The 256,540-nt window shown below is 31.4% G+C and overlaps 4 protein-coding genes across 5 annotated transcripts; 3 read left to right on the top strand and 1 right to left on the bottom strand.

The window, feature by feature from the left end:
- Positions 1–51,096: 51,096 nt before the first annotated feature.
- LOC143066249 (IgGFc-binding protein-like) lies at positions 51,097–86,566 on the top strand. The gene is made up of 23 exons (XM_076239240.1): positions 51,097–51,124; positions 51,521–51,604; positions 52,144–52,391; positions 54,896–55,215; positions 56,643–56,947; positions 57,384–57,586; positions 58,449–58,632; positions 59,352–59,717; positions 60,767–60,868; positions 62,127–62,368; positions 64,424–64,722; positions 65,344–65,624; positions 67,179–67,399; positions 69,932–70,133; positions 71,879–71,899; positions 75,119–75,532; positions 78,074–78,118; positions 80,496–80,720; positions 81,093–81,101; positions 82,497–82,547; positions 83,603–83,827; positions 84,750–84,758; positions 86,562–86,566. Exons 1-23 carry the CDS (start codon positions 51,097–51,099, stop codon positions 86,564–86,566), a joined length of 4,089 nt encoding a protein of 1,362 aa, XP_076095355.1.
- Positions 86,567–90,863: 4,297 nt separating this feature from the next.
- LOC143067842 (uncharacterized) lies at positions 90,864–188,792 on the top strand. Its single transcript, XM_076241423.1, has 57 exons — positions 90,864–91,134; positions 92,500–92,583; positions 93,149–93,396; positions 95,439–95,758; positions 97,508–97,809; positions 98,368–98,570; positions 99,812–99,995; positions 101,154–101,513; positions 101,926–102,027; positions 105,127–105,368; positions 106,726–107,024; positions 111,755–112,035; positions 113,317–113,534; positions 114,012–114,213; positions 115,265–115,315; positions 115,573–115,797; positions 119,152–119,193; positions 119,404–119,628; positions 123,193–123,222; positions 124,778–125,053; positions 125,601–125,684; positions 127,819–128,066; positions 129,237–129,556; positions 130,933–131,234; positions 131,659–131,861; positions 133,772–133,955; positions 135,888–136,238; positions 138,576–138,677; positions 139,408–139,649; positions 141,290–141,588; positions 143,105–143,385; positions 143,770–143,990; positions 147,354–147,552; positions 148,244–148,276; positions 149,779–149,949; positions 151,336–151,506; positions 152,141–152,335; positions 153,209–153,373; positions 158,635–158,715; positions 159,373–159,644; positions 162,006–162,232; positions 165,208–165,461; positions 165,723–165,908; positions 166,843–166,968; positions 168,019–168,189; positions 170,475–170,645; positions 173,739–173,843; positions 175,604–175,705; positions 176,236–176,340; positions 177,069–177,185; positions 178,294–178,404; positions 179,525–179,772; positions 182,980–183,284; positions 184,079–184,350; positions 185,432–185,658; positions 186,179–186,371; positions 188,371–188,792. The coding sequence occupies exons 1-57, from the start codon at positions 90,891–90,893 to the stop codon at positions 188,727–188,729; spliced, it is 11,541 nt and encodes a 3,846-aa protein (XP_076097538.1). The 5' UTR covers positions 90,864–90,890; the 3' UTR covers positions 188,730–188,792.
- A 9,170-nt stretch (positions 188,793–197,962) lies between these two features.
- Positions 197,963–230,907, bottom strand: LOC143067839 (methionine synthase-like). The gene is made up of 34 exons (XM_076241420.1): positions 230,747–230,907; positions 229,250–229,446; positions 228,435–228,524; positions 226,838–226,907; positions 226,508–226,600; positions 224,502–224,608; positions 222,225–222,284; positions 221,776–221,870; positions 220,776–220,876; positions 220,313–220,374; positions 219,750–219,817; positions 219,135–219,214; positions 218,452–218,564; positions 217,982–218,122; positions 216,622–216,807; positions 215,223–215,402; positions 213,041–213,157; positions 212,271–212,411; positions 211,267–211,356; positions 210,829–210,927; positions 209,814–209,972; positions 209,388–209,491; positions 208,301–208,368; positions 207,695–207,815; positions 207,328–207,409; positions 206,752–206,850; positions 206,019–206,094; positions 204,061–204,216; positions 203,511–203,692; positions 202,965–203,101; positions 202,377–202,443; positions 201,948–202,049; positions 201,546–201,746; positions 197,963–201,265 (listed from the first exon to the last, which is right to left on the bottom strand). Exons 1-34 carry the CDS (start codon positions 230,784–230,786, stop codon positions 201,182–201,184), a joined length of 3,768 nt encoding a protein of 1,255 aa, XP_076097535.1. The 5' UTR covers positions 230,787–230,907; the 3' UTR covers positions 197,963–201,181.
- A 19-nt stretch (positions 230,908–230,926) lies between these two features.
- Positions 230,927–250,012, top strand: LOC143067840 (syntaxin-5-like). Of its 2 annotated transcripts, none has more exons than XM_076241421.1 (10): positions 230,927–231,032; positions 233,966–234,205; positions 235,242–235,306; positions 237,795–237,850; positions 238,262–238,449; positions 239,611–239,667; positions 240,174–240,252; positions 241,699–241,823; positions 244,268–244,389; positions 245,261–250,012. In XM_076241421.1, exons 2-10 carry the CDS (start codon positions 234,008–234,010, stop codon positions 245,418–245,420), a joined length of 1,050 nt encoding a protein of 349 aa, XP_076097536.1. In that variant the 5' UTR covers positions 230,927–231,032; positions 233,966–234,007; the 3' UTR covers positions 245,421–250,012. The 2 variants fall into 2 exon arrangements, with proteins under 2 accessions (XP_076097536.1, XP_076097537.1); XM_076241422.1 differs by having other exon boundaries at positions 230,933–231,024.
- Positions 250,013–256,540: the final 6,528 nt, after the last annotated feature.

Genomic DNA, 256,540 nt, shown 5'->3' with positions numbered 1-256,540 from the left:
TTTTTGAAATCAACAAATTTCTGCAATCACGCTATTGGCTGATATCAATACAAAAACTCATAACTACGTTTACTGTTCCCAAAATACAAGCATCTGCGGAAACGGATTTAAAGCTGTTCTACGTTATAAAAATGTATATATATAGTAAATTTAAATATTGAAATTTGAATTTCAAATATTTCTCTTACACAAATTAGAAAATGTGTTTTCTTGGTTGCTACAAATTCATCGTACATCGAGGAAGGATGCAAACACTGTCATTTACTTGAAATGTTCATTTGTGTCTGTCCGAAGTAGGAAACCTATCAAGATTGACACGCTGCAGTAGCATTAAATAACAATCTTCATCTTAATATTGGTATGAAAACAATGAGCAAAGCCCATACTACATAGTCAGCTATAAAAGGCCCCGGAATGACAATGTATTTAAACGAGAAAACTAACGGCCTTATTTATGTACACAAAAATGAAAAACAAAACAAATATGTAACACATAAACAAACGACAACCACTGAATTACAGGCACCTGACTTGGGACAAACACATACATACAGAATATGGCAGGGTTAAACATGTAAGCGGAATCCCAACCCTCACCCTAGCCTTGGACAGTAGTATAACAGGACAACCTAAAGAACAAACTATAAAAATTAGTTGAAAAAGGCTTAACTCGTCAGATGGACAAAAATACAATTGGACGTGGCCGGGTAGTTGTACATCTCAACAACAAAATGACACTAGATACAGATCTGAGAGTACACATCCAGCATCCAATGAATTTAGTGTTAAGACGTCATAAACAGTCATAGAAAACATGACCTTGTTCAATGCCAAGATATAGAACGTTTTGAGAAGTCGGCAACCTCTGGCAAAATAGAGCAATTTTGATGTTGCTGTTTACTACAGCTACGGCTACAACTACACGTAACAAATAAATTTGCATTATCAAATTAAAAGATAAAAATGTATTTGAACAATTTTATTCAAAATTTAATTGGCCTTGATTTTGCATTAAAATTTGGTTGATGTGCCACATAATATTTTCCATCAAGAAAAAGAAATTTCACATATTTAATGAAAAATATGACATTAAAAGAAAACATATTTGCACAATAGATTCCAATCATGAGAAAGGAATTTTTGAATACATTTCCATTATTTAAAGGTCTGATTCCTTGCCTTCAGTTTTAAATGCGTTTTATTTGTAAGTATTTTGACCTCGAACACCACAAAAGAGACATTCAAAATGTCAAAATACGCATCTTGTGCAATAAGTTGGTGCCCGTTATGAGATTAATACCACTGGATTGATACGTCTGCTTCTATCTGCTAGCAGAGGGTATCATTAGCCAAAGCTTAGTACCGGCATGACAAAACGGATATTGTGTATGCTATATTCTTAATTTGAAATTTATCTGAAATGAGAGGCAAAATATACCTTAAACATATAAGTCGAAAACAAACTGACAACGCCATGGAGGAGTAAGCAGATACTGCTCTACGTGTGGTACCCTCGTGTTGCTCATCCTTGTGCAAACCCGGGATAACTCCAATCGGCAGGTCACATTCGGCGAAACGGGAAAGAATTGTACTAATTGGAGTATATTCGTTGTCATATGTGAAACAGATATTCCACAACGGTTAACCAACTCATAGTGGCGTCCGTAATATTTATAATGATTTCAATTCCACCATTTTGAACTCTTGATTTGATATACCTTCTTTGTGAGCATCAACCCTCTTTCAAGGAAATCATAATAGGAAATACAAACCCTGGAATATTGTATCAACGAGGAGATATATTCTCCGCTGCTGGAATGTTGCTATAAAGAAATGGAAACTCTTTTATCACAAAGTTTTGTTTTCATTCGCTCCATATTGCCAATTTCTAGATGAAAGTCAAAATATAAGGCAGAATTAACTATATCTGGTGTATCCTTTATCCGATGTGTCATGGGATAGATGCGTTAAACGCAGTCACACAAATTTGAATTATGTAATAAAAGAACATCATCTATAAATAAGTGGAAAGTGAAGTTCAAGGCTGCTGGTAACTTATTTTCTTTCTGCCTAATAAGTTATATTGTATGAAGTCAGTCCCATATGAATAAAGAAACACGTCGCCAAGACGAGGACTACAGTTGGTCCAAAAGGATGTGGCAATTGTTTGTTGAAAAACACATTCCCTAAACGTAACACATAGGATTTCAATCACGAAATCAAGCAACTTTAAAACATTATTTTCAGAGAATTGTTTGTTTGAATCACGTTTTTTTTTTTACATTTACACGTACGATTTATCCGTTCCTTAGACATGATACTTTGTTTTATTCTCGCATCGTTGTCAATATAACGGAATTTGATGCGACTGTCATACAAGTGAAAGGTTTAGTTAGCTATACAACCAGGTTCACTCCACCATTTTCTACATAAGAAAACGTCTGTACCAAGTCAGGAATATGACAGTTGTTATCCATTCGTTTGATGTGTTTGTGCTTTTGATTTTGTCATTTGATTATGGACTTTCCGTTTTGAATTGTCGTCGGAGTTCAGTATTTTTGTGATGTTTTTTTGTATCTTGACAGGATATTCTTTTAACGAATAAAAGCAGGACCAACTCATTTGGAGTGGGGAATGATTGTACTTGTGTAAAGTGTAGAAGAGAGTAAAATAATAAAAATATCGAAATCCGAGGAAAACTCTAAACGGAAAGTTAGTTGTTATATCCGAATTGTCGGAATTATACCTGTATCAAGTCAAGAATAATGTAGTTGTTTTTCGCCTGTTCCATTGATTGATAGCATTTGATATGATCAGTTTTTAAAGACTCCATGTTTTTTTTTTTTAAATTTGCCTTGGAATTTTATATTTTGTATACTTCTTTTAGACGCAAATTTATTAAAGAGGTTGATCATCGATAAAAAAAATTAAATACTGTAAAAAAAAAAAAAAAAAAGAAATGATATAACATTAACATTTAAGTTATACGTAGCAGATTACGTATTTTCAACGATTTTACAAAAAACGAAATATATTTAATTGCAATGTATTTGAAGAAGGCGTCTTTTAAAAATTGGGTGCTGTGTTCACATAAAATGATGCAATCCGGTCACAGCTGAAATTTAGATTAAACTTGGCTTGATTTTTATGTAACAATAAATGCATTTAAATGTCCGAATGCACCGATGATTAATATGCAACCAGCTAATTCGTTGGTACGCAGCAACCCCGTTTCGTAAGCATTCTACATACGTGTCCTAATCAAATATTATATGCAATATGTATATAGAATGAAATTCATAACAGTGTGGTCGACGGTAAAACGTTTATTAGTAATTGTACTGAAAAGTTTACCTATAACTTGTTTGTCGTGGGCGATGATTTTATGCTCACTCAGTCTATCGGAGGCCTTCAAGTGGGGATTTAAATAATCATTTGTTACACATTTTGATACATAAAATGAAACTTTCTTTTCACAAATCATTTAAGGAATTTATTTTAAGTAATTGTTATACCATCACTTACAACAGTTTCACTTTTAAGAATATTAATGTCCAGAGCTGATATCAATAAATAATAATAATTAAAAAAAAAAGTTTATTCATGGTAAAAAAAACAAAAAAAACTTTTAAGTTAATGGGTACCCGCGTTATTTCAGAAAATATCTTATTGATTAAGAGAACAAAAACTTCTACGTTGTGATCATTTAAGAGTGGCCTTCTATTTATTCAATGCTAACCATGTGGGCTTTGTTTTTTTTTTATATATACCATAAATCGATTCGTTCATTCAGATATTTGTCAGTTTGCCTTGGCTCTTCAAGTCCAACACACAAATTCTCACGAAATTGGTATTTTTCTTACAAAAATTACATCCATGTGATGTATTCTTTTCATGGAGAATGAATGTTGCACCTTATTTTATTTGTTATCGTTTTTTTTTTTTTTGTGTGTATCATTGACGTATAAGACAACCTGAATCTTCTTTATTCAAATTTAAAACATACGAGATGGCGATTATGACACAAAATAACTAAATTAAACTTACAGCAGAAGAAATAATGAACATCGCTTTTATAGTCTTCTAAATATCGAAGACACAAAGTCAGTGGTCTTTTTAAAAATGATGTAAATTTATAAAGGAAACAACAAACAAAATAGTTCGAATATTTATATTGGAAAAAGTAACGGTGTGTAAATCATAACAATTATTTTATTTCAATGAAAATCAAACTGTTGAATTTTTCCGCTGCGAGCAAATTTTTAATTTTGGTCGCATATTTAAAATCAATAAATCTTGTATTCTTGTTGGAAGCTGCACTGTGTAGTTTATACTCGTTTTTTTTAATGCCACACAAATCCAACACAGACAAAAAAAAAATGGTAGGTTCAAGAAATAATTGATGTAAACTATACTTTATTGTAGTTTTAACATGGGTAGGCATTATATTCGTGATTATTTTCTGCCCGAGCGATATCGAAAAACTATTATAAAAAGTGTCCTAGTTCAGTGAAAATGTACGTCATACTTATTTCCTAAACAAATAAATAAACAAACATTTTAAATTAACATACAACACTACCAAAGGCCAGAGACTCCTTACTTGTATGATTTTGTAAAAAAATGCATCTTTTTAAAATAGTCGAAAACAAAATTGTCTGTCCAATGGAAAAGTCGAAGCCCAAAAAAGATGAACAGTGCATTATAGAAACTTTACATAGAAGCTGGTTGCAAAAGTTGACGACAAGATCTATTTTATAACTTGAGTATGGCCTAATACTATTAACCTGAAATAAATATATTTATAGCAATTCCCTTGATACGAAAGATCTACATGTTGCCTTGGGCTTTTTTTTTTCTTTTTTTTTTTTGCTCTTTGGTTGGGTTTTTGTCTCAATGACAATTCAATTTTCATTCTTATCATAGATATAACTGCATGTTAAAATAAGAATATGTAGTGTGATAGACAATCAGACACATTCTTTCCAGGGACCAACAGGCGTTATCAAGCTATAGGTCCCCGTATGGCCTTCGACCATTAGCAAAATACACACTTTATAGAATGAAAGCTCCAAGAGGTCTTGGCATGAAAAAAACATATATAAAAGATGAGCGAGAAAAAAAATAGGGATACCGCATGGAAATTGGAAAATGGTCCGCAACATTAATTTAGTCAACTCACTTAGTTGAAATTATTTAGACCTGGCGAATTTTAGCCTTTTGCAATGGATGTGATGTATGTTTAAAAAAAATCATGGTTTGTTTGGACATTTTTATAAATCAAGTCTTGGTTTTAAATTATTTGCAAGTAAGTTTTAAGTCATGAACAAATAATCACTCACAGAAAGACGTCAAATCCATCAACAAAAGAAAAAAATTAATAGACGACCGACAACGCACAGAATATCATGTATGTGTTCCGGACCATATGAGTATTTGGACCATACGCATATATCATGACCATAAGGGTATACTAATATGGTCCAAATATACACGTATGGTCCGACCGTACGCGAATGACGGGTATGGTCATGCGCGTATGGTCCAAATACTCATAAGGTCCGGAAATATTTTATTTGCGATCACAAATACACGAAGACGTCCATTTCTATGTAAATTGGGTCGATTTTTTGATATAGATAAGATGAATGCGATTCTGTTGCCAAGTGTTTTTCACAAGTATAGTAGCAGTATAGCAGAACGGTTTAAGTTTCCTATATACACCAAATGATACATTTTGCCAATACAATAACGCAAATGCATACAAATTTCACAAGGTTTAATCCAAATAGCTTTCTTACTATCCAATAACTTTCAAGTACGAAAAAGACAGGGCAGAAGTATATTTTGTCTTTATGTTTCGTATTTGCACAACTTTTGAAAGTGGATTATGTATTCGTTCTAAAATAAAATTAGACCAGATAAAAGTTAAAAGATTACATATAACTCGACAATCGCAATTGTTAAATCGCTTTGACATCCGAAAAAGATAATCAATCAATACATGCATTGCAACTTTTAAAGCCAGTAAGTCATTCTTTTTTCTGAAAGAACATGGCTTTGCGATATCTTATTATGAAAATTGATTGTCGAAACATAACAAAAACACAAGTAAAGGACGTTTAATTAATCAATATAAATCAAAACACAAATTCCTGATTAGTATTTCGAATTATTTTATATAGGCGTTGAGAACCTTTGGTGACCCCACGGTTTAAATGTTTATATTAAGGACGTCGTGAGCAATGGGCGTTATAGACGAACGTTCACCTAATCTGTCCCAGTCAATGGGATATTAAAGTGCGCCAATCAATGTCCACAGCCACACTGTTATGAATTCGATTCTATACGTCTATATATAAGTATACAACGAAATTTGTTTTACATGCACACGTATAAAAATATTGGGACTGTATTCCCACGCAGTTGTTTAACATCTCAACTATCACCACCTTTGGGAATTCAGAGTTGTGCCAGTTCACATCGTAAATAACTAATTTTATTTTGGCATATCTCTATAGTCTTTGCGCCGTGTTTGGAAATTTTAACATTGTTCCAGCGTTCGCTTAAATTGTATTAATTTCAAGATTTTGATAGAGTCTTAATTTGAATTGACATGATTCATTTGTCATCGTGCTATTACCGAGGAAGGATATCTGTTATCCGAAATATCTAACATATTGTTCGTTTTATTGTGTTTTTGGTGATGTTGTACCCTTTTAGACTTGTTATATATTATATTTTGTAGTGTACTGAATCATAACTATATGATCCATCGCCCCGTAAGATTTATCTTTGACTATTTATTCAGTCATTTAATATATTTACCTTTTTTGTAGTTTGCATTGAGTGTGCTCACTCGATCCGATATTCTTACTGCTTATTCCATCATGCATTTGCAATTTTATTTTAAGAAATTAAGATCTTTTACTATCAAAATTATCAAAACAGAACATCATATTTCAATTTTAGAAACGTACATTGACCAAGGAATTATTCCAAAAGGGTTAGTTTTAAAGTCTTCGCCACTTACAACAGGCATAAAGTCAAACAGATTTTTACATAGATGGAACAATATTCTATACAACAGTTCCTTTAGCCTGATGAATCTTTTACGTCAAGAAGCAATTCATCAAGTTAATAATCTATACAAACTTAGTGATAACTTGCACTGCCGATCTCGTGACCAATTATCTGGTCTTGAACTTGACGAAATTCAAGTACGGCTTAGTGATACCAAACGTATTGAATCACATAAGCTTCACGTCAAGCAGATAAACAAATTTAAACGTGATGGTGTGAAAGTTACCACTCCTTTAAACAGACCTTCAAAAAATTATAGTAAAAAGCCTCGCAACCGTAGATTTCGAAGAAAAATTCATATTACGGCCAATCCCAACAACACAGTTGTCAATTTGTCAACAGTCTCTTTAACTGAGGATGAAACCAAAGTCTTATCTAAGGGTTTGAATTTTTGCCCTACTCCTAGTAACATAGATAATATGAAACTGGAAGATGACCTCAATAACTTTGCCAGAACCCTCAGAATTAAAGAATACTTTGGGAACAAGAATAAAGAGGAGGATAATGAGGAAGACACAGACACGTCCAACTCGGAGGACGAAATTATAATTCGGCATTTTAAAAAGAAGAGTTCATGGATTCCAAAGCCCAGCAAATCTGCTACACTGGAAGATGTTATTGACAAAATCAAATCGGATGTTGTTCATCTAGCCAGCAACAAGTCCTCGTCGTTTTATAACATCTCTTCTGACGAGAAAAAGCCATACAATCGCTGAGAAACCGAGATGATATTGTTATAAAACCAGCAGACAAGGGAAGTGCCGTTGTGATAATGGACAAAACCGACTACATCGCGGAAGCAGAGCAGAGCATCAGCTCTCTGATGAGAGATTTTATAAGAAACTTGACTATGACCCTACTTCCGAGTTTAGTTCCAAAATTATTACAGCGTTACAAACCATGCACGATGACGGTCACATAGATGAGGATGCAATTGGATATTTAAAACCAGAGAACGCCAATCCTTGTCGATTGTATCTTCTTCCTAAAATACACAAGGTTAACAACCCTGGTAGACCCATTGTATCCGCTAACGGCCACCCGACTGAGAAAATCTCGGAATTTGTAGACTTTCATTTAAGATCTCATGTAGAAAATCTTCCTTCTCACATTCAAGACACTACAGATTATCATCGCAAAATGGAATCCATGAACCCTCTTCCTCCGGAAACCCTCCTTGTCACTTTAGATGTCACCTCATTGTATACCAACATACCTCATGATGACGGAATACAATCGTGTAGGGAAATATGAGACTCGCGCAACACTTTAGAACCACCTACCGAATGTTTAGTCCAGCTGCTTACTCTGGTCCTGAAATGCAACAATTTTACCTTAATGGTGAGAATTACCTTCAAATAAACGGGACAGCGATGGGGACGAAAATGGCACCGTCTTACGCCAATATTTTCATGGGCAAATTAGAGAAACAAATTATTTCAACATCTTTAACCAAACCTCTGTCTTGGTTCCGTTTCATCGATGATGTTGACATGAAATGGATTGAATCCCAACAAAAATTGGATGCTTTTATCAGACATGCAAACAACGCCCACCAGTCAATTAAATTTACATATGAAATATCCGACTCTAAGATATCTTTCTTAGACACAACTACATCTATAAAGGACGGTGTCATATCAACAGACCTCTACTGTAAACCTACAGATAAACATCTGTACCTTTCTCCCCAAAGCTGTCACCCCAAACACTGTACAAAAAGTATCCCGTACAGTCAAGCTCTCCGAGTAAAGCGAATTTGCTCCTCTGAGGAGGCTGTCACTCAGCGGTTACAGGAACTTCGCGGGTTTTTAATCAAACGAGGTTATAAGAAATGGGACATAGATAAGGGGTTTGCGCGTGCTAACAATAACAGCCGCAATGACCTGTTTCAGTACAAAAAGAAGAGGCGCAGCAAAATAGTTCCATTTGTTTTAACATACAATCCCGCCTTTACTAACCTTTCACGTTTGATCCGTGCCAATTGGCAAAGTATTGCCAATCACTCAAAATTATCCAAAATCTTTCCCGATCCTCCTGTCTTAGCCTTTCGGAGACCAGCAAGTCTAAAAGACTTATTTGTGAAAGCTGTCGTCTCCTCTAATAAAAGCTGTTCAACTACAGGATGGTGCAAGTCATGTGGTAAGAAACGATGTCTGACTTGCCAACAAATACTGAATACTCAAACATTTACTTGTCACTCCACTGGGTCTGTGTTCACAATATTTTGTAATGTAACTTGCAAAACCCAGAATGTTGTATACATTCTTCAGTGTCGATGTGGCATGCAGTATGTTGGCGAGACAGAACAGCCATTCAACAAACGCATGAATGGTCATCGTAGTGACTACACCTGCAAGCCCGACCTCCCCGTAAATCGTCATTTAAGATCACATGGGCACGACCAAGCTGATCTAAAAAAAACTTACCATCACCATCATAGATCACAACGAGGATTGGTCAAAGGCCGACAGACTTGCTCGGGAAAGTTTTTGGATAAGAAAGCTCGGGACAGTTTCCCAAGAGGGCATTAATGAAAAAACATAGAAGAATCACTCATTTTCCCTACCATCACTAACTTCCTGCCATCACCCGTGTCCAGTAACCCCGGCTTCCGTACTGGACACTTACACTTTTCAGGAATTTTTGAATTATACTAGTTTTAATTACAGTTGGCAGGGACGTACTATTACTTAACCTTAGTAAAAATTTATTACTCATTTTTCTTTTTATCTAATTACTATATATTTAAAATGTTTAAATACGCAGTCTCTGTTGCAATTTTTCTACCGCTGTCATATTTTAAATAGTATACCAGACTGTATTCCCACGCAGTTGTTCAACATCTCAACTATCACCACCTTTGGGAATTCAGAGTTGTGCCAGTTCACATCGTAAATCACTAATTTTATTTTGGCATATCTCTGTAGTCGTTGAGCCGTGTTTGGAAATTTTAACATTGTTCCAGCGTTCGCTTAAATTGTATTAATTTCAAGATTTTGATAGAGTCTTAATTTGAATTGACACGATTCATTTATCATCGTGCTATTACCGAGGAAGGATATCTGTTATCCGAAATATCTAACATATTGTTCGTTTTATTGTGTTTTTGGTGATGTTGTACCCTTTTAGACTTGTTATATATATACTATAGATAATAAAAATACGAGATTTCATCAACAAAGAGCTTGGCCTATACAACACTATATCCTTTGGAAACGTCCATCGATTCGGCAAAAAAGATCGAAACGGTATTAGACCTATAGTAGCTCGCTTCACATCCAGACGAGATCTTGAGTATGTCTTGAAATGCGCGTACAGATTGAAAGGTACCGATTACGGGATAAAGGAACAATTTCCCAAAAAAAAAAATAGAATTAAAACGCAAAGAACTTTATCCTATATTAAAACAGGCCAAAAAGGACAATGACAAAGCGGTTCTAGTACGAGATCGATTATATATTAACGGAGAACTTTACAAACCGCAACCAAATATTTCAAACACTCAAGGAAGGGAATTTAGAGATAGCCTTATTGATAGACCAACAAACTCTCAGATTCCAGTGAATAGTGGCCCTCCAGTTCCACCAAGGCCCTATAAACGTTCACGCATAAATTCTGACGAGATAGAAAATACTCATTTATAGGACAGGTCAACAAGAGGTGAATTGAAATTTCCATTTTTAAACATATGTGGACTTAAATCAAAATCTTTAGCACCAGAATTTTCAGATCTCGTTATCAACAACGATATCTCTATATTTGTAGAAACAAAAACAGATAAATTAGACATTATATCACTCACTAACGGATATAGTTGTTTTAGTAAACATCGATCAAAGTTTAAAAGAAAGTCAGGTGCATAGTTATTATTTACAAATCTGAACTTGAAAAATTTCTTACATTTCCAAAAACAAAATCAGAATTTGTACAGTGGATACAATTTTCGAAAGATCTTTTAAATGACAATGTACTAATGGGCTGTGTCTATATACCACCAGAAGGATCTAAATACTCATCGGTAGATGCTTTTACTGAAATTGAAAACGAATTTCTCCATTTGTCTGAACCTAATCTAAAAAACGTCTTAATAGGGGATTTTAACGCCAAGACATCTACATTACCGGATTATGTTATCCCAGATCAACATTTACTTGATCTTCTAAATACTGATGATACACAGACGATGCATTACTTTTCCGATTACAATGGACTCTTAACAAACAATATTCCCATGCAAAGATATAGCAAATGTGCATGTCGACCAAATACGTATGGTCACCGACTTCTAGAATTGTGTAAAAAAATGAATATGTATATTGCAAATTCAAGAATAGGTAATGACAAAACAGTAGGAAAAATTACTTGTAATGACGTTAGTGTCGTTGATTATCTAATACTTAGTTCTGATCTTTTTCAAATGACAAAGAATTTCGAAGTAGAAGAATTTAATCCTATCCTATCAGATGTCCACTGTAACCTTAAGTTTACTCTGGAATCACAACCATATACTAATATCAACAATGTAAAAACCGTCGAGAAGCAAGTTATAAAATGGAATAATAATAAACAAGATAAATTTGTCAAATTTGTTAAAGAAAAAAAGTCTGAAGGAATACGGGACATAGAAACTATACTTGATAAATTAATCGATCGAAATGATACTGTACAACAAAACGATATTGATACGGCAATGAATAAAATTTGTGAAATATTTAACAGCTCTTCCATCTCAGTGTTTGGAACAAAATGTAAAAACCAGAAATATGCAAAGCACAATGAAAAACCATGGTATAAAAGAGGATGCAAGAGCAAAAGAAATTTATTTCATCAGGCTAGACAAAGATACGGGAACCTAAAGAGTAAAGAAAATAAAAAAGCTTTAAAAGAAGCAAGTAAATCTTATAAAAAAGAACTAAATCGGAGTTATAATGATTTCCAAATGAATACCGCAAAAGATCTTAGAAAACTGGCTAAATCTGACCCAAAACGGCTATGGCAAAAATTAAATAGTATAAATACCAACAAATCAAATAAAACTGATGCTGTTAAAATTGAAGACTTATATGAACATTTTAAACGTCTAAGCCAAAATGAAGTCATTGAAGACAACTCAGACATAGATTTAACAAAGGTACCACCAGAGAACATCAACAGAATTTTAAATTCTCCAATCACAGAAGAAGAAATTTTGAAGGTCGTAAAAAAACTTAAAAACAATAAGGCTTCCGGATATGATGGTATTGTGAATGAACATATTAAACATACGGTTAAGGAAATGTTGACCATCTATCACAAGTTATTCAATATTGTTTTAAATACTGGGAAGGTACCAGATTCATGGACAATGGGAATTATTCAACCTATCTTCAAGAATAAAGGCAATATATATGATCCAAGCTCGTACAGACCAATAACATTAGTGTCATGTCTTGGGAAAACTTTCACATCTATCTTGAATGAAAGACTTGGAGAACTGTCAACTGAGGTCAATATGATTTCCGAGGCTCAAACAGGTTTCAGAAAAGGTTATAGTACATTGGATAACATATTTGTATTACATTCATTAATATCAATTTATCAAGCACTTGGAAAAAAACTCTTTCGCACTTTTGTTGATTTTTCGAGAGCCTTTGATACAATCTCCCATACATCTTTGTGGATTAAATTACAAAAGGCGAATATTTTTGGGAAAATTTTTAAGGTAATATATAGTATGTATAGTGATGTTAAATCTTGCGTAAGAAATGGGAACGAAGTGTCAGCCGTTTTTAACTGTAACATTGGAGTGAGACAGGGAGAAAACTTATCCCCCTTTTTATTTGCTGTTTATCTAAACGATCTGGAGTCTTTCTTTGCTGAGAATGATGTTCAGATCTTGCAAGTTATCGAAAATATTTGCCACAATCATTTGCATATATATATTAAACTTTTCGTTCTTTTGTACGCCGACGACACTATAATTATATCTGAAACGGCCGAATCAATGCAACACGCCTTAAATGTTTTTGAAAGATACTGTGTCCGATGGAAGTTGAACGTTAATTTATCGAAGACAAAGGTTGTTGTGTTCTGCAAACGGAAATCAAGAACATTACCAAAATTTCAAATATTTAACCAGCCTATTGAAATTCAGGATTCATATCCATATCTAGGACTAAACTTTAATTATTATGGTTCATTTGCAACAGCAAAGAAACGTCTTAGCGAACAAGCGCAGAAAGCTCTTTTTAGTCTCTATATAAAGATACGTAACCTCTCAATACCTGTCGACTTACAATTACAACTGTTTGATGCACTTGTACTTCCAATTCTGACATATGGATGTGAAATATGGGGATTCGGAAACAATTACATGTTGGAAAAAATCCATCTACAGTTTTGCCGGAATGTGTTGAAAATTAGAACGTCGACACCAAATTTTATGACATATGGAGAACTTGGTCGTACACCAATAGATATCGTAGTAAAATGTAGAATGGTGTGGTTTTGGAACAAACTTCTCACCAATGAAAATAAACTTAGCAGTATACTTTATCAAATTATGTTCAACTTAAAAGATGATCACACTTTCAAATGGATGGATTATATTAAATCGATCCTAGACAATGCCGGACTAAGCTTTGTTTGGACTCAGCAATCACCATTAGATATAAATCAACTAAAAATCGTACTGCCAGAAAAACTAACAGATTCATTCATTCAACAATGGCATAGTCAAATTGACAACTTATCCAGAGGAGAATTTTATGGACTTTTTAAAACAATCTTTGGCTTAGAAAACTGTCTTTTAAAATTAACACCATTCGAACGTAAATATATTTCAAAATTAAGATGCTGCAATGTAAAAATTCCAGTAGAGCTGGGAAGATGGTATAACATTCCAAAAGAAGAGAGGACATGTAATTTGTGTTTAACTGCAATTGGCAATGAATACCATTATTTATTTGAATGCAACTCTATATTATGCCTCGTTCACACGTACATTTAATTCGAATTGAATTCGAATCGAATGCGAATCGAATTCGCTAATCGCGCTCACACACTCTTCTTTTTTAATTCGAATTATCCAATTCGCATTAGAAATACGCTTTTGTTAATTCGTATTGAAAGTCAACGTCGTTTGGACAGTTTAGCGAATTTGACACGCATTGCAATTCGAATTAGAATTGACGTTAGGACGTAAAACGTCAAACTCCCCGGCAGTTCCAGTTCCGATCCGCATACGGGCCCGAATACTACTCTACACTAATGATGGAGTAAGGGAAAACAGTTCCGGAACGGAAACGATCAATGTCCGGAGTTTGGTAAAACGTTTCGAATGCGAATTAAACTAATTCGAATTAGTTAATGCGAATCGAATTCGAATTACGTGTGAACTCAGCATTAGTAAAAAATATCAGACTTCAGCATATTCCAGAGTACTATGTGAAATATCCGTGTGAAGCAAAAATGAAAGGACTACTGTCATTGACTAATATTAACGTACTTAAAAATGTGTCTTTATTCATTTCAAAGTTAACTAAAATATTATAATATTAAAATACTATAATGTAAAGTAAAGTAATATTCTATATATTACATTTCTTCTAAGTTGTTTTATTTATTTCTTTAATTGTATGTGATTGTATTTTGTATTTTTTGTAATTTACCTCTTGTTTCACATGTCAATGTGACGGAGAGTTTTTGAAATAAAAGCATATTATTATATTATATTGATAATTGAGCTGATCTGTAACAATAACATCTCCATATATATATTAAATGACTGAATAAATAGTCAACGATAAATCTTACGGGGCGATGGATCATATAATTATGATTCAGTACACTACAAAATATAATATATTGTAACGCTCCGGTGATTTGAAAGCTGATAGTTTTACTGTTGTCTCCGTTCCACACTTGATCGATACACGCAGATGTCCGTTCTTGTGTTCGGATTCGTATTTTACAGAAGAAATAGCTGACTATGACCTTATATTATATACTGACTTCTTTAAATCTATATATCTACTTTATTTATATGTGTAATTGTTCTTTTTGTATTTGTTTAATATACTTATTTTTAGTATTACGCGCCAAATGTAACGTTACATGTTCTTGTTTATGAAGAACTTGTGTATTACGTCACACGTTGTATAAAATACGGAACGCATGTTCCTACGTTGAGATTCTCTCCAAAAACCTCCATGCAGTTAGCAGTTTCTCTTAAACTAGAATTTGCTGCACCAAGTAAGAGCACTTGGTGATAATGCAGTGCACCAAGTAGATTTGCTGCACCAAATAAAGCTGCCTGGTGAAAGTATTTAAATGCAGTGCACCAAGTAATGCAGTACACCAAGTATATTTCCCTGCACCAAGTATGCAGATTATCTAAATGTAGTGCACCAAGTAGATTTGCTGCACCGAGTATGCTGAGTATTTGAATGTCGTGCACCAAGTAGATTTTCTTGCACCGATCAATTGTTTTATTGAACTTGGTGTAATGAATGCACCTTGCTGTATTACTGATTGTATATAATAATTAACGTATTTTGTTTCATGAACCACGGTATTTGATGTTTTGTTTAAATAGAAATATTACAATTTATGAACATCCATTATGAGTTTTATTATTACTTCCTTCACCAGAGGCCCACAAAAGTAACTACGGGTGTATATCCTGACAAGAAAACCTCGGAACGTTACAATATAACAAGTCTAAAAGGGTACAACATCACCAAAAACACAATAAAACGAACAATATGTTAGATATATAGAAATAGCATAGAAAATCAACCTAACGATGTTAGAGTAGATTTGATTCGTAACTTCCTCCCCGGCGCCGTTTAAATAAGCTTTCGTTTCGGGAGGTGTTACCTTCTTGTAGGAATTCAAAAAGGATCTCTGATACAATACACGAAGTATTTATTTTTAGTGTACAGAAAAGATCATCTACTCATCTCTTCAGTATAATTGCAGGATGCTAATCTATTTTTAGAAGCATACAATCACTGTAAATAAATATATGTATACATGTATGTCTGCCTGTGTGTAGTGACAACTGCAAATTAAACCTTGTCCATCGAATTTCTTATGATTAAGAAATACCAGGCCTTAGAATATGTATAAAAAGTAAAATCACAAAAATACTGAACTCAGAGGAAAATCAATTCGGAAAGTCCATAATCACATGGCAAAATCAAATAACAAAACGCATCAAAAATGAATGGACAAGAACTGTCATATTCCTGACTTGGTACAGGCATTTTCAAATGTAGAAAATGGTGGATTGAACCTGGTTTTATAGCTAGCTAAACCTCTCACTTGTATGACAGTCGCATCAAATTCCATTATATTGTCACCGATGCGTGAACAAAACAAACAGACACAATAGGTAAAAATGTCAAAAATAGGGGTACAGCAGTCAACATTGTGTTATCATCTTAATCACTATAAAAACAACAAATGTAACGAAGAAGCACAAAAAGGCATACATCAAATTAACATCCTCATTTTGATTATATTATACGATTTTATTTGTCTATGTAAAATGCACCCATCAAGGAAGGAGGGTTTTGAGTACTAGTGAAAATTGCGCGTTTGAAATTCGCACAGGTAGACATGAAATAATTTTGTCGTTCAAAGTATGACGGGATGCATAAATACAGTCACGCAAAATAGATATAACAAAAACTGGCTTAACAGTAAAAGTAATAATAATAAATACAATAATAGTGTGGTTCAAAGTATGGCGTGATACATAAGTACAGAGGCACGTCAAATGTATATAACAAAAACAGTGGGTTAATTAACAGTAAAAGTAATATTAATAAATAAAATAATTTTGTCATTCAAGGTATGACAAGATACATAGGTACAGAGTCACATCATGAAATAATTTTGTCGTTCAAAGTATGATGGGATACATAAGCACAGAGTTACGTCAAAAGGATATCTCAAAAAACAGACTTAACAGTAAAAGTAATATTAATAAAGACAAATAAAAGAATAATATAACACGTTATTAAGATGATAAACAACGTCAGTACGCAAAATCTATACTTCAAGACCATCGTGTATTATTTGTGAAGTTGATACGGAATATTTATCAACAAGTTCTGGGTACCTTCCGATGAACTTTTTTAGAAAAGGGACGAGACGTTCTTTGACATACCCCTGGTTCATCAACTTTCTGCTCAGACACTGGTGACGTTTTACAAAGTCTGAGTAGGAGCTGCAAGCTCTTGAATACCGAATAAGTTGGGAAATGTATATTCCATATGCAGGTGAAGTTGGTATATTGCTACTAAGGTGGGGGAAATTGATAATTTCAAAATCAAAATCGTCTCGTTTGTCATAGATTCTGGTACTAAGATGACTGTGTATGTCAAATTCGAGGTATAAGTCTAAAAATGAGGCGGAGGAAGCCGTGTCTGTTGTCTCTTTAATTTCTAGTTCTGGTGGATATATTAATGGAACCCAATCAGAAAAGTTCGGATTGTTAATGGAAAGAACATCATCAATATATCTGAAAGTGAAATTAAATAACCTGGCTTCTTTGATCTTCTTGTTTTTGACAAGTGTCTGAAGGAACTCCGATTCATATGAAAACAAGAAGAGATCAGCAAGGAGAGGCGCGCAGTTCGTTCCCATAGGAATGCCGACAATTTGTTGAAAAAGTCTACCTCCAAACTAAACAAATATGTTGTCGATAAGAAACTCCAGCATACTGACCACTTGTTCTTTTGTGTAGCATGTTTTACCTTTTTGTTCGTCACTATTAACGAAATATGCCTTATGAAATCCCAAAGTAATAAATTTATAGCGTATGCTACCATTTTTATGTTGAAAGGCATTGTGGATTATTTCTTTTAGGCGATTTTTCAATTTCACATGGGGAATGGTGGTATACAGGGTTGAAAAATCAAAAGTTTTGATAGAACTAAGTGCCTAGAAAATCAACCTAACGATGTTTGAGTAGATTTGATTCGTAACTTCCTCGATATATATATATATATATATATATATATATATATATATATATATATATATATGTTGTAGAGTTGTCATTGACTCAGACGTACTTATAAATATTAATTATTTTCTGTGACTGTATCTTGTATTAATGTGTAGGATCCTTTACTATAGATAATTGAGCTGATCTGTAACAATTACATCTCCATGCCTTATATATCATATACTGTAGTACGACGCTAGATTAAAACTGACGAGGAAAGGTAACACACGGCCACTGAAAGCTTTATTATTGTGAAGCCCAGGTGGTCGTGTGGTCTAGTGGGACGGCTACAGTGCAGGCGATTAGGTGTCACGATATCTCAGTAGCATGGGTTCGAATCCCGGCGAGGGAAGAACAAAAAATTTGCGAAAGCAAATTTACAGATCTAACATTGTTGGGTTGATGTTTAGACGAGTTGTATATACATAATGTACACATCCATATATCACCATCATTGCTGGTGATCCGATGGATAAATCTGTTGTAGAGTTGTCACTGACTCAGACGTACTTATAAATATAATTATTTTCTGTGACTGTATCTTGCATTAATTTGTAGGTTCCTTTACTATAGATAATTGAGCTGATCTGTAACAATTACATCTCCATGCCTTATATATCATGTACTGTAGTACGACGCTAGATTAAAACTGACGAGGAAAGGTAACACACGGCCACTGAAAGCTTTATTATTGTGAAGCCCAGGTGGTCGTGTGGTCTAGCGGGACGGCTACAGTGCAGGCGATTAGGTGTCACGATGTCTCAGTAGCATGGGTTCGAATCACGGCGAGGGAAGAACAAAAAATTTGCGAAAGCAAATTTACAGATCTAACATTGTTGGGTTGATGTTTAGACGAGTTGTATATATATAATATATATATATATATATATATATATATATATATATATATATATATATATATATATATATATATATATATGAATGTCTAAGAATATAACTTAAACCACGCTAATTAATACATTTAAAAGTAAACAAATTAGCTTCATCAGGCATGTGCATCTCTCAAGCTGAAATCGGATGCATGACAGAAAATATTTTTGTAGCTTTATCTATACAAGATTTGAGGAAAAGTGTAACATATTTATTGATGTTGCATAAAATATGTTTGTAGCTACAACTACATAAAGTTGGAATAAAGTTTAACACATTTATAGATGTTCGATTAATTGTATGAATTTCTATAAATTAATTTGTATGATTTCAAGATAATTATGGTATTGATTTTGCTTTTAAATCTTTTTTCGTCTCTCTCATTGAGTCCATCAGGTTCAAGAGTTCGTAACTGGTGCATCCAAAATCTCTCTCTCTTTTGTCTTCCTTGTGTATCCCAATTTTGATTTTTCTCAATGATTTGAAATGTGACGTTTATTCAAATTCATGTCCTGCTCTGAAAAGGTGTCTTGTAATAGGGCAGTTTCTTTCTTTTATATAAAATGACCGATGGTTATTGAGTCGGATGTTAAATGATGTTTCTGTTTCACCAACATATTGTAATTTGCAAGTTCCACACGTTAGAACATAAATGCAATTTTGTGTTTTGCAATTTGATGATATAAATATGTTGTATTTTTTTTTTTTTTTTTGTGACTGTGCAGACGGATTGGGTTTATACAACATCACGAGGTTTCAACATATATAAAGGCAAAAGTAGTATACCAATAATCGAAATTCATAAATCGATTGAAAAAAAACCCAATAAATCCGGGTTACAAATTAAAACTAAGGGAAGCACATCATATATAAGATGAGAATATATATTCCAGTTAAATGTACCTCAGATACGAGCGGAGCCTCTGCTGGCAAATTCTAGATGATTCTGATATTCATGCAAATTATGAAAACAAAACAGATGCATGAAATTTAATCAGGATTTTCTGAAGGGGTTAGATTAAATTATACCGCCCCATGTAATTTGCACAGAATATCATTTTGGTACAAAATAAAGCTACGGAATAGAAAAACAACTTGGGAGAATGGTCGGTCTTTTTTTCTTAAGTTTCAATTTCAACTTTACGAATATCAATAATCGTGGAAATTTCTAAAAATGACGGTGTTTGGCGTCTCATAACTCAATTGTAATACCTTTCAAATTTGAGAATCAAAGATTTTATTGACTAAAAAATTGTAAATAGAAATGTTCCTCATTATATAAGGTATCAGGATGATCTCTGGATTATTAGGATATCACATATTTTGCTTTAAAATGGACATTAGTGAAGCTTTTAGATTTATTTTTTTTACCAAGTGGATATCTATCTTCTTGATACTTTCTATGTTGAGAAATATTACATAAACTTATGCTTCCTAACGGCTGCCCAATAGCATGAACCCTCTCTGAAAGATAAAAATAACAGACAAAGTTTATTTTCATGGTCCATGGGTTCAGTATGAGTAGACTAGTAGCTGGTCAAACACGTACATGTTATTGGATATACATTTTGTTAACATGTTTGAAGCTTATTCATTGCATACTAGCTTACAATATATGACGTGAAAACTTAAATATTTTGTTGAAAATATATATCCAGGCATCAATTACCATTATGAACATAAAAAAAACATTCAAATTTAAATGGGTAATGATATCGGCGAAAGAGCTAGTTTTTCTCACTATGTATTAAATTGGGGGCGAGCTCGAATACTTGCAGATGCTTTTTCTCTATTTTCGGAGAAGCATTTTTTACTCGATCATAAAAGTCAAATTTCTCAATTACAGCAATCCCACAGGAATTCATTAGGATGATTGAAGTGCTGACATTATTATTTAAGTGTTAATTTAGTGGCCTCTAGTACAAAGAAAATATGTTTGCATATTTAGACAATTCTAATAAATTCAGGAAATCTCAGGGTGCTTGTGAATATATGGCAGACTCCACATTATGATTTGATATCATTCAGGATTTACCTGTACACATATATTGTCCCAATCGTCAGGGGTCTGACTCACGACTTGTCGCTCCCGAAAAGAGCATGATATTACGTGTTCTCGTATATATATACACATACATCAATATTTTTATATTTGAACACACTGCAAAATGTGTAATACAAAGGCCCTTAATACCGTTAGCCTTAATTTTAATAAACAATTGGCACCCCTAACAAACTGTGCCTTACTGACTTTTTCCTTTATTCGTACATACATATTATACATACTTTTTACGAGGAAAAAAGTTGCTAGCAATATCCTTTAACTATACAACTTTTAGCTATAAAGATAGTGTTCTTTCACTACATAAATCTCAATTTGGTGACTGTGTTGGATACATCTATTAAATCAAACACCTTCCTAACTGTGATATTTTCAATTCTATCTAGCAACATTCTAGCAGTGCCTGTATATATCTTCAAGTTGATAAGATATTCCAGGGCTTGTAATTACTATTATGATTTCCTTGATAGATGAGTATTGCTCACAAGGAAGCTATTAAACTAAGAATTCCAAAGATTGAAGTTGAAATCAACCCTTCACGAGTTTTACGGTCGCCATCACGAGTTGGTTGACCGTTATGGAATATTCGTTTCACAGATTAAAGCGGACATGTTCCTTATGTCGGTTCTACAATCCCGTCCCATTTCCCGAATATGACCTACCGATCGGACTTTTTATCGTTTTTGTTAAACATGAGCAACATGACGGGTGCCACATAGGGACCAGGATTTGCTTACCCTTCTTGGGACACCTTAGATCACACAAAGTTATTGGTTGGGTTAGTGTTGGTCATTCATATGTTTCTATGTTGTGTTTTGTGTACTATTTCTTTTATAGCCATGGCGTTGTCATTTTATTTTTGACTTTTGAATTTAGAAAATTAGGAATATGTATATACACCAGTCAACCCTTATGATTTGTTTTGTAATGGTTTACTATTTTGATGCCTGACATTTACCTTTTGCTTCTTTTAATATAACACACACACGTGTATGGTATTACAAGCCACAAATAATTGTATTGGATAATTATCTATATTAATATACTCGTTCAAACAGATGTCAAAATCAATATTATACTTTTCCTCAATCATCTATAATTTCTATACAACGGAATTGTAAGGTCTAAAATCAAATTATTACTATATTATTTTTCTTTCAGAGTTTTTGAAAATGACTTCGGTAATATTAGCAAAATTAGAAGATACAACAAGCAAAGGGGTACATACGGGAAGAATATCAATCTCTTTATGCTCTCTTAATAAGAATCGTATTTGTATTTGATAAAAAACAATTTTTCTAATTTGTTTGCATTATATTGCTAATGACTGTTCATTTTGAAAAAACAGAAACACATTTCATTTTTCCTAATTGTGATATTTCCTCAGTGAAATTCTGGAAGTTTGAATCTTTTAAAATTAACAACCTGCGTTTTTCTTTTCTTTTTTCAAGATGGTATACCACATATGTTAACTTAAAAAAGTAAACGAATTTCAAAGTAATTTCAAGATATACGGAAGAAAAAATCCATCTGTTACAAACTTGACAATATCATAAATAACAAATTGACATCAACTTAAATTGTGCAACGACGGTAAAATTGATAATGAATGTTAAAAATGGATCCCTTGAATTGAAATGTTTTATTATATATATCATATTTTACAATACTCGGTGAAGCATGCATCAGAACAATGTCAACGAGCACACCAGACTTGAAAGGCTTTCCATGAAATCCACGACTATCTATTAACTGTGTCAATTGTAAAGATCATATCGAGATCTTAAAGATGGAAAACATTGTCATTTTGTAAAAAATTCCTTTTATTGAAATTGAGGATGACAAATAACATAGCGTTTGCACTTAATGAACCTATATTTACTGGTAAGTTTTGGACCAAAGAATGAATTGTTATTCCACAATTTTGTCCCATTATATCTTAACAGTATAAATTTGGATCAATTTGCAAACTGATTTCAAAATATAGCGAAGATTGAGACCTTGAGTGAATTTGTGAATAAAGCAAAACGGCTTTATTGTGCTACAGTAAATTTAACAAACTCTTAGGAAGGAACAAATACAAACTCAGTATATGTTAAAAATAGAGTAACGAAAATATCAAACTCCAGTTAGAATAATGGTTGATGAAATAACACAAATGTAAAATTTGGAAGTAATAAAGTAATAATGATAAAAATAAATTAAAGTTAAACTGGTTTGTTTTTTAACAAAACATAATATATACCGAAATATGTTCCCTCAAAATGCTATCATTTTTTAAACATTAAATAATTAATGAATAGGATTAACACGAATTAAATCACACTTTCCTTCAAACAATAGTCCATTATTTTGTGATAATTAGCAGATTGAAACAGTATAGAAAAAAACCCCACTAATATCGAAGATGTCGCCTTTATGGAATACAAAGAATCAAATACAATTTAACTTACACTCAATAATACTTTTCGAAGAAGAATGAATGGTTTATATTGAAAGCAAGCTTTAAGTAGACTTCTTTCAATAACGACATGACCAGGTTCATGCAAGACAACTATTATGAATTAAAAAGTAAATTAACAAAAATACTGAACTCCGAGGAAAATTCAAATCGAAAACTCCCTAACCAAATGGCAAAATCAAAATATCAAACACATCAAACGAATAGATAACAACTGTTATATTTTTGACGTAGTGCAGGCATTTTCTTATGTAGAAAATGGTGGATTGAACCTGGTTTCATAGCTAGCTAAACCTTTCACTTGTATGTGAAACGCGAGGCACCGTAAGCAAACGTTACCCTTGTCTCGCTTGCGTTCGCTGTTATCAATGTTTTATTGGAATCTAAAACATTTTTTTATTATTTACAACACAATCATAAATGGAAAATCGTTGCATACATTTCCAGATAATGGAATTTACTGTATGACACGAAAAAGTAATCCATAGAATAAAACATAATCCAGACTGAATCAAACTTTAGAATCATAAATAGTTTTCCTTTGATAATTTCGCCTCTTCTTTTCAGTCTCAAACTGTTTAGGACGTAAATAGTTTTAAACTATCGGTAGGCACTTTTTTTTTCTTTTCTTTGCTTTTATGACAAATTAGTCTACCTGCAGGCAGCTGTTGCCCGAGTATCCCTTGAAATTAGTCACTAGATAACCACAATGAAATCATATTTATAAGTCGTTTTTGAAATAAGTATAAATGTTTTGAATACAAGATATTTTTCATGATACACGCTATTGTTGATGTTAAATCTGATTAATGAGTCGAAAAGACTTCCGCTGCTATAAATATTAAAATTAATAAAACAAATCATGTCATTGTTTGTTTTTATCAGACATGTTGTGTCCCTAACATAAGTAGTACAAAAGTACTCCAATGAACATTGTGGCCGTGAAATTTAAAATCAAACTGAAAGAATACAAAATAAATGAGAACTGGTATTTCTTAGTGATGAGCGTCATACTGAGGTAAGGCATTGTCATAATTCATATAAAGAATGAACATAAAGGATTAAGCATTCTAAAAGGTAGGCGAAATATAGCAAAGGGACATTCAAACTCATAAGCCGAAAACAAACTGACAACACCATGGCAAGTAAAGAAAAAGGCCAAAAGACGAGAAACAGTACACATGTTATAACGACTATTAAATTATTTATTTGAGCGTTTCTCTGTGTTTACGTTTGTTTGTGCTGTATTTCTGACGTAGAGTTGTCAATTTAGCGATAGGTTTTAACATTGCAATATAAGCGGGAGGTTTACTAGCCATTAAGCCGGTTCTACCCATAATTTTTTTTTCTCAAAAAATCATGTATATGGAAGTTGTTATCAAATAGTTTGTTATGATGGCATTTGTTTTTGTTGCACTACAGTGTTTCTGTTTCCCTTTGTTTTCCTCTTCCTGTCTATGTGTTTCCCTTGGTTTTAGTTAGTTACCATAATTTGTTTTCTGTCTATCGATTTATGACTTTGAACAGCAGTACTTAACTATTGCCTTTATTTATACTAAACACAACATAGAAAACTAAACACTGGGCAACAAAATGTTGGTCTTACTATCATCTTAGTTGGTTTACCTGAAAAATATAATATCTAAATTAGATTCATACACGTTCAATATAGATAATGCATGATGATATTAAAAGAGGACGGAAGATATAACATCTTTTGTCGACAGCACGACTAAAATAACAACAATCGACCATAAAGACAATAGAAAACTTTAGATTGAACAACATGAATCCTTATTAAATGTTAAACGCATTTTTATCTAGAGGTTATTGATGTGTAAACCGGGCGATTAACTCACAAACTGAATTAAAGTCCGCAGGACTTTTTGTCAAGTTTATGAGTAAGAGCCTCGCTTTACACTTTAATAACCTCTAGAAAAAGGTGTTGAATTTTTATGAGTCTCAAGCCTAATATTCACGATGTTTTATTTACTTTTGTGTGTGTATTTTTTTGTGTAATGGCTACTATAATAACCATATCAAATGCACAATTGACACATTGAAACTGAGGAGTTGGCCGGAATATTGACTTTTTAAAAATCAATACATGTTCGATAAATGCAACAGACTCGTCAATTAAATATCACCTACCTCAAAAACATCATTTTAATAAGATATTATCCAAATTTGAGGCGTGCAAGTAACGAAATAATCGTTCACTTGTAAGTTTGATTTATATGATGTCGTGTTTTGTCATAATGTAAATTCGTTAAACATTCGGGGAATTTTATCTAGATTCTAATTTTATACTTTTTTGAAGCTTCAATATATTATTTCTTTTTGTTATATACGCATTAGAATAGAAAGAACTGTTATGTATTTGTTTTTTTCAATCTCAATTTTCTGAAAAATCCGGGGATCCCTGAATGAAAATTATTTTGAGAAAATAGTCAATGTAATTATTTTCTTTTTCTCCAAAAAACAATTAAAACATGATCATTCTTTTTCTGTCTTCAAAATTAAAAACAACTATACGTAAGAAATGGGAAATAAATAAAAAGGATCTGAAATAAAACATATCACATTGTTAAGAATAAAAAGTTTTTTTGTTAAAGCTGACTCCGTTTTAAAGATACTTTGACCTACAATTGTTAACTTTTTATACGAAGAGTTGTAAAATTGGCACTTATACCAAGTTAAACTTTTAAGTTAACATTTACAAGCCTGTAATTAAGTTGTTGTCTTTTGTTGCTGTTCATCATATGTGTTGGTTTTTTCTTGATTGTATGTATGTGAGGCTGTTGAATTTGAGCTTGAACATTATTTTTCTTGTTGTTGCCTCCTCGCTGAGGACTTACGGTGACTGACCTATAGCAACGAACAACTACGTAATACTTGTGATCTCTTAGTGAATATTTGTCTCATTTTCAATCATACTACGCCTTTTTTAATATACAGAAAGTTATAAATGAAATATGATTACTATAGCATTCCCCACATTTTTTTCCCATTTCACTATCTGAGCGAAAAATTAAGATGTCTTGACTTATATTCGTAAAGGTGTATGGATACATAGTACTTGTAAAATAAATTCCACAACTATATTTGCATTGAAAATCTTTAGCATTCTAGTATTTTTGCTATTTATTCATATTCGTTTTGACTGACTCCTAACATATTCTAGTACAGATCTCTTTTCTTATAAATTTATTATCTTCATGAACTTGCAGAAATTCTTGTAGTATTTTCTTTAATGAATATTTTAATCTTTGTATCATTTTCCGTTTTGTATATTTAATTTTTGTTTAGAGACTGTAATATTTCTGCAATTGGTAGTATAGATAAAATAAAACGGAAACGTAACAGTGCTCCTGTGTAAGAAGTATTATCAGGTCTTCTGGATCAAGGCTGTTGCACATGTTAATGTAAGATATTTGCTAATGTACATCGCTTTAATTAGAATCCACTCTATACTTTAGTGCGTTTTCAATCCAAAGGGGATACAGGTGATGAACCACGTGGGCGGAACTCTAAAGCGATGGACGAATTCTGTAAGTTTGTAATTTGGTTTAGGAGAACTCTTCAGGAGTATGTTAAAGAGTAATTGGACACAATATTCAAAAAATTTTAAGACTTTCAGATGATCTGATCGTACATGTAGACACTTTTCCTGATAAATCAAGTTTTCAAAAAAAACTTCAATTATAACATCTTTCAGTTAGCTTAACAAAATTCAATCCAGTTCGATTCACAAACAGATAGATTTATAAAAATGATTTTTGTTTTGTCATAGTTTGGTCTGTTTTTGTTTGTTGTATTATTTAAAGTTAAATTGATATCTTTTTCCTTTTTTTTCCTTATATCAAATATTAACTGTTTCATGGTAACGCATTGATTGCAGTTATTATTTGGAGAAATAATTGTTTCCTCTGAGTGATCCAATACAGGTGGTTTGTTGGCAAAACGTAAAAAAAACAAAAAAAAAACAAAAAACAAACATATTATCTACTGGCACTTCACTTTTTCAATATATTGGCACAGGTTTGACACACGCATTCTTCGTTTTCACCTTTCCACAAGACACAAACATGCCAATTCTTCTAACCTTATTATAAGCTTGCTTCAGAAACAACTTATAAGACACATCAATGCTGAAGGGATAAGTGAAATGCGTGTTCATATTCATCTATTGTTTTAGCGACGAAGTCTTCTTCTTGAATTCTGATCACTATGTATCATGTAATATGTGTCGGCATCTCAACTCACTGCCAACATGTGTTATGGCGTCTACGATTTATAGATAACAGGATAGTTGCCTGGTCTATAATTTTACTGATTATTCCCGATTGCAACATTTTGAATGAGTTCGTATGGCGAATGATAAATGTATTGCAAGCAAGAGACGCATACCCTGTGAATAAAACCGGTCTAGCTTCTTTGGGAATAAATGCGATTACTGCAGATTTTTTTTTACCCTAATGGTCCTCTCTTCTAATGGATCTCCATATTTTAACCTCGGTAAGCTATTGTCGAAATAATCTAAATTAACACCACAATCACAATTTTTTTCTGATTTCAAGCTTCCTCTACAAATTATGTTTCATACGGCAGTTGGTAAATTAGGAATAGTTATGTGCTTCAGGTACAGTCAAGAAGGGAAAGAGATTATCGCTCCTTGATGTAATATGAATTTGACTTTTCGCAAGCTATAACGTTCGTATGTTGTATAATCCAAGCTGATACACGCAGCATCATTTCACAGAAATCTGAGAAATTGGACTAGTACTTCCACGCAGACACACGATTGTTATTATGATAATTGATTAATGTTAGTTGTATGTTGCTATTGATATGTTTAGGTCTTATTATTTTGAAAACTTGAAAAAAGTAAAATCACAAAAATACTGAACTCCAAGGAAAATTCTAAATGGAAAGTCACTTATCAAATAGAAAAATCTAATGACAAAATAAATCAAACGAATGGACAACTGTCATATTCCTGACTTGGTACAGGCATTTTCAAATGTAGAAAATGTTGGATTGAACCTGGATTTATGGCGCTTAACCTCTCACTTGTATGTTCCTTACGCCGTAACTACAATCCCCTTCCCTTTCATGAATGTGACCTACCGAATTAGACTATTTACCGGATTTGTTATCTCATAAGCAACACGACGGGTGCCACATGTGGAGCAGGATCTGCTTACTCTTCCGGAGCACCTGAGATCACCCCTAATTTTTGGTGGGGTTCGTGTTGTTTATTCTTTAGTTTTCTATGTTGTGTCATGTGTACTATTGTTTGACTGTTTGTCTTTTTCATTTATAGCCATGGCATTGTCAGTTTATTTTCGATTTATGAGTTTGACTGTCCCTTTGGTATCTTGTGTCCCTCTTTTGTATGACAGTCGCATCAAATTCTGTTATTTTTACAACGATGCGTGAACAAAAAAAGACATAATCGGTAAAATAGTCAAAATATGGTTACAGCAGTCATCACTGTGTTGCAATCTCAAAACAAACAAACAGTTACAAAAAAAGCACAAAAAGCTTCTATCCCATTAAAAAACACATTCATTGTTTCGCGTGTTTGGCGTACGAAAATGTAAACGTCACATTGGAAGAAATTTTGCTTTTTAATGTATATTCAAAACAACTACTAAATTACATGGGGAACGGTGGCACATAGGGTCAAAAAATCGTAATTGTGTTAGAATTCACCATAGAAACACCGAATTTCAAAATCATCCAGAAGTTATTTAGAAGTCACAGAAACGTTTAATAGTTTATTCGTCTCGACTACGATGTACAACAGGGTGGCAGAGATATAGCGTTTGTATGTCGTCCAAATTTAAGATCTGGCTATGACGCAAGTTTTATCTAGAAATTAATGTTTTTGGCAAACCTTTTTGAAACTTGTACAGGTGATTTTTCGTGATTTAGAAGCAAAGCATCTGTATTAAAATTATTTACTTAAAGTCACTGATAAATAGACTTAAAGATGCATTACTGCATTAGTAATTAGAAAGCCCAAAAAGTGTTAAGACAAATATTAGAAAACCAATACCAAGAAAGTTAATAGTTTCATTTTTCTGTTTCTGCAAAAATTAAGATGTTGACCTTTGCAAGTAGCGGTATGCCAAACTTTTCCCGAACACGGTGTTCTTAGTTCATATATTTTGATTTTAAACTGTCATTCAGCTTGGGTTGAAGGTAAAGATATAAATGACTTTGTTGAAGTATTTTTCAAATTTTACAAAGATTCTTATAAGCTAGATATAGCACCTGAAAAACGTTTAAATTCCTTAATATTCTAAATTTAATGCAAAATATACTTTTTCCAAGTCAGGAATATGGCAGTTGTTTTACATTTGTTCAGTTCATTAATAGCTGGTGATTTTGTCAGTGTTGATGGATTTCACCTTTTTCCAATTTGTCTCGTAGTTTTTATTTATCTTTGTATACTTTACCAGTGACAGCAGTTGCAGGCTGGACACAGGTTTACACGGTGGGTATGGTTGTCCTGCGAGAGAACGTTCTGTGCTGGTGATTCGGTCCTGACGGGTGCTGGTGATCAATGAAAAAATGTAAACAAAGACGAAAATGATGATTTTTGACGTTTTCACTCATAAAAAATGGAAGAAAACAGTTGAGATTTTTCAATTTTGTTTCTTATGGGTTCATATGTAAACCATTAAAAAGTTGACTCTCTAAACTGTTTCAGTAAGCGTAACACAAAAATGCTCATTTTCAGAAAATCTAGCACTGAAAAAATAAAACAAAAATTCTCATAGAGTCCGCTTTCTACACCGCAATCCACACAACAAAACTATTTTGTGAAAAAAACATTGCAATTTATTAAAATTTAGCATTTTCTCAATTTATTCATGTCCTGATACTGTGCTGGTGGGTCCTGTCATTGTGCTGGTGGGTCCTGATACGGTGCTGGTGATTTCGGGTAAGAAGTTGGTCATATTTGAAACAAATGTTACAAAATCAATAAAATTGGGCAGATAATTGTTGTCAATAGGATCTATGACTCCTATTTTAGCTCTTGTATATCCATTTGGCTGTTTAATGTGTGTTTTCAAATGATCGTAACTTGTATTACATAATTACATAAAAGGGCAACATATGTCGTCCAATATCAGATAACAAGATATAGTATCTAAAATAAGATATTAAATGCCCCTTACATTGATGCTTCAACAATGATCAAAGCCCATGCCGCATAGACATGTTGGTTAGCGCTCCGCATACCCCACCCCACTTCCACCCAACCAACCCTCCTCATGTCCTCCTTCATTGTTACAGTGGTGTACCAACACAACAATTTATCACATAAAATAATAACACAAAGACACACATTATTGAACAACGAATGCTCGCAGATACTGAAAGCTAGATCAAAGCCGCATTTTCAACTAATAGATAAACCATGTTCTCATATACAAAAATCCTAATCGTGTCGATTAAAAAAGTCTTAAAACTTAAGTTCACATTTTAATGTTTGATGAAGCAGAACTTTAAAAGTGTGCAATGAATCTTGTGCTCACAACAGTTATTGTCATTATTATGTTTACATTAGACTTATAAAAGAATTAAGAAGGTACCAAGAAATATTTTACAGTTCAATTTAATGATCATGAATGGAAGGAAATGGTACGGAAGTTTACATAGGACAAAAAGAAATTGATATTATTTTTTGGCGAAAGACTTAAACGCTTCTTTGCATTATATAGTACAGCTCTTCTATAAAAGCATGCAAAAACAAAACTTTGATTGACTTGCTTGCTATGTTTGCTTGGATGTTTTCAAACAATAGGTAGACGGAGTTTCAATACATACTGGGATTTGATTGGACAAATACAAACTGACAGGAATTGGAGTTAATGTTTATTGTCCAAACAAATTCTAGTATATAGTAAACAGACTACTTACCTGTCGTTTACAAACATCCAAAAAATCATAGCAAGCAATTTTATCAATGGTTTGCTTTGCATATATTAATAGAAGAGCTGTAAATTCTAAAAAAAAAAATTCTTGTTGTCGTAGATGGTTAAATCCTCAACAAAATCTCAATAACTTTGTTGGAACGAATAAAGGTTTTAAATCAAATTTTCGTGGACTTTTTAGCTTCCACCCTGACGAGGCATGTTAGCTGTTCGTATGCTGTTGCACCTGACGCACGGAAACTTTCACATTTCCATCTTCTTTTCTGAAATATTTTACCCAGCTTATACTTGACAGGATTGTTATCCTAGTAAAAGGTGTAACCAATGAATTGAACACAAGTTAAAAATTCCACAATACTATATAATCCATTTTATGTGTCAATTTGTTCGAAAAAAGTCGAAAAGAAGAGAGTTTTTTTTAATGTCTTGATTATCTGTCGCTTTCTAGATCTATGCTTAGCATTTGTTTCAGATGACATGGACATATTAATAGATAAACAAAAGGCTGCAACTGGTATTTTTGTATTTAAAATGATTCGTTGTAACGAGAATATTTGTGGTGAATGGAAACTGTGAGGGTAAAAATCTTAAATTGCTTATAAAAGTTGCTGGACCCAGTTTCGTTATCTGATCTGAATTTTCTGAAATGTGCAAGGTAGATAGACATTGGCCTTTTGATTTTTTAACACATACTTCCTTTGGTTTCTTATGGAAATTTGTCCATTGACAACAAACATACCACATCATCTACTTTATATAAGTATTGTATAAATTACAACGTATTTTGGTGATCTTGCAAAATGATCGTAATCCCGAAAATCGTAAACATATTTTCTTATCTTAAAAGGGGGCAAGAAGGGTTCCATTAACAGGCCAATAAATAAGATTACAGTTAATTTAAAAAAAAACAATGTCAATTTCAAGAAAGCTGCCAACAGTTAATTAGTCAATAACAGTACAGTATCAATGATCTTGAATATATGCCACTTTTAACTAAAATATAAAGGCACAGAACCAGGACATAGGAGCACAGAACCAGGACCGTTTTTCTTATCACCAGCACAGCGTCAGGACAATTCCGTTTAACGAACTTGCACGACTTTTGCAATATAATATTGTTGTAATATACTTTGCATGGTACTTATGACGCATCAGAGAAAAATTAAGCAACAAAACAGTCGTTTTATTGCCGTTCTGATACAATGTAAACAAACCCACCAGCACAGAATCAGGACCCACCAGCACCTGACAGGACCAAATCACCAGGACAGAACGTTCTCTCGCAGGACAACCATACCCACCGTGGTTTACGTATGAAGTAAACAATATGTTTACTATTACCGTGCAATCAAAAAGAAGCCCAATGTACGAGACTCATTTGCATGTATATTAAGAAAATATAATAAAAAACCTAATAATGCAATTGAGAAAACTAAACTTATTCATGATATGATTAACATAACTTATTATTTTTCGGAATCATATTTGAAGATACGTGGAAGATCGCACATAAGCGTGATCAATATTTAATTATGACGACTGATCTATATAATGAAAGGGATGTATTTCTTAACAATAAAACGTATTACTGTGTAGGATGTTTATATCATATGTTGTTATGACAAGCAAGCTGTGAAAGATAAAGTTAATCGTATTTTATATCATAATCAGTTATTTTATTCCAACCATCCTGTTCCTAATAGACAACTGTGTCTTGATGTCCTCAGTTCATTCCAAGTAATTATCTTGCACTGATTGAACATTTGTTCTATCCTCCGTTGGTTTAAATCTTAAACGTGTTATAAGTTACTGTATGTGCTTCGGTATTATCGGAATAGTTAGACATATTTTATTGACTTTTTGCAACCTTGAATCACTTATCCTTGTGGCACAACGTATAACAAATATTAATAATGAAAATTTGGCAGTATTTGGCCACAGCTTTTACTATCTATATAGATATGATTAATAATTATGTCTTACGCTTGTAACATGATGTTGACAAGACTGACTATCATAGATGTTCACTGAATACAATAATGATGAATAGAGTGCATCGAAATCTGCAAAATGCAGCAACTCCACATGCACTCACAAGTTGTCTTCTGACTTATTAGCTTAGCTTGTACTTATGGTTTCCTCTGAGTATCATTCACTATATACTACTATCAGAATTTTAGCTTAGATATATAACTTAAACCAGAATCCTTTCTTAAACATTTGCTTTACACTGGATTGGTGGTGAAATTTTTTTATGCTTATTTGCACCTGTCGACCTAACTGTCTAATTTGGAGAAGAACCAAGTGAGGCTGCAATTTAGCTGGTTGCTACACATTTTATTTGTCCGACAATAGACTACCAGCTACCAAAATTTAATTCAATCCAAACTAAAAAATGGCAATTAAATGCTTAGATTAATCCTAAAAAAACATGTTATCATAGTAATTGCCCGATCGATATAATTGCCCTTAAACAAAATGATATCAACCCTGTTATTTTGATTCATGTACATTCAAGGCCAGAACATTTTTTGGCATGGCATCAAAAAGCAATTTTCGTTTGTCAGGAGTGATCTAAACCAACATAACCACTGTATCAATTTAAACAAAACACATATTTTACTTTTGGTTGACCGTTATGGAATAACCGTTTCACGGATGATATCGGATATGTTCCGTATGTCGTAACTACAATACCTTTCCCTTTTCACAAATGTTACCTACCGAATTAGACTATTTACCGGATTTGTAATAACATAGGCAACACGACTGGTTTCACATGTGGAGCAGGATCTTCTTACCCATCCGGAGCACTTGAGATCACCCCCAGTTTTTTGTGGAGTTCGTGTTGCTTAGTCTTTAGTTTTCTATGTTGTGTCTTCTGTACTATTATTTGTCTGTTTGTCTTTTTAATTTTAGCCATGGCGTTGTCAGTTTATTTTCTATCCATGAGTTTGACTCTCCCTTTGGTATCTTTCGTTCCTCTTTTATTAATTCAGAGTTCATTCTAATCATTTGTCAAACAAAGAATATTTCACTTTTCTAATTTCTAATTTCAAAAACTTCAACTTATGATTCAACTTCAAATGTTGTTTCATTCGTGTTAACCTCAGCCGAAATGAGTGTGTTTGCAAAACTTGATACACGTTGGCCGTTATACCTGTAAATCTGTAAATTATTTTAAAATACTGTAATGGAAATCCTAATCATAACATTGATGCATATGTTCTGAAATCGGAATATGGTGGTTTTTTTTGCATTTTTCTTGGTGCCAAAGGTAAAATTTCAACTTTGATCTTTTTGTTGTGCTAATATCAACCTCTGAACTATCCTATATGACTAAGGGCTATTAATTAGTAAGCCCACTTTTTGCATAGGATAAACCAGCGTGTACAACACTGTATTTTAAACAAATATTCTTTTACATACAATATTTTAGTGGGAAAATCCCATTATAATTAAATGCATAACATTTGAGATAATTGTTTGGTATTTGTCGTTGTGCAATTTAGGACCAGAAACTAAACACAGGTCGTGCTGGTTGCATATATGAACACCACAATTTAGTGTCTTTGTAGGTCCAAGAAACAACGGGCTTCTGTGCTTTTCTAAATCTGCATTAAACATTGTACAACTTCCAACCTTATGCTGTATACCATTTAGCACCTAATCTTACAGTTTACTAGATTTCAGAAAATCTTAAAAATGTTGATGCATAAAATTGAGAATGGAAATGGGGAATGTGTCAAAGCGACAACAACGCGACACTTAATATCTAAATTTGATAAGCTATTGTACACATTCCTATTATGATAATTTTAGTAACATGTTGCTTCAAGGCACTGTTCACAAAGTATGCACCAATTACGTAGACCGGGCTTCCAGACTGTGTTAAAATAAAATAGGTTTTGATTCAGAAATGATGTTGCGTTATTGAATCACACCTGTTTTCTTTGGTATGCTTGGTCAAAATATCAAGGGTGAAAAACAGTAGACTATGCAAAGTAATAAGTAGGAAAAAAGTTGCATTTCTGAATTGTAATTAAATATATGTACTCTTTATGTCAAACGGAGGTGATTAATTATTATTGCGAACGAGCTATTTCAAAGCCAATAACAACTAAAACCTTAACCAATGTCAAGATACAGTTATGTAAATATTGTAGATCAATGAACATGCATATTTATTCAAAAATAAATAAAGTAATATTTATGGTTAACAGACACTTGTTTAACCAATTGTTTTCTTCGAATTCGAACTGTTTAGAGATTTTTGTAAAAAAAAAAGTTGCTGAACGTTACATATTTCATTAAAATTGCACACAACTCATTCGAAATGTGTGAAGCTTTACTTAAAGGTATATACAACTTCCATTTGTCCAAAGCGCTAGCGTAAAAATTTGATTTCAAGATATTTCATTCACGCATAAACAGTCTTTGATGTTGCAATTGTTCTCAAGGTTGTCATTTTAGATAACTAGAAAAAACTGCACAGAAATCATATGAAACATGTAACTTTGTAATAATTCATTGACTGTTCGATCGTGATCGCTCGGGTGAAAGAGGCATATGAAAAATACAACAAAGAAAGATATTTTTTTAATTTACTTATAATGATGTATTTCAGATTTGTAATCACAACATGTTGTCGCTGTTTTTGTTATGAAAGTTCACTATAGGAATTCAATCTAACAAATTATTCGTTTCATCCTTTTGAAAGAACTGAAAACTTTTTCTTAGGCCAAAATGTCAAACTATTTCTAACACGCCCATTTCTTTTCGTAAAATCTTGCTTGGAAAATAATACCCAATCGGTTGTTTTATAACATGGCTTTAATCCTTTTCCTTTTGAAGCTGACTATAAAAAGTAACCACTACATCAGTAGATTCTTTGTGTCAGCGTGCATCAGTAAAGGCAACATGCTTTTACGATGGAATCTGCTTATTTGGCTAGTTGTTCTATATACAGGTAAAATATTTGTACTTATGGTATTTCTTTTTACATACATTTTATGAAATTCAGTTTCATTGTTACTTGAGAAATATATAGGGTATTTCGGAAATCCCTGCATATTGGTTATCAAACAAAACAATCATAAGAATCAGTAGAAATTGTTGAAAAAGCTGAAATACATTAAGTTGAAAACCTTTCATCTGTTCTTTTTTTTTTTTAAATTAGAATTGAGTAGAACGGAACACATGTATCAATATAGGTTAATATTTGTTTGACTTGTGAATAGAAGCGAATCGTTCAAAAACCTATCTTTTTCTTTGAAAAGTAAACTTTACACGTGGTCAAATTATTTAAAACTTTACTAATGAAATAGTATGTAAAATAAACTCATCATAAATACCAGAATTAACATTTATCTCCGCAATTTAGCTATCTATGGAACAGTTAATAGAGTTTTACTTAATTAATATTATCGTATGCCCTTTTCTATAAAGGAATATCATAATAATTTGTAAGAATGGTTTTGCGTAACAATGATAGTCCGTCGGAAGGGGACAGTAAATGGCTGCGTGTTAAGAAACACCAATATTACTTGCAATTCGATTTCGAGAAAGATCAGGCAAATACAAATACAAGGCAGCACTTGCACCAGCAAAGTGAAAAGGGATTAATATAAGTTGTAATAGCTTGTTTCCCAATCCACTAAAAATAAATATGTTTAAACTAAACTAATACGTGTCGAAAAAAGTCTGATAAGAAATGAACATATACTGTTATAGCGTTATGTTGACATAATAACATATACAATAACTTGTGTTTCTGTTTTATAAACGTAATGTTTAATTAATGGAGTTATATTGAAACACAGATACACCAACCCTTTTATCATTGTGTTATGCTGTCGTCTTAAATTTTCAGTAACATCACCATTTTTCACCGATGCCAGAGGGCGTTATAGGGGCGGCGGCCGGGGCGGTGGCCGGGGTGGCGTCCGGAGCGGCGGCCGGGGTGGCGGCCGGGGTGAGTATATATATGTATATATGTATTATTCTTCATTTTGAAAATTCGTCTACTGTAAATAGATAAATGTATTAAAATAAATTGCCTTTATTAAAGAACATATTCAGTATTGAGACGGAATAAATCTAAATAAACTCGATGTTTAAACAAGCAAATCATAACTTCAACCATTATAAGTTGTAAAGTATATAATATCTTTGTCCCAGATAGCCAACGTAACCTTTATGTATATATGCCGTCTTGAACTTGAAGTAAGTGAGAGGAGTGTGTGTCATGTTGAAGTCCTCACTGTGAATTTGAAATAAAGAATAGTAACAAATGCTCTGTTCGTTTGCCTTTTCTTGTGCGCGTAGTAACGTTATGTCATGAATTCATACATGTACACCATATCCTTTCTTTTCAATAACGGATATCTTTGGCCAGTACTTATTATTTTTCCTGTCCACGTATTGCAAAGACTGTTGTTTGTTCTTCTATTTAGTTTTGATTGAGAAGTTAAGTATCCTGTCGACTTTAATATGGTAACAGGTTTGTGGTTGCCTTATAACTAATACTAATACAAAACTGACAAATCACTCGTATGCTACTTCTTCCAAGCACTTATAAGCTGGTTCTCGACTAACTACTACACTTTGTTGCACAAATACAAGCGGTTTCTTGTTTAAAGCCCGTATATATCTAGGACTATACCCCCTCTTTGATACTATAGCGCTACGTTAATATACTGGATGTATCTCTGAAGCTTCACTTCGGTGGTCTGTTCTTGTGTCACGTGATCGCAATGCAGAGGTAAGTATGATGATAAAAGATGCATTCCGTATCAACTTGTATATCTGATTCATTAGTGTATTTCGCAATACAAGTTTATTTTTTAGATAAAGCCCGACTTTTACCTACTAACGTATCATATGCGTAAGTTTGAGTGCATTGAGTATGTTAATAAATGAGTATAATATACGTGTTTAAATTGAATGCGCGATGACACACGTAAAATGTAAAATGTTGAACAAGGAAACTTAAGTGTGTGTATGTCAATCAAATAGTGGCGCGCTGACTGTACCATTCAGAAGGATTTTAATTTAAGATACATGTAGATACATGTAAATTTAAAGGAATTGTGGCTGTGTAATTGACATTGAGGTTCACAGGCCAAGATTGATATATATGTGTTATTATTCCCTACCCAAAAAATGCACGAGGGAGAGAGATTTAAAAACTTCATCGAACTACTATTATTCCAGATTTCAAAACCCGAATAGAAGGTATAGTGTCAGAGAAATTAAAGGTTGTATTAAGAAAGAAGAAAGACAGTTTTTAAAACCATTTGTGATGGTACTCTTCCTTTCCTATTAACAGGGAAAAGACCGATTAATTCATTGGTTGTTTACTGCATTAGATCGAGAATACTCAATTTACGGGAAAATACCTTTGTGAAATTGAGAGGAAATGACTGACATTCAGTGCAATATTTATATTGGAATATTCATAATGACTCGATGAAGACATGTATCCAAACAAAATACCAGTTTCGCAATTGAATGCACTCTGTGGGGATGCTAAAAAAGGGTGAAAACTGAGGATATGGTCTCTCAAATCCCTCGTCAAACTTCGTAAATATCTTCCCTAGGTCTTCCATTTTATTAAATACTTTAGGACGGTCGAGGGTACAAAACAATCAGCTAAAATTGAAATATTTGTTATTCATTACTAATTTTATGTTATACACTATTAGTTGATACTTTATCACATGTTTATTCTATTGAAGCTCTAGATTATCTCCCTTTGGTGAACAAATGACATTTGTTTGCATTAAAATTGAAATAATTTGTTTAACTCATCGGTGACCTTATTTTTTGAATTTTTTTTTCAAATAAACTGTACTTAAACTAAACTATTGTAAAATTGGAGCGATTTCTCTAATTAAGTTCGTTTTTTTTATTCTCCTATAAGTTCAACAGAAAAAAGTACCTTAACAAAAATGATTGCTTCAGCTTAAATGAACGGTTATCGTATATTTTTATTTATATTTTCTAAGTATAGGATAAACTTTATCTATATACAAAAATAGCGAAATCCTATATTAAAAAAAAAAAAGATTTATACCCGCGAGACCCCTTTAACTAAGAATAACCCAGATTTAGGAGTTTGATTAGTGTTATAGTGAGACATGATTGTGTTGGAGTCAGTTTGAGAAAACAATACACTCTTTTGACTCCTCTTGAAATTGCAGGAGTTAATTTACTCGAAGATCAAAGAAAAATTACAATTCATATTTCAGTATGTTTACACTAACCAGTGTATAAATAGCAATACCATACGTGAAATTCAGAATGTCCAGCTCTGCCTTAACTTAAAATGTTGCTAAGTGAGATTTACTATTTGGTTTGTTTTTATGCTCCCAAAGTTTTGTGAATTTAGATTTCAAAAAGTTTTAACTCAACCGTATTTATTTAGCTTTTTTCATGAAACACATGTTGTTCAACAAATAAAGCATCAGGACTGAATGCTAGGACTAAATGCTTTTAAGTCATACATATAAAATACCCAGAATACATATATTTCACAATAAGCTCAATGAATTTTATTTCAGGTTATGGAGGCGTAAGGCAGACACAGGTAAGATGGAGGGTAAATAGAATTCATAAATTTATAAATTTTAATATATTGTGAATTTCAAACAAAATTTCAAAACAGATATTTGTACATACAAATGTTCCTAATTATATGTAAAAGTCAAATAGTATATATTGTAATAGTGATGATTTCTTCAATTCTATACAACACACTCACATATTTCACGTTTATTTTGTCAACACTGATTTTATTTTGAAGCATACAGCTTGAAAGAGTTTGCTAACAGTAATCTATGTTTCTAAAACAATATTCTCAATACCGTTTGCAGACTTACATTTGTCAATATTGTCTATTTTCAAATAGAGAATATGTCATCAGAACAAAGATATTTTTACCAGATGAGAAAGAGGTAAAAAATTGTATATCGCTCGCTTTTCTATGTCATTGATATCAAAACAGCATTGTACTGGCTTATTATGTTAATGAAACTCAGTAACTGGAGTTAATTCCAAGCGTTATCTCATTCGTCATGGAATCTTTGATAGGACATATATTATGATCAACAATGTAATGTCATCAGTTGTTGTACAGCTGAAACAGGCAGTAAGTTATACAATTGTTAGTCTATACTTGCTACAAGCTAAGTTTCGTTTTTCAAATGCAGGGTGGATCAAGAAACTACGGTCGAGTACAAGAAAATAATCAACAGACAAACAACGCACAAAATGTAAGTTAAAATCCACAATCACAGATAATGTATATGTGATTTCGTGTGTGATTTCATTCTTTAACCTTAATATTTAAATAAGGTTGGTAGGAAAGTAATGCTTTATTTCACACTATTTTCTTTTTTCCCCAGTGTATCACTTCTTTCTGTGCAATTTAGCATGAGGTGGTTCCAATAAGTAATTTAAGGATTGTGTCTGTTTTTAGATTTTTCAATATGCTACAATGTATATTGTTTGGTTCATTTTTAGCATTTCTATGTTTCGACCTTCCGACACAGAGATTTGCTTCTTGGATAGTAGTATATGGCCAGTTGTTTGTCTGATCCAGCAAACACTTAGTTTAAGTTCCTTCTTTCCGCATAGAAGTAAGAGAAACTATTGGTCGGAGTCAGAGAAAAATATATAAGTAGGACGACATTTTGTTTTGCGTACTTTGAATTTGTGGACTATCATTTTTTTAACAATCCGGCTCAGAAGGTCTTCTATTCAGTAGCATGCATTCTTCTTTCACTTTAATATATTATCGTCCATTTATTTCGTACTGATTTATCTTTGTACATATTCATTGTAATCTAAAACAAATATAAAAAAAATTTAAAAAAAATATATATACAACTAGTCTAAACATCAGCCCAACAATGTTAGATCTATGAATTTGCTTTCGCAAATTTTTGTTCTTCCCTCGCCGGGATTCGAACCCATGCTACTGTGATATCGTGACACCAAATCGCTTGCACTGCAGCCGTCCTGCTAGACCACACGACCACCTGGGCTCTACAAAAAATAAAGCTTTCAGTGGCCGTGTGTTACCTTTCCTCGTCAGTTTTAATCTAGCGGCGTACTACAGTACATGATATATAAGGCATGGAGATGTTATTGTTACAGATCAGCTCAATTATCTATAGTAAAGGATCCTACAAATTAAAGTAAGATACAGTCACAGAAAATAATTATATTCATAAGTACGTCTGAGTCAGTGACAACTCTACAACAGATTTATCCATCGGATCACCATCAATGATGGTGATACATGGCTGTGTACATTATGTATATACAACTCGTCTAAACATCAACCCAACAATGTTAGATCTGTGAATTTGCTTTCGCAAATTTTTGTTCTTCCCTCGCCGGGATGCGAACCCATGCTACTGTGATATCGTGACACCAAATCGCCTGCATATATATATATATATATATATATATATATATATATATATATATATATATATATATATATATATATAACTTAATTTGGAAAATCAATAAATCAATAAATAATAACATATAGAAAAGTTAATCAACTACAAGGCAAGTAAAGAAAACTTAATAAATCATAAAAGATTAAGTCGTTGAATAACTAATATTGAGATATGAGGTTTACGTCAATGAGACGGCACTCGAAAGTCAAAAATGACCAAAAGACATTAAGTAGTCAACATGAACAATACACATATGTATGTACAATATATCAAGCTCTAAACTATCACAACTCTCAAGATGTTAAACATATAATGAAAGGAGGCTTTCAAAGATCTGCCATCAACACAAAAGTCCAAAAATAATAACAACAACTATCAAATATCGATAGATTATAAAAGATAACACTGATGTTGTACCAAGATGTTGTTATATTTTAATTGCGTGTTATATTTTTTTTATGAATATCAGTTCATCAACTTAAGTTTGATGCAAAAGTAAAGAAAGGAGTGTTCTATTTATTTTTCTGTATCTAAATGCTGTGCATGTTTGTTTTGGGCATTTGACAATATCGTGCCTGCCTGTATTGATTATTATTTTGCTGCTTGAATCTTTTGTTACATGAAGTCACTAGTATAAGAGTGATATACGGCTAAGTAAGGTTGTGTATTTTGGAGCGATATTGTTTACAGTAACTGCAATCATTATATGAAGCGTTATTGGTCTGTTTGTGCTCGCTTTATTAACCGTTATTATAGCATTGACTATTGTTCCTGTATTGATATTCAAATAAAAGTCCAATGGTTATAACTAAAATAAAGACACAGGGTGATAAAAATTAAATCCTTGTTTCACTCTGCTATGGGTTCAAATAAATGTCTATAGTAAGAAACCTCTTCATTTTTCAGTGGATGTAGCATGATATATTGTATTGGAAACATTTGTTTATTATTATGAATTTTGGTTTTTTTTTAATTCTTGTAGAAAATGCCTGCAAAATACGGGAGTTAATCAATTAGTATGATATTGATATTGATAATGATATTGTTTGCACTTTATCACAATTGACATTGAGGAAAAAATTAAGCAACACCACACTTTGATAACTATAATTGCCAGTGATACCAAATTTTAAACAGCCAGTAAGTTATACAATTGTTTTACAAGACTTGCTACAAGCTTCCTTTCTTTTTTCAATTGCAGGGGAGATCAGGAAACTACGGTCGAGTACAAGAAAATAAACAACAGAGATATAACCCACAAGGTGTAAGTTAAAGTCCACAATCACAGATAATGTAAGCAATTAGTGTCTGTCCCTTCTATCCGCGTACAGTAAGAGAAACTATATAAAAATATATAAGTAGGACAACATTTTGTTTTGCGTACTTTGAATTTGTGGCCTATCATTTTTTAACAATCCGGCTCAAAAGTTCTTCTAGAGCATGCATTCTCGAGATATGAGGTATACGTCAATGAGACGGCACTCAATAGACAAAAATTGACCAAAAGACTTTAAGAAGTCAACATAAAGTCTTCAACAATTCTTCCACGTTTGATAATTATAATTGACAGTGATACCAAATTTGAAACAGGCAGTAAGTTATACAATTGTTTTACAAGACTTACTACAATCATCGTTTCTTTTTTCAAATGCAGGGGAAAGCAGAAAATAAACAACAGAGAAACTACGCACAAAATGTAAGTTAAAATCCACAATCACAGATAATGTATATGTGATTTCGTGTGTGATTATGTGATTTCATTCTTTCAGTCTACATTTTTTAGTGGGCTTGAATTATTAACCGTATATTTCTCTTTTTCATGTAAATCTTGTATTACTTGGAACCAATTGGATATCCAAGCTATCCATAGAAAATCAAATACAGAATCAATGATCTACTGATAACGTCTTCAACAGTTATATAATTATACCTTAAACACGGCGTAATTATGTAAAACATAAACTGTTTAAAAATGTTACGACAATGATAGATGAACAAGTAAAACTTGTACTTCTGCGAACAAGGATATGAACTTGACTATGATAAAGTAAAAACTTTCCAGAAGTTCATCCGTTTTACCAAAACTGTTTTTTATTACTCATATAACATTTATTCAGCCAACTATGTTCTACCGGGGACTCCGAAAGGGTAAATTTAACATTTGATAAAAACTACTAGTATTTGGAACTAATCTACATGCGATCGGTAAAAGTTTCTGTAGTGTATTATTCATATGATTAACATACCTTTACACCGAATGACGACAAGGGTTTACCACATTACAACATACATAATTCATTCTTTTCATGATTAAAAAACGGTCAAATTTATATACGCTGCCTTTTCAAAAGGTTTTATTTTATTTCATATCCAGTATCGTCTTTCATACTACAACTTATTTTGAAATTTTGACAAGCCGACAATAGAGCAACGAATTTAAGTTTCCAAATCGGAAAAGACAATGACTCGTTGAAGTATGTTAATACAGTTTGATTCGCACTTCTACAATTGAAAAAAAATAAGATGTCGGAGAGATGTTTTTTTTTCCTTTTGCTTTAAAATTGTTGTTTCATAGACTTTTCTGTTATACTGTAGAGACAAAATCAAAGGAATAGAGACAAAAAAAACCAATATATAAGAGTGAGTAATCATGTGTTATTAAACATGATATAAGTAAAGCTATTATCCCTAGCGACTATTGTCGACAACCGTAGTATACGATTAAAACTGTTCGAAACTAGTAAAATAGCAAGTACCATTCATTCAACTATAATGAATTGAGTATTACTGACAATAATAATTGGAAACAACGTCACGCAGTTTTTAAGGCCGAATGCACGTAAAACGGAAGTTGCAGAATCTCTAATATACCCTATTCATTAAATTAACTGTAAACTATGAATCCTAACTAAAATTCCTAAAAAAACATCTATTTTACCTGGTCGTATAAATAAGGAAGGGGTGACTCTAAATAGCCAGATTTGTGAGTTAATGAGTTTGCGCTAAATGAATATATACTGAGATTATACAGTTTTATATATAGGTCGTCATATTAGAATTTTATTTATTATAGATGTCTGCAAAATATAGAAGTTGATTAATTCATCTAACATGGATGGCAATTAACCACACTTTTTAAACAGTAGCCTTATAGATATATTTTTTATGATTTTTCAAAACATCACTGAAACGGTTATAGATATAATTCTATTAACTCATATACTGAATAATTATCAGAAGGATCCGGGAGAAATAGACGAAAACAAGATATTAAAAAAGCAATTTCAATTGTAAAAGCTTCTTTTGATAGTTTTTTTTCGTAGCACATTTAAAATTTACCAAGCAGTCTCGATTCTTTCGGTGACGCAGAAAGGGTTAATTTTTATTTCTTTACAAATTGATATAGTTTGTGAAAGATATGGAGCAGAGGCTTTGTTGTTAATGAAGTACATTTTACCTGGTAATGATTTGTAAAATCTGTATACTATTATGCCTTATCATAATTTGCTCATTTGACCCAAACTACTACTATTTCAAACTAATTTACATGGCGATCGTAACATACTTACGTAGTGATGTCATTAGCAGGATTAACATACATTTTCACCAAATGACGTAAAGGGATTACCACAATACAACATGCAAGCCAATAACATTTATGTGTCTTACTCAAATAATCAAGATTTCAAATTGTATGATGTTTACGTTAGAATTACTTAAGTTGTCTATTTATTCAATATAACTGTCCGATTTAAGTTTGCCCAATAAAATAAAAAACACAATTATCGCTTTGACTTTTTTTTGCGATAGTGTAAATCGAAATTATTACAATGTTAAATAAATACCTAATCGTGGTAATTCTTTTTGGGGTAAAGTTGTTGCTTCATAGACTTATGTGTTGTTTTCTAGAAAAAAAATCAAAAGAATAAAGATAGAACAGTGAGTAATAAGTTATTATTAAGATGAAATAAGTATTTTTCCCATGCTATTGTTCGTTAGTTATTTTGTGTAGATCATTTAAAATCTATGTTTATATATGACTTTTTACGAATACTGTACTATATTTTTAAATGTTTAGAGTTTGTGTATACTACAACATTATAGCGAACAATAGTAAATGTATTTATATTAAAGATGAACTAAGGTGAAATTAGATAAATCAAGAGATTAAAATTGATACTATTAGTCCGAAGAGCATAAGTATAAGTTAAGAATCAAAATAAGCTAAACATATTGATAGGTTATGGAGCTCCTTTTCTAGGTATTTCAGGTTTAAAAATAACGAGAAAAGGATCACTTGGACTTTTACTTTATATTTGCATTGGTATCATTTGGGTCTCAAATCCAAAAAAATAATCTTCTTAAACTTTTGTAAATGACCTTTTATGAGTTATTGAAGTCTTTTATGAAAAATAAGTGTGATGGGGGAAAATAATTTACCCTGTATTGAAGGAAAAAACCAAGGAGAAAATTTGACACACAAATACCTCAACCTCACCTACGTACATCTTGAAGTCGTAACACCCTCTGAAAAGTTTGAACCTAATCACATTGGTTGATTAAGAGTTTATGTTATTTTCATTTATTTACTTGTTGAAGATTCGGACCTGATCAAACGTTTTCCTTCTATAAATCCTGTTCAGTAGCCTCACTATTAACTATTCAGCATGTTAATATTTTATACAGGTAAGTTACACATACATAATAGGTCTCAATTTTCTGCAGGCGAAATGTATGATCAGTTCTGAATTTACTGTAGTGAATACATTGTTTTTTTTTATTAATAAATTTAAGGAGTATTCATAGATCTGTCCTTTGTGTAATTTTTTTGTGGGGATATACATGTAAACAACCAAGTCATCTCTGTGTAGTATTTGAAGTTGTATTCATCTGACGAGTTTAGCCGATTTCAACTGATTTTTATAGTTTGGTCTTATGTTGTACTGTTACCACCGTCCCATTTAAGAGGGAGTGTTGGAATCCCGCCAACATGATTAATTTCCCCACATTCTGTATGTATGTGCCTGTCCCAAGTGAGAAGTCTGTAATTCAATGGTTGTCGTTTCTTTATGTGTTGCATATTTGTTTTTTCGTTATTCTATTGTTCATGAATTAGGTCGTTAGTTTTCTAGTTTGAATTGTTTTACATTGTAATTTCGGGCCTTTTATAGCTGACTATGCGTTATAGGCTTTTGGTCTCTTGGGGGGACTTGTCTCTTTGGCAATCATACCACATTTTTTTTTTTGTTTTATATATATGAAACACCGAACATGAAATTTTAATTTGTTCATGCTTTTCAGGGGTGTTCAGATCAAAATGACAGATCCAATTTGAAAAAATTTGTTTTCATATGCCATAAGCGTATTAGACAAAAATGTTTTTCCCCCTTAAAATGGCGTTACCCCGGTTGTTAAGTTTTGCAAAACATAAAAAAATAGGTGATAATTTTGTTTTTATTCTTATTTTTAGAGCATCTATATCTTGCAGAAAAGTAGATTGTATATGTGTTTATTAATAGAACGTTTTGCCCTATGCATTGAAACTTAATTTTATTAACTGCCTATTTAATTTAAATATTGGCATTATTGATTCTCAGGAAAAGAAGGGAAAAAAGAACCAAAGAAAGAAAAAAAGGTAAAGCAATTATATCAAATTAGTGAGAATAGGATCTAATAAACTAGTTAAACCCGCTATATGTCCATTTGCCTGCACAAAACTAGAAACAATGATTGACTGGCCCGGAATCATTTTTTGCAGATCTTTGAAAATCTATGTTTTCTCAGGAATAGATCACTTAAGCTGTATTTGGCAAAATTGTTAGGAATGTTTGGTCCTCAATGCTCTTCAACTTCATACTGTATTTGGTCTTTTTAACTTTTTTTTATTCAAACGTCACTGGTGAGTCTTTCTTCGTAGACGTAACGCGCGTCTCGGGCAAATGCAAAATTCTAATCCTGGTATCTATGATAAGTTTATTAATGATTTTATAAATAATAATTGACTTCTTGACATCTATCTGCTATTTGAAGGGTTATCGTGTTGAATTTCACCCGCATTCCATTTATTCATATGTATATTAGAGGTATGAAAGACGATATTAATGCAAAGTGAATAGAAAATCAAATACAGTTAAATGCTGTTTTGTTAAGCTAAGGTGAATTGAAAATCACACTTTTTGACGTTTAAAATCTCATAATAAATGTACAAACAAAACAGTAAATATGCAATAATAGTTATCAAAGGTACCAGGATTATAATTTAATACGCCAGACGTTTCGTCTACATAAGACTCATCAGTGACGCTCAGATCAAAATAGTTATAAAGCCAAACAAATACAAAATTGAAGAGCATTGAGCACCCCAAACTTCCAATAGTTATCAAAAGTACCAGGATTATGATTTAGTACGCCAGACGCGCGTTTCGTCTACATAAGACTCATCAGTGACACTCAAATCGAAATATTTGTAAAGCCAAACAAGTACAAAGTTAAAGAGCATTGAGGATTCAAAATTCCAAAAAGTTGTGCCAAATAATGCTAAGGTAATCTATGCCTGGAATAAGAAAATCCTTAGTTTTTCGAAAAATTCAAAGTTTTGTAAACAGGAAATTTATAAAAATGACCACATGATTGATATTCATGTCAACACCGAAATGTTGACTACTGGGCTGGTGATACCCTCGGGGACGAAAGGTCCACCACCAGTGGCATCGATCCAGTGGTTTAAAAAGTTATCAGAAGTACCAGGATTATAATTTAGTACGCCAAAAATATGCCAAAAAAGGCTAAGGTAATCTATTCCTGGGATAAGAAAATCCTTAGTTTTTCGAAAAATTCAAAGATTTGTAACAGGAAATATTTAAAAATGACCAGACATATAATTGATATTCATGTCAACACCGAAGTGCTGATAAACAATACGCAATAAAATAGTGCAATTAACTATAGAATTTCATTGGCACTAACTCAATTACGTAACTCCTCGAAGTCCTAACATTACGAAATGATTGGCAAATTTTGAATATGTACATTGTATGAATAATATCACACTATAAAGAAAGTGCAAACATGACAGAATATACATGAAAATTTATACTGTATCTGTTTAATTTGATAAAACTGTTCTTTGTTTTTCTTTACAATATTTTAAGTTCACGGTATACATAGTTCTTCATCATGAACAATATAATCATTAGATGTAATATAATATAATTAAGATCACCAGGATTGTTTTTCTAAAATGTAGTCTCGTTTGAGATCTTAGATGTATACTTAAATACCTTTATTTATAAAAGTAAAGGAAGTATCTCAAATAGGTCAGAATCTCAACTTAAGTAATACAGTACTGTAGTTGAAGAAGTATTGTCGTCAATTGGCGATTTGACGGTCGCAAATGTAATTATTAATAGGATTCCATTTTCAACTTTTTTGTGGATGAAAATATTAAACAGCATAGGGATCAGAACAGCAACCGGTTTAGCAACTCAAATTAAACAGATACAGTATCCATCTTATGTAAGAAAATTGAATTTTATTTTGAATCAGCAAACAAAGAATGCATATCGCTAAGAAAGTATGTGTTATGTATTTCCTGTAATAGTCGATAGAAACGATATCATGTAAAATCAGTTAATATTTCAATTCAATTATGTCTGGCTATTCATTTCAACAAATGCTTTTAAAAGGTTTTCTTAAATGAATTTTTATGATTCAACAGACTGGTTTACAGACAACAAAATAGGAAAAGAAACAAAGGAGGCAGAAGGAATAAAGGTAAACAAAGCAATACATTTCATATATCCATGACTATCATGTTTGAATCTATGTATGTAAATAGTTATCAAAGGTAAAGATTCGAAAATTAATGTTTTAATACAGAAGAAAATAAAGTGCTTGGGGAGTCAGCATTTAACGCAAGGGGGGATTATTTTTGTCGTTCTTAGTCAGATTGAAATTTATTTAGTTTTTGATGCGTCAATCAGATTTTTTTATATAGATTTTACACTAAAAGGTATGGGTGAATTATCTTTCAGAATACTTTTTTGTCGTCTGCTTGACCAGAATATTTTTTTCATCAAATTGGGGTTCAGAATATTTTTTTTTGAAAAAAAACATCACCCCCACCCCTTGAAGTTAAATGGTCGTTCCCTTATCAAAACAGAAGTACAATTCATTATGCAGGAATGTGTTTATTTAAATTTAGACGATGATGTGAACATTTTTATATCGACTGTTTTTGCAAATACAGAACATTTGTTATTTTTTTTAACTTGTTCAAAAAAGGAGATACTAGTATAGATTTGATACTTTATTTCTTTAAAGGAAATAAACGACAGAAGACAATTTCCATGTCTTAGCTTTTTCTTTCCTAGTTGCAGATGTTTCATCATAATCGTTTTATTGCAAATATGAAAAAAACCCTAACAATAAACTGTACAGCTTCCTTTCATCGATTGCATTGACTATAAATTGTGTAATCTGAATTTTGATCTATTCCTCTTTATTCACACCAAAAATACTTCATGAATATAAACGAGTTTCCTAAAGAATTTAAAAAAAAAATCTAGCATTATTTTTAATGTTCATGTTGCACTGTATTAAAGATGTCCTCCAACCATATAAATCAAAGTTTGGTGATTATCTCGAATCCATCTATCCCAACGTAATATCATTTGTCTTTCAGGCGGACATAAACTGATTTGTAGTGGCGATAAAGCTTTTGTAAGATGTAGAGGCAGAAGAAGAATTAAAATCTTAAATGCATTTTATGGTCGAGCTGATGAAAAAACCTGTGCAGATAAGATCAGCCAAAGAACAGGTTGTTCAGCAGAAAATGCCTTGTCTATTGTCCAGAAAAAATGCGATGGAGTAAAAAGATGTAAACTTCAAGCAAAAGAAAACATTTTTGGTGATCCCTGTCCAAAGACCTCCAAATACCTAGCTGTTGAATATCAATGTGGTAATTATTTATATTATTCTCAAATGATCAGTCTACTTTTATTGTCATTTGATTAGGGACTTTCCGTTTTTCATTTTCCTCGGAGTTCGATATTTTTTGTTTTGACATTTTTTAAAGCTATTTGAAATATGACATATTATCTACAAGAAAACAGTTACTGTACATAAAATCTGTTGACTTTGATAAAAGTGATAATCAAGGAAAGATCATGATGACAAACACCATCAAAAATAATAAAAGTAAGCTAACAAAACAGTAAGTAAGCTATCAAAATAGTTTTTGTCATATTTGGATAGAATAAAAGAGAGATATGTTAACCATTAAAAGTATACTTATAAAGAAAAATGTAGATCAAATATAAGTAGGACCATGCCAGAACAAGTGGCTGCTTTAAAGAATTTGAAAAAACTCATTCACTTGATAAAACATCCAAAAATAATTGACTGTAAAACATCTTGTTAAAATAAACAATTATGACAATGTAGTTCCATTGACCCTTAGCAAACATATGTATTACAATAACCGTTAGCCACAGTAGAATTTAGCAACATCTGTAACTTCTGCATTTATTTTGTGGTTAAGTTTTCCGTAGAGTATTGTATTTTTCATTAACTTTGTTTACGTATTACTTTCAGTTGGACGGAATAGAAAAAACAAGAAAAGAAATCTAAGAAAACTAAGGAGACAAAGGAAAGCAAAGAGACAACAAAGTGGGTCAGGTAAGAGGTATTTAATTTAAGGAAACATGTAACAAATCTATTGATTGATTGATTGTTGGTTGCTTAACGTCCAGTGGCAAATATTTCATGCATATTCAGGACGAGTGTAACAAATCTAATACTGCCTTTTATAGTAGTTGTGATGAAAAATTTGTATAAATTATTTTGAATAAGATTCTATTTGAAAGAACGAAAAAAAAATGTATCCAAGGTATATAGTTATAGTTATCAAAGGTACCAGGATTATAATTTAATACGCCAGACGCGCGTTTCGTCTTCATAAGACTCATCAGTGACGCTCAGATCAAAATAGTTAAACAAGTATCAAGTTGAAGAGCATTGAGGAACCGAAATTCCAAAATGATGTGCCAAATACGGCTATGGTAATTTGTAAAACTTTTATAAAAGCAGTCTGCTCACGTAAGCTTTTTAACATGAATGGTTCATATTGAAAATATGATATTTGTCGAGAGTCAATAAAATCATTTGATTTATCATATCTTTGAAATAAACTATTGTTTTTTATAACTCTATTTTAGGTTGTCGTTGTACTGCATCTGGAGATGTTCATTATTACATATTTAGCGGAACCAAGGTTGATGTCCAAGGAATATGTAAATACACTTTGTCGAGGTCTTCGGCAGCTTTTCCATATCCTACATGTAATTGGAATATTGAAGTAAAGAATGAACGTAGAGGATCAAAAACGACTGTTTCCTACACAAAATTGGCAGATATTTATATATGTGGTACAAAGATTGCAGCAATGCAAGGTGGTGCAGTCAGGGTTAGTTTTTTAAACTTGTAAACTAAAGGAAACAAACACTATTTAGTCCATGATCCCAAAAATATGAGACACAAAAACAAAAAAGAAAATTATATATATATAGCAGGACAAACTCTTACGGATTAACATAAATTTCCTACTCTGTCGCCTTTCAAAGCAAAAACAAAAAAGAAACGCTTACCCATTGAATGGTTTCCAATGATCATTTTGGAACGGAATCGAGCCTTTTCTCAAATTATGAAAGCGCAATTCGTATGCAAAAAACAAAACGTGCATACACGTATACCGTTGGTTTAATTGACACTTCGCCAAAAAGATTCGTAATCAAAAGTAAACAAAATCATCATCTTATCAGTGAAAGAAAGGAATACAAATTATATTTTCTAATTGAATAAATTTGAGTAAAGTTTTTTTCAGAAGACAAACAAAATGTCATTTGCTATCTTAGAAATTGTCAAATGAAATATCATTATAAACTACCATTCATGTCGGATGTAACATAGTGGACCTAGTGAATGTTTGACTATAGTGTTTGATAACATATGTGAGGGAATTTGATGTTTGCTTTATCAGGCTTTACTTAAACGCACTTTATGACCATACCACAAAACAAATCAGAATGACCTTTTTTTGGCGTATTGTATTTTAAACATGATGCCTTTTGTTATCTATTATTCATGTGTTTCTTTGCCTAATACGTTTTCCTATTTATTTGTATTGTAGTCCTGTAATATTATGTTGTCATTTTCTAAGTTCAGTATTTTTGTGATTTTACTCTTTAATGTTATATTTAACATTGCCATTAAAGTGCGAGGTTTGGCATGCCACAAAACCAGGTTAAACCCACCATTGTTTTCGTTAAAAATGTCATGTACCAAGTCAGGAAAATGGCCATTGCTATATCTTAGTTCGTTTCTATGTGTGTAACAGTTTTACGTTGTGTTTCCGTTGTGTCGTTTGTTTTCTTTTATTTGTTAGTGTGAATTCACATTACTATAAGACGTGTCACGGTACTTTTCTATCCCAAATTCATGTATTTGGTTTTGATGTTATATTTGTTATTTACGAGTTTTGAACAGCGGTATACTACTGTTGCTTTTACTTTCTAACAGTGTTTTAAAAAATGATTTAACTTTGTGCCAATGTATTATTTGGGAAACCAATGTATAATTTGGGAAACCATACATGTTTTAAAGGGCGACTTTTTTGTATAAAATAAAATATTATGTAGACTTGTGAAGCCCCCAGACTTTCTATTGTCTTAAATATGCAAATAAAAGATCGGGAAACTATACCAATACAGAACGGTGTATGTTTTTTTTTTTTTTTTTTTGAAATTATAGCAAAACTTTTGGTCGTTGTTATTGAATTTTACGCAATTTGATTGGAATACGCTGTAATTAGTTTACCTGCAAATTGTTTATTTTTTTTTTTATTTAAATCAATACGTGCATGAATGTGTACAGTACCTTATAACATTCGAACCGGACACTGACCAAGTCCATATTTCCTTATCAATGAAACTAAGATTTGAAAAGTAAGAATTGTCACTTCTTATTTATAACAATATTTTCCATATATTGAGAAGATAGAAAAATATTTTCATGGCATATGAGAAAAATAAAAAAGAGATATTTTATAAATCAGACCTGTTTATTTCATAATACAAGTCATTTTAAGGAAATGCTGAAAAAAAAATAACGCACGGCTACGCTAGGTTGAATAATTATTTCTCTATTTATTGTGCTATTTTCACATTTCTTTAAAATCGTTATGAGAAAAAAATATGACTCCTCATTAGTGAAAAATCTGTTCTCTGCAAATGATTGGTTGAAGTTTAATTGTGACAAAAATGCTTTTTGTGTCATTTGGATTTTCCCATTGTGTCGTCTTGAAAAAAGACGACCATGTCTGATGACGTCACATAAAAAGTACATAACTTTCTTCAAATCTTTGAAAAGGAAGAATAAAAATCATTTGGGAAACTGATTCCACCACTTTAACTCGTGTATTACGATATTTCTATACTTTCAGCAGTTAAATTTTAATTGTTTAAAAGCTCGGCAAGCCTCCCGCTTTAAATATTAAAATTTAACTGTCTCGGTCTATTTTTGGACCTCAAAATCCAATACGATTGTGTTAATGTCAATTTCGAATACCTTACTAAATCGTATTAATCATAAAAGGTAAAAGTATGATAAGTAGCTAAACCTTTTTTACGAATCACATTTGAAAAAAAAAAACAGATTCACTTTATCATGCAATTAGCAGTGGCGGATCCAGGAAGGTGAGAGGTTTCCAGGAGTTGTAACACCTCCTCCCCAATTTTACGATCAATGCATTTTAATTGGGGATATATATTTAAAATCCTTTCTCGTTTATTTAAATATGAGATTTTATTCAAATTATTTATAATTTTCAGTTGTATAAAGCACTAACATCTCTGTTACATGCTTGTACGTTGTTGTTGTGATTTTACAATTGATGCGCTTATATTATTAAAGGTTGATGACTTCGAAGTATCAGCTTTATCACATGATGTCGAAAACTGTGGAATAACAGTTAAGAAAGAAACTGGTGAGCTAGAGATATACTCGAGTGAATGTGACATAACAGTTTTATGGGACGGAAGGTCAAAATTGGTAGTCGATGTTCCTAAGAACTATTCACAATATGCAGAGGGCATATGTGGTGATTGTACTGATAGAAACCAGTTTATTCTCAGTGACGAAACTGATATCTCTTCCTTACCTAAAGGAGAGAGGAATGTAAAATGGGGGAAGGAATGGGAAGTTATTGATGATACCGAAGAAGAACTTATAGGGTAGGTATATCTTTTATGAGCTATCAAGTCATTTTAACAGATTTTTCAACTTTATTCCTCTACTGACAAGTATCTAATTATGATGATTTTTTTTTTTGACATCTGAAAATATGTTCAAAGCAATATGTTATTAAAACATAGTTACTTCCAATAATCAAAGGAGTATTCCCAGTTATCTGAAAAGACATAAGTTCAGATTTTCCTTATTCTTCTTCAAACAAGATTATGTCAAGAACAAATTTGACAACAGTAATGTTTGTCCACCCAAACTACTGCAAGAAAATGTAATTATTTTATAAAATCTGTACTAACCCTTTTTATCTTAACCTCAAACAAAAACATAAATCGATGGCGGACACTTCGGACAGTTGCTCTGAAAATGTATTTGTCACTCGTGAATAGTAAGACATAATTAATATGGAGCCATGTTCGAAAGACGCTTTACCCCTCTTGTTGATCGGCTAATCTTTTATAGTGTCATGCTGACACTTTCATTACAATATATTCCGAAATCATAGGTTCATACAATTAGGTCGTCGTTATAATGATTGGAATTGTTTCGCAGTTACCTTGAAGAAATATCTGATAGTCTGATTAGTAACACTGTGCTTTGCATATATGTTATTGGACCCAAACACTTACTTAACATGAGTCTTTTTGGGATGTCTTCAGACCTTTTAATACCGACTAAAAAACCTATCAGAGCAAAGTGAAAGGTTTGCTTTTAAGCAGATTGACAAAGTCATAAGTTATCATGGCATGCCAGTTTTCGTGTATGAAAAACCATGATATTAGAGAAAATGTTTCAAACTTGATGAAATTAATGAGTTTTCTGCCAAATTACACGATCGACGGGGTTGACAGCAGTTTTCGCGATATCAACCAAACTTAAGACATTTGACCTTATGAAATTGAGCCATTGAATGAGGGAAATAACCTCAAATAAAGGCAACAGTAGTATTCCGCTATTCAATAGTCATAGATTGATTAATTTAAAAAATATCAAACCTAGGGAAACAAATCAAATATCAGAGGAAAGTTACGGAACAACAGAAACACTGAACTGCTACAAAACAAACGCAAACATACATAAAAACGAACATTTGTTAACACACGCGTTAATCGTGACTTGGTACGGGACAATTTAAGAAGGTTGGGTTGAATAGCTAGCCAAGCCTCCCACTTACATAATATTAAAATTACATACATGTAAAATAGTCATAATTTTTTTCATTCGTAGAGTCCGACATCGCATATCGGCTTAAAAAAAACAGATAGTGTGTATATCAAATTCATTGTATGAAAACACTTTTTGTGTTCAAATTTTGTCATTACGGTAATATAAAGTACATTTACACTCCAATATCTTAAATTGTTCTTCAAAGTAGTAATGTCTAGCTTTATGAAAAACAATTGTATTTTTATAGTTGCCCTGCGTCTGCACCAACACCAGAATGTACTGCAGATCAGATGAAATTGTTAGCAACAGATGAATACTGTGGAATATTGAATCCAGAAAGAACTGGTGCAGGAGAGTCGCCATTTGCTGTATGTATTCAAAAGGATGTTGAACTGGCAAAGAAACTGTATATGTCCTGTGTTTTAGATGTTTGTATGTTCTTAAATGTCCCATATAAACAAGAAGCATTATGTTTGGCAGTAGATGCAATGGCTCAGAATTGTAGGAAGAACAACTATGATTATAAAGAGTGGAGAAAATCACACTCGTGTGGTATGTATTATGTTAGACATGCATGCTTGTTTTTTCGTGAGTGGACTGTTCTGCCTCTGGATATATTCCATAAGTACCATTACTGTTAAATCAGGCAATTTACTTATATGCAATTATCAACAACTTTCATACCAATCAAATATTATATCACTTTACAAACGAAATATAATTACGCCGGGAAGCTAACGGTTTTTTATGAGAACAGTTCAGTAATGTTCTTGTCTTGATTTACCGTCTTTGTTTTGTCGTAAGTACAATTGGTGTAAACCTCTAAAATGATATGATTTTTTTTAACGTTTTATCTTTTAAAGTAGGTACAAATATATAATGCATTGTATCAGTAGCATCTTGTTGCACATAACTAAAGATTGTTATATTAGTATTCATTTACCTGTCGCATTCACGTAAGTGATTGATTCAAATTTCAATGTTGTAGAAATGAAATGTAAAGAAAACTCACGTTATGAGTTCAGCTCAAAGTGTCCAGCAACATGTGAAAACAAAAGCCCTACTGAAGACGATTGTGATTTGCCAGCTCTTGAAGGCTGTGTGTGTAACGAAGGTTATTTTCTAGATGACAAAGAATGTGTCGAAGAAAGTAAATGTGGATGTATTGCTGATGATGAGGAGTACTATAAGGTAGTTATTAATATTTTCTTGACAACATTGAATGAAAACTCCTATTTTTATTCGGACGATTGTCCATTATACCATCGGTTTATTTGCTTAATATTTTGCAAAATTTCAGAAATAAGATTAAAATTGTGTTATGAAATGACGAAAATTTACTGTTTGCATCTCGAATGAAATCAATAAAAATTTCCCTCACAATATTTGTTTTCTCTTTCTTACTCCCTCAAGTATTGTGATAATTTTATTGGCCATTCATCGAAGACAGCCTGATTTTTGAACATGCTGACTTCATTAAATATTCAATGATTTTTTTTCATATCTAAATGTTAACATTATTCAATTACAGAAAATAAAACTCATTTTTATAAAGTGAGTAGTTTGTGATTTTCATTTTGGTTTCGCAGGAAACTACATAACACTGATGTTGAAACAAACACGTTATGATCATATAAAAGTATTACTTTATTCTACTTCAACTCCTATCCAAGCATAGTTACAAAAGAAGAGTTGATCAATAATGGTCTATTGTTTCCTACTTCATCATAATAGTTGACCAGTTGTGTTTGTTATGCAGTTTCATATTACACTGTTCGGAATATACAATGTCTTCCATCTGATACAGTAAATAAAAGGAAAGCGCACATAACCATTCAACAAGTCTACCAGATTTTTTTTAATATTGCGGTGTACTAAGTACAATAGATTTGATCCAGTTTTCCTCCCGCTTTTTGTTAACTAATTTTGTGATTTATGTATTTTAATAAAACTATTATTATTTATAAGTTATAAATCAACCATTTTGGATAAAAGTCAGTTGATTCTACTCTAAAATAACTTTTCGCTTATTATTTTCTATTTTTTACTGTAGATTGGTGCTATAAGACGTGAAAAAGACTGTACACTTGAAGAGCAGTGTATGCCAGGTGGTGAGATGAAAGAAATTTGGAAAAATGAAGGGTGTCATAAAAATGGATGGTGTGTTGTCAAAAATGGAAATTATGAATGTGAATGCAAAGCTAATTATCGTGGAGATGGACGGGAAAAGTGTGATGGTAAATATAATTAGGATAATGCTTATATGTGTTTTAGCAATTCATATTTTTTCATTCGTATAGAATAGTAAACATGCTTAAAACATACATACCTAGTCTTCCAATCTTGGTATTAGTTAAGAAACTTAAGGTTAAAAACCAACTTGTTCTAAATAAAACGAAAAATTTTTCTCAAAAAAATGGTTTCCGTTGTCTTTCTTTAGTTTGCCTAGATAAACTGTTAAAAAGCATATATACAATGCTTATAAGCATAACACGGTCTAAATCCTGTATCTTTACATTGAAATTAACTCATGAATTATTTACAAGCGGTGGCATATAGGACCAAAAGGCACACTCGCATTTATCTTTTATGAATCCCATCTAGAATTTATTATCCTGAATACACTAGTAAATCAATTTTCTTGATTTAATATTCATTATTTTACCCTTACGGATTCGAGATCGACAACTTTCTAAAAAGTTACAGAACAACTAGAAAAGTGTCTTATTTGTTTTCTAATGACATCATGTGGTTATGTTAAAATGAACTAAAGATTGAATTTACCTTATTGAGTTTTGAGATTGGTTCATTTCTTTTTTAGATCAAAATTTAGTTAATAGTTGTTATTTGGAAATACAAAAATATCCTTTGGAAATAGAATATGCACTTAACAAATGTTTAACTTGCTTGTAATGTTTGATCTATATTGATACCTTTTTTTTACTATTTTTTTTAGAAATTCCTGCTGGCTGTGTGAAAACTGAGAAAGTTAGTGGGAATTCAGGTCGATGCAAACGTCATAGAAAAAACAGGAAGCTTGTAATATGTACAATTAGAAGCGCTGATAAACTTATGAATGTTGAAATAGTTTCATCAAAACAAAACAAAAAACAAAATAAAACAAATAAAAGAAACAGGAAACGGAAGGGAAAGGGAAAGAAAAACAAAAAAGAAAGTAAAAAAGGCAAAAGAGCAAAGCAGAGAAGAAGAAGAAGAAATCGTCGTAACAAATGTAGAGTTGTCGGCAAACTAAGGAGAAACAGGTTTTTCACCAGAGGAAACTGTAGACGGGCAATATTTCGAGTCACATTTTTATCAAAAGGTAATAACTTATAAATGTCTGCAGTTTGACGAAAGTTCTTACTTGCAATAAATACTTGCTTGGTATTGGTCCAATATCTAAAAATTTAAATGCGTGTAGTCAACAAATAATCATCAATATAATGAGACAAAAATACTTGAAGAGGTTGAATTACTATGAGAATGATATAAAACGTACATCAAGCTATATTATCACACAATGCATGAAACTCCTTATGCTCAATGTCAGTAAATTGTTGACGGAATGTCAGAGTGACAGAAAAACAAACCAAACAAAATATTATTTCCTTAATATTTTCTGTATTTCCTGCAATATTGCGGAGATATTCTTAAGATTTTATGTTTTGTTTTGTATTTTTCACTGATGTGGATTGATAGCCAATGAAAAAGCCATCCATCTGAGTCCAAATTACATGTATTTACGAATATGCTTATCTTGTTTTTAAATCAACTGCAACCTAGTTTATTTTAAGAATGTTTAACTTATTTTAAAGATACAATGGAAACTGAAGTACCGATTAGAATAAAGATATTGCTATTTGAGGGGAGGGGGTCTCGAGAAAATAAGGTTCAGGCAGTTTAAAACAAAAAAAAAATCAGATTCAATAACAACACATGAGGTGTAACGGGCTTAATTTAACACATAAGCCTTAAGACCCAACAACCGTACTGATTAAATTCACCTGTAAGTTAGAGACGACAAACACATATTTTGATTTTTACACTAAGATACATCTCGATATGCGGATTTGATACCTGCATTTGTATCGGCATATTGACGTTTTGCCATGCAAGGATCTTCTAAAAACGGGTCAATTCATTAATACGCTGAAAGTTTAACACTCTTTTTTATAAGCACAGGACAGTAATATACGTGTTTTTCTATTTCTATGCAAAACATTATTCTTTTGTTTGTAAAAATCATGACCTGTCTTTCTTGTATCGTAATTATCTTTCGCTTAAAGAACATTGGAATAATGTTTTCAATTTATCTTTTAGTATTATAAACCTCACTCTCCTGGCTAACATAAGAAATATATTTTATTGTAGCTGGGAGCTGTGAAAATAACTGCGGAGAAAACGCCATTTTCAAAAATGGTAAATGTAGATGTCCAAGAGGATATACTGGTGATCCAAAGAAGAAATGCGCACGTACGTAAATTTATTATATTTCATTTTTTTTTTATCTTAACGGTAAAATGTTCCAATGTGTGTTTCCTGTTAATTGAAAAAGGCATAATTTACATTTTCCGTGTACATGCTACATGCAGGATAACAGATATATAAATTATTTTCAAGTGATAGACTATGGCATGAAGAAAAAAAATTAGTTTTCATACTTTTGTTTATAATTTTGCATTATATAAAAGAAACGTTTTCCATGTCAAATAGGTGATGATCTTCAATGGACTATTTGTATAATCCATTACAATTTTTAAAAGATACAAACTAGAGATTTCATATGTTGTATAAATATGCTTCATGATTGAATATTTTATTTTGTTTAAATAGGCATGTTACAAAACAACTGATTTAAAAAAGGTTTGATGATTACACGTTTGAAGTTGACGAAATACACAATAGCATGGCAATTAGAAAAAAACTAACATCTAACCAGAAAATAAATGATTAAGCAATAGGTCATCATTCAAAAGCAGAGAGAAAATTAATAGGACCAGTAGCATATGCCGTTTAGGAGTCTGCTACGTGCGGTATTTTAACTCACTACCTCAGTAACGATAGGCTAGTGAAACAGTAGTTGGGTAACTTAGACTACTCGAGTACCGAGGCCTCCTTTTTAACAAAGAACGAATATCGTATAAATTAAACACTTTATCAACTCATTCGTCCTACGCAGTAACTGATATGAAGTGTCAAAACATAGATGTCGGTGTCATTCTGCAAATATGTAGTTTTCTATTCATAATTTTATAAAAAAAAATTATTTATAAATGCCTTAGCTCCAATGAAATGTTTCAATATAGATATTTAAAAAAAAACTAAATAAGAAATCACCCCAGCTACAAAATTACCTAATGCAATTAAAGTGAAACATGCTAGTACTATCTTCGACAACATACAGTATATTCAATAATCATTTTATAAATTATCCCGAGAACATAACAGTTTAACATTACTATTACAAAATAAGAGAACTGCAAATAGCAGAAAATTCTCGCAAAAAAGTAGTAAACGCCAATCATATTTACTAACATGGGCAGAATCACTTTACAGGGTTTATACGTTTTACTTCAGTAAAAGCCAGAAAAAGGAGTCCTTGAAGTTTTTCATACAGCAGTTGGAACGAAGAGTTAGGAAAATACTTTTATCTTGTGGGGAAAAACATTTGAAATTGTGTCAAGCTATAGATTATCGAATTAAGCTATGTTTTTTTTTATCATTGTTTCAGAATTTTGTACGTGCATATCCGCTGGAGATCCTCATATACGAACATTTGATCGAGCCATGCTTCATGTGATGGGTATTTGTAAATACATTTTATCAGCACTGGTAGACACCAAAGATCCGTGTGCATACACTGTCGAAACAACAACAGAAAAACGCAATTCAAGACCTGTATCTTATAACAAGAGGGTAGATTTTACAATAGGCAATGTTGTATACAGTATTTTGAAAGGAAACGAAGTTTTGGTAAGTTATCTAACAACTCAATTCACAATGCATGTGCCTATAAACACGAAAGAAAGGCGAAGACAACCTGCCATTGTGTATTTTGGGTGAAATAGATCAAACGAATGTATAATCGACGTCAATGTAAATGCATCTAAAATTCAAAAAAAAAAAACACACAAACCTAATTTCAGTTCAATCGTTACAGAGATCGTTGTTTTTCAATAATTTGTACTGAAAGAGGTGCCAAAGATACCAGAAGGGGAATATCCAAACTCACAAGTGGAAAATAAACAGACAGCGCCATGACTTAAAAAGAAAAGACAAATAAACAAACACTAGTACACATAACACAACATAGAAAACTAAAGACCGAGCAACACGAATCCCGATAAAAACTGGATGTAATCTCAGGTGCTGCAGAAAGGTAAACATATCTTGCTCCAAATGTGGCCTCGTCGTGTTTCTCATATTATTTAGTCACCCCGCTATCATGTATGTGTTGTTTTTTACTTTGCGTTTTTTGTTGGTGGTATGTTATGATGAGCGACTGTGACGCAAAATATTTTTTTATAATTTACTTAAATTGTACCTTATCGAGAAAGTGTATACTATTTACGGTATGAACTACCATTTTCAAACACTTTTTTATCAGCGGTTTTGTTAAAAGTAAAATAACAATTTACCGAAAACCAAGGAAAATTCAAAAAGAAAGTTCTTAAGCTAATGGCAAAATCAAAAGTTCAAACACATCAAACGAATGAAAAATAAGTGTCATATTCATGACTTGGTACAGGCATTTCTTTTTGTATAAATAGACTATCACCTGCAAAAACGTTTTTGTTGGCGTCTTTGTCGAATTTGCTATCAACTTGTACATCGTTTTTACTGTCGTACTGCATATAGTTTTGTTTGAATTCAAACTTGTAGTCAGTTTGGATGTATGTATACAATCTCAATGTCACATCAAAATAGTATGTCTGTTTTGGTTGCTCGTCGAATGTTGTTACAACGGAACTGTATACAGCTGACATACAAATTGAAGGTTAAGCTACAGTTGTGTTCATTCGTGTGGTAGATTTGTCAGTTTTTATGTATTTATTCCTTATTGAAGTCCATAGAGTTCGATATTTTTGTTATGTCTCTCCATTAACATTGAACGATTTTTTTTAAATAAGTATGAAGGGAAATCTACAAAATTTGGTGTGATGATTAAGTGATAGACAGATTTGTCATATCTTCTATGTTGTGTGTGTCGTATGTTTTTTTTGTTTTTTTTGTTTGTAATACTTACAACTGCCTTGTTGGTTTGCCATCGACATATGCGTTTGAATATCAACTTAATATCTTCTGCTTTTCTTTTCAATTCGGCACAACACAAATTGAATAAAATTTACAGAGACCTGTCTTAAAAACGAAATTAAAGTGTATAATTAATTTTCATATTTTATTATATTGATTTAATCAAATACAATTATATTTCGTATAAATAATGAATATGCAAAATTGTCTACGGTAAATAAAAGGATTAGTTCTACGAAGGCACAGTTTGAAATAAAATAACATTTTGAAACGTACGTCATAGGATTGTTTGTCTCTTCAAAGCCTCTTTTGAAAGCAGAGTCAATTTCTGTAAAATATTGATTGCCAGGAACACTGCCGTTTGTGAAAGCTTTTCAGACGCCCGATAAATTTCCGATAATTCACAGACTTCTAAATAAAGGCCACAGTACTATACCGCTGTTCAAAAGTCATAAATCAATTGACAGAAAACAAATCTGGGTCACAAACTAAAACCTAGCCGTTAACATTTGTTCCATACATTAGTGACTTTGCATTGATAGGAGATTTTCTATATTGAAATCAAAAGGCTCAAAGAGTATTTTACCGGTTAATAAAAATGGTTATTAATCCTCACATTATTAATTCTAATTATTAATTCTAATGTTAATCGTCATTCCTTGCCTGTATGTATATACATAAATTAACCCAATTTAAATTGTCTGAGAGGAAATTCAATAATATAGTTAGGTAAAGTGGTAAATCAATAAAAACAAATTAATTTCAATTAAACAGATTAATGGACAGCAAGTTTCTGTGCCACAAAATCTTGATGCAGAGAACATAGTTATTACAAGGGAAGAAAGATCTATTGTGATACGTCATACAAAATGTGAAATTGATGTTAGTTATGATGGGAGACATAAAGTAATGGTTCAAGCTCCATTTAGTGCATACAGTGGTCGAGTTACTGGAATGTGTGGAAATTGCAACAGAGATAAAGAAGATGACTATCTTGACGGTGATGGAAACCTTGCTAAAGAGCGTGCACTTCACTATCGATTAGGGCAAAAATGGAAATCCCCAGGTGAAAGGTGAGAATAACATATATTTCAATAAGTATAGCACAAAAAAGGATTTCAAATTATCAGCAATCGTTGGTTTTACGAAATGAGCCCGACAATATTTTGATGTACATATTCAACTTAATGAATGTATGGCAACAGTAATTTACAAATATTTAAATTTCATACATTCTATTTGATTAACAAAAAGGTCATCCCACGTCTTCTTTTATCTATGAAATACAAGCCATAAAAGAACGTAATTAATTTAAAACAATTGATTTAAATGAATTTTCGTTTTTATGGCTTATATTATCATGATTATGTTGCAAATTCACAAAATGATCTAAAATTACCACAATTACCGAATGCATGATGATCTGATTTGTGGTGTAGAAATTAACCCCTCCTAGTAAAAAAAAATAATCCTTTGCGAAGGAAATGTTACTTTTTTGTTCATACATGTATCTAATCAATTATGTCATTAGATTCACCACTTTATATTGAATGCATCATAATCTGCTCTTGCTGCTGTATCAAGGACCCTTAAATAAATTAGCACCGCCTTCAATTAATAAATTTTCCAATGAATTAGATATAGATTAAAAAAACATGTTTAAGTAGTTAAGGTGTTCGTATTGTATATTTCAGTTGTGAAGCTGAAGCTCCTCTTGCTACATGTTCAGCTGAAGCAACAAAACAAGCTGAAAGAGATAACAAGTGTGGACTGCTCAATTCGAAAACTGGCCTATTTAAAGAAGCTTTTGAAGGAGATCTTAATCTATTGGACATGTATGGAAGCTGTGTATTTGATGCTTGCGAAAATCTCGAATCGGACGCACACTGTCCAATATTAGAGGAGGCTGTGAATCTTGCTAGCCAGTCTGGCATTAGAATTGATCTAACGACATGGAGAGATGTAACAAGTTGTCGTAAGTTCAATATCAGTTAATAATGGCAATTGAAAAATTGTTGTTTTAAGATTCTTTTCTTTCTTTATATAACGTCGTTATTGATATGATTTAAAATAAAATATCTCAAATTGCCTGTTATACATTATTAGAATATATAGAAACTAAGTTTTCACCCACCTCAGACAAAGTTTGTCTTAGATTGATTTTGCTATTTTTATATCCTTTTGGTTTATAGCTCGTCAACTTTTCCGGTCTTTATACATCATTCACTCTCAAAGATATGGCTTTGAGTGTTCCGGATATAGGAAAATCCTGAAAGGTGCTTCGGACGCATGCACATATGTATGTGTTGTTTTCAACTTTTAACAACTTCGAGTCGACAACTGCTGGTGGACCATTAGTCCCCGAGGGTATCATCGACTCAGTAGTCAGTACTTCGGTACTGACATGATGTATAACAAACTTTCTAAAATTGTCCGTTTATTAATTTTGGAATTATACAGAAACTAACTAAGCTTTCAACTCCCTCAGCCAAAGTTAGTCTTAGATGGATTTGACTATATTTGAAGTCCTTTTTGGTTTATAGTTCTCCCGCGTTTTTGATCGTTATACCCCCTTGACTTTCAGTAGCTTGACCAAATTATATCTTGATTAACCATAATTAGAAAAGGAGTCCAATGTTATATTCATGCACCATTATACATATTGAACATAAATTAATGTCAACTTCAGTTGGTTTATGATTGTCGTTGTTATCACAAATGTCTAATTTTTAGGCAGATTAACACTTAAACAAAACACATTCCTAAAAATACTGAAAACATTTGGCAAAATCAATGCTGACAATTTTTTTTAAAACTTTTCATCATTACTTATGATAAACATAGGCGACAGTTGATAACCGATATTTTAAATTATCTTGATTTAGAGTATTTTCTCGTAATTTGATTGGCTGATATTGTCCTAATAAATTTCAGTTCATTTTTCATTACGTCAATTGGAATTATCTCTCTAATACCATTGACATAAAAAAAATTAAGATGCTTGATAGTCCTAGTAATTTTCATTTTTCGCAGTTCTAGATTAATTAGCTAAATATATTTGGTTGATATGATCCTAAAAATTGAATTTGAACAAATAAATTTGTAATATAACAAAATCAGGATAAAGTTGATACACAGTGTACAATTGTCCTAATACGGAATTTATTGGGTCAATAAAGTTATCTTATTAAGACAATTGTACACTGTGTAACTAATAATCTCGTACATTGATGATAACGAGACAGTTCAGTTAACGAATAATAAACTTAAATTATTGAGCCACCTTGTAAGTCACGCATCTTAATTAATCCGTGCATGGCAAATAATGTTACCTAAATATTGTGTAAAATGAAAAAAAAACATGAAGTGCAATAGTATAGAATGTGAACTTCAATAGTACGTTCGACCAGTTATATTTTTATTAAGATAAATTATAAGAAACTGTTTTATCTTATTAAAAAACACAAACAAAAGAATTAATTTTTATATAAATTTTCAAATAATATTCGGTTGTAATGTTTTATTTCAGCTCTGAAGTGCGATAAAACATTTGTGGAATCGAAAGAAGTTACATGTATACCAAGTTGTATGATTTCCGAGCCAGATACAAGTTCAGAATGTACGATAGCTCCGTACAGAGGATGCACATGTGAATCTGGGAAGGTTGAAAAAGATGATCTCTGTGTAGATATAGCTGAATGTGACAAAACTTGTGCTGTGGAGTCAAATGGAAACACTATAAATGTTGATGTAAGTGCTGAACATTATAACATTAAAAAAGAGAGAAAGAAAAACAAATGATAAAAACTGTCATGATTCCTACATCTTATGTATTTGAGACGTGTCACCGTACTTTTCTATCCCAAATTCATGTATTTGGTTTTGATGTTATATTTGTTATTCTCATCGGATTTTGTCTAATGCTTAGTTCGTTTCTGTGTGTGTTACATTTTAATATGGTCGTTGTTTTCCTCTTATATTTTTATGCGTTTCCCTCAGTTTTAGTTTGTTACCCAATTTTGTTTTTATCCATAGATTTACGAGTTTTGAACCTTTATTTACCTATTTGAGTTCCATCATTCATTTAAGTGATTTGTTTTGGATGTCTTCTCTTCCAGTTAATTTGTAGTTTTTATTGTACAAGTTAGACGAACAACAAAAAATTAATGATCAGTATTAAATCAACTGCAGGCAAATTGTCAGAAGTGTTCTGAAATAACTACAGTGAATATTTCTGAAAAATTAACTGAAAGACTGAACGTGACTAATAATTTATTGTCAGACTTTTTAGATAATGTAAATGTCAGAGTCACCGTTCAAGATTAAGATTCATTTTACAGGGAAAGCCTATTATTTTTATACTATTTGTATCATTCATCTTAATAAGTTAATTTTGGAGACTTGATTGTTATCTGATAAACTGAAGAAAAAGGTAACATAACGGTACCAATTTTACTACACCACATCATGCGCCTTTCGACAATAAATGTTTCTTCAGTGACCAAACAATTGGAAAATGCAAAACGTATTTCTAAAAAGACAGAAAGTATAATCAATGCTGTAAATTGCCCGAAAAATGAAAAAAATATCAGTAACACATACTGTATGTGTATATAAATGTCCGTATAATGAGACTGTCGCTCTTTTCAACAGGTAAGCCTTAATAGACATAGGTGGGCATCATGTTTATACTACCATTTCAATTCAATTTGAGATTCAATTCGTCTGAGCCATATATGTGTTGTTAATTGTCAAATTGTTTGGACAGTTATACAAATATTTTAATCCCCTGTGTTAGTGTGGAAAAAATCAATAAAGATAATGGCCCAGGCCATAAAAATATATAGATTGTTTAAATTATCTTGATTTTCTGATACAATTATCATAAACCATGATTAAAGATACATGTACCATGTGTTTTGCTGCTCTATTTTAACCCTTGTGAGATAAAGCAAAAGGAATTTCCAATACATCTTTGGTATACATAAATGATTACCTACTAGAATAAAACTTGTTTTGTCCTGATAAATGTTTATTTATATTATTTTCGTTAGCTACTATCTACCGTCAAATTCACAGTTGACATAATTAAGAGATTAAATGAATGAACTGAGTTCCATGAAAATTGTATGTGTGTGGCTCAGCTAAACGTATATGATTCAAACAGAAATAACAATTTAAAAATAAACGACCTCTAATAGGAAAATTCAAAACGAAAAGTGCCATTTCAAATGACAAAATCAAAAACTCAAACACATCTTAAAATGGATAACAACTTTATGTTCCTGACTTGTTACAGACCAATACATTTGTGACTTGCATGAATGATTATCTACTAGAAAAAAAACCAATATTTATAAATGTTCGCTATTTATAATTCCCTTTTCAATGATAAAAAATGATATAAGCAGTTTCCATACAATAGTACAGCTTAATTAAAATTTCAATATCAAAATACTGTTATTTTCAATTTCAATCAAACTTGAAAGCTGACATGTCTTGTGTTAAGGAAGAACGACCGATGCGTTTAACGCAATGCATGGTCATGGGTTTTAAGTATCATAACTTTTGACACCAGAAAAAGTATTTAAGGTGTAATATCGACACATATTAGTTTTGTTTAAATCTTAAGAACTGTGTATTATGGTAGGAGTTTTCGTTAATGATGGGTAACCAATATCATTTTGGCACACAGAGAGAATCATTTTTATATAGCAAATCATACTAGCATATCTGTTTGCAAAAGCTAAGTTTTAACTACAATTTTGACATCATGAAACAATTTTGAATGCATATTATACCTATGTGTATTCTGTAGTTGAAACCATAACACAAACTATACTATTGTATGGAAACATATATTTAGGTATTTTATATTATTGGAATATTATAAAATACCTAGATATATGTTTTCCCTTAAAATCAAGCCATTAAAAGAAATTTATTAATATTTATGAAAAAATAACATTACTGTTTTTTTTTTAATTTTTTATTTTATTGTAAGTCTGAGACACTATTCACAAAATAAAAATCTTACATGGAGATCTGATGAGATTTTTTTTCATTTATAGACAATGCATTTCGAATTTAATATTCACAGTTCTAGTATGTCAAATGTTAAAATACATCAAGGAAAAGATATTGATTTAAAAAAAATGATCTTTTAAGAGTTGTATCATTTGAAACTTGTTTTTTAACTCCTGGTATCATTTTGGAATAGATGTTAGTACAACTGTTTACCGATTTTGATCAACGTCCTTGTACAAAACAAATGTTTTACAGGTAGGGGACACATTCCCTGCTCGATCTGAATGTGGTAATTTCAAGAAATGTGTTGAAAGTGACGGTGAACTAAATCTTCAGGACAATACTGATGTAAAATGTCCTGGAGAGAATACAAAGTGTGAAATACAAGATGGAACTGGAAAATGTGGATGTGCTGATGGATTTGAACCAGATACTGATGATTCCTCAAATTGTAAAGGTACGTTATCAAAGAAATATTTTGCCTTTAACTGTATGAGCATCTCTTAAAAATATTTAAAACTAGGTCCCTCATTCTACTCTTAAACAAAACGGCAAATTGGAATCTAATTGTATTTTAATTCTGTATGTAATGATTTATGTTTAGATTGCGAGTTACCATCCAATGGAATGACGTAGAATTTAGCCTTAGTATTGTCAGTTTATTTTCTATCTATGAGTTTGACTGTCCCTCTGGTATCTATTGCTCCTATTTTAGAGGCGGATATATATTTTAAAGCATGTTATTCGGTCTGTTATTTTATCTCATTGATAACCAACAAATTATCCATGAATTTCGACCTTTTGACTGTGTAGGTAAATTAAAAACAGTGTCTAACTTTACCCGATTGTCCTTGTTTTTGCTGTGAATTCAAAAGCAAGATTTTCAACGATTCATTATTAATTTAACATATTGATTGTTTTGAGTTGTAACTGTGTTTTTGAGTTGTAACGTGAGGTTGGGTTGAGGTGATAAAGTTAAAAAAAAAATGTGTTTTTCATCGACGTGTGTTGTAAGAAGTGACGTTCATCCACTAAGAGCATACTTTAAACCAAGATGTGAATGTTAATCTATTATTTTCTTTAATTCTGAAATTTCTTATATTTTATTTATAGAGTTGGTTTACATTGGTCGTCATGTGTTGCTGTATATTGCATTTGTTTACTGTTCATTGTTTTGTACATAATTAAGACCGCTATCTATCTCGTTTGAAAGTTTTTACAGCGTCATTTCTTAATTCTAATTGGTTATAAAAAAAAATCAAATATCGGAACAATATTCATTTTAATAAATGTAGCATGAAATTCTATGGTTGTCGTTTGTTGACGTTGTAAATATTTGTTTTCGTTCGTTGTTTGTACATAAATTACGCCGTCAGTTTTCGCGTTTGAATTGTTTTACATTTGTCTTTTCGGTGCATTTTATAGCTGACTATGCGGTATGGGCTTTGCTCATTGTTGAAGGCCGTTTGGTGACCTATAGTAGTTAATTTCTGTGTCATTTGAAATCTTGTGGAGATTTTTCTTTTTTGCAATCATAATTCATCTTCTTTTTTATAATTAGTGAAAAGAATGAATGTTTTTGAAAATATGAATAAATCAATAGAAAAAAACAGGAATGTCTATAAAAACTATGTGTTTATTTGAACTTTGTTTTACTTGACCAGGAAATTGCTCGAAATTAATGAAGTGATATTTTCATTTAGACAGAAATGGTATTTGTTCTACGAAGATGTTAGGCTTTTTTTTTTTTTTCATGTCTAAAATTAGGAGATAACTGTATATATATTAATTAAATTTGACATTCGTAAAACGTAGATTTTGCTGTTACATATTTGGTTTACCTAGAGACGATAAGTGGAGCTAGGTAAACGAATATTTTCGACAGTAAAATCAAGCTTTTGAAGTCCAAGCTTAAAATATATAGTTATCTCCATTTTAATGCGACATAATTGAAAATGTTCTTGAAACTGTTGCATCGTCTAAACAATATGACGTCATATGTATACTCACGGTGTCAAACTGTGTGTAACCCATTCGTAAGCTTCAGAATGTTTTCAAATGAGACAGAAAGGAGATTTTGGGGCTCAAAACTTGACTTTCTTGTTTATTTTGTTAATCTTACATAGTAATATAGAGGTTACAGTCAATTTCGTCTCTTTGTATTGAGCATCGACCCTAATACAATTATTTTTACTTTTACAGAAAAAAATGATGAGCCAAAAGGTATGTATATATTTTGAAAGCATGGTTTACCATTGTAGTAACCATTAAAGTTGTATATCAAAGCAACAAAGCGAAAGCAGATCACAGAATTGAAACGTACTAAATGTGAAATTATCTCACTTGAATGTAGTTTATCATTGATTATTTTTGAAATATTTGGTAATTGATTCAAAATTGGAAGAAATTTATCACACAAACCAGGATACCTTTCTATTTGTAAACTGTCTTATTTTACTAAAAGTAGAAATTAAAGTGGAACAAATAACATACGTTATAAATGAGACAGTTTGTAATTAAAATCATTACTGCATAACTATAACTTTGATACAAAAGCAAAAAAATGGGTTCTTATAAAATATTTGATAACTGCCCATTTAAAATTGTAGTAAAAACAAAAGAAAAAATACTACCATATTACATATCATAATTTGAGAATTACAGTATATACAAACTACCATTTAATTTCTGATAAATGTTTTTATAAATGTGCGGAAAGACAGAGTTGTTATATACGTTTATTGACAATATTATCTGAGAAAATAGATAAAAAGTAAGATCACAAAAATACTGAACTTAGAGGAAAATCAATTCGGAAAGTCCATAATCACATGGCAAAATCAAATAACAAAACGCATAAAAAACGAATGGACAAGAACTGTCATATTCCTGACTTGGTACAGGCATTTTCAAATGTATAAAATGGTGGATTAAACCTGGTTTTATAGCGCTAACCCTCTCACTTTGATGTCAGTCTCGTCAAATTCCATTATATTTAAATTGATGCGTAAACTAAACAGACACAATAAATAAAATAGTCAAAATATGGGTACATCAGTCATCATCGTATAACAATTTTAAAAGGGACAATTTAACAGAAAACAAAAACATCTATCTACAAACACATTCATTGATTTGTGTGTCTGACGTCAGAAATTTGTTTTTTAATACGTCACATAAATTTGTCGTTCAATGTGCATGCAAACAATTTTAAAATTTACATAGGCAATGTTAACATGAAGGGTTAAAACATCAAAAGTATGTAAGAATAAATATCAGAAATAGACCGAGGTTGAAAATAGTCCAAAAGTTGTATATAGAATTTATAACAATCCACAAATAGTTAATTCCACTATCAGTCATCATCGTATAACAATTTTAAAAGGAACAATTTAACAGAAAACAAAAACATCTTTCTACAAACACATTCATTGAGTTGAGTGTCTGACGTCAGAAAATTTTATACGTCACATAAATTTGTCGTTCAATGTGCATATAATCAATTTTAAAATTTACATAGGCAATGTTAGCATATATAGGGTTAAAAAATCAAAAGTATGTAAGAAGAAATTTCAGAAATAGACCGAGATTGAAAATAGTCCAAAAGTTATATACAGAATTTATAAGAATCCATAAATAGTAAATTGCACTACGCGACCGAATGATTTCGACGTCTATGGTTCAACGTATTTTGTAATTAATAATAGAAATATATCACAATGACACAAACTAGAACAACATCATACTGACGGGATCTTTTAAAGTACAGAGTCACGTTATAAGAACCAAAAAAATACAAAAAGTCGCATATACAAAGCACGACACCAATAATTGAAAGAAAATACAAACACATTGACGAGATGTACAAGTACCGAGCCACGTCAAACGGATATCACATAAAACCATTCAACAGTAAAAGTAATATTAATGAAAGAACAAAGACAAATGAAAGAACTATAAAACACGTTGTTAAGATGATAAACAACATCAGTATGCAGAATCTATACATCAAGTCCATCGTGTATTATTTGTGAAGTTGATACGGAATATTTATCAACAAGGTCTTGGTACCTTCCGATGAACTTTTTTAGAAAAAGGACGAGACGTTCTTTGACATACCCCTGGTTCATTAACTTTCTACTCAGACACTGATGACGTTTTACAAAGTCTGAGTAGGAGCTGCAAGCTCTTGAATATCGAATAAGTTGTGAAATATATATCCCATATGCAGGTGAAGTTGATATATTGCTACTAAGGTGGGGGAATTTATAATTTCAAAATTAAAATCGTCTCATTTGTCATATATTCTGGACTGTACTTCTCGTTGATATCAGAAGATAATGAACGAGTGCCAATAAAACAACTCTCCATCCAAGTCACAATTTATAAAAGTAAAAATACTTGCTAATTTTATTTTAACTAACATTAGTTTGTTCAATTAAAAAATATAGATCTTTTTTGATAATTAGTAATGGGGGAAAATACAACGCTTTACTATGACTTGATTGTAAGTGTTGCTATCAAAATATTGCAACTCAATCATAATTCTAATTAGCTATTTTGATTATCAAACAAAGCTGTGTAACTGTCACAGTGGGAATTTGATTTTGAGGCTTAAACATTTTTAAACTCAGTTTAAAATTTGCATTCTTTTACATGTAGGTTCAATGGGCTCGTTGTTATAGTTTTCACGTACACTATTAGTATATTTATCTATAATAATGATTATGAATTATAAATTATAAAAAACAATCCATTCACAAAACGAACATGTTATTAATGGAAGTATTCATAGTAATGTTAATTTTGTAACGTTTTATTTTTTTTTTTTTTAATTATGGGTTTAAATAAGGCTAAATGTATACATGCTTTCTAGAAATTCTTCATTAAGTTATAATTTAGTTGTGTTTATGACATCGAATTAATCTTTTTAATTCTATTTTGGTATATATCTTCAGAGTTTATAGATTATGAGTCTTAACAGTAATAGTTCAAAAGTACTGAATGTCGAATGTTTCGTTTCTTATCTCACTTGCTATTCTTTATATATAGTTTTTAACACGACTGTTTCTTATTTGGATTTACCTTTTTAAATAATACAAAGGATTGAGGAGTAATACTAATAGCCCTGACATTTTCTCAAATAGCACCAAGACAAAGCCCGACAACTTTAAAAAAAAGAAACACCATCAAAGCCAAAACAACATAGAAAAAAATATTTCAATTTTGTTTATAACATGCTGTTTTCACTCTTATAACCCATTGTTGCAAAATCTAATTGTTATCTGGATAATGCATTTGAATTATTTTAGCTGTGTGTTATGACAAAACAAAATTGGTTTTGTAGAAGGTTGGTGTGGCTATCTTGTTACATGTTATTAGAGCAAAACAGGAATATTTCATCATTACTTTTACTTTATAATATTTGTGTTTGCATTTCAGATTGCAAAGATATTCGTGTCAATACAGAAGGAGAAAATAATATCCAGTTTTTATCAGATTTGAACATCAAATCACTGAAATCTGCATCCCTCAAATTTGCAGTAAAGAGTAGGAAAGTTGCACACATTTTGTTAATGACATCTAAGAGTAAGAATGACCCTCATTATGAAATTATAATAGGATCTGAATCAAGTATTGTTTCTAACGGTAAAGAGTTAGACTCGCATAAAGGTAGACTGCTGAATCACAGAAGAAGTATTGCTTTTGGAATAAGCTGGACTAATGGAGTCATTAAATTAACAAATGGGAACAGGAGAGAGATAATGTCAGGAAAGGACCAATCAGAGCCACTTGACATAATTGATATAGGAATATCAACTGATTCGACTGGAGATTGGATATTTTATTGCGCAGGTAAAAGGATAGTTATTATAACAAACAGAATATTAAATTGATCACTGTTTCAGGGAAGAGGTATATTAATAGTATCAACTCGTTCATCCGTCTGTCCTTTGATTATTGATCTTCCATCTCTTATTATACTGATACTTGTTTGTCGCAGGCTTTTTTACTTCCTTTTAAAGTAGGGCATTTCGTCCGGGCGTAGGAATCTTACATTTATGAAATTAACTTCAATAATCGCTATTTTGAAAAGATATGTGAGTGTTTTCTCACCCTCTCCTTTACGTGATTTTATATTTCACACGTTTGTTTTTATATGAAAACTAATTATTTACATATTAAATATTTTCTCTTGCTAGATTTGTTTTACAAAATAAAAATCTGAAATATACATCTTTTGTAAAGAAGCTTTTTTCGTAATATTCTTTAATTACCAATAAACGACAAAAGGGTTCAAAATTGATGCAGCAAATACATGACTGACCATATACCACCTAAATTTTCTAAAAACTAATGATTGAAAGAATGTTGATGACATGTTGAAGACCGAAAAACTTGCAACTTAAAAGGGTGTACCTTGTTATAGATAAGTATCTTCAATGTAAGCACCTACCGTCAAGGAACTCTTTGGGAAAAGATCATCCATTATCAGTTTATCCTATATCATATATTAGATTGCTTCTGTTAGTTAAGTGCGCTCTTTGGTAAAGATAAACAGAAAACTTTTAATGAACAAATTATCCTGTCGTAACACTTTTTCATGTGCAAATGGCAAAACAGATGAAAAAGAAGAAGGTAAAAAAGAAAAAAATTGATAACACATACAAAACCAAAAATCTAAAAATCGGTCAGAAATAAAAGCTATGCCATACGTAGATACATTACTTTATTAAGAATGACTTTAGTTTTTGTTTCAGAATTGTATTTGAAATATCCATAAGTTCATTACAAAATTTGGATGAGGGTTTTAAATATTATATTGCATTCTCAGTTTATGACATTTTTTTCCACGTTGACATAATTGTTGTTTTTGATAATGATTAAGATTATAACACAATGTTGACTGCTGTACTCCTATTTTTTGACATTTTGACATTTTTTTATAAAAGAAGATGTAGTATGATTTTCAATAAAGCAATTCTTTACAAGTGACCAAATGGCACATTAATTAAAAACTAAAGGTCATCGTACTGCCTTCAACAATGAGCAAAGGCTATACCACATAGACCGCGAATTCATGTGTGATTGTTTTGTTCACACTTTTTGTCAATGTAATGGAATTACATGCAACTGTCATGCAAGTGAGAGGTTTATTTAGCTATCACACCATGTTCAATTTAGTTTTCTACTTAAGAACATATTTGTGCCAAGTCAGGAATACGATAGTTTTTTTTCTATTTGTTTAATTTGTTTGAGCTTTCGGGTTTGTCATTTGATTAGTTAATTGCCGATGCGATTTTTTTTTACTTATAGCTCTTCATCTTTTAATCTTTTATATAAGCGTTGGATTTCAAATATTTTGGCCAAGAGCATCAATGAAGAGACATGTATTGTCGAAATGCGCATCTGGTGCAGGAAAATTGGTACCGTTAATGTTATTACTACCACTGGGTCGATGCCTCTGCTGGTGGACTGTTAGTCCCCGAGGGTATCACCAGCCCAGTAGCCAGTACTTCGGTACTGGCATGAAAATACGGATTTTTTGTGTTATTAAAATTTGTTGTTACAAAATGTTAGAAATTATTATGAATTGAGGAATGAATCTCCCTCACGCAAAGATCTGATTCCTTTCACGGATTTGGCTATACTTTTTGGACCTTTTGGATTATAGCTCTTCATCTTTTATATAGGCTTTGGATTTCAAATATTTTGGCCACGAGCATCACTGAAGAGACATGTATTGTCGAAATGCGCATCTGGTGCAGGAAAATTGGTACCGTTAATGTTATTAGGACGATACTTTATGAAATCTGCTAGGATGTTTTCATCTGTTTTTTTTTCTCCTGAGCATTAGTATTCAACCAATATTTGTCCTTCGCTGGCTTCCTTAAATAATGATCATGTTTTACATTGCTTTCCAAATATCATGCCGCGCCGCATTTATTCGTTACAGTTTTAGATGTCATCTAATTGAAGCTGGACTTTACATTTATATTCTTATTTTGATATTGTGCGTTTCGAAATTCATGCAACTCCCTCTGGTTTTTTGCTGAGGCCTTGATTTTCTCTGTTTGGTTCGTTTAACGACATTTGAATATCTCAAAATCAATGTCGAGCAATTTTACGGCTCTTCCGGCATCTTGTAAAAAAAGACATGCCAGTTGAATGTACAGCTGAAACGTGAAAGGGGAAATCTTGTAAAGATGAAGCATTAGATCTTACGAAAGTTACAGATATCAAGCTTTTATGAGGTTCATGTAGAAATAAAAAAAAGTTGTTTTCTCTCGTGTTCATTTTTATGAGCAGTAAAACACAATAGTGTTGAGGGTTATCTTCATTTTTGTTTCGTTTTATCTTTTACTTACTGTTATATAACTTTGCCAACTTTTCCAGGAATTTCACAAGGACCTGTGTTATCACCAAATGAAAAGGAACCACGTATGTATATATTTCTTAACATTCTGAATATGCAGCGTTTCTTTTATATATAAATGTGTTTACTAGAGTATTAATCCTTTAGCAATATCATTCAACATACTAATTAATGGAAGCAAAATGGAATAGCTACCATTATCGTTATTTTTACAAAATTTCTCTTAAATCTTAATGTCTGATAATTTCATTCTCAGCGGAGTCGAGTAAAATGAAAATTACCGCTAGAAACCAAGGAAGCACGTGCCGTTGTAAATGAAATTAACATTAAAAAACCCCAACCTCGTCATAGATAAAATAGCGATAAATAGATTATCATTCGTCATCTCAACTCAATTGCTTTTCTCACTTTCGCCCCTACCGGCTCAAGCGAGAAAATTAATCTCTTTGAGATAATCAACGATAGTCTATAAATATAGACATACCAATCGGATCATTACAACATCAATAATCGATAAATGTGTTGATACATTGTGTGGAAACTGCTTTTTAGATATGCTTATTATAAGTATATAGTTGGGAAAATAGTTTTTTATTTACTTTTCAAATAGCTCGAAATTCGGATGTCTTAACTACACTACAATAATAACAAACACAAAGCAATGCATTTAACCATGCAGACTAACAGAGCCGGCGTTTAATGTATATTTTATATTATAAATCATGACATATATGAAATATTCAAATACATTCCAAATGAGGTACACATAAAGAATAAACATCTGAAAGTTTACTCTGAATCAATAAGAGCCCATATTTCTTTGTATGTATGTATGTATGTATGTATGTATGTATGTATGTAATGTATGTATGTATATATATCCGTCTTTAACGTAACCTCGCCGCCCAGGAAAAAACATCAAAAAACTTTAATAAAGAAAATTGATATGGAAACCTGTGTTCGGAGCAAGTGCAAGGCACGCCTCGGGACATTGATGCCAAACTCCATCACAAGAAAAAACATCAAAATAATATACAATATCAAATATTATGAAACATTGAAGTTTAGTGTTGAACGTCTGCTGCTAGAATGATTTTCAAACACAAGAAAATTAAAACCCCGCTTTCACCTCATTAACATAAGAATACTTATTGACACAATCCAAATGATTGGTCCACGTAACCACGTGTACAACTACACATAACAAAAACCCGCCAAAAAATATACCGTTCTTATATAACGTTCCTTTTAGACAACATTTTCCCGTTATACTCCGAAACGCGGGAAAATACATTTCTGTATTATTTTTATTTTGATTTTGCTTGGTAAAATTTTTCTTAATCAAACGAAAAAAACTCCTCAGTAATGCATTATTTTATTGAAAAACATTTTTGAATATAAACATTAAGCTTTGTCAATACCTTAGCACAAACCAGATAGCTTTGTGAATGTTTTTGCAATAAGTGTGGATTTTCTGTCATCCGCTAAAAAAATAAGTAACTTTAAACAAAAATTTGACGTTCATTTATATTCATATAACACACATTTGTTATATTAGAAATATAATTTGAAATCATTTTAAGCCTTGGGTATGTTATGCCGCTTTTGTCACAAATTACTCAAACAATAATAATAAAATTTGTTTATTTATCAAGAAACATTATGATGCATTTATATGTGTACTCTGTGTCACTGGTCAGATTTTAATTTTGGATATGTGTTATGATATAAAACCACAAATGTTTGCTAATCAATTGCTTTGGTTTTTCCTAATTCAATTAACTAAAACACTTGTGCATATGAAATGTTCGACAATTATCTCAATTTAAGACTAGATGTCCTTTTAAATGATCTTTGCATTCTATCTTGTTTATATATGTTATGTAGAAAAACACGTTCTCTTTCCTTTCAGAATAGAATGAAATTCAAAACAGTGTGGCTGTGGCCATTGATTGACAGATTAAATTCATCCATTGACTGGGACAATTTACGTGAACGTCTGTCTGTAACGACCACTGTTCACGACGTACCTACGATAGACATTTAAACTGTGGGGTCACCAAAGATCTCTTAACGCCTTTAATTATAAAATAATTCGAAAAATTAATCAGGAATACCCTTTATGTTTTGATTTATATAACTGATATAAATAAAAAAAATCGTGTTATTTCTGATTAATTTTTCGAATTACTTTATTAAGGTGTTGAGAACCTTTGGTGACCCCATAGTTTAAGTGTCTTTAAAAGGTACATAGTGAGCAGTGGTCGTTACATACAAACGTTCACCTAAATTGTCCCAGTCAATGGATGAATTTAATGTGTCAATCAATGGCCACAGCCACACTGTTTTGAATTTCATTCTACGTGTTGTTCCAGAATCCTTTTAATTTTAACAATTAACGAAATTTAAACATCAGTAAACTAATGTCACCTTAATTTACAGCTCGTCCTGCAGCTTGTACAAAAGACGTAACAGTTGACTGTACAGCTGAAACGAGAAAGTGGAAATCTTGTAAAGTTGAAGCATCAGATCTTAAGGAAGTTGCAGATATTGAGCTTTTGAAAGGCTCATGTAAAAATACAGAATACAGATTAAGAATGTCGAAGAATGATTTTATAGTTAGAAATAAATGTTCTGGAAAATTTAGAGTCACATATCGTGTTAAAGGTAAATATTAGTTATAAGATTGTTATAGTCACTTATCAAGTAACAGTTCAATTGTCAAGGTATTGGGTTTTTTTTCAAATCAAGCAACCTCCTATTAAGATTTAAGGATTTTCAACTTAATTATCGATGTTATCAAACTATACTGGTTATGATTTTGTTCATGTGTCTTATCAGTTAACAGTGTCTTATCAGTTAAAACGTTTCTTATCAGTTAACATGTGTCTTATTAGTTAACTTGTATTTATCAGTAAGCATGTGTCTTATCAGTTAACTTGTATTTATCAGTTAGCATGTGTCTTATCAGTTAACATATGTTTTATTATTTTTATGTGTTTTATCAGTTGAAAAGTGTCTTATCATTTTTGTTTGCAGACTGTGGAGGTAAGCTATAACTTTAGAAACTAATAAAATATCTTACAAAGAAGGGAATAGTTATCAACGTGTTTTCAATTGGTTTAAAAAGTCCTGCATTTTAACATTATCAGCTTAAATTTTTTGGGATTTTAAGATATTTGTACGTGTTTGTTTGATTTGAGTTTTTTGAGGCATCCAGTTATATTGCTTGAAACACATTTTTCAAATAAGGGATATGGTCTGTTACAATAAGCCCAACTAAGCTTTACTTAGTTAGAAGATGTAGTCGCTACATGTCAGAATTATCTATATAAGCAGAAAAATGTATATTACTATGACAGTTTCATATTATTTAAAAAGAAATTGCAACTGCAGATAGTATTTATAATATAATATCAACAATATTTTATCCTTAAATAGTTGTAAAGTTAACATTCCTATCCTCTGGTGATTTGTCTTTTTTGTGACCTTCTTATCTAGGCTCAGCCATTCATTTTTGCAACTGTACACCGTTTCGTTAAAATCATTACTTTGTTTCGTACTCCTATACTAGCTATCATACATTTTTGGCTTTTGGGATTCGCCATTAAGCCTTCTTAAAACTCAGTTGGGAGAAATTTACTAACTTTATATTTATTATTACAAATTATACTTGATTTTCAATACGAGAAATCTCGAAAATGGTCAAGATCAAGAAATTGGTTGCCTTTGCGAGCTATGTTATTACATTAACATAACTTGCTACTGTTGGCGAATATTTGTTTCATAAGCAATTTTATCATATTTCTCTTCTCAAATACGTCCCATATATAATAAAGAGCATCCAGTTCGTAAACTGTATTGATTGACCTTGATGTTTGGGCTGTACTCTATTTTCTATAATAAAAAAATAACTCATTGTAGATTGAAATTTATTTTAATGTATGAACTTTTTGTCTTAAAAACATCTATTATGATGTTGTGACGTATTATTCTATTTTCTATTTATGCGGTTTGTTGTGCTAAGTGTTTTTGCTTATGTTTGTACTTTATTCCTGCTACGAAGTCAGTTTTGCAATATTTTGCAATATAAGCAGGAGTTATGGCTAGCAATAAAACCAGGTTAAACCCACCATTTGCATTGGGGAAATTGATAAACATTTCCCCAAAGAATAAATTTTTTTTGTAAAATTTGTCGATATAAATAGAATTATAGAAATCCCTATTAAAACCAAAATATTTATTTAAATATTGTCCTGTTAGATAAAGTTTACACCTTCTTTATGATTCTTATTGATAGATATCTTCTATGATAAAAATAGCTTTTTTGTCTGATGTTAACAATCAATTGTTGTGAGAAGTAGAGATCAATTATTTTAGGAATTACCTTTTTGTCATGTTATACATTTTACTTACTGTTCTTTAAATTTTAAAAATTTACAGAAAACTCACCAGAGCCTGTACCTGAACCTGTAGCATTAGGATTTAAACCAGGTATGTATATATTTCTGTACATATTCATGGTTCAATATAATGGTATAAAAATCTTTTAACATTCTAATACAAAACATGGGATAACTACCATATAAGATATAAAAATCTGATAATTGCAACCTTTATATATGATAGATGCGTCCATGCAAAAAGAGCTGTTCAAATATGTTAATTGAAAATAATAGTGTTCTGTTTATGTCAAAGAGCTCGGGCTTCTTGATTCTTATTTATCTTATATTGTTTTGTAAAAGGTAAAATTCTTTTGTATACCGTACAGCGGGTTCGCTTATTTCGCAGATAGAAAATAATCGCCAAAGTTAATTCCGCCAATTTTTAAGTGTACTTGCAAAGGTAATGATAAAAGTTTTGAATCCGCAAAAAAAAAATACCACCCAAATATTCCGTATACCTTAATCAATGAAAATAGCGAAAGTATACACCCGCGAATACTGTATTAGGAAGCAAAAACGATTCGATAATGCATTGTTTTAATGAAAATTTTGTATAAAAATAAATCATACAGCTTTCTTAATGCTTTTGTAATAAAGTTGGATTTTCCGTTGTTCGCTAATAATACTCAAATTCAAGGATTTTTATAATGAATTTAACGTACCTTCTGGTTTGTTTAAACACATATACGTAATACTACAAATGTATCTTGAAATTACTTTCAGTCTAAAATATATTATAACCCTAATCACAAATCACACAAACAATAATAAACTAAGTTTAATAATATTGTCGTCACTGTTAAGATTCTTATTTTGTGAATTATTCTGTATTCATAATTAAAATCACAAATGTTTGCTCACTTCTGCCTTTGTTTGTGAAACACTTGTTCATATAAAATGGTTGTATAGGCAAGGACCTCAATTTAAAACTCTTTGTCATTTGAAATGATCTTTGCATTATATCTTGTTTGTATATGTGATGTAAAAGCACATGTTCTCTCTCCCTTCAGAGTTTATGTTATTCCCTCATATTTTGTAGAGGTCTTTTTTTAATTCTTTAAAAAAATATGACCAACAGTAAACTAAAGTCACATTAATTTACAGATCCTCCTGAACCTTGTGAAAAAGACATAACGGTAAAATGTACAGCTGAAACGAAAAAGTGGAAATCTTGTCGAATTCTAGAACCAGATCTTAAGAGAGTTGTAAAAGTTGAGCTTTTGGAAGGTTCATGTAAAAAGAAAGATTACAAATTGAGAAGAAAGAAGGTTGCAATTATCGTAAGAAATAAATGTTCTGGAAATTTTAAAGTCACATATCGTACTAAAGGTAAGTATTAGTTATAAGAATGTGTAAATGTATGAAGCACGTCAATGGGTGCAGGGGTTTCTTGCAGCATTGAGGACCCATTGATGGCCTTCGGCTATTGTCTGCTCTTTGGTCAGGTTGTTGTTCCTTTGACACATTCCCCATTTTCATTCTCAATTTTATCATGTCTAGTCACAAATCAAACAACAATCCAAAGGTCAGATTGTCATGTTTTCAAATTTGCTACGAATATATCTTCACAACTATCTAACTTGGTGATTTAATGCATACATTTTATGATGAAGAATTAGCAGCTGTTGTTATATTGTTCTCGTTTGAATTGTTATACATTTCATCATTTTGAGGCCTTTTACAGCTGAACATGCGGTATGGGCTTTGCTCATTGTTGAAGGTCGTACAATGACCTATATTTGTTAATGTCTGTATCATTTGGTCTCTTGTGGAAAGTTGTCTCATTTGCAATCATACCACATCTTCTTTCTAATATTTGTCGGATAAGCTTGATAGTTATGTTTGATTACGATGAATAGTAAATTGAGGAACAACACCGTTTTGTCTTTTTTTATTAAGAAACGTTATTCTTCCTATGACTGCTGTGTTTTATATGACCAAGTTCACTTAATTAATATCAACAATACACTGTTTCCACATGCTCGTTTTAATCAATGAAATTTCTAATAGTTTATAGAAAGACAGATTAATATAAATATATGTTTTGAATATAGTATCGACTTATAAAATGAATTTTCGAAGGTTATATGTGTATGTTTTTAATAAGAAAGCGTAAACTCCGACATATGTACTTGTACTGTCTTGTTTGTGAAGTGATTAAGGTGAAATCTATAAATGTGTTATTTTGCTATATTATGGTTTCAATACTTTACTACAAGTTTATATGTGACTTATTATTTTTTAACTGTAGGTTGTAAAGGTAAGCTTTTTCTTTCAACCCATTTATTTTGTTAGAACCTAATAATTGATGGAAATGTTATCAATTGAAATAATAAGTCATTCTAAAATTATCTAGTTTTCATCCCTTTTGATTTTAACCATTATGTACTTGTTTGTCATACAGGAGTCTAATACCGTATGTCCGGAGTTTTTATTGATTGAATCACGTTTGTCAACTTTAATAATGGCGTCTGTTACATTAAGCCATATATATCTTAACTTAGTTGAAAGATGTACCTTACTTTATGACAGTTTTATCTTTATAAACAGAGATACTTAGTTACTATGTCTGTTTCATAGTAAGTTAAAAGAAATTTCAAGTACAAAAATATAATTGATGTCCAGATACGAAAAATAATTTGTCCTTTACAATAATTGAAGATGTCTTTCCAGTAGGGATGTTTTCATTGTGACCTTCTTATCAAGATTCAGTCACTCATTGTTCAACTGCACTCATTTTAATGGCCCCGCAACAAAGTTTTCGGTGCCTAATAGTTTTACCCTTGTTTTAAATGTTTACTACGTTACGTACTCCTAAATCAGCTAGCTTAATTGTAGCCATATGGTTTCGCCAATCAAAGTTCCATTCAACGCGGTCGTAGAAATATATATCCCGGTAGGTTAGTTGCGTTCTGGCTTTCCGCGACAAAAAATCTTAAAGATATTCAAGCTCGTTATATTAATATATGATGCTAACTGTGAAAGACTTTAAAATTGTGTCTCATTGGCAATTATACCACATTTTTATTTTCAAATCTTTGCTAAATATGGATTTTTGTTGGCTGTAAAAAAAAAATACTCAAAATTCGGTCTGTTATAGCAAATACCTCGTCGTAGATTGAAATTTGTATTAATCCATGAACGAACTTTTCTAAAAAAAAAAAAATGTTTTCACACTGTAAAAAAGTTATTAAGTAACTAAGAAATCTTTTTTTTAAGTTGACCGTTAGAAGTCACGTCGCTGCAAATGTCAATTAGACTCTAATACGATTGCTGTCAGATTCTTTTAGTCATGACTAAGGTTGTAATACTTCAGATGAAGAACTGTTTTTAATTTCATCAATATAACGGAACTATAAAAAAAAATAAACTTGCGAAAACCACCAGCAATAACACATCATTTTCTTCCGACAATTCCAGTACCTAGCCATGCGTATAAAAGTTGTTAACATTTGTTTGTTAAGGTTGATCGAGATGTGCGTTTAATTGTTTTCAGGTGTATTGACTTTTTTTAACTGATTCTGTACTTTTGCTTTTACTTTTTTATGTATCTTACTTTTATGTTCTCGACTCAGTAAACGACTTTGACCACGGTATTCAAATTTGAATTGATTTTCGAAGATAAACATTTTACTTTTCAAAATATCAACATTATCATATCTTATCGAGTACATTGCTTTTCAATAAAAGATTTTTCAAACTGACATCGAGATGAGTTATGTTTCAAATATCACATTTACTTGTCGAAATTTGGTAAATATAGATGTTTTGATGACTTAAAGTCAATTGAAATTTGTACCAAATTGCTGCTAAAGAAAATTTAACTACATTTGGCACCACAGTTGTTGACTAAGTTATTTTCAACAAACATATATCTTTATTAGATAAACATATTTAAGTTATTATTATTATGAAAAGACCATTATTCACATTTGTCAAACTGAAAAAAAAAACAATTTGCAATATTGGCCCTCTTTGAAAATGCATTGAAACTAGCTGGAAAAATTAGTAAGATCTCATCAACGTTTGATTTTTAATTATAAATATCTTGTACATTTTGCAGATTGATCTTTAGATTAGTATAGCTTACGTCGAACTTTAACAATGAAGTTAATCTTTTTGTTTGGTTTCAGGTAAAAACCAAGGGAAAAAAACAAGAAAAAATAGAGGTATTCTTACATAGACTTTATAAAACTTTGTGAAGTTAAGAAAATGATTCATCAAATGCACTTTCACTTACATAATGTATGTTTTAATATTTATTTTTTCTCTCAATATGTTGCACGCAAGTAATTAAATGTATTTGAAGACGATAATGCAAATATGACTCAACATGGGTGAATCAAAAATGTCAACATGTTGCTTCCAGTGGCTGCGCTCGTGCTATTTTTGCATGTAAAAAAATCACCGTCGAACTCCTTCTCAGTTCGTTTTACATAAACAATTGCCTTCTTGGTAATAACAAACTTGTTAAACTAAATACCAAAGAACTCAGTAAATTAATTTCGTATACGAATATTTTAAATGCATACATAGTTACAAAGGCGGTCGAATATAACTTTAAGTTTTCATGTTTTGTTGATATACAATGAATTTAATGCAAAGATGATATCACATATTTGCGCATTAAACTAAAATATTTTAGTTATCAGTTTAACTGACCAGATTTTGAAAATTGAAGTGTCTCAGTGAATTAGGAGGCCAACATAATTTGATAATCAAACCTTATACAAACGTTGAAAGGCTAGTAAAACCAAAACCTAAAAAATGAAAATTGAAAACAAGGAATCAGAGCTATGTAGTACGGAGATACATTACTTAACTACTTAAAATTATGTCCAGTTCATTTTCTACAGTATTAGTGTTTAAATGTCCTTATTTCCATGCCAGTACCCGAGAAATATTGAATACTAGAATGATGCCGTAAACTTATGACACTACGTCATTGAACATGTTAGAAGTTGTATACCTTTTTTTCTGGACAACAGTTTTCAAATCAATAACTGTTGGTACCTAGCTGGCTTCATGAAATATCCAACACATTTGACCTTGCATTCCAAATATGATACAACTTTGTCTTTATGTCTTTTAGTGTATTTACTTAAATATTTGTTTGTTTGTATAGTGATTAAGGTTATAACGCAATGTTGACTGCTTTACATTGCTATTCATCCTTTTAATAAGCTTTGATTTTTCAATTATGCTGGCCATGAGCATCTCTGAAGAGACATTAATGGTCGACATGCGCATCTAATGCCGAAAATTTAGTACCGTTTTTGTTATAACACCAATTCTTGACATCTTAACCTATTATGTCTGTTTGTTTTGTTCACACTTCGTTGTCAATATAATGTAATTTCTAGCGACGGTCATACAAGAGGTTAGCTTGCTATAAAAACAGGTTTAAATCACCATTGTCTACAGAAGACAAAACATGCACCGAGCCAGGAATAACACAGTTGTTATCCATTCGTTTGATGTGTTGGAACCTTTGATTTTGCCATTTGATTTTCATGATGGGTTTTCGTGATTTGAATTTTAAGACACTATTCAATGCACTTCTATACATCAACAAAGTGCTGTGTGACCTTACCTTAAATAACAAGTTTCTTGTGGAACACAATGGAAGCATGGTACTATTCATCAGCACGATTTTGTGATACATTTGTTAAACATTTCTCCAAACTTTTTGAATATTGCTGCCTTTAACGTAAAATTTGAATACTTAGGGATGTACCTGCTTGAATTTGTGTTTGTAGTTTTTGAGTATTTATTTGATTATGATTCGATCATCGGTATCGTCGATATCGGAATTCCAGAGGGTATAAAAACCTATCTGGGAGGTGTATTTTTTGGCGAAATGATTAATCAAATCATATCGGTTAGATTGATGCAAATAAGAGTCATTGTATGGTTTTTGGTTATATAATGCTTAATTAGTTTTCACTACGATAATGGGCCTATTATTCTTTTTTTTTATTCTTTTTTTTTCATGAATTTACAAGTATCAACATATATGTATCTTGTGGCACAATAAGCAAGCAAGTCAAATAAATAAGTATAATAAGCATTCTGTGAACAAACACTTAGAAATCTATGGGTTAAGTATAGTGACAACATTTTCATTAATATAGTAATAGTAGTGCAAGAAATATATGAGCATACATATGGCATGGTTTAACAGTATACAAACAATTTCAAATGCTCATATACAAACATGTTTATATCTGATTAATAACGTTAGTCCAGGGGTTACAGTAAAAGTTGTGTTCTTCCACACTTAGGTATTTTGGAGAAACCTGTTTCTCTAAAGTGAAGTTTTCTTATCGAAAATCCATGAATTTAGATTGTTCCAAATGTCGGCTACAATATGACAACCCAAAGTAAATGTGCTATAGTTTGATGCTCTTCCTTGCAAAATGTACACAAATTACAATTAACCAGCTTCATTTAAAAAAGTAAAGCATTTGTCCCTAGAATATAATGAATAATTCTATATTGACACCAACATAACCTAGTGTTTTTTGAAACCTTGGTAACACATAAGTGTATTTTTTCCAATTTTCTACAACTTTGTTAAGAATACCTTCTCATTTTTTTTTTTTGCTACTAAATCTGTAGTTAAAATTCCTTGATTTAAAATAGTATACATGTCCTTTGAGCCCCTTTTGGACTTGATGCGGGGTTCACACATTGACGATTATTGCTCCCGTTTGAGATCGGACAGCGATACGACACGAAATGTAAAAAAGTCGGAATACTATCCTTAATTATCTGGAATGTCCTATCATTATCTGAATGCAGTCGTTTAAGTTCGTAACAGATTCCTACGGGTCGGGAAAGGTCCGAATAGTTCGACGAAGCACGCCGACAGTTATGTGCGTCCCGTAACATTCGGGGAAACTCAGCCGATTTTGTGTAGTCGGATTAGAATCGTGCCTATGTCGTGACAGATTCTGCTGTATCGGATCAAAATCCTAACGATGTTCTGTGTATTCCGGACGGTGTCCTGTGGAACGGGAATGATCTGGAGAAATTTTTCATTGCTGTTTTTCAGCCGATTGAGTTCAGATTGCATCCAGATCTTGTTGATTGCAAACTGTTGTTGCCGAAACCGTTCCGGAACAGTCCCGTTATTAATACGAAATTCGTCAATGATACCCACGTCAGAGTCCCGACAATTACAGAATACAATACGACTGAGACCATACAAAACCGTTTGCAATGCAATAGAGCGGACCGTGAGAGGATTACGTTCCGACAGTACCCGATCATCCCGAGTATGCCGACAAATTTCGAACGGATAACTTCCGTCAGCGTCGGTTCGCAGTTTGTCACTGTCTGATCTCTGTCGGATAACATTCGGTAGAATCGAGACTCAGTCGTGACAAACTCGGTCGAATTTTACCAGGATAAAGATACAAATTGGATTTGAAGCGGATTGAGAACGGGATTATCGGGATAAATTCGCTTGGAAACGGTTGAATGTCGACGCTTCCTGAACAATATCTGATTGTTGTCGTGATTAAATTATTCGTTTTAATTTTTTTATTTTAATTAAAATTGAATTTCCATTTACGATTCGCATGATCTTGATTAGACTTTTGACAAATTTTAATCGGGAATGGTCATGTCAAGGACGGCAGTAAAAATCGTGAATGTGTGACCCCAGCTTGAAGAAAATATAAATGTTAAAAGGTTTAGTAGCCTGATGTTTTTTTCTCTTACAGTGTTGATTCCAATGTCTTGTAGCCACTTTTTCAGTGCTAATATAAGTCCATAAAACTGTAGAAACATGGGTTTGAAAGTAAACATAATTTCAAAATTTTCATACGTTAATTTATTTCCATGTTCATCTAACAGGTCATTTACAGTCCATACCACATGATGTGCCCATTTTAATCGTAAACACTGACATTATCAATTTAAATATGTTCGTTATGCTATATAGATGTAGAAATGACTTCTTCAAAATAAAATAGATGTCTGAGTTTTGAGATAGTTTTCCAGGCATGAAAAACTTCATCCCGAAATTTGTTTTTTAATTTTTTGATAATTCGAAAATAAGCCAACTCTGTAAAATTTATTTTTTGGGTGGAGGTAAATAATTTAATCCATTTAGATTTTCACTTAAATAATCTTCTAACCCAAGTAAGTTTTAACCCTTGTATAAAAATTCTCAAATTAATCATTTTTATGCCCCTTGGAAGTATTCCTGACATAGACGATCCCGATTTATCTTGTCAGGGTTATCATTCCAAATGAATGAATAAATTTTACTATTATTCTTAATGTTATTATATCAGGAAGGCAGAGTTTACTAAAAACTTTTTTGTTTAAATCAAACTATTTGTTTTTAGAAAAAATTAGAATTGCCTGTTATAAAAAGAGAATGGTTCTGAGATGTAGAGGCAGAAGGCGTATTAAAATCTTAAGTGCATTTTATGGTCGAGCTGACAAAGATACATGTAATGACGGAAGCGCTCAAACAACAGGTTGTAAGAAAGAGGATGCCGAGGCAATTGTCCAGAAGAAGTGTGATGGGAGGAAGCGATGTGGGCTAAAAGCAAACAAAGCATTTTTTGGTGATCCATGTCCAAAAACATCTAAATATCTTGCGGTCAAATATACATGTGGTAAGTTCCCTTTAAGGTCTTAGATATTATTACAAAAATAGATTAAAATCATGTATTATATCGTTTAATATTAAATTTTCTGTCTGATAAACCTCTCTTAGGCGTTTGATTTTGTCAGGTCAGTATTTTGGCATATATACTTTGTTTTACTTCTCTCTTTATAGAACTTTCATTCCGTTGGAAGAACATAATGTTTGATCCCTCTTAAACGGAAATGGTAACGGCTGTATTACTGCTGTGTATGATTTGTTTGGTACTTTATTGTATATATTCCACAGATGCCAGCGTTTTCTTGCTTGTGGAAATATGAATTTTTGAATTTCGGTGAAGCGGTTGAATTTTTTCTAACACTTCTCTAATGGTATAAGTATTAACTACTGTAATCACTAGCCATTCAACACTGATGTTATTAGTTCGAACCCCGCAGGTGCACTCGACTCCAACTTAATTGATTACGATTGTCAGTTTTCCTATCGAAGGTCGGTGTTTTTCTCTAGGCAGTCCGGTTTCCTCCACCAATAAAAACTGACCCCCATGAAATAGCCTAAATGCAGTGCTTAAAGGTGGCGTCAAAACACTTAAAAACAAATCAAATCTAACACTTCTCACAAATAAGATAAAAATATACATATAAAACAGCTAGAGTGGGGTGCTCATTTTCGCCGGGGACACAATTTCGCCGTTTAAGGATTATGAGGTGTAAAAACTTCAAAGGATGGCTGAAATGGAAGAAATGTACCCGTAAATTATATTTTTATAACAAATATAATATTTTTTTAAACTGAGACATATTGCGGCTCCTACCGAAAATGATCGAAAAACGGACAACGATTTTCGGACAATTTCCTGAATAAAAAACACGATTTCAAAGAAGTATTTCTAAGTAAATATTTGACTGAATGCCCTAATTTTGAATTCTTTATACCTTTGAAATGTCTGCTATTCATCTATAATGCAATTGATTTGATAAAAATTGTTAAAAGCTTCGGTTATTTGGTTTTAAATAGATGTGTAAAAACGGCGAATATGTGTCCCCCATTGACAAAACATCCGGAAATTTCAAACACCCTTTAATCTAACTTTTCAGATGATTTTCTTAAAACAAACCGGTTTTCAAGCTTAAGTATATTTTGCATTTGAAGTTATCTTCATATAGAAATATTAGTATACTTCAAAAACATTTAGACCTGAACATAAACTGTAGAAAACATGGTAAGATGTGGCGAAAATGAGCACCCCACTCTACATACTATTTTATATAAGTTACGTTTTGCAGACTGAGCTCTAAATAAATATCATTTACCTATGCTTTTTGAAATACAGACTTTTTGTGGTCATGTTTTTGTGAGCATTGATATATTTTAGTTGGAAAGAACAGGAAAGATCGAAAGAGAAGGTTAAGAAGGTTAAGAAAAGAAAGGAGAAATAAAAGAAAAAAGAGTGGTTCAGGTAAGTAAGAAATATAAATTGCTAAGATGTTATAAAATGGTATGCCCGACTTAGTATCTTTCTTTGATTTCTTTTGATTTCCGTTTGTTAATGATACGTTTTCAAAAACAACACATATCGCCGGACTTTTTTAATATTTACTTGGGCATCGCTACCCACGACTCTAGAGAACTTAAAATGCGTTATCACTGATGTGTTTTCGATATCATGTACTCCATGGTCTACTGGGGTACTCAGGATTGTTGAACGATACATATCTACGTATATGTACGTAGATCACTTGTAATGATATTATCATAAATATTCTTTTTCATATGGTAACACGTTAATAAAATGTTTAACATAAAACAAAAATAACAATTATGAAGAAATTTGTCATCATTTAGAAATTTGCCTTCATTTCTATGTTAATTGTTTACCCGATCCCTTTTTCTGGAATATCCGTCATGAGAATTACTCAAACCTACCAAATTGACGTAAACACACTTGAATATATTAAGAGCTTTTTGTTTATTACAAGAGGACATTATACAGAATTTTTATTTTTTTCAAAATTTTATTGCAGGTTGTCGTTGTACTGGATCTGGTGATGTCCATTATTACGATTTTAAAAATACAAAATCAGATATCCAAGGAATATGTAAATACACGTTTTCAAGGTCTACGGAGGAATTTCCATACGAAAAGTGTAAATGGAACATTGAAGTCAAGAATGAAAGAAGAGGAACAAAAACTTCGGTTTCCTACACAAAAATGGCGGATGTTACAATATGTGGCGAAAAAATTAGAATAATGAAAGATGGTGTATTCAAGGTTGGTATTTATTATTAATAACTTGATATCTTCTTTATGATTTTATGTATTATGTTTCATTTTAATTACAAGTCATTTCATATAATTACGTGCAATCACCGGTCGTTATAATCCCTTCAAGTAAATTAATTCATTGTTCGTCACTGAGCTAATTAGACTTTCAAAAATTATTAGCAATATTTTGTAAAGCCGTTTTTAGCTCACCTGGCCGAAAGGCCAAGTGAGCTTTTCTCATCACTTGGCGTCCGGCGTCCGTCGTCGTCGTCCTGCGTTAACTTTTACAAAAATCTTCTCCTCTGAAACTACTGGGCCAAATTTAACCAAACTTGGCCACAATCATCATTGGGGTATCTAGTTTAAAAAATATGTCCAGTGACCCGGTCAACCAACCAAGATGGCCGCCATGGCTAAAAATAGAACATAGGGGTAAAATGCAGTTTTTGGCTTATAACTCAAAAACCAAAGCATTTAGAGCAAATCTGACGGGGTAAAATCATTCATTAGCTCAAGATCTATCTGCCCTGAAATTTTCAGATGAATCGGACAACCCGTTGTTGGGTTGCTGCCCCTGAATTGGTAATTTTAAGGAAATTTTACTGTTTTTGGTTATTATCTTGAATATTATTATAGATAGAGATAAACTGTAAACAACAATAATGTTCAGCAAAGTAAGATTCACAAATAAGTCAACATGACCGAAATGGTCAATTGACCCCTTTAGGAGTTATTGCCCTTTATAGTTAATTTTTAACCATTTTTCGTAAATCTTAGTCATCTTTTAGAAAAATCTTCTCCTCTGAAACTACTGGGCCAAATTTAACCAAACTTGGCCACAATCATCATTGGGGTATTTAGTTTAAAAAATGTGTCCGGTGACCCGGTCAACTAACCAAGATGGCCGCCATGGCTAAAAATAGAACATGGGGTAAAATGCAGTTTTTGGCTTATAACTCAAAAACCAAAGCATTTAGAGCAAATTTGACGTGAGTAAAATTGTTCATCAGGTCAAAATCTATCTGCCCTGAAATTTTCAGATGAATCTGACAACTTGTTGTTGGGTTGCTGCCCCTGAATTGGTAATTTTAAGGAAATTTTACTGTTTTTGGTTATTATCTTGAATATTATTATAGATAGAGATAAACTGTAAACAGCAATAATGTTCAGCAAAGTAAGATTTACAAATAAGTCAACATGACCGAAATGGTCAGTTGACCCCTTTAGGAGTTATTGCCCTTTATAGTCAATGTTTAACCATTTTTCGTAAATCTTAGTAATCTTTTACAAAAATCTTCTTCTCTGAAACTACTGGGCCAAATTAATCCAGACTTGGCCACAATCATCATTGGGGTGTTTAGTTTCAAAAATGTGGCCAACTAACCAAGATGGCCGCCACGCCTAAAAATAGAACATAGGGGTAAAATGCAGTTTTTGGCTTATAACTCAAAAACCAAAGCATTTACAGCAAATCTGACATGGGTAAAAAATTTTATCGGGTCAAGATCTGTATGCCCTGAAATTTTCAAATGAATCAGACAACCTGTTGTTGGGTTGCTGCCCCTGAATTGGTAATTTTAAGGAAATTTTGCTTTTTTTTGGTTATTATCTTGAATATTATTATAGATAGAGATAAACTGTAAACAGCAATAATGTACAGCAAAGTAAGACCTAAAAAGAAGTCAACATGACCAAAATGGTCTATTGACCCCTAAGGAGTTATTGCCCTTTATACAGTCATTTTTTTAACAATTTTCACAAAATTTGTAAAATTTTACTAACATTTTCCACTGTAACTACTGGGTCAAGTTCATTATAGATAGAGATAATTGTAAGCAGCAAGAATGTTCAGTAAAGTAAGATCTACAAACACATCACCATCACCAAACCACAATTTTGTCTTGAATCCATCTGTGTCCTTTGTTTAGTATTCACATAGACCAAGGTGAGCGACACAGGCTCTTTAGAGCCTCTAGTTAATGTTTGTTTTTGAATCAAATTTGTCACCGAATTTCTTGTTTTACTATCTTTAAAACTAATCTTTTAAGGTTGATGACTTGGAAGTTTCATCATTAGCTTACAGCATCGACAATTGTGGAATAAACATTCGAAAAGAAACTCGAGAGCTAGAAATATATTCAGAAGAATGTGACATACGTGTTTTATGGGATGGGAAGTCAAGAATAGAACTTGATGTCCCTAAGAACTACTCACAGTACGCAGAGGGTATATGTGGTGATTGTACTGACAGTAACCAGTTTATGCTTAGAAATGGAACTGATATTTCAAATGTACCTAAAAGACAAAGAGATGTTCTATGGGGCCAAGAATGGGAAGTGATTGATGATACCGGAGAAGAACTTGAAGAGTAAGGAATACATTTATTTTTGTACAATTTACTTTTCCTTTCCGAGAATAAGGTATTGCTCAAGCAATTATAGTTTCTTAATTTTCATCTTTTATATAAGCTTTGGATGTCAAATATTTTGGCCACGAGCATCACTGAAGAGACATGTATTGTTGAAATGTGCATCTGGTGCAGGCACATTGGTACCATTAATGTTATTATATAATGTAGGATAATGGTGATGTTTAAAAATTACGCCATTCAAGACACTTTTGTTTCAACAAAAATGAATTAAATATTAACAATTATTAAAAAAAGTCCCGGTCGAGGCCGATACTAATTCCAATCGTACATGCCACATTCTGTATACTAATGCTAAACCTTCCTCTATGAAGCGATCCTGGAAGTCTTCCAGGAGTTATTTCATGTGTATTTCATTAGTACACTAGTTAGCAATTCTTTTTTCTTCCTCCTCAATACCACTATCAATTATTGGTTAATTAGTTGAAAATCAAGTTTGGTTTATAGTAAGTATGTCGTAGTTAAAGAACAAGGACGGGTTCAAACAGACAGATTTTTGGAAGTAGATAAAACTATAATTAGGATGACTTTATCAGATTGCAATACGAATACTTAAAAACAAGCCTGAAAATAAGGTATTTTATTTCTGTTCTAGTTTCCTTCATTAAACAGTAACATTATCATTTGTAATCAAATAAATAACCTTTAAGACGTCGAACCCACTAGATTTGTGACTAAAGAATACAATTGCATAGTAGTTATATCCGTTAAAGTTACCACATTAAATACTAAGACTTAACCAATCGGATAAATTATTAACATGAATAAATCATAATGGGCTCATTAATGATTAATATCCATAATTGATATGCGAGTAATAAGATTAAAAAATTATCTGCTCCCGGAATCTTCAATGAAATTCGGTCCAAACAGTAGCATTCAACTTCTTTGACAAAATCTAACGTTTCTATGCTAAATTTAACATTAAAAATAGTTTCAGACCTTAGACAGCATATTTTGATAAACATATATTCTCTGATTAGGTATGTTGCCGGTAAGCTTTAAAAGTAAAATGATTTTCGTAATTTGAGGTGTTTACTTAAATAATATAAATTGACATATTATCAACCTATCTGGTATGAAAAGAAAATATCTATGTTCCTCTAACCGTCATAATCAGCAAGCAATTTTGCAAACTTTATATTCTATATGTCAATGTTATATGCTAGTACTAATCAGGGATCCACACGAATAACCTAATATTCTTGGAAGATTTATAAGAAAAAACATATAATTTAGTTTACATAAAAAAAATAATTATGAGCAGTGTTCGTTTATTCAAATGTAAAGTATCACTTAATATATGTACAAAACAAGCCGTAAGATGGACATAAAGAAACATCGCTGTCAAAATAAAATTAAAGATAAGTTAACAAACCTTAAATATCCTCTGGTAGTTTAAAATAGAGTGAAACTGAAATATCCAAAATCAAGAAATGCACATGTATGGTTGTTAAAAGTATTATATAAGTTACGAGTATGTTTCTTATGTTATATTACAATGAATAATAAGACAATTCTATATTATATAAGGCAAAATTGTTATCCCTGAACGGGATTTATTTCTCATCATTCCTAGCAAAACATGGACTTTAGACTAGATATGTAATATGATAACCTATCCTCAAATTATTCATGCCTGTCTGACGATATAAGCTGTATGAAATGTTTTAACGTTATCTTTAATAGATGTCCAGTATCACAGCCGATAAAAGAATGTACTGAAGAACAAAATACATTGTTAGAAAGTGATGAGTATTGTGGAATGTTGAATCCAGACAGACAAGAGCTAGTGACACCGTTTGCTGATTGTATAAATGCCGATAAAAAAATGGCAAAGGAGTTGTATGATGCATGCGTTGTAGATGTTTGTATGAACTTAGGAGGTCCATATCAGAAAGAGGCACTTTGTCTTGCCTTAGATGCACTGGCACAACATTGTAGGAAGAATAACTTTAATTATCAAATGTGGCGAAATTCAGATCTCTGTCGTAAGTACTAGTGTAACTTCATTGATATTATAATTTTGATTTTGTAACTGCTTGATTGTCTCTATTTAAACATTTAAACATTTAAATCCCCATTTTGGCAGTTGCTTTGTAAATGTTGACGGAAGTATTCTCGTATAATGTCAACAACAAACATGAATCCTTTGACTGAATATTAGGGTACGGAAGAGATTAGTGTCATTGCAGATACCTTGTATTTTACATTTAGACTAACAAACATGAGACGGCATTTAGATAAAAAGCACCCACACTACCGGAATATCCTATTGAATTGTTACATGTATAATTGATACATATAGCAGTGTTATTTCTTATCTAAATATAGCATTTTGAAAAAAAAAACACTTCTTTCACGTGCTGCTTAACACTTAACGAACTGTTATGTTACGTCAAGAAAGAACATCTCACTTACGATATATTACATTAAAGGTTGCCATAATGTCATAAGTTTTTCTGGTAAATGTTTTGGAATATGATATTACATTCGTGATAATAATTTCTCTTTGAAAGATTTGTACGATATGTTTTTAATGTTTGTAGCAATGAAGTGCGATGAACATTCAACATACAAGTTCAGCTCAAAGTGTCCAGCAACCTGTGAAAACAAAAACCCAACTGATGAAGATTGTGATTTACCAGCTGTTGAAGGCTGTGTATGTGACGATGGTTATTATTTAGATGACAAGAAATGTGTCCTGGAAAGTCAGTGTGGATGTATTGCTGATGATAATGAGTACTATAAGGTAGTTTTGTTTGCTTCTTTAACAAACATCTCCTATTCAACAGATGGAAACGTTATTCATGAGTGTAAAAAAGGAAAATAACTTATAATGAATTTCATTCGTCCAAAGCACTTGTCTGCGCTTACATTTATCAACACTCTTTGCAGAATATGTGAAAGCCAAGAATGTTTACAAACCGAAACAGTTGAAAAGCTTTATGGTTAACTTTAACTGAGGTTGTTGAAACCTTTGTATATGTCAGCATTCTGAATAAAAATCTAGAATGTAATTTTTTCCTCGAATACACCATTTATTTGTCTGGTTAACATTCTTGTTTATTTCATAATATGCCGAATCGTGAGAAATTGTTTTTATCTATGGTAAATAAGCCCTATTGACGAATAGGCATTCGATCAAGATAAGCTTCCCACTACTTTATAATTTACATCAATATGCAATATGGAGGTGATCATATGTACTACAGAAGTGTAAGCAGATCATGATATGGTAATGTAAAATCACACATTTATCCATCACAATCTTATTTGATAATTGTAATTGTATTTCAAACTAAATTATCATGTTTACAAAATGATATTATATCAGTATTGAGCTTTAACATTTGAAAACTCCTCCATATATGCATGTGTATTGCTACAATAGCTACATTACTATGTGTATAATCTCTTTTACAATAGAAACATATATTTACATAGATGTGCTTAGCCGCTTTTTTATTTGCATATGATACGACATCTCTTAAAATAACTTTTAGTTTTAATTTGTTTGGAATGCCATGAGATTCCTTACATTTATTAAACTTTGAATGATGATATCAAATGAAATGTTAGTTCTTATCATAAAAAGAGTTCAGTACTTTCCAAAATGTTCCTTCTGAAAGTTCAACCTAATCATCAAGAAAAAAAAATCCCTATTGAAAATGTAATTCTTTTATATTTTTGATAAAAGAATGATATACGAATCAACTTGATCATACTTATGATTCAACTTAAATTTATAAAATTGTTAATGTAGCTTAATTCTATAAGATGGAGAGATGACGGAAAGCAGGTCTACCAAATTAATCCATAAAAATATTACTGTGGCAAGTACTAAGGCCAAGTTTTCCGCCCGCAGCTTGTTCTCTTATTTTGTCTTCATCTCTAAATGGTGAGTCAAACATTCTGGATGAAACACGGTTGATGCTATACTAAAATAACTTTTCGTTTTTAACTTGTTTCTTTTTTTTTTTTGTACTGTAGATTGGTGCTATCAGACGTGAAAACGACTGTTCACTTGAAGAGAAGTGTATGCCAGGTGGTGAGATGGAAGAAATTTGGAAAAATGAAGGATGTCATGAAAATGGATGGTGCGTTGTCAAAAAGGGCAATTATGAATGTGAATGCAAAGCTAATTATCGTGGAGATGGTCGGGAAAAGTGTGAAGGTAAACATAATTTAGATAATGCTTATATGTTTTCTTGGCCTTTTTGTTTCCCTTTTTTTTTACCAAAGTGATAATGATTAGAACATGCATATCTATTCTTCTTATTTTGACACTACATCAGATACCTAATGTTTAAAACCAACTAATTATTTTAAAGAAAAAAGGTATAGAAATTTAATATCATTAAAAAATTAAAAAAACACTATTCTTTTAAAAACAAATTTAGCTTGCAAATACGAGAAATTTGTTTAGAAAACGCTAAAGTTTGAATCTGTTTCGGTAAACAGGTGACAACTCCTTTTGTTTGTGAAAATTATAAACTGCTTTTTGATGTGCTTCTTTAAAAGAACTCAGCAGGAAAGATTAATTGTCATCTGAAAACAAAAGTATAAAAACAATAAGAAAAATCCCAAAAACGAGTAAATTTTTCATCCTTGTTCCACTTATTTTGAATTTCTAAACATGCTACTTCTGTGATATCTGATCCTTTTAAAGAAAAAAGTAATGTAATTATTATATATGAATGTTTTCCGGATGAATTAATATAATAATTTGTTTGGTTTTTTTTTTTTTTTTTTGTTTTTTTTTTTAGGCACAAAATCAAGCTTGGTCATTGTTGATTTCCTCTCAATCTAAATTATGTAAAATGTTTGTATAACTTTCTGGTATAATGTCTTATCTATGGTTACCTGTACCAAATCAGGAATGTAGCAGTTGTTTTTAAGTAGTCCGTTTCTTTGTATGTTGGCGTTTGCTTTTGCAGTTCGGTGTTTCTGCTGTTCTGTTATTTTCCTCTTGTAGTTGATGTGTTTCCTTTGGGTTTATTTTGTAACCCGGATTTGTTTTTGCTTAATGGATTTATGATTATTGAAAAGCTGTATACGACTTTTGTCATTTTCATAATGTTTGGAAACTAAGTGTACATTATTGGCAGCAGTAGTTTTGTCTAAAACTTAACTAAAGAATTAAACTAGCCTAATTAGTTTCGTTTAATCCTTTTTTTTCATCGACTTCTGTTAAAAGTTGAAATAGTTGATTGATCAAGTTTTAGATTATGGGTTATTTTTGGAAACCAAGAAGGCGTTTATGGTCAAGTTTAATGTTTGACCTGCTGAAATAGTTTGAAAACTAATAAGAACGAGTGCTTTCATTTTATAGAAATCCCAGCTGCGTGTGTAAAGATTGAGAAAGTTAATCCTAGATCAAGGCGCTGTAAACGTCATAGAAAGAACAAAAGGGTTTTAGTCTGTACAATTAAGAGTGCTGAAAAAATTATGAATGTCGAAGTTATTTCACTTGTAAAAAGTAAAAAAAAGAAAAAGGCAAATAAAAGAAACAAGAAAGGAAAAGGAAAGAAAAACAAAAAACAAAGTAAAAAAAACAAAAGAGCAAGGCAGAGAAGAAGAAGAAGAAATCGCCGTAACAAATGTAGAGTTGTCGGCAAATCAAGAAGCAACAAGTTTTTAACCAGAGGAAACTGTAGAAGAGCAATATTTCGAGTCACATTTTTATCAAAAGGTAGGAATTGATAATCGTGTTTACCATCGTAAATACATATACGAAGTTGATTGCAATAATTATATAGGGTATCCTTGTCAAACGAAGATAAACTAATCTACTTTTTGTATAAGGATTTTTTTTCATTTTCGAAAGAAATATTTCATTGGATTTTACATCTGCAGCTACACGTTTTCTCTTTGCTAAGCACAATGTGATTTTTTATTCGTTTTGAAAACTCATGGCAACGCTTTGCAATATTTTTAAATTGAACACACTTTAGTCAAAATTATGACTTGTCTGTTGTATCATTACCGGTTTTAGTTTTAAGTACATAGTAATAATGTATGCAATGTGTTCTTTTAGTTTCTTGTATTGATAGTTTACTTATACATACTCTTCTTATCATTATAAACATATATATTTCTTGTAGCCGGAAACTGTGAAAATAATTGCGGGGAAAATGCCGTTCTCAGAAAAGGAAAATGTAGATGTCCAAAAGGCTATACAGGAGATCCAAAGAAAAAATGCTCAAGTACGTAAATTTATGTCCTTTTACGTAAACATTCCGGAAACAGTTACGATGTATAATTCATGAGACACATACACATACGTTATGCACATTTGAGGCATGGTATACAATGTAATTATATTCTGATGTCAGTATCATGAATCAATGAACCATTATTAGAAAAGTGTGCGCAGTCAAATATTACATTTAACGAAATAGACAACAACATGAGATATGTATTTGGTGTTCAGTTCTACCAGCGTACGAAATAAAAGAAAAACAATTGTGATAATCCTGACTTAGTGTAAGAATTTTCTGACAAAAGTTGAAAGTTAAAACTTGTTTTATAATTGGCCTCACTTTTCACCTTTATGACAGTTGTTTATAGTGGCGTCATGTCAACAAAAAGGTACTTTAAACTATAATGGATATAGGAAGATGTGGTGTGAGTGCCAATGAGACAACTCTCCATCCAAATAACAATTTAAAAAAAGTAAACCATTATAGGTCAATGTACGGCCTTCAACACGGAGCCTTGGCTCACACCGAACAACAAGCTATAAAGGCCCCCAAAATTACTAGTGTAAAACCATTCAAACGGGAAAACCAACGATCTAATCTATATAGAATAAAAATAAAAACGAGAAACGAAAAACGAGAAATACGTATAAATTACATAAACAAACGACAACTACAATGTACTGTACATTAGATTCCTGACTTAGGACAGGTGCAAACATTTGCAGCGGAATTAAACGTTTTAATGGATCCAAATCTTCTCCCATTTTCTGAAACAATAGCATAACATCACAAAATAGGAAAACACACATTGAAATATCAATTGACAGGCTTAACTCAATCAAAAAACGTACATTACTACACTATAAACGAATAAATTCGATTTGCGATATCCGAATGGTTTACTTTTATAAATTGTTACTTGATGAAGAGTTGTCTCATTGGTACTCAAATCACATCTTCTTTAATCTATATAACCCCAAACATTCATAATTGTTTAACGTGATTAAGTGGCAATCCAGTAACCACAATTGCGTAAAAATATATAACACACATACAAAACAACTGACTTAAAAATGAAACAAATATATAAATAAAATATTTTGTGGTTGATAGTATTCATGGTATTGTACATGTAATGCGATTAACAATTTTACGTTGACATGTGAAAACAAAGGTAAAATAAATGAAAAAGACCACTTTAAAAACTTAATGTGTCCAACTAATACCATTTGGAAATTACCGGGGTTTTTTTTATAAAACTGAAAGCAAACAGATGATGACGAAATATCAAGTCTTTGTTTGTTCCCCTTATATTTATCGGTTTCGTTCTTGAAGAATTGATATTGCCACGTTAATTACAGTACATGAAAACATGATTTCGTTAGTCAATATCTACTTAGCTATTTACCTCCCCATTAAGGTAGCACAATACAAAGAATATTTTTATTTCCAATCACTAACCTTTAAAATGCTTTAAAAAAACTTTCTTATGAACGCCTAACAAATAATAAAAGAGGTATTTATAGATAGCTAAAAGATTAATCTTATCATGTAATCATTATGTAATCAATTATTATGTAATGAGTGGCAAAATCTCGGTCAGTTCACTTGAATGAATTTAGCTCTATCATCTCTTTAACTATACAGAAAATTTTAACGAAATCTTAATTAACACATCATTGGCTTCAAAAGGGTGCCTCAAATTGTCCCAATGGGATTCAATTCTCTCATAAATCTGTAATAAGGGTAAACATTCTAAGCACATAAAAGAATATAATGTTTAATAAGGTGTAAAATTTGTTCTATACATTCTATCTGAAATATGAGACACCCTTTTGTAGATAATGGCCATATATAGGAACAACATTTAATAAAAATCAACCCTCTAGGAATACCTATGCAGAAGCTAATTTCATTTGAAAGTGGAAATTTGGTGAAAAATATTTTAGACACAGTTAACATTATAATTAGTTACATAATTGTTGTATAATACTAAAAATTGCATTACTTTAAAAAAGTAATCTGTTAGCTATTCAAAACTACCACTTTTATAAATTTTCAAGAATTATTAAGAAAGTTACAGCATTTTAAAACTTGGGAGTTGGAGTTATTAAATCTTTGTGTTGTGCTTCCTTAAGTCGCCTGTTTTTTTTTTTTTTTCAATTGTTAATATAGAAGACCAAGTCGGGATAATGACTTCGACGTAGCTCTTGAGAAACCTACATATCTGTTTTATTTAAATTCAGCTGGATATTAGCCTGCATTGAATGCCCAGATATAAAGAAACAGGAAAGACGAAACATTACGTGTCTTGATAAACTTAAAATTTGCCACATTATACCTATTGAATATGTATGAGTGGAATATTAAGTTTATTGTCCCTGAGGTATAACTACTGCCATTAGGCATAGCAGAGAACAAAAGATGTATCCGAGAGGTCCGTTGACTTTATATTCCACAAATATGCACTCAATAAGTATTTTATTATACCGAAAGAAACAACTGACACAAGGTAATGCCAAAGACTGAACGACACAGCTGACCGACATTCATTTTTACATTTGTAACAGACCGAGGACACAATTAATTGCAATAATCCCAATATTCGGGGGAGGGTTAGGACATCTATCGGGACTCCGGAATCGGTTGTTTTTAAGCTCGGGATTTCGCGATTGATCCCTTTCGGAATCTGGGAATTCTTTTTACTAATTTCAGCATGTCGGAATTGAAATTTCTTTATATTCGGGACCTCTGGATTTCATGTTCTTAAGCCCGGGATTTCGGGATCAGGACCCCTCCGAACCCAACCCCCCAATATTTCAATAACAAGCGGGCAGCTTTAAAGCTATATAACTTTTCAAATATATGTGTATGTTCGAACGACTCTGGAATCGATGTAAATAATTGAGATAATTCCATAGTCTTAGCAAAATTTTCCATGATTGTTTGTTCTCACTAAACTTCATCTGCGTTCCTTATTTGGCCTTATAATTTTTAAGTCAAGCGTCACTGATGAAACTTTTGTAGGCGTTACTTACGTACAAAATTATATTCTTGATTTTATTTAGCAAAAAGCTATGTTTTCGTTCGACCTTTTTTCAGAAATGTGTAGATGTGTATCCGCTGGAGATCCTCATACACGAACAACAGATGGAGCCATGCTTCATGTGATGGGTGTTTGTAAATATATTTTGTCTGCCCTGAAAGATACTAATGATCCCTGTGCCTACACTGTTGAAACAACAACAGAAAAACGTAATTCAAGACCTGTGTCTTATAACAAGAGGGTAGATTTTACAATTGGAAATGTTGTTTATAGTATTTTGAAAGGAAGTGACGTTATGGTAAGTCAACTAAAATCACTACTCAGGTGAAATAAGCATATCAGAAAGGTAAAGCAAATATAGTGTGTATAGGTTATTGTATATTTTAGTCGAAACAAAAAATAAATGAATGTGTCAAAAGTCTGTCACAATGTAAATGCATCCAAATATTGTCAGATTCCATCGCAAATGAGTTCTAAATGGAATTATATGTTTCTTAGATGACAACGGATATGTTTCACTTGTTGTTAATATGTTGCCATTGTACTTTCTCGAATATGACCTACCAAATATTACTTATAACCATATTGTAATTAATTAAGATTAACAACATGACAAATTTCATATGTGAAGTAGATGAGTTTATCCTTCTGGAGCACACGGGCACAACTCCGTTGTTGTTTTGGTTTTTTTTTTTTACTAGGTTCATGACGCTCTGTCTCCTTCAGTTTTTCTATTGTGTTTTAAAAACTGTTGTTTTTATTTGGTCGGTATTACTTTTGTTTTGCAATGTAATTACTAGACAATTTTCGGTTTATGCGTTTAAATGTTCCATTGGTATCCCAATTTATTTTGAGAAACATTCCAATCCAATCTTGAATAATGTTTTCCGTCTTTGTAAAGGATATATGTTTTATTTGTTATTGGCTTTGAACTATTTATCACAAACTGCGAGTAGTCTCAGATATTAACTTTGTGTTCTTTTGTTATTTTTGTAAGAGATGTTTAAATGTCGTTGACGTATAGTCTGTGTTTGTGTAAGATGTTTTTCAGTTTTGTTTCGATCTGTTGAGTGTAACCTTTTCATCTGTTGTTTAAAGGTAGTTAGTACTGTGCCCTCTGACACCCCTCTTCCACATAAAGGGAGAGCGGAGCGACCACAGACAAACATAACCATGCTATATGTGTAATGTGCATGTCTCAAGTAAAGAATCTGTAGTTTAGTGGTTGTCATTTGTTTATGTATGTCCGATGATTTTTGTTTGTCATTTGTTTATGTATGTCCGATGATTTTTGTTAACTGTTTGGTGATATTTTAAGTCGTGCGTTTCCTCAATTGAATTATTGCATGTTTTTCATGTCTGTCTGTTTTATAGCGGTCTATACGATATTGATTTTCCTCATTCATGAAGTCAATACAGTTACTTATAATTGCTTACTATCACTTCATTTGAACTATAGTAGATATTTGTCTCATTAGCAATTATACCACATCTTTTTACGTATCTTGCAAACGTGTCGTTTTTAAAATAGGGAGATGGGATGTGTACCCTTTTACGGGTATTTCGGATAATGTAAAACACAAAATGTTGAAACAAAATTACAAATAACTTTCACAGAAATAAAACAATAAAACAAATATATCTCGACTTAACAGATTGATGGACAACTTGTTCCTGTGCCACAAAATCTTGATGCGGAGAATATAGTCATTACAAGGGAAGAAAGATCTATTGTGATACGTCATACAAAATGTGAAATTGATGTTAGTTATGATGGTAGACATAAAGTCATGGTTCAAGCTCCATTTAGTACATACAGTGGTCGTGTTACTGGAATGTGTGGAAATTGCAACAGAGATAAAGAAGATGACTATATGGACGGTGACGGGAATCTTGCTAAACCACGTGCACTGCACTATCGATTAGGACAAAAATGGAAATCACCAGGTGAAAGGTAAGTTTTTCACATATTTCAAAAATTAAAGAAATGAAAAACTTCAAATGACAATGAAGCTTTCACGCAACGAAATGTAAAATATGGTGTATTTAAGTTTATAATCTATAGCCAACATTAGTTTACCGATGTTCATATCTTATATCTTCACTTATACACGTCTGCTTTAGTTCTAACACCAAACGGCATACTGTACAGTTCGGATCAACATCTGGTAAAAAACCAATATCCCAATAAAAACTGAAAGAATAAGAACTCCTATGATCAGTTTCAGGTATTGACTAGACATGTAAAGTTTTATATTTCTTTCCTTTTTTTCATACATTTTTTTTCCATCAAAAACGATACATCACATTTACAACTGATCTTTCATTCAAAATCAATCGCAATGTGTTAAAAAGACTTGTATGAGTGTTTGTTGATCCAAAGAAGGTAAAGATGAAAAACTGTTTCATTTGAAAACAAAAACTATTTAGTTTCGACGATTGAAAAAAACGTACAGGCCCTTTTAACTTCATCTAAGGTTTATATATTTTCAGTTCCTGAATTTCAAAAAATATTCTGAAAAAGAAGCAGCCATAAATCTTTTTAAAAATCTTCTTCCGAAATTTTTCATTTGCATGTCAATTCTTAATAACAGGATAAGGTAAAGGGATTTTCCAGTAGCAATTCTATTCAAGTCCTCCATATCTTGATTTTTGTGTACGCACTCATTTAGCTTTTTCCTCAATAAACACTCTAAACATTATATTCAAGAACTTCTAGTATAATAATAATCTGCGAGACAGTAAAAATTTAGTTAGTATGACATTTGTACAAAAATGGACTAGCTTCACAACATCTGCAAAGTAGTCAACATATAAAATGTGTCGGTTAAAAACTGAGATCACGCCTCATCACATTCTTTATGAGTTTTATTTTCTGAAACTGTACATTAAAGACTAAAAAGATAAGCAAATAAGCATCCAAACTGCACTGTTAGAAGGGTAAAGAATCCATGGTAGTAACAGGAAATTTCTCTTTTTTTTTACAAATAAGAATATGTCAATAGACCATGAATGACAGACTTGCACTATCATTGTCTATGTTCAATGAAATTGAAGTCCAAACTCAAATTTTGGCATTTTAATTAGTAATATCACACTATAAGGAACATGTGAAATAAGTTTCAAGTTGATTTAACTTCAACTTCACCAAAAACTACCTTAACCAAAAACTTAAACCTGAACTGGAACAGACGAACTAACGAACAGACGAATGGATGGATAGACGAACGGACGCATAGACCGAAACACATAATGCCCCTCAGTGGAGCATATAAATTGTCCAGTTGAAATAAGACACTACAGCAAATTTGACATAGCAAATACGCTAAATAAAAATTATTTAACTTTATACCAATGAAGGTCAATTGATCATGGTTGTTTTTTAAATTTGTAAGACCTTTTTTGCAATATTTTAACATCAATTATTCAAATAAATAACTGAGACACTGCTATTTAGGTCTTTCCACTTTTCTGTGGAAAGACCTACTGTTATTCTTCTAATTATTAGGTCTTTCCACTTTTCTGTGGGAAGACCTATTGTTTTTCTTCTGATTATTAGGTCTTTTCACTTTTCTGTGGAAAGACCTCTTGTTTTTTTTTCTGATTATTAGGTCTTTCCACTTTTCTGTGGAAAGACCTATTGTATTTGTTCTGATTATTATTATTATTATTATTTTTCCGCCAAATTTTGAAATTATTGTTTCGCATTATGTCGCTTAGATGTTTTTTGTATAGTATCGCACAGTTTATACGCTTTTAAATTTCACCCTGCTAAGACGAACAATTTTCTTTTTAAGAGTTATCTCCCTATTCACTGTTTACCATCTGTGTGCATCTCCTTCGTAACAAAAAAAGATAGGGACAAAATTCTTTTTTACAAATTGTTCGTTACATCCTCTTGAATTTTTGGCTAATTTGGTTCGAATTGATTCGTCGAAATTTAAAATGAGTTATCTGCCTTCAGCAAATAAATTTGTAGTATTGTTTTTGAAACACGTAAACTGTAAGCCGTAAAAAAATATTGCACCAAAATGTTAGTCGAGACATGATATTACTGGTAAGTTTTCGACGAAATGGTACGCGTCATGGTTTAAGGGGTTCCATACCACTAAAACAGCAAAATGAACAAAATGAACTAATTTTAGCCTCAAACTTTGCAGCTATCATGATGTATACATGCATCTTATTGTGATTTATCAACCAAGGTTCCCCATCCTCAGACAATCCTCCCCCCCCCCCCCCCCACCCCATCTTTTTTCTTGGTTTCTTTCTTTTTGGAGGAATCCCATTTCGCCTTGAAGTTCAGTCCTGTACATTTTAATTTAAAAAATGAAATCCTTCTTATAAACAAACGTCTAAAATTGAAATTCATCCAGGCAAAAATCTGCTCCAACTCATGTTTTTTTCTGAAATCAATGGAAGAACGATTTGTTAGAATACTAAAAACACAGCAGTAAGTATGTGTGAATGCATTGAACGACAATAGTTAACCTGTAAATTATATAAAATGAATCAAGAAAAAACATTCCCGTTAGGTGTGGTGCGCTTGTTTGAGAAATAAAATTCAATGACGTAAAACATTGCTCCTAAATTCGTAAATATAGCTGAATTCCTACAATCAAATTTCCAAACATGCAGTAAAATATAAGTCTGTGCTCCCGTAAACATGTGAGCGTAAGATGCATTCATGATCCATCATCAATGACCTGTAAATAATAAAACCAATAGTGATCGTGTTTCTCCGATCAATACATATGTGCTCTGTTCAACGGTCACCCCTGAAAAGAAATTAACTCCAGACATATATATTACAACGTCACGTGACTTTAAAACACCCTCGCGCGCGCGGACCTAAAATTAGAATAAAACATTCTATATCCAAAAATACTCAGTTTGTTTCCTACACGTTCGAACAAAATGCAAACAGCATGTAAAAGAAACCACGAAGTACGAGTTCCAATATAAAATAGAGTAAATATAAAATAAAAGAAGATGTAAGGACTTTTATTCTTTAGGATACCCTTAGGCTGTCTGTTTGAGAGTGCGAGATGTATAAGTACGCAGCCACGTCGTCGATCAAAATATCGACTTTAAGTTCTAGGCCTCGCTTAGAGAGGAAGAGTGCCATGCAGACTTTCAATCAATCAATCAACCAATCAACCGATCAACCAATCAATAAATCTGTTTAATACGGGTTCAAAGATCGCATTTGTTACTTTTTTGCTTGTTCAAAGAGACCCTATCCCATGGGTTTAATTAGTATATTAGCCAACCAACCAACCAACCAATCAATCAATGGGTTTATTTAGTTATCCAGCCAACCAACCAATCAATTAATCAATCAATCAAAAAATCAATTATTCATGTTTTGGAGGGGAAAGACCATTTAACAATTGTTTAATAAACAATTAATTTATATATTATTTTTTTTTCCCGCCTAATTTTGTTCTTGCGATAAATATTTGTTTCGCAGTATGTCGCTTAGATATTTGGTATATGATATCAAACAGTTTATGCGCTTTTTAAATTTACCCTGTGTAACCAAATACTTTTCTTTGTAGGAGCTATCTCCCAAACACTGTTTTCCTTGTGTCCACTACTCCTTCAAAACAGTAAAAAATTACGACAAATTTATTTTATAAAATTGCTCGTTCTATCCTTCGCGTGATTTATCCTATTTTGACCGAAGCGATATGAACGCTTCATATGAGAGTTATTTCCCCTTATGCATTTGATATAACTGATATGCATTTCTATCTTGTATACCATAAGTGAAAGAGACCTAGGATCTTTTGATTTGAGGTCCTTGGTGCAAAAAAATGAAAATTAGGTCAAGGTCAAAGGTCAAGGTCATATTCTAATTTTTGAATTTGGCTTATTTCCACTCATTTCCAGAAACCGTATAAGATATGGACAAATTATTTTTTCTAAATTGTTAGTTGCGACATGTCGTAACACGTAAATTTTGATTGTAACGGTATGTTGATCGTAAAAGGGAGTCTTCTCCACTCTTGTATTTAAAAATACGCGTATGGTGATATAACTCATTAACCAAATATAATTAAGACCTATGGTCTTTTGATTTGAGGTCCTTGGTTTATGACCTTGAAATTGATCTCAAGGTCATAGCTTAATTTGACGTTCAACATTTTGACCTTTGCTTTTACCTCATATGTATACATGATAAAGCCATGAGACTTTTGGCAAAAGGTATCAAACCATTTAACCTTGAAAAAAACAACCGGAAGTGACCTTGTGTAAACCGGAAGTAGCTATTTTTTTAAATGTACTTTATTAATATGAAAGTATATAGAACCAGATATTTTTGGAATCAGTGTCAAATAAATATTCAAATATTATTGAAAGTAACAGTTTTCAAACCGGAAGTAAAAAATTATCTCCCTTATTTAAAAAATATTGTATAGAAACCATATATTTTTGGAATCAGCGTACAATAAGCTATCATTTGACGATTGAAATGACATTTTAAACTTAATTTTACAACTTTCATTTTAAAATACATTGTTTTTGGTGGAAAAACCTTCAATTGTTCTCTGAACAATTGGTTTTTAATTTTATTTTGTTTCGCATTGAAATGGATATTGATTTGTATAAATATATCAAGGAAAAATAGTCAAAAGTATTCATCAAACAAAATATAAATGAAAACTATGTTTTTTTAAGTTGTCAAGATGAACAACCTCTGGCTACGTGTTCTGACAAAGCAACAAAAGAAGCTGAAAAAATGGATAAGTGTGGACTGCTCAATTCTAAAAATGGTCTATTCAAAGAAGCTTTTGACGAAGGTTTTGACCTGTCGGACTATTATGCAAGCTGTGTATTTGATGTCTGTGAAAATCTCAACTTAAATTTACACTGTCAAATACTTGAAGATGCTGTTAACACTGCTAGCCAGTCTGAAATAAGAATTGATCTGGCGAAGTGGAGAGATGTTACAAATTGTCGTAAGTTTGATTTTAACTGCATTATTCTTAATTTTATTTTATTGACCTTTTTGTCTTTAATTTCTGTAAATTCTGATTTATATTTCTGGATGGCTATTAAACACTCATTGTCATATCTAGCAAAGTTTATCAAAAAAATAACTTCCCAGAAATATTTCTTATGAGAATATTACATAAAAGGAAAATGAAAAAAATATAAACTCCCAGGCATACAGAAAATCTATGCAACACTTATTATAACAAATTATTCAATACGGTGAGTAACGGTTTCTTTTGTCAATTTGTTCCTGTAGTATATACTTTCATTGCGGTTTTAAATTTAAGTATTTGTTTTTAGCATTCTTTATGGAGATAAACCCAAAATAGGACATGCATACTGTATGCCCAATATTTTATAAAGTGTTTATTTGTTATTGACTGATTATTCGAGTCTTTTTATTGAAAAAAATAAGTATTTTTTCTAGAACAAACAGTATATTACTTCAAACAGGGCATTTTTTAAAACTGATTCTTTTAGAGAATATTTTTTAACATAATATGATTTATTCCTAAAAACTCCTGAATGATGATGGTCAACCGTGTGCACAACCGTTTTAAGGGAAGTAGTTTTATTTGATAAATATGATAATATACAAAATGGGTAGACTTGTTAGTGATACAAGTTAAGTGAATCTTTATAGAATATTTATTGCAAAGAATGTGGCTAGAATACATGAAAGTAAAACTGAGCAAAAGCTTGATAAATCCTCAAACAGATAAGGTTTTAAATATTGTTGTTATGCATAGTTTATAATGCACAGAAATGCAGGATGTCACTTTTGTACGGGATGTTGATTTCACTAGTAAAACGCTTTGATAAATATAGTTATAGAAAAATAATATTTTGTTAAATGTCAAACCCTAAAAAACGGCGCCAAACGTATAATTATATGATATTGTAGAATAAAATAGCACTTATATGTTGTCAAAATGTTCTTTTTCAGCTCGTGCATGTGATAAAAAAGTATGACATCTGATCGATTAGAAAGAAACAATACACTTAACAACTATAACCTTTTTAAAATAAATGCATGAACTCCAATATAATCGTAAAGCAAGTCATATAACCGTACATGCCTTAAGGAATCGTGCAATTGTACAGAATGTGAATTCCCATAGAACGTTTGATCCGATATATTTTTATAAAGGTGAATTACATGTATTACAAATCGTATTAAAAGAAAACGAAAACAAAAATTGTAGATTGATTTATTAAGATTATTATTTAATGGCTTTTTTCAGCTTTGAAATGTGATAAAACATTTGTGGAATCTGACAAAGTTACCTGTATTCCGAATTGTATGGATACTGAGGCAGATAAAAGTTCCGAATGTGCCACAGCTCCGTACAGAGGGTGCACATGTGAGTCTGGAAAAGTTGAAAAAGATGACATCTGTGTAGATATAGCTGAATGTAGGGCTTGTTCCTTGGAGATAGACACACGCAATTATAATGTGTTTGTAAGTGTTAAATCAGTCTAAATGTAAAATATAAACAAAAAAAAAAGACAAAAGTCATATATGCTTCCTTCATATTCCATGTCGTCAACGGGGTTTTCACTTCAAAGGGTTTCTCATCCTTCATTCAACCGACCAGCCTATAAAATGTTCTGGTTTGGTTATCAAACCAACAATACCAATCACAAACTTATCTCGTATCATCCAGTTAACGATCTTCTCCAAAATCATTGAAAGATAAAGATCTCTGAAATTACAGCTTTTACATTAATGTTAGCAAGACAAATCTTTGTTTGGCTTGCTTGCTTTGTTGGCATGGCAAACATTGATACAAACAAAGTAAGCAAGCCAAACAAAGAATTGTCTTGCTAGAATTAATGTAAAAGCTGTAAAAAACAAAAAGTGGTACCTCTCAGGATATAGAATATTGAGCATGACTAATTAAATGTAAATCACTGCATTGCTACTTCGTTGTTACAGGTTGGTGACACATATCCATATCAATCTGAATGTGGTAATTTTAAGCAATGTGTTGATAAAGATGGCAAACAAGCTCTTATCGAAAAAACTGATGTTAAATGCACTGGGGAAAAGCAAGAGTGTAGAATTGAAGGCGGAACTAGGAAATGCATGTGTGTTGAAGGATTTGAACAAGATATTGATGATCCTTCCAAATGTATAGGTTCGTTTTAGAAGTTGTATAATTTAGACCACTTTTTCATCTGACGTTTTGTGCGTTCCTAATATTGGAAAACTTTTTTTTAAACTTATCTACAACAAAACGACAAGTTGAAATCTAGTTTAATATTGATGTCGGTAGTTCTTTCATCTGTAAAGATACATTTTCTCCTTATAAAGCTTAGTAGAGCATTAAAATCGAACACAACCAAGTAGTAAGTTTTTTTTAAACAGACTAAGTCAAATTTGTAATATATTTAAGAAAAGGTTGTAGCCGCAAGTATTGAGTTAAAGTTGAAACCTTTTGGCTAGATTTTCAGTCTGCAAACATCAGAATAAAACATAGATCATCATACTGAGTGTAAAATTTATAATTTCCTATGGTCAGACGGGTTATCATTTGTGTCTTACAGACAGCATAACAATTTCAAGTTGTATGCCAACATCACTGTTTGTAAGCAGAAAAAGGGAGTCATTCTCAATATTTAGTTCTTTTTTTTTTCTCAAATAAACAGTCCATTTGCTGAACTAATACACAATTAGTTTGAGGGCAAAATGAGGCACGCCTCTGGGCGTTTGATTTTCTCGTTGAAGACCCATTGGTTGCCTAGGACTGTTACTTACTATTTGGTCGGGATGTCATCTTTTCACACATTTTATTTGCAATTCTCAGTTTTATTTTAGTCTATCATATTATTTGCAAATTTGTCTAAAAATTTGCAGAAATAATCGAAGAACTAGACTGATTGTGTACTGCTATTTTACCATTAAAGATAACAGACTACAATCTGCCTTATTATTCTTGCATCGATGCTGCATTTGTGTTTTACGTTCCATAATTAAAAGAATATTTAATTAATTCTGAGACTTTTTAACAAAATACAAATTATGTATCTGGTATCTTTGGTTTTTTTATAAACAATTTTGTTTTAATTTGAAAACTGATGTTATGAAGAAAAAATATCTTTCTTCCAATTGACAGTAAATTGCATAATTAATTGTTTTCGTCTCGTTATAATTTACATAACGCTTTATAACTATTTCAACTTTTACAGAAAAACCTAATCAAGAGGAGCAATTAACACCGCCAAATGAAGAGGAACCAAGTATGTATATATTTCTGTACATGCTAAGTATGAATCAACTATATAAAACACTTGTGTATACGAAATATTTGCATTGATCTGAATTTAAGACTCCGTATTTATCAAATGATCTTTGTATTAGATCTTGATGGTATATATGATGTAGAAGTACACTGCTTCTCTCATTACCTCGTCTTTTAGTTGAGACCTTGATGTTTCTCTTTTTTGCGAATAGCGTTAATTGAACATTAGTAAACAATACTCACCTTTATTTACAGCTGTTTCTGCATCTTGCAAAAAAGACATAATTGTTGAATGTACAGCCAAGACGAGAAAATGGAAGTCTTGTAAAGTCGTAGCATCAGATCTTAAGAGAGTTACAGAAATTGAGCCTTTAGAGAGTTCATGTAATAATAAAGAATACAAATTAAGAAAAAAGAAGAACGCCGTTATAGTTAGAAATAAATGTTCTGGAAAATTCAAAGTCACGTATAGTATTAAAGGTAAATATTAGTTTTAAGATAATGCTTATACATGTATCAAATCTAGCCACTTATTAAACACAAATCCAAATTTTTCTTATTATTTGGGTTTTGTTTAATCAAGCAGCCTCCTGTTCCGATTGAAGTATATTCGAAGCTGATACAAAAAAAAAACTTGATTAGGTTGGATTTTTAAACTCGCTTTCCATGTTTATTTAAATAACCAAGTAAACTTTTCGATTTGTTCTTTCACGTTTGTTTTAATTAAAATGAAAGCAATCTTACATTCTCAGGGAAGTTTTATCAAGAAGGATTTGATTTGAGACAGAGATAGAGACCTTTTTAAAATACGGAAAAAGACTGATATTTATACCTGTCAGATATATTCACATAGTTTAGAATATTTTATCACTGCAGCCATGAACCATCTGTCTGTGGATATCTGTAATACTAAAATAACGAGGTCCAATTTGTCAGCCATCATCGGGTAAAAACGACAAATCAAATAATTCAACTTTATATATAGCTAATATAGGACAATGGTGTAGATTAAAAATTACACCACTCCAGACCCTTTTGTTTTCCACATAATTGATATTGCCAATAATTAACAAGTTCCGGGTCGAATCCGATACCAATACCAATAGTATATTTACCTGTTACCTATTTCTTTATCTGTACGTTCTCCATCTGACAGGAGCACCACCAAACGGTGTATTTACGATTTTGATATTATCACGGGTGTGTTCTAGTATTTCTCTATGATAATAGATTTTATTTCACATGTACGGGGTACAATTCAAAATAACGTCATTGAATTCAAATCTGTTTAACTCAAGAAGAGGGACGAAAGATACCAGAGGAAGGATAAAATTCATAAATCGAAAGTAAGCAACAAGAACCCCACCAAAAATTGGGGTGATCTCAGGTACTCTGGAAGGGTAAGAAAATCCGGCTCCACATGTGGCACCCGTCGTGTTGCTTATGTGATAACAAATCCGGTAAATAGTCTAATTCGGTAGGTCACATTCATAAAAGGGAAGGGCATTGTAGTTACGACGTAAGGAACATATCCGATATCATTTGTGAAACATCATTTTGTAAATGTTCGTACACTATACGCCCGCAATGCTTCTATTCTGTTCTTGAAAATTTAAAGTCATATATCGTGTTAAAGGTAAATATTAGTTATAAGATGATATAAATGTTGCTTGATTTCAAAAAAATAACCGGTAATTCAAATCTCTTTAACTAAAATATAGATTGTTTAGTTTAAAGTCTTTAAATGTCAATAGTAAGTTGCTAAATATAAAAAAAATCACATGAACTATAAAAACCTTATAATAATGCTTAAGCTTAATGTTCTCAAACTACATATCTTACAAGTTCATTATCACTCTGTATAACGAATCTCTTTTTCCGACTATCTTAACATGTTGGATTTAGACAAATAAGAACTTTTTCCATTGGTCTATTGAAAACAAAGGTCAACAACAAGAGCTTGTTAACTTTTAATCATTTATTTTGTATTGATAAAGGAAAGCAGCTCTGCTGTTAAAATGTGTTTTTAAAAAAGCAAAGCTAAATCAGTATTTAATGTATACTGTCACCATATGTTCACTATCAACCGATGATATTTCTAGAAATGTATGATATGTAGGATAATACTTGCTACACAGTGTGTCAGTGACCTAATAAGATATAAACGTTCACACAAGACTACTCTATAGCGTGTTAATCTTTCCGACTATCAATATTGGTGGGTTTTTTCGTTGTATATAATATATAAATATTTATAAAATGTTGATCATTATACGTAAACGTATATCTTAACATGTTGAATTTAAACTGATGGCCCGATTATATAAGGAATCACGTCTCAAATATTCAGAACATTCTTCCATTGTTCTTTGAATAATATCTACGTCTTAACATGTGTTTTATAAGTTAACATGTGTCTTATCCGTTAACATGTGTCTTATCGGTTAACTTTTGTCTTATCAATTATCATGTGTCTTATCTTTTTTGTTTGCAGACTGTGAAGGTAAGCTATAAATTTAACACTTTTTGATTTTGTCCAAGCCTAATAAGAGACCTTATGGAGAAGGAAATAGTAGTCAACATGTTGTCTATTGATTTAATAAGTCCTGCATTATAACATTATCAGTTTCGGATTTCTTTAGATTTTAGCAATTGTGCACTTTTTTGTCAGATAGGAGTATCTTTTTAAACAGGAAAATGTATGTAAATATGCCAGTTTCATAGTAATTACAATGCAATTTAAAGTGCAGATAATATTTTATACTCTATAGGTACATTACATGTATGTTCTATCACTAGACAATATTTCAGTTGGATAACAGCAATTTTGCGTTACTCTGACATTAATCTTCATTTCAAAATGAAATGTAACAAACGTGATGACACGACCTTCCACAATGAAGTGCTGAAGTAAATAAAAGAAAAAAAACTTGATACAAATTGTGTTTCATGATCCTATCAAACAAATGTAATTATAAGTATTGAATGCATCTTTTAATCATTTATAGGGTTGTAAAAGCATTGACCAGGCACCCATTTTAGACAATGTACTTTGGTCAACGCTTTTACACTCCAAACCAATCGACTTGAAGCATTCAATTCTTAAATAACACAATATGTTGCCTTAAATAGTTGTAAAGTTAACATTCCCATCCTGTGTTGATTTTTTTATTGTGAACTTCTTATCAAGTCTCATTCATTCATTTTTGCAACTGCACACACGGTTTTTTAAAATGTGTACTGTGTTGCGTACTCCTAAAGCAGCTTGCAAGCGGTTGTACACATAAAGATCACTGTTAATTAATTGCGAAAATAATTATTTGGTTTCCGCGACATCGAGCTTAAAGATAAAATTCACATCTTTTGTAGCATTGATTATTTCTAGTTTTCATCTATAATAGAAACTCCGAATATTTTTTTGTGTGATGTTAACTTATAATTTAATTTTTAATGTAACGCGTCTTCTGATTGGCTGACGTTATTTTGTTATCAGCCCAAAGATATAATTTAGTCTTGTGACCATAACGTCATCAACGTTTTTCATGGTTTTCTACGGTTTAAAATGGAATTAAGAATTAAATTATAAGAAATGACTGTAATATTTTTTCTGTCTATTCGAAATAACATAAAAAATGTGGTGCACATTACGCGCGTTATTCAGTGTGCACCAAATTTTTTATGTTATTTCTTCATAGACAGAAAAAATATTACATTCATTCCTTAAATAATTGTTGGGAGTCGTAGTTAACAATAATGTTGATGGTAACGCTCATTTTTGTCTCGTTTTAAATTTGACCTACATGTACAGTAATATAAATATTTCAACATTTACAGAACCTGAACCTGAAACACCACCACCAAAAGAAGAGGAACAAAGTATGTATATATTTCTATCATATACAGGATTTAATATAATAGTATTTATAAGAGTTTTACTCGTTTTACTAAACCATTTGACATACTCATACAAATATGATTGGATAACTACCATGATAATAGACAAAACAATTTGTACATTATAACTTTAATAGATGCAACATGTTTTCATACATTGTGCTGAATGAGCTGTTATTTGTTAATTTACAGCTCTTCCTGCATCTTGCAAAAAAGACGTAACAGTTGATTGTACAGCTGAAACGAAAAAGTGGAAATCTTGTAAAGTTGAAGCATCAGATCTTAAGAGAGTTGTAAAAGTTGAGCTTTTGGAAGGTTCATGTAAAAAGAAAGAATACAGATTAAGAAGGAAGACGAATGACGTTATAGTTCGAAATAAATGTTCAGGAAAATTTAAAGTAACATATCGTATTAAAGGTAAATATTGGTTATTACATGATGTAAATGTTTCTTGATTTCAATTTAACATCCTGTAATTCAATTCTGTGCTACTCAAATATGAATCGTTTTGTTCAAGTCTTTAAATGTTGTTAGTAAGTTGCTTGATTTGAAAATAAGACATTACATCAATAATGCGTCTATTCTTGTAAATATCAACACAAAGGCGAAGATAAATATTCACATTTGGAGTTGCATATTCGTATGTCAACAAATATTATACTTTTAACGGTAAAATGGGCAAAACCGTAATAAAATTACAAGAGACACATTGTAAAACGACGTTTTTGACATGAAAAGGACAGCATATGTATGACTGGTTTATTAGCCTATTTTCATAAAATATTATGTTTTAAAGTCTGTTATACGAATACGAAATAACGTTAGTCAGTAAATTACATATGAGGTTTGTATAAACCTTTGATCCCATATTGAATTTTCTGTCCCTGTATATATCGTACTAGCTGTGCAACGAATCTATCTTACCAGTTAACTGAACATGTTGAATTCAAACTTGTGGCTGGTTATTTAAGTAAACAAATCTTCAATATTAAGAACCTACTTTTTAATAAAGGAAAGCAGCACTGATACTAACCGTGTATTTAAATAAAACACAACCGCACATATAAGTTAAAATATACACTTTCTCCATATGTTCGCTTTTAATCCATGATATTCCTACAAATGTGAAGGAGGTAGGATAATATAAGTTACAGAATGCACGAGTGACCTAATTAATTTTATACAGGGTCACTAGCACAATGTGCAACGAATTTAACTTCCAACTATCTAATATTGTGAATTTAAGAGTTATAAATCATATAGTAAATAGTTAGCAGTTGTTGTTGTATTTATCATTATGAGTAAACTTCAACGTCTCTAATTCATATTTTGTCTAAAAGCCTGAAAGAATATAATAATGTTTATTTACGATATATAGTTAATTTGAATAAAAACACCATTTCTTCTTTTTAAAGGAAACTTAATCTACTTCATACGGCTAGAAAAGGTGTATTAATATTAAACCAAGCTTCCTGAATTAATATCACACGGTTTCTACATAAAGTCAATTGAATATGATTATACGTTTTTGATATGAATATATACTAAAAATTAATTTGTAACATATCATTTGGTTTTTTGTTTGTAGACTGTAAAGGTAAGCTTTTACAATATTTGTTAGAACCTATTTAGATATTTCATGTAGAAGGGATTAGTTATCAAAATGTTTTTATCAATTGAACGAATAAGTTCTACGTTCTAACATTCTCAGCTTTGCATATTTTTCTATCTTAGCCATTATGTCATTGTTGGTTATATAGGAGGTTAAGGTAAGGAACCATTAATTCAGGCCCGGTCGAAAAGAACATACAAGAAAGAAGTGCATATTTTAAACAAATTAGTTCCTACGCATAGCTGTATCTTTGTCAATAGAGGGAATATGTGAGTAGTTTTAGTATCAAAGAAAGCTTAGGGACTAGGGATCACTGTAGAACCCTTGTTGGAAGTTTTGTTTGAAAAATAAAGTAGTATGACATTTTAATAGGAGGGCTTATTTGGCCTGTTGTTCAGATCAGAAGTTCCTGTTTTTGTACTATCAAATTTCCGTGAACCAGTACGCTCTAATATGCAATTAAGTGTATGTTGATTTTTTCAGCACGAGTCAGGATAAGGTACAGTTTTGACATGACATAACTGACACTTAATTTGAACTTACGACAAAGTAGCAATTAATGCTTGAAATTGCGAAATTAAACATAGAAAGCAATGGGGCTATGAAGTGGTTTTATATCTTAAACCCTAATGACGTAAAGTTGTATTGATTGAAACACGTTTGTCAAATAAGTAATATTTTATGTAACAATTAACCATAAAGAACTTAACTTAGTTGAAAGATGTACCTCACTTTATGACAGGAATATCTTTATAAACAGAAATATGTGTGTTAACAGTCAAGTTTTATATTAAGTGAAAAGAAATAGTAAGTGCAAACATTGTAGTGTTACTCTGATATCAACAATAGTTAGTCTTTATTAAGTAAACGTCCTTCAGGTTACCGTCAGATTTCTCTTTTCAACAGGCAAAACATACTGTGAATTCATTTGTAAAAGGAATTTTATGTCTTTCATGTTAAAGGTAGTTTATAATTCAAATGACAAAAATAAAGTTGAACGTTTCAAATTTTTTTATTACGGTTAAAGACAGAAATATTTAGAAATTTTAGTATTTATAGAGTAACTTTCATCTTTTGTCAATATGACGGAACTATAAATAACTGAAATACTAGGTTCAACTTGTAAAAACAACAACAAGAACTCATCACGATTCTCTTGTACCAAGTCATGAATAATACAGTTGTTTTAAACATTCTTGAGATTTTGAGGTGAGCTTTTGATTTTGTAAGATGTATGGGCTTCCTTTTTTTTCTTGAATTTACATAGGATTTTATATGCTTTCTTATACTTTTTTTCATTAGATTATGTTATAAACTAAGTTAAACATAATGTTAACAATTTCTGGTGTCAATCATTGACATGATTTGTAATAGTGGGACAAAACTAATTCCGTTTGGAGAACAACTTTTACCCCCTGTTTTCAAATTTGAATTAATTGTTATAGTTAAACTTTTGTGTTTCGAGGTATCAGCATTGTCTCGTTTATCCAGAACATTTGTTTTTTCCAACAAAATGTTCTCTTAAACTAACATCAAAAGTTTCGTATACCACATGTACTTCTCAATATTTTCTTTAATTATTGATGTTTTGTTAAACTGAAATATGTCAATTGAAATTTGTTTCCAATTGCTACTAAAGAAAATTAAACTACATTTGGTTGTTGACTAAATTATTTTCAAAAACATATATCCTTATGTGATAAACAGATTTATCCAATTTTGTCTAATGCTTGTGTTGCATTTAAATGTTGTGTCGTTGTTCTCTTGTGTTTAATGTGTTTCCCTAGGTTTTAGTTTGTTACCCAAATTTTGTTTTTGTCCATGGATTTACGAGTTTTGAACAGCGGTATACTAATGTTGCCTTTATTTACGTTTTATAATATGAAATGACTATATTAACATAATTCATTTTTGTTTAAACTGAAAAAAACACTTTCCAATATCAGCCCTCTTTTGAAATGCATTGAAACTAAATTATTTATGTATGTGCCTGTCCCAAGTCAGGAGCCTGTAATTCAGTGGTTGTCGTTTGTTTATGTGTTACTTATTTGTTTTTCGTTCATTTTTTGACATAAAGGCCGTTAGTTTTCTCGTTTGAATTGTTTTACATTGTCTTATCAGGGCCTTTTATAGCTCACTATGCGGTATGGGCTTTGCTCATTGTTGAAGGCCGTACGGTGACCTATAGTTGTTAATGTCTGTGTCATTTTGGTCTTTTGTGGATAGTTGTCTCATTGGCAATCATACCACATCTTCTTTTTTATAATTGCAAAAATAGTTATTTCTCTTCAACGTATGGTTTTTAAATAAAAAAAAATCGTTACTTTTTCAAATTGATCTAATGGGAAGTATAAATAATTTTATTTCAGAACCAGAAAAAGAACCAAGAAAAGTTAAAGGTAACATCACAATGATCTTTGAAACGTTTGTTATCTATATCAAATGTTTCATTTTATGCATTTCACTGACATAAAGTATATTTTAATATCTATTTTTCATTAAGTTGCATGAAAGGTTTGAGATGTATTTGAAGACGACTATGCACATTTGAATGAACTTGAGTGAACTTCGATCTTGTTTATCAGATCAGTGATTGCATGAACAATTTTCTGATAGACCACACACAATCTGATTAACAAAATACAAAAGAACTCATGTTCATCAATTGGATGGGGAAAATTATCAAATTGGATTGAAAAAAGGTTTTTTCAATGCAACACAGTTACAAAGGGGTTCAAATATGACTCTCCGTTTTCATGTTTCTTCATTGACATTGAATTCCATTCAAAGAAGATCCTACATATTTGCTTATTAAACAAAAAATATATCCGGTACCAGTTTAACTGATAAGCTTCTGTAAATTAATGTGTTTTCAGTGAATTAGAAGGTCAACATATTTTAATATCAAAACACAATACAAAATTTTAAGACACATTACAATCAAACAAAGAATCAAGCTTTGTTGGGCAGAAATACAATATTAGCTACTTTATTTGCCTACTGTATCATTTTTTAAATGTCCATACTTTTGTGTCAGTACTCGAGAATACTGGATAGCGGGATGATGCTTTGAAATAGCTATTTCAATCGCACAATCACTGCCGGTTTTAAGACAACATATGACGAAACATCATGGATTTATTCATTTCTTTCTTTTTGATTTTGCGTTTCAATTCATATAAATAATTAATAAACATATATCTTAAAAAGCAATAATTCATGTGTACATTGCTGTTCTTTATCGTTCCCGTTAATATATCTATACTTAGACCATTAGTCTTATATCCTGTATTTGGAATGCTAGTTAAATGCGGGTTTTAATAGTATATGATGATAAGCCGTAAATAAAAAAGAAAATAGGATTTTGACTTTGATAAACTTAGCACACCTATGATCTTTAGCTATATTCTTTACAAAAAAATGTTATGAACATGATGAAGGTGAGCACAATTCTCTGATCAAATGGAAGTAAACAATTGGAAAAATTTCAGACGTGTTAGGCATTTCTTTTCAACAAACATGTGCTGTGTGACTTTACTTCACTTAAAAGGTTTCTTGTGTAATTCAATTGTAACATTGTGGTATTTATCAGCAGCTTTCAGTGTAGACATCTACCACACCTCGTTTTACTACTGTTGCTTTCAAAGTAAATTCTGTACACTTAAATATGGATATGATCGATTTTGTGTGTTTTTTTAGTTTGCTCCAAACATCGGCCTTTTGATATCAGATACACAGAGACAACAAAAACCTAACCTGGAAGATTAATTTCTTTTGGTCTATGCTTATTACAACTATCACCAAAGTTTATCTATAATATGAACCATATAATTAGTTTAGTTGTGATTTACTCGTTTTTGATACGATAATAAGGCTGTCATTATTGATTCAATATTTTCAGGTAGGCCAATATAATGAATTACTCTTTTTATTTAAATCAAACATATCTTTCAGAAAAAAGTAGAACTGCTTGTTATAAAAAGAGGATGATTTTGAGGTGTAGAGGCAGAAGACGTATTAAAATCTTGAGTGCATTTTATGGTCGGGCTGACAAAGATACATGCAATGACGGAAGTGCTCAAACAACAGGTTGTTCCAAAGAAGATGCCGAGGCAATTGTCCAGAAGAAGTGTAATGGGAGGAAAGGATGTAGACTACAAGCAAACAAAGCATTTTTTGGTGATCCATGTCCAAATACATCTAAGTATCTTGCGGTCAAATATACATGTGGTAAGTATTTTTTTAAGTTGTTATAGATATTATTACAGAAATATATTAAAATAATGTATTTATATTAATCTATTTTGATAACATGACTATCTATAAGTCTGTCTTATAAATCTCTCTTAAGCATTTGATTTTGTCAGATGTTATGGTCTTTTCCCTTTTTAATTTTTTTAAGTTTTGTATTTTGTTAATCCCTCTTTAAAGAACTTTCCTTTCTTTGGAAAAATATGTTTGAATTTACACATTGGAAATGGTAATGGTTTCATTCCTGTGAATGATATGTTTGGTACTTTATTGTAAACACTCCACAGAGGCAACCGTTTTCTTCTTTGTGGAAGTTTATTTATTGAACTTAGGTGATGTGTTTGACACTTTTCTAATACTATTTTAATTAAGATAAAAATGTACAAATAACACAGCATCCATTGTTTAGCTATTTTAGATAAATGACATTCTGCCAACTGAGCTTCCAATAAATGAGTATTTTCCTATGCTCTTTAAAACCGATTTTTTTCGTAGTCATGATTTTGTGAGCATTGATATATTTTAGTTGGAAAGAACCGGAAAGATCGAAGGAGAAGGTTAAGAAGGCTAAGGAAAGAAAGGAGAAATAAACGAAGAAAAAGTGGTTCAGGTAAGAAATATAAATTGCTAAGAAATTATAAAATATATATATGCCTGGATTAATTTTTTTTTAATTTCGATTGGCGAATGACCCGTCTTCAAGTACCCGGATATTGCTACCCTCTACCCTAGAGACTATATGGGACTTCATATGCGTTATCCATAAAGGGTGTCATTCAAATATGTAATCCACTAACGATATTTACTATTAAAAGGATCTTTAATCATAGTAAAGCCATAACTTGGCTATCCCGTTAATGACCTAAATATGCAACTGACTAATGTTAACGTATTCTGTCGTCAGCGTAATGATCACGACATTGAGCGCCAAACTCGATTTGTTCTGGTTTCTCTACTTCAGCATTAAATTGATATAAGAAAATGTGATATAAATGCCAATGGGACAGGTTCCAACATAAAAAGACACACTATTAAATATCAATTGAAATGACTCACTCAATCAAAGACATATTTACATAAGTTAACATACACTAAACGAAAAAAAAATTTATCTATGACACAATGGAAATACAAAAATCATTAAAAATAAGGGCTGAATTAATAAAGGCACATTGTTGAAGGCCGTATGGTGACCTATAGTTGTTATTGTCTGTGTCATTTTGGTCTCAATCATACCACATCTTCTTTTTTATACATTATAAATATAGAGCGGAAATATTATTTACAAAATAAATAATTTTGGTGTGCATAGTACGAGAACAGAAATAAAAATGTCTAAACACTTATCAAACCTGATATATATAAAAATAGTGAGCCGAGATATAGTAAGAAAACTATACTTGACTTTATTTTAAATCCCTACACCCTACACCCATTTAAAATATGACTTATTTTTAAAATTATATAAAACCTTTTAAATAAATAATTTAAAAAAAAATGTTGCCGTTTTGGATAAGAACGGAGATAAATTCGTTATCGTCTGCTTCAAGGTGTACTTGGGTACTTAGGATTGTTGAAAGATACATAAATAATGATATAACTTATAATGTTAGTATCCTAGATATTCTCTATCATATGGTAACAAGTAAATAAAATGTTTAACATAAAAAAATAAACAATAATGAAAAAAATTGTGTCATGACTTTGAAATTTGGCTATATATTTTTTGTTTTGAATTTTCTTCAGAGTTTGGTATTTTTTTTTTCCTTTTGATTGCCATATACTTATGCATATTTTTAAAATATATTCTGTTTGTCCGATTCCCTTTTCATCCTTTTATCCCTCATCAGAATACTCATACCTACCAAATTGACATATACACACCTAAATATATTAAAAGCTATTTATTTGTTACATTAGGATATTATAGCAAAGCCAAGTCCGTCTTCGTTCAGCTTGGAATGAGGATGTTTTAAATTATTTCTATAGTTATCGCCGTTAACTGAAGATAAATCACATAACTCAAGTACTAAATAATGAGCTGAATACACCAATTGTGAGATTTTCAACAACAACTACCGTTTTTTTTATGATATCAATTCGTTAAATAATCAATGATTCATTGACACTGTCAGATGTTTTACAGAGGAATAAGTACCTAAAATATATCTGATATAACATCAATATCTGACATTTTCAAGATAGAGTTGTTCCACTTTCATACAAATAACTGTATACTATTATTATCGACAGAAGATACGATATGCCGGTTCCAAGTCAAGAATATGACAGTTACTTTCCGTTCGTTTGATGTGTTTGAGCTTTTGGTTTTGTCATTTTAGAAAGGACTTTCTATTTTGATATTCCCATGGGGATCGGTATTTTTGTTGCTTTACCATTTTGTTCCCTAATTGTATTGATTGTCCTTTTTTACGTTGTTTGTCCTTTGGTCCTATCTTATGGTCTTTGTATTCTGGCTTGCTCGTTATGCCCGTACCTGTTGTTACATTATAGACTTAATAAATTCAGTTTTTATTCAGAAATTAAGAACGATTTCGAGCTTGTCAACTTTAATTTGAACAAAACATCTGTCATTTCCTTAAGACTCACCTGTAGTTGTCTTGTCTTGTTAACTATGTGTGTCTTTCAATTAATTGGACTTTGATAAGATTAGATTGTATGGCAGGTAATAGCAACTAAACGGTATGCCAGAATTTTTATTGTGTTTCACAATTCTATTGCAGGTTGTCGTTGTACTGGATCTGGTGATGTCCATTATTACGATTTCAATAATATCAAATCGGATATCCAAGGAATATGTCAATACACGTTTTCTAGGTCCACGGAGGAATTTCCATACGAAAAGTGTAAATGGAACGTTGAAGTCAAAAATGAACGAAGAGGAACAAAAACTTCGGTTTCTTACACAAAAATGGCGGATGTTACAATATGTGGTGAAAAAATTAGAATCATGAAAGATGGTGTATTCATGGTTGGTATTTGTTATTAATAACTTCTTTTAGCTTTGGTATATTCTATACTTAAATGTACAAGAAGATTTCGTTTGTAGTTTAGTAGTTTAGTCTAGATTCCATCCTATTGTATTAAAATTATACTTTTGTATATCGAATCAGTAACTAAATCGGTCACCATTGTTTAACTATCCTTTTAAAGCAGTACACGCCTAGAACATACACAACTTATCTCGTTAAGTGAATATTTTATTGATTTGCAAGTCAATAATACACCAGCAAAGTACTTGAGCTTATTTTTACCTATGTATTTTTGTCTTCGTCAATCGCTAAATATTGCTACTTTTGTAGTCATTTATCAACTACTTAATCAAGTGATGACTCTTAAAAAAGTCAAAGTATTTTACCCTCTAACTAGTTTTCATTGGTACATCAAATAGCAACTTATTTTACACAGTGATAATTACATTATATAAATTCATAGAAATCCGGAACTCTGATTTGAGGAAACCTATTTTGATGCGTTCTAACTTAAAGTTTTTTGTCCTTATTAAATTTAATATTCATGACTGCACGTAATATCATTCACCAAAATTCATGTGGGATATTCAAACTTGTGTCAAAACGTGAATAAAGAAAATATTAATCTTACGATGCAATTAAAGGAGTCCTTTCCAAAATAAGTATTCTTTATAAATGATATGTAAATCAGGATTTAAGAGTACAATCTGGCTAAACTTTAATGGCGTTTCTAAGATAAATTGTATAGACTCTGGAATCAAAGGAAATCGTGCATAAAAACCAGTAACCAATCAAAAGCGAAAGTTCTATTTAATACTTATGTTGGCAGGAGTGCAATAATTGAATTTCAAAAGTTTCAATATTAACTTTGATTATACATTGTGTTATAGTTTTTAAATTTCCAAGGTTTTAACTGATGTTGTTATGCATCTAATGTAGCTGTGCTCCCTATTACAAACATCATTAAGAAAGAGAGAGAATTTTTTGGTGATATAATACCCGAAAGCAAACAGAGAATATCTCGTTTCTCTTGTCTATTCATATTTTGTGTTTAAAAATCATTGTTTTACGTTACTAGGTGTTCTTTAATTAATTGTTTTACAATATAGATAAAATGTCTCATTATGTGGTAATAGATTTTTTTATTTTTACAAATTCAATCTATTTAGGTGGATAACTTGGAAGTTTCATCATTAGCGTACACCATCGAAAATTGTGGAATAAACATTCGAAAAGAAACTAGAGAACTAGAAATATATTCAGAAGAATGTGACATACGTGTTATATGGGATGGGAAGTCAAGAATAGAACTAGATGTCCCTAAAAACTACTCACAGTACGCAGAAGGCATATGTGGTGATTGTACAGACGGTAACCGGTTTATGCTAAGAAACGGAACAGACATTTCAACTGTACCAAAAAGGCAAAGAGATGTTCTATGGGGACAAGAATGGGAAGTGATTGATGATTCCGGAGAAGAACTTGAAGAGTAAGCAAATGTTGTGCTATTTTTGTAGGATATTCATATTTTGTAAAGATTGTATTTCCTGTAAGAGAATGGAATATTCCTCAACTGATAAGTGATTATAGTTCCTTAGTTTTCTTGGTAGTGTAGTTTTATGTCTGAAATACCATTTCTTATTAAAAGCACCTTTCCTTCTGTAAAAGTGCTAATTTTTAATTGATACCAATACCGTATTACTTTGAGAAGTCGAAGAATGTGTCTACACATTCCAACATTTAATACTAAGAGTTGAACAATCGATTGAATGAACTACATCTAACAACTGATTATGGGCTCCTATACATTTACTTTATCTAAATAACATGCGAAAAATGAAAGTTACAAGATTGAAAAATTAATTTGCTCCGTGAGAATCTTGCATTAAACTCTGGTTTTCTATTCAAACAGTATCATTCAAAATCTTAGACACATTATAAATCCCCAAGCTCAGTTTGAAAAATAAGATATTGTCTTCAGACCACCGTTTTAATATCACGAAAAAACTAGTTCAGAAAGTTATGAACTGCAAAAATGATCAACAGGACAAATTCTTGTCGAAATTGTTGGACTTCCCCTATTGGAGCTATTGATTTTAATGAACGATTTTTACCTATTTTATAATGCTTTTCATCTTGGTAAATAAACACATGAAATATAAAAAAAAATATCTCTAAGACAAGATCTACAAATAAATTGACTGTTCAAAATCGTCAGTTGACTCGTTATTGCCATTCTTGCTCCTTTAATGACAATTTTTACCATTTATTATTTTGCGTTTTTGCCTGTCATCTTGAAAACTATAAAAGGTAGATGGACAATGTATATAAAAAAAAAATAGTATTCGGGTCTGTGATTCATGATAAACCTCACTGTATATATCTGATAAGTTGGAAACAAAGTACAATGCAAGAAGGGAACAAAGAAACTTGCGAAGAAAATTAATACGTAACAGATACTTGGCTCTTCTTTTGGAATACAGTTTTCCCTGTGAAACTGAAATATTCGAATCATAGGAATGGACAATAATTGATGTTACTATTATATGTGAAGTGAGTTCCTTATGTTGTATTCATTAGTATAATTATAATTTGTTTAATAATTTTTAAAGGAAGCATCTTATCAATTTATCAGGAATTATTACAAATGTCTTTTTCTTATTTATTGAACTTAGAATAGATATGTAGTAGGATAAGATAGTCTTCAAATTATAAATGCCTTTTTGGTGGTTAAAATATTGTCATTTCAAGCATTATGAAATTTTTAAGGCAATCTTTCTATGTAAACTTCTATGTTATTTCGTCTCTGGTATGGAGTTTTTACATTGACAATTATATCACGTGTTCTATTTCTATACTTTTAAGATGTCCTGTATCACTGCCTGTAAAAGAATGTACTGAAGAACAGAACAAATTTTTAGCAAGTGATACATATTGTGGAAAAATAAATCCAGATCGACAAGAAGGGGTGACACCATTTACTGCTTGTTTAAAAAGCGATGCAAAAATGGCAAAGGAGCTGTTTGATGCTTGCATTGTAGATGTTTGTATGAACTTAGGAGGTCCATATGAAAATGAGGCACTTTGTCTTGCAATAGATGCAGTGGCACAGAATTGTAGGAAAAATGACTTTAAATATGATGAGTGGCGAAAACCAGACTTTTGTCGTAAGTACTACTATAACTTCAATATTAAAATCCTTTAAAAATACAGTGTAAATGTTGACAAAAGTTTCTACGTATAAGATATACAAAATGGCTATTTTATTTGGTTGTATATTCTTATCTGTCAACGATTTGTCCAAATAAAGATAGGGATAAAGCACTCACACTACAATTGTTGACTTCTTTTCTCCGAATGTGATCTACCATATAAGACTAATCACTGGGTCTGTACTAACATGAGCAAACCACGTCCAGACGGGTTCCAAGTGTGCAGCAGGATATAAATATTCCCAATACCAAACAGAAGGATAGAAGAACTTTTTAAGATAATGCCGTTTTCCTGTTTATTTTTTTCTTAATAAAATATTCAATGCATAATAATCATTTATCATTGGTATATCTATTTTATATGATTAAATATTTGTAGCAATGACGTGTGATGAACATTCAACATACAAGTTCAGCTCAAAGTGTCCAGCAACATGTGAAAACAAAAACCCAACTGATGAAGATTGTGATTTACCAGCTGTTGAAGGCTGCGTATGTGACGAAGGTTATTATCTAGATGACAAGAAATGTGTCCTGGAAAGTCAGTGTGGATGTATTGCTGATGATAATGAGTACTATAAGGTAGTTATATTCCTCTTTGACAATGCTTCAGTTTATTTTCTTTTAAAAAGGATTATCTATATGAGAATACATTGGTATGTTTGTATGTGTATTATGTATTACCATATATCAATTACCAGTTTAATCCACTTAGATCATACATATTAAAGTTCAGAAATTGGGTCTGTATATAGTATATATGCTTTTTTACCATTTGAGAAATCAAAAAGACTTAGTGTTTTCATTTTTGCTCCAAACCAAAAACGAATTGACGCAAATCTACACGAACCAATTATATTTACATTGTTCAATTCGAATTTCTTCAGTCAATTGTCATATATATGTCAGTAGGTTACTCTTTTAAGTTATTGTTTAGGCACACTACGTCATACTGATTGTGAACATAAGACAAAAATGAAGACATAATTCATTTAATACGTACATATTTCTCTTCTCAATCTCTCTATTTCTTTCTAAATTAAAACATTCTAATATTACAGAATTAATGTGTATGCAAATGTTGAAATATCAGCTGTAATTCACCATATCAAATCGCTTAACGTCTTTCGTTACAAAAAGTAAAATAACAAAAATACAGAACTCCGAGGACGATACAAGCAACTATTTATTAATCTGTAAAATATTCTTATTTATTTATTTCATATGTCGAAAAGTAAGAATACTATTTATATATTTAAGCACAATCTACAATAACCCATTTAAGTTTCCTTTGTAAATCTACAAAAGTATCCTATAACTTTATTACTTTCTAACAAACTAAATAAGGCTTTTAGTTTTTATGATGCAATACTACCAAATCTATCAGCGGTTTAAACTGTTTTGGATAAAAATATCCACTTGAAAAAACACAATAGGGATTAGAAGATTAAACTTCTAAATTCAAAATCTACCTTGCAGTTTATGGATTTTCTATCTTAAACCAAAAATTGATTATAAGGACAAATGTGATCACAAAAACACCCTAAATCTGAAGAATCTTTTTAGAACTTTACAAAGTAAAATATAATGTGAACAAGAACAGGCTACTCTTACACTATTTCTTGACTGCATTTTTTCTGTACCAAATCCGTTCCGTAAATAGCTAAACACAAGCGGAAGATAACAAAGTAATATTTAAAGCTCTCATTAGTCGAAGAAAGGGCAAAAATGACAGTGGTATAAAAATTAAATAACACAAAAATAGCGATGTCCGAGGAAATTTTAAAACGGTAAGTCACTAATCAACTGGTTAAATCAAACGTTTAACCCGATCAAACGAATGAATAACAACTGACATATTCATGACTTCGTACAGGCATTTTTATAGATTTCAAGTAAAATTTCTAAGAAACAACCTGATGACACTTGAGATGAAACTTGTATTCATAATTTGTATGCCCCAAATACGATAGTAGAGGGGCATTATGTGTTCTGTTCTGTTCGTCCGTTCGTCTGTCAAAACGTCTGTCAAAACGTCTGTCCGTTCGTTCGTCCGTCCGTTCGTCCGTCCGTTCTTCAGGCTTCAGGTTAAAGTTTTTGGTCAAGGTAGTTTTTGATGAAGTTGAAGTCTGATCAGCTTTAAACTTAGTACACATGTTACCCATGATATGATTTTTCTAATTTTAATGCCAAAATAAAGCTTTGACCCCAATTGCACGGCCCACTGAACATAGAAAATGATAGTGCAAAGTTCAGGTTAAAGTTTTTGGTCAAGGTAGTTTTTGATGAAGTTGAAGTCCAATCAACTTGAAACTTAGTACACATGTTCCCTATAATAAAATCTTTGCTAAATTAAATGCCAAATTACAGTTTTGACCCCAATTGCACGGTCCACTAAACATGGAAAATGACAGTGCGAGTGGGGCATCTGTTTACTATGGACACATTCTTGTTTTTACCATAGGTTAATGCTATAAGATGTTTTACTGTAGATTGGTGCTATTAGACGGGAAGACGACTGCACACTTGAGGAAGAGTGTACGGCTGGTGGCGAGATGAAAACAGTTTGGAAAAATGATGGATGTCATGAGAATGGATGGTGTGTTGTCAAAAAGGGCAAATATGAATGTGAATGCAAACCTAATTATCTTGGAGATGGGCGTGAAAAGTGTGACGGTAAAGCTGTTTATAAACTTCTAAGAATCTATTATTGTTACACTTAATACAAATCAGGATATAAAGATCTATAAAAACTAAGGGAATATCATGAACTCAAATCAAGGAATCGAGGAAACAATTAACTTTGATTTTATGTAATTATTCATTGACAATGACAGTAAATCAAAAATGTTTTTTTGTTTTTTAAATCAAACTATACATAACTGACAAGGCTTAACCCTAATGTGAAATAATCCTTCAATGATAGTGTGGGTATTAATGTGGGGGTTATTTTAATAATTTTTTCAGAAGCATTAAAAAGAAGCCGGCTCTTAGTTTCCCAAGCATTGAAAATATGAAAAAGAAGATGTGGTATGATTGCCAATGAGACAACTATCCACATAAGACCAAAATGACACAGACATTAACAACTATAGGTCACCGTACGGCCTTCAACAATGAGCAAAGCCCATACCGCACAGTGAACTATAAAAGGCCCCGATAAGACAATGTAAAACAATTCAAACGAGAAAACTAACGGCCTTATCTATGTAAAAAAATGAACGAAAATCAAATATGTAACACATAAACAAACGACAACCACTGAATTACAGGCTCCTGACTTGGGACAGGCACATACATAAATAATGTGGCGGGGTTAAACATGTTAGCGGGATCCCAACCCTCCCCCTAACCAGGGACAGTGGTATAACAGTACAACATAAGAACGAAATATAAAAATCAGTTGAAAAAGGATTAACTCATCAGATGGACAAAAATACAAGTGGACGTGGCCCGGTACTTATACATCCCGACACAAAAAGACACAATGAACAGATCTGAGAGTACTCGCAGTTATCTGACAGCTAGTTCAAAGCCACTAACAACTAATAAAAAAATCATGCAACTAAGACTAAACTATCAATCCGTACACATCCAACATCCAATGGATTTAGTGTAAAGACGTCATAAACAGCCAGAGAAAAACATGACCTTGTGCAATGCCAAGTTACAGGTATCGACAGATTGTAGATCCATGAATATGTATATACATATAACATACTAGGAATATTTAGTTAGCTTTTAATTTACTGATAGCAAAATCAATATTTGTACCAATAAAAACCATATTCAATTATCTTATTACAGTGTTGAATAGGTAACCTTTTAGAATAAGTTTATTTAAAGGAGCGACAAATTACATGGATCATTTCTAAATTTCAAGGCACGGTTAACAACATTTCTGTAAAAATGAGGATGTGCTATCCCGTTTGAAATAAGTTTTCTACAGGTACAACCAAACTTCAAAACCAAATCTTTATATCTATGGAAAAATTTAGAAAAGGTTTTAAGTAATTTATGGTAACGATATCCCTGGTTTAATAATTTACCAGTAATACATATGTTGCGTTCGCAAAAGTCCACAAATAAAAAAATATCTACTTTGATTTCATTTTATTTGGAAAACTGTGATACTAATCTTAACGTCATTAAATGTATATATTATAGTTAATAAATTTAGTTTGTATTTTTTTAAAAGATTTTTGTTCTTTCTGAAAATTCAGTCATTTTCAATTATTTTGCTTATAGTCAAGCAAGTCTGTTCAGTTACTTTCCAGTAAATAAAATACATGTGAATTACAACTGCTGAAATGACCTCGTAGACACCAATCACACGTTCATTTTATAGTAATCAATTCAGAGCAGATGTTATGTCTAAAAATAAAATGGCATACACTTGAAAAATTCATCTATGAATTACTGCTAAATCTCTCTTTATTGATGTTTTAATTTCCGCTTCAATTCAGCTCTTATTATGAATGATATTATATGAATATGGTTTTAGAAAATAGTTATTCCTTTATACAAAAGCGAAAACAAATATGTAAAATAGTAATATATCTTGACAGCTCAAAACTTATATATCTTTTTATTTTTCCATTTTAATAGAAATTCCAGCTTCTTGTATAAAGAATGAGGAAGTTCTTGTAAAGTCAAGACGTTGTAAACGCCATAGAAGAAACAGAAGGATTGTGGTATGCAAAATTCAGAGTGCTGAAAAAATTATAAATGTTAACTTGGATCCATCTTCCAAAGACCCGGAAAAAATAAAGGCAAAAAAAGGCAAGGGAAGAGGAAAGAACAAAGGAAGAAAGGAAAAAGCTCAAAAGAAACGTCAACAGAAGAAAGGGAGAAGAAATCGTCGTAACAAATGTAGATTCATCAGAAAGAGAGGAAACAGGTTTTTGATTAGAGGAAACTGTAGACGGGCCATATTTCAAGTCACATATTTATCAAAAGGTAAGTCTTAATCATTACTGTGTAATATACAACTTATGATTATAATACTATTTTCTACATTAGATATGAAGGGAGTCTCGTGTTATTTTTTCGACTTTTTTAAGAATTCTAAATCTAGATTTTATTTACTCTCGACAAAAAATCTTTCTTTTTTTTTATTATTTCGTTACTTAGAAAATTATTATATGATGAATGATAAAGCTTATCATAATTTGACTTTTTTCAACCAAAAATATTCATAGTAATGTGATTTTCTTTTTTCAAGTTTTTAATTAAAACAGAATGTAGTTATTTCTTTTACTTCTGCATATTTCAATTTATATTGGTACAAAAAATGGCATACAGTCAAACTATACAATATACTAGATAATTGTCGACAGTGAATTATATTGTCACTTCCCTAATTAGTATATCGCATCAAGTGTAATCTGTAATATATTCTAGGACCATTTCTACGAGATCTTTTTCAAGATGCGATATAATTGCCGATGAGACAACTCTCCACAAGATACCAAATGTTACAGAAATAAACAGCTATATGTCTCTGTACGGCCTTCCAAACGTACAAAAAAACTGAAAGAAAAACAAATATGTAACACAGTAACAAACGACAACAAATGAATTGCAGGTTCCTGAATTGGAACCAGCATATACATACATAATGTGGCGGAGTTAAATGTTTATTTATGTTCTACAACTGTTTTAATTATCGGCCTTGTGATGTGTTTTTTAAGTGATTTTCTATTGACTGATTCATGACGAACCTTTTTTGATATGACAATAAAAAAAGAAATACTATTTTTAATTATTAAGCTTCTCGTGTGTTTGTACATCTACGATCTTTGTATCGCCTTGAAGAATACGGATTAATAATAAAAAAAAAGAATACGGAAAATATCAATCTAAGTATACTGTTTCCGATTGCCACGTCGGCAGTACGGCTGTCAGAAAAGTATTATTATCATGCCAGTAAAAGGAAATAATATTTGGTGCAAGGTTGTATGAGAATAAACACATTTAATAGAGATAATTTGGCTCTCTGCCACTTTAGTCATGCATGGTATATCCACTTTTGCTTAGTTTAAATGTTAAAGTTTCGATGAAGTCTGATTTAGTTGAAAACCAATAGTTATTTCAACAATAATTGGTATGCAGCCGTATTTATATTTTCACGTTTCATTTCCATAGAGATAATTTGACACAGTATCTTCGTCATAGTTTATCGACTTTCGCATTGTTTACATGTTAAAATTATGATTTGGTGTATTTAAGACAAACCGCTAAAGGTAAGTTAATACTTTTTGGAACGCAGTTATCAAAAAAAAATAGTCCCATCTGATTTACATGGCGATTGTGTGACTCCATCCCATCCGTCAAAGTTTATTGACTTTGGCACTGTTTAAGTGATATTACGTCAGTGTAATATGAAACTCTTACTGCAATCTCAAAGGTACTTGGTATGTAGTTGTTTTAGTATTTCTTCATTCCTTGTCTCTTAAAATAGTACGTCTCTGCCCAACATAATGTTCTTTGGTTTTGAATTCTTTGAATAGTTTACCTGTTTAGTTAAGTCTTAATGGCTATGACTAGTCAATGTTATTTGATAAACAGTTATACTGCGTTGACATTTCCCGTTTACAGCGATGTTATTTGAATCTGACGTGATGTCCTGTATAGTTGACATGCGAAAGTATTTCCATTGGAAAATCAATATTTACTTTGTACTATCAAACCTACATAAACGGCCGATATACTTCTGTTTATAATTCTTTTCGGTGTACCTTGTGAATTTATTTCCTAATAAGTGTTTCGGAATCATTTAATACTAATTAGTTGTATTCATATATTCTTGTTATGTTTTTAACCATTTAAAAGTAAAGCATATTCATTACTTTAGGGTTAATATATTTCTGCAGAAAATGGATATACAATATATACAATAAACTGAGTATATAATTCTTATGATAGGTTATTTTCTTAACTTTTGTACTATGGAAAAAGTAACATTGCAAAATTGCCGATGCAGGTATTTTCCTATGTAGAAAATGGTTTGTTAAACATGGTTTCAAAACTTGCTAAATTTCTAAAGAAAAAGCAAAGGAGATGTTTTTAAAGTAATTGATAACGAAGACCGCAAACAAACAATACAAAATAAATAAATAGCTCTAGAAATAAACTCATCATAGATACCAAGATTAAAATTCAAACATACTAATTTTTTTAATTGTATATACTAAATATCAGCTGGAACATAAACTAGTTGTTGAATGCTATCAATGTTCTAACCTTTATTCCTATGACAATTCTAACCTAAATCTATGTTTTATTTTTATTCAGGCAGAAACTGTGCAAATGATTGTGGTGAAAATGCCATCTTTACAAATGGTAGATGTAAATGTCCAAGAGGTTACACTGGTGATCCAAGGAAAAAGTGTTCAAGTATGTAAGCCTAAACTTGTTTGGTCATTAAGTTGGTTTTTTTTTATATCTAACAACATGATCATTCTTCTTATTCCTCTATTTATGATTGTGAAAAGTTATAATCGTTCATTTAATAGTATAGCATTGCATTTACTTTTATATGAAAATTGGTTAGATAAAATACAAAAACACACTTTATATTTTTTATTCAACCAAATGTCATTTGAGGTAGTACATGTTGAACTATGAAAACTGCTCATTAATGATACCTTTGCTATAAGTACTCGGCAAAGAGATGATTAGGGAAAGAGTCATAAAATAAAACGCATTACGTTGTAAAGCATACAACATGAATCTTGATACTAAATTTCAGGGGGCTCTAAATTATAGATTCTAAGAAAAAATTGGTATGAATTTCATACAAGGACAATTTGTGTATAATATTTATATTTTAGGTAAACAAGAAGTTAATGAGCCAAAAATTTAAAATTCTATCATCATCACATTTATCCTATTGCATCGTTTCTTGGAAGGTTTGATTTGTAGAAATTGAGAAAAACAAATACGAAAATTTTGTTGTAGAAACGAACGAAAACAGGAATAAAACAGAACTATTTTAAGCAAATCATACTTCATAGTTATTTAAAATTATTCATCCTTTGCAATGAACATGTCAATTAGTTCTTGATAATGGTAATTACAATTTTATTTAATGTACTTAAATAGTTTTATTTACACCATTTTTCAGAACTATGTACCTGTATATCATCGGGAGATCCTCACACCAGGACATATGACTCTGCCGTTGTTCATCACATGGGTGTATGTAAATATATTTTGTCAGCGCTGGAAGATATCACAAATCCATGTGCCTTCATAGTTGAAACTACAACAGAAAAACGTAACGATAGACCTGTTGCATATAACAAGAGAGTAGATTTTACAATTGGGGATGGTGTATATAGCATTCTAAAGGGTGGTGAGGTTTTGGTAAGTTTGATATCAATATTGTTTATAACTAATTTGATTTAGAGCATGAAAAAATGAATGATGACAAATAGCAATATACATTTAAAAATATTTTTATTAAATGAAACTGTTATGGAATCAACAATTCTTTCATCGACATGATTTCAAAAATGTATCAAGAAATATCAACTATATAAGTGCTTAAGTGTTGACATGAATTTAAAAAAAGTGTTTTCCCTTAAAACTCCGTTGATAAATTAATAAATGTTAAACTAATGATACAACTCCCTCATGCAAAGTTGACTTTGATAAGTTTGGTTATATCTTTATGTCTTATTTAGTCATAGTTTCTTGTGTTTTCATATCTTATACATTCATTGCCTTTGATTTTTGGGTTCTGAACGTTCTTAAAGAATGTTAATTCAGAAAAAGCGCTCCGACCGCACATTAAAATACCCCTTTCCTCATAATGCACAGTCAGCAATAAAAGGCCGAAATGAAAATGTGAAACAATTCAAACGAAAACAATAACGGCATAATTTATGTACAAATAATGAACGAAAAACAAATATGTAACACAGCAACAAACGACAAACATTGAATTACAGGCACCTGACTTGAGACAGGAACAAACAGAATGTAGCAGAATTAAGTATGATAGAGGGTGCTCAACCCTTCTCTAACCTGAGACAACGGTACAACTGTACAACATAAGAACAAACGGACCTGGCAGGGTACTTGTACATTCAAACAACAAAAAGCCTCTTAGATCTGATAGTACTCGCGTTACTTTCAGCCTGTTCAGATCCAATAACAACTTATTAAAAACATCGGCAATCTAAGACTATATTATCAATCAGTACACATCCAACATTCAATAGATGTAATGCTAAGACTTCAAAAACAGTGAAAAACAGTGAAAAAGTAACATTGTGCAATGCCACGATACTTGTATCAACAGATTGTAGATCCATAAATGTGCATATGTATATAAAAATTATAGTTAGTATGCTATTAATTTATTGGTAATAAAATCAATAATAATACCAATTAAAAAATAACTGAGTTGAACTAGAAGTAGCCTTTTCGAAAAAGTTTACCAGAAACGTATCTTAATGTCCGGTCACGGTAAACAACATTCTCGAAAAAATTAAGGATGTACTATCCCGTTTGAAATAAGTTTTCTACAGGTACAACCAAACTTCAAAACCAAGTTCTTATATCTATGCAAGAATTTAGTAAAGGTTTTAAGTAATTTGTGGTGAGAAAATCCCGGACTCATTAGCTTACCGTAATGATGTTCATTAAAATCCAACACTCCAGGATAGACACAGGCATAGCAAACTCGTTGTGATAAATAAACACCGTAAGATTGTGCAAATGGAAAATCACTATAAACATTGGAAATTTAGTCGTAAATTTTAGCACAGAGTTTCCCGTGTAAAACTCATCAAGATAATGGTAAGTGTTGTTGAATTTATCAATTAATTCAATTTAGACGTGTCTTTAATGGCTTTGGTCATAACTGGCTGTTTTAATTGTGTAATGTAATCCTGTAAATCCCTTTCTGTATTTTTGGTGTTTTATTGTGTTGCTGTTATTATGTGTAATATAAATTAAAATAAACTTGTTTTTGGCAGTAATAAAATTTCATTCAACAGATTAATGGAAAGTCAGTAAGTGGACCTCAAAACTTTGAAGAACAGAATATAGAAGTAACAAGAGAAGCAAGATCTATTCATATTCGACACACACAATGCGAAATTGATGTCAGTTTTGACGGTAGACATAAAGTGATGATTCAAGCTCCATTTAATGCATACAGTGGTCAGTTCATTGGGCTTTGTGGTAACTGCAATAGTAATAAAAATGATGATTATTATGACCGTGATGGAAATCTTAACAAACCACGTAAACTTCACTATCGTATTGGAAAAAGTTGGGAGTCACCTGGTCAAAGGTAGGCAATGTATATTTATCAAAATTATGACATTGGAAAAAGTTAATGAGGAATAATAACAATTTCCAACGTCATTTGATCGGTATTTGTCTCGTTAGAAATCATACAACGTTTTCTTATTTTTGTCTTGCCTTTTTTATAAATTGATTTCGTCAATGTACACCTTGATTAAGGAAGCTGGCTTGTCACGTTTTGGATTTTTGTCAGATTTTCGGAATCCTTTGGTTTTATCCATTTAAATGCCTTGAAAAAATTTGCCCGGTGACCCCATTTTTCTTTTTGTAAATCTTTTACATGTATAATAATAAGCCATCTGTAAAAGCCTTATAAAATTTTAATTACTTTTTAACAGTTTTTGAGAACTTCAACCTGTCAATGATAAAGCTATGAAAAGTCAAGAGAGAATATTTTCCCGCCAAATTTGAATGGCTAATATCTCAAAAACAAGCATGGTGACCTATTTATATTTTTTGCTCTTTGGATACCTTTATTTATTCCCTATTAATATAAACTAGTGTTTTGGAAAGTTAATTTCTTTAAAACTGAGAAGCGAACTCCCTAAAGGAAACAGAAAATATTGAAATTACATCAGCAAAAGCACTGAATGAATTAATACCAGAAAACCACACACATAATCAAATAAAAGCAAATATCTAAAGGTAAATCAAATTCTACAGCAATTTTCCAAACAAAAGAACCTTAACACATTATAGTTGACGCTAATGGTGTGTCTTCTGAAGTTGTAATAGGGTAAATCTAAATACATGTTTGATTTTCCCGTTCGTGTTGCTATGTGTTAAAAAAAATAGAAAGGCTTTTTCAGAACATAAAAATAAAAAAGGTGAACAGATATTCCGTCTCATTAATCGGAAACCGACTAGCCATGCTATCCGAGAAATAATTGTGCAAAATTACAATAAACACTACACAAAACACAACAACAAAACCTCAAGGTGGAGCAACACAAACTCCATATCAAATGAAAGAATATCTCATTTATGGGGCCTTTATAGCTTGCTGTTTAGTGTTAGCCAAAGCTCTGTATTGAAGACTGTACTTTACATATAATTGTTTACTTTTCAAATTGTGACTTGGATTAAGAGTTGTCTCATTGGCACTAATACCATATCTACTTATATCTATATATTTTAACAACAAGTACAAAATATTTTATATAGCAAAGAGTGGCCCTTTATTTTGCCGCTGAATATAAAGAAATAAATAAACAAATATGTCCTTAATTCCTTGTACAACATACATTAATATGACACTATGAAATAATAATCTTCATAAATAATAGATTATGATCAATGTAAATAAGCGTCATATCTTAGTTGACAAAGTAGAACATATGTGATTGAAAATCTTATGCATGTCAAGTTTCAATAGGAACCATTTTAGTCACACAACTGAACGATTTAAACAAATGTTTCCATTGGTAAATTGATATATGTATAGTAAGAAACAGTTAACAACATTCAGTAAGAATGTACAAGTTTTTAGATATATATTGCAGTTGTCCAAGTGAAACTCCTCTTGTCGATTGTACTGACAAAGCGACAAGTGAAGCCAAGAAAACAAGCAGGTGTGGACTCCTTGATTCACAAAATGGCTTATTCAAAGAAGCTTTCAAAGCGGGAATTGATCTGTCAGGATTTTATTCAAGCTGTGTATTTGATGTTTGCGAAAATCCTGACACATCTTTACACTGTCCAATATTGGAGGAAGCCGTTTTCTTTGGAAGCCAGAACGGAGTTAGAATTGATCTGTCGGAGTGGAGAGACGTTACTAGTTGTCGTAAGTATGGCTTACCAGTCAATGTTATTTTAAAATGTGTTTTGTTTCCTTTATTCTTTTCTTGGTAACACTTTCAAATATTAAATATTTCAGATGTTTTGAATTGTCGCATAAGATTCCAGATAAAGTCAATGAGAAAATGAGAAACCACCGGTCTTTTAAACATTCGAGATCGTTTTCCTTAACCTAAATTGTTGTTAAGACACTTTATTAAATCTGACAACTCATTCCATATCTCTCTTTCTCTGAATTTCCAGCATTTTACTTTTTTTATTAATTCTTTTGGTATATTCAAAATGCACTACTACGGTTTCGTAAACCTACTTATTTCATTAAATTTCCCGCAGAACAATAACTTTATTTAATTTACTTTTTTTATTGTAGCTTTGAAATGTGCTGAAACATTTGTGGAATCTGACAGTGTAACCTGTATTTCAAGTTGTATGAATACACAAGCAGATAAGAGTTCCGACTGTACAACAGCTCCATATAAAGGTTGCACATGTGAATCTGGAAAAGTTGATAAAGATGACCGCTGTATTCCTGAAAGTGAATGTGTTCCCACCTGTTCAGTGTCGGATGATAAAACAATAATTCAAGTCGAGGTATGTATCTCAGTATATAAACAAAACGGTCACAATTAACCCATACAAACAAAAAACATGTATGTTTTTACAAAACTCTCTCAGTAACAAAAACATCATCTATTATTATTCCTTTGTAAATAATTCACAGATGTTTGCTGTAGATTTTTTTTTTTTAACTTGCCTCAAAAGTTTAAGTGATGAAGTTGGTCCACTCACACCTAAAATTAGGACAATGTGTGTTAGCCAATGTTATCTTACTCAGTCATTCTTGGGTTTTTTTGGGTTTTTTTTTATCCGTCCATAAAGGTTTCTAACCTGCATGAATTATTAATACTATTTCAATCTTTGGGAAGTAACAGAGATGAAAGATATACATTACCGATAGGGCAATACAAAATTATAAATATATGTTTGTTATCAAAGGATCTTGTGTTGTAGATAAAACGAGAGCAATTGGAACTTTAAAAAAAAGTTTAATTTCTATAAAGGTAAAGCACTAAAATATAACACTATAAAAGTTGTATTCCTTACTTGGTACAGGCATCTTCTTCTGAAGAAAATGGTGTAATCAACTTAGTTGTATAGCTTGCTCAAACTCTTGCTTATTTGACACGAGAATAAAATTGCATTATATTGACAACAATGTTTAAACTAAACAAACATACATATTGGATACAATTGTCAAAAAATTGGGAACATATTGTGTCGAAATTTAATAATAATCATTACGGGTCTGACGAATGGTAGTTGTACATGACTGTCCTTCAAACTATCATTTATACAACAACAAAATTCCAATGGGGACTAACTGTGCACCACTTATTGCGGACCTGTTTTTGTATTGCTATGAGTTACAATGTATGACAATAATCAGCAAAGACCCATCGAAACAACATCTGATACACAAATTTAATAATACTTTTAGATATGTGGATGATATTTTAGCTCTCAATAATGACGACTCCACTATGTATACTAAAGAAATTTATCCTGTTGAACTTACTTTAAATAAAGCTAATACTAACAATGACCACTGCCCTTTTCTCGATCTTGCTATATATATCATTGACGGAAAGCTTAAACCCATATTTCGACTATTTATGTATTGTGTCTGTTTAGTTAACGCATCAATGTAAATATAACGGAATTTGATGAGACTGTCATCAAAGTGAGAGGGTTAGCGCTATAAAACCAGGTTTAATCCACTATTTTCTACATTTGAAAATGCCTGTACCAAGTCAGGAATATGACAGTTCTTGTCCATTCGTTTTTTATGCGTTTTGTTATTTGAAATTGCCATGTGATTAGGGACTTTTCAAATTGATTTTCGTCTAAGTTCAGTATTTTTGTGATTTTACTTCTTAATACTAAAATTTATGATAAAAGAGATGACTTCTCATTTCCTATCGTTAATTATCCATTTTTAGATGATGACGTTCCCTTGTCACCATCTTACGGTGTTTATATATCTCAACTTGTACGATTCGCTCGTGTATGTAACAATGTTTTAGATTTTAACGAGAGAAATTTATGTATTACTGAAAAATTATTACACCAGGGTTTTCGATATCTCAAACTAGTTAAAACATTTACTAAATGTTATCATCGGTATAAGGACATCATTCGTAAATATAGCTCAACATGCAGACTTCTTATACGTTCAGGTATTTCACATCCAATATTTTTACTGTTTTATAAAGCACAAAAATGTCAGTATTCACCTCAGAAGCTAACAAAACCTTTAAATAGACTTATTAGAAAGGGATATAGTTACGATACTGGTGTCAGGTCATTAAAGATTGCATATTTTGGCGTTAATATTGATTCACTTAAAACTGAGAAGCGAACTCCCTAAAGGAAACAGAAAATATTGAAATTACATCAGCAAAAGCACTGAATGAATTAATACCAGAAAACCACACACATAATCAAATAAAAGCAAATATCTAAAGGTAAATCAAATTCTACAGCAATTTTCCAAACAAAAGAACCTTAACACATTATAGTTGACGCTAATGGTGTGTCTTCTGAAGTTGTAATAGGGTAAATCTAAATATAGGGTCTTTGCATCGGAACTAAACACATGTATTATTAATAAACCAGTTGTTGGCATGACACGGGTTATGTTCTTCTCATATATGTTATGATGGTATGATACTTAACCCTTCACTGGGAGGATTGTGCCTGATATTCATATGATGAATACATAATTTTTCAATCAGTTTAATTGAAGTCCGGAGATGGCATGTCAGTTAACTGCTAGTAGTCTGATGTTATTTATGTATTATTGTCATTTTGTTTATTTTCTTTGGTTACATTTTCTGACATCAGACTCAGACTTCTCTTGAACTGAATTTTAATGTTTGTATTGTTTTGCGTTTACTTTTCTGCATTGGCTAGAGGTATAGGGGGAGGGTTGAAATCTCACAAACATGTTTAACCCCGCCGCATTTTTGCGCCTGTCCCAAGTCAGGAGCCTCTGGCCTTTGTTAGTCTTGTATTATTTTAACTTTTAGTTTCTTGTGTACAATTTGGAGTTTAGTATGGTAATCATTATCACTGAACCAGTATATATTTGTTTAGGGGCCAGCTGAACGACGCCTCCGGGTGCGAGAATTTTTCGTTGCATTGAAGACCTGTTGGTGACCTTCTGCTGTTGTCTGCTCTATGGTCGGGTTGTTGTTTCGTTGGCACATGCCCCATTTCCATTCTCAATTTTAACAAACGAGCACATGATATTATAAGTTACATAGTGTATAAGTGACCTAATACGGTATATATGGGGTCAGTAAATTCCATATGGGATGAGAGCGAAGCTAGTCACTAGTACACTATGAAACGAATTTATCTTACCGACTATCCCAAAGTGTTAAATTTGGACTAGTGACCTATGAAAATGAATAAGTCGTCAATACTGTTAGCATTAAGAAATTACTTCCATTGATCCTACAAAAACAGATGCCTGCAATAACAACTTGTTGGGTTTAATGTGTTTTGTGATTTTTTTTCAATCTTAATCATCAATTTCTTTGTTTATTGGAACCTTTAAGATTTTTTCTCAATAGCGATTTGTTTTTATAAAGGGACGTAACACCACTACTAACCGTTTATGAAATAAGCCCCGCCTCCCTTCTAACCTAATATGGAATATAAAGGGACGTAACACAACTACTAACCGTGTATGAAATAAGCCCCGCCTCCCTACTTACCTAATATGAAATATACACGGTCTCCACGGGGGCGCTTTTAACCAATCATATTCCTAGAAATGTATAGGAGGTAAGATAATATTCAATGCATCGTTTTTGAAGTTTAATATACATGACAATACTACTATCAAATTTTGAGAAATTTGTGATAAAACTTTCCTTATTCTAACAGGTTGGCCAAACATTCCCAACGAAATCTGAATGTGGCTCTTACTATAGCTGCGTAGATGTCGAAGGAAAACCTACCGTAAAAAATATTGTGGATGCTAAATGCCCTGGAGATAATAAGGAGTGTAAAACCATTGATGGTTCAAGAGTTTGCGAGTGTTTAGATAGATTTGAAAGCGATCCTGGATCTCTCAATTGTAAACGTATGTTCTTAAATAACAGTATTTTGTATTTGATTTCCACTTTATTTTCTTGCATTTAATGTCCTCTGTTATTTTATGTTTCGTTTCGTTGCAACAGACTGTAACATGCAGATATCATTTAAATTTTTAAAATTAAATTTCCTAACATTTCAAAGGTCAATAACCTTATAAACACCATTGTTGGTTTGATGGTCTGTCAAGTTTAAAGGTTAGAGAGCTTTTATAATGAATGGTTTACAAGTTTGGTGTTGTCTTATGGTAATATTAGAGTCAATTACCTATCTTCTATAACGTAAAATCCTAATAACTTAATATAATTTATTAACATATTTTGTAAGATCGACACGTCAGGTGTCGAATGTACAGCAGTATTTGTTTATCTTTCCGGAGCACCCCATCACCGCTGATTTCTGTGGTGTTTGTGTCTCACAGTCTCGATTTTCTTTGTTATCTTGTTAACATAAAGAAACAAGTATAATAAGTCATTCAGGTAGTAATAAATTTCATGATTAGCTGATCGATCACAACTGACTTGAGAGTCGATTACCCTGATAACTACATTATAAAAAGATGTGGTATGATTGCCATTGAGACAACTCTCCACAAGAAACCAAATGACACAGAAAATAAGAACTAAAGGTCATTGATGTTTGTCTTTTTCTTAACTCAAATACTGTCATATTTTTTTCAGAAAATTCACCTCCAGTAGAAGAAGAACCAAGAAGTATGTATTTTGATATAAATTGAAGTTACGCGATGTTATTATATGACCATTTAAAAATATGATACTTAATAATACCTCAAACAGAAAAAAGATTTTATTTCAAAATTGATCTTAATTTCAAACGAGATAAACATAGACATAATTTGTTTCATATATAATTCCGGCTTAAACATGGACGAAAGATACCAGAGCGACAGTCAAACTCAAAACTTAATTTGTCATCTTACAAAACGTACAAAAGTTCAATCTTGTAAATTATTCTGCACGAATTTCTATTATCTAGTTAATGTTTCAAATTTTAAACATGTCTTTGAAGTAAGCAACAACTAGATCTACAAAACCATAAATGGAAACAAGAGTTACATACAACAACCAATTACAACAGCTGAATTACACAATCTAATGTTTTGAGACTAGGCATAATAAATGGAACGCTGATGAAGTTTTTGAGTTCCCTATACCTCCTTCTAATACAAAAAAGGGTGATACCGAACATTAAAAGAAAAAAAAACTATAAAATTGTGTTTAAGATTACAATAGCTAAAAACATTTATAAGGTATTAAAGACTCATATCTTGTTTTGTTAAGTAATTACAAATTTTTCATTCTGATTTGCTAGAGCAATAAATTCATCACGTTGGTAACAAAAATGTGAATTATCTGCATTCACTTAAAAGTTACAAATATGTTTTCACAATGTTTCTAGTAGATATTTGTCAAACTGAAAATTATGTTCCTCTATTTATTAATATCCCTTTTTATATCAGATGAACATCTTTCTATATGAATGCTTTTTACTCCATGATTTTTTTCTTGCGTTATAATGAATTTGTTACCTTTAAATACTGATACCAGACAACTGTTTACAAGATTTTAAATTACAAAGACACACGCCTTTGAAGGTTACAACAAAAGGCCAGGGCATGAACAAATGTTAAACAATTCAAACCAGAAAACTACAGGATTTTATTCGTACATCGTTCATACCTGTTTTAGACGTGCAGTATAGATAACTAAATAAGCATACATTTAAGCCCAAACTAGCAGTAAGATAAACAGATTCCGTTTTCATAAAATTGCGTTTCGTGTATTGTCAACCCTTTTGCCTGTAAGATTATAACAAAATAAATTTCTTTAACAAATATTTTCAGATCAGTGCTTCAGATGCAACAAAACAATAAGTAACCCCGCATTATCAAAGCGGCAAAGACACAGACGTTCACCATAGAATTTCTAATTTCATTTACTACTGATTTGTTTGTGGTTTAAATATTTGACTTTAAATATTTCTGTCAATCTTTATCACATCTTTTCAAATCTTCAAAATTGTAAAGATTAGATGGGAATTTGTCTATTGTTCAAGACTATTTTTTGACTTTAAGATGCCTTTTAGATGTATGAGTTTTTTTTAAGCTGGTTCACCAATATTAAATTTCCATTCAAGATATTCGTTTTGTATTTCTCTTATTACCCGAACTACATAACAAACTTTTAATTGTCAGTTGATGGTGGTTGGACAGATTATGGAGACTGGGAACCTTGCACAAAAAGTTGTGGTACTGGAGAAAAAGTAAGAACTAGGACCTGCACTAAACCAACTCCGGCTAATGGTGGGAAAAATTGTGAAGGAAAATCTCAAGAAAAGACAACTTGTAATACAGCACCATGTCCAGGTTATACACCATTATTAAATATTAAGCCCTTCAATGATATCAAAATATATTATTTAAGTTTTAATTACTTGCACATATATTAGAGATGACTTACATTTAAAGGTTTGTTACTTGAACTCTTTCAAAGATATTTTCAATACTGTAAGCTTCATCAAATACTTAGAGAAAATATACTGCATTTGGCATAGGTAATACATACGGAACTAAACAGTTCATCTCTCCATACTGTGATTGCTTAGCCTTTAGCTAGTACTCCTCGTACGATTCTTGAGGATAACAATTAATATGCGATATTCGGGTTCTATATTGAGACCAATAGTCGTCTGAGAGTTTCCATTTAAATTATAATCAACTCATGACATACTAGTAGGCAAAATCTCGAGGTTCTAACTATGCTATACTCTGGATAATGCACAGCTAAGTCATCTTACCTCACAATTACAGCAAAGTTAATAAACTAACATATTATGAAATAAAAAGTGCTTCTCATTCTTTCGAACACTTTATGATATTATGTCTACAATTTCAATCTTAAAGCGGAGTTTCAAAGTCAAACAAAAATAAATATGTTATGGTAATTTCTTTAAATATCTTTTATTCCTGTCTTTCGATTTTGCTACTGTGCTTTGTCTATTTGCTGTTTTGTTGTTCTTGTTTGTATATTTAATTTTTTGAATTGTTTTTATATTGATTAAGATGATAACACAAAGTTGACTGCTGTACCTCTGTTAACCTAGCTATATAACCAGGCTTATAACAATGCTTGTACCAAGTACGGAATATGACAGTTGTTATCCAATTGTTTGATAAGTTTGAGCTTTTGATTCTGCCATTTAAGTAGAATTTTACGTTTTGGATTTTTCTCGGAGTTCAGTATTTTAGGTTTTTTACTTTCTGCTACTCAGACTTTGAAAAACTCGACCATTGTCATGTCAGAAGGGTTATGTCAAAGAACGTCTCGATTTCACATCATTAGGTTTAGTACTTTGATAAAGTTTCGGATTTTAAACGCATATTTTGAAATTTCTGTTTTTTCGAGGGGGGCTATGTATCCTGTGGTCCTATCACTAGTTATGACTAAAGGCTTATCCCTTCATGAATTTGTTTTTTAAGTTAAACATATTTTCAGATTAATGCTTGCGATAAAACATAAAAAATACCTGACATTACCAATGCGTGACCGACACAGACACTGACATTTACCATTTGATTTTTAATTTCATTTTCAACTAATTTGATTGTGAGTTGAATATTTGACATTGATACTCTTTATCAATTTTTATAGACTTATAATTGGTATGAAGTATACATCTATATTTTCCTTCATGATTTGAAAAAAATTTGTTTTGTATATATATATAAATATGATATAATTTCATTTGTCAGTTGATGGTGGTTGGTCAGAATACGGAGACTGGAAACCTTGCTCTAAAAGTTGTGGTTCTGGAATGCGTGTAAGATCTAGAACCTGCACTAATCCTACTCCAGCTAATGGTGGAAAGTTATGTGAAGGAAAAGCAAAAGAAAGGACACCTTGCAATACAGCACCATGTCCAGGTTATACACCATTATTAAATATTTAGGCACTTCAATGATATCAGAATAGATTATTTAAGTTTTAATTACTTGCAGAGATATCAGAGATGACTTTCATTTAAAGGTTTGTTACATGAACTCTTTAAAATATATTTTCATAACTGTAGACTTAGTCACTTACTTAGAGAAAATACACTGCATTTGGCATAGGTAATACATACGAAAGTAAACAGCTCATCTCTGCATATTGTGGCTTATTAGCCTTAAGCTAGTACTCCTTTTACGATTCTTGGAGATAACAATTAAACAGCATTTTATTGGTTCCCTATTGAGACCAATAGTCATCTGAGAGTTTCTGTTTTGATAATAATCAACTCATGACATACTAGTTGGCAAAATCTTATTGTTCTAACTGTGCTATACTCTGGATAATGCACAGCTTAGTCATCTTACTTCACAAATACAAAAAAATATAATAAATTAACATATTTATCGTACTTTATCAAATTATGACCTTGCTCTAAAAGTTATTAGACAATGAAATAATCTATGAATAAAATAAAGAAAAACAACTCATTGTGTCACATGTTTGTTTGCTTTCTCTCAATTAAATACGTCTCAAATAAACCTTTCCTTTGTCTTGAACCATACACAGAACCTGAAAATTCACCACAAGAAACACAGCCTCCAATACCACCATCAGCCACACCTCAAGTACAGCCAACACCAGCACCCGAACCTCAAGTACAGCCAACACCAGCACCCGAACCTCAAGTACAGCCAACAACAGCACCCGAACCTCAAGTACAGCCAACACCAGCACCCGAACCTCCAGAATCTCCATCAGAAGGTAATATAATAATTTGATGTTCTGAAGGTAAACGATTGACTTATATTACTAGCTTTGACTGTTTCTATAACTTGGTATCCGACGGTCCAACAAAACGTAAGTTTTATCCACTTAAAGTTGTGGCTCTGGAATGCGTGTAAGAACTAGAACCTACACTAATCCTACTCCAGCTAATGGTGGAAAGTTATGTGAAGGAAAAGCAAAAGAAAGGACACCTTGCAATACAGCACCATGTCCAGGTTATACACCATTATTAAATATTTAGGCACTTCAATGATATCAGAATAGATTATTTAAGTTTTAATTACTTGCAGAGATATCAGAGATGACTTTCATTTAAAGGTTTATTACATGAACTCTTTAAAATATATTTTCATAACTGTAGACTTAGTCACTTACTTAGAGAAAATACACTGCATTTGGCATAGGTAATACATACGAAAGTAAACAGCTCATCTCTGCATATTGTGGCTTATTAGCCTTAAGCTAGTACTCCTTTTACGATTCTTGGAGATAACAATTAAACAGCATTTTATTGGTTCCCTATTGAGACCAATAGTCATCTGAGAGTTTCTGTTTTGATAATAATCAACTCATGACATACTAGTAGGCAAAATCTTATTGTTCTAACTGTGCTATACTCTGGATAATGCACAGCTAAGTCATCTTACTTCACAAATACAAAAAAATATAATAAATTAACATATTTATCGTACTTTATCAAATTATGACCTTGCTCTAAAAGTTATTAGACAATGAAATAATCCATGAATAAAATAAAGAAAAACAACTCATTGTGTCACATGTTTGTTTGCTTTCTCTCAATAAAATACGTCTCAAATAAACCTTTCCTTTGTCTTGAACCATACACAGAACCTGAAAATTCACCACAAGAAACACAGCCTCCAATACCACCATCAGCCACACCTCAAGTACAGCCAACACCAGCACCCGAACCTCAAGTACAGCCAACACAAGCACCCAAACCTCAAGTACAGCCAACACCAGCACCCGAACCTCCAGAATCTCCATCAGAAGGTAATATAATAATTTGATGTTTTGAAGGTAAACGATTGACTTATATTACTAGCTTTGACTGTTTCTATAACTTGGTATCCGACGGTCCAACAAAACGTAAGTTTTATCCACTTAAAGTTGTGGTTCTGGAATGCGTGTAAGAACTAGAACCTACACTAATCCTACCCCAGCTAATGGTGGAAAATAATGTGAAGGGAAATAAAAAGAAAGAACACTTTGCAATACAGCACCATGTCCAGGTTAATCACCTTTATTCCGGAATTCCGTCATTCCGCAACAAACCATTATACAGAGTTTTTTTTCTAAATGCCTTCAGATATTGGGCTGATTTTTGGTATGAGAGTTAACCATGACGAGTTACAGATCAACGTTAAGATTCGTTCCGCTCCGCTAACGTTTGCTGAAATTATGGGCTTTGGACTTTGATAAATTGTTGAAAATCATAGTTATACAGACTTTTTTTCTAAACGCTTTCAGACATTGGGCTGATTTTTGGTATATGAGTTACTGATGATGAGTCACAGATAAGTTTAAGTTTTGTTCCACTCCCCTAATTAGTGCCATAATTTAGAGTTTACAACTTTGAAAATTGTTCAAAATCACAGTTATACAGATTTTTTTTCTATACCCCTCCAGATTTTGAGCTGATATTTGATATGTGAGACTTCCATCATGTTTGTGTCCACATGTGTTATTGAAATTGCAGATTTTTCAAATTTTTGAGATGGGGCATTCGCGTCGCTTTGACACATCTAGTTTTTAAATTATTACTACTCCTAAATCCTTTTTTACAGATAAGGATAAAAAATGTCTTACATTTAAAGGTTTGTTTCTTTAACTTTTTTCAGAAATATTTTTAATACTGTAAGTTACATCAGAGAGCGCTTTAAGTTACTCATCCGTTTAGAAATTATGATGCATGTGTCACTTTTTATCACACAGTTAGCGAAAATATACTGCCTACGGAAGTAATTAGCACATGTCTGCATACTGAGACTGATTAGCCAGTAACAAGCTATCCTTGTTGAATTAGGAATGTTACACTTCATCAGCGTTCTGTTCGACTCCCTATTATCCACCAGTCGTTTGAGAGGTTTAATTGATAATTTACTTATTATATAGGCAAAATCACATTGTTCTAACTGTAATCTGGATAATGCAGGATTAAGTTACATGACCTGGTAATTAAAGCAAAGTATATAAATTACCATCCTTTATCCTATGTCGTTTCAAATTATGAATAAGAAAGTGCTTCTCATTTCTTCGAACACTTTATGATATTATGTCTACAATGTAAATCTTAAATCAGAGTTTCCATGTCAAATAAAAAAAATATACTATGGCAATTTCTATAAATATCCAAATAGCTGAAACCTGATTTGGACTCCTTTTAGACTGAATTTAGTCTTAAGATCATCTTTCTTCGAGTAATCTTCTTCTAAGCAAATTCTTGGTGGAATATAAAATCAAATAATCTATATTCAATAAGCCCTTCATTTGTTTAATGTTTGCATACAGGGAATTAAAAGTTCATGAAATGGAGCTAAAACTGTATGAGATTCGGTTTATACGTCAATAAGATGGAACTCAAACGACAAAAAACACCTAATATAAAAAGACACATATGTGATATGCTTGCCAATAATTGAACTGTCCACAAGAGATCAAATGACTTAGAAATTTAAAATAAACTTATTGAAAGTAACTAAAAGTGGCCACCAATAGACAGGTGTCTAAACAATTGTCAAGTTCTTAATCGTTTATGTCGGTTCAAATGTGCACTTGGAGCTTATGTTGTCATATTATTTACCTTGCCGACTTAAAATAAACTTTGATCTTATTTTATCATCACGAGAAATATCAAAATTGTGAATAAATTAAACAGAAACAATCAAAGATCTGTCATTAAGGGCATACGATACAGTTACAGGGAAGGTAATAACGTTGCTAACGTAAATTGTTATTTTCGCGACGTCAACCTAAGACTTTTCGGGAAAAGATTCAGTTTCCGACCGAATTTTATCATTCAGTCTTATTTAACTTGAAAACGAGTTCATGGGCCCCTCTTTTTTAAAATACCAGTTGGTTTGATTACGCGAGAAGATTATGTGTGCCAATTTTCATAAAAACGAAAATAGTGCATTTTTTTTAATCTGATAAATATACAGCAAAAATTATGTTTTTTTTTTTCTACATTGATGAACATTTGATAAATACGAGTTATTTCTGAATAAAAAATGTATGAATTTTTTAGATACTTATAAAATACAGAAATTACAAAATATTTCACAAAAAACAATTTCTGTTTATCTTTTAAAAGTTATGTCTTTCTTTCGATAGGGAAAATGCGGCCACAAATCCGAAATTTTGAGCAAACATGCAAAATTTCGACCTCATTTTACTCAAAAAGTAGCACATGAAGGTATATTTTTTATTACATATTTGATTTAATCAGGTAAAAAAAAGACTTTACGGAATTTTTTATCAAAATGTAAAATACGGGATCAAAGCTGTATCGTATGCCCTTAAATACCACAAGTCCTCATATACTACTCTAACAATTTAAATGAAACCAAGAATATGACACAAAGTTACCGGTAACACTTAAAGTCACCAATTATTTATTACTTAAATGTGCATTTACCCTTCTTTACTCTGATGGAAAACTTTCCCTGGAGCCGTGGATTGAATATTGTCCTAAATTTTCCAACACGTTCATGTAAATTGATGAAAAAAACAAGTCATTTTATCTAAAGTTGTAAAATAATTTATGATATATTGTGGCATCCATATTGTAAGCTATGTAGGTTAGTTGCTTTTGTTCGCAGTAGAGAAGGTAATACTAATAATACAGTTCAATCAGGGCATTATTTATGTTATACATCCTAATGTTGACCTAAGTTCTACAGATTTATATTTGAATTTAAATTAAGTATATATCTTGTGTTCAATGTAAAGAGAGATTAACTGGTGCAGTCGCCTTTTTTTTCATTTTCTATACATAAAATAGTTAGCACTGATGTGCATCTCTGTCCAACATCAAAAACTACCTCGGAATACGGTATTTTTGTTAATTTACTGTCTACTAGATCAATTAGACTAGGCAAATAAAGCATTCGTCATTTTATCTTAGGTTGTAACAAAGTATATGGCATGCATATTGTTAACCATGAAGTTCAGTTAGTTCTGTTTGCCTTAAAGCAGATAATACAGTCCAGTCAGTACAATTTCCATGTTGTTCATCTAGATATTGACATCTTTACTACAGACTTATATTTAAATTCATATTTTTTTATTTATGTAAATATCTTTATATCAGCGTAAAGAGAGAATCACAGCTTCACTCGATTTGTTTGCCATAAATTTGAAAATATTTGAATTAAACACTAAACAGAAATTTTTCGTCCAGTTGTCTGAAGTATTTGGATCTGACAGAAAGTTGACTAATTTCTGTTTTATCCTTCGCATTTAAAACATATTTTACTACTCCGTTTGACTGTCATGTTGTACGTATGTTATTTCTATATACTGAAACGGTTTCAATCAACAGTTTTACATCAACTTTTGATCCGTGATGCACAAACTAATTGATTAATATTTTTTTATACAACTGATGTATATTCATTTCGTCTGGCTTGTTTTTGAGTGAGATTTGAATGAAGATGAACATGTTCCGTTTGTGTTTCTGAATATCAATTATATACAGTTGATTGCATCTAGCCATTGCACAATGTTTTGTTATGTACTGTTTGCATCATTGTTATTTAAAATCTTTTCTTGAGTATAATTTTACGTCAATATTAAGTCTTATCATTTTACATTTATTTTTATTTCTTAACAGAAATGGACCTGTTTTTGTACTGCTATGAGTTACAATTTATGACAAAAATCAGCAAAGACCCATCGAAACAACATCTGATACACAAATTTAATAATACTTTTAGATATTTGGATGATATTTTGGCTCTTAATAATGACGACTTCAGTATGTATTCTAAAGAAATTTATCCTGTTGAACTTACTTTGAATAAAGCTAATACTAACAATGACCACGGCCCTTTCCTCGATCTTGATTTATATATATATCATTAACGGAAAGCTTAATACTAAAATTTATGATAAAAGAGATGATTTCTCATTTCCTATCGTAAAATATATCTTTTTAAGATGGTGCCGTTCCTTGTCACCATCTTACGTTGTTTATATATCTCAACATGTACGATTCGTTCGTGTATGTAACAATGTTTTAGATTTTAACGAGAGAAATTTATGTATTACTGAAAAGTTATTACACCAGGATTTTCGATATCACAAACTAGTCAAAGCATTTACTTAATTTTATCATCGGTATAAGGACATCATTCGGAAATATAGCTCAACATGCAGACTTCTTATATGTTCAGGTATTTCACATCCAATATTTTATGGAAATATTCTTTATAAAGCACAAAAATGTCAGTATTCACCTCAGAAGCTAACAAAACCTTTAAATAGACTTATTAAAAAGGGATATAGTTACGATACTGTTGTCAGGTCATTAAAGATTGATTATTTTGGTGTTAATATTGATTCACTTATAGGGTCTTTGCATCGGAACTAAACACATGTATTATTAATAAACCAGTTGTTGACATGACACGGGTTATGTTCTTCTCATATATGTTATGATGGTATGATACTAATCACGGGGAGGATTGTGCCTGATATTTATATGATGAAGACATAATTTTTTAATCAGTTTAATTGAGGTCTGGAGCTGGCATGTCAGTTAAATGCTAGTAGTCTGATGTTATTTATGTATTATTGTCATTTTGTTTATTTTCTTTGGTTACATCTTCTGACATCAGACTCAGACTTCTCTTGAACTGAATTTTAATGTTCGTATTGTTATGCGTTTACTTTTCTGCATTGGCTAGAGGTATAGGGGGAGGGTTGAGATCTCACAAACATGTTTAACCCCGCCGCATTTTTGCGCCTGTCCCAAGTCAGGAGCATCTGGCCTTTGTTAAACTTGTATTATTTTAACTTTTAGTTTCATGTGTACAATTTGGAGTTATGTATGGCGTTCATTATCACTGAACTAGTATATATTTGTTTAGGGACCAGCTGAAGGACGCCTGCGGGTGCGGGAATTTCTCGTTGCATTGAAGACCTGTTGGTGACCTTCTGCTGTTGTCTGCTCTATGGTCGGGTTGGTTGTTGTCTCTTTGGCACATTCCCCATTTCCATTCCTTATTTTATATACAATCATATTTTTGTAGAAATTACAAGTCCACCAGAAGAAGAAGATCCATTTGGACCTAAGTTTCCATGGACACCTGGAAAAATCCCAGAGTCTGATGGTAATTATTTGATCACAATTTGATGAGAAACAAATGAACGGAAGTAATTTGATAGATAGTAAGAATATAAAATCCTCAATGTTTAAGTATATATTTCCCAAGTGACCTCTTTGTTCATGCCATTGTCTACATCACAACTAAATTTTTTTTTGGCATTTACATTAGTCGGGGACTTTTAAAACGTAAACCATTGGAAGCAATACAGATAAAACAGTAGTACACCACTGCTCAAAATTCATAAATCGGTTGAGAGGAAACGAATCCTGAGGGAACAGGTAAACTGTTAGAGGAAAACAACGAAACCACAGAAACACTGAAGATAAACTTAAAATACGGGAGGTTATATATGCTCAAAAGGGAAAAAAAAAGAACAACCATATCCATCGAATGTACATTCTGTCTTGCAGGTGAAATATTTACTTTCAAGTTTGATATATTTCCAAAAGATATTTCAAAAGAATATGTTGATCATTTTAGTTTTCGTCAACTACTGATACCACATAAATATTTTACTACCTTTCATAACGATTTGAAGTGATATTTGATGTAGTCTATACGATATTTACACTATACAAATCCTATCAATGTATATAAGTATGGTATACGTTTCGTGTTGTATATATTATATCATTTAATGATAGCACAATTGATTTGCAGATCTTCTGGTATGCACTCTTCTTGCCAAAAACCGTGCGAGTTTATTTGATGGATCTTATACAAACATTGGTGATCCTAATAAGGCATGTAGCTACAAGGCACCATTGACTAGCTATTTTGATTCTTATGAGGAATGCAGTTTTGATGTATCAGTTAGCATGGGAATTGCAACAAATGAGAAAATGAGATATTTGAAATACTCCACACCCGAAGAAGTTATTCTTAATATAAGAGGTTACAAAATTGTTATGGGACAGGATAACAGTGTAAAGGTAAGTTACAATTCACCGTTTCAGAATCTAATGCATTCTGGGTAGTGTTTTCAAAAGCGTACACTGAAACGTTATGATATTGGTTTAAAACGTTCAAAACAATGGAAATTTAACAAATGACGTAATTAAGTCTCCCAAACAAAGTTTGGAGACTTATTGTTTTTGCTCAGTTGTTATTATTTTTATTATTCTTCTTCTTCTTCCGCCGCTTTAAAAAATGAACTTGTCCGCAGCGTTTCTCCAAAACCGCTTGTCAGATTGACTTAGGATTTCATAAAATGGTAGACTAATATGTCTAGGTGAGCCATCAATCTTTCGTTTGTGCATTGGGGTCTATTAAGGGGTGTTTTGGGGGGTAGAAAGCAGGGAGGGTTTTACTATAGAACCCTATGGGATTTTATTTTCAAATTTTTTTAAATGAATATAACTTGAAAACTATAAGTGATAGATACATGCAGTCTTCAGAAATGATTATAGGACAATAAAATAAATCACATGAAATATAGGGGGATGCCCTGGGGGTCACCCCCACCCCGTTCAATTTGAGAATGTACTATTATCTTGTAAACAGTCCAGATCCCCACCCCTAAACCATATATATTCTTATAGGGGACAATAAAACAAATCAAATGAAATAAATGGGAAGTCCCTAGGGGGTCACCCCACCCCCTCTTGTTTGAAAACTTGTAAACGGTCCAGATCCCCACCCCTAAACCATATATATTCTTGTAGGGGACAATAAAACAAATCAAATGAAATAAAAGGGAAGTCCCTAGGGGGTAACCCCAACCCCTCTTGTTTGAAAACTTGAAAACGGTCCAGATCCCCACCCCTAAACCATATATATTCTTGTATGGGACAATAAAACGAATCACATAAAATTAGATGGAAGTTCCTGGGGGTCACCCCCACCCCGTTCAATTTGAGAATGTACTATTATCTTGTAAACGGTCCAGATCCCCACCCCTAAACCATATATTTTCTTGTAGGGGACAATAAAACAAATCAAATGAAATGTAGGTAAAGTCCCTGGGGGTCACCACCACCCCCTCCTGTTTGAAAACTTGTAAATGGTGGAGATCCCTACTCGTAAGCCATATATATTCTTGTATGGGACAAAAAATCAAATCAAATGAACATGGGACCATATGAATGGGGAGTTATCGGAGCTTTGTTTGGGAGACTTCGTAACAGCATCCTGTTACAATTACTTCTTGTTTTATTATAATTTTGGTGTACGAACAATGAGATTTTCCATAGTCCTTTAGATTCTGAAAAGCCGAAATATAAGCAGTAACGAACTTCACTGCATTTTTAATCTTATACTTTCCCTGGAAAGATTGGCAGTTCAGTTCATGACTGATGTTGCTCTAAATTTTCTCAAGAACTTTTCATAAAGTGATAATAGGGGCTTGAGGGGGGGGGTAAAAATATCCCAGTTTGTATTATTGAATGCATTAATGCACAGTAAAAGATTATAAAGCATCGCAATAGAATATTTTAGCACATCACTTATTTCTTAGTTTATTGTTGCAAAACAAATTATACAAAATAATATAAAATAAAGTTTGCTCATATAAGAAGTAAATCCCTAATTATTGTGTTCTAAAGAACAAATATAGAATATCTGAAAGATAAGAACTTGTGTAACAATTACGAGTAACGGGTTATTCTTACGCAAAATCAAATAATTAATTTTCTGAAATAATATGATTATTTAGTCCTTTAAAAAAGCAATGCAACTTATTATACAATCGCTGAATAAAGACAGCAAGTTAAGATAAGAAAGGGAAGAGCAAAACATTTTGATCCACCACATTCGGAGGTTAAAAGAACTTGATTATTTTCAAATTCAAAGGGCAGTTGTCTCGGGGATACTTTTCTTTTCTTTTGAATACCCATCCTCTTCTCTGAATTTCAATTGTTCATTTATTACTGATTAGTTTAAAGCAATAATCATAATATAGACAAATAATTGGAGATTTTTTTAAATACAATGTCAGTCTCCAGTTAATTGGCGCCCAACATACCAAACCACAATAAGATAGGACTAGAGGTCATTATTAACCAAGGTAACAAACACTTTGGAAAGGCTCGTGAACATGTTTCTATCATCTATAAACTGACAAGGTACAGCCCGCATATCGTATGCCATTACGAAACTTCTTATTTGCCTTTTATTAACTGGGTTTTCGTGCACCTAGAAAAAAGTAAAATCACAAAAATACTGAACTCCGAGGAAAATTTAATCGTAAAGTCCCTAATCACCAAAAAATAGATCATTGAAATTTTCTAACACATTTGTGCTTTTAGCACTAATTCAGAAAAAAATCTGAACAAAATAACCTATTTGTTATTCAGGTGAATGGTGCGGACATCCAGCTACCATATAAAAATGATGGCAATTATCTTTTCATCACTTATATTGGAGGAAGATTACAGTTGTCACATATATGTGGTTTGATTGTTTTGTTTAATAGACATGCTGTAGATGTTTTGGTCTCTAAAACATACGCTGAAACTCTGGATGAATCACCTATTTGTGGAAACAGTAAAAAACATACGGAATTTGTACCAAAAACCATTGAGTAAGGATTTTACAATAGTGTTTGTAGTTTAGAAGCAAAACTGGCAGATTTGTATTGGCTTTGGTTTTGACACCCCTAGAAAAATTAAAAGTAAATCCACAAAAATACCAAACTCCGAGGAAAATTCAAAATAGAAATACTCTTATCAATTGGTAAAATCTGAAGCTCAAAAACATCAAACAATGGATAACAACTGTCATATTCCTGACTTGATACAGGCATTTTTTGATATTCTAGCATACAAAAAATATCCAACACGTCATTGACATATAACCGTAAAAATTTGTTACCACTAAAAAATTATCAAAAGAAACTAGAACGATTTGTTTAATCCTGGTTTCGATGGTACGTTTATTAAAATAAGCAGTCAAAACCCATTATTAGAAATATAGGTTGCTGTAGTTTAAAGATTGCATATAGCAACGTCATCAAAGAAAATATAAGACATCACATTTTTTTAATTTCAGGAATTTTTGTTGTTGTTAAAACATATGGTTTAAGGAAACACTATTATAATACTAGTAATATAGTTATAAATCGATTTGCTCGGAATCGGTTTCAGCCAGTGGTATAATTCTCAAACCATTTCCCCTATAGTTGTTTTACAAAATTTTTTTAAATGTTCAACCAATCATTGTTAACGAAAAACGTTGAAAACACGCAATATTTCGCTAGACAAATTAAACTAACTTTATCAAGCGTGTATTTATCCAGGCGAAATCGGATGTAGATGATAAGCAACTCTTGTAGCTCAATGTACATGTTGCATATGAATTTAGTTGTCTTGTAAAAAAATCCTAATTTGGATGAATTTCAAGATTATTTATAAATTGGTGATTGAAGTTTTAACGTCCATTGGCCAATATTACAGAATAAAAAGGACGATGCTGTGTATTAAATTATTCTTAAGCATGATATGATATATAAATATATATATTACTAGAACACACCCGTGATATCGCGGGTCCGTGACTGAATTAAAGTATATAACTATGCGCAAGCCTTATCTTAGTATTAGTACTGTCATCTGAGAAAGCCGGTCATGCCGATTATAGAATACACAATTTTCTCTGCTTTCAAATCTTTCTGTTTGAACCCGTCGAACTGGAACTTATCAATTATTGGTAATATTAATTATTTGGAAAAAAAAAGGTCCTGGAATGGAGTATTTTTTAATCAACAGCATTGTCCTATATTAGTTATAAATAAAGTTGAATTCTTTGATTCGCTGTTTTACGTCATGCCCGCTCACAAATTGAAACTTATTTTTAGTCCAGATATTCGTATTGTTATCTTAGAAAGTCTTACGGATTAAAATACTACAATAGGTAACAATTTGACAATTTAGTAGTGTCAACCCTGTGATTATGACCCGTGTATATAGCATATTAATCCTGAATACACCGTTTGGTGGTGCGCCTGTCAGATACGGAACGTACAGATAAGGTAATAGGTAACAGGTGATTATACTATTGGTATCGGTATCGGACTCGACCCGGAACTTCCTAATTATTGGCATTATTAATTACGTGGAAAACAAAAGGGCCTGGAGTGGTGTAATTTTTAATCTACACCTTTGTACTATATTAGTTGTACATAAAGTTGAATTCTTTGATTCGTCGTTTTTACGTGATGACGGCTGACAAATTGGACCTCGTAATTTTAGTATTATAGATATGTAGGCGTTCATTCATTTTCTGTGTTTAAAACATATCCCATTTACTTAAAAGATAAACTATAGGTATCATTTCATGAATAGAACCAATTATGTTATAAACGTTTATAAATAGTGTGCATTTTGTATTAAACACTGGCAAAAATACAAGACTTTAAAGTCTCTGACGTGGAATTTGTGAGGGACTGGACTTTAAATGTGTTTTGCGTTTGATAATTTTAAAATTCCAGTTTTTTCATATTATCCAATTGGATTGAAACAATTACAAATAAGGTGTTTTTATAGATTAAATAACTATTGCATATATGTTGAATCTTGAACAGCAATATAGATCGTGTCTTGCGTACTAAATTAAAATCCTAATTATAATTATAATTCTTGTCCCAGGAATAGATTACCTTAGCCGTATTTGGCTCAACTTTTTGGAATTTTGGATCCTAAATGTTCTTCAACTTTGTACTTGTTTGGCTTTATACCTATTATGAACGTCACTAATGAGTCTTATGTAAACGAAACGCGCGTCTGGCGTACTAAATTATAATCCTGGTACTTTTGATAATAATTATGTCTCCAGCTTTACTAAAGACATTACTGATTAGGGCAATGTTAAAAGTTACAGTCTAAGACGTATCCAAGAATCGTCATCTTGTATTCTTTTAATCTGTCGCTACTTTCAGAAAAAAGCTTCCAGGTATTTAATTTCAAAAAATGAGGTGTCACAGTTCCGTGATGTTTTTTTTTAAATAGATCGAGGAAATATTGATTATTAATTGAGTTTTCTCATCCATTTTCCTTGTGTTCGGTCTCTATACGTCCTTTTATGTTTTTTATATAAATAATGTGTATTAGATTATGATAAACTAAACGTCAAACTGTTTGTCTTTGAAAGCAGCATAACATTTCTAGTATTGATTACTAGCAAAATTAAGGCAAGTTAACAAAAGCAATCGTTTGTGAAAGAAAACAAATTGAAAACCTTTATCAATAAGTAAAATAGTTGTATATTTTACTTTACACAAACACATATAGGTCTGGTATTATGCGACATCAACATTGACTGCTGCATATATCAATTTTTTGTTATTATTTTATGCATCTGCAAAGCGTCAAATACTTAATGGTGGTTTTCACAAAATTATTTAATAACGCAATTGTTTTGCCTCTTAACTATTTTTCACATAAAATATTGTAAGCAAGTGGTAACCATTGCCATTCCGATATCTATATATCAGAGAAAAGAAAGTATCTTCAATAGAAGCCTCAGTCTTTAGTCTTCATCACAACCTTTTTTATGATACAGGTGCGTTGGTGTCGTTAACTGTAGACTCCCAGCCTTTATCAGATGTAAGGATTTCCCTACAAGAAATGAAGGTCCGTTCACAAAATGTAGTCAGTATATAGAAGCAAACGCCAAAAATCATTGTGGAGATGTATCTTGTGGATTACCTAGTATTACGTGTGATTTAGCACGTTCTTATATGACACGTTGCGCACTTCGCATGAAGGATAAACCCTTCAAATACTGGAGTACCACAGATTATACAGCTACTTGTCGTAAGTAAATTATAAATCAACTTTGATATAGCCATTTATCGATCCATGTGGGCATTATTTGGCTTGTTTAGCTCCTGTGTATCTTTGCTTATAGGTACATTTATTGTTAACTTAATTGAATTAATACGTTAAATTTGCCAATTATTATATACGTAACATTGCGCTTTAACTGCAATTTATTTCATATACTTTTGTAAATAATAACCCTTACTTGTACTTCAAAGATTGAATATGATTATATTGATAATACTTACTTTATAGCTAAGCCTACATGTGAAGCATCACAACAAAAGACGTTCAAAGACAGTACTACTGCTTGTCCTGCAACAATTAATGACCCAAATGGTCCGAAAATATGTGTGCTTCCTAATGTCAGTATGTGCGAATGTAATGATGGGTATGCATGGGAGAATAATGATTTTGATAATGGAAAATGTGTACTTACTGGTAAATATATTTATTATATATTTTATAGTTACGATTCCTTGGGAATGCCTTATTTTAACAATGTTGCATTGATATTTTATAAAACCGGCTTTTTACATCATATCAATCAAACTTTTAAAAAATAAAACCATCATCGTCATTGATTTTTCCCCCTCAAAACAATCATCTGAAATGATTAAACAAAATGTCATATAAAAAAGAGTTCCATAAAAATTCAGCTACTAGTATTTCTGATAATAGACTCAAGCTTGATATTAGCATGCATTATCAATTATCTCTATTGTCCTTGTTCTTAAATTTAAATGTGTGTTCATTTCTTATTTGACCTTTTTTTCGGCGTTTATTTAGAAAACTCCATGTATAATATACAATGTAAAGTACAAATGAAAGGCAACCGATACCATAGATATATTCAAGCTCATATAAAAGGTCGGATGAACCGAAGACCAGCAAATAAATCAAAATGCCGGTTACTCGTACCTTTCATATGAGCTGGAATATATTATTTGTAACAAAACAATTTATTCCGAAAAGACACTGCTGCAATCGACAATCGACAATCGACAGATATTACAATTCTATGTGAATTTTCATCTGTTTTGCCTTTTTTGACATGTGCCTGAAACTTCTAATAGACCAAACGTCTAGCCTTCTCATATGTTTATAAAAAAGAAATGCTACTTTAAATAAGCAACAGCTCAGTTTCAGCTTTGATGATTACAATATTCAATCCAATGACAAGGAGTTGTGGTTGTGAACAAATAATAAGTTTTTTAAACATGCACTTTGCTTTCTTCATTATTTCAAATAATTAGACAATGAAATAATCTATGAATAAAATAAAGAAAAAAGTCATTGTGTCATATGTTTGCTTGCTTTCTCTCAATTATATACGTCTCCAATAATCCTTTTCTTTGCCTTGAACCATGCACAGAACCTGCAAATTCACCACAAGAAACACAGCCTCCAATACCACCAACACCCACACCTCAAGTACAGCCAACACCAGCACCGGAACCTCAAGTATTGCCTACAACACCTCAAGAATCTCCATCAGAAGGTGATATAATAATTTGATGTTCTGAAGGTTACCAATTGACTCGTTCTATATTACCAGCTTTGACTGTTTCTATAACTTGGTATCCATCAGTCAGACGAAACTTAAGTTTAACCACTTGGCTTTGGTAACGATTAAGTTTATATTATTTCAGTGCGACATATAAGTTATTACTACGCAGATAAAAGGCAAAAAAAAATGTTATTTGTGGATTTACCATCTCTTTATTAATTCCAATAAATTAATGGTTTTTCCCATAAGTTTAATATTTAAAAACTTTTTTTTACAACGAATTATTTCACATGTGACAGAAATCATATAATTTCAATTTAATGACGTCATTCAACAATAGATGTATTCAAGATCTTTCTTGCCAGTTATTTTAATCATACGATATAAGAAAGCGTAGAAAAAGATTTTCTAATTATTATATTTATGAAAATAATGCAAAACAAAGACTAATCCAAGAATACAAATGTGTCGATGCAAAAGGAACAATTGATTCATACATAAGAGCATTCGGAAAAAAAAGTTTTGTTTGGTCACGAGTATAATTTGCTGAACTCATTGTCAAATAAAATTGAGAATGAAAATAGTGAATGTGTCAAAGAGACGACAACCCGGCCAAAGAGTAAACAGCTGAAAGCCAGCAAAGTATATAAGTAAATAATGATTAAAGGTCATGTGAAAAAAACTTGGATTTTTGTATCACACATTGTTGCCTTTTGTTTAATTGCCATAATAAAATTCAGGAAATAATTGATTGATCAGTAATAAATGAGTTTTAAAAAATAATTCAACAATTAAATAACGACAATAGAAAAATCAGCAGTCTGTATTTGATTTAAATGAATTTCAAGTTTGGATATAAACGTATTATTCAAATACATTTACTGCATTGATTATTTAATAAAATTTACATATGATCAAATGTCTTAGAATGCTTCTTTTATTCATATTGTAAAGTAAGCATTATTTAACATATATCTTCAATGCAATGTGTTTAATATGTTGTTTTGGTTGCTTAATCAATCTCAATGAATATATTTACAGTGAATGGTGGTTGGTCTGAATATACTCCATGGGGAAAATGTTCTAAATCTTGTGGGGGTGGAATGAAATCAAGAACTAGAACCTGTACTAATCCAGCTCCTTCTGCAGACGGTATGGGTTGTATAGGTAGTGGAGAGGAGACTCAAAGTTGTGGCACAAACAAATGTCCAGGTAAAACTATTCACAAATGGCATTTGTTAAATTATTTGATACAGTATAGATATATAAAGATATGGAATAAATGCAAAAGATATACCTTACAACGTTCAACAAGAGATCAAATGATGTAGAAGTTACCAATCATCCATAACGCTAAGCAAGCTATACAAGGCATCTACATGACACATGAAAACAATTCAAACTAGAAAACTATTAACCTGACTTGTGTACAAAACAAAAAATGGATATGATAAAGAGCCAAGAATCGGCTGGTGTATATAAAAATCACCTGACTTGTGTACAAAACTTTAAACAAAAATAGATATGATAAACAGCACAGAAACGGCTGGTGTATGTAAAAATCACATTAAAAGGTTTGACTCATCAGATTACATTAAACAAAAACAAATGAACTTATAATAATGTTCTTAATGAACAAATCTAAGATTACTCGATTGTCATTAAAATTGACTCAAAGCCAATGTCAAGTAGAGAAATGGCATGTACTGAAGACTAATTAATTGATTTATTTTTTAAATAAGAAGATGTGGTATGCTTGCCTATGAGACAACTCTGCATCCAAGTTAAAATTTGTAAAAAGAAGACAAATATAAGCCTTCATCACGGAGCCTTGGCTCACTCCAAACAACAAGCTATAAAGGGTCAAACAAATACTAGTGTAAAACAATTCAAACAGAAAAACCAACGGTCTCATAAATATAAAAAAGAACAAACATTTAGGAACCACATTATTATGTGCAGTTAATGGAGTTTCTATTGATTCCCCACTCTTATATTAATCCATCAATATACTCGAATTTAACCATGAAGTGAATCAAAAGCGGATTTCTGTGTAATGTTTAGCTATGTTAAAATATATACTCTTATGGAGGTTTTTTTTTTGTAGTCTATGTTGTCGAAGTATAGGTCTTTAATTTTTTTTAAGGAAAACGTATTTGCGTTTTTCTCATCATTCACGGTTTATATTTGTTTTATTTTTTAGTCAAAATAGGTAAATCACAAGTGATTAAGTAATGTATTGAAATAAGAAATATAACCAACGATGAACAATATATTCACTGCATTATTTTTTTTTTACCAATTGGCTTTTGATTTGGCAACTGTAATTGTTTTGTCTCTTACTCAGATAATTAATTTGTCATAAGCCATAGTGCCTAACAAGAGTTAGTAAGGTAGACGAAATAGACTTTAAACCGATCGTATTGAATTTTGAAGTAAAAAAAAATAGGCAGATCGGACATTGTTTAACTTCATTTACTGACTTCTTTTGGTTTGGATTATTTTTTTGTAAAGCTAAACAATGATTTTACCTGGCGAGGCCATGCATAAAATGTATTTTGTTATTTCTCTTCGAAAATTGACGTGTTTAATGGAGAAAAAAAATGTCTCTTTTTCTATGGTATAGGCCATTCAAAATTAATCCATCTACTCAATATATGGAACATTTTGTGGAAATATAACAAGTGGCAATTGTAAGCTTTCATACCTCTAGTTTCATGGATTAAAGTTAACATGGACTCGACCATTGTCCAAATTTGAAGTTTCTGTACACATTCATACATGTTCTAGTTTAATCAATGCACGTGTGTGAAAAACATTAAAAGTATGAAGGTAAAATAATATAGGGTTATTGCATGAATATTGGGGAATATTGTCCCGAGTAGAATTTTATATTGCACGAGCTTGCGAGTGCAATATATGTTCTACGAGGGACAATATTCACCAATATTCATGCAATAACCCTTTTATTGTATAGCAATATAATATTTAAAAGTAAAAACTGGTTTAAACTAAGATTTGATCGTTGATAACGTCATGAATTTTTAAGATTTATTGCACTAGTGCAATATTAGAATTTATTGCACGCTAACTTTTGGTTACTTTCTGTGGGAAATATTATATTGCTATGCAATAATATTGAATATTCCAATCAAACTGCATAAGAATATATAAAAATGACCGGTCTACATCAAAATTAGTTAAAGGGGTAAACTGTGTAGAGAGAACAGGAATAATTACACAGTTATTAATAAAAAAAAATAGAATAATCAGCAATCAGTATTTGATATAAATGAATTTCAAGTTTGGATATAAACATATTATTCGGATACATTTATTGCATTCATTTATTTAAATATTTTTTATGATCTAATAACATGACTTTTATTCAGATTGTAAAGTAACATTTTTTAACATATTTCTATAATGCATGGGAAATGATAATATTTAATGTGTTGTCTTGGTTGGCTTGTCAAATTCAATGAATATAATTACAGTGGATGGAGGTTGGTCTGATTATACTCCATGGGGGAAATGTTCTACATCTTGCGGGGGTGGAATGCAATCAAGAACTAGAACCTGTACTAATCCTGCTCCATCTAACGATGGGAAGGTTTGTGAAGGTAGTACCGAGGATACTAAGGCTTGTGAGACAGTCAAATGTCCAGGTAAAACTTATTAAAAAATCCATATATCAAATTGTTGGTATAGTTTGTAGATAAGAAGATGTGAATTAAATGCCAATGAGACAAATTTTTACCATAAAACCACAGGCACTTGTCTCAGAAAAAAAAATCCTATATATCTTAATATAACTGTTATATTAAGGTATATAGGGAAAAAGTTCTGAGACGAGTGCCTGTGCTTAAAACACTTTTCTGATAAATAATATACGTAAAATTTAGCGACAAATTATCACCACACAACCTTTAGCAATGAGCGAAACCTATACCGCATAGAAAACAGGTATTAGCATGACAAATATGAAACAATACAAACAAGAACACTTTAGACAAGATTTTTGTACAAAACAATAAACGAAAAACAATTTTAGGTCTAATATATAATATCAATATTTAATTTGAAATTAATATGAAACTTGTTTCTTAAATACCATGCATTTAGAAACTAGAAGGCAAAAAAAAGGTTGGAAAGGTTAAATCAATATCAATTTATTTTAAAAATACTAGTATTATATAAAGGCAGCAGTAGTATACCGATGTTCAAATCTCATAAATCGATAGAAAAAAAACAAATCCGGGTCACAAACCAAAACCGAGGGAAACGCATTAAATATAAGAGGAGAATGACGACACAACATTAAAATGTAACACATACAACAAATAACATCAAAACTAAATACATGAATTTGGGATAGAAAAGTACCGTGACACCTCTTATGATAATGTGAATTCACACTCAAATACAAGAGGAAACAAACGACACAAAAGAAACACAACGTTGAAATGTAACACACACAGCAACGAACTATAATATAACAATGACCATATTCCTGACTTGGTACAGGACATTTTTTAAAATAAAAAAATGGTGGGTTGAACCTGGTTTTGTGGCATGCCAAATCTCCCTCTTTTATGGCCATGTCAAATATAACATCAAAATGACAACACAACATTACAGGACTACAATACAAATAAATAGGAGAACCCATTTGACAAAGAAACACACAAATAGTAGCTAACAAAAGGCACCAGGTTTAATATTTAATACGCCAGAAGTGAGTTTTGTCCAAACAAGACTTACTAGTGACGCCCAGATACAAAAGTTTGAAAGCCAAAACAAGGACAAAGTTGAACAGCATCGAGGACCAAACGTTTAAAAAAGTTGTGTCAAAAACTGCCAGGGTTTTCTGTTAAGTATCAGAACATCCCTATTATTTAGAATAATTTATACTTTTGCAAACAGTAATTTTTATAAAATGACTATATAAAAGATATACATGATAAAACTGAAGTATTAACTAATTACAGAAAACAACCGGATACATTACATAACCCGACAAAATCCAACACAATCCAACACAAAAAATAGACACACCCGAATTAGTTAAGGCCTCAACGCAGTGACGTCACATTTGAAATTTTTAAAAAGACAAAAAAATGACAGTCACATTAGAATTTGTAAAACAGAACACCAAAAATGCTAAATGACGTCACATTTGAATGAAAAAAACTATCTATCAAAAATAAGATAGAATTAGGATTGATTTAAGATTATATTTGTACTAAATACTGATTATTACATTTAATAACAATGAAAATTGCAACATGTGCAATACAATTAACTATATTCTATGTCCGGTTAATTCAGAATCAAACTATCGTACAAATTACGTTGAACCAAATCAAATCTAATAAATGAAGGCGGTGATTAATTTTCTTTACCATAACATATGAATATAACCGAAAAGATATATGTCTTTTATAAGTATTTGTTGAAAAGAAAAGAAATATTAGCACTATATTGCTTATTTAACAAATTTTTACGTTCTACTCCTTTTTTCAGTGTGTAAAATCAAAATAAACTGAATGATTCGTATTTTGTCCGAAAAATTGAAGAAAAAAAAATATAGGAATTATAATGAAAATTATATTTTCAAATGTTTATTTAATTTAATACTGAAAGCAAGAACAATTTAAATGTTTGAATAACTTCATTCCGCAATCGCAGTTGTAATGAGCGAGTGGAGAAGTTTTATTAAATAAAGATCTCGAAACAAACTAAGAAGTAAAACAGCAAAAATGTCAAACTCCAAGGAAAATCAAAACGGCAAAATTTAAAAGCTCAAAAACATCAAACAAGTTGAAAACTATTGTCGTTTATGGTGAATTAACCGCGTGCTTACCTCTGACTTTTATGAGAGTCGCATAGAGTCCCAAAATTTGACAACAATTTTTCATGTGGATATCAAAATGATAATGATATAAGTATTACAATATTAGATTTGACAAATCTGGATTGGAATATTGTTTATCACGAATCATAATTATCTCTTTATGGTCATTCTACATTTATTCAGTTCTTTGTTAGTGTTGGATATATTTTTTCTTGCCTAATAAGGGAAGGAGATAATTTCAAGAAGTCATTTGAAAATCAGAAGTCCAGTAAAACAGACAATATCGGGGAGAGTAATTTGTTTTGGTGAACTGTAGTCTTAGATACTAAGAGGGGATATTTGTTCAATGTCTCTATATCTTATGTGTCACCATTTATCTAAGTTTGTTTTTATGAGGTGAGAAGTTTCAAATATATCATATCGTCTCGTCTCGTTGCCTCCGCAATAGACCTTCAAAACTATTAATAGTTGATTTATTTCCCTCGATTTTGGTATGTTTCTCTTTATCGATTTATGACTATTGAACAATGGCATTATACTGTTACCTTTATTCGCCTTGTACTGCTTCCGTAAAGTGGGTTTGTTTAAGAATTTAAAATAACATTGAATGTAACTATACAGATACGGCCGGGTTATTGTCTCTTTGACACATTCCTCATTTCCAAATCTCAATTTTAGACACTATTGTGTTAATAATGCCAATGACCATTATTGGTGAACTTTGAAAGAAGACTTTTTTATTATCCGGCACTTTGTTGTACTAAAAATAACATCACTTGTAAAAAATAGATAGAAAGGTACGTCACTCGTTCATTGACAGTCCAAATGTCAGTCATAATTATATTTTTTATTATTATATTGCTATTAAAGTAGATTTTAATTGCTCTATTTGACGTTTGTACAGGAGATTGTAGTAAATCTAGTGAGTGTCATAAAGATGGTGTCTGTGATAATGGGAGATGTAAATGTAAAGAAAACTTTAAAGGAAATGGTTATAGTGATTGCAAACGTAAGTTCTACTCGTTCAATATATAATAAAACATACCTGTACAGTAAAAAATAGATTAGAATTTCTCTTTCCTTTATTATTTATGTTGTCTGATCTTATTAAGACATGTTATCTGAAATGAGTTTACACACATTTGATTACATTTCAGATTCCAAGAAAGAAAGAGACATCTTAAGCGTTAGTTGTGGTGCTTCGTTTGAGACACCTATAAAGAGAATAATATGTTTTCATCATAAAATGAAAAGTACTATTAGACTACTAGTAGTACATGCTAGTGTTCATATCAGATGAAAACCTTAGTCAAGTTTTCAGTCCAATAGCCGAAGACTCGAGGTCCGAAGATACAACTGATATGATATATGTCATGTTAAAATCTCTTTGTCGTAAAATATCCCTCTGAAAAAATATCATTGTATTAAACAAATTATTGAAAACATGTCAATATAAACAGAACAATATGTACAGCAAAATTCCAATAAGGACAATTGAGTATATCGAATGACATATAAGATAAATGTAACTGATGACACAATGTATAAGGTCGAACTTAAACATTTTTACACTCATTAATACAAAATTTAAAGACTATATGACAGTTGTTATCTAGTTACTAGTTTTTAACTTGTTAATATAGTCAAGCGTTTGATTTTGTCAGTTTGTACGGACTTCCCCTTTTGGGTTTTACCTGACCGACCGTTTTTGGTATTTTATTATCCTTTTTTTTTATATTGTGTAACTTGAAAGGGCGAAATCAAAAGCCCAACCAAAACGATATTTGTTATACTTAGATAAACAAACAGTCAGATATGTAAATAACATTATTCATTAATTGCTTTTACTGTATAGATCGTTAATTCCCCATGAGTATTACATTTAAAATCCAAGTGTCCAAAACTAAAGACATTTTCAGAGTTCACAGTCTGATAGATCAAATAGTTGTATATTGCATATACTTTATAATTGTGTTACAATGTGCTATGTGTCTGAAACGCTTTTCTGGTTTAACTTCATCAAAAACGCTGAAACCTTAGAATTTGGAAGCCATATATGTATGAATACGAAAAAACGTTCAGAGTGATGTGGCAAAAAGGAACATTAAAAAACATGCCACATTTGTTCATTGTCAGCTTTACATGTGGTAGCTTCTACCTCAGTTTTTTAAATTTTCTTTTAAAATCAATTTTGGAATGTTTTACTATTACGTAATGAATCATATCAGCACCGAATGTCAGCTGAGGATACCATCGCAGAATCCATACACAAACAGGACACCAGACTGTGAAAAAAAGTTGAATTTGACATTTATGATAATGACTGTACACGATCATTTATACTTCAAAAGCAAATTTTAAGATCACACATCGAATATTTAGCTGATAAGATATTGTCATAGATAAACACACAATTATCAAAAAAAGATATATTTTATCTTTCTGGGGGACTCTATTTACAATAAAACACTTAGATGTAGAGATTTATCAGACAAACTTGAAAGTTCTAATATGATTCGATGACATTCTACTATAACATTTTGAAGCCGTTTCACTGTTCATCCTTCAATTTTGTAAACACAGCCTCACATTTCGCATGTACGCAATCATTTGATCGTTGTTTATTAATTGTTAATCAATATCTATCAACCATTAAATACAACAATTTAGGCGTTTTATTAAATAGATTGGTATGTAACACTAAATATATTCGGATGCGATATTCTTTTGTAGACGTAAACATTTTTTTCACTTGCATTTTTTTTTCAGAAATCTGTTTTGACGATAAATGTGCCAGGTTTGCTTCATGTAAAATGGGCAAGTGTCAGTGTAATAGAGGTTATGTAGGCAAAGGCCAAAGGAAATGTAAATGTAAGTACTTTTAAAATGCATTTTAAGTTTTAAAACTCTAAACGAATAATGATGCCAAGCCCTTTAGCAATAAGTGTATGTTTTTATGATCAGATAGAAACATTTAAGCCAATGGTATCATGTTAAAAGCCGTTGAAACCTTTCGGAAATTTAAATTTTATTTATTTAAATTTGTTTTATAAAGGATGTTCTTGACAAAAAGTTAGATTTGCTTAATGTTTGACTACAATAACATAATGACACCTTGTGAACGCATTACCCCTTTACTATGTTTGTCGGAAAGCATAGTAGGTAGAACTGTTTGTAAATAACTAGTTCACCATTATGTACAATCATTAAGGTCCTAGATGGCGGTACTATTTCAGGATGTGTCATTTGCACCCAATATTGTTTTTCAAAGGTATCCACTACACCGGAATTTATTCAGTCTACGGACTTTCTTTTTTGAATTTTTCTCGGTTTTTGGTATTTTTGAGAGATTTTACTTTTAACTAATACTAGTGCTTATCATTTTATTACAAAATTTTCAGTGAAATGTGGTAGAAGGAAATGTCATGCTGAAGCTAAATGCCAAAAGAAGAAATGTGTTTGTAGCAGTAAATTTCCATATGGCAATGGAATCAACAGGTGTTCAGGTAATTATCACATTACATAAATGAGAATAAACAAAAGCTTACCTGGTGGAACTTGTTACATATGTCTTCTACGATTCTGAAACAATTTGATAAATTATTTGTTTATTTCTCTTGCGCATTTTAACCGTTTTGAAGTCTAATTAAAAAACATGCAGTTAGTGTAGATGATTTCTAATCTGACTTTTTTTCTCTTAGATACCAAAACTATATAGTCAAGATAATAAAAATAGAAAGCATAGAGGTGATCGTTTGTATCAGATGTCAATGATATGTCAATCTATAATATCAGTTTTAGCAAAACGTGCAAAAAGAAATGCCTCAAAGTGGAAATCGAGATGTGGGTCAATGTCAATGAAAAAGCAACGCTTTGATGTAAAATACAAAATACAATAAGAGAGAAAAAGAGAGATAGAGATACGGTCTTCAACAACGGTATATGTCTATACAGTATGATCTGCTCATATTCGACCTCTGTCTGGAAAGATTTAACCAAATTGCATCAGAATAATATCAATAGCAAGTCCACGTAATGACTTCACAATGAGATCTATTAGAAGAAAACAACTGATGAAGATCATAACATGCGACACATTCATAAACATGTCATCTACTCTTATGTTTGTGTGTTATCCTTATGTATATGTACTATCCGTATGTATGTATGTTATTTCTTATGTCTGTGTGTCAACAACTCGTTGAATAGTACTATATTCTTCGATATATTTCAGAAACATGCAAAGGAAAGAAATGTGTTAAAGATGCTATATGTCCTAGAAATAAATGTGTTTGCAGGAGAGGATACTATGGAATTAGAGATAAGAAAGGAGATATTACTGAATGCAGAAGTATGACATTCTATAATTGGTGTCAGGCAGTTGTTAACTAACTTAAGTTATTGATCGTTGTCATGTATAATTGGGTGGTCAAGGAAGTAGCTTGATATTCAAAAATATTTGAATGTTTGACATTATTTTCATTGTCACGTAACCGCTTAATCATTCAACTCTAAATATCTAAATATGTATTAAAATTAATAGCACATGAAGATATTTACGAATCTTTAGTAACACGCTTATTATATTCTATATCAAACTTGTCACCTAAATAATTTGTTCTGTCTAGTTATATCTAGAATTTATTCACTTGTTACATTTTCGACTTGTTTATTAGAAGTACATACACCCATTTAAGCCAGTATTAAAACATTTTTGACGTGATCCAGTGATAATTAATTCCCGCTTCCATGGATTTAATTTCATTCAATTGTTCATGCTCAAATGATCTGTACAATCTATACTATGTGTTCGTTTGTTTTTGTTACACTTCAGTGTTCCTGTTATTCCTTTATTGTTCTCTTATAGTTGTTGTGCTTCCCTCAGTTTTAGTTTGTAATCCAGATATGTTTTCTCTCAATCCATTTATGACTTTCGATCAGCCGTATACTACTATTATTTATATTTAAAAGATTGTACAAAATCAGACCAAGACGTTTTAGTAGAAAGAAATTCCAAAATATCACAACAGCAGAAACGGTTCAGATTATCTCTTATTTGCTAATGTTTTAAATCCATACTTATGTCAAATTTTATAAGGGAGATCAGATCTCTGTCAACTTAACTTTAAAGCTTAGTTTTAATTTGTATGTACAACATATTATATCCTTCATTTCATTAATGCACGAAATTGTTATACCATACCAATTGATGAATTCATTGGTACGTTAACAACTACAATAAAGGCAACAACAGAAGTATACCGTCGTTCTAAATTCAAAAATTGATTGAGAGAAAACAAATCCAGGTTACAAACAAAAACTGGGGTAATCTCATCAACTATAAGAGGAAGACAACGAAACAACAGAAACAAAAAACCATAACGAAAATGCAACAAACAGAATCGAATTGTAAGATAACAAAAATACAGGACTGTTTATTACACACATCGTTTTTACAGAGTTATGTAGGAGGAAGAGATGTGACCGTGATGCAACATGTAAAGGCAGGGGATGGAATAGAGATTGTGTATGTAATGCTGGCTTTATTGGAAATGGCAAGAAATGTGAAGGTTCGTATTTTCATCATCATATACCTTATTTTTATAGGGTTCTCCAGATTCTTCTTCGAAAATATCAGATAATTCAACATGAATTCTTCAACCATAAATAGACGCTTTTAAATTTATCAGCATTTAATTGTCCTGTAATTAAACATGTGAACTGTGAATCATTTGTACAGTTACTTTCTAAAATTTACCAACGCTCACACTTTCCTATTTTACAAATCACTTAGATATAATATTACACAACCATCGACAAGATTATCAACATGGAAGATGTGCATGATTGTGCCTCGGGTTCAAACTATCTTTATTTAGATTTGGAATTTCTCCCCTAGTAGTATTTGCCAATCTCTGGACAAAAATATATATAAAAGAGCATCTGTTAACAGCATGAATAATAAAGGAAGAAGACACGATAGTGTACAATAACCAGACCTGCAAAGAATTTCAATTCAGAAAACAAAATAGTGTGTCTTGTACCAAGTCAGGAATATGACAGTTGTTTTCCATTCATTATATATTTGAGCTTTTGATTTTGCCATTTCAAAAGGGAATTTCCGTTTAAAATTTTCCTTTGAGCTCGATATTTTTGTTATTTTACTTTTTGCTTCAAATTATGCATAAGCGAATTTTTGTAATCCAAAATATACCAGTCGCAACATATATCGGATAATCACCACTACTTTTGAGGTTTTATTTCTAAATTGATATGAGCGTCAATGATGAGTCTTGTGTAGACGAAACACGCGTCTGGCGTACTAAATTATAATCCCAGTACCTTTGATAACTACTTACTTCAAGGGTCTATGGTTATCAATCGACATGTGTTAGTATTTTATTTTTAAACAAATTAAATTTACTAACACGGTAGATGGTGCCTTCATTTGAACATAGAATTTCAAAAAACTCTTCCAACGCATCAAATCTATAAAGTGTGATTTTTGAATGGCATTTCGTCTCAATAAAATATAGGTGAATGTTTGTCACAGGAAATTATGAAGTTGTCTCTCAGGGAAAGTTTGTACACAACTAAGAAGGAAACTTAATGAAAATCTTACTCTCCCTCATTGATCTTATATTTTGGGGGAAGCAAATGCTGTTGTATATACCTACTGTCTTGTTTCAGAAAAATGCACCTGTGCAGCTTTTGGAGATCCAACCATTCTTAGATTTAGCAATTCTGCTCTTCCTTTTGCTGGAGAGTGTAAATACACTTTGTCAAAATTACTGATGCCTAGGAACCGATGCATGTTTAATGTTGAAGTAAATTATGAAAAAGGAAATAAAAAATCTGATAGTGCATCTAGTGTGAGCTTTGTTACACTTAACATGTATGGAATATCTGTGCAGCTTGGACCAAAATTGGAAGTCAGGGTACGTAAAATTTACATGAGAATACTTCTTCGCTTGCTAATACACAATGGAATGGTATTTCATAGACTTGACTAAAATATTCATCCCAGGCACTTGTCACTTGAAGAACACTGGACTTTACCTCTAATTAAATATAGAATATGGTCTCATTGACATTTAAATGTTAATTAGGACGCTATAATATGCAATTGTTTTTCATATTGGTATAACAAAGACTTTGCTCTTTGTCAAAACAGGAGTATTTATGTCTACTCTGACCTTTTACTTGAAAATATGTAAATCGGGTTTTGTTTAGAAAAGTGATGAAACTTGAATAGTTACATGTGTACCTGCATTCAGAGAGAATGTCAATTTCTAGCGATAGTAACCACTACATAACAGAGTTCGATAGAAACCTCTACATGACAAAATTTAATCAACTACCTTACTGTGAAATACATTTTGAAAAAAGCTTTTTCTTTAAAGCTGTTTGTTCAATTTAATTATCAAAGTTTATTGTACATCCAATGTACCTAAACTAGTAGTAAATAAGAAGCAACAAAAGTTTACCTTAGTTCAAATCTCGTAAACCCATTTATAATAATTATGAAATCATGATACATGCATGCATCAATAATAATGTCACAAAAGTGGATGGGCTATAAACTTTTTTTACTTTGAATTGATTATGTGGTTTAAATTTGTAATCTTTTTGTTTGTGTCCATCGTTTAATATCTCTTTTTTAAACTTTGGTTTTCTAGGTAGTTTTATGTGGTCTGTATTTTCCATTAGATGCATTGAAATATTGCAACATAAAATGTTAATTCAAATGTCATGGCTTCTAAATTAAATATTATACAACAATTATCAATACTTATTAAAGGAATTGTGTTTTATTAGTCAGAAAAAAAGTGTTAGGTTGTAATTGTCATTCGTTCATTTAAACTGAACAACTGATGCAAAAATTATTACAAAATAGAGGTTGTGATTAAAATTAAAATATGTTTCAAAAGTATTATTATAAGTTTAATAATGACAACTATTCATTTTGTAATAAAAAAAAACATATATGAATCTTTTTTTTTTAATTTGAGGTTTCATATGACTTTAATGTGACTTCTTTTTTGTATTGATTCTATTTCCTTTAAACATTTAGCGACTATTAAATTAATGTTTTGTGTTCCAACTAAAGTATAGCTTACTTAGTTTTATTTCTACAGTGTTTGCTTAAATAATTCTTAAGACTAAATATAGACTTAAATATCAATGATCACTAATAGTTGTGTAAGGCATATCTCCTATCCTTATTATATATGCAGATTTTCATATATATTTTGGTATTTTCACTCACCAAGAAAAGGAATTTCAATTTTGTTTTAAAACAGTTTAATAACCATTTAAAACGATATCAAATATAGAAAAATTAATGATAAAATATGACATTTACTGATTTTTTTCATTATTCAAGAAATATAACGCTGTCTATCATGGCATGTCTGGTTATTAGGCGTATTGGATTTTCAAAATTCAAATAGGAAATCTAAAAATAGTACAATGTGATGGAAGATCCTTCTAGCGGAGCTTTCCTCCTAAAATTAATTCTCATTGTAACCTATCTATGAAAGTTAACTCATCTAAGGAGATAAGTTGAAATATTTTATGGTGACTTGAGTAACACCGGTATCACTCAGATTACAATTCTACCTTGACAGGTAAGTTTGTATTTAGCCTATAAAATACTTATTTAGCCTTGAGAATTGAAAGGTCAGTTTATCCCATTCATACAATAGAAGTTTACCTATGAGGGTCTGAATGGGGTTTACAGAATAGAGAATACATGTAATAGCAACAAAAAAATAGAGAATAGAGAAAATGAAAAACAAAATAAAGAATAGAGAATAATGCAGTGCAAAAATATAAAGAATAACTGTCCAAAATAACTGAAAAGGTAACTGTAATGCAATACTGATAATATAATGGTCAATATACAGAAGTGATAAATAATCTTTTAACAGAAAGACTAAATAGTAAAATCATTTTCATGAGAATTTTACAGACATGACAGAATGAGAGTTATTTTTAAGGTTATTAAAAGAAAAATGCCCTAAATATTTAAAGAATACAGATATTTAAAAAACCCAATCCAGGTCCTCATGTCATTTACATTGTCAAAATATGGGACACACCATTGTTATTCCAAGACTATACTAGACACCTAGTCAAACTGGTTTTAAACTAGACATCTAGTCAAACTGGTTTGGTATAACTGACTGTTTCTTGCCCTAGATGTCTATTTCACAGTGACCTTATGTGTTTGTGCTTAGAGTACATTGTACTTTCATATTTAGACCTACATTGTAAACATGCAAAACAGTGGCTTGAGATTTCAAGTTTACAGGAATCAATGTAATCTTTAAAAGTTTATTCTATATGAACTGATATTAGTATAATAAATTAATATTTTAAATTATATATCCTGGTTGATGATGGTTTTTTTTTTGGGACCAAGATGTTTTCTTCATTCTTGTTCACATGATTATTTTAACCTTCAATGCACATTAAAAAATAGAAAAAAACTCAGCACTCATTTAAAATATTTTGCAACTAAATAATAATCTGTCAGATTTGGTGCAAACAAAAAACAAGACAGTGTAATAGATAACCTGCAAGCATAGTCTATTTCTATAAAGTCAAGCAGATATTTTTTTTATATCTGAAAAAAAAAACTACCATGTAAAAAAATATGCAATTAAAGGCCAAAAATAACCCCAAAAATTCAATATTAACAGATTTTGAACAATCGAATGTTTAAGTATGTAAGTATTGGTCAGAATAAAGGGTTCTGTTGTACTTTAACAATATCACAAAATAACAATAAAGTGACCTTAATTTTGGACAAGGTAAATGGCATGAAGCCAAATGTATCAACTTCTATTGTATGAATGGGATAAACTGACCTTTCAATTGTCAAGGCTAAATAAGTATTTTATAGGCTAAATACAAACTTACCTGTCAAGGTAGAATTGTAGTCTAAGTGATACCGGTGTTTCTCAAGTCACCATAAGATGTTCACATTAGATGAATGAATACATACTTCGACTTGGAAAAGTTTTGACTTTATCGTATTCTGAAAGTCTATCATAAGCACAGTAATTAATAGGATGAAACGTATAACATGCCAGAGAATGTTTCATAACGTTTAATTATAAATATTTTTTTTAATGCAGATAGACCGTGAATTAGTTTCACTTCCATACCACACGAAAAAAAGAACTTTATTTATTCGATACATGGGTTTAAATGTACTTGTTGAAACAAAATGCTCTGTTGAATTACAATGGAGTGAAGCAGGAATGGTTATCTTATCTGTACCTAAAAGATTTGGTAAGCAAGTGGAAGGTCTTTGTGGACAATGCAATGGAAACAAAAATGAATGGTTACTTAAAGACAAGACCGACGTTTCCAAAGATAGTTTGAAGTTTTCAAAGATTGGGGATAGTTTTGCCGTAGCATCAGCATCAGCATCAGAAAGGTAAATTTGATTGCGTTTTGTTCTTGTTTTAAGGATTTGTGTTTCATACACCTGATGATTTATGATTGCATTACTGTTAGGTATAGTAGAAAGTATTGCTAAACTAGCTGAAGATTCAAATGATAACCACATTAATAAAAGAGATGCGAGGTAAACGTCAATAAGATAATACAATATGATTTCTCGTGTTTTATGGTCATAGTCAGCAAACTTTGTTCTATCATGGCGATACAATTGTTAATCAAACAAAGGGATATTCACAGGTCAACACTTAGTCTATTAAAAGTTATGGTGACTTGAATTTAACTTTGTTTATCAAGCCCTCAATCAGTAATTATTTCACCTCTTGAACATAATAATTTTACTGTAGTAATCGCTTCCTTAACATGTATACATATTAATATACCGATTGTTCTTGTTCTAAGATATAGAAATTATACTTTTTATTAAACTTTGATCAAAGTTTCAGCTTGTTTTATCCAAACCCTCCTGTTTATTAAACAAGGCAAATTTAAATACAATGCACCTTCAGTTGTATACCACATTATATGTCTTTATCCATTTTTATTGCACTTGATAACTGAATTTATAAAATGTTTCCGTTCTCAATATTCAATATATTGGTTTAAGAGAAGGCTTAGTTGTACAATTATCTTTTATATATTCATGTATATATACACTTTATATTTATCTTTTTTCACACGTCCAGAAGATACTGATTGTTACAGATGTATTTAATGCTGGGATATTCTCCACGTTTTTAGGACAGTAATTTATCACCTTTTTAATTTCAGTTGCAAAACAAGTGAAACCCCAACATGTAAAGTAAAAGCCCGTGTATTGAAGAGGACATGTGGATTTTTCAAAAAACGATCATTCAAGAAATGTAAAGCAGCAAACAAAGAACTTTTTGAAATTCTCATGGCAGCATGTCGTCGGGATTATTGCGCAAACTACAAAGATAAGCCTGTGATGAAGGAAGTTAGCTGTAGAAGTGAAAATGCACTCTACACAATGTGTCATTTCTATGGATTTGGTGGAATAAGATGGAGAAGTGGAAAGTGCAGTGAGTATCTCGAATAAATTATGTGCTTTATTTTGTTTAACTATAGCATGCTTTATATAAAACTGAGAAAATGTGGTACTATTGCTAGTGAGACAAATATCCACTAGAGACCAAATGGCGTAGACATACTCAATTATAGGTCACCGTTCAACCTTCAACCAAATCAAACCAAATATCAAGCTGTATAATGATTTTTGCTACTTTTACATATATTATATCAGTGCGCTATTATTAACAAGGCCTAATTAAGAACACATCATCCTTGTTAATAGATTGGTTGACACCAAGGAATCATAATAATAATTTGCATTATGCTGTAAGTATCGTTTATGTCTGCATTGTCAAATTTTCAGATTATTACAATCTTATTAGAATATTAAAATATGATTGGAATCAGATTGGATAGACCTGCTACAAATTTAAATTGATCAAACCTATTTTTGTGAACATTCAGTATTCCTTAGTTGTTTTTGCTATTCAAGACCTTTTTTAACAGAATTCTTTATCTATCATCTATCTTACTGATAGGTGTGGATTCACCTTTATCAGGAACGCTCAGTTCTGAAAGCCCATGATGTATAAAAACCGAAACAGATTAAGATCTATTTGACTAAAACCCAAAATATTGTTCTGTTGATTTTTTTTTCGTAAGTGGATTGAGGAAAACTTGCATGTTTGTAACATTCATGTTAAGTTCTTGCAGAACGTGGAATTCAAAAGTACTTGTTTATTGTTAGACAGTATATTCTGTAATATTTAGACTACATGCGTCCTTGCAACTAGCATCTGTATTTGATTGATAGATACCTTATTTTGATATAATTTTAAGTAGACGGGTCTTATGTCAAGACACAGGACCTGCAAAATGTGTACAGATCATTCGTCAGGTTCAGCTGAATTTGAACAAAAAGAAAAGTTTAAAACTAAATATATGTTTAAAACCTTCAGATGTGTATATATTTCATAGGTATATTGTTTTAGACAGAACAAATGTGTGCCATTCTTTTACATCTAGTTTTAAGATATATTTATATATGTTATTCAAAGCAACCTTAACACCTTTGCAATTTCATATATTCAGGGAAGAAGAAATGTGACAGGAAAACGGAGAGATGGGCTGTGAGAGCAAGTGCCTGTCAAAATAACTGTGTACAACGAAATATAGCCAGGAGATGTTTCCGCCCTAGGATTGAAGGCTGTGTTTGCAGAAATGGACATATTCGTAGTGGCAATAAATGCGTTAAGCTTTTGAGAAAAAAAAAGAGATTTTCAAATTGTGGATGCGTTAAGAATGGACTATATATTAAGGTAAAAATGTTCTTTAAGATTGGAAATGGGTAATTGTTAATAGAACACATTGTGTCCATTTTCTACAAAAAAATTGAGTATTATACACCGTTAGAATTCATCAGAATGTAAGAACGTAGCTGTTCTCTTGAAGTTAACACTTTCATTTTTGTTTGTTTTGTTCACGCATCGTTGTCAATATAATAGAATCTGATGCGACATTCGTACAAGTCAGAGTTATAGCTAGCTATAAAACTAGGTTCAACCCACCATTTCTATGTAAGGAAATGCCTGTACCAAGCCGGGAATATGACAGTTTTTATCAATTCGTTTGATGTGTTTGAGTTTTTGATTTTGCCATTTGATTAGGGAATTTCTGTTTGAGTTTTCCTCAGAGTTTAAAACAATGAGTATCATATACCGTCAGGATATATAACAAATGTATATAATAGAATAATATCCTTATTTTCATGTCAGTATCAAAGTACATGTATAGCTAAATTGATTCTGATGTATTTTGTGTTGGTTTTTTTTTGTTCAGAGTGGTGGAACTTTGCGATCAAAGGATTGTAAAACCGAATTCACATGTAAACCTGGCAACAAGAGAGGAACACTGAAAAAAACCAAGAAGAATGTTAAGTGTCACAGAGATGGGTATTGTGGTATACATGCTGGAGAAAGATCATGTGTCTGTCTACCTAGATTCTTAGGAAATGGAATAGATTCTTGCACTCGTAAGTAAAGTGACGTGTTAACTCTATTCCTAGGATTTTTGTACTTGTTGGTAATAATATATGATGTTGACTGTCAAACTGAAAGATGATTTTATCCGAAAAAGGAAAAAATACATGTGGCTTAATGATATTAAGATTACAAAAAAAAACGGCCTCTCATTTCACAAGGTATTCACCATGAATTGGTTGACAATTAAAGTGTCCCAATCATCTGGTGACATGTAAACTCTGTCAAAGATAGCAGGCATATATCCATTAATGTATTTATAATTTCTATTTTTGTTTGCACTATGTTCTCTTACCTAGGGGATTGACTTGTAAACTCTGGCATAAATCCAAAGCGTATATTTAATAATACATGTATACCTATATTGCATCACTGAACTGTGTTCCTGGCTATGTTTCTTACTTCTAAAAGTGATTCGTAAACTCAAGTATCCCTGGCTTGGTCACTTAATTTTAGAGTTGACTTGTAAACTCTATGATAGATGGCAAGACCATCCATTACCGGTTTGACTAGGTTCCCTACTGTATCACTTAATCTTAGATATGAATTTTAAACTGTGTTGTAGATCCTAATCATATATTTGATAATAGCTGTATAGCTATCAGAGATCAAATTTCAAAATGACCCATTTGAATGATGTAAATGAATAAAGGTTATAACTAGCCCTTTTTGAGAAAGGATTTTATTTGATTTGTTATCAAAAAATAAATTCAAACTGTATCTTCATTTAATAAATCACAAGATTCCCGACATATATACATGAAGATTTGGTCACTGGTTGTGCGTCAGTTCACATTACAATCATTAATTTCTTAATTATTTTAACTTCAATCGAATAAAAGAGAAGTTTTACTGTACCTTTTGCTGTTTGTTTGTTTATTATAAATTGGCTAGAGGTATAGGGGATGGTTTATACCACAACACAACCTGTTAAACCCCGCTCATTGTTGTGTCTGTTCCAAGTTAGGAGCCTCATGCATTTGTTAGTCTTGTATGAGGTTTTTATAATTTTGGTTCATTTATTGTTCGGCGTTTAGTGTGACACCCATTTTCGCTGAACTCGTTCACATTCTTTGGCTTTATCACTTCCTCCTAGAATTTACTTGTAAACTCTGTCATATATCCCATGCATATATTTGTTAATACATGATTAACTTTTTTTTTATTATTTTTATTACTGGACTATGTTTCTGGCCTTTACCTTTAATTACTTACTAGATGTGAGATACCATGCATATATTCATAAATGGACCATCTATCTCTTTTAACTGAGTTGACTCTGTCCCTGGCTCTATAATGTCCTTCTACATATTATCTAAACTCTATCATAGATCTAAAGCATATCCATTAATGTATTTAGGATTTTACTACCGTAAATCTGTTTCTAAATTTTGCGTTTTATCAGTGCACGATTTGAACACTGTGTCACTGATCCTAAGTATATATTCGATTATGTATAATAATGTTTTACTGGTTTGACTATGTTTGTGGCTGTGTCCATTTTTTCTGAAATAAACTTGTAAACACTGTCATAGATCGCAAGCAAATATCAATCAAGTTACTTATGGTTTATATACTGAGTTGACTATGTTTCTTACTTGTGGTCATTTAATCTTTAATATTGAATCACTAAAAAGATATACTATTTCCTTGTAAAAGCAGGAACATACCGGTTTAGTATTCCAAAAAGTATTTCTACTGTCTTATATTCTGAATTTTGCTTGCAATTTAATTTCATATATCTGTCATGGATTCTAACATGATCACTGCGATAAAACTTTTACATCTTAGTTGAAGGGACAATAAAATCAAAGTGTTTTTCTCTGTTTCAAAAAAAAAGGATGTATTTATCAATTATACCTACCAAATATTTAAAAATCTAACACACACACAATGTACTTATAGTTGAATATTGACCATATATACATAATGTCACATTTGTTTTCTTTTCTACTTCACTTTTACATGTTTCTCTTTGTTTTATAATTGTAGCTGCAAGTAACTGTGACATGAAGGAAGATACAGAAGATTGTGTTAATACAATCCGAATGAAAGGGGAATGTTTCTACGGATCTAAACACAACAACGAGTGTAAATATCATGTTACGATGGGTAAAAACAACTTCAATGAGGATATCACTATTGCGTCCTTCAAAACAGAAAAGGGACTATTGAAGAGGCAGTTGAAACCAGGGCAAAAATTCAATAACTGTGCAAAGGTGTCATTGAATAAAGATGGATATGTCACTATTGTAGAGAAGATATGCGAGTGCCCTAAAGATCATCCGTTGAATATTAAGAAATCGAGTAGTAAGAAATCAAGTAGTAAGAAGTCGAAAAGTAAGAAGTAGAGCAGTAAGAAGCGTAGTTAATTGTATTTTTCTTTGATTAAAATTGCAGATTATAGAATAAAATGTGTTATGTCTAAATAGATATAGGAAGATGTGGTGTGAGTGCCAATGAGACAACTCTCCATCCAAATAACAATTTAAAAAAAAGTAAACCATTATAGGTCAATGTACGGCCAACACGGAGCCTTGGCTCACACCGAACAACAAGCTATAAAGGGCCCCTAAAGCATGTAAGTAAGGCTTGCCCTCCTTAGTCAGTCATAAAAGATTGATAGTCGAGCTTAGTACTTTTAATCTCTTATACAAATTTCATTTTAACTTATGACAGCATGAAAACTTTGCATTTCCTACTCTATTTAATTTTTTTCCTTGATGTCGTTGCTCTGTCTCATTTTTCTGCAATTGATATTCTCAGTGTTAAACTCGTTCATTACTTTAGCTTTTCGTTTTCAATGAAGTAATATGTGATTACTTTAGCAAATTTAATCCGAAATACATTTATCAGAAACCAGTCAGCCCGAAATAACATCTCAAAGATAAGGATTTTTGTACACAATTGTATTAGAATAATATCAACAATGGATATAAGTATGATAATTTCCCTTTCATATTTTCGTTCAAAATACTTATGGATATTGGTTTTATATAAAAATGAGGAGACGTGGTATGATTGCCAATGAGACAACCAACTATCCACCAAAATACAAATAAAGTCAATGTAAGCAATCATATGCACCCGTGTGGCCTTCGACTGTGAGGAAACCCATATTGTATAGTCGGTTATAAAAGGCCTAGACATGAAATAAATGAATAAAAGCAACAGTTCGAAATTCATGAATCGATTGAGAAAAAACAAATCCGGGCTACAAACTAAAACTGAGAGAAACTAAATAAGAGGAGCACTACGACACAACAGAAAACACAAACGGAAACACTAAAGAAACACACACAGAAACGAACTATAATATAACAATGGCCATGTTCCTGACTTGGTAAAGGACATTTTAAGAAAAAATGGTGGGTTGAACCTGGTTTTATGGCTTGACAATCCTCCTGCTTTTATGGCAATGTAAAATACAACATTAAAATGACAACATTACACAACAGGATTAAGAAACGCACACATAATAGCTATAAAAAGGTACCAGGCTTATAATTTTATAATCCAGACACACGTTTCATCTACATAAGACTCATCGGTGACGCTCAGATAAAAAAAAGTTCGAAAGTAGAAGAGCATTGAGGACCACAAAAATATCAAAAAGGTGTGCCAAATACGGCTAAGGTTATCTTCCTGGGATAAGAAAATCCTTAGTATTTAGAATAATTCATACTTTTGCAAACAGTAAATTTATAAATGATTATATAATAGATATACATGTTAACACCGAGGTGGTGACTAACTTCAGAATAAAAACGTATACGTAAAACAACCTAAATCAGCACATAAAAAACACAGCCGAACAACGTATTATTTGTTAGCCAAATATATTGACGCACAAAAGTGACGTCACATTAAACAGTTCAATTAAGAAAATTAACAGTCTCATTTATAAGATTACAATTTACAACTAAAAATATGAGTGACAAGAACCAATGTCAACCACTGAACTACAGACTTCTGACTAGGGCCAAGCCCAAACCACAATGTTGCGGTTTTTAACATGTTTATGAGCGCTCAAACCTCCACTAATCTAACAAAAACACAGACCGGAGGTGGCAGAGTATTTATACATCCCTTACTACAAACAGACGCAAAGTACAGATCTGAGAGTACTCGTAGTTGCTAACAGTCTGTTCACGGTCACTTATAAAACAAATCATGTATTTCAAAAGACTAAAACATGACTTGTAAAACTAGAAAACCAACTGCCTAAAGAGTAATGGAAAACAACTAAAAATAACCGCTAAACCACATACTCCTGACTTAGGACAGACATGTACGGGGACAGCGTTAAATAATGTTTGGGAGCGCTCAATCGTCCACTTTAACTGTAAATTTCAAGTAGTGTAACAGCATCACATAAGAACAAACTACAAAAAACTATCGGAAACAGTCTGCCATATCGGCAAGAAGCATGAAAAATAAGTAACATAAATGAAAGTGCCGATCTATGCGTACTGGTAGTTAAAAGATTCATAAGACATTTTTCCACTAGTTTGGACGGCAACTAAGAAATAAAAATTCAACGAGAAAGTGGAAACAATTATGAACCACATCAACACAAGACAACCACTGAACAACAGGGTCCTGGCTTAGCCGATTGCAAACAAATGCAGTGGCTTAACACGTTTAAACAGGTGCCAACCTTCTCCCTAACCAGCAATACTGGTTCAACATCACCACATAGATAAACACACTATATAATATCAATTGAAATGGTTTAACTCAATCAAAAAGCATTAACAAACAAAAACAAACATACATAAACCGAATACATTTGATATATGACACAATGTAAATACTATATTTATCAAAAAGGGGAGATGTAAAACAATATCAGAAAGACAGCAATAACCTTGGACAAAATGGCGTTAAATAAAATAACTTACATAAATGAAATATAATAATTTTGTTGTAACATGTTTAACCTCGCCAGATTTTGTATATGCTTGTCCCATGTGAGGAGCATGTAATTCAGTGGTGTTCGTTTGTTGCTACATGTATATTAAATTTGTACTTTTTTCTTTGTTGTTACACAAATTAGACCGTTAGTTTTCTTGTTGTTTTACATTTGTCATTTCGAGACCTTCTATAGCTGACTATCCTGTATAGTTTTCTCATTTGGTCTCTGATTGAGATTTGTCTCCATGGCAATCAACCACATCTTCTCATCTTTAAATCCACATCATTCAGAGTGTAATCATTCCAGTTTATTTTTGTTCAATCACTGGTTCGTGTATGCGGTTGAAGTCGGGGTCCAACTGTTTGAAGTGCTGGGTTACTGGGAGATATAGCTTCTTTGTTATATCATTTCTATGTCTATTGAGCATTTGTAAAATCACTGCCTCAAATCACCAACATATTGAAGGCACCAGAGCGCACATTGTAGAATTAAGATAAGATTTCATTTTTGCAGGTTACATTGCCCAATATTTGAGTTTTTCTAAGTATTCTTACTAATATTTGCAAAGTTTTTCACCTCACAAGTTATATCTCTAGCAGCAATACTGCGTTAAGACACTGCAGCTCACAACAGCAGATGCCTTAGACCTATTGGTTGCTCGTGAATAACACTGAAGCTATTTTTGACAGATGGGTATTAAGTTAGATCACATAGATATCTTTCATTTTTATCGTGGTAACAGCTTAATCCTCTCAACCTTCGCAAAACATTTCTTTATATTCTGGTGTGTGTAACACTGCCTCTTCAAGGAATTTACAAGTCATTTATTTTCCTTGTATTTCTGCGTTGGAACATATTTGCTAGACGCTGTAAGCTTGCTTGTACAGGATACATTTGCCGTATTTGGCACAACTTTTTGGAATTTTGGATCCTCAGTGCTCTTAAACTTTGTACTTGTTTGGCTTTATAAATATTTTGATATGAACGTCACTGATGAGTCTTATGTAGATGAAACGCGCGTCTGGTGTACTAAATTATAATACCTTTGATAACTATTAGTATAGTCATAAGGGTTGCAGCCTTTGAACTTACAATACAAGTATGGATATCATATCTGTTAGACACATGGATGTATTAAGGACGGTAAATGTAATACTGAACAGCTCTTCAAAAAGACAAAACAATAAATGAAACGTCATTTTCATTTTTGTAGTGAATTTTCAGACCTCCACTGCGGTAAATTCGGTACTGTTCAGATCATTTGCTTGTAGTTTTAATAGGATCTGTTCAGTCTGTGTTTAACTGTACAGGCCAACAATACATTGAGTTGTCTGAACAGTTCTGAATTTACTGCAGTCAACGTATCTGAAAAAAATATTGTTCAGACTTTTTAGGTGATGTCTAGATTAAAATAACCATTTCAGACTTAAATTCGTTTCCTAGTTTATATTATTGGCATTTTATTTAGTGAATTTATTCATGCCATTATCATTTTTTTTTTCAGGAGGATTTTGAAAATAAATAACTCGGCCTTGATAATCACAAAAATAAATGGTTTGTTCTGTGGTCGTTTGAAAATAAATTACCGGACTTGCAATGTGTTGAAAATAAATAACTCAGCAAGTCTAATCAAAAGTCTGAGATTGCACCAGATTCTTCATAAATTCATCTTTTTTCCAAAAAAAAAATCGGGAAACACTTCCCGATCTTTTAATAATAAAAGTATAAATATGATTTAGATATACTTGAAATATCTGAAATTGGTTTCATTTAACTTCAGATATATTTTCTCAGGAAAAGTTACCTCACTTTTATTACGGGGCCAAAACTACATTAATTTGAGGCAAATGCCTCGTGTAGGAAATTTCAAAACCAAACGCTTGTCTCCATATCAAATTTTGTTCGCGGCGAGTGCCTTGCAAGAAGCAAGTTCTGTTCTCCCTGAGACATAGCCCCTGATTTTTCGGGATCAATGTTTCTTATTTATTTGTCTTTTGTTCATTGATTGCCCTTCTGCATTCTGTTAGGGTTGCATTTCTTTTGTAATTTAGTAATTTTGTTCTTTACTTGATCATGTGTTAAAAAATAAAACAGAAGCCACAGAGTTAACTATTTGAATTACATTTTTGCTTTATAATGCATATTGGTCTTTTGACGATGTCTCTAGAAACTTAATTCTTACACTGAATCTATACATTTTGCTTTGAAACCAAAATATTGTCGAAAAATGATTAAAACAGAACTTGCATTTTAAGATTAAGAAAGGGTCCGGGGGACATCCAGAAAGCATGATTTTGCATTATTTGTTCTATAGCTTCATGGGCCTTCATTGGCTCCAAAACCCTTCCGAAAGGGAAGCTTCGCTCGGCTAATCATATTTGCCAATACGTTTAAAAAACGGTAGATACATCCAAACTTTAAAACTCTGTATGTATGGAATGCATGTATATGCAGTTTGGAATATAGAAGATTCATTTCTATACAGGATGATGATAAATTCTGATTAAATGGTACATAATGACTAGACTATACATGTATTATTTATAATAAACAAATAATGTATAATTGTATTTTTTCAAATACTATAAATATAGTAGTGAAAATAAATAATCAGTCCCTTGCTTTAATGAAAATGAAAAATCTTACTTCAAAAGTGCAGAAAATAGATAACCTGTCCTCTTAGTTTACATAAAAAACTGATCCAAAACAAATCCCACCAACCCCACCCAGAATATCAAATGGTCGTACCCTTAGTAGCTGAGAATTAATCATTTCTAATGTCGTTTTAAGTGACATGAAATTAATAATTCAATTTAACCTTGTCAAATAAGTCAAATTGGAAATAAAAGTATTTACACTAAATGTTTATATCATCCCTAGTTTTTGGTGGTCTTCGTGTTGCTTAGTCTTTAGTTTTCTATGTTATGTCTTGTGTACTATTGTTTGTCTATCTTTTTCTTTTTTTAGTCATGGCTTTGTCAGTTTATTTTCGATCTATGAGTTTGAATGTCCCTCTGGTATCTTACGACCCTCTTTCATATAATAAACTGTTATCACAGAGTTATGTCTTGTATTTTTGTTATTTCGATTATGCAATTGTTGATATTAAAATAGCAACACTTTAACGTGTAAGTTTTGAAAATATTCAAATTAAATGAACCATAACTAAAGGTACATGGAAATAGAGGTCGGTCATTTAAAGACGTATCAACCGTATCATATACGTTGACGTATCCGCATCTGAAGATATATCAAAAAACAGTATATGATCCCGAGCTTTAATTTTATGTACTTTAAATAATGCAAATGGGCGACTGATTAATTTCTAATGCAGTAATTTACAATTAGGAAATATCGAGTTTTTGTGGAATATGTAACCCGACTTTTAAAGATATTCCGGATAGTTGGAACAGTTTAAAGGCATAATAGGAGTGAATACGGTTAAATCGTTTGTTTGTGTATGAACTTGTTATCACGTAGAACCAAATTATTAATTGACAAATAGAGTGATACTCAGTACTTTTCTTCTACCTTTTATGATCAAATCGCAAATAAACAATATTCAAAGTTCCTTACATGTATATAAGTAGTACATTTGAATTTTTTTGTGTTTATTCATATAAGACCTTGAAATATTTTTAACTAGATTGTTAAAGGATTGTATACGATAAATAAACTCATCATAGATACCAGGACTAAATTTAGTATATACGCCAGACGCGCGTTTCGTCTACAAAAGACTCATCAGTGACGCTCGAATCCAAAAAAGTTAAAAAGGCCAAAAATATTCGTGTACCTGCCCTACAATGGCTCCTTTTTAAGGGCATGTAAAAGTAGTTGATAGAACTCCTTATTTATTTTTTTTTTTCACAAAACACCACAAATATTGAAAGTGTATGTTTGATTGTTTTGAAGAGATATCAATTAGTTTGGTTTCTTTTTTAAATGAAGCATGGTCTTATTAATAAGCTCGGGATCACGTAATATTTTTTGATATATCTACAGATGCGGATACGTCAACGTATACGATACGGTTGATACGTTCGTAAATGACCGACCTCTAATGAGATGTACCAATGCTAATACAACCGCATACCAAATACCTTTGACTTATTAAAAACAGTTCCTTTTTAAGGTGGTACCCAACACTTTCACTAAAATTTATTTGGCTCGTTTAATTTTCATAAAATGTTGTCAGAGTATTTACTTTGACCCTTTAACAAAAATATAAAAAAATTCAAAAATTTTGAACCAACCGTTTTGTCAGAAAAAGTACATTGGTTATATAGCAGTTTGACAAACACCAATTTTGATCATTGAGAAGATTAATATTCCTTTTACAACACAACGTAATTAAAACGTTTTGCTGACTTTACAGAGTTATCTCCCTGTAGTGTTAGGTACCACCTTAATAAACTTAAAAACTAACACATCATGTACATATAAACTAACCTAAATTTCAGAGACAATAAATTACAACTGATGGGACGGTGTCAAATTGTCTCCATTGTAATGAGATGTGCTAATGCTAATACAACTGCATACCAAATATCATTGACCTACCACTAGTGGTTCCCCATAACCGACCTAGTCACAAACTAATACATGACAACTAAACAAAAATTTAAGTCAATAGACAATGACTGAGGGGGTTTGGCTGAATAATCTCCATGGACATGAGATTTGCAAATGCTAAAACAACTGCATATACCAAATTTCATTGACATACTACTAGTGGTTCCACACAAACTGAACTAATCAACAAACTTATACATGAAAACTTAAGCAAAAGTTCCAAAGTCAATAGACAATGACCGAGCGGGGTGAGCTAAATAATCTCCATTGAAATGAGATGTGCTGATACTAAACAAGAGCATACAAAATGCCATTGACTTATTATAAGTTGTTCCATTAAACAAACCTATCCTCAAGAATTAACTTGTAAACTATCTAAAAGTTTCAAAGGAAATGAGTCATGATGAGTGGGTAAGTTCATAAAAAAGGGCAGAGTGAAACAAGTGTAACTGTGAGCTACTGCTCACTGATGATACCCCCGCCGCAAGTGGATAATGTCAATATGTGTAAAAATATGTAAGTGTTCGGTAAACAGGAGTTGTCAAGTGATGAATCTGAAATCGCATCACACGGTATAACTGACTTATATAAACCCTGAAACCAAATTTTTATAAATCCTGGCATTGCAGTTCCTTAGAAAAATGCGACGAAAAATTTCAACTTGGCCATTATGTGTAAAATGATACAAGTGTTCGGTAAACAGGAAGTTGTCAAGTGATGAATCTGAAATCGCATCATACGGTATAGCTGACTTATATAAACCATGAAACCAAATTTCAGAAATCCTGGCATTGTAGTTCCTGAAAAAATGCGACGAAAATATTCATGGGACGGACGGATGGACTGACAGACAGAGGTAAAACAGTATACCCCCTTTCAAAGCGGGGTTTAATAATCCCTATGGACATGAGATTTGCAAATGCAAATGCTTATAAAAGCTGCATACCAAATAACATTGACCAACCACTTATGGTTCCCCCTTTAACTGACTTAATCACACAAACTAATACATGTAAACAAAGCAAAACTTTCAAAGTCAATACACCATGACTGTGGGGACAGGACCAAATAATCTAAATGGAAATGAGATATGCCAATGTTTAAACAACTGCATACTTAATATCATCAAACTACAGCGACCACTAGTGGTTCCCCATACACTGACCTAATCACATTTTAATTCATGTAAACTTAAGCAAAAGTTTCAGTCAATAGACAATGACTGAGGGGGGTTGGGCTAAATAATCTCCATGGATATGAGATTTGCAATTTTTTACACAACTGCATACCAAATATTATCGACATACCATTAGTGGTTTCCCATAAACCGACCTAATCACAAACTAATACATTGTCTACATGCCTTTTTATGTTTCTTTGTTACATATATGACATGTTTATATACTTATACATCTGGTCATTGCTTTATTTTAACATGGCAAATTTGTGTATTCTTGTATTTAATTTTTGCTAATATGCTTGGTCTGTATGCAATTTTGTGCTTCTTTGTAACATATTTGTTTTGTTTTTTAGTGATTAAGATTATAACACAATGTTGACTGCTGTATATTTGACATGTTTGCCTATTATGTGTTTGTTTTGTTGACACATTGTTGTCAATATAATGGAATTTGATGAGACTATCATACAAGTGAGAGGTTTAGTTAGCTATAAAACTAGGTTCAATGCACCATTTTTTACATAAAAAATGCCTGTACCAAGTCAGGAATTATGGCAATTGTTATCCATTCATTTGATGTGTTTGAGCTTTTGATTTTGCCATTTGATAAGGGACTTTCCATTTTTTATTTTCTAGGAGTTCAGTTTTATTGCGATTTTACTTTTTGTTGACGCCAACCGGACACTGGAAACAAGGTTTTTGCTCCATCAAGGGGAAACAATTAATCCAAGAAAGCAGCACACAATCTTAATGTGAACCTAACCTTTAAGATTCAACAATCATAAATGTATAACAGCCATGGGAAACAACTATGTGACTATTAAACATTATTTCAGTGCATAGATATGCTATTTATTTTTACCTTCATAAATACTGTAATAATTTTTTCACTATATAAGATTTGAAAAATCTAAAATTTTAAACCTTTATTTCAATAAATATGCAATAACAATATACAAATAAAACATCTGAATTAATTTTTGAAATTATACAGAATTGTTTAAAATAGATGTATAAAAATAGATACAAAAACTGGCTTTTAACAGTTAAACATCTTGCTTACATGAATCACAAAATATCCAACCTTGGAGACCACTATATGAAGGTATAAATTGGCAGTCCCTAAAACTGTTTTGCTGTTAAACAAAAACACTTATAGATAACAAAGTGCTTAGAAGCATATGTATCCATTGAAGGTTGTACATTTGTTTCTGTTCGAATTAATATCTCCATTTTGAACTACTTCCATTTTTCTTCTTCTATTACTCTTTCTTTATTCTATTGATATATATATACTTAACAATGGGGAAGTATGTTGGTTTTGATATGAATGTTTAATTTTCCATTTTTTTAAAAAGGTTGAAACTATCAAAAAAGAAAGGAAAAGTTAATTGATACTTTTAGAAAAAGATTGCATTAAAATCTGTTTGAACATTGCACTTTTTTTATGAAAACTTACATTGTCTCAATGTAAAATCGATGATAATAAAACAGCTGCAAATAAACCAATCTGTATATAAAATTTTCAACAACATACATGATAAAAAAAAAAGTGATACCAAACATAACAAACAACTGCATTTATTGTCACATTATGGACTAATTAGAACATTCAGCATAGAAAGGTCAGAAATCAAACCTCTACATTCCAAAGAACAATATATGATTGTCTATCTTAACCATTTTAAAATACCAGACGCCTGTATTGCTCACATTTATGTGCAATTTCTTAGAGATCATTTGTTTATCACAGGTTTATAAAGAATCATTAAAAGTAGGACAATGGATTATCTAAGCAAGATACCAAAACTATATTATTTCTAAAAGTTTGAAATGATAAATTGTATTTGATTTAACAGTATATTTGTCAACTATTTAAATTTACTATTTCATTAACAAGAGCTGGTTGAAAGAAAATTGTCATCCTTGAATGAAATCTAGTGGACAGTTGTTTGATAAGTTCAAACAATATCTTTGCAGAAAGGTTTCTAAATGTTCACCAATCAAAATTTGTCTCTAATTACTGTCACCTGAAGGCTAAGAAGAGCCAATTTCCCTTATAAAGCATTCATTAGTAACTTGGAAAAAAATACTCTTTAATATTTTAAATGTGTTATACCATTTAAAAGAGCACCTTAATATGCATGGGTACATGTACAATCAATTGCATGTCATTAGCATCCACTGGCACAAAAAGCAATCACATCCTACTAAATGTATTCCCGGTATCTACAAGTTTATACCACTCTGTTTATATACAAAAGCATAAATTATCAGCACAAGTAATTAACCAAGCTAGCTAGAGATTCCTTTTTTCTTGTTACATAAAATAATAGATTCTTCTTATCAGATGTCTATTAATATCAAAGATTTCATAAGAAAACAGTTATCATACAGTAAAAAATAATCAATATTGTAGGGTTTATTGATTTTCTTGTACAAATATATTAGAATAAAAAATAATCAAATAGATGCAAAAATGTATACGGACATGAAAACAAATGTTATAAATTTCATGATAAATATTAGAATATATATTGAAGTAAGAAGCTAGCAGGAACACTAGCTACAAGATATTAAAAAAAATGTGATTTTTTTTCAATTCAATAATTAATGAAAGAGAAATAGGAATTAATAATTCACTCTTAGAAGCCACTTTGGTACTATTATGTCGAAATAAGCAAAAAAACATTGCTGATGAATTACCCACTTGCTATTCACATCCAATTGTACAACTTCATTATCTATTTATGTCTATGTTTATGTCTATATAGGGTATATGACCGTCCAGTCCTCAGGGGTCACCATGATGGATAATTAGATGGCGTCTAAACTAAAATACACACAAAAAGGTGATGCATATTATTGATCCTATGCATTGTAAATTGTTTATTTGAGACTTTCTATATATTGGATATATGTTGACTGTTGTAGTTTGTTATAAAGGGGAATAAATTGAGTCAAATCAATGATCATGAATTTGACAGCTAGTGCCCTTTTAAAAGATTTTTTTTAATTAATTTTTTCTACCCGAACAGTTTAACTGTTTTGATTTGTGCCCAAGTAATGAGTCTTATCTTGATGAAACATATGTCTGGCATGTTAAATTATAAGGCCTGGTATCTTTTTTCATTAGATTGATCGATTGGTGTTTTATTGCCACCATGGTTATTTATTGGTTTGTTATGATTTTCAAACATGACATCCAAAGAATGATTGTAGTCAAGTTTGATAAAATGGTTTAAGAGATGAAGGTTTGTCTGAGGTGAACAATACTAGAAAACAGAATCAAAGTGCTGTATAATTTCTTACTAGCTTTCAGTGTGAAAAATACATGATTAGCTAACATAATGCCTAATGAACACATCAACTAATGAAGCAAGTGCCATTTCAAAAATAAAATATCAAAAATTATTTTATCTACCAAATGTTTCAATTATTAACCACCAATAACTCTTAAACTCATAAAAAACAATCAATAAATGTATAAAAACATAAGGACAAATGCATAATAAAAGTAAACAATCATATGGAAACATTCATGATTTTACAGTTCAATCATCAATTATATGATTACAGTTTATTCACCCACAGTAAACATAAATAAAAAAAACAGTACTTCATAAAGCTACATTACAAATCATTGAGGTTACAACTTCAAACAGGTACCGTAATATCAATTAAGGTGAGAGACTGGTCAACACACAGAACAATATAATCAATATTAAAGAAAAGTATTCTTTGATTTTAATTAATTAAATTTACAAATTGTTTTGTAGTGATGAGTCAAAAGAGAATATGTTTGAACTGTATGGTTATAACTGTTTACAACCTTACAAATTCTTTTAGTTTACAATACCGTGGAATCATTAATATTCCTGGTATACCAATTGTTGTGAGTTTTGTTAATGCCACACAAAATATTGTTATTTTATATTCAAACGTATTTCTTTTCCTATTCAGATTTCCATGTGCACTATTCTCTCTCTGTCAAGGCCACTTGTTGGTTGGTCATAAATATATCTAAAACAATATCTAAATGGTCCCAAGTCTCCTTCTTACAGAGTGAATATCCCATGACACTGTTTTGTTCATCTTTGATTTACATTTCACTACACATACATTCATTTTCAGGCATCATATGCCAACACTGATCCCAGCCATCGTTCAACATCACTCACTTTCATTTCTTTTCTGCTTGCATAATCTATAATCTGAAAGAGAGAAAAAATTATTCTTTAGATTTAGAAAACTATTTTTAAAACTTTTGAAAAAGTATAAAGGTTTTTTGTACCAACTGTCACCGATATAATTTTAACCATGTTTTACTGTTGTACACTGTCATGGGAATTATTATCAACTGATCTCTATAGTTCAATACAAACAAAGTCAAGTAATCAAATAAAAATATCATGTAAAAAAATGTCCTTATCCTACAAGTAAGGATCATTTCATAAATCAGGGGAAAATCTAATTAACACACAAGTTCAATACCTGATCTTTAGCCAACTTTCCAGTGGCAAAATATGATGATTTTCCATGACTAAAATATAGTCCTGATACAGATGCTGCTGGGTCCATGGCTAAAGATTCTGTTAACTGTATTCCTACATCTGAGGCTTGCAGTAACTTCCACATAGTCTCTTTCTCTGTATGATCTGGCTGACTTGGGTATCCTGGAGCAGGGCGAATTCCCTAGAAATACAATACATGATTGTTATAATGACAGCTTAGATGGTCTCCAAAAATTCAAAAAATGATGTCTGCTATACACTATTAAGCATCATTTCTCTTACAATTGGATGAATGTTTCTCAAGTATTATAATAATAGGGGTTTTCAACCTAGAATATTATAATTCAATTAATTTCTCTAAGACATCAGTAAAATATCGCACCTTGTATTTAACTTTGAGTAAATCTTGTGTTTCCATGACTTCCTCCTTTGAATAACTCCATAATTCTTTTCTCACTTTCTCATGTATCTCTTCAGCAAATGCCTGTAAATATTGAAATAAAATTTCATTACCATTATCATAAAACTTATTAACTGTATAGTTAACATAAGTTGTTTTTTATATTTTAAGGATGTAATGTAAACTTTTGTTCATTAATTAACCCCCTCCCCCTTTCCCATCACGAGATGGAGCATGTTGTCATATATGTTGAAGTTTGGACTTGTAATGATAAGAAAAATGCAATAGAAATGTGTTATGTTCAGAGGTAAAACAGTATACCCTCTCCTATGGGCAGGGGTAGAAAAACAAAAACTAATTTGTTGTTGAAGCAAGAAATGTGTGGCAAAGGATCTATAATGGTTAACCTACCTCAGCTAGTCTGTCAGCTAATGCCTTTGTCATTATAATTCCATAATCATCATACTCTTTTTCATATCTAGATAAATTGAAAATACCTTGTATAAAGCATCCAGAAAAATATCATGTACCTTTCAAAAGTATATTTTTAAAAACAAAAATGGTTTTATATGACATATTTGCTATTTAAATGCTGTAAATTGGGATATCATACTAGTGGTCATAATTTAGCAGATGAGGCTCTGTGATATATGTTCCAAAGCACATCAATATAAATAGTTAAAAATTAATTGCTTATTCTGATTTGGTTTGTTATGTCCCTGATATAGGTTAAAGGGGCCAGCTGAAGGACACCTACGGGTGTGGGAGTTTCTCGATACATTGAAGACCCATTGGTGGCCTTCGGCTGTTGTCTGCTCTATGGTCAGGTTGTTGTCGTTTTAACACATTCCCCCTTTCCTTTCTCAATTTAAAAGTATGAGTTCCAAAACATATACCACAAATCAAAACATAAAGACATTCTTTGACAAGACGAAGTCAAATTATTTCAAAGTGATGCTGTTAGGACAAATTCCACACTAAATAAATTAATAAACTCACTCTTTACATATTTCCTGGACTCCATGACCTGTTGTGACAGCAAACAAACCAATGTAATCTACCATTCCTGACTCCTTTGGAGCAATGAAATCAGACAGACACAAATAGGCACTCTTATCATTTACATCCTTCTCTGCCTGTAAATGTAACATCACATCATAGTTAAGTATAGAAATATTCAGAAGATTCAAATATCCAGTATTTTGTGCTAAACAGTATGAAAGTATATGTTAGAAATGTTATTGCCTGTATATTGAGTTAAAAATATTTTCATTAATATCTGAACTACAGAAATGCAAGTGCTTTTTCCATGGCTCAAAAAACCTTTAATGTAACTTATGTTGTGGCCACTTTGAAGCAATGAATATCCAAAATTGTCAACCCTATTGGACACTATCTCACTTCAGCCTGCATCCTCAAGAAATTGACATTTTTTAGTTCAACAATTTTTAATATTCATTTTTTCTACAGGCCATAATAGTTTATTGTCTAATTAGTTCATACATTATTCACCTATTATATGTATATATAGTTTGACTGTATTACCTGCTGTCTAAGTCCACGTAAGACAGTTATGACCTGACCGTCATCACCATATACTTCTATGTCATCTCCTATACTGTTAGCTCTGTAGAAAGCTACGACACCATGAGCTTTCAATCTCTGGTCATTTATTAACTTCTTCAGTAATGTTTGTGCATCATTGTACACTCTCTTTGCTTCAGGTCCTTGAAAAATATATAGATGGATCTTTAAGTCAAGAAATCTTTTACAAATTTAGTAGTCCTTCAAAACTATTAATAGTGCAACAGTTATCCAAAAGGTAGATCTTATCAACAGAAATAAAAGCCAGGGTAAAAAATGTTAATGGATTTCCAAATGTAATTGATCAATATTAAAGATGAATTATTCATAATAACCAACTAATATTAAGTTATATCTAGTAAAATTTGCCAACAGTTTTTTTTTTAATATTTTGAGATATTCCCTTAAAAAATTATTATTTCTTTTTATCTCATCTGAAATTTTAAATACCAAAAATCAGTTTCAACTAAGAGAAAATAAATCAGGAAGACATATTGTTCATTTCACTCACCAACTTGTTTGTCATTGAAGATTTTAGGGTAACCTCTGTTTGGATACTTTCCTCTCAGCTGCCATACATCAAAGAAAGGTTTCCAATCTATGTAAGGCACCAGATGATTTAAATCATAATTTTCATATTTCTTCACTCCAAAAAATGTAGGCCTTCCTATAAAAAATATATATATATTTGTTGATTATTAAAGCAATTATAATAATCTCCATAACTTGTTCAATAAAATTGAGAATGGAAATGGGGAATGTGTCAAAGAGACAACAACCCGACCAAATAAAAAACAACAGCAGAGGGTCACCAACAGGTCTTCAATGTAGCGAGAAATTCCCGCACCCGGAGGCGTCCTTCAGCTGGCCCCTAAACAAATATATACTAGTCCAGTGATAATGAACGCCATACTAATTTCCAAATTGTACACAAGAAACTAAAATTAAAATAATACAAGACTAACAAAGGCCAGAGGCTCCTGACTTGGGACAGGCGCAAAAATGCGGCAGGGTTAAACATGTTTGTGAGATCTCAACCCTCCCCCTATACCTCTAACCAATGTAGTAAAGTAAACGCATAACAATACGCACATTAAAATTCAGTTCAAGAGAAATCCGAGTCTGATGTCAGAAGATGTAACCAAAGAAAATAAACAAAATGACAATAATACATAAATAACAACAGACTACTAGCAGTTAACTGACATGCCAGCTCCAGACTTCAATTAAACTGACTGAAAGATTATGATTTCATCAAATGAACATCAGGCACAATCCTTCCCGTTAGGGGTTTAGTATCATACCATCATAACATATATGAGAAGAACATAACCCGTGTCATGCCAACAACTGTTTTTAGAATAAATGTGTTTAGTTCCGATGCAAAGACTTTATCAGTGACTCAATATTAACGCCAAAATATGCAATCTTTAATGACTTGACAACAGTATCGTAATTATATCCCTTCTTAATAAGTCTATTCAAAGGTTTCGTAAGTTTCTGAGGTGAATACTGACACCTTTGTGCTTTATAAAGAATATTACCATAAAAAATTGGATGTGAAATACCTGAACGTATTAGAAGTCTGCATGTTGAGCTATATTTACGAATGATGTCTTTATACCGATGATAAAATTTAGTAAATGTTTTGACTAGTTTGTGATATCGAAAACCCTGGTGTAATAATTTTTCAGTAATACATAAATTTCTCTCGTTAAAATCGAAAACATTGTTACATACACGAGCGAATCGTACAAGTTGAGATATATAAACACCGTAAGATGGTGACAAGGGAACGTCACCATCTAAAAACGGATAATTAACAATAGGAAATGAAAAATCATCCCTTTTATCATAAATTTTAGTATTCAGCTTTCCATTAGTGATATAGATATCAAGATCAAGAAAAGGGCAGTGGTCATTGTTAGTATTAGCTGGTAGACACCAAAAATGTAACAATTTTTTTTTAGAATATTCAACTTTATGACTGTCAAGCCTATAATAAAATATGCAGGTCTTGTTTTCCAATTTGATAATATTTTTCTTTTTTCGAATCAGTAAAATAAACATTTATTTACAAAAGGGAAAAAACAATATTGAAATATCTTTTTATAGTCTTCCTTTCCCATCAAACATTCATTATTCCATTAATCCAGATCTGATGATAGTAACAGATCTGGATTAATGGAATAATGAATGTTTGATGGGAAAGGAAGACTATAAAAAGAGATATAATTAATGATAGTTACTTGTTATTTAGAACTTCATAGCGTGTATCAATTTTCAACAAAATCATACTGATAATCATAACTAGAAGTACTCGAGCATGGCTAACAAAATAATGCCTCATCCCCTTGCAAAGACCAGGCTTTGGTTAGAGAAACTATTAAAAAACTAAATAGGTGCACAAAAGCATTATATCTTAACAATTGTGTTAAAAGTTTCAATAAATAAAGTTTATCAACTGACCTACTGGTGGATCATTAACCCAATCTATACATAACTTCTTTTCTCTAGCTTTCTGTAAACTCAGATATTTTCTGTCCTGAAAGAGAAGATTATAACATTTAAATTTTGCAGAGAATTTATATATCATCAAAATTTACCATTTTTGTTTTGTTTCAAGAATAATCAAGAACTATTCAAGCTGAACAACAAATCTACTATTGATACTGTCGATTCATTTATTTTTTGTGGGTACCAATTTTTGTGAAGAAGGAAAAATTTGCATGTTCGTGGATATTTAATTTAGTGGTTTTGTCCAAATCTGTGTACAAGCCCATATAGAATTTGTTATTTGCAGAACACTTAATTTCGTAGTTCACTTGTACCCACGAAATTCATGATAATTGGTATCCAACGAATAATAATGAATTGACAGACTCACAGTACAACAAAATTGTTATTAGTTCCTTCAACACAGACCTGTATTTACAAGCTATTGGCATTGGATCAACTTGTTCAATGTTAATTGCAATTAATTCCCAAAAATTAAATTATGACAGGGTAATGTTTAAAACATATGAAAATCTTATCTACACAAACTACATGTAGCAATAGCCTATTTTTGGTGTCAAAGGACCAAAGAGCTGTTATTGAATTAAAATACCCATAAATTATGAACAAATTCATTTCTTTGAACATTACGGTTAATTTTCTGTTTAGTTTACATCACAATAAAGCATTGAATATTCTTACTTACCTTTAAAGAATCATAATGTTCATCTCTTATTTCTTCATATTCCTCCTTAATTTCATCTGTGAATTCATTAAAATTGTCCACATCCAGCAGAGAGGAACACTGTAAGTAAAATCAAGAAACTGTATGTTGTTGTATACATATTTATTCACATACTTTGATCATTTTCACTCCAAAATATTATACACATATTGGCATTTCATATCAAATTGATGTTTTAAAATTGTTGAATTTGCAAAATCATTGATGATGTTTTTATTGTTCGCAAGCTTTTCTTCATTCCTAGAAAAGTGTGATATCAAAAGCAATCTAACTACCCCAATTTTCACAAATTTGGATATTGACTCTGTGGGGTAATTACTTGCTTGTTAATTTTAACACAAAGTAACCAAGTAAGATGTACCAATGTATACTCCCCAGGAGTAAAAAAAAAGAGATACCATTCAAGTGAATGTTTCCATCTGATATTGCTCAAGGTGAAACATACCAACCAGAAGCAATCTTAGTCTCAACTGCATACTAAATACGTGATCAATTCAATGCTAACGATCGTTTATTATAGCTAAAAGCTGTACTTACAACGACTACACTTTTGGATGCATCTAGTACATGTATTGTTGGTTGTGAATATCTTGGAGCAATCTTTACAGCAGTGTGTGTTCTGAAATACAATCAACAGAGAATTTAAAGTTTGTGAATATCTCCCATGTTTCCTTGTTTCAAAGGATAGGTCTTTAAAATCAATATTATCTGATTTGCACAATATTTCACATGAGATGAAATCAATCTGTTCAAATTCTACTCCATTCCAAACTCATTTTAATCTTGTTTTTAATAATACCATATAGTGATACTAAATCAAAATATTTTGCAAATGTTTTAACCATTTTTCTTTTAGTGTTCTTGTCAAGTAATTTTGAAAAAAAAGTATTCTAATAAATCATACTTTGATGTAGTGGCGCCTCCTATCAATAATGGCAATTTCATTCCTATTCTTTCCATTTCCTTCGCAACAAAGATCATTTCATCAAGTGAAGGAGTGATCAATCCTGACAAACCAACAAAATCTATAAAGAGAAGAGATTGAATAAAATCAGTATTCTAACAATTGGTCCTTAGAGGAATAAAAATGTTAGAAGGTACATAAAGTAGATACCTTTTGCATGAACATGTTCAGTTCAAAGGTCAATACCTAAAACTTGGTAATGCATAACACTGTAGCTAATAGTTACAAAATTCCCAAGGAAACATATATTTGAAATTATCATACAGTAAACAAATAAAGCAAATTCAGATGTGGTAGCAACATCTTGGGTCTTCTTAATTGTGTAGATTTTTCAGTCATTTTGATTTCAAATCAGTCAAGGCAGCATGTATGATCATTTATAGACTCTTCATTATTCCATTAATGCTGAATTTACAGCTGTTTTCAGCAACAGATCTTATGTTTATGTCTTGTTTTTAGTATGCTAAATACTTGGTGAAAAATATTAATAACCATGATATACACTTATACCATGCTACAAATATCACTGTAAGTAGAAATCTATACCTGCTTTCTCTTGTATTGCTGTCTCTAAGATCTTTTCACATGGTGTCATTACTCCTAAATCTATAACTCTGTAATTTAAAGTGTTAACTAGTTACATCATTATTGATGAGAAAAATCCTGGTTCGATTCTCATTCAGAAAAAATTTTCAGGATCTCAATTTTCAGCTCTCCCTTGACACCATTTGGGAGTATGGTCTTGAGGAAACGATGATAGTCCGTCGGAAGAGGAAGATAAATGGCTGACCCATGTTAAGAGGGAGCCATATTTCTTGCACGTTAAAGACACCCTTGTAGATTTTGAAAAAGAGGAGGCTAATGCCGCTACAAGGCAGCACTCGCACCCGCAAAGTGATTAATATAAGTTGCAAAACTTGTTTCCCAATCCACTATAAATAAATATGTGTAAACTAAACTAAACTAAACAAAAATTTAATTAAGAATTTTTTAAACAGAAACATGTTAAATTGTAACTGTACCTGTAAGCTAAACTTAAATTGTCTTTTTTTTATTACGGAAAAATAACTTTGAACACAGGATTGTGTCTACCTAGACTTTTGATATTATAAAGCCAATGTTGTAATTAAAATGTCAGCACTACTAAACGTAAACAATGCTAAACTTTAAACTACGACGTCTAATTTTTATATTACAAAGGAGTAGCCCCGGAAGGAACCCCTTTTGTGCCCTTAATATATCATTTTTTTCAAATTTGTTTAAAAGTAAACTTTAAGCTATTTATTTGAAAGTATAATACTTTAGCTACATAAATTTTGAATGTTTTTGACAATGCAATACAAATGCATCAGGTAGTAGCATAATTAAATTAGGCAAAATTACTGAAATCTTCAGTTGGAACACTTGTGCTCCTTTTTACCTTTTTTGCCTAAATAGAAGTGCCTGCACTTGTATTTAGACTTTATATTTAAAAGTATGCTGTACTTGATGACATATATAAAGATCAAGACTGAACATGAATGCAGCCACGTTCATTTTATACAAAAATCATCTGAAAAGTGATGCTTTCCAATGTAAAACAAAATCTTTAGAAAAAAGGCCTTTTTTGGTGATTAAATTTCTTGTAACTTACTTGTAATTATTACATCCTAATACTACTCCCACTATGTTTTTACCAATGTCATGTACATCTCCTTTGACAGTGGCTAGAACTACAACTCCTGTATACTGACTCCCCTATTAAAACACAAAGTCACACTGTATTAAGACAATATACCTACTGCAAATAGCATTTCTATGGGATATTCCCATTATTTGTGTACAGTTCAAATATGCGTTATATAAGTTGTAGAAAATGGGGCACATGCAAAATTACAAATGCATTTTGATCCATGATGGTTTAAATAACAGATTATTAAATATTTCTTATTCATATTGATCACTTATTCAACTTTAATCCATAAATTCTCATAATAAGTTTACAGCACTATATATTTTAAACAACTATTTAGACTATATCATTATCTGAACTACAAAACAATCAAAACAAGGTACATACTTCATCATCATCTCCTCCTAGTGCAATCTTTTGTTGTCTTTCCTCCTCCATGAATGGTATGAGGTGTCCAACAGCTTTCTTCATCACTCTGGCAGACTTGATTACTTGGGGTAAAAACATTTTCCCAGCTCCAAACAGATCACCAACCACACTCATACCCTATATAGATATATTCCATCAACATTAAGATAGTTACATTTTCATTTCTATTTTCAAGCAATTCAGTAGAGGTAATGTTCCATCTTTGACAATTAAAAAGTTTCTAAGTATAAATAAACCGTAAACAAAGACTTGAACTTAATTAAATTCTATCAAGGTTAAGATAAAATTGTGTGTGAACATTCGAAGAACTTATTATAGTCTTGATTAAAGATAATTGAACTAATAAATAAGGAGACATTATGACTTTGGCAATCGTAAACTCAATATTATATTGACACAACTTAGGTGCTCAGCTTCTTTTTTGAACTATGATCTTAACAGAGTCAACATTATTTCAGATCCGTCTTGTAGTTGTGGTGCCAAGTTCGAAGATTCACGTCACTTCTTTTTTTATTGTCCTAATTATTCGAATTTAAGAACCAAATTATTTAATAATCTACATTGGTTACCAGATAACTCTCTACTAAATTTGAACACCTTAACCTCCGGCGATAAGTCTTTAAGTAATGTTGAAAATGAAAGAATTGTAAAGAATGTATATGAATTTATTAAAGAGTCTAAGAGGTTTCTAATTGTGTAATGTAGAACATAATAAAGTGCAAATACATGCATATTGTGTATTACCACTCACATCATCACACACCATCTTTTCAGAGTTCAAATATGTTATATATATATATACATAATGTATTGTTTGTATGCATGCTTTGTAAATATTCTACTGTTATAAATTGTTATGGGAGAAGACTTTATAAGTTTGATTAACTTGTGTCTCATCCCTTTTGCACATTTACGCAAATAAAATATGTTTAAACTAATAAGGAGACCAATGGATTATAAACTTTAATTTTACCTTCATCAAAGGACCTTCAATAACATTCAAAGGTCTAGGATAATAATCTTTATTAGCTCTGGCTTCTTCTGTATCTTCAACAATGAATTTATCTATACCCTAAATATAAAATGTACATAAAAAAATTTAGTTTCAGTGAGTTTTAATTTTTTCAATTCACTAAAATACAAATAAATGCGAGGTAAAATATTATATATGGAACCTCATATGATTAAAAGTTAAATCCTGAACTTCATATTTGACTGAAGAAGCTTGATAACTTCTGAATTGAAAAAATAATCTCTAAAATTATTTTTTTGATACGACACAACAGCCTGAATCTTGTTTCATCTATATTGGTAAAGCTCTGTCAATCTGAATCAAATCTTAACATGTAAAATTAATGTCAATGTTTCATTATTATAAAAATGCATTCCTTCATGGTAAACTGTTACTTACCTTCACTAGTGAATATTGCAACCTTTCCTCCACATCTTTTTCTCTCCATTCATCACTAACTACACCTTTCTTTGCATCTTTACTCATTCCCTAATAATGGAAATAATATGCTGTTAATTAACAATTGGAATATAACATAATTACACATGAAGTTTACGTGTTCATGTAAAAAAGTGATGCTTCACATGAAATATGAAGCAAGCAAGGAGAAGAGGAACTGAAACATTAAAAGAGTACTGGCTTCAAGACATGTATGTGCAGCCACTATTAATGGTTAATATTGCAGATAACAAAGATATTCTGTCAGGAAGCAGAACAGCCATTTGAAAACAGACAAAGAATTAAGTTTAATAAATGTATAAATGAGACAGTTTTGAAACAGTTTAAAGAATTTATAAATAAAAAATTTAAAAAGAAAAATGTTTTAAAGTTCTATATTGTCTTGTGATATAACCCATCTTGGGACTTTCCATTAAAACCATGTTGTTATGAAGAACACCCATTATTTATATATACATTTCTTAATTCTAACATGAATAATCCTTTTCCTGACGATAATCTTTATTTAATCAATTTGTGGTTCCTTTTATCTCGGTTCTTCATTTGTCAAAAAGTTTATCGTCAAATTCCGTGCTTTCCTCTGAATTTCCTATTGAGACATCATGAAAAAGGTGAACATGCCTGATGATGTCACATAGAAAGAACACATCTTCTTGCAGATCAATCAAAAGGAAGGATTGAATTTGTTTGCATATTGTTTTAAAAATATTTTAAGAAACACTTCCACCACCAAATCTAGAGCAATATGACATTTATACACTATCAACAGTTAACGCTCTGCAAGCCTTGCGTTTTAAATTTGAATATTTTAACTGTCTGAGTGGCTAGATATGGTATCACATTGAATTCAGTGGTAGAACCTTTTTATGAAAATATGAACTGGTCAACTATAAACCTGTTCAAAAATTTCATTAGTGTATATATTGACCACCAATTAAGTTCACCTGAGCATATACTAGCAGTTTTTCTGTGCCATCTGGATCCTTATCCCACAGAAGATTTTCACACAACTCCAATAATTTAGGTTCTATATCATCATATACAGGCAAACATCCAGCATTTACTATTCCCATGTCCATTCCATTCTTCAAAATAAATAAAAACATAAATAGTTAATAACACATTGCCTCATTAAAATTCCATATCAGTCATGAAAATCCAATGATTTAATAACCAATTTCATCATACAAGACAATGACATAATTCACATATGGTAAATGATACTTATGATAAACAAAATAGTACATGCAGAACAATTTATACATTTTTCTGATATGATAATCTCCAATTGGTATATATAACAAGTGAAATAATATTCTATCATATTTTCAAATTTAACCAATATGTATGGTACCTGCAATCAAAAGTTTCAGGTTGATTTAGACATGATTTTAATAACATGTATTTTGATGATTTTATGTTTATTTTTCAATTCACATTTATTATTGAGGCTTAAACACAGCTTATAGTTTAGGTGGACATTAAGGTACATATTAGATGAAATATGCTACTTATATGCAATTTACTCCACTACATTTCTTACTTGCATTGTAGAAATTCATGAATTCAACAAACAGTCAAGAAGTCAAAACATTTGTCCTTAATTGTTACAAGTTCTGTACGGTTATGTACAAATCTTTATCAATATTTACTGCTGATTTTCATAGTTTGTTTCAATAGTATTAATTTGTTTATATCTGTTCAGAGACTTTACCTTGATAGCATGATAGAGAAATACACTGTGCATAGCTTCTCTGACAGCTTCCATTCCTCGAAATGAAAATGAGAAGTTTGATACACCTCCACTAACTCTAGCACCTGGTAATGTTTCCTAAAATGTAAATGTTATCAGTATTAGTATATGATAAAACAATGCAGTGTATCCATAATTCAATAAAAAGAAATCTTCCCCAGGCCAATATAATCTAAACTATGGAAGAGTAATGAAAAAATCATGAATCCTGCAATGTAAATTTACAAATAAAAAACTCTTATTCAAATATAGTATTCTAAAGCATAGGGATTTTCATTTAATTAAAAATATAAATATGAAATTAAATGAGTAAAAACTTTGCAATCATGACAATTATTATCAAATCGGCACACTAAAATAGAATCAAATGAGAAAATATTACCTAATGAGGTTTCAGAGATTTTTTTTATTATAAAAATTACCCTAAAACCAATGGTCCACAGGGGGCAACTTTATACGACCGTAGAGTTCGAACCCTGAACAGTTGGGGCAAGTATGGACACAACATTCAAGCTTGATACAGCTCTGAATTTGGATTGTGATTAAATAGTTGACACAACATAGGTTTCTGACACAGAATGAATGTGGTCTAAGAACTTAAACTTAAAAACTTAAAAATTTTAAATTGGACATTTACCTATTATGGTCCAATATCCAAAATCTAAATACATGGTTAGATTCAGCATATCAAAGAACCCAAAGAAATCAATTTTTGATGAAATCAAATAAAGTTAAATTTTGGACCCTTTAGACCTCAATGTAGACCAATTTGATAACCGGGCCCAAATATCAAAAATCTAAATACATGGTTAGATTCAGCATATATCAAAGAACCCCATATATTCAATTTTTGTTGAAATCAAACAAAGTTTAATTTTGGACCCCAATTTGGACCAACTTGAAAACTGGGCCTATAATAAAAATCTAAATATATGTTTAGATTCAGCATATCAAAGAACCACAAGGATTCAATTTTTGTTGATATCAAACAAAGTTTAATTTTGGACCCCAATTTGGACCAACTTGAAAACTGGACCCATAATCAAAAATCTAAGTACATGTTTAGATTCAGCATATCAAAAAAACCCAAGAATTCAATTTTTGTTAAAATTAAACTAAGTTTAATTTGGACCTTTGGACCTTAATACCAATTTGAAAACGGGGACCAAAAATTAAGAATCTACATACACATTTAGATTCGACATATCAAAGAACCCCAATTATTCAATTTTTGATGAAATCAAACAAAGTTTAATTTTGGACCCTTTGGGCCCAATTCCTAAACTGTTGGGACCAAAACTTCCAAAATCAATCCCAACCTTCGTTTTATGGTCATAAACCTTGTGTTTAAATTTCATAGATTTCTATTAACTTGTACTAAAGTTATGGTGCGAAAACAAAGAAAAATGCTTATTTGGGCCCCTAATTCCTAAACTGTTTGGACCAAAACTCCCATAATCAATCCCAATCTTCCTTTTGTGTTCATAAAACTTGTGTTTTAATTTCATAAATTTCTATTTACTTACACTCAAGTTATTGTGCGAAAACCAAGAAAAATGCTTATTTGAGCCCTTTTTTGGCCCCTAATTCCTAACCTGTTGGGACCAAAACTCCCAAAATCAATCCCAACCTTCCTTTTGTGGTCATAAACCTTGTGTATGAATTTCATAGTTTTTTATTTACCTAAACTAAAGTTATAGCGTTAAAACCAATGTGTCTTCGGACGACGACGACTTCATACCAATATACGACCGCAAAATTTGTTTGCGGTTGTATAAGAAGGCTCTTAAATCTAAGTCATCTTTTTGAAGATTTGATAATTTGAATGTAGGATTAGCTTATATCTTTAGATAAAATTATTTATAAGCGAAACTATTTCAGTTTTCAGCAATCCAGTCAATACTTGTCACATAGTAGGTCTATATTTAAAATCGTAATAGTATGAAATATATAAAACTTGAATTTTGGAATATCTATTCACGTAAATGAAAGGTGAGGTTAACAACTATTTTATTTATTTCTCTTTAATTAAAGTTATTTACACAAAGTCTACTAGTTATTGCAATTAAAGGAAAAACTAAATAAATATATGTATACAGCATATTCAATGATATATTAGTCAACATATATCTCATTGTCTTACTTTTATTTTCTTGGTAGCTTCAACAAATGTGATACCATATCCATTATGTTCTTCCATCCCTGTCGCAATGGTTAGGATATTGGGATCAAATATAATGTCATTTGGATTAAAACCAACTTTGTCCACCAATAATCTATAAGATCTAGTGCAGATTTCTACTTTCCTTTCTGTATCTGTGGCCTGTAAAATAATTAGATTAAATCTATCAATAACTGATTTCATAATTTTTTTACTTCTGTAAAAGAATATTTTGATGAAACTAGTTAAATATTGGTTATTTTTACCTTATTTTTGAAAAGCAAAATACTAAACAAAATAACAAATTTCCTAGTAGTAATAATGAAATATTGAACAATAAAACAATACAGATCCTATTACAGTGACTTGACTGTTAGTGTTGCTCTCCACCAATTGCAATTCATTCAAAATTTTGACCAAACTGCAATTTGTTTTATAAAATCAAATTGTTCAACTGGTCAGAAATTTGAACCAACTGCTGTAGAATACCACAGCCAAGTCATGAAAGTGCAAGGTGATAAAATAAAACATACTTACAATCCTATAAGACTTTAACTCCACTTTAATGATGTTGTGACAAAATTAGTTTATCAGTTTGTATAGTTATATTATATTCATTTCCATGCTGAAGGGGAACTGTTTATTTTGAATTGCTATTAAATTGTCCAAACTAAGCTTTCATATAGTTTTTCTTTCTAAAAGTATTCTATATTTATAAGAATCAGACATTATGTGAATTAAAACATTTCATATTCAGTAAAATATGTGTAAAATTGTAATATATGTTTGTAGGAAGTTTCCATAGGGGAGATAATAACTTTTCTTTCAAAAAGTATTTATTCAAAAGAATAATATTTTAGGTTATCTCCCCTGAAAACTTATCAATAGCATATTGTTATTTCACACATATTTTACTGAATATATGATGTTTTATTTAAAATGATATCTGATTCTTATAAATATAGAATACTTTTAGAAAGAAAAACTATATGAAAGCTTAGTTTGGACAATTTTATAGCAATTCAAAATAAACAGTTCCTCTTCAGCATGGAAATGACTATAATATAACTATACAAACTGATAAACTAATTTTGTCACAACATCATTAAAGTGGAGTTAAAGTCTTATAGGAATGTAAGTATATTTTATTTTAACACCTTGCACTTTACATTTTGACTGAACAATTTGTTCAATATTCTGACCAGTTGAACAATTTGGTTTAATAAAACAAATTGCAATTTGGTCAAAATTTTGAATGAGTTGCTATTGGTGGAGAGCAACACTAACAGTCAAGTCACTGTAAGATCAAGCTTTTTATTCTATTTAATAAGAGAACGAGAACACTTTTAATTTCTCAACTTTTCCCAATTAACAAATATACCTGTCCTTCTTCATCAAATGCCATAATAACAACAGCTCCTCCATACTGTTTCACTTTACTGGCTTTATCTAAGAAATCTTTCTCTCCTTCCTTTAAACTGATACTGTTTACTATACACTTTCCTTGTGTACATTTTAATCCTGCTTCAACTACAGCAAAGTTTGAGGAATCTATACACAGGGGCACCTAAATGGAAACATTAATTAAATGTATATGTGAATAAACAGCATGAATTTGCTTTACATTTTAAACATAGTTAAGCAATTGTGAAATATAGTGTTGTTTTTGAAAACAAGCAGTATAAAAAAGCACCTGTTAGTTTTTTTTTAATCAAAACTAATGTCAGGTGTCACAAACTGCTGCTCATAGGGATGTTTGTCTCATGGGCATCTGTTTGAGATTGTCATACATCTCCATGTAAATTTTTAATATAAGCTTTCTAGAAACATGTTTATTTTAACCGATGCATGACTGTATTCAGTGTTATGTTTTAAATGTGCATGACATTTTTATCAATCTGTTTTTGCGAATTTCAAACGCACAATTTTTCACCAGTACTCAAAACTCTCCATCCTTGATGGGTGCATTTACATAGACAAATAAAATCGTATAATATAAGCAAAATGAGGATGTTAAATTTGATGTATGCATTTTTGTGCTTCTTCGTTACATTTGTTGTTTTTATAGTGATTAAGATGATAACACTATGTTGACTGCTGTACCCCTATTTTTGACATTTTTACGTATTGTGTCTGTTTGTTTTGTTCACGCATCGGTGACAATATAATGGAATTTGATGCGACTGTCATACAAGTGACAGGTTTAGCTAGCTATAAAACCAGGTTCAATCCACCATTTTCTACATTTGAAAATGCCTGTACCAAGTCAGGAATATGACAGTTCTTGTCCATTCGTTTTTGATGCGTTTTGTTATTTGATTTTGCCATGTGATTATGGACTTTCCGAATTGATTTTCCTATGAGTTCAGTATTTTTGTTATTTTACTTTTTTTTGTATACATTTTATAATTGTTAAAAAGCTTACAAGACTTTATGTTTAAATGTATAATACTATACAGAATTCAAAAAAAAAATCTGTATCTTTTTTGAGCTGAGGGTATTATTTTAAGTAAACGAAATTCTTCAAATTTTACAAACCTTAATGAATGCATTAGAGAGAATGTAAATAATGTGTTCTTGAAAGTACAATCACACGTATATGAAACAATATTCCTTTCACCGAATAAATGACACTGTACGTTAGTTCATGTTGGTATTATCAGTGATGATTTTGCTTTCTAACAGAAAAAAGAAGAAAATTAACTGAAAGAATCATCCTGTTATTATACTAAAATATTTACTTTTGCAATATCTGGTTCTGATGAAATTAGGTTGACAAACTTTGTCATGGCCTTGATCCCATCTAACATTCCTTCATCCATATTGATATCTAATATCTGTGCTCCATTTTCTACTTGTGTCTTAGCTATGCTTAGTGCCTCCTACAAAAATATGCAATTAATTTAAATAAAATGACTGGTTCAAAATGTTCAACTGCCATAATTTATAACAAATTTTCTGTTCATGAATTAAGAAATTCTTTCAAGATCTCCCTCAGAGTTCACCTTAGATGGCTTTTGTTTAGATAGCTCTTCAATTGTTACGGTTCTTGTACATCATAGGCTTGCAAATATCTAGCTTTGAGCATTCATGATGAAGGAAAAGCTCATTGACGCCTTTCAGTTTCTAATGTTTCGACTAGCATTTACATGTTTTTTCTGCAATAACTTTTGAAATATTTTATAATATCAATATTTTCATATTTACTTACATCATAATCCCCCTGAGTTATAAGTTTAGCAAATTTCCTCGAGCCTGCTACATTACATCTTTCTCCAATATTAACAAAGTTTGTGAATGGTCCAATGTAGGATGGTTCTAATCCTGTAAAACATAATACAATCTTTAAAACAAGACCTTTGAATTGACATATCTAAGCATTTTTAAATTTAAAGATAAAAGATGACACTTTTATTGTACAATTTTCCCTCAGCATCCAATTAAAGGTATATGAATGCATGCAGTGATATAATAATTATACCTCCACAGGTATTCAAAGGGTCAGAAAACAGGAAGTAGGTGTCGGACAAATTATAAAATATTAAATCTCATTACTACCTAGCTAAACAAATATAACGTCATTGTGTTATGTAGACCTGGAGATAAGTGGGACTATTTTTTTTTTAAAAGTTCTTTTAACATGTGGCACAAATAAATCCAAAGTATTTACAGAGAGTCTGTGTTTGACCAATCCAAATAGTGCTAACACTATACAACCCCTTGAGGGAAAAGTGTGACAGAAATATTTGTTGGATGAACAAAGTGAAGGACCAATTTACAAGGTGAATGCATCAAAGTCCCACTCTTATAGTGGAGGTATAATAATCCAATGAAATGAGTGTACCAGTCATTAATATGTTCATAATAATAGTAAATCTGACATATTGTTATTACCACACAATTTCATGTATCCTGACTTCAGGTCTGCTGGAGGAACTCTCGGTTTTTTATTCCTTACTATGTCAGCAATAGCCCTTTAAACAGAAATGTTAAGAACATTTAATTTCAATTTAAATGAATAAAAAAATAAAGCACAAAATGTGATTCATTTCAACCTTTTTTCAGATAATCAATCTGTAGAATTTCATGTTCTCGCGGTAAGGTAGTTTGGTCAAAGTTTTTACATTTGACTACCCTTTTCAAAATCTGGAAAATAGTGTGCCTTGTCCAAGATGTGATCTCTTAGCCATTTAACACAATTGTCATTGATAATCTGTAATTACTCATACACAAATTAACAACATTTTTCATGCATGACAGCTTATTTATATAATGAAGCAAAATATGTACAAGTTATCTGCCTTTCAATATCTCTTCAACAAAGGGTTATCAATTTCAGAAAGGTCAATTATGATTCATTTCCAGTCATTAAAATATCTCTTAGTTCAAAAATAACAAAACGAAAAAGCAGTACAAAATATTCTGTTATAAAGGTATAATTGCAGGGGTAAACATTTGAGTAAACTCATATCTTTTATGTATTTCTTATCTATAATTATAATAATTTACTTTATATGTTCTGGTGTTGTTCCACAACATCCACCAACTATGTTTAAAAATCCATCATCAGCAAAAGCCTACAAAATATATAACTTTAACTAATGATCTAATATTTTAAATGAAATATAAAATAGTAAATTTTTTAAAATTTAAAATTAGAAAATAAATCTTTGAATCATATTTTTTTCCTTTTATAAAATTGGATGTTATTTGAATAACAAGTACAATATACATTATGTGATCCATAATTTTTTTAACAGGATTGTTCCAAGGTCAACACTACTTGAGAATTATCAAGAGAAGAGTAAATTATATTGTTTGACTAGTAGAAGAGTTCAGATTTTTGTTAGAAATAAGATGATCTATCATTATTGTATAAATTTAATATGCTTAAATCTAAATATAATATTAGCTATGACATATCATTCTTTATTTTTGTACCCACATGATTTATGTGGTTCTCTAAGGCAAAATATAGACTATACCATATCTACTTAAACAGAGGTATAGGGGAATGAATTGTTTCCCTCCAGTCAAAGTGTTAGATAAGACCCTCCCTTTGCAATACCTACTTTTATATGACCTGCCATCATTTCTGGTGTTTCATCATAATCTCCAAAAGTGTTTGGTAAACCTTTAAAAGGAAAATGAAACAAAAGAATGTTCATGTTGCAGATTAAATGATACATTCATACCAATATCTGATGTGACGGATCTTAAATTGTGAGTGATGTACTCCAATAAAAATTGCATAACATTTTTGTTTTTGTAGTCTACAATGTTAGTATTTAAGTTTTACAATAGAATGAAACAAAGCTGTTGATTTTATTTTAAACTAGACATATTTGAATCATTTTTCGTTAATAAGGTAATATTTGGGATGAAGGATACAATATGTGCTGTGGTAGTTAGATTTACCAGGGTAGATAATCTCTTTTTTGAATTATCACAAGTGACCACACCATTTTGACTACCGATAATCTGAATTATCTTAAGATGAATGAAATTGAATAAATCACTTTAGTAGAACATTACCTGCATTTGGATAACATATAGTGTATGCAGTAGTGTTGTTACTGATTGCTTCTATAAATGGTCTCATTTCAACTGCTCCTAAGGCACAATTTAAACCCAAGCTAAAAATTGAAGAAAATTTTCTTTTGATTTACTTTATTTATAAAAAAAGTATTATTCATTTTTATTTTGGTAACAGATTTATACAATTATTGGTAAACAAGAATGTGTCCCCAGTACACGGATGCCCCATCTGCACTATCATTTTCTATGCTCAGTGGACTGTGAAAATGGGAGAAAATCTCTACTTTGGCATTAAAATAAAAAAGATCATATCATAGGGAACATGTGTACTAAGTTTCAATTTGATTGGACTTCAACTTCATCAAAAACTACCTTGACCAAAAATTTAACCTGAAAACTTTTATCTGAAGCGGGAAACACAGACAAAAGAAGAGAGGAACGAACAGACGCACAGACCAGAAAACATAATGCCCATAAATGGGGCATAAAAACTAATGAAGCTGCAGGTTGCTCAAGAAATTTCAATGTGAAGAAACAAATCAGATCATACATATTTAGGGACTACATCAAAAGTTCAATGTAGGATAAAAAACTTAATTCATATAGTTTTTTCACAGGCCCCCGTACCCCCCTCTTAACTTAATTTGGGAAAAATTGATTGACTGATAAGGATATATATAAAATCGGTCAATTAAACAAAACTTGCAGTAATTTTGACCCCCACCCCAAACTATTTGAATTAAGTTTTTTATCCTTTATTGATTTTTTTATGTCATCCCTTACACAATGGGGAGAAAAATCTCTTATCCTTTATCTACTTTGTACAAATACATATTTTATCGACCTCACCATTATGTTGCATATTGATGTTGCATCATTGGCAGCACAAACACCAAATGGCCGAGTTAGTAGTTACAGGTTAAAACAAGAAAAGTTATAATCCATTAAGATAGATACTATGCCAAATTATTCGTACTTAAATAAATTCATAGCTTACCACATAGGATTAGCATGAGATACACTTATGATAAATGCCTCGGTAGTTTGACCAGATAATGTTCTCCCACTCTTATCTACAATGGTTCCAGATATCTGTAAATATAACAGTATAAAATATATATAGTCTTATATGAAAAGTGCATGTGATGAAAGTACTCAAACTGACCATATATTTAAAGTGTCATAAAAAAAATTATTTTATCTTTCCATTGGAACACATTTAATTTATACATCTTTATAATTTTCTTTAAATGTTTCTAATAATATCTTATACCACAAGGTGGAACATTAACATGTATTAAATACACTATATCATACATGTACAGTCAATATTTAAAGTTAACACTGTTATTCTGAATCCTTTTTAAGGGCAGTATTTAAATAATAGAGAATTTCATTTAACAATTTCTGAACACATTCTACTAGCAATGACTATTGGCTACTTACAAATACTGGACACTCTATGTTTTCTGTTTGGAAAAGCTTATTAACTGCAAAAATGGCTGCCTGAAATAAAGAATATTATTCTACTGTATGTCAATCTAACAGTTTAATCAGATTTTGATTGGTTGAGACCATTCCATGTGACATCGAACAAAACATCATATTCCCCTCTGAGCATCATATTCCCCTCTAAACATCATATTCCCCTCTGTAGATCGGGACCTCATCGTATGACATTACGCGCAGTTAATGTTCATTACATTTTGACAGTGTTTTTTTTCAAATAGCCTTAGTAAAGTCCTTACCATGTTCAATTTATTCTGGGACTATTATACTAATATAGTTAGTCCAAGATTTATTCTAGCGTAAAAAAAGACTACTAAACTAATTTTTATCCGTATTGTGTATCAATGCTTATGTCGTGTTTAGTTATTTAAAGAAGTGGATAAGAAAAAAAGTATGTACATTCATATCTTATATTGAGATAGTAAACAAAGCAAAGGCAGTGGAATAAAACATTCATTTCCCTTAGCTTCAAGAGATATGAAGATTTTATCACCCTCCAAAAAACATATTTCCCTCAGGCAGAGCCCTCGTGAAATATGAATTTTCTTGGGTGAACAAATCTTCATATCTCCCTCAGGCACGGGAAATAAATGTATAATGTTTTATTCATGTTGCATTGCTACTGCATATCCTAATGCTAATAGTATTTTGTCACGGAGAAAATTTGTACCAGCGTGCAGATGTATTCAATGAATTCTTATTCATGTTAACATAACTTTTGATGGAGTAATGAATTGTATTTATTTTTGTCTACTTAGCATGTGCTTTATTGCACTCTCTTACCATCAATGATTTAAGGTATTAAATTTTCAATCTATAAACTGACAAAATAAAATGAAGCTTTCCATATGTTCCACCCTATATGACCACATAACCGGGATGTAAACCAAGTCAAAACCTTCATTTTCTATAGCCATTTTAAAACAAAAATTAGCTTATAGTTATAAGATCAGAAATATTTACTTTTTTATGTTAATAACAATCTAAATTAAAGAACCTTAGTGAGCACGCTCACATACCCCACGTCCCCACATTGTCATTGGAGAAATTAAATAAGTGTAAGAAAAAAAAATTGTATAAGAAAAAATATTGAATAATAATTTCCTGTCAATATGCACATCAACATAGTATGTCCTTATTATCTACAAAATTTCATGAAATTCTGTTGTGTGGTTTCAGAGGAGTTGAGATGACAAACTGTTGCAGAAGTACATTGAAGCAAGTAAGTTCAAAGAGATGTAACTCCTAGAAAAAAAATTGAATCGTAATTTCCTGTCGATATGCACATCTACATAGTATGTCCTTATTATCTTAAAAGGTTTCATGAAATTCTGTTGTGTAGTTTCAGAGGAGTTGCAATGACAAACTGTTGCAGTAGTACCTTAAAGCAAATAAGTTCAAAGAGATGTAACTCCTAGAAAAAAAATTGAATCGTAATTTCCTGTCGATATGCACATCTACATAGTATGTCCTTATTATCTACAAATGTTCATGAAATTCTGTTGTGTGGTTTCAGAGGAGTTGAGATGACAAACTGTTGCAGTAGTACAATAAAGTAAATAAGTTCAAAGGGGGGTAACTCCTAGAAAAAAAATTGAATCGTAATTTTCTGTCGATATGCACATCTACATAGTATGTCCTTATTATCTTAAAAGGTTTCATGAAATTCTGTTGTGTAGTTTCAGAGGAGTTGCGATGACAAACTGTTGCAGTAGTACAATAAAGTAAATAAGTTCAAAGGGGGGTAACTCCTAGAAAAAAAATTGAATCGTAATTTCCTGTCGATATGCACATCTACATTGTATGTCCTTATTATCTAAAAAGGTTTCGTGAAATTCTGTTGTGTAGTTTCAGAGGAGTTGCGATGACAAACTGTTGCAGTAGTACATTAAGCAAATACGTTCAAAGGGGCGTAACTCTTATAAAAAAAATTGAATCGCAATTTCCTGTCGATATGCACAACTACATAGTATGTCCTTTTCATCTGAAAAGGTTTCGTGAAATTCTGTTGTGTGGTTTGAGAGGAGTTGCGATGACAAGAAACAGGACTGACGGACTGACGGACGGACGGACGGACGGACTGACGGACGGACGGACTGACGGACGGACGGACGGACGGGTCAAAAACATTATACCCTCCGCAACTTCGTTGCGTGGGGTATAATTAAATGTCAATGTGATTCATACAAGTATGTTGATACAACATGTTTATACCTTCGAGTTAGCTGTATCAAATATGGTTTCAATAAGTAGAACATCTGCACCTCCATCTAGTAAACCTTTTGCTTGCTCATAGTAGGCATCTACCAGTTCATCAAATGCTGAAATTCAAAGCAAAACTACATTATTCTAACACAACATTAAGCCAAATATAACATTGGAAGAAAATTTTCACATTATATATATGGAAACCCATACAAATTAAGAACTATAAATGAATATCATAATACTGTTCACGTTATGACATCACAATACCTTTCCAATTCTTAACAAACCTCTTTAAAGGATTTTTTTGCCTATTCTGCCAATGCTTCAGTGTCTTCCCTAGAAAAATTTTGATGCATGGTGGGTCTAAGGTGAATTTGCAATGCAGCATTGTTTTGTAGAATTATTTTTTTAACACTAGTGAAATGAATTGTCACTTGTGCATGTCTTCAAATAAATCTGCAATAGTCAGGAACAATACATTTTCTCCAAAGGCCAGCCTGGATCTAAAAGTTTTATCTAAGGACCTTGTAGACATTTTTTTAGGCTCTACTAGGTTGTTTTTTTTACTACAGGTACATGTACATACTTATATAATAGTCTTTAATGTTCTTATAAAGCCAAAAAATAATGTTTGAAATACCTTATACATGTAGATTAATTGTTTCTGATTATGATGAAAATAATAAAGGAATTAATAAACCACATTGAGTTTTTCAGAATTAAAATCCATTTAACCATGTCTTTCAGACTGATCAGCTTATGTTTGTAATATTATGAAAAAAAAACCCACCTTCCCTCCTTTTCCATTGTACCCACCCCTCGATGTAGAGTATTAAAGTAATAAAGAATTGAATTGAATTATTAACACTTTAACCCCAAGAAATTATTAATTTTTCATGAATAAATCTTAGCAGTAAATCAAAATGATTAATCAAAATGAAATTCTTACAGTTACTGTCTATAAATAAGAATGAAATGTAACCGTTTCCTGTTAAGGGGTTTCCCGAAATTTTTCCGCCAAAAAGCACATGGCTTTCAACAATTGTATACAAATCATTCCATTTGTGATCATGGATTACAGCTTTCATTGATTTAATTTGGATATAGATATTCAATTTAAGGTACAGTCAAGCAATGTTTTTACTTTCTTCTGGAAAAAAACTAGTTTGGAAGATCGGTTAAAAAATAAAATAATCTTTGACATCAAAACAAACGACGATCTGAAATATATTGTGAAAATTCAGTGACCCATATATTTTATGAACTCTGCTACAGATGTCAAAGTTACATCATTTTTCAAACCAATGATGTGTATTCTCTGTATTCTCCTGCTACAACTAATCAACTGCGCTTGATATAAATATTTCAATAAATTAACGATGTCAAAAAAAACGATTTCAAAACGTAAAATTTATACTGCAAAAGGTTTAATTTTTATTTTTCACGGAAGGATATTTGGAAGCTGTGTCAGGCTATAATATTTATCATTTAAAACAATTTGAACTCCCAATTTCTAGTACGTAATCCAAGTCTTGAATATTGTTCTATCTAATCAAGTTGGTTGTACATGTAAAATCAGAGCGTTGCATCTAATTATGATCAATTATCAGTCCAGTGAGTTTGAAACCCCTGTAGAGTTTTGTCACTCGTCACTTCACATTATAAGATAATAAAAATTTCTCACATAGCGGGATGCATAGCGGCTATGATAAACGCATGGCGGCTGAATTTTATGCGTAGCGGTACCGCAATGCATGAATAGCCTAGGGAAAACACTGTGCTTGATTGGTCTAAACTGAACACAATTAGGAGGTAAAAAACCCAAGTTTTTACAAAAATATTAGAGTTATCATTCTTTGACTACTGAAAGGGGTAAATTTTAACAACACAAAGTTTAACACAATTTGGTGATAAATACATAATAAAAAGCCAGTGTCAGGTTTTTGGCTTACCAAGCAGAGTTGGAGAACTAGAAAATAACTAAATATGGTCTTTTCATACCAAACACTTACTTATATTTCTAAAATCTGGTTTTTCTACTGATGGTGAAATTGACAAGGTTCTATTGGTTGGTCCCATGGCTCCTGCAACATACCTCTGTACACCTAAAAAGTTGATAATTTTCTTCTTAAATGCTCTGGCAATTTTTAGGTAAAAAGAAAGCCAATGTATACATAAATATACATGTATGTTAAATTTAATTACAAATTTAGATATTAAACAAAACCTGAATTTAAATCTAAAATTTAAATTTAAATTATAAGGAGAGATAAGTGTGAGTATAACCAAGACTGAATCTCCCTAGTTTATCTGAAATTTAATGATAAATATTTGACTGTTACCTGTGGCTGCTGTCACATCATTGGCAGCTCTCTTAGCTATTTTTGCTGACTCATGGTTTAGTCTGTATACCTAAAACATATCAAAAGTAAATGCTGAGTGGTTAAATATATGTAAGTTCTGTATTAGTCTTATTTTAGAAACCAACATTAAACTAGATCAGATAAAATGTCAAATACTCTAACCTTCTTCTAAAATCTAATTCAAATTCAGGATCTAACAATGTGATTTTTAATGAAATAGGAAATGCAATTTATTTTTTCTTACACAGATTTCTTTCCATATAAATTTTACCATTTCAAATAAAGTAGGCTTTTTCTTCATAATTCATTTAATAACTGCAAATGTAACATTAATAGGTCAACAAAGACAATACATTTTTCAAAATATCTTGACCAGGGCTTACTCGTGCCATGGAACATACACCGAAAACATTAGAATACATCTCACAAGCAGTAAGTTAAGAGAAACTTTAATACAAGCAGAAATGCTACTTGTGCAAAACAATATTTTAATTCTGTGCAGTTTTTGTGTCCTTTAAGAATGTTCAACATACCTGTCAACTGACCCGGATTCTGCGGGTGTGACCCGAGATTTTCGCAATTCTGAGGGATCACCCGGATCACCCGCCGGGTCATTGAAATGACCCGGAAATTCCGAAAATGACCCGATTTCACCCGTATTTCTTAGCCTTGAGATTGATTTTCATAAGTAATATTCCTTTGAAATACCGGCAAATTCGTAATTCTTCCATGAACATGCAGTTCATCTAACTATGTAAATTGTCAAATTAAGTGACCCATTCAGTGCATGGCTTCACTTGACAGCTTTGGTGTCAAACACACTGTTGATTAACACCAATTACCTTAGCTTTAGGTCGTAAATAAATTGCCCTGTAGTTTTACAAAGATATTTCAGTTAAGAGTTACTTCCCCTTATTTGTCACCATTCAAAATTATTCATTATATTTACATTTTATGGGTGGAATAGATTAAATCATAATAATATAAAATTCAAATACATATTGAAAAATAACTTTCCATTATTTTTATACCTTTATACAATTTTTAAAAAAAAGTTGAAAATTATTTTTTACATTTATACTTCCTTTAACTGTATTACTATATTTTATCATAGTCTAATTTCCTTGTCAATTGAGAGGTGGATGTTCATACATGTAATACCTCTACATGATATGTTTAAAGGTTAGTAGTCTCATTTAAAAATTACATTTGAAAAATAAATTTTAGATGATGACAAAAAGTAAAGGACATAAGACTGTGATACACAAGTTTATAAAAATCTTTAAAAATGTAATGAAATAATAATAAATAAGATTTAAAATGACTTAACCAAGTGAACATGCATTGATGTTTTGGTATCTTTGATATACATTATAAGAAAATGTACCATAAATACTGAAATTCAGCTCGAAAAAGTTCGTACGCGTTATGACCTGAGATTTGATTCTTCAATGCAGGTCATGACCTGCATTTTCATCGTCACAGGTTGACAGGTATGGTTCAATGAAATCTCATTATCAGTGTGTATGTATGTGAATCAGCTTATAAATCGGGAAAATAGTAAGTTATTTCATACCATATGTTCTAAACCATAATCTGCTTGTGCAATGGAGGTACCACTGAATGTGTTTGTCTCAACGAAATCAGCTCCTGCTTCAAAATAATCCTGAAATGTTAAGTATCAAATTTAATTTAATTCTATATTCATTCTTGCGATTCTAAAGAATAAATTCAATAAAAGTATCAGAATAAACAACTGTATGATTAGCAAAATGATTAGTCCTTGTGTAACATGATGTGCCCATCTCCATCTTATTCTATATGTTACCATTAAATATCCATAAATCAGAAAATAAAATGAAACATGCATAGCATCTTCTTATATCTGTATAAAAAAAAAGCCAGGTAGCCTTTGTTGTAAGTTTTCCATAGAAATAAATTTGTTGTGCCAAAATCAGATTGTTGTGATGTACATTCTTTAGTAAGGTACAGGAAGCAAAATCAGCACTATTTTTTTTTCTTCTTTAAAACAGTATACAACCAATCTGTATTTAGTCAATGCTTTCGTCAAGTTTCCAAAGAAAATAATTGTTTAAAATATTGAATGTCGTTTATAATTACAATGAATTACAAAATGTTGTTTCACTAGGTTAAATAAAAAATTGCAGATGACAATAGCAAGTGTTGAGAACACCCTAGTGAATTGATGTCATATTTGAAGTCGAGAAATGTGAGGTGATCATGATGAACTAAGGAAAGCAACTTCTTTACCTTAGTCACCTAGTAGCCTGAGCCCTGTACCTACATGTACTAAAACAGTGTCTGATCTAATCAAGCTATTAGCATGATTAGCATCAACTTAAATAAGATTCAGTAAGTTATAAATTATACCTTATGAATTTTATAAATAATGTCTGGTTTGGTCAAACTAAGCAAATCATTGTTTCCTTTCAAACTTTTGGGATGATCAACAAATGCAGTACCCCTGAAATCCTCTTCCTCAAACCGTTGCTGCTGAATCATGGTTCCCATTCCACCATCAAATATCATTATTCTTTCTAACAATGTCTTCTCTATAGAGTTTTTCACTAAAAACATAAAAAAGAGGGTCATACAGTGGGAACCTTCATGACAAATAATGGATAAAAATCTTACCAAATGACTTTAATGGTAATTACAGGTGCAGTACGATAAAATGTACATTTTCTTTGTCAATAAAAAATCACGATAAATTCTTTCTAAAGTAAAGGTATTGGATAGTTATTTTGGACCTTTCACCTCATATATTTACAGTATAATAGGTAAATCAATCTCTGTCAACATTCGTGTCTATAAGGCCAACTAAAATTAATACAATTGATTTTCATCCAAATTTTTGAAAAAAATAGGATGGGTGGGAGAATTTTATTTTTTAAATTTTATTTCATATGAAACCCTCTTGTGATGTGTTCTTCAAATTACTAAAATGAGTATGTTTGTCGACTTTTTTATCTCAATATACGATCATCAATTTAACAAGTTCATGTTTGAGTCATTTTTGTTATTCCAGTCTAGATTTTTGTACAAATGTGTTTCACACTTTGGGTATCATTCACAGGCCAAATATCCTGACACAAAGTCATTGTATAAATAAACTGAAAATCAAAGGTGTTCTAGTCACAAACATTTGTGACATACTGCGATTTGCGTTCTTGGACACAGCGTATTAATCGTAACCCAAATAGTTCATGCCCATCTCTATAACAATCTCTATTCTCGGTAGATGATGTTGTCATCATAGAGTAGAAGAATATGTCGACTTATACATTAGTAAGATAACTCTAAGAAACGAGAAAAGGAAAACCGCAATTTGAAACAGGAAGTTTTGAATGAAATGAAATTATCGATGGTTATCGGTAACGGAAATGAACTAATGCGGAAATCGTAATTTTTGCAAATTATAAAAATCGGGGCGAGCGGCGATGAAAATCTTTATCAATTAATTTTATTGGCCTTATCAAAATGTTAACTATCAACATACAGTAACTCATTAAACATATTATAACAGTGAATCCCATGCCAATCATGTTTTTTTTTTGAGTGAAAAATCCTCATGATTTAAGGTTTGAAACCCTTAGGCTTTTCCAAAAGTTACTTTTCTTAACTACTTTCTAGAATTATGATATAATGGGGAAGGAAATAGTGATTTAGACATGCAATTTTGTACTAACACATGAGGAAAAATCAGTCATAACTATTTTCTCAAGATGCAGATTCATAATGTATGAAACACTTGCCACTCGCACTAAACCAAACTGCAGACGAATTTTGTAAGGGAGATAACTCAACACACATCAGCTGTTCTGATGTTTCATAATTTTTTTTTAAATATTCTAAGCAAGTACAAACCATTTAAATAAATTTCCTGGCTGTTTGCAGCTGGAGGCATTTTTGTAGTGCGTCTGACTGTCTTGTTATATTTTCGATTGGTTGGGAAATTGTGTTTTCTGGGACAGTTGTCTTTTCACGTCCGAACAGTCCGCGGTTAGACAACCAAATGCCTGATAAGCTTACCCACAATTCATTCTAACAGTTGCGCTTGCGTCAGGAAAGCGGAAATTACGTCTATTTTTGAGTCGTGGTGGAAAGAAACGTAAGAAACAGGAGTCACTTTCTGTTTATTTCAAGTATTATTGTAACTAGAACCACTTTTACTATATGATATTTAATCAGTTTAAACCCAACAAATCTATTCCCACTTGATTATCTTTTTCAAATTAGTTCTGGTCACTGTTTTGATACTTTTTGACAGCTGTCATTCACCTCAACTCATGAACTGTCATTTCATGATTTCACTGATTTCAGGATTTATGTAAAGTTCGTTAGGTATTTCATTTTACATTTAATATTTATTTTGAAATAATTCCAATTAGCAGTGCTACACAAGATAGCAATACAGTGTCGAACATCTACATGCATCATAATTTTGACACATCATTTTCTTCCAGACTCTCAGTATCATCAACCTGTGTGTCAGTGGACTCGCCTTCAAAAATCCTTTGTGTAAACCTAGAGTCCAGACACCAGTTCCCAATGCCAAGTTTTTGTGTTCCCATTGTGGTTGAGTGGGAATTAAGTTTTACTCTTGACCCTCTACATCAAACAATTGGTTTCTAATCTCCATCTTTAATTTGCCTCAACCAAATGTTATGGAACTTAATACATAATGCTTGTAAATAACCATAAAACTCAGATCAAGTTCTAATTTGGGTGGTGTCACTATTACAGTCATGACAGTTCTCTAGTTATGTCCCCTTATCAGTCAGAGCTCAGACATAAACAAGTCTATTTTTGTTTTTGACTTAAAGAAGTCGAAACATGTATTTATCATAAAAATGTGTTTTCAATTTTAGACTTATCTAAGTCATAAAATGACAGACTTGTTTGAGTCTATTTATGTTGATGAAAAAACTTAATTTCACTTGGTGGCCAAACTACACAACCTATGACAGCAAAAACCTGTCTGAGAGTTCACAATGACTTGAGCTATCTATCTGTAATTGTCTAATTGAACATCCTTACTAAACACAGATGTTTTTCCTCATTAAGTGTAGTTCCAGGTGGTTGCATTGTAATGTTAATTAACATTATCTCCGATTTTTTAGACTCTCATTCATATTTTTTTTTAGAAGACAAAGCATTGTCTTTCAATGTTGTCATTATTTGATTTAGATGCATGACCTCCTTATAAATATGCGTGGGTCTTGAAGTTAACCAATTTTGATGACTTATCGACTTGTAGGAGTCGATATTTGCAACTTTTTGATTCTGTTCAATTATTTCTTGCTTAACAATATTTGACTTATTTAAGTCGTATTTTGTCTTGCATTAAAGGGAGACAAATCTAAAACTTACAAATTTAGACCTCTATGAGTCAAAAGCAGATTCAGACTTATTTATGTCTGAGCTCTGACTGCTTATTATGTTGTATGCATGCAGGGTATTATATAATCTGTGTCCTATGGATGGAGCCTATGGATAAATTCTGCATTTAAGGGGGAAAATAGGAGTTGCTCTTCTGGTGGGGGTGTCAACAATTATTCAATTTTCTGTTTGATAAAAAACTACTTGTGATAGATCAATGATATATTCTGTAAAGTTGCCTTACTATATATCAGTACATTGTGTATATCTATATACATTATATGTCAAATCAGTTCAACTACAATTTCAAGGCCCTTCCCTCCAGGGTAGAGTCTAGTAACTTTGAATTAATTTTGCAATTTACAGTGTTAAGTTTTTCTGCTTAAGTCTGTTTGATAGGAATTACTTTCAGACTCTTTTTGATAGATCACGGGTGTTTTCTAAATTTGCATTACTAACCGTACATATCAGTTTGACAACTTCCCTAGTTCATGGTCCAGGGACTTTGAATTAATTGAAATGTTGCTGTCTATCAGATTGCCTTTTTCTGAATTTTCTGCTGACAGACAAGACATACATGACATATCTTTGAGTAAATAGCATCTTAATTAACTTGGTTACTGGATTTTTCTGGTTTGCACACAAGTAAGCTTTTAATTCATGTCACAAGTATTTCCAATATATTTTTGATGATGCGGGCTTCCAGAAAGTTGTTGCCAGAAAATTTGTAAAGGTAAAAAAAAATGTTCAGTTTCAAAAAATTTAAACAAATTTTCATGTTGCCCAGTATTTCTTAAATCAACTTATTCCTTGATGTTAAGTCAATTCAATTTTGGAACACTTTTTATTATGAACATGTGTATTCACACATCATGTACATTGTGTGTACCTAAGATGTTGTAAAGCTTATTTGTGACTCAATAATTTACCAGAGTCCTTTAATCAAACTGGATATAAAATTTGTCTACATATTATTTAATTGTCAGTATGCTTTGTTGTTATTACAAATGTAAAGATTTGATTATGATGTCAGTAGACAAATTATTAAGATACTTATATACTTCCTGTATGAATGGGATTATAGTATTACAAACCAGTGAGAATGTAGTTACAAGTTTGTTTTTTTTTTTTGGTTTAAGCCCATTTTTTAGGAGTTTAAATGTAAGAAAATTGTTAGTAGGATGCTTAACGACAGAGATAAGGTGATATAATTACAGGATATATGGTATTAGTCTACCAAAACATCGTTATTGAGAAAAATAATGTTGATCTTAAGCTGGAAAATAGCACTTGTTCCAAGTGGTTTGTCTTTGACATTTGTTAAAGGAGTTAGACTTAATACAAATAAAATAAAACTAGAAAGATAAATAACCAGGATGTTAACTAGGGTGACATACTATTTGTTTAAAACCAGTTTACATACATATGTAAATGTACATATTTATATAAATTTACTTCATCTATTTACAGACTTATGTCATGTTACATGTATATGGTAGAAAAAAAACATCCAAAATGGTATTAAAATTCAGGATATTTCATTAATATCTTATGTCATGTATGTAGACATATTGAAGTTATATGATTGTATAAGTCAAATGTTAACTTTGTTTCTGTTTAATAATGTATTCTAAATTAATTTTTAGCTATTGTTTAGCATTTCAGTTCAATCATGTCTTTTTGAATTTCCCTTTTTTTTAACAGAAAATTCAAAGTTACAGATAGTCATATTGTAAATGCTGTCCAATGATAGCTAGACGTAGGAGAAATAATTCTGGTTCTGAATTAAAACAAGAAAACGGATTTGTACAACACAGTGGAAACACATTTGTAACCAGCAATCCAACAGTTCCTACTACCAAGTCAGTTGTTGAGCCAGAAATGTCATGTCGTGACCGTACAGGGGAGTTTTTATCAGCATGTAAAGTTTTACAAACCAGACAGGTAATTTATGTTTTAGATGTGTAATCACTGTTGTAAAGCTGTTAAAATTGACAACAACCATAAACATAATTGCAGTATATAATTATTAGAAAACAGGAATGATTTAAAGTTGTAAAATGAAATCAGTTACATGTACAGTACACACAGTTAATTCAGTCAAAAATATTCTAATATGTAATTACATGTAATATGACAACTATTGCTTCGATTCACAATGAATCACTGAACACCTTTGTCTTGACCTGGAGTTGATAACATCCGAAAGTTTTTACATCATTACAATACATGTTGATTTTTAAGTGAATCACTGTGTGTGTGTACTGTATGCTTAAATGGCATGCATAATGATGGCAATGCTGTACAGTCTGTAATAGATCAATTGTAATAAGCCAGCAATTCCAACTATGTTATTATATATTGAAAATAAGACATCATATCTCATCATAACTCATATCTTTATTGATAAAAGAAACGTGTGTGGTGTTTGCTCTCTGTTGTTTATAATTTTGTCATATTTTAAAAACAGCATCAAACTGCAAGTTGCTGTCAACAGTTTCTGTACAATTACTTATGAAAAATTTAATCAATGGTCTTTAAATTTTGAAATGTAAATGGAGGGCAAGTTGATATTGAATATTTTCACTTACCATTCAAAAGTTATGGTCTTTGAAAAGTTGCATTTGATGTCATTTCTGTCCAGTAGCCTTTGAACATACAATGTATTCCATCAATTCTTTTACAATTTTAATATATTGTTACTTAAAATTAAGGTCAAGTTCAATATTGACAATTTTGACTTTAGCCATTTATGGGTTAGGGTGCTTTAAAGGTTAGAAAAATAGGCACAGAGTGTGACAGGTCAAACAAACCTGAAAGTGCCTTCAGAATTCAGAAACCTGGTAAGCTGTCAATTTGACAGCTCATTTCTTTATTAATGTATGCTTTGATTGCTCTTGTACATTTGTTAGTATATATGCTTTTTGCAAATAACTTAATTACGATATTTGCCTAGAATTTATGAGGTTTTTATTTACAGATAAATGGAGCCATCCAAAGACCGAGTCCTCTTAGACAAAGAAGTGAATTTACACAGATTGCAAAGTTTGTCTTCTTTTTTTGTGTGTTTAGAATTTATCTAGAAACATTAGTACTTGAAATTGATTTCTTGTTAAGAGTATGGAGTATTCAATTCCACCATACTCTGCTATAGAGAAGGCTGTAACATTAAACATATCCATTGATTTGAATTTAGTAAGTGTCTTAAACTTATTCATAAATTGTGGCTAAAATAGTAAACTGAGAAATGGCAATACTCTTTTATTTAAAAATATTTATGGTTTTCTAAAATAAGTAATTTTCCAGATTTTTAGCTCACCTGGCCGAAAGGCCAAGTGAGCTTTTCTCATCACTTGGCGTCCGGCGTCCGTCGTCGTCCTGCGTTAACTTTTACAAAAATCTTCTCCTCTGAAACTACTGGGCCAAATTTAACCAAACTTGGCCACAATCATCATTGGGGTATCTAGTTTAAAAAATGTGTCCGGTGACCCGGCCAACCAACCAAGATGGCCGCCATGGCTAAAAATAGAACAGGGGTAAAATGCAGTTTTTGGCTTATAACTCAAAAACCAAAGCATTTAGACAGGGGTAAAATTGTTCATCAGGTCAAGATCTATCTGCCCTGAAATTTTCAGATGAATCGGACATTCCGTTGTTGGGTTGCTGCCCCTGAAATGGTAATTTTAAGGAAATTTTGCTGTTTTTGGTTATTATCTTGAATATTATTATAGATAGAGATAAACTGTAAACAGCAATAATGTTCAGCAAAGTAAGATCTACAAATAAGTCAACATGACCAAAATGGTCAGTTGACCATTTTAGGAGTTATTGCCCTTTATAGTCAATTTTTAACCATTTTTCGTAAATCTTAGTAATCTTTTAGAAAAATCTTCTCCTCTGAAACTACTGGGCCAAATTTAACCAAACTTGGCCATAATCATCATTGGGGTATCTAGTTTAAAAAATGTGTCCGGTGACCCGCCCAACCAACCAAGATGGCCGCCATGGCTAAAAATAGAACATAGGGGTAAAATGCAGTTTTTGGCTTATAACTCAAAAACCAAAGCATTTAGAGCAAATCTGACAGGGATAAAATTGTTCATCAGGTCAAGATCTATCTGCCCTGAAATTTTCAGATGAATCGGACATTCCGTTGTTGGATTGCTGCCCCTGAAATGGTAATTTTAAGGAAATTTTGCTGTTTTTGGTTATTATCTTGAATATTATTATAGTAAGAGATAAACTGTAAACAGTAATAATGTTCAGCAAAGTAAGATCTACAAATAAGTCAACATGACCAAAATGGTCAGGTGACCACTTTAGGAGTTATTGCCCTTTATAGTCAATTTTTAACCATTTTTCGTAAATCTTAGTTATCTTTTAGAAAAATCTTCTCTTCTGAAACTACTGGGCCAAATTTAACCAAACTAAGCCATAATCATCATTAGGGTATCTAGTTAAAAAAATGTGTCCGGTAACTTGGCCAACAAACCAAGATGGCCGCCATGGCTAAAAATAGAACATGGGGGTAAAATGCAGTTTTTGGCTTACAACTCAAAAACCAAAGCATTAAGAGCAAATCTGACATAGTAAAATTGTTGATCAGGTCACGATCTATCTGCCCTGGAATTTTCAGATGAATCGGATAATTGGTTGTTAGGTTGCTGCCCCTGAGTTGGTAATTTTGAGGAAATTTTGCTGTTTTTTTGTTATTATCTTGAATATTATTATAGATAGAGACAAACTGTAAACAGCAATAATGTACAGCAAAGTAAGAACTAAAAATAAGTCAGTATGACCAAAATAGTCAATTGACCCCCTAAGGAGTTATTGCCCTTCATAGTCAATTTTTAACAATTTTCTTAAAATTTGAAGATTTTCAATAACATTTTCCACAGAAAGTACTGTTATAGATAGAGATAATTGTAAGCAGCAAGAATGTTTAGTAAAGTAAGATCTACAAACACATCACCATCACCAAAACACAATTTTGTCATGAATCCATCTGTGTCCATTGTTTAATATTCACAAAGACCAAGGTGAGCGACACAGGCTCTTTAGAGCCTCTAGTTATAAATGTCATTCAAATAAATGTTCTACATATATCAAATCTTTACATAAATAACAAGCTTAAGATTATTGGGCGATTAATTACCCATTTTGAAATTTTAATAACTTTATGGCTGCTTTTTCCACATCAGTTTATATAATAAAATTGAGAATGGAAATGGGGAATGTGCCAAAGAGACAACAACCCGACCATAGAAAAAAACAACAGCAGAAGTTTACCAACAGGTCTTCAATGTAGCGAAAAATTCCCGCACACATGTATTATAGTTTTCTTGCTCAGGCAAAATAAAAAAATGTGCAAGAAAGCAAAATCTTAGCAGCAAGAATATCCCTTGAGACCATTGGACATTTATTCTAGACACACATTTGCTAATTTTACTTGTATGTTTATAATCTGTTGAACAATACTCATTGATGCATTGAATATTGCACGAATTATATTAATAAAAGTGTATTATTTCAGGCGTATAGGAAGAGACCTTGCTAATACTTTTACAAAGTTAGAAAAACTTACAATATGTGAGTATATATCTATATTAAAAACTTTGATAACAAATTATGTTGAGTTGTAGTTGTTATAAGCAGTATGTTTAAGATCATTTTGTTCAAGACACTAAGGATATATTCTAATTATTTAACATATTGGTTATTGGTTATGTGACCAGTTTCCAATTAAATATGTACTACAAAGAGAACAGAAATAATTTGATGGCTTGTATTCTAGAACAAGCTTTAGAAAGCCTTAATTTTTTTTAATGACAATTTTAAAATTGATAAAATCATTATATATGATTTTATCAATTTTAAAATTGTATAGACAGATTAAAGCAAGAATGGGTACTTTTATAATGTGTAAATTTGTAATTTTTTGTATATCAAAAATCATTTAATTTTCTGTGTTACAATTTATTCAATTTATTTTCATAAAAGTGGCAAGAAGAAAATCCTTATTTGATGATAAGCCAGTTGAGATACAGGAATTAACATATATTATAAAACAGGACATTGATAGTTTAAACAAACAGATAGCACAGTTACAAAAGTTTGTACAACATCACAAACAGCAGAATGGAAAACATCTGCAGACTCATTCCAATACAGTTGTTGTGTCATTACAGGTATAATAATACACTTATGAATGAGAAAAAAATATATTATTTATTAGTTTTACTGCTTAAACTGCAGTCTACATGAAATTTTGATTAACTGAAATTGTTGAACACTGTGTGGCAGATATATAATATTGCCGCTAGACTTAGGTGTAATACCACCATTGATTTTCCCCTATTAGTCTGTTAAATTTGCACTTTTCAAAAAAATGTGCACAATTTATCTTTGTTTCAAATAAAGAAATACTTGGCATGAGTAAAGTTTTATCATGTCCAGTACTATAGAAAAAAATTCACAAAACATTTCATTGCATATTAGAAAAGAACCATCATTGGAAGTTAACCAATCAAATTCTCCCCTCAATTTAGTAACCATGTAACCTCAAGTTTACAAAATATTCTAAAGAAACCCCAAATAAAAAAAAAATGTGCTTTGAAATACCCAAGACATATGTTTATGACACAGAAATGTTTTACTGCATTAAAATGTAGGATTAATTACCTACAACTGTCAAATTCAAGGGAATATTTTTTTCAACCTATTTTCGTATACAACCGGATGTGACGTACCATGATTTGGTGGTACAAGAAATGTATTACACCTAAAATAGAACTGTGGGCAAATAAGATGATACCACATTGCTATAAGGGCATTTGGAGAACAGTGAAAAGTATGATAACTTCTCTCACATACAGAATTTTTAACAGAAGCCTGATTATCCAGTTTCCACTTTGAATACCATGTCATCCCTGACACCAACTATCTTTTAGTATTTAAAACATCTAAAATCAAAAGACCTGATTTCTGCTGAAAGCAATCAATGAAAAATATGTATGACAGATATCGACCAATGCCAACAACTGGATTACAGGCCCCTGGCTTGGTTCAGACTCAAAGAATGTGGTGCTGTTAAACCATCATCATAACCTGTGAGAGAGGTGTGATAGTACAACATTAAGCAGATCGGAAAAAATAACTAATAAATTGACCAAAGGCACAAAGTACTCACATTACTAGGATTACATTTTGTTCATTATAAAACACTTGTTTGACATTGTTGTCAGCTGAAATCAGAATGAATGTGGTTTGCCGAAAAATAACCTTTACTTCTATTATACTAATATATTTGATGATTCACTGATTTCAATGTTTATTTTTCTTAATTTCAGTCAAAGTTGGCAAATATGTCAAATGACTTCAAAGGAGTTCTGGAAGTTAGAACAGAGGTAGGAAAATTAGTAATTAAGAAATTTCAATTTCTGAATCAAGTAATATAGTCTATTATCAATCTTATTTTTAACCTTGTCATAAACACTATCCTTTGACATATCTGAATGTTCAAATATTCTGAGTGTGTTATCCTTTTTTGTGAGTGAAATTTTACTAACTGGTATTTCAAATATCATTGTATTCATATGTAATGAAAAAAATCATTGAGCCAAACAAAAATTTAATGCTTGAAGAACCAAATATTTTTCTGTTTAAAATGATACTGTTCTTGAAATAAAAAAAAACAGTAAACATCAAAAACCAATATTTTCTTGACACCCTTCCAGGATTATGAAACTGTGTGTCTTGTCCTCTTGTAAATATGAAAAAAAGTGTTTGTCCTTTATAATTGTGTTTGCTATTTACCAACTCTTTGGATATTAAGATTTTAAACTTATTAACAAGAATATAATATATTTAATCATAGTATGTATGTCTGATATGTATAATAACTTTTCTTCAGAATCTAAAACACCAAAAATCTCGTCGAGAACAATTTTCACAGTCAAATGCAATGCATCCATCATCAGTTGGCAGTAGAGGTATGTACCTATAAATTACATTGCAGTAGATATTCTAAATTAAAAAAAATTATTTAAATTTTTGCTTGATACCATTGTAATTAATTTTCTGCTTGACTAGGTCCAAAAAGATAAGTTGAGCTATTGTCACCACTTGGCAATTTCTCTTTTTTAACTTTTTTTAATCGCTTTACAATCAAATTTTCAACAATGTAAGTAGTGTAGCAACAAAATATAACAAATTTACAATACTTAAGGTTCTCTATCTGCTGTCTGCAACTGCTTTGCTATCTGAAGTTACATTGTTGGCTTTGTTTTACCTTGCACATTAGAATAGTTTCAGTGTTTACAATAATATAATTCAAACTTATATATTCAGTCTTATTTATACATGTCTTGATGTCAGGAGTATTTATTCCTTACAAGCAAAATTTCTGTAAGTTTTCATGAAATAGTTGATCTACACTAAATTGTAGTTATAAGTGAAAAAATCTTTTTGACTTTATTGGGTTTGTGACATGTTGGCCGAAATTAACACATCGGTGTACTCCTTCAATGTAACCTTTATAGATATAGAGATGTGGTGTGAGTGCCAATGAGACAACTCTCCATCCAAATAACAATTTATAAAAGTAAACTATTATAGGTCAATGTACGGCCTTCAACACGGAGCCTTGGCTCACACCAAACAACAAGCTATAAAGGGCCCCAAAATTGCTAGTGTAAAACCATTCAAACAGGAAAACCAACGGTCTAATCTATATAAAAAACGAGAAACGAGAAACACGTATAAATTACATAAACAAACGACAACTACTGTACATCAGATTCCTGACTTAGGACAGGTGCAAACATTTGCAGCGGGATTAAACGTATCAATGGTACCAAACCTTCTCCCTTTTTCTGAAACAATAGCATAACATCACAACATAGAAAAACACACGATAAAATATCAATTGGAAGGCTTAACTCAATCAAAAAATGTAAATTAACAAATGAACGAATAAATTTGATCTGCTATACCTGAATGCAAAAGCACAGTTAATAAAATATTAGGGACAAACATTCAAGGCCAAAAAGCAAACAAACAAGTCCAAACAAAGCCATGGCAAGACAACACCACGATTTATTTTACCCTTCGAAAATAATCATTTTTGAAAAAATAACAGTTTTAATAATATATACAGGTAAATGAATAATAACTTTGTCGTTTTAGGTATACTACTTATGTGTATAAAATTCTTCCATTAATTAGGAATACCAAGAAAGTTCTGTCATATAAATACATAATTTAACACTAGTTACAAATTGGGTTGAATATCAACAATAAAACTATACAATTAGAGCTAACTAAAACTTCCCTGTACAGATTTAAGGAGAATAATCTTGATACATGTTCATACAAATATAGTACAAAGAAGTGAAAATTAGTAGATATTCCAAATAATTATGTTTATTTTTCCCTAGAAAAATCTGTGTTATTTGAAGATGAGGCTATATATAATGGTGCATCTGGTGGTGGAGATTTTGTAATGAACATGGATGGTTCTTCTAAACAACATCAACAGCAGCAACAATTGATAGATCAACAGGTATATAAACACTTGTTTAATAGAAAGTTTTATGTCTACATATATGAAAATACCAACCTGTGAAAATGTTAAAAGGCAGGAATTCATTAAAAATTTCTTTGGACTAAATATCTTTATTCCCCTGCTTCAAAAAGGAGTAGGGATAAATTAGTTTAAATTTGTTTCTGTCCCATAAAATTTTTGTCTTATTTTTCTCAAGAGCTTCTTGAAATTTTGAATACACGTTTTGAATAAGTATCAAGTTGGAAAAAAAACTAACATTTTAAATTTTGAGACCCTCTGAAAGAAAATCCTAATCACCAACCAACCTTAAGAATATTGTCCATTTATAATATTTTGTTTAGTTAACAATTATTGAAATGTTTACTAATTATTTGATAATTCTTTCAATCCATTTTTAGCTCACCTGGCGTCGTCGTCCGGTGTCGTCTGTTAACTTTTACAAAAATCTTCTCCTCTGAAACTACTGAGCCAAATTAAACCAAACTTGGCCACAATCATTATTGGGGTATCTAGTTTTAAAAAAGTGTCCGGTGACCCGGCCAATCAACCAAGATGGCTGCCATGGCTAAAAATAGAACATAGGGGTAAAATGCAGTTTTTGGCTTATAACTCAAAAACCAAAGCATTTAAAGCAAATCTGACGGGGTAAAATTGTTCATCAGGTCAAGATCTATCTGCCCTGAAATTTTCAGATGAATCGGACAACCTGTTGTTGGGTTGCTGCCCCTGAATTGGTAATTTTAAGAAAATTTTGCTGTTTTTGGTTATTATCTTGAATATTATTATAGATAGAGATAAACTGTAAACAATAATGTTCAGCAAAGTAAGATTTACAAACAAGTCAACATGACTGAAATGGTCAGTTGACCCCTTTAGGAGTTATTGCCCTTTATAGTCAATTTTTAACCATTTTTCGTAAATCTTAGTAATCTTTTACAAAAATCTTCTCCTCTGAAACTACTGAGCCAAATTAATCCAAACTTGGCTGCAATCATCTTTGGGGTATTTAGTTTAAAAAATGTGTCCAGTGACCCGGCCAACCAACCAAGATGGCCGCCATGGCTAAAAATAGAACATAGGGGTAAAATGCAGTTTTTGGCTTATAACTGAAAAACTAAAGCATTAGAGCAAATCTGATAGAGGGTAAAATTGTTTATCAGGTCAAGATCTATCTGCCCTGAAATTTTCAGATGAATCGACGTTGTTGGGTTGCTGCCCCTGAATTGGTAATTTTAAGGAAATTTTGCTGTTTTTGTTATTATCTTGAATATTTTTATAGATAGAGATAAACTGTAAACAGCAATAATGTACAGCAAAGTAAGACCTAAAATTAAGTCAACATGACCAAAATGGTCAATTGACCCCCTAAGGAGTTATTGTCCTTTATATTCAATTTTTAACAATTTTCATAAAATTTGTAAATTTTTACTTACATTTTCCACTGAAACTAATGAGGCAAGTTCATTATAGATAGAGATAATTGTAAGCAGCAAGAATGTTCAGTAAAGTAAGATGTACAAACACATCACCATCACCAAAACACAATTTTGTCATGAATTCATCTGCTTCCTTTGTTTAATATTCACATAGACCAAGGTGAGCAACACAGGCTCTTTAGAGACTCTAGTTAACTAATCTGATGAAGTTTATAGAGTCTTTACTTTTTATGGTTGATTTGATTTCATATGCTTTTAAACATATTTTTTACTTTGTAGTTTCGTGTATGTACAAATTTGTGAATATTTTTTAACGTGTAAAGAGCTTACTTACTTACTTACTTATGTAAAGAGCTTAGAGTAATGTTATTATTATATAATGTGCTTTAAAAATGTCTTGTAATAACAATAATAATAAAAACTAACTTATTCAACAGGAGATCAAACCCAAATCCTTTCCCTATTTTGACAGTTGATAGAATTTGGAAACACATACTTAAATAAAAACTATATACAAGAAACTTTTGTCTTTATTTTATGTTATTACATAACAGAATTTCATTACCATGATATTAGTTCCTTAATGAAGACTGTGAATCTTATTGGACAATGTCTTTATATTTTATCCATAAAATTTATCAATTAAATATATGCTCGAATATTTTATGATGTTGTACTTGTCAAGAAATTACGTAACTTTTGAAAGATGTCATCAAGGGTTATCTGCCTTTGTCCAGATTTTTTTTTGAATCAACTACAACCAATGCTTTATACAAGCAATATTTAATATTTTTTCCCACTGATGAATTAAAGCAATTTTTACCTTTCAGTGCTAACAAGGACTTATATTTAAAGAAGTAGTTGGTGTCATTATGAAGCTTTATGTGTTCATGTAGAAAAATATTGAAATGTTGATTAAACTACTTTTATAGAGTAAACGAAAACATAAAACTAGAATGAAAATAAATTGGTTTCTTTATTCAAAAGAATGTAATTTAATTTCAGGACACATATATAGAGGATAGGGCAAACACAATGCAGAGTATAGAATCAACGATAGTGGAACTGGGCTCAATATTTTCACAGTTAGCACACATGGTCAAAGACCAGGAAGAAATGGTTCAAAGGTACATTTGAAGATTATTTTGGTTATATTTAGCCATTTTCTATTTTTTCAACCAAGCTTTCTCAAACAAGGACTCTATGTTCCAATGGTTTAGAAAGCTTGCAATTTTTAATTTAGGGAACTTTTAAAAAATCACAATGAAAGAAGCAAAAGTATGTCAATAACAAAACACAGTAACATTTAACTTGCTTTATCTTATTGTTATAAAGGCCATAGCGGTTGTTAAAAGACAAAAACAACATTAGAAAAAAATATAACTGTATAACTATTTTGGAGCACATTTCTCAGTTTCATACTTAAGGAATAGTATTTGATTCACCCCACATTGCATTATTACTCAACCTTTATGTCACAAGAAACAGAATCAATAATTCAGCTATTAATATGTGTTTTTACATTTTTGTGTAAAAATAACAATGATTCTTTATGTTTTTATATTCAATAATTTGAAATATTTTTGTAAGAATCGAAAAATCATGTTTTATGAACTCACATAGGTTCAGTAGTATTATGTTTATCAAAGAGAAATCTGAATTCAGAAAGAAAGAAAGAAATATCAAAAATGTATATTCTATTATTAAATGATAATTAATCATTTATGCTGTTAGTATAGGAAAACGTAATGCCAGTCTGAATTTTATTTCATCATATTGGACTAATATGTTTCATAAATGTTTTACAAATGGCAAATAATCATTAAACCTTTTTATCTTCATGTAGTAGTACTTTGACAATAAAAGTTTAGTACCAGCATATTTAATTTTCACAATTCAATATTTCCACTAAAGAAAGCAATGTGCGTAACTTTTTTAAATGGGAGATAACTCTTACTTTTTAAACATAAAACATTCTTTTTCATTTATTATTTTCAGAATTGACACTAATGTTGAGGATACAGAAATGAACATTGAAGCAGCACATGGGGAAATATTAAAATACTTTCAATCAGTGACTTCAAACAGATGGTTGATGATCAAAATATTTGCTGTTTTAATTGTATTTTTTATAGTTTTTGTTGTATTTATGGCATAACTCTGTTATTTGAATGGAATTTAATACATTCTATTTGATCCACCACCAAAAATAAGAATAAAATTTAGATTTTTAAACCAGTTGTTACTGATTCAGATATATTCCATCCATGTCAGGACCAAAGAGAGCGAGACAAACCATGGATAGTGAGGAAGAATGTGATACATAGTGAAGTCTTGACTGGGACCATCTGTGCTTTATATCTGGTCAGATGAAAATGTAACATCTTTTATTTTTATATAAAATTGGACAAAATTAATTTCAATATGAAGTGAATAATCAATCTAAATTTTGTTCACTAATTATTCTCCACTATTTTATCAACACTTGTTGAAGCAAATAATGTACTAATATTTATCAGTTACCATGTTTTTGTTATACATGTTACATGTTATTTGTCTCCAAAGAGATTTATGCAGCTTAAATGAACTTTATTGAATGGGTTTATAATGTAAAAAGAGTCTGTTTAGAATATTTTAGGTGACATTATCAGTTTTATCAGTCTTGAACACTACACATACTTATCAAGTGCAATTGAAGTGATATTTTCTATCATAAATTGGTATTATTTTCCTTAATATATAAACCATCATATATTTTTCAAATTTGAAAAAAAAAAATTGTGTAGCCATTCATTTATTATTCATCTCTATACATTGAGAATGCTGATAATGATGTTTTTTCTCTGTAGATTTCATACGAATATTGGTAAAGTAAAAATCTTAGTAACAAATTTTGAATTAACAAACTTTCACTCTTCAATTTGATTCAAGTCATCCGTACCATAAGGTTAACATAGAAGTAACTTTTGATTTAAACAAAATTTTCATTTTTTTATATACATAAGAATGTCCTGTGGCAAATATATGATTTGTATAAAGGACAATTTAAAAAAAATTAGTGCTAGGTTCTGCAAAGTTAACTTACTGAGGTGGTGAGATGTAAAATGGACTTTCATTGAAATAAAAAGTGTTTATTACAGTGGGAGCAAAAACAAATTCTCACAACAGGCCCCCATAAAATCTCTTAACGAACTGTTGCAAGGGTTTGTAAAGTGCAATGATCATGACACACTTCCAAAAAGGGAACCATATTTAGCATCCCATTCTGACCTTATGAGGTGATAAGAAAATGAGTTTATTTCAACTAAACTGGACAGGAATATGTAATTTTACCACACACTGTCACAGGCATAATTGTAGTATCAAATATACTCTTATTTTTTAAAGCAATAATTAACATTTGAATGGAAAATGCTATATAAACATACATTGCCCTCTTGATAAGTACTTTGAAATATCTAGTTTGTCAGAATGCTTTTGAGCTTTTACTTCTATTACATTTTTAAAGTGCCTTTATCGAACACCAAACATGAATGACAGAAGTTTCTGAATGCATTTGATTTACAGATACAAACTTGGGATAGTTTTATACATGTATCACCTCATACATGTCATATAATTACCTAGATTTAAAGCGTGCAGACCATAATTGGAAACAGTATAAGGAAAAATATGACTTATTTTTTTATGCTTTATAAATGCTTACTATGACAATCATTATTAAAACTGAATTATGTACATGCTTAAAATATTGCTATTTTTAGAGACCAAAATTTCAACAAGACTGATATGTACCTAAAAGTATTGACTTCATTTCTGTACTTCTTTTCCACGTATGTTCTGTAAAATATAATTATATAGATCATTGGGTATTATCATGTCATTCACCAGGGACCACCAACATTGTAGTTGTTAACTCTTGTTTTACTTTCTATTATTGTATTTATAATGTTGATCATTCATATATTTATTTTTCATTACATTAATTGGTATTCCATACATACATTCAGGGTTAGACACTAACATTATAGGATATATAGTCCACAGGACTACCAAGAAAAAAATTTGGGTAGTCCTGGTAGTCCACCTCTATCACCGGTGAGGGCTGCAACGCGGCCCGAACCTGCTAGGGGGTTTGGGGGCATGCCCCCACCCTAGAAAATTTTTAAAAATAAGATGCAATTTCGTGCCATCTGAGCACCTAAAAAGCACACAAATGTTCATTTCAGTTTTTAAAATATATTGTTTATTTTTTTAGATAAATGTTAACATTCAGTGAATCAATTTTATTCCAACTGAACTTTTCCCCCCAAGAAAATTTTGAAAAATGAGATGCAAAATCCTGCAATCTGAGACAATTTCTAAGACCTTGTTAGGAGGAGTTATTGACCTTTTATATCAGAATTATTTAGAAAAAAAGAATAAAAATCAGTCATTGTTTTAATTTTTCATTAATTCTTCAAACAGTTTATAAGATTTTGTTGAAGTGATCATCAATACAATGTCTTTGTTTGTGTACTAGAGATCATCTTCATCATCACTGTTGAAATCCATATTCAGTGGATAAGTTCCTGAAACAATATGCCTTTAATACCATTTTCAATGGCATACATATGATTTTTTTTAACAGGAAAGCCTAAAAAAAAATCAGTGATATTGTTGACTTTTTTAAAAACTACCTCAACCTGTTTTTTTTTAGAGGGTAAAATGATTTTTCTATCCCAATTTTGAAGTTTTTTTTAACACATGTACGCTTTTATTGCTGACCTTTGTTGTCTTTTCTGTAGTTTTTCATTCACATATAGTTTGGTTGTCAGACATTTTTAAACTGGAAGGTATTTTTCAGGGAGTGGAAAGAAACGAAAACAATGATGGTACTTTTTACATTGAAAACCCCATGTGTTACAAACACTAAGATGATTCTGATGAGAAACCTGGATCTCAAAAGTGCTTTCATAATATCAAAACATAATGAAAATTTATGTACATTACGACCAATGCCATCACTGTTTTTGAAGTATATAAAATTTATTAGGAGAACTTTTTATTTCATTTTTTAGTATGGAAATAGCCAGATCATACACAAAATTTCAGGTGGTCCACAGGACTACTGATTAACCATGTTTTGGTAGTCCTCTTAAATTTTAGGAGGGCACCGGACTACCGGACTACTGTTAATGTCGAACCCTGACATTGAATTTGATTTAAAATATTTTTTTGAGAAATTCAGATATTCATGGTTTACTCTAAGCAAATATTTCTCTGTCTTTCAATTTCCTATTTTGCACTGTTTCCTAGTTTGCAGTTTTAGATTTTAGATTACCTTTCCCTGTTGATTTTTTAAAGTACTATTATATATTATAAATATCCTTTATTATCAGTTGACTGGTACCGTACATTAAGGAATGACAGAATTGTGCAATTTCTCATTAATTTGATAATATTGAATTATAACTGTAAAATGTTGTTGGGTTGGAATAAGGTATTTAAATGCAAAGTCATCACAAACCTACAGTTTATGTGAGCAGGTATACAGATCAATTAACATTGGTTTACATTGGATACATATACAGAAGATTCCAAAGTTATGTTTCTAGACTAGTTTTGTAAAAGCATCTAGTACAAAATTCTTGAAAATTGTTTCAGTGTTGAAGTTCTGGAAGTATGGTAAAAAAAAAACACCAACCTGCAGCAGACCTTCAATTTTTATTTTGTAAATTTAATGAACCTTGGTCCTCTGCATTATTTACAAACAATGTAGGTGTATGATAACATTGTTTACCTATCACCATATATTCATACTGTGTGATTTATTATAGGGATTTTTTGTTGAAGATTTACTTTATATGTTTTTCTGAATCTAACAAATATAATTTTATGTGACAATTCTAATGAATTGAGATATCAGTGCTTAAAAAAAATGACTATTTTATTTTACATGGGATAACTATGGTACCCCTTCCTCTGTCATGCAATGGGAATAGAGGTTTACTCATGTCCATCTATACATTTGTTTGCTCATAGTTTTATGCTTAGGTCCATTTCTCATAAATCTGTGGTGATACATACCACAATCTTGAATACATTGCAGCTCAGAATCTTATTAGTAAATATCACATACATGTTACTTGACTGGGTATAAATCAAACAAAATGCATAATTAAAGTCTTCTTAATTAGAACAATGGTGGCATTTCATATTTGAGTTCATTTGATTTCACTCCAAAAGCTAGGGTAGTATATCAGTGATATTTCACTATTTAAGTCTTCTTATTGTAAATTGTCATTTGACAGGATTTAGGTCACTATAACTTACATTTCATGCTTGAGTGATGGTTTAAGGTCTATTTCACAGCAATCATTATGATGTATCACTGGTATTTTTCTACAGCTGTCCCCATGTATATTTATGCTGTTTAAAATCACAATGATTACTAAGGGAAACATTGTGTCATATATTTGAGGGGAAGGGCATCTATGTCTTACATATATTGTCCATAATAAGTGGATGTCTCAGTAAAAGATTGCATTGTATATCATTCCTATAAATTGGTGCATCCAGGGATTGCTCTTACATTGTATTGGTTGTTTTGAAGGTAATACAGTAATAATGGTCAAAGACAAGTATGTATTGTTGATTGTTCAACTTAACGTATGAAAATTAAATCATGCTCATGTGATAACTATTATAATGTTTTAATGATATGTGTGGTGCAATGTCACCAATCCAGTAATAAAATATCAAATACAATTATTTTATTATATATTTTTATTAGGAAGACTGAAATTTTTAGCACTCAAATATATAAGAACAAATCGTATGTTGTTTGTTCGACATCAGTAGTCATCTCATGGCTCCTATTCCTTCCTAAAACACATACTTCCAACCTAATTAATTAAAATTATTGTATTTTAATAATGCATTTCAAGAGTTTATTATCTTATTTGAAGTAGGCAAGGAAAAATGTCCAAGTTCAATAAGTTATCAAAATACATAGTGAAGTAAAAATGAGATTATTTAAACATGTAGTTGAATAATGAAAACAAGTTTACAGTTATTTTGTATTTCACATGACAAATTTAATTCCCCATTATCTGATTCTAATGACGAACTGATTTTACAATTTGTTATGCAAAGAGGTCAAATGTATACATAAAATTGAGAATGGAAATGGGGAATGTGTCAAAGAGACAACAACCCTACCAAATAAAAAAACAACAACAGAGGGTCACCAACAGGTCTTCAATGTAGCGAGAAATTCCCGCACCCGGAGGCGTCCTTCAGCTGGCCCCTAAACAAATATATACTAGTCCAGTGATAATGAACGCCATACTAATTTCCAAATTGTACACAAGAAACTAAAATTAAAATAATACAAGACTAACAAAGGCCAGAGGCTCCTGACTTGGGACAGGCGCAAAAATGCGGCGGGGTTAAACATGTTTGTGAGATCTCAACCCTCCCCCTATACCTCTAACCAATGTAGTAAAGTAAACGCATAACAATACGCACATTAAAATTCAGTTCAAGAGAAATCCGAGTCTGATGTCAGAAGATGTAACCAAAGAAAATAAACAAAATGACAATAATACATAAATAACAACAGACTACTAGCAGTTAACTGACATGCCAGCTCCAGACTTCAATTAAACTGACTGAAAGATTATGATTTCATCATATGAACATCAGGCACAATCCTTCCCGTTAGGGGTTTAGTATCATACCATCATAACATATATGAGAAGAACATAACTCGTGTCATGCCAACAACTGTTTTTAAAAAAAAAAAAAAAAAATAATGTGTTTAGTTCCGATGCAAAGACCTTATCAGTGACTCAATATTAACGCCAAAATATGCAATCTTTAATGACTTGACAACAGTATCGTAATTATATCCCTTCTTAATAAGTCTATTCAAAGGTTTTGTAAGTTTCTGAGGTGAATACTGACACCTTTGTGCTTTATAAAGAATATTACCATAAAAAATTGGATGTGAAATACCTGAACGTATTAGAAGTCTGCATGTTGAGCTATATTTACGAATGATGTCTTTATACCGATGATAAAATTTAGTAAATGTTTTGACTAGTTTGTGATATCGAAAACCCTGGTGTAATAATTTTTCAGTAATACATAAATTTCTCTCGTTAAAATCTAAAACATTGTTACATACACGAGCGAATCGTACAAGTTGAGATATATAAACACCGTAAGATGGTGACAAGGGAACGTCACCATCTAAAAACGGATAATTAACGATAGGAAATGAAAAATCATCCCTTTTATCATAAATTTTAGTATTCAGCTTTCCATTAGTGATATAGATATCAAGATCGAGAAAAGGGCAGTGGTCATTGTTAGTATTAGCTTTATTTAAAGTAAGTTCAACAGGATAAATTTCATTAATATACATACTGAAGTCGTCATTATTGAGAGCCAAAATATCATCCAAATATCTAAAAGTATTATTAAATTTGTTTATCAGATGTTGTTTCGATGGGTCTTTGCTTATTTTTGTCATAAATTGTAACTCATAACAATACAAAAACAGGTCCGCAATAAGTGGTGCACAGTTAGTCCCCATTGGAATTCCGATAATCTGACGATATACGGAATCCCCAAAGCGAACAAAAATGTTATCTAGTAAAAATTCAAGGGCATATATAGTATCAAAGCATGTCCAATTAACATAGTTTTTTTGTTTATTGCTACTAAAAAATGACCTAAAAGAGTTTGAACATATATATTCACATTCTGATTTTTTGAATGCCCATTTAATTAGGTGTGTGAATTTTTTCTTAATGAGAATGTGAGGCAATGTGGTATACAGGGTAGAAAAATCAAAACTTTGAACAGATTCAAAATCACCAATATAAGCATGCAATTTATCAAGTACTTCCAACGAGTTTTTGACACTCCAAAAGTAATTTATTCCACTATTTTCGAAGGCCTTATTTGAACAATTTATTATCAGGTTTTTAATTGTACCAAGTGTGCTGGTAAGAAGAATAGACAATTTAGTAGTTGAACAATGGCTTGAAGACGAAATAAATCTATATTTGTAAGGGGTTTTGTGTAGCTTCGGAAGCCAATACATAGTTGGGACTTTCATTGTATTTGGCTCTGCTTGTAAAGCGGTGGCTAAAAGTTTATGTTTGTTACAGATTTCGTTTTCTGAAAATGGAGTCAGTTGGAATGTTGGTGAATTGGTGATTTCCTTTTTCAGAACCTCAATGTAAAATTTACGTCAAACAATAATAATATTATTAGCAGCTTTATCTGCCGGGACAAAAACAAATTCCTTGGCTAGTTCTTTTAGTTTATGTTTGATACGAGAAATAGGTTTATTGTGGTTATTGTTTATAGTAAAATGTTCTTTAAAATGTTGAATACGTTTGTTGTGTAGGTTTATTGTGGTTATTGTTTATAGTAAAATGTTCTTTAAAATGTTGTACATGTACATTGATTTGTGTAGGTTTATTGTGGTTATTGTTTATAGTAAAATGTTCTTTAAAATGTTGTACATGTACATTGATTTGTACACTGAAATAAATACAAACAGCTCAATTCTCACTCACAAAATTTTTAATTACCTCTCTTAATTAGTTATCAAAGGTACCAGGATTATAATTTAGTACGCCAGACACGCATTTCGTCTACATAAGACTCATCAGTGATGCTCATATCAAAATATTTATAAAGCCAAATAAGTACAAAGTTGAAGAGCATTGAGGATCCAAAATTCCAAAAAAATTGTGCCAAATACGGCTTAGGTAAAAATTTGTTATGAAATAATTATTTTCCTACGAATTCAACCATTTCCCATTGTTTTAATTCAATGATCTTATGTTTCTATTGTACAGATTATGAAATTTTCACAAATATCTTAACATAATACTTTCAATACATTAAAGATTAATCAGTGAACTAGAGTTGTTTCCCTTTGCTCATAAGAAAGTGTCTTATAATAAAATTAACGGTACCAATTTCTTGCACCAGATGCGCATTTCTTATTGTCTGATGACTGTAAGTTAACAGGAGATTTATATCATGTTGCAAGGAGGATTAAAAATAGATTTTTGTTGTAAAATTTGATTCAGTAAAACAAAAAGTTTCCACCAAAGTTTGAGATCAGACACTCGCAGATATTTTTGAGGAAGTTCCGGTGAGGGATCAAATGGTTAAGGTTTATGTCACAAATTTATAGGAAGAAATTACAATTCACAAACTTAAGAATATAACAGTGGTTATACCAGTATGTCTCCTATCAACAATAACTTGCAGTGGCGGATCCAGGGGGGGGGGGGGGGGGGGTTCCGGGGGTGCGCACCCCCCCTTTATTTTTGCCGATCAATGCATTTGTATCGGGACATATGTTTTGCACCCCCCCTTTGCCCTGGGTGCCCTGGGTTAGCACCCCCCCCTTTCGAAAATTCCTGCATCCGCCCCTGACTTGACTGTTTGATCCATCATAACATAACAATTCAGATATATGACAGTTGTCCATTCATTTAATGGATTTTGCTATTTGATTTGGGACTTTCTGTTTTGAATTTTTCTCGGAGTTCAGTATTTTTGTGATTTTACTCTTTAACACGACCTGCACGTATACCTAGTCCAGTATAATAACAAATGGCATGACTAGCATCAATAAAGAGCTAGACATATTCTGTTTTCTTGTTTTCTGCAAATTCAAAAACATATAGTTTTAGTTAGACCATATGTAAGCTTAAAGATTTTATGTTTTATTCTCTACCCTGCGACATTATGTGCAAGAAATAAAACCTGGTGATGTAGGCTGTGGCCATCAGCTCTTTCAATAAATCTTCATATTTCAGTAGATCTGGATAATTAATTTTTTTGTAAACAGTTGTCTGATTGGTTGATCTTTTGCTGCAAAATTTCCGTCAAGTGGCAAACATTTCATGCATATTTAGGACGAGCACATGTTCGTTCTCTGACCTCATTTTTATGCGCCATTGATCACTTATGCATGCTGTATAGTTCTGGTTGCCTGAAAGCACGTTATAATTTTGTCTCCATGAAGTCTTGGTCAAATCAGCTCAAAACTCAGTACACATGTTATTTATGATGCGAGTTGCTTGAAATATATGTCTAATCAGGGTATTCTATTTTCGCTGTAAACTAAAAAAGTAAATGTATGTGTATAAACAGGGGCATGGTGTCCCGTGGACTTGTATTCTGTTACAGTTATTATGAGGAATAAAACAATTTATCTGGTTCTCAGATTCTGTTAGTTACAGGTCAACTACTAGTATATTTGCAGTATAGAATGGTTGTTACAAGTCCGTCTGACAGGGTTTATATGATCGTGATCCTATTTTCATGTATCATTATACCTGTAGTATTGCTGTGATCATCATCTTTGAGACTTTGTACTCAAAATTCAGTCGTAATCAGTGAAGCTGGCTTTAAATGTTAATAACTGCGAGTACTCTCAGATCTGCACTTTGTGTCACAAGTTTTTATATAGCTTTGCATCGATCTGATGAGTTAATGTCCTTTCAACTGAGATCTATTGTAGGTTTTTATGTTGTGCTGTTCCAAATCAGCTGCTCTTTTATAACTAACAATTAATTTTACTCTTTTTTTTTGTGGGCAGAGCCGCTGGAGCCTGTACTTGAGTGCATGTCGTTTGCTTCTGTTTGTCATATTTTCTCTGTTTATGATTTTGTTTAGTTTGTTAATTTGTTAATGTGTTGTTGCGACATTGTCTAAGGTAAGGAGAGGGTTTGGCGACTACTAATATTAACATGCCCCCCCCCCCCTCATATACTGTATGTTTATGTTCCAAGTCAGGAGTCTGTAATTCAGCGGTTGTCGTTTGTTGCTCTATATCATATTTGTTTGTCGTTTATTGTTTTGTACATATAAATCTCTTTTGAATTGTTTTTCATTTGTCAGTTGGATGCATTATATATATAGCTTGCTATATATTTAATATGGGTTTAACAATAAAAATGGATAATATTGTCATGTCGTCTAGGTGTCTTTATAGTTGTTAGTGTTGTTAGGTTGTTATTTCCTTATCTTGCTATCCTCAACTCCGTTCATTCTTATATGTAAGCATATATACATAATTTATTCATTTGCTGCTTCTCCAGCTTTTGGACAAATTAACATTTATCTTGAAGGGTTGACAAAGGGCTGTTCATTTCCCACACCTTGTTCTTATGGTGGAAACTTTTCGCACAGTTTTGCCCACTTCCCACTTTTTCCAAATCTCCAAATCCCAGATTTTGGTTTTCCATAATGCTCTATTCAGAGTAATCCAGAGCGGTCTTCTTGCCTTGTTTATTCTTCAGTATGTACAGAACTTATGAATAAACACATATTTGCCTTACCTAAATTTTACTGGTTCAGTGTCTCACTACAACCTCAAGAAACAATATCATTTAAGGTTTTTGTGAGAGAAAAAAATATTCGAAAAAAATATAATATTTGATGACACCTGGATGACAATGAAAATAAATGCATTCAAGACTTAAAGCAACTCTCGTTTAGTTAACGGAATACAAAACTTAACTGTACACAAAACCATCAGAACACAAAACCCAAAGCAGGGAATCTTCATATCAGACACAAAGTGTGATACAATTAACGAACAATTGTTAATTGATGAACAAGAATTACAGCCCGTAACAGAGAAGTGATCGAATTGATGTTTCTTTACCTTCAAAATTAGCTACGTTATCGACAAACTTAATTGAGTAGTGGCAGAACTATTGGTACTTTAACGTTAAAAAGATTGACAATGCTGACAAACTTTCATGTGTCGATAATCAAGTTTAATACCGATAATATTGAAAATAATTCTAATAATATGAAACAAAATATGTCCATGCACCATTTCGATTGGGCGAAAAGTAGTCATTTCTTCAAAGTCAGAACAGAAAAAAAAGATGTATGGAAGAACGTCTTGATAGTATTATTTCCTTTACAATTTTACCCAAAACTAAAAGAAATATACTGGTAAACAATTAAAAAGGTGTTTGATAGGAATGAAGTCCTTTATTTTTTCGGACTACAATGTGTGCCGTATGTGTGATGGATTTGAATTCAATCAATAACTTTGAAATGTTTTCTCACAAAAGGGAGGACTGGTATTTGTACTTCTGTTAGAATATGTCTTCGTCCGTTTCACATGCCAAACTGTTTTCTAGTACAGTTTAAACGGAAAAATTTTGTTGAGATTTTTTTTCAATATGACAAAATAACGAGCAAAACTATTTCTTGCAATGGCACACACAGAGAACA

This window comes from Mytilus galloprovincialis, chromosome 3, assembly GCF_965363235.1.
Source record: "Mytilus galloprovincialis chromosome 3, xbMytGall1.hap1.1, whole genome shotgun sequence".
Lineage (NCBI taxonomy): Eukaryota > Metazoa > Mollusca > Bivalvia > Mytilida > Mytilidae > Mytilus > Mytilus galloprovincialis.
The sequence above is the reverse complement of the archived record's forward strand: the minus strand, read 5'-3'. Positions and strand labels throughout refer to the sequence as shown.

Coding starts and splice junctions, on each gene's coding strand:
- LOC143066249 (XM_076239240.1), top strand. CDS start 51,097: ATGACAAACACCATCAAAAATAATAAAA. Junction 56,948..57,383: donor GAGAAAATCACACTCGTGTG/GTATGTATTATG, acceptor TCAATGTTGTAG/AAATGAAATGTAAAGAAAAC. Junction 65,625..67,178: donor GAGAGATGTAACAAGTTGTC/GTAAGTTCAATA, acceptor GTTTTATTTCAG/CTCTGAAGTGCGATAAAACA.
- LOC143067842 (XM_076241423.1), top strand. CDS start 90,891: ATGGTTCTGAGATGTAGAGGCAGAAGGCGTATTAAAATCTTAAGTGCA. Junction 101,514..101,925: donor AGTCACATTTTTATCAAAAG/GTAGGAATTGAT, acceptor TATTTCTTGTAG/CCGGAAACTGTGAAAATAAT. Junction 151,507..152,140: donor CAATACAGCACCATGTCCAG/GTTATACACCAT, acceptor AACCATACACAG/AACCTGAAAATTCACCACAA.
- LOC143067839 (XM_076241420.1), bottom strand. CDS start 230,786: ATGCCTCCAGCTGCAAACAGCCAGGAAATTTATTTAAATG. Junction 229,447..230,746: donor CCAGGAAATTTATTTAAATG/GTTTGTACTTGC, acceptor TTATGTTTTTAG/TGAAAAACTCTATAGAGAAG. Junction 228,525..229,249: donor TTATTTATAAAATTCATAAG/GTATAATTTATA, acceptor TTAACATTTCAG/GATTATTTTGAAGCAGGAGC.
- LOC143067840 (XM_076241421.1), top strand. CDS start 234,008: ATGATAGCTAGACGTAGGAGAAATAATTCTGGTTCTGAATTAAAACAA. Junction 237,851..238,261: donor GTTAGAAAAACTTACAATAT/GTGAGTATATAT, acceptor TTTTCATAAAAG/TGGCAAGAAGAAAATCCTTA. Junction 238,450..239,610: donor CAGTTGTTGTGTCATTACAG/GTATAATAATAC, acceptor TCTTAATTTCAG/TCAAAGTTGGCAAATATGTC.